The sequence below is a fragment of the Pieris rapae genome, chromosome 4, assembly GCF_905147795.1.
Source record: "Pieris rapae chromosome 4, ilPieRapa1.1, whole genome shotgun sequence".
Classification (NCBI taxonomy): domain Eukaryota; kingdom Metazoa; phylum Arthropoda; class Insecta; order Lepidoptera; family Pieridae; genus Pieris; species Pieris rapae.
In genome coordinates, this window is record NC_059512.1 from 2,880,817 (window position 1) to 3,118,871 (window position 238,055).

General features: G+C 32.5%; 14 protein-coding genes, 1 long non-coding RNA gene and 4 other non-coding genes across 26 annotated transcripts; 7 read left to right on the top strand and 12 right to left on the bottom strand.

Moving 5' to 3' along the window:
- Positions 1 to 2,925: 2,925 nt before the first annotated feature.
- On the bottom strand, positions 2,926 to 18,891 carry LOC110997000 (G-protein coupled receptor Mth2-like). Its single transcript, XM_022264927.2, has 9 exons — positions 18,292 to 18,891; positions 13,123 to 13,303; positions 11,480 to 11,671; positions 8,906 to 8,984; positions 6,677 to 6,858; positions 6,109 to 6,280; positions 5,340 to 5,525; positions 4,548 to 4,680; positions 2,926 to 4,096 (listed from the first exon to the last, which is right to left on the bottom strand). The coding sequence occupies exons 1-8, from the start codon at positions 18,700 to 18,702 to the stop codon at positions 4,551 to 4,553; spliced, it is 1,533 nt and encodes a 510-aa protein (XP_022120619.2). The 5' UTR covers positions 18,703 to 18,891; the 3' UTR covers positions 2,926 to 4,096; positions 4,548 to 4,550.
- Positions 18,892 to 28,248: 9,357 nt separating this feature from the next.
- LOC111000307 (ATP-dependent translocase ABCB1) lies at positions 28,249 to 44,649 on the bottom strand. The gene is given in 24 exon segments (XM_045628008.1): positions 28,249 to 29,096; positions 29,286 to 29,432; positions 29,802 to 30,005; positions 30,254 to 30,358; positions 30,652 to 30,741; positions 30,938 to 31,091; positions 31,529 to 31,770; positions 32,103 to 32,306; positions 32,839 to 33,000; positions 33,290 to 33,394; positions 33,495 to 33,704; positions 34,047 to 34,138; positions 34,730 to 34,922; positions 35,278 to 35,448; positions 35,872 to 36,075; positions 36,474 to 36,599; positions 36,759 to 36,983; positions 37,212 to 37,342; positions 38,101 to 38,272; positions 38,468 to 38,639; positions 38,999 to 39,099; positions 39,670 to 39,945; positions 43,937 to 44,077; positions 44,644 to 44,649. Coding segments are annotated over 24 exon segments (3,822 nt in total). The 3' UTR covers positions 28,249 to 28,907.
- LOC111000306 lies at positions 41,319 to 44,887 on the top strand. The gene is made up of 3 exons (XM_022269702.2): positions 41,319 to 41,499; positions 41,593 to 41,813; positions 41,935 to 44,887. Exons 2-3 carry the CDS (start codon positions 41,601 to 41,603, stop codon positions 43,852 to 43,854), a joined length of 2,133 nt encoding a protein of 710 aa, XP_022125394.2. The 5' UTR covers positions 41,319 to 41,499; positions 41,593 to 41,600; the 3' UTR covers positions 43,855 to 44,887.
- Positions 44,888 to 45,053: 166 nt separating this feature from the next.
- LOC111000308 lies at positions 45,054 to 47,081 on the top strand. The gene is made up of 4 exons (XM_022269704.2): positions 45,054 to 45,840; positions 46,149 to 46,229; positions 46,537 to 46,705; positions 46,918 to 47,081. Exons 1-4 carry the CDS (start codon positions 45,055 to 45,057, stop codon positions 47,079 to 47,081), a joined length of 1,200 nt encoding a protein of 399 aa, XP_022125396.2. The 5' UTR covers position 45,054.
- A 1,105-nt stretch (positions 47,082 to 48,186) lies between these two features.
- On the top strand, positions 48,187 to 63,152 carry LOC111000297 (ATP-dependent translocase ABCB1). Its single transcript, XM_022269691.2, has 23 exons — positions 48,187 to 48,351; positions 50,571 to 50,628; positions 50,942 to 51,220; positions 51,522 to 51,622; positions 51,791 to 51,962; positions 52,049 to 52,220; positions 52,584 to 52,714; positions 53,037 to 53,261; positions 53,906 to 54,031; positions 54,919 to 55,122; positions 55,809 to 55,979; positions 56,927 to 57,113; positions 57,549 to 57,631; positions 57,927 to 58,085; positions 58,616 to 58,720; positions 59,051 to 59,212; positions 59,819 to 60,022; positions 60,188 to 60,429; positions 60,716 to 60,875; positions 61,091 to 61,285; positions 61,520 to 61,726; positions 61,993 to 62,139; positions 62,348 to 63,152. The coding sequence occupies exons 1-23, from the start codon at positions 48,269 to 48,271 to the stop codon at positions 62,540 to 62,542; spliced, it is 3,768 nt and encodes a 1,255-aa protein (XP_022125383.2). The 5' UTR covers positions 48,187 to 48,268; the 3' UTR covers positions 62,543 to 63,152.
- Trnak-cuu lies at positions 54,625 to 54,697 on the bottom strand. Its single transcript has one exon. It is a non-coding gene; the product is annotated as a tRNA-Lys (tRNA).
- A 357-nt stretch (positions 63,153 to 63,509) lies between the features above and the next one.
- LOC111000299 (prostaglandin reductase 1-like) lies at positions 63,510 to 68,776 on the bottom strand. Its single transcript, XM_045634754.1, has 8 exons — positions 68,626 to 68,776; positions 67,720 to 67,822; positions 66,857 to 67,045; positions 66,374 to 66,492; positions 65,564 to 65,718; positions 65,041 to 65,146; positions 64,547 to 64,783; positions 63,510 to 63,614 (listed from the first exon to the last, which is right to left on the bottom strand). The coding sequence occupies exons 1-7, from the start codon at positions 68,747 to 68,749 to the stop codon at positions 64,554 to 64,556; spliced, it is 1,026 nt and encodes a 341-aa protein (XP_045490710.1). The 5' UTR covers positions 68,750 to 68,776; the 3' UTR covers positions 63,510 to 63,614; positions 64,547 to 64,553.
- Positions 68,777 to 73,234: 4,458 nt separating this feature from the next.
- On the bottom strand, positions 73,235 to 78,186 carry LOC111000298 (prostaglandin reductase 1). Its single transcript, XM_045628031.1, has 7 exons — positions 77,693 to 78,186; positions 77,337 to 77,439; positions 76,300 to 76,485; positions 75,731 to 75,849; positions 75,145 to 75,299; positions 74,451 to 74,556; positions 73,235 to 73,570 (listed from the first exon to the last, which is right to left on the bottom strand). Exons 1-7 carry the CDS (start codon positions 77,859 to 77,861, stop codon positions 73,335 to 73,337), a joined length of 1,074 nt encoding a protein of 357 aa, XP_045483987.1. The 5' UTR covers positions 77,862 to 78,186; the 3' UTR covers positions 73,235 to 73,334.
- A 221-nt stretch (positions 78,187 to 78,407) lies between these two features.
- Positions 78,408 to 83,938, top strand: LOC111000303. The gene is made up of 7 exons (XM_022269698.2): positions 78,408 to 78,730; positions 78,879 to 79,092; positions 79,329 to 79,523; positions 79,673 to 79,738; positions 80,031 to 80,185; positions 80,250 to 80,328; positions 80,402 to 83,938. Exons 1-7 carry the CDS (start codon positions 78,651 to 78,653, stop codon positions 83,609 to 83,611), a joined length of 3,999 nt encoding a protein of 1,332 aa, XP_022125390.2. The 5' UTR covers positions 78,408 to 78,650; the 3' UTR covers positions 83,612 to 83,938.
- Positions 83,939 to 84,195: 257 nt separating this feature from the next.
- Positions 84,196 to 91,569, bottom strand: LOC111000296 (transmembrane protein 120 homolog). Of its 2 annotated transcripts, XM_022269689.2 has the most exons (9): positions 91,302 to 91,569; positions 90,987 to 91,105; positions 90,191 to 90,361; positions 89,731 to 89,823; positions 89,336 to 89,553; positions 88,771 to 88,994; positions 87,814 to 87,903; positions 85,095 to 85,253; positions 84,196 to 84,414 (listed from the first exon to the last, which is right to left on the bottom strand). In XM_022269689.2, exons 1-9 carry the CDS (start codon positions 91,371 to 91,373, stop codon positions 84,370 to 84,372), a joined length of 1,191 nt encoding a protein of 396 aa, XP_022125381.1. In that variant the 5' UTR covers positions 91,374 to 91,569; the 3' UTR covers positions 84,196 to 84,369. The 2 variants fall into 2 exon arrangements, with proteins under 2 accessions (XP_022125381.1, XP_022125382.1); XM_022269690.2 differs by lacking the exon at positions 87,814 to 87,903 and having other exon boundaries at positions 91,302 to 91,568.
- A 629-nt stretch (positions 91,570 to 92,198) lies between these two features.
- On the bottom strand, positions 92,199 to 117,233 carry LOC111000312 (lissencephaly-1 homolog). The gene is made up of 10 exons (XM_022269709.2): positions 117,073 to 117,233; positions 115,697 to 115,833; positions 102,453 to 102,606; positions 99,441 to 99,587; positions 98,130 to 98,286; positions 97,259 to 97,436; positions 96,455 to 96,590; positions 95,822 to 95,977; positions 95,059 to 95,254; positions 92,199 to 94,545 (listed from the first exon to the last, which is right to left on the bottom strand). Exons 2-10 carry the CDS (start codon positions 115,732 to 115,734, stop codon positions 94,472 to 94,474), a joined length of 1,236 nt encoding a protein of 411 aa, XP_022125401.2. The 5' UTR covers positions 115,735 to 115,833; positions 117,073 to 117,233; the 3' UTR covers positions 92,199 to 94,471.
- Positions 117,234 to 117,536: 303 nt separating this feature from the next.
- Positions 117,537 to 141,166, top strand: LOC111000289 (sarcolemmal membrane-associated protein). Of its 4 annotated transcripts, none has more exons than XM_022269678.2 (14): positions 117,537 to 117,693; positions 117,979 to 118,293; positions 120,170 to 120,286; positions 125,964 to 126,098; positions 126,784 to 126,888; positions 128,079 to 128,297; positions 128,936 to 129,085; positions 130,041 to 130,142; positions 131,156 to 131,305; positions 131,910 to 132,003; positions 132,966 to 133,061; positions 134,108 to 134,238; positions 137,056 to 137,268; positions 138,467 to 141,166. In XM_022269678.2, the coding sequence occupies exons 2-14, from the start codon at positions 118,072 to 118,074 to the stop codon at positions 139,091 to 139,093; spliced, it is 2,361 nt and encodes a 786-aa protein (XP_022125370.1). In that variant the 5' UTR covers positions 117,537 to 117,693; positions 117,979 to 118,071; the 3' UTR covers positions 139,094 to 141,166. The 4 variants fall into 4 exon arrangements, with proteins under 4 accessions (XP_022125370.1, XP_022125371.1, XP_022125369.1 ...); XM_022269679.2 differs by having other exon boundaries at positions 117,680 to 117,807; XM_022269677.2 differs by lacking the exon at positions 117,537 to 117,693 and adding an exon at positions 117,700 to 117,910.
- On the bottom strand, positions 137,145 to 157,691 carry LOC111000290. The gene is made up of 5 exons (XR_002600420.2): positions 156,697 to 157,691; positions 147,332 to 147,406; positions 142,857 to 143,045; positions 138,448 to 138,628; positions 137,145 to 137,262 (listed from the first exon to the last, which is right to left on the bottom strand). It is a non-coding gene; the product is annotated as an uncharacterized LOC111000290 (long non-coding RNA).
- A 17,130-nt stretch (positions 157,692 to 174,821) lies between these two features.
- Positions 174,822 to 185,714, top strand: LOC111000291. Its single transcript, XM_022269682.2, has 10 exons — positions 174,822 to 175,129; positions 175,197 to 175,406; positions 176,174 to 176,286; positions 176,645 to 176,768; positions 177,100 to 177,249; positions 178,157 to 178,274; positions 178,703 to 178,885; positions 179,755 to 179,842; positions 181,257 to 181,492; positions 181,936 to 185,714. Exons 1-10 carry the CDS (start codon positions 175,047 to 175,049, stop codon positions 185,632 to 185,634), a joined length of 5,004 nt encoding a protein of 1,667 aa, XP_022125374.2. The 5' UTR covers positions 174,822 to 175,046; the 3' UTR covers positions 185,635 to 185,714.
- A 381-nt stretch (positions 185,715 to 186,095) lies between these two features.
- On the bottom strand, positions 186,096 to 186,873 carry LOC111000293 (zinc finger HIT domain-containing protein 3). The gene is made up of 3 exons (XM_022269687.2): positions 186,669 to 186,873; positions 186,447 to 186,592; positions 186,096 to 186,304 (listed from the first exon to the last, which is right to left on the bottom strand). The coding sequence occupies exons 1-3, from the start codon at positions 186,737 to 186,739 to the stop codon at positions 186,138 to 186,140; spliced, it is 384 nt and encodes a 127-aa protein (XP_022125379.1). The 5' UTR covers positions 186,740 to 186,873; the 3' UTR covers positions 186,096 to 186,137.
- Positions 186,874 to 188,057: 1,184 nt separating this feature from the next.
- LOC111000292 (beta-glucuronidase) lies at positions 188,058 to 224,824 on the bottom strand. 4 transcript variants are annotated; one of them, XM_045627949.1, is made up of 13 exons: positions 218,408 to 218,629; positions 207,769 to 208,032; positions 205,802 to 205,984; positions 199,192 to 199,361; positions 197,730 to 197,872; positions 196,316 to 196,503; positions 195,783 to 195,929; positions 194,915 to 195,087; positions 194,337 to 194,480; positions 194,076 to 194,160; positions 189,015 to 189,191; positions 188,657 to 188,795; positions 188,058 to 188,383 (listed from the first exon to the last, which is right to left on the bottom strand). In XM_045627949.1, exons 2-13 carry the CDS (start codon positions 208,027 to 208,029, stop codon positions 188,202 to 188,204), a joined length of 1,992 nt encoding a protein of 663 aa, XP_045483905.1. In that variant the 5' UTR covers positions 208,030 to 208,032; positions 218,408 to 218,629; the 3' UTR covers positions 188,058 to 188,201. The 4 variants fall into 4 exon arrangements, with proteins under 4 accessions (XP_045483905.1, XP_045483906.1, XP_022125378.2 ...); XM_045627950.1 differs by lacking the exons at positions 188,058 to 188,383; positions 188,657 to 188,795; positions 189,015 to 189,191; positions 218,408 to 218,629 and adding exons at positions 191,635 to 192,090; positions 192,313 to 192,451; positions 193,079 to 193,255; positions 224,736 to 224,824; XM_022269686.2 differs by lacking the exons at positions 188,058 to 188,383; positions 188,657 to 188,795; positions 189,015 to 189,191 and adding exons at positions 191,635 to 192,090; positions 192,313 to 192,451; positions 193,079 to 193,255.
- Positions 193,576 to 193,768, bottom strand: LOC123689167. The gene has a single exon (XR_006750210.1). It is a non-coding gene; the product is annotated as a U2 spliceosomal RNA (small nuclear RNA).
- On the top strand, positions 222,787 to 222,857 carry Trnag-gcc. The gene has a single exon. It is a non-coding gene; the product is annotated as a tRNA-Gly (tRNA).
- A 1,399-nt stretch (positions 224,825 to 226,223) lies between the features above and the next one.
- Trnak-cuu lies at positions 226,224 to 226,296 on the bottom strand. The gene has a single exon. It is a non-coding gene; the product is annotated as a tRNA-Lys (tRNA).
- Between the last annotated feature and the right edge of the window lie 11,759 nt (positions 226,297 to 238,055).

Below are 238,055 nucleotides of genomic sequence, written 5' to 3' on the forward strand. Positions count from 1 at the left end.
GTTTAGTTGTGTTTGTTCGCCTCAGAATACGTCCGAATCATTGCTCTTTTTATTTTTTAATGTGATTGGTGAACACATATGACTGACATATATTGTAGATTTGGATTTAAGACATACCAATTTCCTCACGATGTTTACACAGCCATCCCAATACCACTGAGCCAACGCTGCTTTTTCAGTAACTATACACATCAATTTAATATACGTGGTAGTCAAATCAAATCCTAAATTTGATTGATTTGTAATAGCAGTACTTACTTATATTGTATATTTATATGATGATCATTCCTGAAAATGACTTTCACCAATCATAAAGATTATATACAGATGGACGTGTGGACAATGTATTCAAAAATAGGAATATTCTTTACTATAATCAGTGTTGGGTGTGGGTTTGAAATATCCACAATTAATCATGAAGATAATAAAATTGATATTTTAGTAAGTATATATAAATACTGACGAACTCTCGGTTCTAGGTTTGAACATTTGCAACGTTTTAATGATGAAAATACCAAGACTGTATTTGAAGAACATTTTTTTGGTTAAATCCACAACTGTTTGCTGCCCTAAATAACTTCATAGTTTTTAACTATTATAGTTTAGTCCAGAGACCGTCTGTACTTTAAATTACTTTTATTTTTCAGACCACAATTATTAAAGAAAATTACGTGTACAACGGCCGGCACACATTTCTCCTTATAGGGATATTTCCCGATCAATTTTATTCGAAACTAAAACATCTACCTGTTACATTTACTATAACCGATATTAATAAAGAAGACGAACAAATTGAAGATGTCGTTCCATATCCATCAAATTATATAGTTTTCAGTTGTCAATCAAGAAACGAATTCGAATCAGCTCTATTTAAAGTTGTAACATTACCATACTGGCACCCACTTGCATATATTATCCTGGTTTATCAATCTTCATACGATACGCTTTCCATGGCTGAAATGTTTTACGCTTTTTGGTATTTTAAGGCCATTAATGTTATTATAATACACTTCGATGACCTACAGGAGATTACCTATATATCATATTTTAATCCTTACACGAGTAGCTCGTTTGAATTAGATCATATTTTTGGGTGTTGGACTGTTAAAAAGATTACTATGCCAATAAGCGATTTGGATGGCTTGATTTGCGAACAAGGTTGCCACAATGTTTCTATATATTCAAAACTTCGCTCAAATAACCTTGGTACATGCTTAAGCTTTAGCACTTCTGCTCTCAGTTATAAAAACCCAGAAAGCGTTAAAAACCTCATTCTATTTGAGGATAAAAGCGCCAACTATCACAATTACACCATGAATAGTTTTGCAATTCAACTGGATCCATTTCTCAATATTAAGGCAGACAATGGTACGTACACACTTCATAAAAGAGACGGTCAAATTTGGAATGCACTGTCAAAACTCATGAATTTCTCCATTGACGTAACGATGAATGAACCTATATGGAAGCATGACTTTGATTATATTACAAACCTGCAGGAATTTGTTTCATTCACCCAAAGAAAGAAGGATTTAGTTCTTTTACCCATGTATCAGTTTGACGTGATGGTTGTTGAGTTAGATAATACTGTGCCTTTACAAGACAGTGGCGTCTGCTTTATGTCGCACCGGGCGGGTTTCGAAACTATTGTATTCGATTTAAAGTTGTTTAAAAACAATATAAAAATAATAATCGAGTTTCTGCTATGTTTCCTATGTACTTGGATAGCATTTATTATCTTTAACATAGAGCAGACGCGAAGATTTTCATTCGATCAAATCGGTAAGGACTTCGTTAATTCGTTTAGAACTGTGCTTTCTATAAGTGTTCACAAACCACCGAGACGTGGTTCTTTCCGACTATTTCTTGGAATTGCCATCTGGAGTTTCTTTGTACTAAACTTTACGTCGCAGGCGGCGATCGTTTCATTCTTCTCAGTATATAAGAAGGGAAAAGAAGTTGATACATTCGACGATATTTTAGAGAAAGGTTACGTAATAGAAGGGATATCATCCCCGGATGTTGTATTACCAGATACCGAAGAGAAGTTTAAAATAATTAACAGCAAAGTGGTTGCAGTTCAAAATATGTACATATGTCCTGAGCGTATGAAGAATGACAGTCAAAGATTTTGTTTGGTGGATTGTGCTTTGGGTCGTTTCCTAGAACGAAATTTCTTAAACAACGGAGAGCAATATCTTCACATTGCAAGGCAGGACAGAATACACAGCCACTACTTGGAGATGATAATGCATAAACATTCGCCGATGACCGGTCGGTTAAATAAATACATGCAAATGATGATCGAAGGTGGTTTGATCAATAAGTGGATAGACTACAGATTTGATGATATAAAAGAAGAAGCACCAATTAAACCGCTATCAATGATTGATCTGAAAGGTATATTCCAGGGATATTGTATGGTGTTGGTTGTATGCACAGTGATCTTTTGCGTCGAGGGGTTAATAGGAATCATACGCTGCTATAAGAAATGTAATATAAAATCATATTTTTAGGATTCATATATAGGTTGTTTGTTGTTTGAAATTAAACAAAGAATATTTGTTGCATTATTATACTGACGTAGTGGCCAGGAATTTCCTATAATAAATAAACGTAGTACTTTAAAATATCCATTAAAAATATGATGAATTAAAATTCTGGTAAATTTAAGTATAAATCATATGATAATGGCTATCTTTAATCCGTGTCACCTCAAACCACCACAAGTGAATCTTTGTAGCTTCGTAATCTAATACCACCTGATAATAAGCATTGTCATTTTGAGTTGCACCGTCATAATTTAATCACCTCGGAATAAGTCATATATGTGTATGTAATTTTATTTTAGCTATTCCTCTAAAGTGGAAGCAACGGTGACCAAAGACAGTGCATCTTTTAATTGAATGAATAAAACAAATTGTAAACATTAAAGCAATTTATTAGGTAATAAAGACGTGAATGACCATGTATAATTTAACTTCATTTGCCACGAAACACATAAATAAGAGGTTTTAGGCGAAAGTACCCGAGAACTTTTGGTTCTTACATTTGCAGCGTGTTTGTTGTGCCTTCTACTCTTATTTATCTATTTCGTTGGTATGTCGCACATTGATGATTTATTTTAACAGCTCACGTTGTATCCTAAACCAAAGTATTAATTGTTAAGTAAACATCACAGCTTAATGTTTACAATAAACTTTTGTATCGCTTGTCCAACTTGCCATAAAATACTCTGGTCTAAGGCGTGAACATAACAAGAGATTACAAACAGTAATCTTCGAAATAACAATCAGTCTAGTAGAACACGAAGCGAGTGATAATACATTTAGTGATTTTATTTTTTTTTATTTTTTTCTTTAGTATTAACAATACTTATAGATTAACGATATTTAGTACGTAGGTGGGTACAATAAAACAATTATTACATACCTACATAAAATGCCTAACATTCATAACCATAAGCGCATAATTAAAGAAATAAACGCACATCTTAGATTAGGCAATACATAATAATCATTAATCTAAATACATCTTAACAAATTATGTAAAGTCTAAAAGACAGATAATGGTGTTAATATTTAATTTTGATGTTATATGTACAGAATAAAGTTGCGAGCGCTGACTCATTCATTAATTTTTTATTTTTTCCCCCATGGTAGTCTTTCGACCATACCGCCTAGTCTTTCGTAGAATTGACTGTCATTGAACTTATCTAAATGTTGTTTTTACCGTGTACGAAACACGTCCTTTTGACAACAAACTTGTCATTTTGACAATTTACTCACATAAATATATTTTCCTCCGTGAATCTCAACTCTCAAATATAAGAAAACTAACTCCATTATAATTATGCTTAGAGCTATAAATGCTATTTTGTTCATTATGTTAACTAAGAAAATCGCTTACAACCACGACTAGTACTTCACTGAGTCAACTAAATTACTCTGTTTGTCACAATTCGATAACTAGAAACGAAAAAGTATTTTAATTAAAATAACACAATTCAACTTACTTTTTTATAAGTAAAAGCGTAAAATCTTAAACTTAGAGTGATGGCTGTTCTAATTCGAACGTAGGTGCATTACTGTAGAAGCTGGAAATAAATAGACTGAATGAGAAAAGAGGTTTTACTTATTGTACGTATATACTAAAATAATTGATTTAATTACCAAGAATGACATTAGTTCTAGGAATTAAATCAAGAGATAAATTACTATTGATTCGAAGAATGAAGAAGAAGACTTTCTTCGAATGGTCTAAACGTGAAAAGAAGTGATTCTTATCTACAAAGTGTTTAGAGATGAATTATTATAATCGTCCTAATTGATTCTAGATATATGCCTTTCCACAAAAAAATATCTCTAAGAATTAAATAAAAAAGGATACATAATAATAATAATAACCGTTCGTAGTAGGTAAACATAGTTTGTGTATAACCTTAAGTTGCATTTAGGGTCTATTAAGTTAATACTTTAAATTTAAAATGCCTAGGAGAATAATTATTATAATTACTATTCCTACTGTATGTTCCATGGTTAACTCACAAATCAACGGAGATCCTTAAGTCGTATACCAGTTTCGTCGTGCGAGATCCTAGTGTCCTCTGTTTGTGCCGAGCTGGACATCCACCGTCCTGTGCTTGTCTCCGGCATACGAACTCCTCGGAGCCTCTGCCACCTTATTATTAATTAAGTAATTTAATTATTAGGTAATTTTTTTGTAAAATAAAAATGTATACACTTATAACATGTATATCTTTAAAAGCTTAAAAAATCTGCCCAAATGCAAAAATATCGCATGTCTGTTGACCGTAAATTAATTTTACGATACAGAAATATTAAGATTTTCCTGTAACTATAGTCACATATATTATTATCATAATATATGTGACTATGTTTTTTACGCTGGTCAAAAATTGGCTATCTTTGGAGTTTTTTCTATCTAGCGAAGTTATTTGAATCGACCTATCGGAATGAATACATAAACTACTTAACTCCACCATATATTTTTCCATTTTTCCTACTTCAAGAAATTATGACGAAATATGGAAAGAAACCATGTATACTTTTTTAGAGTTAGACCAGATCGGTCCAATTTTTTTTATATCCTTTCGTGTTTGTCATGTTTACCTACAAATGCTTGTAACATTAAAAAAAATTCTGGTACCAGTACCAAAGTACCAGTGTGCCGAGCGTTGACAAGCTGTTATAAATAAATAAATGATACGCTGATTACGATTAAGTACGATTATGATGATGCGAATTAAGATTTATAAGCGGGAAAATATGTTGAACAAAAGACAAGTTTATTAGGCTAAATATTGTTACATTACTCACTTCTTAGTAACAAGGTTGCGAACCTTGTTCTTCCACACGAATATGAAGAATATGTAGATGCCAAGGGCGATGTTAGATAAATCTATCAGTACCCAATACCAGTTGGAACCGCCCACAGCGAAGCTTATCACTTCCACGGACCAATTCACGCCCATCACCACAAAGAGTTTTAAATAAAGCCCATATCTGTAATACATAAAAAAAAACACTTTATTATATTTTGTTTATGCAAATGGAAATTTATATTTCCATTTTCTCTCACAGACAAAATAAATATCTTTTTAGGCTTTATCAATGGATGTAGAGGGATTATAAGTGTTTCTGCTATTAAAAATAACATGGCTATTCAAGAAGAGACTCTGAGAGCAGATAAACGTCCTTCGCGTCCTTTTGTTTCTGCGAGATAAGTTTTGAGTCAATCGTGAAAAAGAGATGAATCTATATGAGTAAAGGGTAGCTTTTACTCTTCGCTTAAAATAACTTACTCACGCCAGTGTTCAGTCTGAGAGGGCATTTTCAGTTGCTGGGTACATTAGACAGCACTATCAATACTCTTAGCTTCTTAAGAAGTTATTCCAAAATCACCCCTAAATCATCTGTGATATTTTCTTCTATTTTCAAGATTGGAATCACCAAGATCTCGCGAGATTGTAATTCCCAAACCCACGAGAACTCTTATTAACAATTAATTAACAATCTTGACTAAAGATTCCATTCCCTAGCTCACACACACATAGGAAAGCGCCAGAGATAAATAATATTTATTTACCTTTGTTTATCTTTTTTCAATTTGTCACTTCGCGATGACTCGGCACCTTTTAATATAGCAGTTTCCTGACGAATCGAACGAATGCGATATGCCGTAATTGTGAAGAGCACAACATTGCAAATTACAAGCAAAAACACGGGAATGAAAAAGTACACCAATTCGCTCATCCAATCTGAAAAACAATGGATGTAACTGTATAAATTGGAAGAGATTTTATTATATTTTATTTCAGGTACTTTTAAACTAAAATAAAAGAAGAATGTATAAAAGAATGAGATAGAAATATAAATGTTTAACATTTATATTTAATATATATTTTATATTTGTTATGTAGGGGTTTCTGTGTGCCCTTTCTTTCATAGGCCTTCTCCTAATCCCATTAGTCTGCACTGTGCCTTTCTCCGCCATCTGTCATCTACCAACAAACAGAGATGTACCGCTACGCACGACAACATTAACATTAAAAACTTTTATTTGATGTTCTATGAAAGGAGTAGCCTACTCTTTTGGCACTTGACATACTCTATATACTCCTACGTGTATTAGACTTCTTCCTTAAGGTACATACCAGCAAACCAGCATCTCTGCGTTCCAAATCCAGGTGTTATCACACCTGCAGGCAGGTTCTCACTGTACTGCATAGCAATTGTTATCGCTGTGAGGACTGCTGGTACCCCCCAAGCATACAACCCATATAAGGCAAATCGCTTCTTCTCCCGACGTTTGTTCGAGGTACCCCTGTAGCCATGGCTGTAAAAAGTTTTTGTTTATAAGAAGAGGACACAATGGTGAAATACTTTGTTATTGCGAGGAACAATGTGCTTGTCAAAATGTATTTTTTTAGCGAGGGATTTTTTTATGATCTCCTGACCTTGACTTTCTTTTAACTACTTTTAAACGTAAAGAAAATTAACTTCAAACATAATATAGCCTATCCCCTAGCGGCTAGCCCTTAGCCCTTGGCCCCCTAGGCCCTAGCGACTTTATGGATATAAATAAATATGAATCACAAAACATAATGGTACTAAGTGCAGAGCTCGATTGCACTGCGAGTATTTTTTTTATGTGTTCCTTGAACTCTGAGGTTGAAAATTGAAAAACAAAAATTGTTTTATTTAATACTTAGGTTTATATTCCGGAAAAGTCTCTGTGGGCAAAGGAAAATGTTTCATATATGTATTGGTAAGTAAGTAGCTACTGAAAAGTTGTGCTAAATAGAAAAAATATATTATGTTCCCAATTATATGAAAGCGAAACAAAGTTCTCGGGTGCAACTGATACTACATAAAGATTACGTAGATATTGCATTTTTCATTTTTAGTTAAATTACATAAACCCAATTTACCTGTTAGACGTTTGTGAGGACGAAAGTCCACCGATCCTTAGGAATAAGCATAGGAAAAAATTCACGATTTAAATAATCATGCCATAACATAATCGTGCTATTTTGTACATGCCAAATACCTAAATAAGAATTGAGTACAACTTTGTTTACCTTCAATTTGAAAACGTAATAGGTTTAAAAATAAACTATTTAGTGGAACAGCTACCGATCAATATGCTATTTAAAAACTATATACATATAATAATGAGTAGGTATAGTAGTAACTCTATTAGCTAACGACAGAACATGCTACAGAGAGGTCGTTCCTATATTATATTTACGAATTACGGTTTGTAAGAAACATCCTTTTAAAATCCTGAGTTACAAAAGTAATTTATTGTAGGTGCAGTATTTTGCAGTGCAGTTTTTTTTATATATTGATGATAATGGAACCTGATGTTAGAGCTCATGGACACTCAATGCGGACTCGCGAGTGCGTTGCTGGCATTTTAAGAATTGGTACGCTCTTTTTTGATGGATATTAGTTTAGTGTGCAATAGGTTTTAATTGTTAAAAAAATCCTTAAGTTATTCATATGTTAAACATCATTTGAAGAAAAATTATGCCTTATATTTCAATTTGATAACAAATATGATATTGCTTTATTCTTTAAATGAAAAGCATTCAAATATCACTGCGAGTAATTGAACGAATATTTTGAATGAAAATAAATTTAATTTACGTTTTGATAACGTTATTTTTTATAACTGGAGCCAGAAAATATTTTTGATTGCGAATTTCCACAGCACAATTTGCATTTTGTTTCTATTTAAAATCTTTTGAGTTCTATTGCTGCCAGTATTCAGACTTTACCATATTTTAACATATGATGAAATTTCCGAGTTGTATTCGTAAATAGAATATAGGAAAAGGCTGTATAAACAACAATTGTCGAAAGAAAGGACCTTCGAAACTACCTACTGGTCTGGGTGAAATGCGACAGAAGTTGGTGCCACGTTTCTGGAATACATTTTTCATTTTATTTATAAAAAATCCATGCATTTTGAATTTTAAGTTGTAGCGATCGATACTTGGTACAATTACTACATATACTCAAATTTTTGGTGAATCTATCTATTAGTTTTGAATAACACTATTAAAATGTTAAATATTTTTGTATACATTTGTTTTCTTTATAATCTATTATACAATCAAAAAACAGCAGTAAAAGAATGGATAAAAGGCTTGAAAACCTGTCTGTAATGTAATTGTGTACTTTAACCATGTATATTTCAAAACAATAAAAATGGCGACATACATATGACTTTTATGCCACTAGCTACACTTCCTACTACTAGCACAACTCGCTTGCGGTTCATACCTTGCCATCCTTAGTTATTGCGTCAAAGATAATAAATCTAATTTATTGTCTTTTCTCCATACTCATTAGATATTAAAGAATATAAACCTTACCTAAAAGTTCTCCATATATCGATACACATGATGTTAAGCCAGAAAAAACTCGTTTGAAAAGTGTAGTAGACGATGAACGCTGAAAATTGTCGAAAAATTAATGATTGGCACCTTAAATAAATTTAATTTTAATACATATATGTAAATTATTTCTCATTACTAACATTATACATTTTAAAAATCTAAGATCAACAATATCCGAGTATAGTAAGTACATATATCTTAACAATCCGAAATCTTTATTTGAATAAACAAAACCTATAAACATTGTGTATTGGATTTTTTTTTTGGTTTTATTTAATTTTTTCGTATTTCGTATAGTTATTAATAGCAAAAAAATGCAACCAATTAAAACAAATAAAAACCAGCCGTTCCCGAGTTACAAGTGTTCGAAATAACCCAATTTAGTTTTCAGCTTTATTTTCATAGACACTTTATTCATCTGTGAAAAGTGAAACAATTCAAAAAATAGCATCTGAAAATGTTTTCTTTTAAACATTTGGTTTTGATTCGCGCTGTGGACGATCAGGCGTCTGTCATCGTATTCTTTGATTTTCTTTAGATATACTATGAATATAATTTTTGTGTCCATAGTTTGAATGATTTAAATTTCATGATTTCGATAAGAATTCGAGTTGCTCTCTTCGATTTTTACAGAAGACCTCATAAAAGAAATTTATTAGGAAAAGTAAATCGTACGACACTCATAGTTTTAAATAGTTTTTATTTAAACTCTATATTAGTCTTTGATATCCACGCGTACAACATTTTTATCAAAACCTTTATATAAAACTTTTTTAAGACGCATACACGCGAATTTATAATATTACTTTACTCAAGCTACATAATCCATAGTGAGTTGGGTATGAATTTAAAATGAGTGTTGAATACATATTAATATTTATCAAAATGGAGTCAGAAAATTAATATAGACTTATATTTATTTTCTTTTCCAATTCCAAATTTTATTTTGTTCTTTTTGGAGTTGAAATTCTAAGAAAGATATAATGGGTGTCACTGTAACTGCCCTTTGTAGGCGTCTTTTGTCCCTCTTGTATATAAAAAAACGTTTGTGCCTGGTAGACATTACCGGTGACCACAGAGCCGCTTTCTTGGGTCAACGAAGAAACATCGTAATACAGCGAAGTGATGCTGCTAGCATTAAAGGTACACTGCCACTGAACCAAGCTCTTTAAATGTAATTTTCTATATATGTATACATTTTTAATTACTATTATTACTAAGTAGATTAAGCATATATATAATATAGTAAATACTCTATATTTGTGTTAAATAAAATCAGTAGGTACTAATTGTCAATGTTGATAGAAAGATACACGCTATCGCTGCATTAGCATGTCACGGGCAAGGTACTTAGGTTAATTACATAGTTTATTGTTGACAGTATTTTTGCAGCAACACATTGTTTACATATCGCTGTTTGTATATAATTAGGATCCGCTTGTGTCATAGACCGAATACTGATTTTTAAAAAGTAGGTACTAAATATATTAAAAAAAGCTATTGTTTTGTCTTGTTTGCTTGTCATGACTCAATTATATATCTTAAGATTTAAAATGGTTCTAAACCAAGAAAAATCTTTCAGTTATTTTTAGTTAAAGTCTAAGTATTTACAATATTTTTAAGCTATTCAATAATAATAATAATTAAAAATAGATACATAGAAAATTGAATTTAAAAAGCTTGTTCCTGGTGGCAGTGTACCTTTAATGCTGAAAGCATTTCCTCACTGTATTGCGATACTTTTTCGTTGAGCGAAAAAATCTTCAGCACCAGCTACCAGGTGTTCTATTTACCAAGCGCCAACATAAATCTTTCATTAGCGCCACAGCACTTGAACCCCAAGAGTCTGAAGATTACTTTCCAATATATGGATCGTTCCTTCCTTTCAATATTCTATCCATAAACTAAAATACCAGTTGAAAATTGCTTGAATTTTTACTCAGTAACTGCAACCATTAATTATGTTTACATAGCTTTATTCTCGCAATTTAATTAAAAAATATAGCAGCCTGTTTGCAGGTAAACTGTAATTTAAAAAGTTTCCTGCTGTAACAATCTTTTTTAATTTAATTTATGAAAGTCTAAAATAAATACGTGTATATTACGTTTGCATGTATGTACTTATTGTTCAGTTAATAAATTACGTTGACAGCACTTCCTTGCATATATAGTGCGACATCGATACGCCTTATTGTCAACAGGGTGGGCTGTTAAAAATCTCACTCAAATTGCCTATTACAAAGTCATAATTAACCTAATTACGAAAAAACTTGACACGCCTTGTTAAAAGGTAACATTATATTAATTTTGTTTGAGTCATTAGTCCTGATATTTAAATTTCATTAATAGCTTGGGTGTGCCTTAATAGGCATATTTTTATGAGTGTATTTTTCTTTATAAAGTGAAAATATTGATTACTGTTATAAAATTCAATTTTTTTTTACGATAAAATTATGTTACTAAACAATTGTAGCGGCAATAGCCACAGCACAGCCTGGAGCGAAACTATGACCAAAAAGCCCCTAGACGTACACTGCTTTTGTTACTCACCTATTATATAACATCCGGTCATATCAACGCCAATCTTCCCAAAGTGCAGTTTCAAGTAAGACAGGAAGGAATAGGCAATTATTAGTCCACCGCAGTACGCCATAAGACATAGGCCATGTAGATTCCGTAACTCCGGGATGAACGCGTACACCAGGAATGTTGCCAACAGGAACGGAATTGATATCATTAGACCTTCGGAAATCAAAAAGAATTATACAAGACGGTAGTTGCAATGTTATCTATTAAATAAACAATACGAAGTCAGTTTACTGATAATTTTTATCTGCATCTGAAATTCTTATAAATTACAACTTAATTTAACTGTTGATAATTTCTAATAACATAGTACTATTTAAACTAAAGTAGGTACATAATATGTTTTTGTTCATCACAGCGTTGATGAATTTCACAGAGAATCTTGAATGAATCTCAAGTTCTTTGACTAAGGGGTCATAAATGGTTATAGAAGTTTGTTTAACTGAACTCATTAAAACTACTGGAATTGAAAATTGTTTTTCTGTTAGAAATGACAGTTGGTGTACGCCATATCAAAATGACCAAGTACCACGCGAGAAAAAAAATAATTCGGTTGAAAGAAAACCCTTCTGTTTACAGAGTTAAAATCCGTTGATTAGTTAACTAAATATAATCAGGTAAAGATTTTCTTACAATAGAGTTTATATAACTTGGAACAAATAAAAACGTAACTAGTCCATATTTTACGAGAAGACATAGACATCTATGTACTTTTAGTAGGTAAAAATTTATAACCATCAATCTTTTACCGTACTGAGTATTTGAGTATATATTGATTACAATGAAACCAATTACGTTCGTTTATTATAACAATAATATGTTTATAGGATTATAAATGTATATATTGCGTTACAGACTGCGGACGCCTGTCAAAATGCCGGGAACTATAAATACGTAGATTTTCAATGTTAGGGATTTGTAATGACACCCCATGGCGATGTTAATGGCTCGTAAATTTGATGGCTCACGTAGGTTTGTTAACGAAATCAAATATTTGTCAGCACTTAACCTTATTGAGACTGTTACAACACTTTAGTCATCTTTTTACGTAATGGTGAACCGTGACTTAGCGCTATGTAAGAAATCCAGAGTTTACGTGTTTGATTTCCAAATTTAGACAGGTTATGAGCATAAAACAGATAGCTAGTTCGGTTAAAGCACGTCGTAAATCCAGTGGCGCTATAGCCTTTTAGGTCTAGCCCTCAAATTATTGTATCTGATTCGTGATCATTTGTTTTTTCTAAGAGGTATATAGGTAGTTAGCTTTCTATGACTGACACTGGGTCAAGGGCCAAGGCGGTTTCCACACGGTGTTTTCTTCCAAGCAAGTGTTAATACACAATAAAGACAATCGTGTAAAATAAATATTAATACATTTTTAATTATTTGAATAATTTGTTATTTTACTTAATTTTTTTTAAGTCTATAAATTTGTTGTTGAGTTGTATTTTATAATGCGCAAACTTTAAAAGAAAAAACACTTTTTTTATGATTTATTACTTATATGAACCCCACTTTTTAGAAGATGCCGTAGGTTCGCAAGATAACTCGAGCCTAGCAATGTTAACCCACTTGCAAAATATCCGTCTTTTATCGTCATTACTTACCTATACTATAAGCGATAAAAAGCGCAGGACTGTCAACATCCTGTTGGGGGTCGTCAGGGTAGCACACACCCGCCACCAATATCGGCTCTATATGAGTAGCGTCCTGCCACATTTCAACACAGTATCTTGCAGGTGGATGCCACTGAGGCCTGTCATCTGCTATCTCATATAATGTCCCGTTCTAAAAAAAACATTCACATTATATTCTTGTATTCATAAATATATATTATATTTGTATGTATGTTGTGAATTGTTTGTGGTAAGAGTCTTGTTGGTTGGTCTTGTCAGAAATCATACTCGTTGTGTATATATATGAATATTATAAAAGGTTTTATTTTTATAATGGAGCGATTTTGTTTAAAGAGTGACATTGTTTTCAAAATATTTAAAAAATGTCCGTGCGAAGCAAACAGAGCTAGCAGTCTCTCTTACAGTTTATTTAAAAAGATTATAAGAAAAACGGTTATAAGAAAGATCGGACATTCAATAAATTCTAGATCATGCCCCAAATCATTGTTTATTATTGATAAAAAGAAGCTTCGAAAATAAACTTTTAGCGAAGATAGTTAGGCTTAATATAAATAAGAATGTATAATAAAAATGTATAGTAATGGCTGATTAGAGATTTTGATTATTTAACTTCGTGTGTCATGTTCAGTTCCAGGCAAAACCAAGACATAAATTTAATTGTTATTTTTTATCGCTTCGCTCTAAGGAATCTCTAAAAAAAATTCTAGAAACAATGTTGCTTTTAATAAACGGAGAACTACCAATATATTTAATATTTCCTGTAATTATTAGAGTTCATTACCAAGTAAAGTAAGCCAATTTACATGTATAAGACACTTGTAATTAATATGAAATAAGTAAAATACAAGGTTAGATAAATCTAGAAATTCATTTAAGGAAATACAATACAATTGTTAAAAAATTTTTGCAGCCAAATAAATTTGTCATATAATTTTCAAAAATAAAATGCCTTGCTTTACGTTATAACGTTAATGAAAAATCGTATGATTGTCAAACAGGGAATGTGTTACATCAGTTCTAATACATAATGTAAGGAACATCGGAAAATAAACCACCATGTAGATACAAACATTTCGATAACCAAAAACGTATACGTAACAGAATGTTTAAAAAGGAAGTCAATAACAATAGAATAGGAACATAAACTAAAAATAATGATCAATGCTTCCTATTTCATTTCTATATAAATGTACTAAACGTGAGTCTACATAAAATTACGAACAACGTACGTGTACGTCGTGTTAATTTTTGCCAATAATTTCCTGCGCTTCCTAAAACAAAAGAGAAAACTTAAGAAAAGCGCTGTTTTCTAACACGCTTTTTAAAGTGAATCTTTTTATCGGCGTTGGAAAAAAATTACCGTAACATTTTTCGGAAAAATTCAATTACAATGTCTAGGATAATAAAAGCCTTTTGTTAAACTTTATCTAATTTGACTTTATTTAACCAATTTCTGTATATTTGCCTTATTTTTCGAAAAATACACAGTACACATAAAACAGTACACGTACACATTTTTAATTAATTTAATTTTAGTAATATAACTACTAATTCGACTTAACCATTTATTTTGCTTATAATAAGTACATTAATTCAGGATGGTATATCATAACTACTTGGTATGTTAAATTAATATTTAATACATTAAACTACTTAACACACAAAAGTTTCACCTCACCAAGTTAATTGTTTCATTTGACTTATATCTTTATAGTATAACCCAAATATCACATCTTGAAATAGAAACTAACAAATGTATATCTATATGAGAATGAGACGTTATAATTTGAAGACCCGTATGAAGAGAGGACACACATTTCTACTTCTGTTTCAAGGATATTTTGTAAGAGAACAAAATAACTGGAACAAAATAAAACATAAATCCTCCGGGTTATAGGATATTATGTCATGACGTGTCATAAAAACATTGCACAAGTTATTAATTCAATTATGTTTTAAAATGATATTGATCTTGACAACTTGAACTTAACCTGTTTGTTTAGAACTATTGTCAATTTGCTTAATTGAATGGCGCCATTTGAACAAGTTTCATTCACTTATAATTCATGCATTCGTATAATAAACTAATGAATATTTATGATCGTAAATGCAGGCGTATGACACAGGGTTGTACCACATAATATCTTATATGATTTTAGTTCTCATACATTTTATGCCCAAGTGTCGGCCGACTGTTCGATTTTATAAGCCTGGGAAATTATTGAAAAGTTCAACGAAGGTAGAGGTTACTCATCTTCGCCTTAAAGAAATTGTCTAATAGATATTAGTCCCATTAAAGGGCTTTGGAACACTGAATAAATTCTAAAGTATAAAGGGACTGGTTGAGGCCTTAGTATGAATTTTACGATACTTTCGTAAATATTGTTATTCGTCAACACGATAGTTTTTGACAGCTCAAATAATTACTACTTACTACACTTATTCTAAAGATGCATTCGTACTTTTGTTTAGTTTTGAACGCGCTCGTAGAGGATGCTTAGTAGGTTTTGTATACAAAAATTTTCTTCAAATATTAAGCTGCCTGATTAAAAAAAACGATCGCAGTAATAGTATTGACATTATTTCAAATAAAATTAATTGCAGCTTATCAGCCATCACGTACATATGCCATACCCACACTTTTACACCATCACACAACACAACCACTTTAGGCTTAGTTAAAAAAATTAAATCACAATTAGTTAAATGTATTAAATACTTAAAGAGAAGGCTATAACTTCGACGAGTATTTTTTTTTATCAAAGCTTGAATGACGCTTCTTACAGATTTTTCCCTTGATAGCATTTGATTTGATTCCTAAATGATAGCATTAATATGGATTATTTGTATAAAATTCGTATATTATTACGATGTCAGTGATAGAAAATTGCGATGCGATTAAGTGTGTAAAATGTTACATTACCCAAAATATAGTTTTCATAATTCCCACACATGGTAACACTAATCATGTGTTAAAATAATGACGGCTGAAATAATAAACAGTCTTAAATACTATTCGGAGCGAATACATTTGTTAGCATAACCAGACCAAAATTTTAAATTAAAACACGTTTCGTCGTGCGAAAATAACATTGCAAAAACAATGTGTTCCTTAAATATTTATTTACGTCATCCAAATATTTGGTGAATGATGGAAACTCAAACATTTGACTCGCTGAAGTGTAAATAAGTTGACCCTTTGTAGAAACGGCTTGTTTTATGAGCACCCTTTTTGAACTTATCTGCGATATTGAACACTAGACATTGTGTATGGTAAGCTTATTAAATTGAATAACATTAACACTAGAACTAATACAAAAATCAAAAAATATCTTTATAATTACACAATTTCTTTTCGCAAATGTGAGAAGACGCCTGGGTCATAGCCACAATATTTGTAATAATGAAATAATCTTCTAGTATTTTAGTTAAGTATTTGTAAATATGTATGTAGATTGAGGCAATCTTTACGCGATAATTTCCTTCATAAAATAGATATAAAATCAAAACACATATTATAACCATTTGCCCTCTAAAGTCTTAATAAATGCTATTAAGATTTTTCCTATTAGAAATATAAATTCAAACAAAAAGTCATAATTATTGGTTTTAAAGATTCAAAAGCTCAAATATATATAGAAAATAAATTAATTAATTTCGTTAATATGCATATAATATATATAAACAAAACAATATTTTATAAAACATAAAAGTACCAAGAAATGCTTGAAGATTGATTTTTAAATACGGATTTGATCTAAAGTATTTTTTTTATAATGGCATAGGAGTCAAACGAAGCAGTCATCGCAGCCCATAGACACCCATTTTTAGTGAGTGCGTTGCCTTTGTGGGCAGACTTTTTAAACAAATGGAAGCCATATTTCCCAGGGATTGTGTCAACCGGGACTCCGGGAGTCGATTCCACATTTGCCTTGATGGCAATGCCAATGTAATCTGGACTTAATACCAAAACAACACTTAGGAACACTGTCCATAGTACACTTTGTAAAAAGCCAATAACATTAAAATACATTTGAGATTGAAAAAAATATAAAAATATAATACCCGCCGTGTTTGGTAAAAATGGAAGATGCTAGATACCAGCAGGTGGTAATGAGGGTACGATTCAGGCTCGAGGCTTAGCACTAAGTGGGACTTCCATGGGGCAAACCCTCATATTTTGGACATATGAGAGTCATAGTTCTCTCTGAGCGTCGACTTATCCTCAATAATATAGCTCACATTAACGCAATTATACTACAAGTATCCAAACAGTTTAATTCTTTAGAGAACTATACTGATTTGTTTACCTGTTTAGGCTAAACTTAAATTAAAGTAAATGGCATTAGTTTTGCCAGACAACGTAAACTCTCTTTGATTTGAAATTATAATTTGGCAAACTCCGTACCGCCTAACAATGAATGTCGCACTAAAGATTAGCTGAACTTAATTTGGTTTTATGTATTATTAGTAATACATTGAATACAAAATAAATATTAAGTTGTAAACTGTTTTATTAAGAAATTAACACATAATGAAATAAGCGTCTGAACACACCCATAAATATTTGAAAACTATTATTACAATCCATTTTTTTTAAATGTGTCATTATTGTAAATAAACACTTCTTTAATCTTAGAGGGGAATAGCGTGTCCACGGGGAAAACATAAAATGTTTGAGAAATATGAAACACATAAACATTTTGTAATAAATATTTGTTTTTGTCAATGTTCAAAGTATAGTTGTTCTGCTATTCGGGACGGAGACAAATACAACTAATCGAAAATCGTTCCAACCATTCTCGAGTTTTAAGCGTTAGAACAAACCGACTATGTTTTGTATATTAAGATTAGATAATAATGTAATGTAAGAAAAATATCTTATTCGTATCTATAAACTGAATAATGTTATATGTTTACTATTACAAACTCTACCACGACCTCGTTTGCAAACAATTCTTTAGCTTCAGTACCTAGTTTTTATGGAAAACTCTATGAATTTACCAAAGATTACCATGACCCTGAAAAATAACAGATAACGATAACCATCTACAACTTGTGGTACGTTGTCCACATATCCATAGATCTGTAGTTCATATAATTATTATAATGATTACTAGGCCAATTAATAACTGTTACCTTCTGTATATAAATAAACTCGTTAGCTCTTGCACCAACTAGGTATTTTGCACAAGACAGCGTGTACTTGTAAAAGAATTGGGCCGATGCGTTGATACTTATTGCCTCCGCCCCTTTATGAACAGGTGGATTAAAAGGATTCACTTCCGTCATGATCACATCCGTACAGGATCTGTTGACATATGCCTGACCGGCTCCACAGCATTTCCACAAACATGTACGCCCAATACAGGGACAACCAAATGTACCATCTTCTAATTCGAACCAATTTCCCTTCACATATTCTACATCCTCGAATAAAATAGATTCATTTTCAAACTTCACACCCTCGGTTATATTTAATCTTTCGTCACGAGAACAAAGTTCACAACTAACTGTGTACACAAAGAAAAAAATCAAAAAGCACCTCATCTTACTAAATCACAAATCTCTATTTTAAAGAGATTTCCTATGAACATTATTAAAAGTTAATTTGTTTGAGTAATATAAATCGTTTTATCGCGAATAAACGTTTATCACGGTGCTTGTAAGGTAATGATGTATCATATTGATAAGAGATAACAAGTTCTCGGGAATAGTGAGTATAGCAACGTCGTGACCGCGCTAGTGTTACATTCAGACTGTTTGCCTGAATTCTGAAACTTCCATTTCTTAACTTTGAGGCTACGCACTTTTAGTTTGCACATGGCAGGGACAATTCACATCATATGCAATTGTAATGAATATATAGAGACCTACTCTGAAGAATAAAGATTAAATGCAAGAATATAATACAAAACATGTAATTTGTGCGAATTTTTTTACGAAATAAATAATAATAAGAGATGTGTATTTTGATAATTATAAAGGTTAACTTCAAAGGACATTCAAAAAGTTAAGATAAAATTAAAATCATGCCATTTTAACCCTTAACACCACACGCGGGGGACCTAGGTCCCCCACCGCACCGATTGTAGCAAATATTTTAAGTACTTTAAACCTGATGCGCTTGAGTTTTCGGGTATTCTCAGTGCCGCCCAAGATCTCACGGGGAGTTGATGCGCACCTGGCTACTGTTCTTAGTTTAAGAGGTATGAGTCGATGGGGGAGCCTAGTCCCCCACGAATGTAATTACGTTAGTTTATTTGTAGTATCATTTTCTTATTTATTTGCCACTTTTAAGGTTAGTTGCGCAATATGGATAAAAGTTTGATTCCCCAGCAGATAGAAAATGTCTTAAATAAGTAAGACTTAGATGAAAATGAGAATGAGGACATTTTTTCCGGAACCATCATCGAATTTGAGTGACGCGTAGTCCGCAATCAGTGATCACGATACCGAAAGTGAAGAAGAAGCGGAAAGTAGATATCTCTGAAAACGAAGACTCAAGTGACAACGATGAACAACGCCAAAACAGCAATGCTTATTATGGCAAAAACAGATATAAATGGTAAAAAGTACCACCGTCACGATCACGGGTGCCAGCTCATAACATTATTGTTCATTTGCCTGGTCCGAGAGGCCCTGCACAAGCCAAGAATGAAATGTCTCCTCCATTGGAAGCATGGTCTTCTGACTTGTCTATTTACTCAAGATATGATTGATTTGATTTTAGAACATACGAATGAAAGAATCACAAATTATTCAGAAAATCATACATCTGACTCAGCCTAGACTTACCATGTCAATAGAGACGAAATTTTGGCATTTATTGGGTTGATGTTTCTAACAGACATATTCAAATCTGCAAGAGAAGATGCTAGAGGCTTGTCGAATGTCAGAAAAAATATTAATTAGGCTATTATTTTTATTTTCATAGAAAATATGGAGACTGAAATAATGTTCCTCAACTTGACTGATTTTTGATATTTGCTAGGTACTATGTTCATTCCTCTTGTGATTTTAGACGTTTGAGTATTTTCAAAGATTTAAATGCTTGTTTTGTAATTAATAAGATTAGAGTAACTACATAAAAAGACTCAATTTATATTTTGTCCCTAATTTTAAGTCACAACTTCTTAAATTATATTTTATAAATATATATAATAATTTTATAAATTATATTATATTATATAATAAATTTTTTAGTAGTTTTTGTAAGTTGTTTTGTATGACACTAGAAATGTCTTTTTTTTGTTTAAATTTATAAATAGACACTGTTATAATATTCAGTAAGTGCATTTTATTTATTTCGTTAAAAAGAAACTGGTCTTGTGATAAAAATGGCACTGATATATAATTTTTCTTTTTGGGGGACCACGCTCCCCCACGTGTGTAGTTGCGTGGCCAGAAGTAGCGTGTGGTGCTAAGGGTTAATAGATAGATGCACGTAAGTTAATAATTCAACTGTGACGCGCAAATAATTCTAATTATAGTGTATATGTCACTGGCATCAGTATATAAGTCAATTATTTAAATATGTAGGTGGGCAGAAAAACAGTCTCAAGATTGTGTTTCCACTGGAAAGCGTTTTGAATAATTTTAAGACATGTCATAAAAAAACCTATTAGATGAAATGGTATAACAGGAGTTTAAGCACCAATAATACTAGTAAATAGTAACTTTCCTATCAAGTATATTGTAGAAAAAAACAAACTTTAGTAGGTAGAAAAGCTATTTTATACCATATACTTTCAGTGATTAATCTTTTTAAAACCTGATAAAAAATATATCAATGAAAACCATGAAAGAACAATTTTATTAATATTACTGAATTATTACATTCTTCACACTATTAAGTTAAAATTGATTTTAAAGATAAACAAATGGCGTACTTTTAAACCAGAGAAAAGTATATGATAGTAATGTCATAAATTATATTCACATAGAACGTGCTCTTTGATTACATTCTTTAATTTTTTAATGGTTTACGGATAATCCTTATGATATTTTATAGAAATAACAACTTTTTGCGATGAAAATAATTTGTAAATAATTAATTGATTTTTATAATACACCGCACAGAAGATGGTCACAGATTAATAGATCTCAATACTCCTTGATTTTCATTTCGTCGGAGACTGTTTTTGATCGTATATAATGTACCTACGAAAACACATAGTACATATTAGTAATACAATCATTAAAATTATTACCTACCTATTACCTAATTATCATTGTTAAAGATATAAAACTAACTAGTAACTACTACTAAATTTAAACAGAAAAAAATTACAGATCATAGATCTAAAGTAATTGCTACTACTTACTATACGTGAATGCATTATGAAACGAACCTATTTATGAAACGAATAAATAAAAATTTTATATTATGTATTTTATGGTTTTATTTTTGATAATTGCATTAAGTGACCTATGTCTTCATAAGTTGGAAAAGCAATTGAAGCAGTTCACCTGTAGTAATAATCTGGTGAAATTAAAGAATATTCATACATCTAATGCCTATAGACCTATACCTACTGGCTACTAATAGTTAGGAATGGATTCATATACAGGTAGTAATATAAAAAAATGTTCAGTCATAGAAATGCATTGTTGCATATTATAAATAGAAAAGCAAGCAAATATAACAACTTATTATACAATACAAACATTTCTACTGAACACAAATAATCCCTCTCACTTTCACTTATTAGAGGAGGTCTGTGCTCTGCATTGTTATGTATATAGTCTGATGATGATGAATGACTAAGCTGTAGTTTGAGTAAACATGGAAAATATTAATCTTTTTTAGTCTTATACTTAAACAGATTTGATTTGAATATGATAAATACTAATAAAAAACAACCATTTTGATGAGGAGAGATGACAAGTACAAAGGTACTAGTTTTTGAAGTGTATAAAGGATAGGAAACTGGGAAGTACATAATAAATTAAATGTGATTTTTTCAAAACAGTCTTACATTCACCGTTCATTTACTTTGTGCTGTTTAATTAGTGCTGGCAAAGCTAAGATATTACAGGTCCATTTATAAGTACTTCATTAAAGCGTGGTGAAGAAAATGTCTTTGTACTAAATTTTTGTCTCGTGAACTACAACAAGTGTATATACTAACTAAATGATATAGCTGACATAAAAGTGATTTACATTATGATGATGATTATCATTGCACATTGAATCCCATAAAAATTCAAACCCAGCCTCACATAGAGCTAATTAAAAATATGTATTTTTTTTGTAGAAAATTATACTTTATTAGATTATTAAAAGTAATAGTTATGAAAAATTAAGCAAAAGCTTAACATGATGTTATTTCATATATACAATGTGTACTTGCATGATGTGGAACTTAGTTTTAATCAAACATGGTTATGTTATTTCAATACTTAAAAAATAAATTTCATAAATAAAATTCAATATTTAATAAATTGGGTTTTGTAAACAAATTCTTCACATGCAACACAACCAGGAATTTTGAACTTTTGATGCTCTGAAATTATTACATATTTAGTTTTAGTAGACCTATATAAAAAGTATGAAAATTTAGCATGGACATTTGTGATAATTCTGTTATTCACATTCTATAGATGATCAAAAATGCATTGAACATTGGTAACGCACAAGTTGCGTACTTAGACGGAGCTATTCCGTATCACAGATCACATAACATTAAAGTAATCATGCCCAATTATATTGCCCAAAGTATATTGATAGGCACATAAAGTCACTCAACTAACCCAGTCAGTCAATCCACGCGATTCTAGAATCTAGAACTGTTGGAACTGGAGCCGGTATATGCGAATGCGATTAAGCGAAATATGTTCTGTGCAATGACGTATTCTAGTTTACATTTATCGTTATTTTTAGTGATCCCCAGTTTTTAGATGGGGAGTTACCTTTATATGTATATAGAAACTAGACTACTATATATAGAAACGATATTCCAACAACACATACTGAAATATTCTTTACAATTGTGAAAAATTATTTATTCTTAATTCATATACTTCACGTCGGGGTCACCATTTATGGGATGTTCTATATTTTTATAAATCACAACCCATTTTTATCTTTGTTAAATTGATATATTACTTCACAAACAACGGTAATTAATTTATATTCTTATAGAAACGCTCAAAGGAAAAAATACATGCTCACTCATCTTAAAAGTCTGTTCTGAGTGACGTCTGTTTTCTTCTTTTCTAAGTGTCCTGTATTTATATTGCCACATACATCAAAATCGTATAGAAAATACTACACCATATAGTATGTACATTTTAGTGCGTATCTACGATTACGACGACGACATACTTAACGATTTCTATACTACGTATTTACTCGATTATAATGATGTTTTTATATAGTTGAACCATTATTCAGCATCCTATGGGATTATTACAACAGATGGAGTTATGTTTATTATTTATAACTCCATCTGTTCTGTTGTAAACTGCTTTTTTTAAGTAAATTGAGGAGTTTACAAGCCTGTGTGGTGGTCTTCTTGATTCTTATTTGAGCCGCGCTGGCAATTTTATTTATATCCAAATTTTCATTACACTGTGAGCTGCATCGAGCACATGCGTATTTACCATCATACCAAAGAATTTGAATTTCGGAGCTTCGACTAAGAACTGGCAACGATTGCCCACTACTTTCCAAGAATATCAGGTAAAGGCTAATGTTAACAAATATTTAACATCAGTGAACTAATTATTATTTTTAATAATAGTGATGGTGTGTTGTAGGTATTTTTTTAACATCTGGACAACACCACAACACTCAATCTAGTCGATAGCGAATAGGTCCATTGGAAAGAAAATAAAAAAGCTTTAATAGGTTACTAGTTAGTAGGTATCTTTCTGAATGAACACTGGGTAAAATAAGTTTAAAATAACTTTCTTCGTTTATTAGTAATCGACTCAAATAGTTCGTTGCCTACGATATATTTGCAACTACATATATATTATCTACTTTTATTTATTTATTTTTACTTCGTTACAGTTATCATAAAAAAACAAAAATTATAAGGTATATTTTATTCAGTAGGATAAAAAAGAAGTTGTAAGTTTGTTGTATTTATAAGTCCTCTGTTTGGAATCTTCAGCCTATATTAAATTGTGCTTTTACAGATACCTAACTATGGGACTCCTATGTGCTTTAGCTGTGAATGTGGTCGGAGCAGCTGCTATTTATGGAACAGCTGGCCTTGCTACCCCTGTCATAGCCCCTTTGTTAGGATTTAGCAGCACAGGAATTGTTGCTGGGTCTACTGCAGCAGTGGCCCAGTCCTATTATGGCAATCTTGTTGCTGGCAGCATTATATCTAAACTGACTGCGGCAGCTATGGTTGCACCTTTTTTTTTTTTTTTTTTTTTTTTTTTTTATAGAACAGGGGGCAAACGGGCAGGAGGCTCACCTGATGTTAAGTGATACCGCCGCCCATGGACACCCTCAATGCCAGAGGGCTCGCGAGTGCGTTGCCGGCCTTTTAAGAATTGGTACGCTCTTTTCTTGAAGGACCCTAAGTCGAATTGGTTCGGAAATACTTCAGTTGGCAGCTGGTTCCACAGAGTGGTGGTGCGCGGCAAAAACTGCCTGGAAAAACGCGCAGTTGTGGAACGGCGGACGTCGAGGTGATACGAACCACCTACACCTTAGAGGTAAATCCTGAGGGTGTAAATACTTTGCAGTAAGCAAAAACAGTTTAAGTGAAATATACAAGAAAATGTATACACAGTACATCATCTGTGTCTTAGAATTATCTTTGTGTTAGTCTGTGTAGATGTGTATTTTGATTTTATTACATTACCTACATTAATGCATTTAAAAATAGTCAAGCAGTTATTATATTATTATACCTTGTTTGTTATGAACTAAGAAAAATTAAAGTTAAGGGTTTCAAGGATACATAATTCGGATATTCTCAGAATTCAGTTGTTTTTAATTGTGAATAGCTTTAAAAGACTTAATTATATGGTATTAATGAAGTTCTGTGGATGGTAAAAACATATTTACACTTTCACAGATAACTGACTCTAAATTAGTATTTTTTTATGAAAATAATATTCCACTTGCCTTTCAAATGCAACATAATTCTTACGTGTCACTTAAGCCATTTCATAATAAATTAGTGATATGTTTCTTTTTCAGGTCACTTAGATAAACGGATGGCCACATAGAACACGGCACGATTTTGCTTGCTGTTTTACTTACCACATCTGTTTCAAATAATGTAAATAAATAAAAAAATTAACATGGGAGCTTTTTTCTTTACTATTTGGTTCTACTCATAAAAAAATTATGTTTAAATATTTATTTGAACTTGAGTTAATTATATTTGAACTAGAAATTAGAAAGTTATTGATTTATATTAAGAATTCAGATTGCACTTAACATGTGATATTGTATCTACCATTCACTGTAAATAGATAGTTTAATCTTGATAATTCACATCAATATAAAATATGTAATTATAATTCTAGATTGTACTTGCACCTAGATTGAGTCATGGGATACCTGTATTTCTGTATGTATCATTAATTAATTTTATTTATAGGCAACTTAGATCCGTCTCACGTAAGCAATCTGTCTCAGTTCTAACCGAATGAAAGTAGAGGTTTGAGAATGCCCGATTTATTGTACGACCCCATTTCTATTCTGCATATCATTGATAATATGTTACAACTTAGCAACATTAATTGCTATGCTGACGATAACAGGGGAGTGGGGACTACTCTTTACACTGGGGCCTGAGTGAGCAGCTATTTCTTGGACAGTTGTCGATAAGTATCGGAACAAACTTGGCTGAAGTTGAAACTGCTACGTTGAGTCCCGAACTGCGGTAGACTAAATCTAGTCCAATTGTACCGATTATTATCTGCAGATGAGTTTCATCATCGGACGTAGTCAGAATTCAATACCATCTGCATTACCTCGAAAGTCGGTCGATCCACAACTGAGCGTTTCTTAAGGCAGTTTTTGCCGCGTACCACCACTATGTGATATCCAATGTATATCAAAGGGCGGCGGTATCACTTAACATCAGGTAAACCACCTGCTCGTTTGGCCACATTTAGAAAAAAAATTGGTACGCACATAAAGAACCCTCCAGTCATTCCAATACCTATCTTGTAGATGTAGCAAGCAGCTAAAAAAACGAGAGTGTGGATAGCTACACTCGCGCAGCCTGGACTAGCCAATATTCCTGGCGCGGCGGTGTGCGAGTCTGAAGCCGGATTAATAAATATATGTGGCGTTTGAATCACTGTAATGTGCGCATCTGCATACATATTCATACTGATTATAATAAGCCGACCAAACTATCGGCCGATAAAAAGTCTGTGGTCTGCGCGGACTCTAAGCGAAATGTGTTCTGTGGAATCACTCATTCTTGTTTACATTTGGTATTATTTTTAGTGATCCCTAGCCTTTTAGATGGGGATTTACCTTTTAGTATATAAAGTATGACCAGATTCTAAATGTTACCGATGTTTGAGGGAAATATAGTAACGATATTTAAATGATATTCCAACAATACACACTAAAATATTCTTTATAATTGTAAAAAATCATTTACTCCATAATATTACGTTAAACTCGATTATATTGATATTAAAACATATTCCCAACTAACTCCATGACAGTTTATTTGCAAGGCAGACTTGTTATTTGTTTAAATTTCCCTGATGTTATTTTTTAAATTTCGTAGGGTAATTTAGGAGTTTATAAGCATGTAGAGTGGTATTCTTGATTAGTCATTAGTATCTTATTCTGACTATATAAGTTAAATTCAAATTTTAATCATACCATTGTTCTTTGTGAGCTGCGTAGTGGACACTGCATTTACGTATTTTCGTGAATCCTCTCTTACCAAGAGTATCAGGTAAAGACTAATGTTAACTATTATTTAGCTTCAGTGAACTAATGATTATGTTTAGTGTTAGTAATAAAGTATATAGTAGGTATTTGTTTTAACAACCTGTGTTATGATGAAAACAACACAACACTTAATCTATAGAATGGGAAAGTAATTATAAAATGCATGTATAGACTATGAGTCTATAAAGTTAGTATTCCTGTAAAGTGTAAGGAAACTGGGTAAGGTAAGGTACCAACTACCTTAGAAATCTTTCCTTAATTATGTGTAATAAACTCATATAGTTTGATGCCTATATCATTGTTGCAACTATTTATTTCACTTTATATTTATAATCAAAAACAAATAACATAATGGTTTAAAATTATAAGGTTTTTCTTTAGGTTTGGTCAGTAGGATAAAAAGGAAGTTGTATTTTTAAGTCCTCTGTTTGGAATCTTCAGCCTATATTAAATTGTGCTTTTACAGATACCTAACTATGGGACTCCTATGTGCTTTGGCTGTGAATGTGGTCGGAGCAGCTGTTATTTATGGAACAGCTGGCTTTGCTACCCCTCTCATAGCACCTTTGTTAGGATTTAGCAGCACAGGAATTGTTGCTGGGTCTACTGCAGCAGTGGCCCAGTCCTATTATGGCAATCTTGTTGCTGGCAGCATTATATCTAAACTGACTGCGGCAGCTATGGTTGCACCTACACCTTAGAGGTAAATCCTGAGGGTGTAAATACTTTGCAGTAAGCAAAAACAGTTTAAGTGAAATATACAAGAAAATGTATACACAGTACATCATCTGTGTCTTAGAATTATCTTTGTGTTAGTCTGTGTAGATGTGTATTTTGATTTTATTACATTACCTACATTAATGCATTTAAAAATAGTCAAGCAGTTATTATATTATTATACCTTGTTTGTTATGAACTAAGAAAAATTAAAGTTAAGGGTTTCAAGGATACATAATTCGGATATTCTCAGAATTCAGTTGTTTTTAATTGTGAATAGCTTTAAAAGACTTAATTATATGGTATTAATGAAGTTCTGTGGATGGTAAAAACATATTTACACTTTCACAGATAACTGACTCTAAATTAGTATTTTTTGATGAAAATAATATTCCACTTGCCTTTCAAATTAAACACATAATTCTTACTTGTAACCTCAGTCCTTTATAAGTGACATGTTATTTTTTTTCAGGTCATTTACATGGATGGCCATAAGAAAGGAATGATTTTAAAATAAAAATATGATTTTTGCTAGCTGTAGTTTACTAACTACATCCCTTTCTAATAATGTGAAATCAATTTAAAATAAAAATAAAACATATTGTTTGTTTTTATTTACTGTTTGTTTCTATTTATGACTGAAAAATCTAAATTTGTTTAAACATGATAAAATTGTATTTGAACTTAGACGTTAGAATTAATTTGAAAATTATTGATTTATATTTTGAAGCCAGTCTATATTGTAGGTACTTAACCTCGATAAATTATCTAATATTAATTATAAATAGAAACTTTAATCTTGATAATTATTCTTATCAATATAAAATGATAAAAATCTGCTGTCCCGCGAGCGGTCGGTCAACCGTATGAAAGTGGAGGTTTGACAATGTCCGGTTAATAACAAAATACTTAAGTAAAAATATACCTACGGTATACCTAGTTCATGCTGCTTGCTTAGGTACTTATTCATGTTCAACATAAACTAAGTAAAGTTTTCTTAGATCTCTGTGATTAATATATTACAAGGAAACAAAACCATTTATTTTTTGGTTTATTGCAAGTGCGTTGGTACCCTTAAACGTAGTGGTATTAAAAATGAGTTGGACGGACTCGTCATATCTATCAAAATATAGAAAAACATTTATTTGTTTACCACCATATTATAGTACAGTCCCTTGAGTTGCATTAGATGCGTGTGTGTGCCGACTTCCGCCAATCTTCCATCGCTCAGCACACAGATGAGGTCTGCATCTCTTACTGTGCTCAGGCGGTGAGCGATTATTACGCAGGTTCGGCCAGCTTTAGCTCCTTCCAGGGCTTCTTGGACTACCTTAACCAAATAACATAAGTAGATTAGTATAGAGTGAAGATGCTTCTGGCCGATTTATAGTTGTAGTCGACTCCTTAGGTCCACATTAATTTTGGGTGAGCTACATGCAAAATAGATGAGGAAACCTTCGATATCTTATGTATAAAGTAACCTGTAATTATACCAGATATTAAGGGACTTAACATTTACCTTCTCACTCTCATTGTCCAAAGCGCTGGTTGCTTCATCAAGCAGCAATATTTTTGGATGTCGTATCAGAGCTCTGGCAATCGCAACCCTCTGTTTCTGACCTCCTGATAACTGGATCCCTTTCGATCCTATATCGGTTTCGTATCCCTAAACATACCATGATTACAAGAGCAATGCTTTTAATGACCGGACGACAACTATCTACAATACAAATAGCCTTTCAATACGCTATATCTGTTCATACTAAAACTTCTTCGACCTAAATCTTATCAACTGAAAAGTGCTTGCACATCTGCGGTCCGATTGTATAATTGATCTATGATCACCATCCCTTTTATGAAATGGAGGGAAGACGTATCGTAGCGGAAAAAATATAATTATATTGTGGCTATACAACGAAACAGTTGACATACAATAATTACGATACTTATAAAACTACTAGTAGGTAAATAAGCAATAAAATCTGCTTAAATAAGAGCAAAAAGCAAAGGAATTGTAATAAAGGAGTACAGAGACCTTTGGCAAGGATACAATAAAATCGTGAATGTTAGCGAGTCGCGCCGCATCGATCACTTCCTGTTGTGTCACGTTCCTACTTTCTCCATACGCAATGTTCTCACTAATAGTGCGATCAAAAAGCGTCGGCTCTTGAGAGACGATGCCAAAACAACCTCGAATATCACTCATTCGTAGCCGTGTAAGAGGAAGGTCATCTAACATCTAGAAATACAGTGTTTGTCGAATATTTTTAAGTTTCATTGTACATGTTTAAAGTGATTGCACAGAACTTTCGGGCCACATATATTGATCGTTAGCCCGGGGCCTGTACTATATTATATTTTTTAATTAAAATATAAAGCCTAAAATTACCTAAGGTAAATAATTATTGTAAAATATTTAATATTAGTGATTCATTTCAATTACGTTATTGGAGTTTAAAAGACAGTCGAAATTGACTTAATACTGACTACGGATCCTGAGATAGGGTCATAGTATCTTAACAAAAGTTGTATGACTGTGCTTTTGCCGCAACCACTCTCCCCAACTATAGCTATAGTCATTCCATTATCAATCTGCAAAGGAAATAAATACGATAAAGTTCATACACTGATACCTTAGGTGCCGAGTATTTTTGTACTAAAAGTTAACATCCACATAATACAATTTATATTTATTGCCTAGTTTAAAAAAAAAAGATTTGGTTTTTCTCATATAAGTGTCGGTTTAAGTTGCAGTTCGGTTAAACTTTAGTTCCTAAAGCTTTTTTTTTTTCTGCGTATTAAACTCTTGTTTATCTGCTCGGATCTAAATACTCCCGTATATAAAAAACATATTGGGCTTGACATACGGGAGTCAGATTTAATACCTGCAAATTAAGCCCTCGTAGCACTTTAACAGTGGGTCGTGTTGGATAACAAAACTCGACATTTTTCAACGTCGCGTTACCGCTAGCTTCCTGCAAATACAGCAACGCCATAGCAGATTCTTAGGGTGTAAAAACTATCAAATCCATCAAAAAATAAATGTTTGATCATTCATAGTATAATGTTTGCTTTTCAAACCGAAATGTAGTCCTCGTTCATTAAAATCTCCGATCTTATATTGTTTTACCCCAGCATAATTTATTATTTAATATAAAGTAACATTCATACAAAATTTATAAAATCTTCAGGATCCTGAATAGCGGGTTTAGTATCGAGTAGTTGTTTGATTCTCGCGGCTGCATTTACGCCTCGATGAAAGTCCGGCGCATATGCAAATGCGTTCTGCGCTTGATTCGATGCCATTTGCAGGGATTGTGTTGCTCTAAAACATATTTTCAGATGCAATAACATATTTATAATGATATACTTAATGTATATGAACCCATTTAATAGTAGTCTTTTCACGAGAGTAGGTATCACACATTTAAAACTTCTTTATCAGATAAAACACGCATTTAATGAATTATTTACACGACCTTTTGAGAAAAGGTTATTTAGATGTCAACCATTTACGGATTATATTTGAAAGTTTTATAGGTATGTAGTATAATAGGTTTATTATCACTATTTTAATTAACAAACTTCTAAAACCAGACATACTCGATAAAAGGAATATTCACTTCCCTCACTCAAAAACGTCATTGCGATTTTCAAGTTAATTTTTTGCTTTAACGCTATACCGCAAACTTATATGTTTAAAGATTGAGGAAGTTCTTTTTTTTAAAACCCTTATTTACATAGAATCTAAGATGAACTCACATCAATACATCTTCATAAGCAATTCCATCAGACACAATAAGATGACTGCCATAGGTTAGAGCAGCAGCATTAACAAAGTGAAAAAGAGATCGCGATAGTCCTGTAACAACACCACGCCAATGCGCGGCGCATTTTGCGGTAACTAAGGCGGGTAGAAGAAGATTCGTGTACTCAGACACTACCCTCCTTTCCAACCCCAGTGCCGCTACCGTACGAATATTTGACACCGCTTCTACGGCTACCTAAAAATATTTACTGAGCTGAGAATAACCACATGACTTCAGTGGGCAGCTGGTTAACAACTAATAACTGCCTAGTAACTAATGTAACCTGTTTTTTAAAAGTATGTTTTTGTATAAGGTAACAAAGTGTGAATAAATAAATAAATAGATGTGATGAATCCCGGCATAGCAGAAAGTTATATCCGTTCTTCAAACAAAATTTTTATTTCGCACTCTATCTGATACCAGCCTTTGTATCTCAAGAAAAACATATTTTTAGATTTTTAAGGGGGTAACCTCACTTCGGTAATATAATAAAGTTCTTAAAAAGATTGTATAATTTGTGAAGATACCATTGTACTTTTCTCAAGAGCGGATGCATAACCAGTAGACTCCTCGTCCATTGCTCTGCCCTGTTGCCAGATCACGAATACAAGGACTGGGCTAAAACACAATACTACCAGGCCGACGCGCCACTCAAACCACATCGCCAGGAAGAAAGCCAGACCCACTGAGCCGAGACCTTGCAGAATAATACCCACCTGTTGACCTGTAGCCTGCAAATAAAAATGTCCAAACAAGATATCAATAAAAAAAATGTTCTTTACTAGGCTCACGAATTCTTTCAGTCTTCACATTTTATAATAAAATAAAAATACAAATTGATTTTATGTATTTACTCAAAGGAAAAAAAACATGCGACGGTGGATCATAACTTGGTCACCATTTTCCATCCACCGAAGCATCTACATTCACTAAAAAAATATTATAATGATTGGTTTACAATATTAAGCTGTACAAAGTCTGTCCCCACAGCAGAAACCTGATACTGACGCCCGTACCAAGTATCAACGTAGGAACAGGTTTTTTAAGTAATAGGAAATCAACGGTTTGCATTGCCAGAAGACTTGCAAGAGCGATGCTGGCCTTTTAAAAATTGGTACGCTATTTTCTCTATTGGCTTTATGTTTATAGAAAAAGATAAATATAACCAAAAAAGGTCCACATACTAATAAAATAATAATGTGTTTACTAGAGAAATACTATAATACTTAGTATGTTTTCTACGCTAATTAAAAGAATACTTACCCCCTGCACGTACGCTGCTTCAGACGAGAGCCGAGCGCAAAGAGCACCAGTCGAATGCGAGCGATCGTCAAAAAAGCCAATATGCTGTTGCAATAAATGGGTAAACATTTTCAATCTTAATCTTTCTGTTAAATAGGCCCCAGACGCACCGAATGCAATCGTCTAAAACGAATCAAAATCATAAATACGGACGAATTATGTTGATTTTTGACTGTGTATTTTCTGTTTTGGACTATTTCTTTCACATGTATGTTACATATCTGTTGCTTTCCCTTTAGCACAGATACCAAGTAATTTAAATATAGGTATTTTGTTTTACACTTACTAAAATTTTAACAAAACGCGATTAGGAAAAAACAATTAATCTTTTTATATTGAATAAAATACGGAAAAAATATAACATTAAGGTACCTAGGTATATAAAATATAATCTATTTAATTAAAATTAAACCTCAATAAAGTTTGCTAGTCCTATAGCGCATCCAATAAAAATACAAGACATCGAGACTTTCTCAACTTTTTTCATTAAATGCTGTGGATCACTTGATGCCATAGACTGTAAAATAATTATAATAGACGTTAAATTATGACAGTTACAACCAAGACATACCATGAACAAATATGCTGTCATAAACAATAAATATAAATAGTCTCACACCAAACAAATCTCCGAATAAAACGACAAATAATGGTACAGAGAAGCCAGTTACAATGGAACAGAGACAGCCTAGACAGATAAGTTTCCATTCAGGTGCATTCAACATTATTACTCTTCTAAATGAGAGGGACGGTCCTTTGACATTCTTGTCATCAATTTCCTGTAAGTAAACATTATATAAACAATCATACGACTTACCATGTTCTTCCTAAATTTAAAGTTTGAATTGACACGAATTAACACGTTTCTAAATCGACATGAGAACAATAGTTTTTGATGATGTGCCTCCGATATGTGCAATTACACTGACATAGTTTATTATCATTTCTAATAGTGTAAGTGGCACCAAGTAGATGACCAACCTTCAATGTTTGTAACTAAGGCATGCCGGTTCCAACACGAAGTTTTTCTTCACCATATGGGCGAGTGTTAAACTCGATCTCAACGAATCTCGAATGCAGAAGGTGGCGATCGAACCTGCGATCTCAGAGATTACAGTCGCACGCTAAAGACACTGCCTACACTGCTCCCATTATATATTATGTAATAAATATTGAAGTAGAAAAGATTTTCTTACATCTAATATTGTTAAATTTTCCTTTTCATTTGATATGAATGATTCCTCTTGGCTTAGTAAGCTTACTGCAAAAATATACTTAAATGATTCTAGAGTAAATATCTCTATATTTCGAATCTAAAAGTTAATATTTGTTTAAAAGCGCTAAGTTCACGATACATCTAATTTCTCTTTCTCTATCGAAATTTCCTCGTAACAAAATCGTCATTCAGACGGTACTTTTCAAATTATACTCAAATTATAAAACTACCGTCAAAGATAACTTACGAACGAGTGTGTCTTACACGCTCTTATGCCAGAAGTCGTAATTCTGACGGCACTTGTTATTGGATATTGGACATAAGAGTGCAAACAACGCCCTTGGGCGACTAAAAACTTTTCAATGATGATGTGCGGCTGTTTTATCAATCGCAAAAATTATAATAAAATACGATATCTCCTCGTAAGCATAGAATTTCATACAATTTGTATTGCATTAACTTCCAACGAATTCAAGCGCTTCTTAAGTTACTTGAGTTATAAGCAACGAACGAGAGCAATAACACGGGATTCACATTTGAATAATACAGGACATCATAAGAAATATCACCCTTATAAATAAACAACACCAAAACCTATCAAAGACTAGGTACATTACTTTTATGTATGAATCGAACCTTTGCTACTTGATTTTATTTCCTCTTCTGTCACACTTTTAAACATTTTATAATAATAGCCTTGCGCATTTAATAAGTGATCATGGCTTCCCGATTCCACCACTTGACCCTCATGCATCACGTAAATTATATCCACATTTCGTATAGTTGATAACCGATGGGCTATTATAAGTGTTGTTCGACCTTTAGTAGCCTAAAATTTATTGAAACGATTAGAAGATATACCTAACTAATGGGAGAATCTATCGACATCATCTAGTGGGGACATAAGATAAGTATTACGTTTTACTCACTCAAAGTTTTACTCGAAGGTAAATTGTTTTTTTAAGGCATTGTTATTTCACGGTGAAATTTAGAAACAAGACTTCATGCCGTATGTCAAAATCCAATACGTCACAGTATATTTCTAATTCTTAGAAATCATATTAAAAAAAATATGTTAAGTTTCACATTTTATTGTATGACATTAAAAATGATCGAATTTATTTTATCACATGAACCGCACTCGCAGTTAATTTTCAAATAATTCTTTGTTTCAGTTTGTGTACCTTATCCAAAGCCTTCTGTACTTTATGCTCAGAAGCCGTGTCGAGTGCGCTAGTGGCTTCGTCGAGTAAAAGGATTCGCGGGTTACGAACGAGCGCGCGAGCGATTGCTATGCGTTGCTTCTGACCGCCCGATAGTGACGCACCGCGTTCGCCGACCAATGTATCGTAGCCCTGAAATAGTTATATAGTTAATTCTCTTAACCTTTCTATGGCACTTGGTAAGAAAACTGTATTTTTGAAGTGAAACTAATTTAGGCGCATGAGGATCACATTTTTACGGATGAAACGTCACGAAGATGTGCAGCGTTTTTGTCGAAGAAAAAGGAGGGAGCGATTGACACCGAAATTTGACACAAAAGTGAACTCTACGAAAAAATGCACAAAGTATTCTCCTCAAGAACGTTGCCCTCATTGATTTAATACAAACAAAACGAATACTTTACATTTTTATGAAAAATAATTGTAATATTAAACTATTACTAGAATTTTAAAAACTATTTTTTTTAATCTATCATATTAACTTAATCTAAGGTTAAGAATGTAATTTGATATAATAAGTTAAAGCGTGCTTGTTAGGAAAATACAAATACTAACTAATGGTAGTTTCATTATGAAGTCATGAGCATTAGCCTGCCTCGCAGCGTCTTCAACATCTCTGTTTGTGGCGTTTTCGTAGCCATAGCGAATGTTTTCACGAATACTGGTACTAAATAAAACAGGCTCTTGCCAAACAAGACCAATTTGGGATCGCAACCATTTTACAGACAGATCCTTTACATTATATCCATCTAATTTTATCTAAACAAATAAGAACTTACTACATTAAAAAGACCATAGCATAACAAGTAGATTACACGACTTATATGTATAAAGTAGTATCATATAATTGAAGTATATAATCCAGCATATATTTTACAAAAATTCTAAGTAGGTACGTTTAATGAGCCTAAAAACTTATGTAGGTCAGCAAACAGATTTTGCCTTTTCATTATATAATACTTAAACATACTTTGCACCGGAATAAGTGCGGACCAATTACAGCTTACAAATACATCTTGCGCTAAATACACCTTCCGTAATAAAACGTTTTTCATTGTCCCGTTACTTGTTCATAGTTAAGAAATTCTTGCTTTAACATTCAAAATGAGACAATTCAAAGCAATTTTGTTGTTATAATAAAATGTTACAATACTTACAGAGCCCTCTTCAATATCATAATATCTGGATAAAAGCTGAATAATTGTCGATTTCCCACAACCAGAATGTCCTACCAATGCAGCTGTTTGACCGTGTTTTATTGTCAAATTTACATCTTTTAGTACCTAGAAAATCATATTTAAACCATTACCACGTAGTTGTTTGGTTTTGCATAATATATGATCTATGCTCTATGCCTACATTTTCTGAAATTAAGTAACGAGATTTAGAGTCCCGTTAATCAAAACGACTTATACAATATTAATAATAAATTAAATACTAACAGTAATATCCGGTCTAGACGGATAGTGAAATACAACGTTTTTATATTCAATATCTCCTCTGAAATCATTTGGTTTGACTCCTGTATTTAATGTGGGGTTTATGGTTGGCACAGTGTCAAGAGTTTGAAATATTTGTGCCCCGGCGCCCCTTGCTGAACCAAATGTACTCATTAGAGAGGCAACCATACCGAAATTACCTAAAGCTGTCATTATCCCGAAAAATACCTGAAATTAATTCAGTTTCACTTGTTTAATTTTAATGATAAAAATTAGGTTTGGTTAAATATGGCAATTTATTTTATTACAATACATTACAAAACACGCTTGATGATGATGATGATATATAGATTTCTCGAGACGCTTTTAAGGGTTATAATATAAATTTATATCCACACAAGGTTTAAATTTCTACAGGCCTTCGAAAAATAATACTACTCGTTGGGTAAAACTTACTGAAAACATGACATCGGCATTATAGGTTGCCGGCTCCGTTATAACGAGATAAATTCCAAAATAAAAGGATATAGCGTAAGAGCCAAATACGCAGAAGAAAAGTGTGCCCATCGACAGTCCGGTGAATACTTCTGCAATAAGAAACAGATACATAGCATAGACAAGTAGACAACAGAAAATAGGATGATAAAAGCGAGCATAGCGTATAGAGTGTGGCTAGAGGTCAGTGTCGGCCTAATATGCGCATTTGAAATTCTATCTAACGTTAAAGGAAAACATCGTGAGGAAACAGAGAGAACCAGAAAATCGACGGCGTGTGTCAGGCACAGGAGGTTGATCAGCAACTAGCATATCAGTCCGTTTGACCAATCAAAGTCAAAGGCGATACGGTATAATACGATACGGTATAATACTACAGTTACGAAAACGGGTCGACTGCAATGTTTCTAGATTAACCTATTATTTAGAGAACTTTTCAGAAGGCTGAAATATAATTTCTGACCGTTTCAGGAGAGGCTTATATTAGAAAATTTGAATTTGCGTAGTAAAGTAATCAGAGCGCGAGTAATTTGTGTTAATAAATTCCTCATTGATTTTTCATGAATTAAACCCTTGAAGAGATCTACGGCATTTTCTATCCGATCCCCTAACTGGTAAACTACTAAATTAGTTACACTTTCACAAATTAAATATTACAACTAACTTCTTCCACTATTTTCTGAGTGGACATGCTCTTCTCTACACTTTCTATTTTGACATTCAACTTTCTACATTTAACTTAAACATTTCTTGTCCGTGACCTTAACCAGGATTCGCCATTGTTTTACGTTGTTTTCGTAAATTAACAATTCTTTAAAAATCAAAATATTGAATTTGTTTATATACTTACCTTTTTTAATGTGAATATTTCTCGCTCTAATTAGGTGTTTGCGATATCTTGCTATCTCTTTCTCTTGCCCATTAAAAGCGTAGACTGTTCTGATAGAGCTTATAGCTTCCTCAGCAACCATACTGGCATCGCTTTTAGCTTTAGATTGCTTCTTGTACAATTTGTTGGCGATCTAAATAAAAAAAATCCCGTCAGCAGGGATATCTTTAGTTGACCGTAACCTAATTGTTTTACCGGAAATGAAACAGCCAGCTGAGAGGTTGAGTATTAAATAGATTTAAAAAAAATTGAAATGTTTCAAACACTTCTAGATCTTCATAACAATTGAAATATATGAAAATTACGAATAGTTGAATAAAATAAATACCCATCCCGTTAATCCAACCAGAAAAAATGTTATTGGTGCAGGAATAAGACAGAGCAAGGCGAGTTTCCAACCCTTCATCAGCGACATGACGATACAACCAAGTGCTACTGCTAAACTGTAGATAAGCGACGCCAGCTTGCCTCCAATACCTTGTTCCAACTTTATAACGTCGCTACAAATTGTAATATTAAGAATTTAATGATGCCAGTATATTTACAAAGATTTCTGAACATCACGATTGAAGAATTCGTCATCACGTAAATAAAATGCCAGTGCCATGTGGAACAAAGTCTTCTCAATAGAGACTGTAAGTAGTGTGATTAGACAATTTTTTATGATAAATAGCTTTAATTAATAAGTTAGCATTTCGTTACACATTAAACTTAAATTAGTCTAGATTGTAATTTGTAAGGTCCAAGGTTGTCACAGTCAAGAGAAAATTTAAAAAATAAACACTATCTAAATAGTATAGATACAAACTTTTTCATATAATACAATGATACATTTTTATTAACATACGGAATTATTTACTCTGCCATCTTTGAAGCGAAATCCCCGGTATGGTGCAGATCATAGTACGCAAAGTCCTGATTTAAGGCCGCTCTCAAATATTCTTGTCTTAGCTTTAGCACCTATAGACAACAGTTACATACCTTACTCATGTTCTGGGCTATTACCGGGAAATCCCCATGATAGAAGCAAACTCGAAAAAATATAACGAACGAAAACAAGCGACGGGGAGACGCGGATTGCACATACTTTGATTGATCTCAGGTACCCTAACCTTATGATTGGATATTTTAAATTTAATTTAAATATACTATTGTTTTTAGTGGGGACTGGGGGCCATTTGTATACACGGGGCCCTGGCCTGCAGCCCAAAAATCCGTTAAGTAGATCCGCCCCTTAATGCAGAGCCTCTATGATCCAAAGACCCGCATATAAAAGTTAATCCAGATCTGTTTAGTGATTTATGTATGCCACAGTTTTAGACGAAGTCAAATCTTCCGGACAACTCTTCTACTATCACATTTCTACGGAATGCCATGGAAATTTGCAACGCGAGCGCATCCTAATAATCGCGAATCCAACCTGCCCTGGTTGTGCCTGTCCATTTGACTGTAATCCGAAAGCAACAGCAAGGCACTCCCACTAGCCGTTTGTAAATAAATTAAATTAAGAAAGGTTAATGATAGACCTACCTGACGAATAGCCGTAATATTCATAAGCGCAGTTCCCAAGTAACCTCCTAGCAGTAATAAACCACCAACACACGAGTATTTACGCACAAAATCTTGGATTTCATTTAAAAAATACGCTTCCGTCTCCGCACTTTTATCTCCCTTAGCGTAATTGATCATTGACTGGAATCCATAGGAAACTAACGTGATGGAATAAGACAAAGATATTCCCGATATAAAACTCGCCAATAAACCAATTGTTATTAAAATACAATCTTGCTTCGTAGCAAATCTGAACTGAAACAATCACAATTTACAGCATTGTGCAGCATGTAGAGAGAGAGAGAGATGCCGTCTCTTTTTCTTGCACAATTATTATATTTTAAATTGTAGAATAATTGTAAATAGGGTATCGTAAGCCTTGAATAATTCTATTAGGAACTACCATATAGATAGTTATTTTTTTTTATTTTGAATATAATTTATATTCATATTTATTCAATACTTATTACACGAAATATAGAGTATGAATTCTTTAAACGGAAACTAAATAGAATCAAAATTATTGATTTACTTTTAATACTTCATACATTGTGTATTTAAAACATACATATTTGATTATTTATTCAAATTCTTACCAATGTGAAATAAGAAATACTTGGTATCTTTAATTTATGATGACCATTCCTGTAAAAAAGGGCCATGGGATTATATTTTTTAATTGCAGATTGTATAATTTTATTAGTGATCAAATAGATTGGGTAGGCTTACCGTGTTTCTTCTCTCATAGTCACACTTTTATTACTTTCGGAATAATTATCAAACGGTCATATTTTTCAAAAGAAGTTGATTTTTTTTGTAGGGATAGACATATAACATATACAGATATAGTGAACCATAGTGTTTTAGATTACGATAGACTAAACCTAATACCACTAACCTTGTACCGTTCGATCCGTAGACAGACTATGGTATAGACCAGGCATCAGCGTGGGAGATAGCGAATATTATAATCCAACTATTTACAAAGGAAACGAAGTGTCGCAACTACCTGACGTTGGTAACATGATTCGCAATTCAGTCGGTTTCCACTGAAAACTATGTTTGGAATTGTCGTTTGTTTGGAAGTGTTGTTGTGTCGAAGTATTAATTCATTGAAGATTGATTATTAATGACCAAAATACATATCCGAATGAATAATTCTTGAACAAAGTTATTGAGTCGTGGCAAAATAAGCTACTTACCAATGAAAGGTTATGTTTAGTTCTTTTCGTTCACTATACCTTTTACAGCCAATTATGCATCAATTCACCATGACTTACACTTTAAATACACCTTTTATAATGATAAAGTCTTAAAATATGGGTTTGACTTGGGTTTCACAGATTTTTCAGTAAGCGGTGATAACTTGTTTACCACCAAGGGCTCGGTGGTAAACAAATAAAACCCGATACGCAAATAGAGACAGAAAAACTGATACTCTGTTTCGTTCGCACTTAAGTATTTCACGTTAATGTCTTCTCTCTTTAGTTATTATTGTTATATTAGAAGCTTATCTAGTTCTATACTCTAATCAGATTTACAATTTTATTTATTTATCTGTGGCATGTGATGTCTATGGTCGCTGGTTTGTGTTTGACAAATAAAAGTGACATCTGTATTCTGTGATAAAAATTGGGATATTGTAGAGCTTGTTTATTTAGCTTGAAATATCGCAATTTTAAACTTTTTATTTAATTTTAGACCAATATTTGACAAAGTACAATCTCTAGTGATAATGCCGACATGGACTGTGTTAAGAAATTTTAATACGTGAATATTTCATTCTTTATTTTCGATCTGTTTCTAAAGGTATAGCAAGCATAAGAGGGAACTACTATTTAAGCATCGATATTTTTTCAAATTACGCACATGATATTACATTTTGGGTTTTTTGAATTACAGAGGAAACGATGGGTGGCTGTAAATGTACATATAGAAATTGCACGATAAAAACAGATGGAAAAACTCATATGTTTCACTATCCTGTGTTTAACAAGATTCGATGTCACCAGTGGATCATCAATGCACGTCGATATGAATTTTTAAACCTTAAAGTATCCCAATTAAAGAACAGAGTTGTATGCCAACATCATTTTAAGGATGACAATTTTATGAACTGCCAGGTAATTCCGATTTTTATTTTATCATAACTTGCAAATTTAAACCACCTTTAATTACAAAACTTTGTGAGAACTTTATACTAATAATGTAGTTTTCTTACAAAAGGTAAATTTGTATTTACAGAAAGCAAAGTTGACTATGGATGCAATTCCAACAGAAGATGGTCCATATTGTGATCCTTCAAAGTGGAAAAAAGATCAAAATATAGGATCAGTACTTCCTCTCTTAACAGATGAAATAGAAAATGATGTTTTAACACATGACGAAAAAGTTGCTAACTACTCTATTAAATATGCAGACTTCTTAACCAACTTTGAATCTGATTTATTAAACAGTACCAATATAGATTCATTTAGCTTAGACTGTAAAAATCCTGTTGGTGCTGATCGGAACATGCGGAAATGTAGTGATCGATTAGTGTTTCAACCAAATACTAATATTAACTCACCATTAGCTATTGTTAATCCATATGATAAAAGTAGTAAGAAACCAAGTAAAGAAATAACAGTTGAAGAAATAATTATAGAAGATAATGTATTCCCAAATGAAGAAAAACAAATAATTCAAGGTGATTTTCCTTTGGCAGAGGTTTCTATGTCCTTATTAAGTAACAAACAGCAAGAGGAACCAAGAAAAATCAAACCAACTACAGAATGTTGTTATTTAAAAAATAAATCTATGACAACACCATCAACTCCTGTAAATAAAACATCTAAGGTTAAAATACTATCAGAAAAAAAAATTAAGGATGCTATATCAATACCAAAAAATCTGCAGCCTATATCACCAAGTTCAGTTATTAAATTACCAAATAAGGCTAAACAGATAAATGTACCTATTAGTACTGGCACACAAATCAGTGTTCTCCCTGTTAAAGGAAATTTTTTAGTAACTAGAGAACAAAACTTGGTTTGTCCTGTAGATTCAAACATAGAAAAGCAAGAACCACCTCAATATTCATTGGATATACAATATCAGACGTTAGAAAATGAACAGCCCTCATACTCATTAAATTTAAACTCGCTGAAATTCGAGCATCCTTCAGTGTATACTTTAGAAGTAAATGAACCACAAGAGAATTTATTAGGAACTAATTCAATAGTAATAAATGAACCATTTATACCACAATCATTATCCTCAAATGAACTCCAAACAAATACTACACAACCATTATATACAATAGATATCAATGGAAAGAAACAAAAATGTTTGCCTAACAAAACAGGGGATACTAATAGGCTAGAAATTCAAACAATAGGTAAACCAGTAGATGTAATTCCCAATAAAACTGATACAACAATGTTATGCCTTAATAACTTATTACCTCAAGAAAATCAATCTGTAATTAAAGTTCTAGATAACAAATATACTGTGAATGTTGAATTTGCAACACAATCGGAAAGAAATACTAATATACCATCTAAAACGATTCTAAAACCAAAAGAACTGTCAATTATAAATGATACCAAAAAGTCAGTGTCACCTTCAAAAGGCAGAGTGAGTCCAAAAAGACTAGCTGTAATAGAAAAAAAGAGGAAATTTAATAAGAAATTAATTGATGCCGTTATAGCATTGGATAACAACATACACCCGAAACCACCACCAAAAATTGTAAAAGTATTGAAATATAAAGATCAAGGAAAGAATGAATTGCAAAAAGTTCAGGAGTCAACACAAGTGTCGTCATATTTATCAACGGAATCAAAGCTGCCCAGTGTTCATGAATACACCTTAAAGTTTTTAGAAGATCGACTGCAACAAATGGAAAATAGATTGTTAGGAAAAATAGATCAGAATTCACAAAAAATTCAAGAAATGAAAGAATCAATAAAATCTAAGGCAGAAAATAAGACTATGCCCATACAAGCAAGTGCTAATGGTAATCCAGAGACCTACAAGAGACAGTTATACAATGAAATTTCACAATTTTTAAGTCCGAGTTGCAGTAGTGCTGTCTATGAAGAGTTATTTATAAATAAGTATTCTATTAAAAAAAGTGTGGATAATGATGAAGTTAGCAGTAAGCGGAGACGGTGCAGGTGATTGTTATTGTAATGTTAAGTGCAAATAATGTGTATACATACAGAACACAAAGTACTGTGTATTTGTCCCGAATTTTAAATACATGTAATGAATGTTGACAATTGATTGATGAATAACATTCAAAGTTCAATTGTTTCGTTGCAATTATTTATTGCTTTGTTTTTTTAGTTTTAAATTTTTGCAAAAATGCATTGATTCCGAGTTTTGCTACCCTGATTGATGACTAAATAATGAAAATATTTTATAAGACATACGTTGCTATGATGTTGAACATTGAACAAATTAAACAAAAACTTGAAATACAACTAACAATCACAATTATTTAATGACTGGGATAGAAGCTTGGACCTCGAAATCAATTAAACCCACTATATAAACAGAGAATAAACTAAGAGACAGATTGTGTTAATCATATTTTAAAATATATTTTGTAGTATTTATTTTTAAGGTTTAATAAAAAATAGGTGAGTTAACTTAGCTATTTTTAACATGTTTTAACTGCACCTAACTTCCAATAGCGGTATAATTCCAACGTTTCTGTTTTCTCTCAAGATCTGGAGCGCGGACGTCGCTACCTTGGAATCTCGTGGTAAAAAACTTATTGAGATCGGTATCACTGTCGCCATTAACAATTAGAAGTTACAAAGTAAGGGCTCTGATCTGTGACATGCCAGTCTTAAAATATTGCCACAAGCAAACAACCCTTTTTATTTAATTTTTTGAGAAAAAATGTAAGAGCCACTGAGAAATAAGAAACTTAAACATTTCAAATTTATACATTAAAAATACCAGCATGATGTGTATATGATGCTGTTAAATGAACAGTAGATAGTGCATACAAAAATAACAATATTGTAATAATGCCCCATTTCGGGACTTCACATAAAGAGATTGGAAGAAAAGCTATAACTTTTCTTCCAATCTTATCTCAGTACAGAGTTATTAGATTTTCTATTGAATACATTATTATAGTTTTAATTTAATTAAGTTTATAGGTATTTTTGTAAATGACAGTATGTATAATTAAGCTGTAATTAGTAATTCCTTTATTGAAGTGTATGCTATTAAATGTTCATATCGTGAAAATAATTGTCAGTTCTATTAATGTAATTGGTTTTGCCGTTGTCCATTCTATTTCGATTACCCAAACTACACGCAACACATTTTTATTTAAAACAGTTCTCAATTAATTTATGAAAAATGATATTGAAACATCGATTGCCGTGCGTTGAAGAGATCAAGAAATCTTTTGGGATTTTAAATCCTTTTCTGAGAATTTTTTCGTTAAATTGTGACGTTTTTAAACACAAAAAGTATACAGTGTTATCGTTTGTAAGATTCATATTACCGGCTCTTATTCTTGGGTCCATTGATGCTTCGACATTATATTTCAAGATTTTATATACATATAACGATGTGGTGGTCTCTATTAGATACACAGATGCAGTACAAGTAATATTTGATTTTTTTCAATATATCGTTGATTTGTACATTGTATATAGATGCAGCAATTCTTTAGAAGAATATTACAAAATATACGAGAAATTGGATGAGGTACTTGGAACGAAGTACTGTGGAGTTTTGTACTGCAAGGTGTGGAAGATTGTTGTCATTTACGGCTTTATATGGACGATCAGCTGTGCCGGCGATTATTGGGCTTGGCTCGATTCATCCGGTTGGAAAACAGCGTCGGCATTTTCAATATCCTACATTTTTGTCCTGATAAAAATTATAACTAGTCTAGATATGACGGTGCATCTAATGCATATAGATTCTCGTCTCCGTGCTATTGGCGACGCAGCAGACTCTCTTCGTAAAAAAATGAAATGTTCATATCGGGAAAGAATTGGTAAAGACGCGTCTCCTATAAAAATAATTTCAGCTGGAACTACGAATTGTAATGTTGAGGGAGTAAAATGCTTAGGTAGGTGCTACGTTTGGGTAATTGAACTAGCAGAGTTCGTCAATCAAGCATTCGGAACAAGGGTAGGTATCTATTTTTTCTAAATCAAATAAAGACATAAATGGTATTTATACGTAAGAAACAGATTCCATGGCGCATTTCATTTGCCGAAAATCATTTTTATGTCGTATTAACATTATTGTAAAGATTAGTTTTATATGTGTATTGTGTAGGTATAGTCAAGATGGCGCCAATCTGATACGGATAAGACTCGTTATTAAGTACTTTTTAACCATTATAAATACCTACTTAAAAATGAAGGGTAATTTAATATGATTGATTTATTTCAAAACATTATTTTATGTTAATATACATTTAAATTAATTTCCAGCTCCTTCTGAACACTCTCAGTGTATTGATTGATATTATACGATTTACAAATATTGCTGCCAGAATATTGCTTGGATCACAGGTTGGATATAAATAATCACAACACGACATACAAAACCTAACTGTTTAAAGACGCTAAAATTTATATACATTTGAAAGTTAGTTTTTTACGCTTTCAGCTTAAAAACATTTAGAATTAGTAATACAACAATTGTACCTTTTAACGAATTTTTATCCTTTAAAATCTTCTATTCGAAATATGAGGTTAAGGGGCACCTGTTACAAAAAGACGACCTAAATCTTTAAACATAAGATAAAAATAAATTGAAAATTGTATATCCAGTGCATCAATAATAAACAAAAATGTTCTCTTATCAATTGGTTCGTAGCACCTACATAAAAATGCGACGGGTATCTTTCCGGTGGTGTCTACATTAATGAGGCTATTTACTTGCGTGGTTATGGTCGTCAGCCTTGCAAAACACTGTGAGCTGGTGTACGGGCAACGGGAGAGAATTATCAATATAATAGATCGCGCACTTGTCTTCAATGAGCCCAGTAAGTTTTCTATCTGATATGACGACTTCGTTGTTAGAAAAAAACGGCATCTGTCCCAATGTTTGACATCATCTACAAGGTTAAAACTTTAAGCATGTAATCTATTAAAAATATGAAAATTTAACTCTTAGAATTCTTAAAAAATAAGTTGTTCCACCGAAGTTCTCAGACACACGTGCCATATGAACGATAAACGAACTTAATTTTTTCAGGTGATGATTTAAAATCAGCTTTAAACGAAATCCGTGTCCTCATACAATATAGACCAGTGGAATTCTGCATGTCCAACCTTGTTCGTATCGACTATTCACTATTGGGATCCATGGCTTCGATAGTCGTAACTTATACAATTATATTATTACAAAATGTTAATTAAAATATATGAACCGACTATTATTATTGTGCAGCTTTGTTATTCAAAACATCCGTTATATAATTTTTTCAATAAAATTAATATTTAATATAATTAAGTGTGAACACTATGATATAACGACGCACGACATACAAAATCTTTAAAGCTAAGTTTACATAAAAATTATTTGACAGATATGAACACGAATTATATACTTACACAAAGTTTCCACTTAAAATCATTTTTATATAATACAGAATTAAATGTGTTACGTTATCAGCTGATAGTAGAGGTCTGGTCCGACACGACTAAGGGGCCTTCAAGAAAACGGCTTACCATTCCCTAAACGCTAGCCCCCGGCGTTAAAGGTGTATAAGGTGTGTGTCTAAGATATTATTTTATTCAACCCAAGCCGACTGCTGGCTTCCTGTCCCATAAAAAAACCAAATACGATTTACGATTGTTTAAATAGAAAAAATATCGTAGGCTCAATTTTTTTCTTTTACTTACAAAAGGTTATGAAACAGACAAAGATACACTGTGGATGGATTATTATTAATTAAATTAATGGAAGGGACTGGTGACATCGTTATTCTTAACTATAACAATATGCATGAGTTTGTGTATTAGAAACACTTAAGATAAAACTGCATAACCATTATTAATAACTATATATAGTCCATCGGTCATGTCCTTTTATGTCCTACAGATACTCATTAACAGGGCTGCTAGATATACATTGCGTATATTTTTCTTTTCAATAGGTCGTGATAATGATATCTTTTATCACTAGTGATTATAAAAACATCGGCATTTTTTGGACTGGCAAACAAAACGATGCCCATGAGCGGTTTTTAGCGGTAACGTCCTACGTATATGGAATCTGCGCGTTTTAGCGGAAGGCGTTTAATACTTATTCTAAATTGTTGGTAGAGTTTACAAATCTATTTCGGGATAGTAAATAATTTGCTCACTGTTTCTTGGTCAAAGTCAGAGTCCTGCTTTACGCACATGTGTTTTCGACTATTTTTATCCTATACCGCGTATATTGTACGTGTGTGATATCTTTGTTACATCAATACAATTTGTATCTACAGATATGAAGCATTAATTTATCTTATGATACAAGTATATCAATATTGATAACTGGCCAGACTGCAAATGTGGTCGGTACGCGCGTCGTGCGAAACGAAATTATAAATAATTAAAAAATGGCGGAATTAAAAAAAGGAAGGAATAGCTATAAAGTGAACGATTTGTCACAAGTGGAGTTTACGAAAAATGGAGAGAAAGGGTGAGTAAATCAATAAATGTCAATACTTTTATAAATGGTTAACGATTGCGACATGTCACACTGGATTCGTGAAGACTTTTACAATAACGATCTGTTGAAAACGTCCGTTAATTATTACTACAATGATTTCTCTAAACTAAACTTACGACACGAATTTAGTGGTCAGTAAAAAGCATTATTAATTCGGGTAATCGATTGCGATATCTACTTGAATGACACGCAATGATGCGAAAATTACGCTGTAGATACAATAAAATAGTAATTGATTATTTTAACCACGTACAATTGTTTACGTCAAGACTTTTCATGTACTTATGACAAGCTTTGAAGTTCAACTAAGTTTAGTACTATTCTGTTAGTTTATAACGAGTAGGCCCACAATGTGTCTGTGAAAGTGTTAGCAAAGCACAAAAATTGAGTTCTAGTAGAACACACAATAGTTTTACAGTTCCTTATAGTTTTTAGAAAGAGTTCTAGATTTTTATATAATACAACATTTTTATATATTAGAGTTCTAGTTTAAGTCCAGAAAATATATGTTTTTTAAGTCGTAATATGCTCTGCCAGCTTCCCGATCACAGCAGAGCATTTCTTATCGATGTCGATAAATAAGGTCTCATTAGAACAACTAATTAAATTGCAACGGCAAAATTGCTAAATCCCTATCATTTAAATGCAAAAATAAAAAGGTTTAATTGTAAAAAAAATCAAATATAAATTTTAATTAGTTGTATAAGTACAAATTCAGAAATCTTTCTAAAAACAGTCAGCAACTATGGAGCTATTGTGTGTGCAACAAGAACTCTAATTGTTCGTGCTCTGCTACATCAAAGAAAGCCACAAATATCTATGACACATCTCTACAAGGCTACTAAAATTAATGATTAAACTAATTGCCTTAATTAAATGTTAAATTAGTATTTTTGTCTAAGCAATCATTCTATTACAATTCATAAGCGAACAATCATTGGTCCTACTTTATTTCTATTAAAGCGATGTCATGTTAATTATAATATGTATATGAATCAGAAACGTTATCGTATAGATTTATCAGTTTAATCGTATCATTAAATTCTTTTTGTGGTTTATTTTTTAAGGATTGCGTTAATTTTGTAGGACAGATTACTCTGATTGATTAGTAATTGACCATTTTTCCTTATGATAATGATAGTTATATTTATCATAAGGAAAAATAATAAACTACAATTCGGTCGCAAAATAAAAAATACAAATTATATGCGTGTTGATAATACGGATAAAGCTCCAATACGGATATAACTATAAGTTTGGGTATAAGCTAAGTAAAGGGTTTTTCAACAAAAACATAAATTCTTATATTCAAACAAAACAATAAATTAAAAGATTATAGTTATTCAAATGTTATTGCATTAAAGTTGTTGAAAGTAATGTTTGGCTAGTAGACACTAGCTGTCATTTTCATACAAATTTAGTTTTCGACTTCCTACATACACTACTGTTAAGCTGTCTTGACTAGACCCCCTGAATGTTTCACAAAAAGTAAAACTTTGATAAAATAATAATTTATTATTAAGATATAATTTTCATTCATAATTGCCAAACTAGACCCCCTGGTCTCCTGGGGGCCAGGTAGGGGCAGCGGACGAGAGAATCGAGCAATCCTTTTTTATCAATTAATTTAATTAGTTACTATGATATTGTACCACGTTAAAATCTTCTTTTGCTTTATACAACTCTTACTTTTCTCATCCTCTGTAGGCACCTTCTTCTAATGTCCCATGACAATCGGCTACCGACGACCTTGCTAATAAATACTTAATCAAAAAATATATCTCACTATAACAGTGAACACATAAATAATTGTAGCAAAATTTGGTTGATTATAATACGAGTAACGTTATTATAAGTGATTCTTAATTATATAATTTAATATATTAGTATAGTAGATATAATTGTATATAATAGAAATTTGTGGAACCAGTTGCCCATTGAAGTTTACTTAGGGTTACTTAGGGTCCTTCAAGAAAAGAGCATACAAATTCTTAAAGGCCGGCAACGAACTCGCGAGCCCTCTAGCATCGAGAGTGTCCATGGGCGGCGGTATCACTTAACATCAGGTGAGCCTCCGGCCCGTTTGCCCCGTTTGTTTGTTTGTTCTATAAAAAAAAAGGAATCAAACCCGCGATACAAAATCGAAGTCTTGAGAACGCTCATTTTGAAATATTTTTCTTTTCGAACAGTGAAACTGAATCAGAGCCTCCTGTACCTGAAGTTCCCGGAATCTCATTTATTACCCTTGTAAGTATAAAAAAGATTTTTTATCGTATCTAGCAATACAGATTTTACTTAGTCACGAAATAGTTCTGATGGGTTTTAATATAATAGGACTTGAATACGAAATTTGAAAAAAAAAAAAATTGTGAATATATTATTTTATTTTAGTAATTCACACATGCTTAGACTATAATAGACATGCTTTGGCAGAAAAAACGATAGTTCCCATTTCATACGTAGGTACTCAAAATAATTTCTAAGGACATGAAAACTTCGGAACAACGCAATGACCAAGCAATAGAATACAGGAGTCCATTAATATACATTTTTCTTTCAGTTTCGCTTTGCCTCGACACAGGACAAATTATTTATCGTAGTCGGAATACTATTTTCAATTATTTCCGGTTGTATGACACCTTTAAACACATTGCTTATATCCTCACTTCTACAAAGTATGGTGGAGTTTGGGATTTCTGTAATAGCTGGAGACCCACAAGGGGACGTGTTTCTTCAGGCTGTTCAAGACTTTGCGATCAATAATGCTGTGGTTGGAATCATTCTGGTTCTAACGTCTTATGGAGCTACAGTTCTAATGAATTTTTCTGCTTATAATCAGGTCATTATTTTACGTTTAAATATCTTAAGCTTAACTATATAATATTTATAGTATATGGTCATAATACAGAGAAGAAGAGAAATATACATTGAATGTACATATTTCTTTTTTGACGTTCATATGTGTACATTATACCTACATATAATGATTTTTGAATTTGAATAAATCAAGTGAAGACTAAACGTGGATGAAAACTTGTGATTAAAACATTTTGAATATAAAAATTTTAAACATTTTTTTAGAGAAACAATAATATATGGGTTGGCAGGGTTTACGATCATTATAAATCTTGGTATTTTAGGTTTATAAAATACGCCAAGAATACCTGAAGGCAGCCTTAAATCAGGATTTCGAATATTTTGACACGCATCAAACCGGAGATTTTGCCTCGAAAATGACTGAGTGAGTATAAATGTTGCTTTAGGTGGGTTATTCATGGTAAATTTATATTTCCATTAGTTATTGTGTATATAGTTAGTATTTTTATTTAGTTAGTAAATTGCGGAAATGGCTGGAAAGACCTGGACGAGATTAATGATTGAAAACTTAACAGCGATTATGTATTTGCAGTGACGTTGTAAAATTAGAAGAAGGAATCGGTGAGAAACTTGGTACCTTCATCTACTACCAGGCTGCGTTCGTTAGCTCAATAATAATGGCTCTAACGAAGGGCTGGAAATTGGCACTTCTCTGTCTCGTCACTTTTCCTGTTACACTCTTTCTCGTGGGAATGGCTGGTCTTGTAAGTTGACTCTACAAGAGTAAAACACCTGCATATATGTAATTATAGAACTCAACATAATTTCATAATTATTATATAATACATAGATTGCGTCCAGGCTGTCAAAGAAGGAGGCCGCGGCTTCAAGTAAAGCTGGTTCAATAGCAGAGGAGGTCCTGTCAGCAATACGTACAGTGTACGCTTTCAGTGGACAACATAAAGAGTTGGAAAGATACGAAACACACACTAATGACGCGAGAAAAATTAATATCAAGAAAGGTGAAAATGAATATTTGTTTTAACTACCAACTACTATCTGGTGCTGGTAAATTGATTTTTTGGTTAGGCTGATGCAATTACTCTGCATCTCCTACCGTATTTACCATGGAGAGTGTTCAGAGGAAATGTTCAGATTAATACCTGCAGTTGAGTTTCATCATCGGACGTCGAGGCAGAATTCGAAATTTCATCCGTATCACCTCGACGTCCGCCGTTCCGCCTATTAGATTTAAAAATGATCATGAAACAGATTCAGAAATCTGAGGCCAAGACCTATACAGGTTGTAGCGCCACTGATTTATTTTTTAGGTACTCTTAACATTATATTTTACCATTCATACTATTCATATTATTCTTTACCAGGATTTTTCAACGGTCTGGCTATGGGCACACTTTTCTTCTGTATTTTCTGTTCATATGCACTGTCGTTCTGGTTCGGGAACGAGTTCATACAGAACGAGCCAGAAAACTACGATGTGGACACGATGATTGCTGTAAGTCAGATTGACATGATTTATCGCGTCATATTATTACATTTAGGGTCTGTTTCACAATGTCCGGATAAGTTCCGAATAAGCTATTTATTACATATTTGTAGGATAAACAGTATTTTTGCATTTCACGACTGTCAGATAGCGCTATTTGTCATGAAATGCCAAGCATCTTATTCGGAACTTTTATCTTTCGAATAATTTATGTGTTGCATAGCTATTTGGCACTTTATCCATACATTGTGAAACAGGCCCTTAATCAAAGCAATTATTATTTATTTTTTATGAAATATAAACATAAAATACTTTTTACCTCATATACCAGGTATTTTTCGGTGTGATGATGGGATCATCAAACTTCGGTATCTCGTCCACTTTAATGGAAGTATTCGGAGTGGCAAAGGGAGCTGGTGCTCAAATCTTCAACTTAATTGACAATGTACCAACAATTGATCCGATGAGGAATCGTGGTGCTGTACCCAGTTCTATAGAAGGAAATATAGAACTCAAGAATGTAGTTTTTCATTATCCTTCCCGACCGGATGTACCGGTAAGATTCATTGTGAAGCATCACTATTTATTAATATTTTATTGTAAGTTTATTTTATGTTTATAGATTATTGCACATAAGCACAATAGAACTGATTACCCAATGAAAGCAAAAGATTATTATAAACAAAAAATTTTAACATTTTTAGGCTTATTAGACAATCTTATATGTATGTATTGTAAGGGCAGAGTTTTGATCATTGCGGCACGATGCAGGCATATATCTTAATTAAAAACCGATCCAAGTACCATAAGCACCGACTTCGCTAGACGCAATATGCAAGCAGACTATATTTATAATAAATTAAATAGGCTGCTTAATATCTACCCGCTCACCGTCTACAACCTAGAAACGCGACTAAAGGACTGGCTTATGACCATGCCCTATGCAGTGTTAGAGCTGCTTCTGAGACCTAATATGTAATTGCACACTTCATTTTCACTCACTGACTCACTCATTCACTCACTCACACATTTGCACCCACACACTTACTCATGCACTCGATGCAGGCGATAACGGTTGAAAAAAAAATAAGGTTAAATAATATAATTATTTTAAGGAGTTAATAATTAAGTTTGTTTATGGTAGTGCCTTGAGATCTCCCCTAACCATGTTTCGTGTTATTAAAAAAGTAATGTTTGTAGGTATTAAATGGAATAAACATAACTGTGAAGCGTGGACAGTCTGTTGCGCTGGTTGGCCACTCTGGATGCGGGAAGTCAACTATTATTCAACTTATATCCAGATATTATGATACTATTGATGGCAGTGTGAGTACAAACGTCTACTTTATTGTAATTTTAATGATAGGTGGCTGAGCCACTTTATCCTTTAGTTTTGCCGGTTTTTCTTAGTTATGTCAAAATACCCACCTATCTGTTCTCTATATTTTTAATTGTGAATTGGAATAGAACACGTGTATGCGTGTTTAATTAAGAATGTGTGTGTTTGTCACAAATTTCTTGGAAACTTTGAGTAATGGAGTGATCATAAACCACGCTTTTCTAGGCAAGTAGAGAAAATAATTTGACCGTGTTAAATAATATTGAAATCGATTTACTTTGTCAAAATTATTAATTTATGACGTGTGGTATAATTTATTAACATAACCGAAATTTCTTCAAATTTACTACGGAGTTAATACATTTTTATATATGACTTAGCTTCTTAGAAATATCTAAGTTTAACAGAGTGCATTTCCCTTTTTTAATCACATAAATACACTAAGTACAAGTTTTCGTTTCAAACACATCGAAATGGGTTTAGTATCTAATTAATAATATAAGTTGTAATTAAATGTGAATAATTAACTTTTTTTGTAAAAGGTTTCAATATCGTCTTGGCATTTTATAAAAAAACATGTCGCCCAACGTGGGGCTCGAACCCACGACCCTGAGATTAAGAGTCTCATGCTCTACCGACTGAGCTAGCCGGGCAGTTGCATAAACTTTAAAATTTAAGATAAGGATGGTGTGGATTCCATATATCTACATTTTTTACTCCAATTGTATGCTTTAACGTTAAACTTTACACGATTTTGTTTTCTAATATGAGCTTACATTACTACAATTTTTTTTTGGAGTGGTTTCCCGTTTATTTTACATGCAGCTAAAAAACGAAAAGACTACCTTTACTTAACGTATTTACAATTCATCAGGTTCACATAGATGGAAACGATGTTCGTGACCTGTCCATCCGTTGGCTGCGAGAACAGATTGGTTTAGTTGGCCAGGAACCAGTTCTCTTTAATACCACTGTACGAGACAACATTCGCTATGGTCGTGAGGATGCCACTAACCAGGCTGTTGAGGAGGCGGCCAGACAAGCCAATGCACACCAGTTCATAATGAAATTACCTTCGGTAAGATTCAAAATTGTAATACAATATACCTAGTTACTAAAATTACATGTGTCTGTATTGGCCCCTTTAAAATGAAAACATACACTTTATGTTGCCTTGATAAAACCAAACATAAACCAAAATATAATTACATATTCATCAGGACCATTATCGTAACACGATTACCTAATTAAGGAATCTAACTAAGACGACATCTGTTTTTTAAACAAAAAAAGACGACATTAAATAAAGAAAGTACGTGCGTACAAAGTACATATCAGAAGTGTAAATTAATTATTACTAAGGTAAAAAATTGATAATATTGTACCAGTATATGATCTATGTATTTATATATCTATATTCACACTTTTTACACACTGTATTCGTGGTAATGATAATGTAATATATAAAAAAATCTGTGTTTACTGACAGAATTGCTATTTAAGGTCTTATATTATGTAACTACTAAACAAACACATCAACCAATTGCATGTACATATATTTTATCGATATACCTTACTCACTCCCTCTCAATCGATGTCAATCGCTCCCTCCTTTTTCTTCGACAAAAACGCTGCGCATCTTCGTGACGTTTCATCCGTAAAAATGTGATCCTCATGCGCCTAAATTAGTTTCACTTCAAAAATACAGTTTTCTTACCAAGTGCTATAGAAAGGTTAAGAGAATTAACTATATAACTATTTCAGGGCTACGATACATTGGTCGGCGAACGCGGTGCGTCACTATCGGGCGGTCAGAAGCAGCGGATAGCAATCGCTCGCGCGCTCGTTCGTAACCCGCGAATTCTTTTACTCGACGAAGCCACTAGCGCACTCGACACGGCTTCTGAGCATAAAGTACAGAAGGCTTTAGATAAGGTATAAAGAAATAAAATCTATAAATAAATGACAAAAGGACACTACAGAGAATCAATATAATTTATTTTATCATTTTTCGTAGCCCTAATTAAATAATAAAGTTGTAAGTTTTATAGAGTACAGATCACAGACATGATAAAGATTGGATGTTACCGAGTGTTGTTTATGTGCATCTCACCATATTAAATGTATCTATGGGATACATTTAATATGGTGATACAATACAATAGTACAATTAATAAGTAATCACATGCGTCGGATGGCGTGGTGTAGCGTCGCGTAGTTGTATGCTTTTATGGTTTAGTTTCAATTTACTGTAAAACAAGAAATCAAAATGCCATGAAATTTCTATTTGACAGCGTTTACTCTGAATTATTACACGATTCGGGTAATTTCGGGTTGTTCTTAATATATCTTAATATATATATTTCTTGTGTGCGTGTGTATGTGACTGAACTCCTCCTAAACGACTGGACCGATTTAGACGAAATTTTTTGTGTGTGTTCAAGGAGATCTGGGAATGGTTTAGATTCACAATTTTGTCCGCTGGACAATGTTTTTTTAATTAATTTTCAATTTATTAGTTGTTGTTGATTTTGGAATGTTTTGCATTGGATCCGACAGACGGCGCTACCATCGCAGTGTCAAATTTTAAATAATATTCGAATTTTAATTTTAGTCTGTCCCGAAATTTAAAAAAAGTTTTGTTATCATTGTGTTATATCGTGTGTGACCATGTGCTGGATCGTTAGATATTGTCATAACATTTGAATAATAATTTTCATCAAAATGGCTTATTAAAAATTGAAATTATGAAATTAAAGACGTGTAGACAGGACAACGTCTGTCGGATCCGCTAGTATATATATATATATATATATATATATATATATTAAAATTATATTAATTCTACGTAATAGCACTTCACTACAAATTAATATTTCCAGGCCGCTGAAGGTCGCACTACTATTGTCGTAGCCCACCGATTGACCACCATCAGGAATGTCGACAAGATTTACGTCTTCAAAGCTGGTATAGTTGTGGAAAGTGGTAACCACGAAGAACTGATGGAATTAAAAGGGCACTACTATGACATGGTACAGTTGCAGTACTCACCAGACTTCACTGAAACTGGTATAAAAATGATAATATGTCTTATACGATCTGACATACGTTTGAACACATTTAATCTTTTCTCTCTTCCCCTGGGGGCTTAGTCAAGATGCCTATGTGACGTTAAGTACGTAGAATGTCGATTTGTCGACACAAACTGTAATTTTCTTACAAATATACACTTGACTAATCCCCTTTTCATTTGGGGATTATTTTATGAATTTATTGTGTATAAAAAACTTGCTATATGTATATACATACCTAGATTGCCGTTTTATTTGCATGTACATATTAAGTGTCATTGTTTAATTTCCCGCCTGTATTGTGTTTTGTATTTCTCATACATTATATAAATATGTTTGTGTGTATATATATAAGTATCTGATTTTTGTAGGTTTTGTTTTGGGTTTATAAATCAGCCAAAGAACGGTTATAATAGATTTGTCTTGGTTTTAGATCAGACAGGCAACGTTTTAACCCGAACAGTATCTGTTGTTAGCGAGAAGGATGAAGACGAGCACATTGAGACAATGATACAGGTATGTTAAAACCTACATGTTCTAAAAAAATTGTTTTGGAAGAAGTTCGTGTCTTCGTTTTTTTATAACGGGGGCAAACGGCTGCAGCCTGATAAGGATACCGCCACCCATGGACACTCTCATTAGCAGAAAGCTAGTAAAAGAAAGTGAAAGAAAGAAAGTATTAAGTAGCTGTTAGATTACTTATAATTAAATAAATAAATAAAAAAAATAAAAATAAAAAAAGAAAGTGCGTTGTCGGCAAAACGGAACGCTATTTTGTAGATCCTGTAGACTACATTTTTTTCCATTTTAGGAACCAGCAGAAGTTACAGAGGAGCCACAAGTTTCATTCTGGAAAGTTGTTCGATTGAACAAACCAGAATGGAAGTCTGTGACGGCGGCCAGTATCGCCTCTGTTGTCAGCGGATTTGCAATGCCATTATTGGGTGTCATACTTGGAGACTTCATTGGGGTAATTTTAATTTTTAGATATATTTTACTATCATTTCTTACGCACAACAGACCGATTAGATATGAGTCTAATTGCGGAAACTGAGGCCACAAATTTAGGTATTAGGTAGGTGGACTCAATTTCCGCAACTAGACTCAAGTTTGGTCCGTTTTGCGTAAAGCTCTGGCTACTTTAGCCAGCCTAGCTCCTTCCAGAAGCACCTAGATGGTCTCCTGGGCACTTCACAGGCTTCACGGAGCGACCTCACTGTTCCGAGGATTTGGCCACAAACCAAACAATCATGTCATGAAAATTCCACATACATAACTTAAGTGTGACTCATTTAACAGTATTTTCTTCTCTTTCTTGCAATTCGTTGTTTGATGAGATTTATGTGTACGTCTAAGCGCTAAATATGAAAAAAAAAACTATATAGATAAGACATACGTAGGGTATGTCTGATGTCTATTGTTATTGACAAAATTATACAGTCATTACATATTTACAGAGTTTTTAAAAGTCTTTTAAAAGTTGTTTTTAAATTATTTCAGATTCTCTCACACCCTGACCCTGAATATGTTAGGGTTGAAGTTCGAAAGTATGCCCTCATATTTGTTGGAATCGGGGTTTTCTCTGGAATTGCTAACTTCATTGTGGTAAATATTTTTAGAATTCATACATTTATTAAAAAATAACATGTCTTGTCCTGGCTAATTAATCAAAATAAACAAGTTTAATTTGAAGTTTATTTATCAAAACGTACGACTTAGATCAAAGTGAAAAAAATCTTATACCTACCTAAACTTTTACGCGGCGAATAGTTTTGTACTAGTTAATGTTGTCTATGTACAGAAAGTTGTACTTACTTCAACTTTGTACTTAGTACTTTTAGATAAAGAATAAAAATTGAAAAAATCTTACGTAGCATAAAATTGTTTCGCAAATTCGGCTATGAAATAATAAGTCTGATAGATTTTATCCAATAGGTATCAATGTTTGGAATTGCTGGAGCATACTTAACACAGCGGCTCAGGAAGCTGATGTTTGCGAAGTTGATGCAACAGGAAATAGGCTTCTTTGACGACAAGTCCAACTCAACTGGCGCCCTCTGTGCCCGACTGTCGGGAGAAGCTGCAAATGTTGAAGGGGTAATATATAACAAGTTTGGGTGGATCGTGAATTTTTGAGGTTCTAGGCTATTACAGGAAACTTTTCTGTAATGTAACACGCGAAAACAAGCGAAGTGCAATTCCCGTTTCGTTCGATAGACGCACATAGAACATGAGTTGATTGATCTCAGGGATACCTTATTATTGGATTTTTTTTAATTTCAGACATTTTTTTTTTCAAAATATCACCAACTGTTTAAGTGGGGACTGGGGGCACTTTGTATCCACACGGCCCTGGGCTGCAGCCCAAAAAGCCCTTGAGTAGATCCGCCCCGATAAATAGATAATAGAAAGATCTTCAGTAATTGGCTTGAGGTCTATTTGGTTTGCTCCCATATTTCTGTTCCTTCGATCACATATCTTTAGGTAAGGCCTTCTGTTTAAGATAGGAACTCCCCACGATGTCTTCATCTAACGTAGGAAATGTAAATCCAGGAAGAAAAATCCTTCTCCTGACGAGTGACGACCAGATATTTTAATTACTTGCTAAATTGTTGGAAACGTTAGTGGCGTTAGTTTCATAATTAGTTGATGAGACAAAATTCATCATCAATACCTATTTATGCCTTATTTTATACTTTTTAGGCGACTGGTCAAAGAATCGGAACAGTGTTGCAAGCTTTGGGAACGTTTAGCTTTGCTTTGGGAGTGTCCCTATTCTACGAGTGGCGCCTAGGACTGCTAATTATGGTATTTGTGCCATTTATGGCGGGTGTTCTATACAAGGAAGGAAGAATGGTCAGCGCACAATCCTTTGGGACAGCGAAAACTATGGAGACCAGTTCAAAGGTAATTTTTCGTATAATAAAAATGAAATCCCCTTGTAAACATTAGATTCAATAATTAATTAATATACTTGTTAATGCTCTGTTTACATTGATTATAGGGAATTTATTATATGAGCTAGTCTAAACCGTCCTAAGATGACTATCTACAAAACCAACAACATTACAGATCGCGGTAGAAGCCGTAGCAAACGTACGTACAGTTGCCTCACTAGGCCGTGAAGCGGGATTCTTAAAAGATTACGCCATACAACTATTACCAGCGGTACAGATTGCAAAAAAAACTGCACATTGGCGCGGGATTGTCTTTGGTTTATCTAGAGGGCTCTTCAACTTCATTTACGCGGCTGCTTTGTATTATGGGGGGACTTTAATGGTATACGATGGGGTTGACTACGCTGTTATACTTAAGTAAGTTACTGATATTTGTTAAATACTTTATAATGTCTTAAATATAATTATTTTGTGAAAAATTTGTGGGGCATTGAAACATTTTTTACATTTTAAATATTATAAACCCTGAATGACACAGCCGTAGTGACGTATTTGATTCCTATATGCCATAAAAAAATAAATTAGTGTGGAACCTACAAATATGTACATATGTAGGTAGTAGATATGTTAATTAACCTGTTTTAATAGTGTTAGAAAGAGTTCTGTTCCATAGAATAAAATTTTTTTTTAAATTATTTTATAGATCTGCACAAGCGCTTCTCATGGGTTCTGCGTCAGCAGCACAGGCTTTCGCCTTCGCGCCCAACTTCCAGAAAGGTCTGAAAGCTGCCAGGCGCGTGATGGTTATATTAGAAAGAGAATCGAAAATAACCGACCCACACAGACCCGCTGCTGAAAACTTTGTAAGTGTACCTATCTAACATTTAATTTAAATGCGTTTTTTATTTCAATATTATACCGACGTCCTGCGCGTATTCGTGAACTAGCGTCACTCAGACATTTCCCAGAATAAAATTGTGACTCGAAAAAACAGGTTTGATTTTCTAACATCTAAAGTTGACTTTTGAAACAGTGTACTTACTTTATAACGTTTAAAAGTAAGTTAACAAACTTTCAGAGAGGAACAGGAGAAGCAAGCCTTCAAAATGTGAGTTTCCGCTACCCCACGAGACCTCTAGTACAAGTTCTAAAGAATTTAGACCTAGAGATTGAAAATGGGAAGACCATCGCTCTTGTTGGTGCCAGTGGCTGCGGCAAAAGCACCATTATACAGCTCTTGGAGAGATATTACGATCCTGATGAGGGCATTGTGGTATGTTAATTGTCAAATGTTTCACATCACTAATAAGGTTTACGCAGTAGAAAATGGAAGACTAAATGTCGCCACGACATCAAAATATTATATTTCCTATAATACACTCACAGTTTCATTCACTCTTCTTTGACGTTGTTTAATTTTATTTTTTCCTAATTATTACATAGATTCAAAGCATTAAAGACCTCTGAAACTTTTCTATACATAGAATAATCAATTATATATTTACAGGCACAAAACAGCATACCCCTTAACAAACTCCGTCTTGCTGACGTAAGACAGACTATTGGCTTTGTACAACAAGAGCCCGTACTTTTCGACCGTACTATTGGAGAAAATATTGCGTACGGAGACAACTCTAGGAAGCCCAGTATGGACGAAATCATTGATGCCGCTAGGCAGGCTAATATTCACAATTTTATTGTGTCTCTACCCTCGGTGAGAATTAAATTTTATATATTACGATTAAAACGTCTTTAAGTTGAACTTATTCGAACTATATTTATTTTTAACTGTATATTTTTTTATATATGTTCGATTATCTGTATATTTTCGGGGTCAATTTTTTTTTTTTGCCTTTTTCCGTTAGTTAAACCGAGAGACACGCAGTTGATTTTTTCGAATGTATATGATCGAAGAATACTTAAGTTTACTTTACATAGAGAGCCAATCAGAAATATATGTATACATTAATTCCTTCACAGGGATACGAGACCAATATCGGTTCTAAAGGAACTCAACTGTCAGGAGGTCAGAAGCAGAGGGTAGCCATCGCGAGAGCATTAATTAGAAGACCAAAGATGCTGCTTTTGGATGAAGCGACTAGCGCTTTAGATACCGAAAGCGAAAAAGTATGTTTTGTCACGATAAGCTTTAACTTGACTGCTATTTTCTAAGTTCCTTTGCCTTAAAATATGCTTGCATTTCAACTATTTCTCTTTTCTTTAACACCCGATATATGTGAAACTTTCTGGAAGCACTAAATTTAATTCGAAACCGCAAAGATGTAACCGACTGTTTGCCTTAATATTTATACTAACATAAAACTTCTTATTAAAGGTAGTTCAAGAAGCCCTGGATGGGGCAAAGGCAGGTCGCACATGCGTGATGATCGCACATCGACTTAGCACAGTAAGGGATGCTGATCTCATCTGTGTGCTCAACGATGGAAGACTGGCGGAAGTCGGCACTCACGCGCATCTCATGCAACTCAAGGGGCTTTACTACAATCTCAACCGACGGGGATATGCGTAATGCTTTTAGAAAAAATTATTTTAGTTTTAATTTATTCTTTGGGTAGCTAGCACAAGTGTTTTTCATTTTATGTGGGTGTAGAATTTTAGTTCCACCAAAATAACATTATTTCTTGCAGTGTCCCAATATACCATACCGAATTTGGTACTTCATTGTTTGTGATACAATTTATGTCTGTATTTATCTTAACCAGTGCCATATAGTGACCAGCGTCATGTCTTGTGTGATTCCGTATTTAATATTTAATTCATAAACCTACCTACTAAATAATTCTACAATAATGAAGATGAGCAAAAGTTATATAAACAATTAAAAGAAAATTTTCTTAATCTTATTTAAATGAGAATATTACTGATTTGTACTAACATTAAATTTAAGGTACCAATCTTAAAAAAGGTCAGTTTTTTAAATTTTAAAATAACTTTCTACCTTGTCATTTCATTGTCATTTAGGCCTACATTATCAGGTAGTATCATGGATTCACCTAACATTTTGCTGTTTTTCAGCTTATAGGTTCATCACCAAAAAAATATGTATTTGTATAAATGTACTTAACTTGTGATTTTAGCTGTAATGTAATTCCTAATCAAATAAATGCATATTTATTTAAGCAACACTTTTTTATATTTGTTACTTTATATTGTTAAAAGTTATTACAATGCATATGTACCATACTTATAGACAATTGTAAATAAAACCATCTTTTTTAAATATATTTACATGTATTTTCAAATGAATTTCTTTTAAAATCACTCATTCCTAACATTTTCAGACAAGTTTGTACTTTATACTAATTAAGTTTTTTGTATATATGTAAAGTTACTGTAACATTTTAACTGTACTTATTTTCATGATGTAACAACCATTCTTTTCTGTTAACACCACTACTGAAGCCTCCCTTTGAACCCGTTGCAACTATCCTATGACATGGAATAACAATTATATGTCCATTAGCCCCACATGCAGCACCAATTGCTCTAGCGTGGCTCCCAGATCTCCCTAATGCTTTCGCCAAGTCTCCGTAAGTCTGTGTTGTTCCATAATGTTGTTTGTACAGCAAATCCCAAACCTCCTGCTTAGTAGAAAACTAGTTTATTACCAGTTACAATTTCAAAATTATCTTGAGCTCTAAGTAAAACTAAATAGATATTAGGTAGCTTTAATGTAGCCAACCTTTGACTAATAAAATAAAATAAAAAAACAATAACTGTATAAAAAAAATATTTTTATGCAATCACACATCTATTTTATCGGTTATCATACACACCTTTTGAAAATCTGTACCAAAAGTCTTAATAGGTATACTGAAGTTTCTGAGTTTACCATCAAAATACTCTTTTAATTCTACTTCGAAATTCTCTAGTAACTTGTTCTTTTTATTTACAAATTCACATGAAAGTTCTTTTGCTACTTTTACAAAAATGTCTTTTATATTTTTTGAATCTTTAAAGGCAACAATATAAAGGAATTCATCATCACCAGCTGCCATGATTATTCCAATCTCGAAATCAAAAGTAGCAACATAAACTTTAGTACTCGAGGCAGAAAAGTTATTTAAGTTAAATGGAAATTCCATTTTTTTCTTTTTTCAATCAAAATAAACAACTAGTCGTAAGAACTATGATTATATGTATACGAGTAAGTATTTCGTTTATGTAAAAAGAAAAGTAAAACCAAATCTCTCGTTCGTTTCAGTTAACTTCGAGCTGGCTATAATTTACCAAAATATATTAACATTTACAAACACGGTGAAGCAGTTAGCACCAGCGGTAAAACAACATTTGAATTTTGAACATTACTAGTATTTAAATTCTAGATGTAAATTGTAATATTCGAATTTCGAATGTACACCGATTTTTGACTTTGACATTTTGCAATTGTCATTAATAGTGCCAACCGAAAAAGCATAGACAATCCTAAAAGGAAATACAATGTAAGTCTATTGTATATATTTTATTATAACAAAATAAAATTACAACATCAATTGTAACATATTCCAATTACCATTTATTTACGCTTTAACAATCGCTTTTCCAATATTTTCTCCCCGCAGAATACTGTTCAATGCCTTCACCATATTTTCGAAACCGTAGTAGACTTCTTCTTTATACTTTAACTTTCCTTCATTCACCCATTTTAACGTGGTATTCATGCAATCTTCAAATCTGTCTGCCCATCGATACACCAAGAAACCTTTCAACGTGAGTTCTCTATACGCAATAATTGGTTGTAGTACGCTTCCTGTAATTAAAATATATTTTTAATTAGACGGAACAATAATTTATAAGTTTCGCAGGCGAATTTTACATAGATCGAGAGTCGTCAACATAATAAATGTAATTAGATGTACATTCACCAATAAAAATTACATCATTCGAAAGGTTTTATTCTTTGACTTACTATGAAATCTGTATCTTAAGAATATAAATAAGCAAATAGCTAAAATATATTACTACGATACACATTATTTATAAACTAAAAGTGATGTACTTAATTACCTTTTGCGGGTTCTACATTGTTATATGTCGATATCGACCCGCACACTGCTACTCGACCATTACTTTTCATTTGCCTCATAATTTTGTAACTTAGCTCACCCCCAACCTTGAAATAAATTAAATCATTGTCAAGAATATTTATAAAATTTTTGTACAATAAGCGAAGACTTTTTGACCATCTATTACTTAAAGATATACCAATTAAAAGTCGAACATCAGGTCCACTGTTTCAAAGCACTTTATTAACATAAGTAAGCACTGAAGAACGAATACTAATTTATTTTATAAAATCAAATGTACGTGATATAAGTAAGTCAAGTTTAAGTTTTACACCATCATACAACATAGCCGAATTAGGTTTTTTTGTTTTAAATTGATTTTTTCCTTTCGTAAATGTTTGAACCTTATTATGTATTCCATCTTTGTCTATATCTTTTGTATAATTGTTTTTGCTGTAATTTATGTAAGCTGTTATAATTTTTTAGTTATTATTGTTAGCTTAAATAATTAAATTGAAACTTACGTTATCAAAATAGCAATCAACACCATTCGGAGCCGCACTCTTGAGGGACTCGATGATATCAGCATTTTTATAATTAAATGCATGGTCGAAGCCAAGTTCATTTACCAAGTATTCGCATTTTTTGGCGGACCCGGCGAAGCCTATAACTTTGCACCCTGCCAAATTCACAAAACAATTTCAAATTACTTTGCAATAACTTTTATAATGGACATAGAATAAAGAAACCTATAAATTTAATCTACATACCTAAATATGCGTCATTTTACATTTTAATAGCACTACTGAATTAAGACCAAGATAAGGCAAGTAAGAAGATGGACAGATAGTCTGCCGAACAGATTAAGCAGAATTAGGCTAAAATAGGGGAGCCCTATATTAGAGGACAACCTGACGGATAAAGCTAGTTATCAATTGTTTCTAACAAATCATTTGTTTGTTTGGTCTGAGAATAAAGACTATTAATATTTATTATTAATTCATATATTTTTTTATATAATATAATTATAATTAAATACTTAATCATATACATAGTATTAAAAACAATAGCATAATTCATAGTGGGTTTTTTTTATAAATTATATTTTTGTGAGAAAAAGCATTTTGGAAAAATTCCCCGTAAACGTTTTATCTTAGAAAAATGAAACCACAGCTTCGCAAATCAGAGCTAGAACTCAGTAAGTCTCAATAAAGATTCCGACTGTGGCGACAATAAAAATATATTAATAGAACAATATCAATATTGCATATAAAAATAATCGGGACATTGAATGTTTCAAATTACCGGCGGCAGTTTGCCCTATAGAAGCTTACCCAATATCTTAGCAATTTGTCCTGCGTGTGAGCCAACGGCGCCGGCCGCTCCCGTAATAACAATTGTTTCTCCAGCTTTTGGCTTACAAATCTCCGTTATACCCCAGTGTGCGGTGTTCCTAGTAAACAAAGAAATAATATAAACTAACAACTTTATCGACCAACTAACCTGACCACAGAAATTGTATCCTCATAAAAGCGCTAAATGTTTTGAGGTTTTTTTTCTTTATTCATGGCCCGCACGGTTTGTGCATTGTGGCCCAGGGTCATAATGTTTTGAGTTTGTGATTAAATAATTATTGTCTTTCCAATACACAAATTGTCTATGATTTAGGTTAGGCAGATGATACATTCAGTGGCGCAGGCTATATACCTTTAGAAGGAAATCAGAAATTAAAACAGAAACAGTCCAGATAACGTGGACATCGTAGATGTCTAAGCTGTCTCACCTCCCATTGGGCAGTTATCGAATCACATACATACCCGGGCGCGTCCAAAATACCAAGGCTAATGGACAGCGGGTGTGGGCTGACATCGGGGACTCGAACTAGCGGTAAACCATCGCCTTTTGGATACGGCACATTGGGATTCGTTATTGTATGAGTTCGCCACCCGAACGAATCAACTACGTAACAACCTATAGGATAGTCATCATGGCGGCTGTCGATTACTCTAGAAAGACACAACATAATAAAATCTATTCAGTACATTTATTTTTAAATTATTCACCTTATCTAACTTACCCTAAATATATTGCCAATAATTTTACTACTTTAAAGACATCTATAAGATTCGTTTCGTTTCTTTAAAAATATTCTGAATGATAATGTAATGTTCACTATTGTAGTTGAGAACAAAGTGATTTTTAATGATTAATATTCAAATAATTTATGGAGACGTTTTTGAGGTAATATTCAGAAATGAGACTTTGCGCTAAGTCCGAGCCTCGAACGTCAAAATGTATTGTATTTTGACATAAGGGAGTCATAGCTCGCACTCGAACTTTCGTTTCTGAATCCTATATTTCCCTCATTCGCTTAATATTTAAAAAAAAATATGTTTGAATAAGGGCACACCCACTTTAGTGGGTGCGTTGCCGGCCTTTGAGGGATTAGTACACTCTAAATTTTGAATAGTTGGAGGTCGTATCTCTCATGAGATCCTCACCAGGAGTCGGTTCCACAGTTCGCAAGTTCGCAACAGAAAATGCCTTGTGAAACGGACTGTGGAAGATTTCCAGGCATCAAAGATATTTGTGAAATTTAGAATTCGTACGGCTCAAAATTAAATTTATTAATTCATTTAAAGATTTTACTAATTGTAAAATGTTAAATCTGTAAACTTACTTCGCCAGTTGCCTTCCAATCATGTCTAATGGTAATTTATGAAGATGCATGTGTGCCCGCATATAGGGATCGATACTGTAATACAGTGCCTGTACCAATATTTCTGCAAAAAAACTAATTAGTTTTCATAGAATGAAAACCACGTAATAAACATAACAGATGCTGCTTATAACAAAATGAAATTATAAGAACAGGTGTCATTAACAAATAAGAATAGGTGTTAAAAAGATAAAAGAAATCAACAATCTTCCAGTGGTTGCCTGGAAATCGCTCGAAAGCGATAAGGCCGCCAGTTCCATTTCATTAAATTATGTTCAATTTTTTTCTTTTATGTAATGCAACAAAGTGTTAATAAATAAATAAATACAAATAATGGTTAAAATTATTTTTAGAATCAGTTTAGTAGTTACAGAGATTACTCTTACAAACAAACTAATAGAAATATTAATATATTAAGATATTTATAATATTAATTTGCATATTAGACCCAGGTTAGTATGTTGCATGCTTTGGTATGGAAGGGAAAATACTCTTTCCGCGAGGTTACTTAGGCACTCGTAAACCACATATGTATTAATATTTGATATTTAATCGAAATCGGACACACAACGAGAAGACTTAGCTAAACAAAGCTAACCAATTTGTAACCTAATATAAAATCTCTGTGTTGCAAACATAATTTGCAAGAATCTCACTAAATTATAAATACTAAATGTATTTAAAAAACAGTTTTTCATTATATGTTTAAAATTTACTAGTTATTTCTGAAATGAAACCTGTTATTAAGTTTCTTAAATTAACATTTTTTTATTAACAATTATATTTATGTACATACAATTTTTTAAAGGCTTAGTTGATAAAGGCGTGGCACGTTGCTACTGAAAACTGCACGTAGAAATAACTTACCGTTCTCCTTTAATTCTCCCAATTCTTCTTCCACAATTTCGAAGTCACTCTCTTTTGGTTCTCCATTATAGTACTTTGTAAGAACATATTTCTTTGCGATTATTTTTAAATTTCGAGAATTCATCTTACTTAATGTTATAATAAGGCTGAATCAAATGATAGCGGAACGTTGGATTTTTATGTTTATATAAACTTTTTTCTATCGTTAATTTGATTTATATGACCTTTTGAAATTTCTAAAGATTTATTTGTTTATTATAAAAAGTAATGAAGTATGAATCAGTTTATATTTCTTGTATATTGAATATGACCTTTGGTATGACATCTTTTGTAGAGATAGCATATTAAGTAATAACAAAGATATTATATTAAGGAGTTAAGCAAAAGAAATACCACTGATTAAATCGACGAAAATTCATACAAATTGGTTTAAATTGTGCTGTACAAACAAAAAACTATTTGTTTTATATTCAGTGTTTAACGCAGCAAGTGACGTGAAGTGTTTTAAATCCAATAGTAGGGGAGCCCAAGAGGGGATTTCGGGATTTACTCAAGCGCGGCAGATTAATATACAGGGGGATACCTTGTACCCGGTTAAGTACCTCCACCAAATATGAGGCTCATATATAAGGCCGCCCGTGAAGGATACAGGATCAGATTAGTAAAAAAAAATTGATCATCAGACATTCTCGAGCGCGTCAGATTAAGGTAGTGTGAGTTAATCACATCCTCAAAAGTGTATATTCCACTAATCTGACAATTTGAGAGTGACGTAAAGAGAGGGGAGGGCAGCAAAGTTGTAAAAAAAAAACGTCATCTTGACATTCTCGAGCGTAGCTAATTTTTTTTTATTTTGAATGAAATAATTCAAGAATATTAAAAAATATATAATCTGACGATTTCCGCAAGCCGAAATAACAAAATTTCGTCGATAAAGTTCGTGCGATAAACGCGTGCAGCTGCGTGATGCCTACATTTCCTTCTCCGCGTTTCCCTCAAAATTAGATTTCATGTGAATTTGAACCGATTCGGACCGATAGAATTTGAGAAATTTTGAAAAATCTAAAAAAATAACAATTTGTTTTTTTGAAAGTGTTTTTTTGCAATAACTTTTAAACGGTTTTATCCATCAACTTCAAAAAACTAATCCACCTTTAAGCTTGAAAAACGACGTCGATCGCCACCAAACTGGTCAAAATCGGTTCATTCGTTCGAGAGATATCGTGAACGAAAGAAAACCGAAAAAAGTGTTTCTATCACATAACTTCGACATTTCATCTCGGATTATCGTTTTTGATGAAATTAAATAATTAGAGCTTAAAAAATGCGTCGATCACCGTCAACTGCGGGAAAATTGCTTGATCCATTCAAAAGTTATTGGGGTTTGAAAATTTCAAAAATAGTGTTCTATGAAACTTCTATCAGACTTTCGAGCTGGGAGAACTCAAACGCATAGAAATATTATTTCTTTGAACTCAGCGAGCTCATAAGTACAATTTTAAGCGCCCAGGAATGGAATTGCAGGGATGGCCTTTAGGGTGAACCGTTTTTCTAATATTTTTTTTGTCAGATCAGGCAAATCCCTCTAGATAATCGTCAGATTATGAGACAGTACGTTAAGAATATAAATCTGAACCATATATATCTTAATCTGACGCGCTCGAGTATTTCAAAATGGCGAATTTTTTTTGCACATTATAATAATGGCTGCGAGTTTGCGTCAGATCGAAATCGTCAGATTATTGAATGAGAGCTTTTTTTTGGTGCACTTAACACCCCCTTAGAAAACCTGACGCGCTCGATTAAATTTTTTTTTTTCATTTTTAACCCTTACGTACAACCACCCCCATCATGCAAATGATCAGATTAACATACGTACATTATTAAAAATACGTAGGACATTGATGCTATCAATATCTGACGCGCTCGAGTATGTCCATGCAACAGTTTTTTTTACATATTTAAACATCTATAGCCGCTTTCCCCACCGATGAAAAGGTATATATCATTTAACATTTTTTTCTTCTTATCATCTAAGCTTTGCAACCCAATAGGTCTCCACGACGCTCGAGTAAATCCCCATTTAGCATCGTGGGCTCCCCTACCACAATAGGTTTTTGACATATGTACGTAAGTCATACTTAGCGATAAGTTAACTTTAAATCTTAATACATTGTAAAGTCACTGAAGCTGAGACAAAAATGTCTGTCTAATTCTTTTATCTTTTAATACCACAAAAAATGATCAAAATCAGTCGAGTCCTTTATAATGGATCTTCCGCCGTACATGTGGATAAGGTTTGTAAATCATAAATAACATATACAATTCATGTCTAAAACATTTAACGTTAATACTGAAATATTTATTTTACGGCACTGAAATAGAATAATTGCTTTTAGTCGCAAACTAATCACTTACTGTGTTTTTAACTACCTTTAACGTTGTGATCCCAACGCGTCTTCGTAGTAGCAATTTTTTTGGAGGCCATAAACTAAATGACACATAATACATAGATAACTAGATAATACTGTATAACTCTAGGAACGACATTCATAACAAGGAAATGGTATCAAGTAAAGTATCATCCGGTATCTCATATGTTTAAATTGTGTAAGATTTTGTCGTACGGAGACAGAGGCGTAATATTTCTTTTCTAAATCTCATAATAAAATAAATAAAATAAAAAATAAAAATAGCCTTTATTACTGATTAACCTGATACAAATATACATTAGATTTATTTCAATTTTCGGTATCAGTTTGCCTTTTGGCATAGGCCTCCCCTAGGCTTTCCCATCCTTGAAGAATTTAGGTTTATTTGACAATATGAAATCAATCTCATTTTTCACGTTCCCGTCTGGAGAAATCCAGGTCCATTTTTTATTTTCGTTTTTCTTATATAAACTATTTAATATCCTAAGGTTATCTGCCTGTGCCTATGTATTAGTCTTTGTCCGTTATCATTTCTTTTTCCTGTGCTGAATTGGCCTAGTATGTTATTTTCGTTTGTTAATCTTTTACCAATCTGGCCATTGAAATCTCCCATCAGTATGATTGCCTTGTGTGCATCTGCCAGAGTCCTGTCCAGGTCTTCGTAGAAATTATCCTTTATGTCTTTTGGTGTCAGCTCTGTCGGTACATATACTTGAATTATTGACACAGTTGCATACCCACAACTAAATATCAACCAAGTTGATATTTAGTTGTGCAATTCGTTCTGATATTCCAATGAAGGACTGTATGTATTGACTGTAGCATTTTTTAATAAGGAAACCGACACCGTGTAGGCCTGGTGTGGTTCCTATATGGTATAATATGTAGTTTTCATGTTGTTCAATCTTTTCTCCCATTCTCCTCACTTCGCTTAGGCCAATAATGTCCCACTTTATAAAACCTAAGGCATATTCCAGTTCTTGTGAAGATTCGTCTGTTCTTAGAGTCCTGGTGTTAAGCGTTGCTATGTAAATACTATTTCTCTTATATTTTTTGACATTTATTTCTTTTCCGTTGTTTTCGTGTGTATTGTCTTGTTTCTGTATGTTGTGTTTTGTGGGAGGGGGCAATCCTAGGGGGTATTGGTCTCTTGCCCCACGGTGACCAGCCGGGTTGGGGCGATTTTCCTTTTTCTGTGCTTGTAATTGTTGTTTTTGTCCGGTTACCGATGTCTCGAGATTGCTATGCTTTTGGTTTTGTTGTTTCAGTCAAAGAATGTGATCTAGACCTCATGGATGCGAATGGGTCAGTTCTTTGCAGTTTTGCAGGGGCTACTATATTTTTGTTGTTATCTCCTGACACTTGTTGATGTTGTTGTGTGGGTGATAGTCTTGCCCTCATATACTCAAATGCGTTCGTTTTGTGCAGTTTAGGAGGAGCAATGATCTTTTTCGAGCCACCGAAGTGTATGTTGTCAGGTGACGTCGAGTTTTCTCTCTTTCTTTTTTCTGTATCTGAAGTTTCTCTTATTACAATTTTGTTGTTTCGAATGAATGCGTCTTTTCCATTTTGTTTTTCTTGTTTTAATTTTTCTTGCAGGTTTTTACGCAATTCCATCGTTTCCTTCGAAAAATCTTCAGTTATATAAGTATGTTTAGACATTTTCATTTTATTTTTCAATATTGTTATCTTTTTTTGGAATGACGTAAAAGTTATAAGTATTGGTCTTACTTTTTTCTCGTCTTGTTTCCTTCCCAGTCTATAGTAGTTATTTATTTCGTAGTTATCGATGTTAATATCTAGATTTTCCAAGGTTTCTTTTATTGTGTTAAGTAATTCTTGGTGATTTTTTTCTGTTTCTTTAATACCGTGTAAGATCAAATTATTTTTCTTATTTTTATCTTCTAAATGTCTAACCTTTTCGTTCAATTTTTGTATCTCAGTTTTTAGGCATTTGTTTTCTTCTAAAATTGGTTGTAATTTTTCATCTATGGTGCGCATGATACCTTCAGTTACGTTCTTGGTAATAGTTGCGGTTTGTTCATGGAGTTCTAAAGAGTTCTAAATCTCATACTCAAATATAAATAGACAGATTTATAAGATAACATTTATAAATGCATACAAAACTAAAAATTAAAACTACAAAGACTGAAGAGAGAAAAACTATAAGCCATAAAAACTGTTGATTTATTTATTACGAAAATAGAAAAATGATACCTAACACAATAATTTATTACAAATGGACTTTGACTTACAGTAATGTATAATTCATTGTAATTATGAATTGACTTTAACCACGGCTTTTCCTGTATTTTCTCCTCTAAGAATACCATTTAAGGCTGTCACCATATTCTCAAAACCGTGGTAAACCTCTTCTTTATATTTAATTTTGCCTTCTTTCAGCCATTTCAAGTTCATATCTATACCCTCCTCCCATCTATGCGTCCATCGGTTTACTAAAAATCCTTCCACTTTTAACTCTTTAAACACTATGGCCGGCTGCATTATGGTCACTAGAATGAAAAATATAGGCGAACTTTAACCGTTTTTGTGGTATATTTACTACGTATAATAAGTGCATCTAAAAAGTTAATTGAACCCCGGCGACTGATTTATTTCGAGTTGGAACGAACATTTATGCACACATAATACAAATATCAATCGCCTGTCACGGGTTTTATAACCACACTTCTACAGAACAGCTTTACCGTAGACGAAATTTTCCGTATACATATACATAATTATACCCCCACAAACGTACATTTCAAGCGATTAGGATATTAAACAGAGTATGAAACTACCGACTACAGCGCCTTCTGCCGGGCTGATTTGTAAATCTTAACGATATAGGGCTCCACCCAAACGCTAAAAAAATATTAAAATCGGTCCAGTCGTTTAAGAGGAGTTCAGAAACATACACACGTACAGTAGAATTTATATATACAGACAGTCCTCGGCGGCCGGTATATAAATATACCGTCGTCCACAGCGCTCTCAGTTATTACGTTACTCTTTCAGTCATTGACCACATCTCCATAGTCCATACACAATATGTATGTACATTTTTATTTGCCAAAATAAGGTTGAAGGATCATCACCTACTTGCCTATTAGAAAAAAATGATCACGAAATAGATAGGTACAGAAATCCAGTCTTAAAAGATTGTAAGTAGGTTCTTTCTATAAACCTGGAAATTTTTAAACAATTATTAAAAAAATGAATATCAAGTCGAATCCTTTATCTCTGAAAATTTTAACAGAGCATGTGTCTAGCCTCGCTGAGCAGTCTTGATAGCAATATTTTATAAATTAACTTTAATAAATTAATATTTATTTATTAATTTATAAATTAACTTTTATAAATTAATATTTATTTATTAATCGCAATAAACACCTTTTGGCGGTTTGAAGTCGTTGTACGATGATATTGAACCACACACAGCAACTCTGCCATACTTATTCATATGTGTCATGATTGTGTGACTTATTTCACCTCCGACCTAAAAAGCAAAAGAAGGTTACACCATTTTCCAAAATATAATTCCCGACACTGCGTAATACGCATGTATTTTTGATGTAAAAGATTTCGAAAATACACTTACTAACTTGGATAACGCAAATGAACGATATAAAACTAATTTGGGTTTGATAGCAATAACATATTTTTATAAAACAAACTAACGAGTTGTTCAGTGTTACCGCCGTCGAAGGTCAATACACTGCCAGAAGGCTAGCAAGTGCGTTAGCGGACTTTATAGAAGATACTCTTATCTTGGAGAATTCCACTTAGGGTCCTTCAAGAAAAGAGCGTAGCAATTCTTAAAAGGCCGAAACGCACTCGCGAGTCCTCTGGCATTGAGAGTGTCCATGGGCGGCGGTATCATCATCGGTCGGTTTTATAAAGAAAAAAAAATCAAATTGGTTCGGAAATATGTCAGTGGGCATCTGGTTTAACTCATTATTTTATAGATTGCTAAGCGCCAACTAGGCCTAAGCTATTAAAAAGTTTTTATTCTGAGAAACTTGCATAATAAATTTGAACCAAAAACGTAACATACTTATAATATATCATAATAAGTATTACGTACGTTATCAAAATAACAATCTACTCGGTTAGGGGCTGCCTGCCTGAGTGCCGCCTTGATATCAGCTGTCTTGTAATTAAAAGCATGATCAAAACCAAGCTCTTTGACCAAATAGTCGCATTTTGCGTCAGAGCCCGCGAAACCAATCACTTTACAACCTGCATTAAGAAAATTTAGATTTTTTAATGATCGGCCTGGTAGCCCATCTCAAATTATAAAAAAAAAATAAAAAAAATTAAGTGGCAATGGGCACTGTTATACGGCGTTTGGCGAGAGCCGAGTGTTTTGCCGGCCTCTTCGGAATCCAGTACACTGTTTTCTTATAACTTATATACTAAATTATTTTTAGGTGAATGGTTATTTGTTACCTCTAGAAACAATAGCTTATAAAGCTTAATACAATTTAGGTTAAACATGTGGCTGTGCACTAAATTAAATTTATATCAAATAAAATAATAATTGTTAAGGCTAATTTATCATTAGGACATATGCAGAATCTCTCTATCACTCACTCAATAAGAGTTATCTGCTTTCTACCCAACAATAATAGAGGAACATCTTACAGACGTTAATGAGAGTTAGAACGAACCTAAAATCTTAGCTATTTGACCAACATGGGATCCCACAGCACCCGCCGCACCAGTTATCGCAACTGTCTCCCCCGATTTCGGTTGGCAGATCTCTTTCAAGCCGAAGTAAGCAGTGTTTCTGTAAAAATATACTATGCTAAGAAAATATTGAAGTAATAAATACAATATTACAAAGCTGATTTGTAGTGTTGTATTTGTTTTTTTGCCTGGAGCATTTCAAATGAATAAAAAATACTTCTTTAGATCATTGTAAGCAAATATTTAATTATCTAGTAACTGTTTCTTGACAACATAGAGGCGGGTACTTAAGATTAGATGTTCACATGTGATACACCAGTAGTATATTTAGAATGTATGAAATTTTGTCGACACGAACTGTAATTTTCATACAAATTTAGTTTTCGACTTTGTACATACTCTCCTTTTAAAGCAGCTTGACTAAACCCCCAGGGTTATCTAAATAAAAAATAGGTTTAAATGTCAGTTTAGACAATTACTTAACGTTGCCTAGCAAACATAAAAAAAATGTAAGTAATTTATAATTTATCTATAGAACTTCCAAACTCACCCAGGCATTCCCAAAACTCCGAGGGCTAAAGACACAGGATGAGGCTCGACATTTGGAATCTTTGTTAAAGGCAGAACTTCCTGCGGTCGTACAGTATCAGGATTGCAAATAGTATGAGTCCGCCACCCAAATGAATCTGTCACGTAGCTACCGACTGGGTATTTATCATTACGACTCTCTATTACCCTGAAATTATTGGATAACATAACAATAATGTAACATTCTACTGCAAGAAAAAAGGGTGTGATTCAAACAAGAATTAGCGGGAACTATGACCTCCTTATGTCAAAATCTATTTCTAGACGTAGGAAAGTCTCGTTTATAATCTAACCTTCATTCCGTTGTCAATGTTGGACATACAGAAGAAATTCTTCTCTTCAAATTTTCGCGTGATATAGCTGACGAAATTTATCTTCCCATTTTTTGGGTTAAGTCTGTCCTGCCTTTCGTCAATTATTGTCTTGCCAATAATCGAACTCGGAAGGGATAAAAACAGGTCCGTTAATCATTATACCACGCAGGCTACTATGGAAGGTAATGCTCTTCGAAAATAATATTTCCAGTAGAAATTGGCGGATAGACCACTGAATATTATCATTTTACTCGAATCTTTCATAGAACACAATAATTAAATAAATCAACAATCGTTTTTAAATCGACCGATAATATATTATAATTTAAATCTGATAGAACAGTCTAAGGGTAATACAAAACGTAAAAAAAGACGGATTCGACATAGAGAGTCGATACGTTAAGTCAATGAATGAAAATGAAAGTTAACCTTGAAAGAAAGTATTAAGTAAATCAATTTAAAAAAACTGTCAATTTAAATTTAACATCGGCGTATCCGTGAAACCGTTAAACCCTAAAAAATTATACACAATGGTAACCATTCACCGGAATCGCATTGTTTCGCCGGGAATCAAACTAAACGGGTTTTATTATTTTGTATATTTTATTCGACCAAGAGCTTAAGCCACTATGACAATGTCTTTTTTAAAAATCCTTTCATTTAAATTAAGTAAGGCAATACCTACTTAGCCACTTGGCTCCCAATCATGTCCGTCGGCAGTTTGTAACCTATCATGTAGGCTCGCATATATGGGTCGACGCTCAGGTATTCCGCTTGTGCCAATATTTCTATTTAAAAAAAAAAATAAACTATTAAGTAAGCTTGTATTGGACAAGCCATAAAAGTAAACAGTAACAGCAAACACAAAAAACTACGATAATACACTTTACTCAAAAAACATTTTGATCATTATTAATGACACATTAAATGCATTAATGATTTACAATAGTACAATATAAATAAAATTAAACTCAGTAGGTACTAAATGAATATTTAGTATTTTAAGAGATTTCCTAGATAGATGTAGTGGCATGTACCTACCTCCATTTTTAAGATCCGGGAGTTCCTCTTCAACAACTTTAAAATCACTATCCTTCGGCTCACCTTGAAAGTATTTGGTTAAAACATATTTTTTTGCTATTACTTTGCCTTTAGCCGATCCAGAATAAAGACGTTTTGGAATATGAATTAATTGAAATACTTTAGTCATTTTATTTTTAGCTAAGAAAACGTAATATCAGTACGAAGGTCGCCCTGTGTATTTTGTAATGTTGAATTTATATAAAGAATTATCTTCAAGGTTATGTAGATCTAATCAGCACGTTTGTGGCACAACGTTGAAAATGTTACATTAAAGCTTTTTTAGTTAGTAGGCAAAACTCGTTTATATTATGTAATTGGTGATTGAGTCCATAATTCCTACAATAAATTCCTAATAAATTGAAGTTTTTTTTTAATCCATACGTTGCAGTTAATGACAAGTGGAAATCCTCAAGTATTGGCTCTCCACGAGAGCGTTTTTTTTTAACATAATGTTATCTGATGTCTAATTTTCACTATAGGATCTACATATTTAATCATTGCTTTATAACAATCTAATTCTAATACTAATCTAATACTATTTAAAAAATCTTATTATCTGTCTACGTCTACATAGTCATCTGTCACGCTGACAAAGTCATGCGAGCCGAGTATCACTGCGGTTCTAGTAATGTTGTTTGCCGCACTCTATAGTCTATATTGAATATTCTATAAACCATATATAATTATAAAACCTATATGGTCTGACTCTGTTAAAAATCGGTGTTTTGGGCTTACTGTAGATTAAATAAATAAATAGCTATGTATTAAAGTGATGCGATTAGGATTGACTTCAATTTATCGTTTAATAGCTTAGAGGGTGTCGAAAATCGAAATGTAAGAAATAGTGGTATTGTAGTATTCATATTCAGATATCTCGAAGCAACACAACAAAGTTCTACTTAAAATCTGTTTTATAATGACAAGTGTAGAAAACTTTAAATGCATTTTCTGCACTGCAGCTTTTAATGACAAGGAACTACTTCAGGAACATTTCAGGTAAACAGTTTTATTTCAAGCGTTAGATGAGCTGCTCACTAAAAGAGATTTCATCTTGTACTATATTATAAGAGAGTGGGTGCAACTATTTCCATAAAAGTATAATTATACATACTTATTACAAATTGGTAAACTAATGAATTTTCAGAAAACATGGAGATCCGGAGTTTAACAAATCAAAATTTCAAAATGAAGTCCCGACATCTACCGAAAAATCTGAGGAAAGTGAGCTTGTTGGTTGTGATGTTTGTGAAGAGCTTTTTCCAACAATATCAAAGGCAATCACACACAAACATAAAATACACCCAGACCATGATGCTAAATATTTCTGTCCATGGTGTGGAAAGCTTTTTACTATGAAGGTTGGCATACTTTTAAGCTTTAATTACATAGTATTAGCATAATAATAGTGTTGTAGAACAGAAATCATGCTGTTCTTAAGATTGAATACTTCGTTTAGGAAGGTTTTTAATTGTTTAAATTAAATATTTTATAGTGTTTCAGTATATGATTAGTTATAAAAATACTCAAGGCTATTAGGCATAGCATAAACACAATCTTATTTACTCTAGTATAAATATTATAATTATTTTTTCAGCATTTATACAATAAACACATAAAGACCAGCCACAATGGTCAAACAAATTGTGAAGTGAAAGACTATCATTGTGATAGGTGTAGTGTTTATTTTTTTGTCCCATCTGCTATGCTACATCACAATAAATTCTTTCATAGACAAGACATTGAAATGAACACTCTAGGCTCATCTAAAAAAGTCAAATTGTTTAATCAGGTACATATTCTACAATTTATTTAATATTATACTACATAATATAACAGTGTCAATACTTATTGTTTTTAAATGTTTATTGATGTTCAAAAATTTACCAGAAAATTTCATGTATGTAATGTGTTACTTTTTAACTTTTGTTGCATTTATAGGAGTTGGTGTCAATTCTCTACTGTCCATTCTGTGGGGAAGAGTACAATAATAAAGTAAATTTAGATGTAAGTATTAAACTTTTATCTTTCTTATTATCTCACACATTTTAATAAATATTTTTTATTAATTCATACATATATAGACACTTCAAATTCTAAACTCCTTAATTCTCCTTGAAGTTAAACAATTTTTTATTATAGAGAATAATTTATTATGGAATGGAAATTGTTTCGCTTACCTAAGTTAATCAGTTCAAAGTAATACAGACATACTAATAAGATTAGTTGTATTTTTTAAAAATTAGCATAATTATTATGACTTGCTTTTGCTTTTAAGTTAATAGTCCTAAAATTTCAGAAACATATGGAAGATGATCATGCAGATGAAAATCAATCACCTGAAGATATCCTACGCTGCCCAGTTTGTGAAGCAATACTTTATCATTTAGATGCATATGAGTTGCATTTGACTTTTCACTCAACTGAAGATGTCTATAGTGAACCAAATGAAATGTAATTATTTTCTTATCAATTATTCATTTTTACAAATGTTTCATATTAATAGAAATTTTTACAGGGTAGCTGAGATAACTGAATTTTCTCTGGAAGCTGTTCCACCTCTTACGGAAAAAGTAGAAGATGCCAATGACTCTGTTGTAAGTATTTTAATTACAATTTATATGATGATATTCTGCTTGTATTTACTTATAACACTAATTATACTTACAGGTTAATATGCTTCAGATGGTTATGGATGAATCAGGTGAACCTAAAGTTAAATCAAAGAAACACAAGAAGCATAAAAAGTCAAAGAAGGAAACGATTACATTAGATGAGTTCCTAAATATGAATAAAGATGTTTTTGGTGATGGATTAAATGTTCAAGGTATTGAAGAAGTTCCTACCCAAATGGTTTTGAAAAGGAAATATAAAACTAAGAATCCTGCAATAAATGTTACAAACAATGTAAAGAAAGACTTAGCTAAACTGAAAAAGCATGGAATCGTCATTAAATCAAACTCAGACAATGTTGTTCCTAATACTTCTACGGCAAATATAAATAAAACAAATTCTATAAACGCGAATATAATTGCCAATGAAAAGGCCCAGACCTCAAAAGATGCAAATGAAGTTATTTCAAAATTAATGGGCCAAGGAAATAGTCAAATAAAAATAGTAAAAACCTCTGTTAAACAAACTCCTGATAACAAACAAGACAGTTATCAATCTAGTAAAATAGATTCATCTTCAGATTATGATAATACTATAATGACAACTGAAGAAGATTATAAAGAAGCAGTAACGAACCCAGAAAACGAAGATGGTAAAAATAGTACTGAAGTAAATTTAAACAAGCCTTTAAGCACAGAGAATGAACCTAAAGATGAAAAGGAACCAGAACAAATTATAAAAGTAACTGAAGCGTCCTCTAAAACGCCTAATTTTAACCCAATGGATGAAGAATATATTTCTGTCCCTAAAACACCTGAGCAAAATTTACCTTTAAACGCTTTTCAAAATATTGGCCATGAAGTAACCATAAAGTCTTTATCCCAAATTAGTTGTAAAAAGAAAGACGATTGTATTGACGTAGTTAAAGAAAAAGCAGATGATAATGAGGAAGAGACAACTGAAGACAGCCCTGAAGGTGATATTGAAGAAGAGCCAATTGATTCTGATAGTAGTATAAAAACAAATACATTACAGTCTCTTAATTTAAACAAGGGTATAACTATTAAACCTGTTGTAAGAAGTAAAATATTGTCTCCGTCAGCCGAACTGATCGATCAGGAAAATGAAAATCAGGAAGATAAAACTAACATTGAAAAACCTGTAATTGCTTTGAAAGGACTGAGCCAACAGCCAACAGTTAAATCTTTCCGAAGTTCATCCCCATCATCAAAGAATCAGAACATGACAGATGAAGAAGACAATGAAGATCATAATACTGCTGAAGATTATTCTATACAAACCCACAGTGATACCCAAGTATTAATAAAAAGTGAAATGCCACAGAAACAAGAATCTGTTATTCAAAGTAATGCAGACATCTTAAAAAGGTTGACAAATGTCACTGCAAAACCAGTATCCTCTAAAAGTGCAACCAATATACCTTCACCAACAGATATTGCTAAAACGCCGAAAAATGTAATAAAACGCACGATGGAAAATGACGTTGAAGTATTACACATAGATGACTCAGATAGTGATGCAGATATTGATCATCCAACGAAGTGGAAACAAAATGTTACTAATATTACAAATCGTGTTAACAATAAACCAATGGTTTCGAAAATTTCAGCACCTGCTTCGTTGCGTGGTTTAAACAAAAATATTACAGTTAAATCAATGAATGAACAAAGCTCTAAATGTACTGAAGTACTAACAAAAGATGGACAAGAGTGTAGAAAAATGACTGTAACCCGTTCTTTTGAATCAAAGAACACTAATATCACAAACAATAGTAATAATTTGACAGAAGAGCAAAAAAATCTACAGAAGACAATAAATAATTTGAAACATGTCACTATCAAACCCAAAAACTCTTTCGAAGCAAATTACAAAGATGAACATTCACAGGATGAAGATGATGAAGATCATGAATATAATAGTGATCAACTTGAAGATAAAGAATACAATTCCGATACAAGTACTGGAAAAGTACAGATTACTGAAATGAGTGACGACGAAATAAGCGAAAATGAAGACCCGGAAACCAGCTATGAAAGTAACGTAAAAGTTGAATCACCCCCGCAGTCTCCTCACAGCTCGGTAAAAAATCTCGATGACAATTTAGATTTTGACATAGAGACTCAAATTAAAGCCAATCCAATAAAAAAAAATATACAACCCAAAGATTTCCCTCAAAAACAAAAAGCCAGTAATTTTCCTAATTTAAACAAAGAAATAACTATAAAACCCGCCAGAAAAATGCAAGATGTAGAACACGAAATGCATTCTCAAGATGCCGAAACTATCGACTTTCCAAAAAACGTACAAACATGTAAAGCTTCACCAGTCAGTCAAAGACAACAGGTAAATAGAAACGCAGTTCAAAATCAAAAACCTGCAACATCTTCAAATGAAGTGAATACAGTTAAAACTGTAAAAACATATCAATCACAAACGGTTATAGAAGAGGTGACAACGACAGTTACAAAAACTATACGTACCGTTAATACACAAGAAGTAAAAAATGCTAGTCAAATAGTTTCTAGGTCAATAAGGCCTCAAACAATACATCAACCCAGAAATCCTAATCAGGCTACAGGCAGTAGACAAGGGTCATTTGTTGGAGCTAAAGTTAGACATTATGGACCTCAAGTTCGGCCTGTCGTGGCCAATTCCTCCATCGCGTTAGGTCCCACACGGCCACGATTTGCTAAACCCCAAATGCCCAGTCCATCAACTATAAGAAAAGCAACGCCAGTTGTACAAAGTAGGCCTCGAGCAATTACCTGTAACAGACCAATACGATCAGCATCACCAGCGACAAAAAGAACTGCCAGTGATGTCGGCCACTTCAGTTGCTTTAAAAAGGCTAAAGAAACACTTTTTCCCGTTGATGGAGTTACAAGCACGAAAGATGGAGATAACGTACAATATTCTAGTATGAAAAGCAACACTACTTTTTCCAATGTCACTCAAGTCCAAAAAGGTGGTTCCCAAATGAGATCTGAAACAAGTATGAGTTCGCAACAAAGTATATCTAAATTAAGTGGAGTGTCTGGATTAAAAGTTGTGAAAACTAGCAGCAAGCAAGCAATACAGGTTGAGGAAAAGTGCGAATTGCCTGCTCCTAAGAATAGTACAATGGCTGCTTTAGAGAAACTGCAAAAACAGGGCTTACTGATAAAGAAGCCACGATTGGACATGGAAACTGAAACTCACTCTCATAGCGAAAACGAAGATAATGACGAAAGTGGTGAATACACATAACACCCACCCAGACAGTGATTTTAATTTTGTTGTAAGACTGGTTTATACATAAAAAATATGCTTTTAAGTTTGTCTTTCAAAGTTTTTTTTGTTGAGGCGTGTTTAAATTTCGTGGTGGCGCCGGTTGTTGGTTGTGCTCGTGAATATGTGCTATTTGTATTGAACACTCGTATGTGGTGTGATTTTTTATTTAAATTTATTCGTCCTATCTTTGATGGATGTGTTTTTTTTTTGTTCTCACTATTATGTAAGTATGCGTATCTATTTTGCCCGCTGATGCGTAGCGTTTGTTAAGTAAAATAACTTTCTTTCAATAACTAGTGCAAATTCCTTGTACACCGAAACATGGCAATAAATAGTGTTTATTGCTCGCTCCACGCCCTTGATTTCAGAACTGGTGATGTATAAATTTAGATCTTCATTTTCTTGAAACATTGACATTCATAATTGTAAATAGTCAACAATATAATACATTTTAATTTGATAAATAACTGTACAGAAAAGTTTGAACATGCCTACAAATATATTTAATACATAATATGATTTAAATAAGTTTTTTATTTAAACGTGTATTTAAATAAAAATAACAATAACGAAGTAATTTTATTTTTAACCACCTTTTTATTTACATAAAAGTATCAAGTAATATGGGTATTATAAGTCCTTCGGATATATGAAAAATATGTTTAGACAAATATAGATGAATATATCTATGATATTTCAAGAATAATTATATAAAAATCTCATTACTGGAAGTTTCATTCCTGTTTCGCGTCGTACTTATTTTGTCTCCATTTTTGATCCTGAAATAATTAAACTTATAAGAAAAGGAATTAAATATTATACAATGCATACAATAACAAACATTTAAGCTACATAACATCTACGTAGAAAATGTAAGCGTTCTAAAACAGCAAATAATGAAAACGAATAACAACAAAGCACCTACTTTAACATACCGTTTGGCGCCACTGTCTTGTCACTTGAAATAATTTTTGAATAAAATTTCATTCATGCTTTAAAAAATTGACAATGACAATCAACCAGGACAGATTTTCACGTACACATTGGCCAAATTGCAAATATATAACCCAATTGATGAATGTTGCCCTATGGTGTAAGAAGGCTTGTAATCAAGCATTGAATTAGTGGCATTTTTACCAGCTCATTGCAAACTTCAAAGCCAAGACTCGCAATGAATACGAAATTGCCCTTGAACTAGCCCGCTTACAATAGTTTTGAGAATAGAATGAGACATGATAATTATTAGCCGGTTAAAAGGAAAACTAATTTAGAAATGGCTGAGTTTGAAATACCATATCTTTCTGGAAGAGACTATAAAAAACATACAGCATGGTGCCATTTTATGTTTTTGATTTTTATTATCTTATTCAGATTATATATAGGTGCAAATAGCACAAGTCATATCGGCAGCCATCTTAAAGATGTTTTTCTTTTACACGTCTTATAAAGTATCACGTACCAACACTGCTATTTCATTAGAGAGCCGATACGCAATTGCTCGCAATTTGTAGCGCAACTTCAACGCTCCGCGCAAATGATTTTTCTTGTACATCGTCTTGAGTAGAGTGTACATATTGCAGCAGTGCAACAAAAGGAACAAAACAGCTAAGTAAGTAACCTGTAGATAATAAAGCAATATAAATAAATCTGCAAATAAAAAAAAATCATTTATTTTCTATCTAAGAAATAATTACAACCACTATAACGCATAAATGAAATACAAAGCGCTAAGTACATGTTTTAATAAATAACAGATCTTTGTACCCTTATCAACTACACATTGAATACAGATGACTAGTTGAACGATGGGTGGATCACAATGACTTCTACACATCAATTGTAGCTCTACCATTAGCTATGTTCACGGTTTTAAGTTTTTAGTTAACTTCTGGCGACGAGGTAATATTTTTAATACAAATAATAATCATATAAATTTGCCTTATTTGAATTCTAATGGTTGAGCTACTGTACAAAAATTACGTATGTATAATTAAAAACGTATTTAGTGCAAAACGATCCTTTCCATAATACGTCGAAGTCATTGAAATACCAATTACATAAATGCCGCTTATAATGTATTTGTAACATTTTCAATTGTGCGTCACATTTTACAAAATCGTGATTCATCTACAAGTAGGAACAGTTGTAATATCGTCAAAGGTTATTTTAAAAAATTGTACACTAATCCCGTATCCCATTAAACACTTTCAATATAAACATAAGGCAAATATTCGTTCAATAAATTAAGTTCATTCTATACACATTTACATTATATAAACAAATTGAGATTTTGCAAATAATATTATCCTAACAAACTCATGCCATACACACGGATAAATAAAATTTGAAACAAATACAAATAAAATACTTGGCCACTGTTAGACCAGCGATAGCAGTAAGCCTAACGGAGACAATAATCAAAATAAAACGAATGAATATTCCAATTAAAGCACATTGGACCTAATGCCTCCAATAATAAGATATATAATAGAGACTCTTGGGCCGTGGGGTACAAGTGCACAGTCGTTTATTAGTACAGATGACCCGAGATGGTACATTCCTGGCTTAAGGAAGAAGTATTCCAATACAGCGAGGAAATGCTGCCATCGTTAAAGGTTCACAAGGTTAGGGTAAAAATAGTTTGGTGCCACAGGGACCAAACTATTTAGTATTGTTTCGATTTTCTTTTGAATAATTTTTTTTATTACTTTGTAGGGTAAGAAATGTTATACTGTATGCTTCTATTAATTATCAAATGTTTTGATATTATGAAAACGAAAAATACTATGAAAACGAAAAATACTATGCAAAATAAAAAAGCTGAAGAATGGCACATTGACGAATAACTACATACCTAATTTTTCCTATAATAATTATTAATCACCACTGACAATAGATAGTTTAGACAAATAATATAGTAATATTATTTACGTTTTACTTTAATGACCAATTATCTCAAAGCCTTATAGTCATACTAAGGAAATACCCATGTTTTTTAGATATTTTATATTTACATTGTTATAATATTTCTTTATTTAGGTAATTGCAAGTTTCTTCAACTATGTTATTCTAATAGATTAAACATTTTGTTTCTTGTGTTAATCAGGATTATTGACAGCTATTATGTCGCTGAAAATATGAACGCAAATCTTGTAAGAATAAAAATGTAGCTATTTTTATGCAATAATCTGGTTTCAGAAACAAAACTTGGCGCTCGATTCTGAAGATTACTCTTATTGTGAACAGTATTTCGTTTGTAAAACCAAAAGTGTTTGACAGAAAGTTACAGATAAAATTGTCTCTGAATCCATTTTCAAATTTCTAAATAAAACTGTTATAATATAGAAAATCATATAAATATTTTAATAAGAAAATAATAATTTATAAAAAGCGTATACTAAAATTGCGCTGAACAGTGTACTAAACACTAGCCAATTTAAACAATATGAATTGTTGATCTCAGAACAAAATAATACTTAAAACTCTAGAGTGGGTGCATTTCATTAAACATAAGTGGACGCACAATTAATATAAGTGGAAGAATTCCTTGCTAAGTGTCTATGGTATAAATAAAACATTTTCAATGCCGCCGGCGACAATATTTCTCAAAGGCGCCCACTCCAGAGATACACTTATAGCAATAGTGTCACACGCATATCTGATCAGTTAAAAAAAATTGAAAGTCAATTAAAAGACTACAGAATAACGAATTAGATAGAATGTAGGCACAATGCTTTACAAAATGACTAATATTTACACTCCCTGTGCAAGGAGGGTAACGTCACAAGCGTATTTGACCCACAGTGAACTGAAATAGTGTGATGTATTGGGGTCAGATAAGTTAATAACTATACATGCCTTTCGATGTCTAAACTCGAAGCTTACAGCGCTTCCAGGCTGAGATTATAGTAAATTAAAAAAAAATTTATCTATACTATTGTATAGAAAACTTATTTACAAATATTTATATTATATATAAGCAGCAACTGTAATTTTCGCGAAACTGATTTACCATGAACTTTAAATGACTGACACACATTCCTGGGTAAAAAAGGCACCTATGTACAAAGTAATAAAGACGCTAATACAATTCACGGAATATATCGAATCAGCCTTTAACAATGCTCATGGTATGGAATGGAAGCCCTGGAAGCACTGCCGACAACTCAATCCTGTACCTGTTCGTTGAGCTTCTGTGGTATCACGAGGAATGTGGTGACGGTATTTCCAATACCGAGTAACAGGAAGGATATACTTAACGCGGCTACCTGTTTTTTGTGTTGTAGTTTTAAAAAACAAATGAACATGTACTACTTTATTGTCTATGTCTAGTCTTACATATCTATTAATTCTAACTAATTCATGAAAGTGTTAACACACTGTTTTATTTATATAACGTAGATATTTATTGCGGCACCAATTTTGATTAATTTTGTTTTAGAGATGGCGTGATTTAGGAAAAGATATTTTTAATCTAACTTAATAAATAAAGATATCTGATAATTTATAACCTTAGGACTTCGATGTATGATATGCTACTTTTATAAAATGATAAACTCTAAAAAACGTAAAACACAGTACTGAGATTATTAAAGCATATAACGTAGATAATAATTGATAAAATAATTGGATATCATAAAACTAAATGGATTTAAAAAGACTACATTTTTTTTATCTTGTGAGGTTGTAAACAGGTATAACAGATATAAACAGAAAACTAACAGCCTCTCTGCCTGTTAAGAACACGAAATGAGTTTTATATGTAGTTTAAATTAAAATTATATACTTATACAGTACTTTGTATAAGTGTAACCTATTGTGGATGCGTCTAGTGTGTTTGTTTTGTGTTTTATTGTTGACTTTGTTTTTATTATAAGGATGTTTCTGTTTGGTTTCCGAATAAATAAATAAATAAATACAGTCAAAATCTGCTATAACATCATCGAAGGAACAGCCGATGTTTAAAGTAACTTATGCAATAGAATTCAGCTGGGACCTTTAATTTGGTTAATATAACCAGTTTGTTGTTCTAAACAATGTCATCATAAAAGGGTTTGACTGTAATTTTATACATAACATAGTAAGAAAGAAAACTGCACTATTTATTAGCCTAGTAAATAAAATTATAAACATACCTGCCATGTCGCATCCGGGTTATAGCTCAAGTGATACAGCGTATACGCAATATATAATTGGAATATATAGCCTCCAAACAGGAATGGTAGGAGATAGGATAAACCACGCCACATCCACGAATGAAAGCCTTCGATCGTTATATCCATGTTATGTCTTGCACCTAATGCTTTGAGCCGATACAAAACTCCACTTTGGTATCTAAATTGCATGTACTGTACGACACCTGAAAGATAAATTACATCATTAATGGAAGTCTAATTAGTATAATCCAGTTGTAAGTATTCAACAAAATTTAATTATTACTTAGACAAAATATTAAAATATTCAATAAGCTAAGGATGCATCTTACATCACATTCATATCTGGTACTAAATTATACAAGATACAAGGTTTCAAATAGGAGACTAATAATATAAAATACTATAACATATTTACATATTAAATAAAAACTAGTTATAAAAGGATCCTGGATCCATCACTCGCTCTATGGCTTTGAGTTACTGATACTTTCTTTATATTAGTAACTTCTTTTCAATTCTTGTTTTTATATAACAAAATACTTACTAATATACGCAATAAACCACATAAATGTGTGCTTGAATTCTTCCCATGATTGATTTTGTGGCCAAATGAGCAGAATACCAGCTACAACAGTTGATACAAAGTGGTGCAACCTCCACCACCCTTTAATCCGGGAGCCATTCACTTTTAGTATACTCTCGCGTATTGTCAAAGTGCAGTAGTACCAAACCAGGAGGAATATAAGAATCAGTTGTAAGGGCCTGGTGAACATGAATGAAATTATGAGGTTTAATTTCATCTTTATTGATTATTTTAAGGCTATCTAATATCTATCAAATATGAAAGTTATGTGCACTTAAATTGGTGAAACAAGTATGATACATTTCTAAATAGTATTAGATGTTATTTAAGAAGTAAATAAGTTTAGAACTTCATACCTGAAATCAATATACAAATTAGCAATAGCTAAAACAAAAGCAATTGCACTCAGGATCAACTTAAACTTTTCATATTCATCTTTGTATTTAAATCTGGAAAATAAAATTTTAAACCTTTAGCAAAAAAATATTTTACTCAAAAGGTGTGCATATTTTACATGAAAAAAACCTTGTGACTACTTCAAATTAAGTAGTACTAATATTTTTTTATTTATTCTCACTTTGTTGCAAAACTTATTCATAATAATAATAAAAGAAACACAATACATAAAAATTACAAGGGATGCAATGGGCTGCCTTATTGCTTACAAGCAATCTCTTCCAGGTTACCCTACTAAAAGAAGAATTTAAAAATAAAAAAAATGAGTGCAAGAAGTGCATAACCAAATATTGTGGCAAAAAAATATAAAATATAATTTACTGATTAGTGATATAATTTTCAAGAATATGTAATACATACTTATCATTTTTATTAAGAATAGACACATTGACATTGCCAAGTATCACTTTGAGATATAGACTGTTCTGTTTAGGAAGAGTTGCCTCAATCTCATGCAACATGGCTTTCCTTTTCATGATTTCTTTTTCCAGGTTAACTACTCGTTCATCTTTAGTAGCTTTTTTCTCCATTCTAAATGTTTAAAATGATTTAGTATTAGGAACTACTTTCTTACTGTTTCTTTAGAAAAAACAACTTTTTGTTAAAATATTATTATAATTATAATATAATAAAATATTTCTTTTGAAATTAATATTTTCATAGCAATACAATAAATCATTAAAAAAATATTTATATGAGTCATCAATATTTAAGCATAAGTATTGAAGGTTATTTAACTGCTAAATCATACAAATTAAATAATCAATCTCCTAATGACTGATAAACACAATACAACACAAAGTCATTGTTATCAGATTTTATCTGGTTATATATGGAAGCATTATTGATGATTTATATTGTTTTATATATAAATGAGACTACAACATGGATTTTCTGTGATTTACAGATAATTTTATCATGGCCATATTACTTTTTCATATTTTTTTAAAATTGATTTTGTAGTTTTCATATTTACTGATTGGTATAGGTTATAATATAAAATAATCCAAAAAATATTTTGGGCTGAATGTAATATTAAACACAAAATATCCTCACAACTATGGAATAGGCAGTAATTTTCTAGTAATGTATAATGTCATAAGCATAATATGATAAGTGTGCAATTTGAAATGATCATAAGTTAACATAAACTGACCTTTTAAGTGCATTTGTTATGATAGACATTCGATATCTTTGATGGTTTAACTCCTTCAAACATGATGCTTGCAGTTCACCAACTTCTTCTAGTTTTGTGGCATAGTCCTTATTAATAGTCTGAAATTACAGATTCCTCATATAAAAAAAAATTATAGCCTAAAATTAAAATTAATAATATTTTGGCCTTTTATCCAGACATTAATTTGTTATTCTGTGAGTTCTTTCGGGGGTGGCCGTTTTTACTGTGAACATTTAATATCTAAAAGAATTAAGTATATTAAAGCAAACAAGTTATTTAATCAAAAAGCACTACCTCTAATCGTTTGTAGTCGACAATCAAATCTTCCCATTCCTTAACACATTCTGATATATCCATATTATTCATGTTGACTATGCACTTATTTTATACAACTATAATTGAAACTAAAATAAAACGAAGAATTCAAAAGCGACTAAAATTCATTATTTGTTGAGTTTCAAAAGTAGTTAAAACACTTGCAACTAAATTCAACTACGAATTTCTCGTGTTAAACAGAATTGAGAAGTCTCGAGCTTGCATGAACTGTAAAGTGTAAACTTGGGAAGTTTCAAATAGGCTAGCTAATGTGTCAAATGCCAGTTGTCAGTTTATGCCGTATGACAACAAGAAATTCCCAAAGAAAGATTATCAATTGCTCGCCCCTGTTTAGGCATATTGACTAAAAGATAAAAAGTCGTAATTTTGTATGAAAATTACAGTTCCCATTCCTACAACTAAAACAGATATTTTAGTGAAATCCATTTGTCAATTATTAAGACACCATTTTAAGAGAAAAAATACTATATGTCACTGTCATACAGTCTATACCTTGAAGTTAGCCCACGAGCCGAAGTATAGCAGATAGCAGTAGTCATTCCCGATAACCAAAACTAATGTGTTCTATTTGAATAGTTTTTGAAGTTATTGGACCGGAGGCTCGAGGCAAAAAACTAGCTTGAGTTAATTCTCAGTTAAGTTTCACGTTAGTGGGTCATGCCTGTACAATGATTTTATCTGACAATGATGACAATTTTAAGGGCTTTTCTCTTAAATTTTGGGGAAAGCGATTTATATACATACACTGTTACTGTCACTGTCACATAGGTTGGGTCCAAGGCTTAATATTAAATGTACCCCGAAAAATCCCCCTGGAGCCATTTAAAAATAATTGTTTTAATGAATTAAAAACGGTTTTTATTGACATATCTGATTTATTTACAGAAAATATTAGACCAAATTCTATGAAATTTTGGTAGGTAAGATTCTATATAAATTTAGATAAATACAGTGGTTATATAGGCACCTCTTGTGGAGAAGGTGGCCTAATACTCATTAAGTATCAAGAGGTTTGTTTAAATTTAAATATTTTAGATAAGCATTGCTGATATAAGTGCAAGTTCTATTTCTCAATAGTTGTAATACAAATTCTTATTTAAAACATACATTATTTGCAAGCTTCAAATTAACTTCTCTCAAGGAGATTATAATGGCAGAAAACACTGAGCGCTTTATAAAGTACAAATAGCAATACTGGAAAGCTTTGTGTGATTAGTTTCAGTACTAGAACCGGCAGAAAGACAGCGTGCAGTGTTCTACAAGGTGTACAGAATGCTATGCTAATTTATACAATTTCTTCATGTACAAAACTCTAAAACTCCAAAATGCTCCATGCTGGCAAATTCTATTTTAGGTTTGATTGAATATTAGCATAACAACTCAAACACCTATAGCTTAAATCTAAGACACAACAAATTACACAACATGAGTATCTATTATAACAATGCACCCAACACAGTTCCATAAACTACCTCATTTATAATCTCCTTGAACATTATGACTCTACAATAAGCAAATAACCATGCAAGTACAATGCTATGCCACTATGGCCTGTCCAAGACAACTGATTTTAAAGGATCTAATAATTTGGGCATGGTTCAGTTGTACATAAGATACTGTATTGCCACTCAGACATGAGCTACATAAAATGAACTTGTCTCTGTAAACATAATCAATTTTAAGCTGACCCTAAATTGTATTAACCGAGTCTTTTAAAAACGATGTCATGGACAGTTTGGCAACACTTTCTAAGCAAATCCAGTAAACATGAATATTCATTAAATAATCATTTTACTCCTCCTATTCGATGCTCAACATTTAGCACTGCAAAGCTAATATTACGACCTACACTACCCCTATTCTAGAAATACGGCCAACCAAATTCCACAATTTCAATAAATAACTAAAATTTTCAAACAGGCATCAATAATTATCTTTGAATCTAGCTACCTCAAGCGGGATAGAAAAAATATTAGTATTATATCACACACTTCAGTTTACGTAACTTGTATGATATACAAAACTTAAAATTAACGCTACAGTAAACTTAGGTTGCATAAAAAATCACTTACTCGCAATTTATGTGCTACAAATTAATTTTGTTTGAGACATTTAATAAAATATTTATTGAACATGTAAAATAAATAAAAAAATTATACACTCTAACTTATAGTTAAAGTTTTGAGTTGACAAAACTTAAAATAAGTTCTATTCAATTTACCGTCGATACAAACCGAACTTAAATCGATCACGCCTCTGACTTTGCAGGGTAACTACCCTCAATTCGCTAACCTTTACTATTGCTTAACTTTTGAACTCGAGAATAACATGAGAGCATCCATCTCGTTCCTTTGAGAACAAACTGAGTGAGACAGGGATATTTAAGCTACTATATGTTTCCGGCTTGCCATTCCCCTATTCAATAGTAAAGTTTTGCGAGGATTCCATATGAGAAAAATCTTGATCATTAATGTTGTTGGCACTTGCTAACAAACATAATGAGATCGTGTAGAGACGAATATATGTACAAGAAATGAGTATGTGATTAGCGAACAAATCCAATGATTGTCATGAATTCAACTAACAAATTAAGGTACAGGTTTTAGAGCAGACAAAAATTAACTATACCAAATAAAGTTATATCTAAACATTCTAAAAATAACTAAAAAACAGAATGAAATAACACAGCTTGGCTCCTCACATCGTTCCGGTGACTACGTCAGATGTTAACCCAAAAAGTGATAACCGCCAATATTTAAATAAAATACACTTTTAAAACTGGATAATAAAATACCTAGACGTTTTTTTCTTAATAATGTATAATTGAAGCAACAGATGGCGCTAACATTAATAAGCCTTCAACTGTATTGTAAGCGAGAAGAATATAATTGAGAATAAGTTTAAATCGTAAAAAAACTGTATTTCATTTAAAATCGCGAGTTAAATAATCGTAAAAACAGCCGACTTGAATGGAATGTGTTGTTATCGGTAATTATAGACGTATCACCATTATGGAGGAATGAATATCAATTTTTTCTTCACGTTTATCGATCGATTGATTGCAGATTTCGTAAATGTGAAATTAATGATATCATCGGTGAGTTTAAGTTACTATAATGGCAAAGCTATTAACGACACTCCCAAACTTTGACCGTCTGATCAACGCTGCCCGATATGACGTATGGCAAGTTTTTGTGGAAATCTGAAACAAAATTGTAATTATTAATTTTTTTTATATTAAAAATAGTCAAAAATGCGACTACCCTGTTTGTGACCGACAGTATTTTTTTAATTTTACTTCCATATATATTTCTTGATATTTAAATATATAGGATACCATTTGACGTTGTATTCCCTATACATACTATATATATATACTATAATATGATAAAAATACTCGTCGGTAAAACTATTTAATAAATAAATTACAGTCAAAATATAAATACTTTTCCCCCTGAATGCCTACCTTCTTTCACCAATTACTGCTGTTAAGTCCTCAAACGTAGAATTATGTAAGATATGCATTTTAATATTTTTCTTATAGAAATTATATTAAAAATAATACAGTACCCTAAAAAAGCTGAAGAGATTGCGCGGTTCATAAATTTATAACTTTAAATGTAAAATTTAAACAAGATTAACTAAGCACAGACAAATCGTAATTCCAACATTTTAGAGAGGTTGATGCAAAATATAGTAAAAATAATGAGCGTACCAAGGCTGGTGGCAAAGTGTTGGTGCGCGTACAAAGTCTTGAGGCAGCGTGTGTGAGCCACGTCCCATACACGGAGGGTCTTATCATCAGACGCTGTCAGAAGGTAGCGGCCTCCAGGATGCCATACAGCACCTCGCACCCAGTTGTCGTGCCCTACCAGAGTCGCCAGGCATACGCCGGTGCTAACGTCCCATATCTGAAGGCGAAACAGTTTGATATATTAAGATTGAAATATTAGTTTAACTCAATATTTTTTAATTAATTTGCTATATTTGTTTTAAATATTGGAGTATTGTTTGATGATTTGCTTTTTTAAAAGAGTTTTTTACGCCGTCTTTTTCTCTCGGCCTACACCCTCTGTCTTCTTAACCGATGAGGAGGGATGCCTAAGGTTCGAATTTAATGACGTGGAATAGATGATACCTAGATGATCTTATGTTCCAAAATAAACGCATTTTTTTAAAATAAATAAAGACATACAAAAGACTAGTTGCTTTGCTATCATCAGTTTAGAAAGGACTGAACATTAGCTATTGACAGATTCTTTTTTAATAGTCTATAGTTAAAATTAAACAAGACTAAAAAATGGATAGATAAGCTAGGGAATTCCCAAAAGTTTAATCTCAGCTAATGGATGTTTTTTTTAAAAGATGTTATACTATAAATTTCATCAAAATTGGTCCAGTCGTTTAGGAGGAGTTCGGTCACATACACACGCACACAAGAAATATATATATACTGCCACAATGATTCTATAATTTACCTTAACAGACTTATCCCTGGAGCCACTAGCGAGGAAGGGTCCTACGTGGTTAGCGCGACGGTTGTCACCACCGGCCGCTTCGTTGACGGCGGCTGCGGCGCTCTCAGGCGCCCACGAGACGCACTCTACCACGTGCTCGTGCTCACGTAGCTCCATCTGTAAATTTTCAAAAATAAATAATTAAATAATTTTATTTAGGTAATATATGCCAACTTATCTGCTCATAGTCAGAAGACTGATTGCACGATGCGCTCTTGAAAAAAAAAAAAAAAAAGGTAATATATGCCATGATTAGAAACACAGTTCATTCCTAGTCTTTTCAAAGGACAAAACCATTTCAACTAGTGATTTAGTGTTAATGTACGTAAATATTAAGTGCTAAAGAGTGTCTGCAAAATAGAACACAAGAACAGAATGTCTTCTACCCTTTAATAGAGACTGTAAGTAGTGTTATTGGACACTTACTTATATAATAATCCTTTTTAGTAAATTAGGTTAGACTTAAATTACTTATTAGTCTTAAGTTAGGCTAGATCGTAATGTTCCTTGATGTCTTAGTGAAGACACATGTATATAGAAAAAAAAAAAATCCTAGTCTTGATACAAATGTAATTATATGATGCTGCAAATTACCTTGCACTCATTAGTATCAGCATTCCAGATGCGCACAGTCTGATCGTTGGAGCAAGATGCGAGAAGGCTTCCATCAGCTGACACACGCACCATACGAACCCACTCACGGTGACCCTTGTATGTCTTAACACAGTACCTGGAATATAACAATAAAATAAATTTCTTGTAACACTGTCGGTGGTTGTATTTTTTTAAACTTTATATAAATAGCATTGTATAAGCAAACTGATACGATTAGCTATGAAGTTTTATTGAAGTCAACCATGATATTGTTTCATTTTTAGTACTATGAAACTAAATCTCTGTTGAAAAAAAATTGTCATTTTATAAAACTTTTACATTATAGAACATCTTGGAAAAGTTTATCCATGAAGAGTTATAAGTATATTTAAATGAAAATACACATAATTTAAAAAGTAAGACAGTTTTCAATATATACTATACTTTTAGTTTCCACATCAATTGAGTCAAGATTTCTAAAATATATTCCGTCTTATAAATGTTTATTTATTATTAATTACAGAAATACACACATTATCCTTACAGTCTATGCCAATACGATAATATAAACATTTCGTTTCGTATTAGTGGCAATAATAATATATTATATTTAAAAAATATTAAGAAAGAATGTCCTACGAAACGAAATAAGTCTGTGTATAACCTTCCGGAATGTGCAGTGCACCATTAAACTCTTTTAAAAATAGATTGGATCTTTTCTCCAAATCTCAAAATACGCGCGTATCAGCTTATTAAGGTGCTAGTGTGTTTAAATACATAATAATAATGTTTAATATGACATACCCAGTGGCAACCTCCCATGCCTTGATGGTCTTATCTCGGCTGGCCGAGTAGACAATATCACCGCTGGGCGAAAAGGACACAGATGATACATTGTGGTCGTGACCATGCATTGTCTTCACACATTCAAATGTCTGATTGAAGTCCCACAGCTTAATCGACATGTCTGCACTGCATGATACTGGAATAATTTCGGAAATAAATAAAATAGTGTTTCTTAAAACATAACAAACAAAACATCGGTTTTGCTAAACCTTTTGAATGGCTCGATATAAACATCATGAATTTTGACTAGAGTGTAGTTAACAGACATTTCTTTTTACAGAAAAAAATATGACTTGAATATTTTGAATATTCTATATTATTTTCAAAGTCGTCACAACATTTTTGTATCACGAATGTTGATATGGCTCTATACTAAAATGGATCTATGACTAAAGTCAGATTTTTCATGCCGTAGAATTCTGGTATTGTATTTTTATTTGTTTGTTTTACTCAATATTTAATACAAATATTACAATATGTCGAATTAACTTTAATTCTTAAGCTGGAATCACTGCCTACTAATTCCAGGTTCAGTAAACCTTGTAAAAAATGTTATCTTTACTTGTGCGTTTTTTCTGTTTGTGATGAAAAGAGACGTAATTCTCACTCGCCGTAAAACCACTTTTAATGTGGAGCACCACCGCACTTAATAAAATGGATAAATCCACTAACAAATAAAATGTTAGTATACACTCAGATGTTCAGACTCATATTGAAATTGAAAAATCCGTCCAAAAAGGTTTGTGATCTCTGTCATGTCAAAAAATGACAGCTGTCAGAATTCTATGGAATTAAAAATCAAGAGTATGGCAATTATTTAAGAACGTACCTAACAGCTTTCCGGAATGGTCGAAAGCGATATCTTGTACAGAGTCAGTGTGACCCTTGAGGGTTCGTTCGAAGTCGCCATTTTCGAAATCCCACACCTTGATGGTGGCGTCCTCGCTCGATGACACTAATAAACTGAACACTGGGTGAAATATTACCTGAAAAATTACAAACAAATTTAGGCTTAACGAAATTAATTACGCACACATATATTTGCTCAAACCATAATTAAATAATATTTATTGGGTCTTTTTAGTGAGGAATAGGATAAAAATATATTTTAAACATTAAAAAAAATTTACATGATAATGTATTATCATTACACATTACTATTTTTTATCTAATAAAGGTTGGTTGCTGACTTAAAAATATATATTAAACAAATAGGCATTAGAAGACGAGATTAATAATGAATAGAATCTGTATTACTACTAAAAATACTATTTTTATATGCATAACCGCAACAAAATACCGTTCTGCAAATAGTATGTAAGCAAAAACATCAAGATGACAACTCTTAAAGTAATCATTTTTGCTTCCAGCATGGAATGTTAGTATATAACTCGAGTCTATTTATAGAACAACGCAGGTGGCAATGCCAGTTATTCTTAGCAATTACTTGCATTTATTTTAATTGTGAGTCCGGTGACCTGTTGTTATATTTTAGTATAAAAAATAACAACCATCTGACAGCTCAGTTGCGTATAATGTCACTAATCAATCAGGATGCCTTAACAATAATGAATACACAATTGTGTCTTCTTGCCCTTAAAATCATGTATGTGTGCGAGACTCAAGCCCAAATATTTGTCATCACGCCTATGAAGTTCGATACTTCCACGGTAATTAAACTTAGCCAATTTTAATATTCATCCGATCTGTGTCTAAGAATCATAAAGATGAGAAAATTGAGTTTTCCAGACACCTACATATTCCTATATTCTATGATTATCTTATCTTATCTTCACGATAAATACGTTCATAGAATAATTAACGAAATAGAAAAGTATTTATAGAGTTTTGTATGGACAACTTGAGCACCTTATGCACACACTTGGAACTAAAAACGGAAGCCAGAACGATTTCGTATAAGCTACCAAACGTTTCAAAACACTGAACAAATGACGTGGTATAAATACGTATTCTTTTAAAATACTTGATCAGAATATGTAATGTTACTTGGTCTAATAACTTATTACTTACTACATGTACACTACAGTCCTTTTTGTCGTGTCGTACAACTAAACAGCAACTTTCCAAGCATTAATTTCATTCGAACGTTTTGGTGTTTATGCTAATTGAACAATTTTACCTTAGTAATAGTAGCACGGTGGCCGGTAAGGCTGAACTTCTCTGGCGGACGAGGTATCCACTCAGTGGGCGTGCGCTTAGCACGAGTAGGTGCACCCTCTATAAACTCCTTCTGCGCCTCGGATAACTTTGATTCCAGTTCCATCACCTGTAATTCACAACCAAAATATATCTGAAATGTTTGGAGTTGTTTCAATTTTCATTCACATTTTTATGTAGGAATAAAAGACTTTTTTGTATAACATAAAAGCTAGGCTACAGCTGATTTTTTGTGTGCATTATCGCTACTTTTATCTAGTCACAATGGCAGCGTTCGTCAGAAAGCTTCTTTCTCTGACTTACAAAATAGGACTACCACGAAAGTGTTTTCATTTCCGGGTAAATACATGACACTTACTTGTAACGTAGCTTTTTATTGGTATAATAATCAAAATCGGTTTAATACTTGCAAGGTACGTAACCTCATAACCCTTGTCTCTTTATAATATGTAGTATAGATTTATTTTGAAATAAAACCAGGTTCGACAGCCCAATTGTATCAATTATGAAGGTGTTAAAATTAGGGTGTTGCAAACCAATATTATATATTATTTTAATGGGCATCACTTAATTAAAATATTGAACTGCCTTGCTTCATAACTTTTACTTTACAGCATACGGATTAAAGTAACTACTCTAACTTTCATATAATGTGTGTCGAAAGCAAATTTGCAATATGTTTATAAATTACATGTGACATGATAAAAAGTCAGTAGGTTAATTATATCCACCTGATGCATTAGCTAACGATTATAACTGTCAATCTTAACGACACATGCGCTATCGATTTTCTGATATTAAAGAATAGATGCCATGCTATCCAAAAAATGAAATTAGTATATATAAACTCATAACCAGCTTCAGTGACTGTTACCAAGTTTAAAATGTTATTTTTAAATTTATGTAGAAAAACGCTACAAACTACTCGACCCTCCCACGCTCATTAGAAGAATCAATTTTTCACAGGAAAAACGACGAGTTTAAGATTAAAGTCACTTAGCGGTTTAACTGAAAAATAAAAAAGACTTGAATACCTGATAACAAAAGTATTTAAAGTTAAAACGAAAATGTTCGCTAGAAAATGAGATCTTCTATATATGTATAAAAAAATGTGTCTGGAGAGTTCTTATATTTAAGCAACATAGTTGCTCACCTAAATATTAGATATTTTTATATAATGCTTGTCTGCACATCACGGAGTTATTAAAATATATCTATATTAGATGTGTACAAAAAAACCTACTACATGCATTAGCAATGAAATAAAATCTGTTCACTAATGTAAGCTGTGCAGATAAAAGTCAACCACGAATCATTGTTAAAATATGAAAAAATTAACACTTTTTGCAATATGTACATCATACTCTGCCAACTTATAACTAAGAATTTTTTTATTAATAAATATATGTAAAATGGGTGTGTTAATTACATATGCTATATTTTAATGAAATTAAATAAGTACATTCCATACGGAACTCATAAGTGCAGATCGTTGCAAAGCCGAGGCAGGCCAGTGTTTTACAAAAGCCTGATAGCGACCTAGAAACGTCGTCGCAGCGATCGATAGCCATTCCCTAGGCTAAGCTTGGATCGCATGCCAGCTACTTGCATTTTACAACACAAGGAAAATTTTAAAAATGGAACATTATAGACGTTTAGTGCAGTGTATATTTGAGTTGAAAATTGAAAGGACAAAAATCATACATTAATATTGATAACGTTTTAATCGGCAGATTTTTAATTATAGAGAAAAACATTCATGGCTCAGCCAGTCAAACACCTAGTGTGTTGAGGAGTGGAAGACATATCGGAATACATTCACTATGCACAATTTTTTGATTATTTTTTTATTATTGTGAACACAAAATGAAATAGAAGCCTTGCTGGCTGGTGAAATATCAAGTCAAACAAAAAAAGGTGACAATCTACTACAGGTTATGTGACTACTGACTTATTCGATCCAAAGATACAATACTTTGTGCTATACCCTTTTCTTGTAATCAATAAGATGCGTCTACAAGCATTTCAAGGCTAAACGAGGGTCGCAAACGCGGTGCATTGTTTTCATATACGAAGCCATTTCCGCACACCCTCACCCCTATTAATTATATAATAACATGTGTTTAAAAGTAGACTTGTCTACTTATTAGAAGAATGGGACATTTAACACAAAATGAGAAACGAAGGCTAACTTTTTATATTCTACATATTTATTCAGGAAGCGCAAAATACTACATGTGTTTTTCTATAAATTTTGTTTTTAACCTGATATAATAATAAGTTTTTTAAATAGAATGGATGCGTTGGAGTTTTTGCTCTCTTGCTATTAAATATAATTTATTATAACAGGTATTCTAATATGAAGGTTATCATGTAAAGCATTTAGTCCTATCATGTGCCTTTATTCCCAACCAATACCCCCGATCGTCAATTTTTCATATAGAAGTTTACAATATAGGCCTAATAATTAATCACATATAACTTTGCACCAATTAGCTCGTAGGGTTAAAAACATGTTTTAACGTTCCAATTTGAACCGTTGCCTAATTAACAAATTAACGTTATTTTTACGAGGAAAACGTCGTGAAAACAACGTAGGCGCAACCATGACCTTATTACGCAGCTTCGTATTTTAGAACTACGTAAATCTAAATCAATCAGACAAGATTTACTTTTCTGGAAAATAAATAGTATAGTATATATATAGTACGGTTTCTTATTAGCTGTTACGAAATAATTGTACAATATTAAAAACGAACAATCGAACTAACGAAAAATTAGATTGCAATCGATTCTGTTCCAACTAATTTAGGACCTATAACTTGTATATCTAAACCCCACAAAAGAACCAATCCTCTTACACGAACTAAATACATAATCCATTAACAAAAATAGCCTGTATTTCTCTCCACTTGTAATACAATTAAGGATTTTAAGTTGCTATTCGATCTATAATTTTCTCAAACAAACCTACTTTTTTCTGTAGCCTGATAACAGACGTCCACTTCTTCTCGAGGAGGCCACCAAATTTTCGATCCATTTCGCCTGTCATATCCGCTTCCTTCTTGAACGCTTCCAGCGCGTCCGTGTATCCATTGCTGCCTAAGTAGTCGGCGATAGCTTTGTTGCTGAAAATAAATAAATCACATAATTAAGCTATAGGTATTTTGAACTGATTTAATTTTGTGTTCGTAAAGTGACTTAATAAATATAACTCTTTAAAGATGTGATAATGAAATCGCAAATACGCGATAAGGACCCGCACCCGCTTTTCTGTTCGGCCAACTAAAATCAAACGACACGTATTGCTTGTATTGTTCATATCCAAATAACAAAGAGGAATACACCAAAAAATACTCAAATTAAAAACAATCACAAGCATCACAGACGAAATTTATGTACTAAGCATTTCGACATTGTCGCAACAACAAGGAATTTTAAACGATTGTACGACCTTTACTACGTGTACTAGTTTTCCTAAAAAGATAACTCTTTCGTCCTTCCATTGCTATATCCGCTTATACGGACTAGATGTCTTTAGTAGAAAATGAGGAAATAGAGGAAAAATATCTATGAAGTCGAATAATGTGTAAGAATACATCAATTATATCAATCCATCTATTATACGGAAACGCATCAGTTAAGATTTGAGGTTAAAATTCGTTACTAATTTGGAACATTTTTGAAAAGCCAAAAGAAAATTAATTTTAATTTTAATTTAGAACAGATATGGCGTCTGTCAACAGTAAGGTATAAACTTAAACAAAAGCAAGACGATTACAGACATCAGCGAATTAAACGCGTTCATATGAATGCATGTAACCTTAAAATAACTTATAACGCCAAATCACTGTATTATCAAAATAAACAATTCCGCATACTATCAAGAATAAATTAAATAAGCTTAGGTTGATGTCATCGTCCATTTTGTCAATGTCACGTAACGCACCTGTATAGCTTCAGCGGCTCGCAGCTGCCGACAAATTGTTTCTACTAACCTTTAATCATTGTTTTTAATCAATAAAAACTACCGAATACTTAAATAAACTTACGCCCTTAAAATGCATATACTTTTGGTATAAGTTGCCACTTTTACTGTGCAAAAAAGGTACAACTTAAGTAGCCAATTAGATCATTAATAATTTAGTACAATCGCCTTCAATACAGGACTTGATGATATGGTTACATTCATGTGAACTTGTGATATTGAACAAAGTGGAAAATTTTAATTATACGAAAAATTTATTTTTAATAATTCTTTTTCTGCACCTTCATATTTCTTGTACTGTTTAGTGATACCACCACCCATGGACACTTACAATTCCAAAATGCTAGCAAGTGCGTTGCCGGACTATCAAGAATTGACTACACTCTTTTCTTGAAGGACCCTAAGTCGATCAGGTTCCACATATGGAAATTCAAATGCGTATTTTATATGTAGTTGCAAAATTGATTTAGGAGTCTTAGAAGTCGCACTTCTTCGAGCAGGCAAAATATGCTTTGAGCTAATTAAATATTTTAATTAGTAATTCTAAGACCTACAACCTACAAATTCCTGTCCGATCACTGTCAAGAGCTCAGCCGAAAGTTAATTATTAAGTGATGTGAGAAATGATTTAATGAGTCTAACAACAATTAAATTACTTCATATATTAGATAAATCTTTCTTTGAAATTGTACACGCGAAGTACAAACTTTCTAATAGAAATTGTAAGGAAAAGCTTGATTAGAGTTATTCCATATGAATTATGTATAAGTTTTGATTGAGGTCTAAGAATTCAAGGTAATTACACTAATTATAATTAAATTGTAAGCGTTTAATAATTTTATATTGGCGTATCGATAGAGACGCCTATAGTATCTTATTTAATTCATATTTTTTTAATGACCACGACGTTTTTAAGTTTTTCAAAACTTATCGCATGAGGCTGCGATTGCAGTTAAACAGTAGTGCTCTTCAGAAAAATTATGCTGATGTTAACAAACAGATATCCTTGGAGCTGGCTACATTATTTGTTGATGTGTCACATCTGTTAGATTGAGATGCAACATTTAATTAAACTCAATTTTTCTGGGCTTGAAACTCAGAATCATCAGGCCTCATTAAACTACGTAACATTTGTGCCAAGAAAGCTAATGATTAAACAGTTATAAAACCAATGACAGAATGTTAATTTCTCGGCTATTTTAAGTTTGCAATGTCTAGTGAAACTAAATCGATTGTGAAGAAAAACAGATGCGCGGGAGTCCCTATTGTTCGCGTGGGAGTTATAAAAGTTACTTTATTTTCTGCAAGTGAAATTTTAAAAAGCGAATCTATATCGTTATGGAAAGTTTTAGAATTATTTCATTATGTAAGCCAATACCTGATCACTTAGCTATTATGATCTCTTACTGATCATATATTTCTCATATTAACGTAGGCCGCTTTAAAACAAGTGAAATGTCTGTTTTTTTTTCAAACATTTAGTACATATGGGACGTCACCCAATTAAGCTCACCTTATGAACACCTTGTAACACAAAATACTTGGCGATTGAAGCGATTGGCAGCATTTGTTGCTCCTTCTACGCCTTTGATTTGAAATATGTAATTATTGTTTTATTTGGAAACCAAACAGATATATACATATCTATACAATTAAAAAAAGTTAAAAATAAAACATCAAATAGACAACACAAAATTTATATAATAATAGGGAAGAGAGACACAAGAATTAGGACATTAACAGTTGTTTTAAATTATTATTATCAGCAGTAGAGGAGTGCGAAAAAAGAAAATAGAACAGGCAGTTAATGTTAATTCAAAGACCCATTTTATGTTACTAAATGTACAAAAGTTATCTTTTAATAAAATATTTTATTTATACCTCATCGCGACTGTTATCAGACGCCAATCAAACCAACTATCCATTAATAATAATTTTAGTATAAAAAAGGAATCAACGGCGCTACAAATTCTTTATATCTGATCCTGAGACTTGTATCTGTTTTGTAATGATTGGCTTTACTTTTAATGTAAGGGAGTAATCATTTTATGTACCCGCCTTTATATGGGGTTGCAATCAAGTTCATTGGCTCGTGGGTTCAAGGGGCTTTGTGAATTTTAGGTGTTCAACCTTCAATCGAAAAGTTAATGCGACAGTGTTATGTTAATGTGGACTGGGTGGGAAAGAAATAAAAAAATCAATAGCACATAACGATCATACGTCTCTCTAATCGGAAAAAAGGTTATCTTTTGGTCCTGAAACATCGACTTTTTGGGTCTAACAATGGTTTCCTTACAATGTTTTCCTTTGCAAGTGATTGTTAAATAAGCACACAGAAAGAAAGTCCATTGGTGCACAAGCAGGGATCGAACCTACAACCTCAAGGATTGTAGTCGCACGCCGAATCTACTAGGCGTATACGGTGGGATATAATTTTTTAAAAGAACACTTAGATGTTTATAGTTTTAGATTAAATTTAGATTATTACCCCATTTGCTACATTTTTCACATACATATATCGCTTATTAAATATCAACAGAGAGTTCAACGTACGAACACGATTATCTCCAAGCCAGTGTCACGTTACATAAGAAACATACAAACCGCAGTCATGCCAAAGATATTCTTTAAGTATTGTGTAAGAAATAAATCTGTCTATTCTTAGATATGTTTCCAGTTGCATATCTGGTCTGATAATACAGTCAAAATCGTTTATAAGCGCCTCAAAAAAAAGAATTGAAATTACCCAAACATAATATACCAATAATTGAAATAATAGTAAATGAAAAGTTTTATAATTTTACTTTGAATTCTAAAAACTTTTTCAGTCGTTGTCATTTCTTATAAATTTGAGCCACAGATAATCTAAGTTCGTAAAGCTTTAGCAAAAAACAGCTTACGCAATTTACAGTAAAAAGTTATGTTTAAAGTTTTTGCAAATGTACTTACGCAGCGAAAGTGGTTTTGTATGAACTCACCTGGGAGTAACTTTCACGAACTATTTCTACGCATGAAATGGCAAAGGGTCTATCTCAAGTTGTGTTAACGATTTTTAATAAATGTACGCTAAAAGGTATTGTCATGGGAAGTTTTCGAAGTAACATGAAAGTAAACCTATTTTTCATTAAATCATAAAAATGCAGCTCATATAAATATTATTATATTGTAATATAACAGATTAATTACATTATTCTCCTATATCGTAGATATAGAGACATATCAAAATATTCTTGAACACTCAGGACGTTAGCAAACTGTGGCGCTACATCCCTTTAAGATTTGGGCCTTAAATTCCCCTTCTGAATCACTTTCGTTTCCTTCACTATACGAGTGACTATTTGACCATAGACAGAGTCCATTGGTACACAGCCGGGGTTAGCACTTACGACATCGGGGATATGATTCACACGCGTAAGCCGAGCCAAAATACAGATAATAAGCATCGGGAATGTATTATTTTATTTAAGTCTTTCATTTTCTCGCTATAGAACATATTTTTGTACTAATTTAAAGTTAGTAAAAAAATATGTTTTATAGCGAGATGAAATGAAAGACATTTTAATTATTCGTGCTATGTTTACATAAATTAAATGTTTAATTATGAAGATATTTGAATTAAACGGTTTCACATATCTAAACCTCTGATGTTATATTGCATATAAACTTCAGAGAAATATTCGCTTAGCAATGGCGCTAATCATTCAACGACACTCCAATATTTTATTGGCAAGTAGCTGTCAACATAAAGACCAGCGTAAAGGCCTGTATTCACTCTGATTAGTGCGAGTGAATGTGATTGAGGCTGATTAGTGTAGGTGTGTAGTGCAATTAGAGGCCAATTCTTGTTAAGTAAATCCGACGCTTAACAATAAAATGTTGACAGGCAAACTGCGAGAGGGACGTGGCTACTCGTAGTTTGCCTGTCAACAACGCAAAAAATCACGTTGCTACGCAGACAACTAAGGGGGCGTCCATAAATTACGTGAGGTGTTTAAGGGGGGGGGATGGGGTCGAGTCAAATCTCATCTAATCTTACGTTGGAGAGAGGGGGGGGGGGTCTCGGCAAATATCACGCAATTTTTTTTCTGATTGAAACAAAAAAAATTATACTATTTTGGTCCATTTAATCCAGATTGTACATGCTTAAGATTTAATATTAAGCGTAATCGTAATACGATCGTAAATAAAAGCACGAAGCAAATTTGTTTTTTTTCTTTTTACAATAACAATCCAACGCGTTTACGTAAGAAACTCACATTTTGAAAAATCTCACGTGAGATTGGGGGATGGGGGAGGGGGTTGAATAAAATCTCACGACATCTCACCAGGGGGGAGGGAGGGGCAGAAAATTAAAAAAAATACACCTCACGTTATTTATGGACGCCCCCTAATCACCTGCACTAATCAGTCGCAGTCCACACTTGTTTTCTCGCTAATCACTAATCAAAGTGAATTCTGACCTTTAGGACAAGCAAGCGTCTTCCCTAGGAATTGAGAAACACTAGGCTAACAAAGCTAATCTACGTAATCAATAATTGTAATGTCTTTAATGAATTAAAAAAAACAAACAGTTTGTTCAGTTAACAAGTAACTACAGGATGAATCCTGTAGTTACTTGTTAACTGAACAAACATAATGATGCAAATCAGAGTAAGCGTAACATTGCAATGACTATTCAACTCGTACCTTCAAAGTAAACAATGTCTAATGGTCGAGTTTCTACATCTTAGGGAGCTATTCAAACAATTTGGTGAAAGGGATTCTGATTCGAGGCTGGTATATAGAATATTTATCAGGAAACAAAAAGATAATTTAATAGAAACACCAAGAGATATAAAATTCAAAATTAAAATTCAAAAGTTTCACAGAAAAAGAGTCATTGAAAGCCAAGACAATACAATATAGAAAATCACAAATAAGACAACAAAAATACAAATAATAATAACAATGAAAAATATACAAGGCTTAAGAAAATCTAAAGAAAATCAGAGAGACGGATCAGTACCAACATACATTTGTTTTTTTTTAATACAATGGGCCTTAGACAAAATTAACTAGACGTCACCAGCTAATACAAATGATAATAACTCACGCTTGTCACGTATCTTTATACAAATTGGACTGGAGTAAGGAGGTTAGAAAATATTTTTTTAATAATGTGTCCCTATATTATATTCTAAGCTATTATAAACCTTACGTAGCTTATTTCATAAATTACGTATGAATTTATAAAAAAACATAACATAGAATTATAAAACTTATAATAATAAATTCTATGATTCTTTAAGTTAAACCCAATGCGTAAAACTAGTTACGAAAAACAACATACGTCGATCACCTGTCGTAAGGTACTCAAAGAAACCTAAAGACACTGCCCATAATAGAGCACGTCCCGCGTCATCAAAACAAAAGAATTAAATGGAACTAGCTGTAATTAGTCTCATCGCAATGAAGAGCACGTAAGAATTTACATATTTACTACACTCGAAGTCATAGTCGTTTCCGAAAAGTTACGCCATGACTATGTTGCCTAATAAACCTTACATGCGTTAAACCTAATTCCCATTTCCATTTACATATCAGGCATTATTTTTTAAAACTATTCGTAGATAAAATTTAATCCTTCAGTTGTCTAAGGAAAACATGGTGGATTACGAATATCCATAACGTTAAATCACCTGCACCATGAGCATACCCCATATAAACACTACGCAAAGCACAACGAATTAGCGGCCAATTTTTATTGATATTTCTCCCGTAAATATATTTTTGTATGTATTCGATCTTTGGCCATATGATAAGTTTATTTTATGTTTATAATATTTTAGCTGTAGGAATACGAAATAAATAAATAATATCATTTGGTATTATGCGACAACGAATGTATGTAAAATTTATATATGACAATGGTTAGTGACAAATTATATAAGTGGATAGGGGTTTGGTTTAAGGTACTGTTTTGGAATATCTTACGTTTACAAGAGCACAATAAATGCATGCCCAATATTATACTTTTTTTAACATCATAACCTTATAGTGGATGTAAGACATGACTTTTATTACGGTTCAAAAGAACTCCAAAATTTTACTACTGAATTAAATTGTTTTTTTAAAAGCTGCAAAAAAATAATTCAATCCCCATCCCTACAGATGTATTTCTATTTCTGTGATTGGCCTTCATACTTGACAGAATCAGTTCGTATTATTTCAATAAAAATCGGATATATTTATCGACCGCTTAACCTATCTGAAATGTGTGTTACGTTTGTTTATAGTAGTGTATGCATTGCTTCAAGGTTTGTTTAGATAAGCATTATTCGAATATTGCGTAATAGCCTTGTTTATTTTAACACGCATCTTTCATTCATGCAGGTTATTCGAGTGAAAAATTATACCGATTACATATCACAAGTACAGAGAGGGTGGATATAAAGGGTAACTCCACCCTATTTTAGCTTTCTCAAACATTTAAGAACTCTAGCCATCATAGGAAGCTAACATCCTCGTAGTTCAGCCGCATTCATTTGTAAAGTATCAAACGGATATTCAAGCAACGATTACCCATTATGGCTACGAAAACAAATTGGACGGCGTCAGCCAGTTCCAAAATAGGGTTCCAATAGTCAAACAAGGGTTGATTGCGGACACGAATTTAAAGGCGTACGTCTTAGTTTTTTCTGTACCGTTATTCTGTTTCTAACATACAATAATTGTTGTCAACTCGGCTAATAATAAATCAGAATCTAAACATATTTATATTCTATCAATGTATATATTTTTCAGCATCAATGACGCAATTATGAATGGCAGAGTTAAAGCTTTTGTCCTCCCATTGCAGGGAAGAGGGGAAGCCTCCCACGCGTATCGATCGAGCTTAGGCGCCGGCTTTCTACGTCAAAACTGAGCTGCGTCATTGCGATTACCTTTAAATTTTATTTCTCACAGTAACAGCTTCTACGAGGATTTTCTTTGATTTGGACTTTAGGTTTTAAGTAAGACAGATTGAAGGAGTAGAAAATATTAACCGATGTATACAAGATTTTTTGAACTGATATGAACAAAAATGTTAAACGATTATATATACTTAAAACATTAGAGACAATTTATAATGATAAGATAAGTAAATTTACCGAGAATACATTAATATATCTACATGTACCTATAAAAAATAAATTACGAAAATAGTTCTGCATTTATACGGAGAAAAACACGTATAAAACCCCTTTTGTGTGTTGTGTTGAATAAATGTTTAAAAATACGAATAAGGTCAACGTTTTCCAAATGAAATATCATTGAACTTTTACCCTGATAGGTTTCAACGGCTTTTATTGATGTCATTTCCAACGAAACAGGAAACGATTAAAAAAAGATCTTCCGCAAATGCTATATTATAACGTCCTCAAGACGCGAGCTTCATTAACGCAAAGACTACATATGCGCTCAGGTTTTGCCTGGAAATAACTTTCTAGTCAAATTAAACCACGATTATTGCTATCTGAATCGATATTTGAATATACATACATATATGCTATATGGGTTTGGTTATAAGACCTAATGTTTATCGGTACGAATTTTTTTTTGTATAGGCCTACATAGTATATCAGGCAGTTATGTGGTGGAGAAACTAGGCAGCAGTGGAGTTTCAGATCTACCCTTCCCTAAAACGAACATTATTTGCTAACATATAAAGCTTGGAGTCTTCGGCCGACCAAGGCGACAACTACTCAGGAAATATCCTCAATATTTATGGGCAAATTGAAGCCCGCAGGCCGGTGGGACTAGCGTTACCTCTACCTCGAAGGAGACTAAGAAAATTCATATCGACAAACAACAACACATATCCCAATCTATGGCATCACATAAAACGTTGATTGCGATATTGCGACTAGTAAGACGGACTAGTGGCGGAGAGTTTATTGCCAGTTCTTCTTTTCTGTTCTACGCCCTTGATTTGAGAACTGGCAGTAAATGTAAAATTAGAATCATTTTATATTTCTTTTCTTTTTTTGACGTTCATAAGTGTACATTATGTTACCTATATGAATAAATTATTTTTGTCTTTGTCTTTGGACCGCATTATGAATGTAGATGATAGAAGAATATATAGGTAATATGCAGAGTTCGCGGCATGCGGCAGAATATCTAGCCTTCGACGACCGGTGTCTGCATTCCACGCGATCTTGCAAACCGGCGAACAACGGGTCTTGGACCTTAAAATTACAAGTTCAGTTTCTTGATGATGGGAATGTTTTCTCGCTTATCTGTCTAATGCACATCTAACATCTTATGAGAACTTAAACGATATCTGCACATAGATTATAAAATCTAATACTGGTATTCAGCTAATCAGTGAAAATAATATATTTTTTTTAAATTAATTAGGCTGTCTCTAACGTACCAACCAAGTTTCTTTAAAAAAAGGCTCGAATACAAGATTATAATATAGAAAATTCCTGATTTTAAATTATTTCAGCAATATTTTTTTTGCAAACCAAAAAAAACTGTTTACTTAAAAGAAACGCAAAATAATAAAGTTAATAAACATTCATATTGAACACACAAAGGGCTGATTATTTCGCATACGCATTAAAAAAATATATTATAAATAGTGTTATACACTATTCAAATTTAGAATAGCAAAAATTTATACAAAGTAACACCATCGCGGAATTCCAACGAGTCATAAATTTTATGAGCCAAATATTTGACATAAGTTAACCGCTTTCTACCATATCTAATACAAAGTTGCATAAGAAAGATTACGATCATGATCGATTATGGTAATACTGTGACGTAATTTTTTCTCTAGTCAATTCATTTTAGTTATGTCTCATTCAATTTTATAGTCGGCAGAACTCTTGGCCAACAGACCAAACCATTTGACAGGCGTGCCTAAGTTACTTAGACTGTATTAGGTGTAACATGAACAAGTTGCCTATGACAAAGTCTAGCATCAAAGAGTTCCCACGATGTATTGTATATTATGAAGGACTGTTGCAGAAGTTAGATTAGGTATAATAACAAAGTAAGAGGTTGATCACAATGCTGACAATAAAACTTTACTTAGTGGCGTGGCAAAAAACTACTACTAATTGACTAGTGACAAAAAAGGGCTTTAAGCTCGCCTTAGCGTTTTTGCTTGCTGCTGAATTTAAAAAGTAATATGATACGTTTAACAATAGTGTATTCCTGAAATAGCTCATTAATTCAACGTTTATGGAACACAAATAGCAAACCATATCAAGACGTTCATTATTAAATCTAGATCGTTCAATGATCGTACCTTGCGAAAAGTTTAAATTAACCAAATACATGTTTGATTGACCTTTGAGCAATTCTACAATACCAAATTCAAAGATTAATCATCAGCTCAGTCGTTGAACAATGTCAGGTATTGAGAATTAATAGTTTTTTCACTTTCACTGCTCCACTTATAGCCTCAATAACAAAGCTGTATAAGAGTTACACATGTTTTGAAACAGAATTTGTCTTTAATCCGGTCTTACTGATCCGGTATTGCGGAGCTGTCAAAGCTCATAGGATGAAATCATCTCACAAATAAACAAACTAATGTATGACGCAATATGTTACGACATAAAAAACGAAGTTGTTGCGAACGAAATAATAAAGAATTCGCGTAAATCAAGTTACGGCGTATATCCTACTCTTAATTCATTAGATTTTGGTTAATAAAACATTACGCACGCAAAAAATATTTTATGGTGTCTGCGATTGTTGTGGAGTCATTAGATGATGAATGTTCTTTTAAAAAAATTGAAATGTAATCGGTTATATATATAAAAATAAAAACAATTAAACGAGTGAATCCGACAGCGACCTCGATTCCTCACACAATGTATTTGAACGGAATGCAGAATGATATACTAACAATTATTGAAATTATCGACCAGAGAAATGGATGAGCTGGTCAATATAAAATATCGTGGGAAAATTAATAAATATTAAGTATTAAAAAGTATCAAGACATAGAGTAATGTCCATAAATTCTTGTATTTTACAGAAATAAATTTGTTAAACCTTTATCGAAATTTGCGAATTTGGCCATCTATGTAACTTTCTCAAACAGTTTAAGATAACTCAAGTAAATGTTAATTATACAAATACGCATTTTTACTTAGAAATATAAACCTGTTCATGTTTTCTTAGAAATATTCCCTAATCCGAATTCGTTTAATTTCGATTTAATCTTCGAATAATCTTTAATGCCCGTGTTTTCCTTTCACTTTGGCCCGACGAATGCAAAGATATCGAGTACGTCAGGTCACGATGCGGTTGAGAACATGAATTAAGATAACAGTTATAGAAAATATCGCAAATTAAACTAATTAAAAGTTCAATGAGTTATTGGATCGTCAATAACATACATATAATGTTTAATTATCAGGTGCATTTAGCGAGACTGGCATTTAAGTAATTTAGAAGATATGAAATATCATATCAATTCGTTTATGGCCGAATCAGACGACCTTGATTTATATACCAAATCAGTGTAGTAGATAAGGATTTGTGCTGTAAAGAAAGCTGTTTGATATTGTTTCGTTTTGTTCTGCGGGGTCAACGGCACAAAATTATAGCACTGTTACTTTCAAAGGTCAGATGACGTGTGAGGCGATAGCAGGCGCAAACCTTCATTTTTTTGTACCATGAAAAAGTAAATTTCTATTTCTTGTTTCACTGTATTAATATAAAATGTCTCTTTTGTATTAGAATTTTCGATATAGTTGTGTATTAGCTCATACAGGTGTTGTTTGGAATAAGGTATCAAATTTATTGCCTAGAATAATTCAGAGCCTATTCTACCATTTGTTATGTAAGAAACCGAAAATTTAACTTAAACAATTAAGTAAGTTTTAAAATTCCTCATTAAGTGACCTTGAAAAAGGATAAAGAGTTTTTGTCCTAATTTTGAACAGACCTGCGTCTAAGCTAATTTACTTATAAGAAAAATCAAACGGTAGTATATTATCTCAATCACAAGTTATTAAATTATCCAGATAATATTATATCATCCGATTCTACAAGTTTAAATTTAACGTAATAATAAACACTAATAAAACACTAGACACGCGGAAGGAAATCAATCGTTAAAATACGGTTACACATACCTAACTGGATTTGTTGAGCAATTAAAGATGTGAAATTAAGACAACTGCTTAATATTACTATTACATAAGCTTAGCTATAAAACAATTTTAAGTCAGAATATATTTGTTAGTTAAAATTGTAAGAATCACATTCATGGGGAGAGGTTTGAAGTTAAACTGAATGTACATAAAACCTGCCACAAGTTATCAGAATTCCTGCACTTAATAATTTAAAATTTCTACACATCATTGCATTAAAATGAACAATCAAACAATTCTGTTCACAAGAACAGTTATGAATATTTTATTACATTATTGCTAAATCTTGATATAATATTGTATAATACAGTTTATTAATGATCATGTTTCCAAATGCCAACAAAAAGCATTTTAATGTAACATTGAGCAAATAAGATTACTGGGGCAGTGGACTTCCTATATTTCATTTTAAAGGGACATAATACAACACTTAAATATTGAACAGAATCAGTGGGTCAGCCTTGAATGCCTTAAATGGCAAGATAAAGATTTAAGCTTTTTAAAACCAAAGCATTTATATATTATGTTCACTATAATATACAAATTTTACTAGTATTGCAACTATTAAATCTTTTCCTACTTTTATGATGAGAACATGTTCTATGTGATTTGAGTGCTGTTTATTCCTTTTATCTTTTTATATTTTATCCAATACATTATTTATTAATTCAATTAGTGAAACATTATGTAAAGAATGTAGCTGAAATTTTTAATAAATCTCATCTACAAAAAAATAATTTTCATTAATTATACCAAAGCCAAAGTGTTTACTATAAGTAGGAGCACACAGTTTCTTTATTAAATTAAAATTCCTAAACAGAAATTATATCCCACACATGGACCAAAACTTACACAATTTTTTTTAATTTACTACACATATATTTTTTAATCCTTACAGACTCTTCATGACCTATTTTACATTTTGATTGTAAATATCCCCCAATTTCATATTATTTTCTATGTACTTCTAGAAGATAACTAATATAGTAATGAGTCTTATATGTACTATTAAAGTTTTTGATCAAATATAGTAAGGTTGTCATTCACAATTAGTTAGCTATTATAAATAATAATATAAATACTTACAGCTCCTCTCGTTGTCGTTGTGACAACACCATTTTCATTGTGGTTGGGTGATGCTTGATACTTGGGCCTTAGGTTTTCTGCACTTGAGTTGTAAATTCAGGCAGGTGATGGTGTTAAGACCGTTGCCATTATCACACCTAGGAGCAGAACATGAGGTTGAAATAAAAAAAAATAATTCTGAAAAACCTTAATATATCGAAATTAAAGAAAATTAATATAATTAGTCTCTCTATTACAGCTGTAACTTTTTTATAGTTAGTTTCTATCAATGTAATTTAACTAAAAAGATGAATTCAATTTGCTTTTTAGATATAATTTTGCTATTTTTACACATCTTTAATGAGTGAAATATTAGTTTTATAATGAATTAAAATGAATAAGTTGAGTCTAACATCAGCAGCAGAGACTAGGAAATTTCTATAACATTAATGATACATAGTTAAACCAGAATTACTTATATTCCACTTAATATATCAATTTCATTTGCTACCTATGCCACTTTTTTGGCTTCATCTAATAAGAAATTTTAAGAAACTATGGCTTCTATGTCAAGGATAAATCTATTGTCAATATAGTAGCTTAATTATACAATCAGCTGGTCATTAACCTTAAGATAAGCTAATTGGCAAACAACATTTGTAATGAGAGAATTAAGAATATATCATCACTTATTAGTAAACAAAATTATAGAAAATAATAGAAACAACTTAATAGCTTTAATTTTTTTTTACATTGTTTGTTTAAGCCTTGAATATCTTTGCAAATATATTTTAAAACCAAGAAATATAAAAAAATATACAGAATATTTAACCAAGGTGTTTCTTTTGCACCATGATTTTTATTTAATAATAACTAGAAATATATTTATATTTACAAACTTTGACTTGTATGAATAAGTATTCCTGTAGCTAAGGTATAAAACGTAATTTTTACTTACAGTAAAACGATACACCACTTGAAAAATTACTGTGACTGCAGTTGATTATTTTGATTCTAAATAAGATAGTGGACATATGTATTTATGTTAATAATAGGCTTATATTTTATTATATCTCATAAATTATAAGATGAAAATAAGAAAAATATTAAATGTTTTTATTGTGACTCACAAATCACAATTTACGTCAAAAGATATGTTCTGTCAAATTGCCACATCAACGAAATAAGTTCACAATAGCTGAAAATACATATTAAAATATAATAAAAGAAAATAAATATTTCTAACTAAGTAATATTCTTCCTTAGAGACGTTACTGATATAGAATACTCGTTAAAAATACGAAATAGTCGAACGGCCATATTGCTTGAACGGTAACCGTAGCAATAGAAAAGACCTAAAATATAATCTCTTGCAAACAATTTATCACTATACTTACAAAAAGATACAAACACTTAATCTTGCACTGAATCTAATTATTTATCACACACTTTATTTCACTTCACACTGGGCTCAAGGCAGAAACCGTTTTCGATGGAATCAGCAATGGATCACCGATTGAAATTCTACTCAAGTCTCAAATGACAAACTGAAAATTCGCTGTTAAAATGACAGCTCGAGTAAAACCATAAACTACGCGTCAAGTATTACATATATATCAATTGTCATTTATTTCATATCAAGTGATTATTTGTCAATATCAAAACAGATAATACTAGTATACCATAGTTAAATGAAAATTCAGTTCTAAAATACTAATAATCATAAAAGTGCGGAAGCTTATGGAGAGAATATCAATTTAAATTATTGTAGTCTGAAAAATATGTTTTACAAGTCAAATATAATAATTTTAAGAGTGTAACGAAGTCATAAGTTTAAATTTATTTTTAATTTATACTAACACTACTTTCTTGCGATCAAGGAAAATCTACATTTTAAAGGAATAGAGAAAAGAGGAACAAATGAACAAAAAAGTGAACGACGGATCAACCAATGACGAATTACAACCAAGTACCAACCCAACTCAACAAAACAAATGTCCGATTTCTTCATCCATTTCGTAAGTTCTCCGAACGATTTATTTTTTAATCAAGACTTAACGCCCCGTTTAAGTATTAAATTCAGTTGTAATTGAAGCCAAAAGCGGTTCAAAGGTTAAAAGTAATGTAAAAATGTAAGATGTTATGTTTATTTAATGAATATTCTGTGGATTGCAAATAAGTAGTAATTGCCTAGTGTACGAAAGGAATCAAGTTTCATATTTTCTTAATCATAAAGTAGGTATACTAGTTTGTTTTGTTAAATCCGTGGCTTGATATTTCAATTATGTGATTTTTTCTTCAAGATGGCAGTGAATAATATCCACCTTTCACCAATTGGCCAGTGGTTATATCTTTCAAATACGATGTGTTTCTCGTTACGTTCGTGGGAGCACTAAATGCTAACTTTGAAGGATAGCTGTAGGATGGTGATAGCAAGAAATAAGAAATTAAAACCACAAATGACGGCTACTGTAAAGAATATGGACTATACTTGGACAGCTGGGTCAGAGGCCCCAACTAACAACCAGGATGTGGGTATCCCTCGGGCGGTCTTTATTCCCCACACGAACTCGCTACCATTTGAAGAAAGGCGAGTCACACTAGAGGAACCAGTCAAGGTAGGGAAGTTTAATAACCAAAATTATTTTGGAGATGTACTAATTTTAAAGTTAATCAGCTCCAAAATCGCGTATTTTCAAATTTACTGTTGATGACATTATATTTAAATAATCATCAAATGTTCTTTTAACAATAATATACTAATCTTGTATGTATAGTATTAAATCTTCCATTACCATAATTATGAAATATGTACTTACCAATTTTGAGTCTAATACTTTTATCTATTATATATATCTATATGAAAGTCCTATTAATGAATGAATTGACTTGTTTTTTACTACATATTTTTGTTTTTGTTGATGGATTGTTTTCCTTAGCCTAACTAGTTTTTGCACTTCCAAAAAAAAAACATGAAATAGAAATTTGTTTTTAACTAACAAAATTAAAAACTTTTTAAGATTTATTAATTGATTTAAGGGCAAAATATATTTATATTATAATTTCTTCTTGCAAAAACTGAAAATTTCAGAAGGCATGTTACTGTTGTTATAATTGCTTGTGTGTTATTAAGAAAATTATTTTATTGAAGTAACTATTGCCATGAAGCATTTAGTTTAAAAAGCAAATAGTTAATAAAGATTAAACTTGTCATACTAATCTGGTAAGACTTTCTTTGTAAGTGGACATGTATATACATAATGGTATTTGGCAGATCGATTTTATCTCGCTTTGATCTGGGCAACATCTTTGTTGCCATTAGACGAGGCATGCCTTATCTGTTTGTAGCATTATTGTAGCATGATTGTAGCATGATAGTACTGTACTGTAGTATGATAGTTTAGTGAATCTATTATCCTGCTTGGACAACGTAAATATACACTGCTTGTATATATTTTGTAAAGCAATAACTAAAGCAAAATTGTAAACATTAAGTGATAGAAGACTCTATGTTTTTAGTATTTATGACAAAGTTGACTATCAAGTACCGTAATTTTTATAATACAGCCATTTTTACTTTAATCTCATGTATTTGACCCGCATTATTTTGTATCTCCAGCTTGCCTTATTTATAAAACTACATTGTTCTTTCATAGTACTCAATCAAATTTTGGTATTTCTAGGTTCTTGCTATGCCGAGATTGTTGCAAGAATATACTCCTACCTACCTAATCAATTATGATTGGTTTGATTTGAAAAAAACATACAAACTAATTTTTACACAATATAAAAACAATTTCTAACAATCTTATTTAGTATGCCTAGTATACAAAGCTATTTTTGTGTAGCTTTCACTGTAGTACCGAGAGAATTGTTAGTCCCTTGTTAGTATAAACAATACAGTTTGGGTCTAGCCTATCATATTTTATACTTCCTGTATGTAAAATATGATAAGATTAACTTCCGTTGCAAGCGCAGCAGATGTGTAGCTAGGAATAGCACCATTTAATCTTGTTAAATTTAATTGCCAATGTACAATTGTAGCGTCTCGAGTGCGTTGGGTCATACTGATTGACTTAAGAATGGCTGGGCGCGCGCTTGTCATACGAAATTACTTTATAGATAAATGCAAACGGAACTTAAGTAGTGCACCTGCAATGTTTTATAATTTATACAAGAAAGTTTACTAATGCTACAACAAACATATTTCATATCATGCATATGTAATCTATGAAAAAAAGCAAGAATGTATGATTTTTACCGTGGGTGTATTATTTTGTTACACAACTTGGATCTGTTGGAGCCATGGTAGCTACTTTTGCTTACTGACTTTCAATCGTGTATTTAAAACAAAATTTTATCTAATTTCGCTTGACTGTTATTGGTGTGCGTGTCTTGTTCAATAAGCAATATGACACGATCCATCAATAAACTAAACTGAAAATATTCGAACTCTTAAGAGACATAAATAAAGATGCTGATGTTATATTTCAGATCGGAAGATATGTATATCGTGGTTCACCTTGTCAGACGAATACAATATTCGACTGTCGAGTGCTTTCTCGTCACCATGCGACACTCTACTACGATAAAGGGCATTTTTATCTTGTGGTAAGTTTTATAAAGTAAATATGAATCCTACTTCACTTTGAGAAGTTTGGTATCTGGATAGTTTTAATGCCTGAAAGACTAATAAAGGGTTCACTGAGCAAGTAAGGGTTCACCGTGTTACTTGACACGGCGGCTTTGTCTAACACTGCGTCGTAACTTTGTACGAAACAAAACACGTCTGTTTATATATAATTTAGAACGCATATTGAAAATGCATAAACTTTAAGACGAGCCGCCATTTGCAATATAAAATTTTGTTAGTTAATATCATTAATGATAGTCTGGATGCCTCTTGTCATAATAATCTAAATAAGGGTATCTAAAACAGCCTTGTTTATCCATTAATTAATTTGTTTGTGTGGGAGGTGGATCGATGACCAAAAATGAATACTTTAAATCTATAATGGAAACTTTTTCACTTTACCTATTTCTAGGTGCTACTTGCACCACAAACGAGATTTTATTTCTTATTTATTTGAATAAAACTGCCGTGGACTATAGTGTGTTTATCATGGAGGTTGACTCGCGATTTATTTTTTCTAATACTTTGAATGACTGTGTTTCCTATTCCTATGCTATTGAAAAGGTAATACGAAAGTTTAACCCAACCCATTTTTCTTGTCAAAGTAAGACTTGCAAAGAATTAATTGACAACTTCGTAGTATAGTCGGGCAATCTCATAGTGTTCCCTTCACAAATTGAAACATAATGCAGATTATTTATTATTTTGTATTATCTATGATCATGGATTTAGCCTGGTAATGCATTTGTCTATTTGAATATAACTCCGTATGTTTTCAAAAGTGTACGATAAAGTTAAATATCAACAAGAATGGTATACGTTATCTATTCAACGCACGGATTCCTAAAGAATAGCGCATCTTTTGTGGTCTTGTTACTAGAGTTCCTCGATCTTTACACAGTGTTTACATGTATTGTGAACAAAAGCATATGACGAAAACGCCCACCCGTGTGTAAATGGGTACAGACAGCAACAGTTTTGTTATAAAGAAATTTTTATTATTTTGCTTAATTAGACTTTGTTAAACATAGAAGTTGTCGTTTTGAATATACTTTTTAATTGATTCTCCTTAAAAATATTTCCTTTAGAGGAATTCGATTGTTTGGTTTTAAATCTATTTTGCTGACGGTACTCTGACACTTATGAATGGAAATGTGCCGACTCTCACTGACGCCCACAAAAGATTTCGACCACAGCCTCTTTTATTCAGCCTTTTAAGAGCTTATGTAACAAGTAGCGACTAATGAGTTCGATATGAAACTGTTATTAACTTGTATCTTTGTATACATGCGATTAAAATTATATACATAACTAGGCGAGATGTGTCTTCTTAAACCCGGTTCTTGCAAAAGCATTCCTAAAGTTAAATCCATGTAATTAATCGTTTATAAATTATAAATTTGACGATTATTTAATTGATCCTAATCCTTGGGATTGATTTGCTCCAGTTCAAATATTTATCGCTTCTTTGCCTAACGAACAATTTGTATGTCTCATAACTTAGCGATTGTAAAGAGTGGCAGAGTTTTTGCTCGTTCTACGCCCTTGACTTGCGAACTGGTAGTAAATGTAAATTTAGAATCAATTTAACATCTCATAATTGTACTTAAGTTTTTCCTAATTTAAGTCCTAAACAGTGGTAAGAAAAAAAATAGAACACAAGAATAGAGTTTTTGGACTCTTTCTTATGTTAAATCGTAATGTTCAATGATCTATCGGTAATTTATAAAAATTGAGTCTCTGAATCTCGTAAAATCACACGGAAATATAATAGTTTACCCTTTGCCCCAGCGTTGACAGACGATAATTTACCTTTCAAATTATACATTTAAAATTATATCCCTTTTAGTAATACTTAGTAGCATGATTTATACATAATAGTGTAGCCTCAGAAGCACTAGTAAATAAAATTAATATAAATCAGTTCATTGAATGTGCCCTCATTAGGAATGCACAAAGCATTTACCAGTGTCATATCAAATGCTTAGCCTTACTACGAGAGTTGATTTACAATAGACAATGTGTTTATTAATTCGTAAAATATAAATTGTAAAGAGTTTTAGATATGTCTTAATATAACAGATGCATAGTTTTAGATTGTATGTTGGGAAGGATTTATTTTTGTATTACAGGGGGCAAAGGCCCATGAACACTCAATCGCACCGATTTGGTACGCGTGGTAGGACCCCAAGTAGAAAGTAGCATTGGTTAGGAAATCCGTCAGTAGGCAGTTGATTCCACATAGTACCAAGTAACGATAACTTAATTCTACGTTGACAGGAATCAGGAATTGTGTATAAGCCCTGTATTTCTGGATATAGTCTTAAAGAATATATTGTAAAAACACTTGAGAATCAATCGAATCCATTTACGTTTGGATACTCATTGCTTGTTTACCCAGTATATTTAACAAGCAAATAATTAGTTTGTGGGTAGTACGTTATTTTTCAGTATCGAACCCTCAAACTTTTTGTATCCAATCGCCTGTAATGTGCCCTCAATTAACCCTTTGTTTGACTGTTAGAACCCTCTTTTGGAAATAGCTGACTAGTGAATTTGTTTACGTTGCCATAATGTAGGGTTACCGTTGCTTGCATATCCATATTATATTTATTACCCAATTGGTAGTGCGAAAGAAATATTCAATACAAAAGGCATTAAAAGTCTGGCAACACACTTGTGAGACCTCTGGCAATGTGTCTATGGGCGGCATTTTACACAACACATCAGATGAATCTCCTTTCCGTTTCTCCCATGTTATATATAAAAATATATAGAATATTCCTTCCTATGAAATGTATCCTTATCAATGGCGTACCAAAACCACCTTTGTTTCGTACAAATATGGACCTATATTGATAAATACTGTAAGTGTCAAATAATACAATATTTTGTCACGATTATTGTCTCTACATGACACGAGAGAGATAGGGATATTTGACGTTATTTCACGCTTATATAAGACTATTCTAAGTAATCAAAAAGAAATCAAATTTGCATTTATAAGTTACAAGTCGGATAGTTGAATCCTTGAAATATTTTTATTAAATCGCAGCGGAACGAATGGCGCCGTGCAAATCCTTGAATGGAACATTAGCGTAGCCTCATTGTCCAAATTAGCACATTCAACTCCTAATTAGATTCTGTAGCTAGTACCTGAACAGTATTACATAATGGTATCATTACCAGTATTACGTTGTCATTATTTTTTATCAGCATAGTCGAGGTGGTTTAATACGTATCGGATTTCAAATATATTGTAACAATGTTGATAATTTAATCTTTTTACACAAAACAACCCCTGTAGTGGTACGGCATAGTCAAAAAATCATTTTGAATTTAAATATGTCGATTTCTAAGGATTGCGTGATAATGTTATAAACTATCATTAACTCTTTAGCAGTACTATTAACCGTGATAAAATTAAAAAGGATTTTTTTCCTTAAAAATCAAGTTTATTTCAAGCCACCTATAATTATAAAAAAATAGAATAAGTTACACTATTTTTTACTAATACAGTGTTTGTTAACTCTATATACCGACACTCAGAGGATTGGTGTTATAAAGATTTGTTGTTAAATGGAAAGAAGAAAAATCTGTATTAAAAAAAGAAAAAGTTTATTTCAAACTAGTGTTAGTTATTACATAGCACACAATTCTTACTTGAACGCTTCTACGTATAGTCTGTTATTTTCGCCTGATGTCTTTGCTGCACCAGAAATTGCATTGCATATCTTGCAATATTCAGGCATTATGATAAAATATACTCAAGCAATCCCAATATGTAAACAAAACAATGGATTTATTACAAAGTTCGGTACGTAAGATGCCGATAGTCGAGTTTATTACGCTAGGACAATAACATACACAGCTCCGCAGTGTGTTTTAACTAATTTCGGTAACTTAAAAAGTACTTTTTTTATATTTTTATTAGGAGTGGGTGTAGTTCTATGTTCAGTGGATTAAAGCCGAGTGCGTTCGACGCTTAAGGGGGTTTGTCGTTAAATCGATAAACGTTAAATGGAGTTTACATTGTATTAATCTGTACAGAATATCTAAAAGAAATAAGTCTGTAAGAATCCCTTCCCAATATTACTCATTATAAATATGAACTATTGCGCTCTTGTTAAATGCTTCAAAACTGTAAATCCGCATTTGCCGTGCTTTTAAAATAGGGGAATCAAAACAATTGTTTATAATTAATAATAAGCCTTAATTTGTGGAAAGGGTCCAACAGTTAATCAATAAAAACTGTCTTGTTACCATATGCTACGTTACGTGCCAATTCAAAACAGGTTTAACATCCTTTTAATTGACGTAAATGTATACGCGAGCTGTGTGCTTTGTAGAGGCCTCATTGTAAGCCTTGTGGTTAAACAGCTAATGTTTGACGACTGTAAGTTTCTTGTTTATATGAAGTTGTTTGTAGGAATTTTAGAGAATTTGAAGCTCACAAGTTTGTTGACATAGCTTCATATTAGAGATGCTTGGCGCAATATTCTTAAGCATTTTATTACTTAGACTAAGATGCGCACAGAAGAGTAGGGTAATCTTTTTGTTGATCAGGAAGGTTGAGGAGTTTACTTAGGGTTTTTTATAGCGTAGGGTGGTCTTACATGACGCCCAAAAAGAGTTATTGCATTTGATTAAGTTTAATGTATAAAAAGTGTAAAATATGTTTAATTTTGACATTCAGGAACCATACTTCGTGGTATGTCTCGACTTTGTAATCTTACGCCTTCACGCGATTTTGTATCAAAGCCGACGAGATTTTGTCTAATCTGACTTAAATAACGATGAGTTAATAGAAAAACTTCATATATTTCAACGAAATTTATTTAATGCATATTTTATTGCCGTAACATCGCCGCTGGCCTTCCATTCACTAAGATATATCCGCTAAGATTAACGTGTAACATTTATAAGCGAGCCCAAGAAGTATTTCTAAAAATAGGATTTAATTGTTATCCAATATTTGCGATTCACTTACAGCAGACTGAAACAAAGATTAATTTTTAACATTAAAAACGATTTTCGATTTCAACTTTATTACAAGTATACGTTATGTAATAACAGGTAGTGTGAATAATGATATAATTTTTCTTTCAATTTTACGGCGACTATTAAGACCTTTAAATAAACATAACCTTTAAAGATCAATGAACACTAGAACGGTGTAATGACATAATTCTGAATCAGTGAGTTATGAAGTGTAAGGACAATGATTCATTACATCTGATTGAACCAAGTGAAAATACAGTCAACATCTGTTATAACGACGTCGAAGGGCCTACTCATATTTGGTTGTAAAAACTGATAGTCGTAACAGCCGATGACGTTGTTATTCAGAACCTAATACAATAGAATTGCTTTGAATTTGGTCACTATAACCGATATGTTGTTCTAAACGATGTCGTCGTAAAGAGTTTTTACTGTATACGTATTTGTATAAGTTGGATTAAACAAGGATCTATTCTAGGGCCCATATGTTTCTTTCTCAAATTTTTGGTTTCAATTTTTGCGTTAGTTAGATTGATCATCTATATGTAATCCGATAATCCTTTATTATGATATATGCAATTATAGAAACCTCATATCGATTAAGAGGATACAAGATTTCCTATTATATTTCTTATAAAAATTATAATTTTTCAGGACAATCAGAGCAGTAATGGAACGTACATCAACAACAACAGATGCTCAGTGGTTAAAGACCCGCATGAGGTATTTTCAGGAGATGTGGTTCAATTCGGTATACCGGTGGTTGAAAATACTGCTAACTCGGAGAAGGTTAGTTTATAAAATCTAACCTTTTTTGTAATTTTTCACTGCTGTTGTATGTTACTCAAAATCTTATTTTAATATTGTAATGTTATGTACAAAAATACATAAAATCAAGAATTTATATTTTTTAATGATTTGGATTTGTGTTGTGGTTGGTAACTTATCATTACTATATATTGTGATTATAGTTTAAATTGTATAAGCAATATTATTATTGCATTAGTTAAGTATGAATTTGAATAAAAAATACACATATTCAAATTTTAATAACATTTCCTTATAAAAAGCAAGCGTGGAGGTCTTTGTTATTCCACACAGCTTTACTAACTTGGTGTCTTAGCCCTTTGAAAACTTACACAAACGGACAATTAGACCATACTATTATTATAAAAAGAGGTCTGTTTGTTTCTATTTTCAATAGATTTAAAATAAATAGAGTGTTATATTTTTTTCTTTATTTGAGATATAACGTTAAGAAGGTTTGGGTTGTATTTTTAGTTGCCTAGTATATTAGGGATATCTTATAAGACCTGTCTAAAGGGAAATAATCTAAGCGAAACACAAAATATTAGCGTTAAATATAATTAAATTCACTTGGAAACCTCACTAGTTTCCTCCTCAAAAATCTCACAAATTTAAACGTATGATTTTATCAATGGCAATGTCTACACTATGTAATATTTTTTTTCAGAACACATTTCCTCCGGTGGTAGCGATGCTGATGCTTTATCACCCAGATGGCACAGAGGCGAAGCTCCACCTCAATGAATTATATCAACTTAATAATTATGTTCAAGTAAGTAATTTATCTTTATAAGCGAGTCCTTACTTAGTTGATAGTTTAGAAAAACCAGATCGTTAAGCTACTGTTTAAGTCATAAGTTCACTAATTAGGCTTTTCTTATCAAAAACGTATTGGATTTCACATTGGAGTCCTAAGTCTTAAATTGCAAATCTAAACCCAAGCGTAGGATGACAAAATCGAAGTTAAAGTAAGTTAGGTTTTCTGATGTTTTTTCCGTATCAGACCAAAGATGACTATAGTTTTTAGATACTTGAATCTAAAAACTAGATACTTGAATTTCGATTTCAATTCGATTAAACATACCATAATAATATAAAATACTCATTTTTTTATTTATCAAATGTCAAAAAACAGTACATTGAATAGTTATGAATTTATAACTAATACATTTAGTAGGATCATTTATTTATTTATTTATTTATTTATTTCCAGTAAATTTTCCTATCTTAACAGTTACAACTAATGCGATATAATTCCATTATATTACCCACACCAACTAACCTACATACAAACATTAAAAAATTAAACTTGAATTCCTAAATCTTATAACTAACAATATAGCAAGCAACTCTTGTGAAATCAGCCAGCGTACAAACAAATAGGTCCACCTCAATGGAAATTTTGTTAATGATCTGTGTTGCTCGCGTGAGTGGCGCTTTGCTAACCAAGTTGGAATGTGCGCGCGGTACATCCAAAAGCTTAGACGTAAGCCTCAGGTTTCTACTTGGTACCCGTAGACCCAGTCTCTCCATTATATCCGGATTATGCGCCCGACCCGTAAGTATTTTAAATATATAAACTGTCACGGCTACCTCTCTTCTGAGGCGTAGCTTGTCGTACCCCACCATACCCAGAACAAACAGGGTCGGGTACATTTTTTTTTTTTTTTTTTTTTTTTTTATAGAACAGGGGGCAAACGGGCAGGAGGCTCACCTGATGTTAAGTGATACCGCCGCCTGATATGGACACCCTCAATGCCAGAGGGCTCGCGAGTGCGTTGCCGGCCTTTTAAGAATTGGTACGCTCTTTTCTTGAAGGACCCTAAGTCGAATTGGTTCGGAAATACTTCAGTTGGCAGTTGGTTCCACACATAAGCGGATACAAGGGATACACTCCATACAGTCTCTTGTAGTGGTAGCGAGTGAATTTATTATGTAGGAATGAATGACTTGTAATTACAGGAAGCAATACAACGCGAAGCGTCGCTCGAGAGTCGTCTACGTACGTTACGCGAGTGCGTAGAACGTACGCGGGCGGAAGCGCAGGCCGCTTGGGAGCTCTTTGTGGGTGAGCAGCGCCTGCTCATGCGAGTGCACACCCTGGAGTCGATGCTCGCCGCGGGCAAACACCCCGATACACAGCATGTTGCTCAATTGCTCACTGATAAGAAGAACTATCAGGTATAAATAATGATTAAGGAATTAGGGAAAGGAATGAATTTGCTTGACGTTGAAATGTGTGTAAGGACTTTTATTTTATATTTATCATATTGGAATCTATACTTATTCATAAAAACACTGTACGCACAGTATTTCATTCCATACAGAGTAACTAATTTGATAGAACTCGGAAGTTATGGTAACAGTTATTTTATAGTAGTTTCGTTAATGACTTTAAATTTCTCTTCTATGAAAAAAAGTTCGCGTATAATGTAAATAACGAAAGCTTAGTACAGCTTTTTTAAATATAAAAAATAAACCAATTTAATTTATTTCAGTTATTAAATATAATTTTGTTCATGGTTATTGATGTTAATTTATAATCTATGAACTGTGAAGCCTAATACTTATATAGCTTATTATTGAAAATAATAAACTTTATTGATCACATTAGAAACTAAAAATCTTATTGATTAGCAGAATAGGAAATAGTTTTGTTCGATCGATGTTTTATTATGCTTGCTTACATTGATTTTTCCACACTGTATTACATCCTCATACACATTAAGAAAAAAAATCGTTTTTTACCGCTTTTGCCCTATTTTATTCTTGGAACTTTCTTGTTTCATCAATACACATTTTTAACAATTTATTTACAGGAAGTGGCGTTAGAAAGCCTAAGGACAGCCCATGAACAGAGATTAGCGCTGGAAGAAAGTCTTGAAAGGCGTAGCAGAGAAGCGGCCGCGTTGCAGAAACACAATTGCTCTTTGCGATTGGCTGCTAATAACGCACTTGCTGAATTACAGGTTTGAAGAGGTTTTATTTGTGTTTTGTATGAAAAAATACTGAATATAACGGCCAAACGGTCTTTTTGCGAGTAAATGTTTACATGTTGGAATCAAACTTACTAAACGTTTTAGATATTAATTTTTTTTAGATATTTAATTTTTACTTTAAAAAAAAACATATGTAATTGTTACTATACGAATTGGACATATCTCAAGAACCCGCCAAAACGCTTCTCAAGGCAAGATGGCGTCGCATCAGTCGCCATATCTACAAGAAAACAAACGTTTATTTTTACGAGCTAATTATCGTTCTTAAATAAAAAAAATATCCGACGAAATTTAACTCAACTCACCAAGATTGTATGAGAATAAAATAATAAAATGATAAATAACCTCTATCATGAGCACATCCCATATACACCATACCTAATGTTACCAGCCGTTTTAAACGGGACTGCCCCTTTTTCCAATTCCGAGTCCCGGTGTCCCCAAAATGAACTGTGGGACGAATTTATCCCGTTTTCAGTAACCGCGCGAAAACTTAAGCAGCAGAAATATATAAAAAAAAAGTGCCAAGAGTTTCATTGTTCTTCTGATAAGTAAAAATTTTGGGTATCTATATTTTGCGATTCTTAACTTTTAAGCTTTTAAGTTTTTTTTTTCATTCACTATTTAATATTCGACCGAAAAAAACCAATGTCCCGTTTTGTGTCAAAGAATAAATGGTTAATTTTAACCATACCCCACTTTCACACGAACACAGCCGAATTAAGTATTACTCAGTAAAATGTTTCAAATATATTTTTTTTCTAAGGTTCGTAATTGTTTGAACCTTTTTGTATTATATATTCCATCTTTGGTAAAACTTTAGTATAATTGTTTTTTCTTATATATAACTTATGTAAGCTGTAGGATTACAAAATAAATAAATACACAATTCAATACAGTGGATATTTATTTATTTAATTTTCAGAAACTCGCAGCCCGATGTGATCGCAAAATGTCTGCAGCGCGGCTAGCGATATCAACAGCTGAGGAGAGAGAAAACACGCTTCGGAAACGATTGCCACTCAGCGTCAGTATTTTATTAATCACAATTACACGTTAAGTGCTCTATTCTCGGATCCGAGTAAAGTCCGTTAATTCGGATTCAGATCCGTCCCGTTAATTATTTTAAACCGTTGCCATCCCTAGCTCTCGGATCCGTAGTATGTTTTTTAATAAAAATAATATTTTACATTCATATATATTTTCAAATATGTTTACTTAATCAAAATCATAAAAAGCTTTGGTTTCCGTCTATTACCTTGTATCCATTGTTTATGTATTCAATGTGTTAAATACCAATATGAAAAAGTTTGGTTAATGCACCATGCTGGCCTATCGTTTTTCTTGTTCTATGAGATTCAGGGTAACGCAAAGAATGGCTAATGTCAAAAACGTATTGATTTTGACATTGTGACTTAGCCTTATTATTATTTACTTAGCCTTATATAGCAAAATTCTATATGATATTATTATACATTCGTCGTAAGAACGTTTCATATGTCATTCTGGAGAATAATTGAATATGTAATTTCAAACATGATGATTTAAATAAATTCTTCATAAAAAACTCAAAACAGATGACCATAGCAAGTACAATGTGTAAATATTAATACTTAAAGCGTTCTGTGTGAAACTTCACGGAAGGACTAATCGTTTAAATGTAATTCGTATTATTTGGAAAATTTACATTATTTTAATGTTTACGAATACTTATGGAACTATCTAAAGGTCGTGATAGCGTCTACATTGGCCTATTTGCTTGAAGAATAAACTATTAGTCAAATTCAGTTTGGGGTCTGTTGCATCAATATAATCGCCTTATGGGGGATAAACAACGTAATATTGTCTGTGGTTTATGCGACATAATCGAAGTCTTCGCGTCAAATTAGTATGATGACGTCATATCCTAATCGAAAACTGAGTTATTCTTAATTAACTGAGAACCTTCCCTTTAGGTAAAACGTACTAAGAAACGACTTATGTAATAAATTCGCGCTTATATTGTATATAAAAGTTTATATTGAAAATTTAATTTTCCAGTATTCCCTACAAAACGGCGAAGCCAAAATGCTAGTTCTGAGTACGGATAGCAATAAGCTGCAAGATAAGCGCGCCTCTTCGCTGGAAGACGCCGTGCGAGCATTACCGGATTATATCAAGCTTCTACTACCACATCCGCTTCTTAACAAGGTATATATGTGTGTTTATTATATATTTATCATATACATACTTTATAGCATCTTCCTTGAGCACTTCACGGCATCGTCGTCTAATTAAAGATGTCTCTGGAAAAACATTTTTTTGTGTTAAGCATTTGCAACACCTAACAACACCTATACAAGAGATAAGATGGTACGTGGAAAATAGACGACAAAGTAAAATAAGACAAAGATATACAATGTTTAAGGGTATTATCTTTTATTAGCTTTATACATTTAAAGAAAAAACTTTTTTGACATTCAACACCTTTTGTCTTCAGTCACCGTGAAGCTCGCTGTAAAGCACGCGAAACGTCGGATAAATTTAAAATGATGTTAAATAATTATAAGTTTACAATAATACATAGCTTCAATCCGGTAAAAAAGTCTATTTTTAAATGTTTAAGGAATTTTATGTTTCGTAAGTGCAAAACGTTAGTTCATAAAATTAAATGTTATTAGTGCCTTCAGTAGTTTTTGTACTAAGGAAAATATATCAAACTACTTTAATATACAACTATTTTTAATTATTAATAATATAATTATCTATATAAATTAATCTCATTGTCATTCTCATTAATCAAAATAATTTTCAGGTGGGAATAAAGGTGATAGCTGCGGACTGCAAAGGCGGGAAAGACGTTGATTTAATATTAAAGAAGAATGATTTTAATAGTACTGAAAATAATGGTAAGATATCTTTTACATTTTTTACGGTCTTAATTCTATTTCTGTCCCTTTATATCAAATGATATTTACAATATAATAGAAATATATATTATATGAAGCTATTAAACTGTAATAAAATGAAGTGTAATAATTAATTTATAGCAAAATCCATACTAAAAATATTGATTTTCATACGCCAGCTACTTAAAACAATGCAAACAAAACAGATAAGTCGAGTCGACCATGACATAAATAAAATAATATACAGATATTTTGTCAGTCTAATCTTAATGCAGTGTCATATACTTTTCTTGGCTTATTAAATTTGACAACTTTCTTGATACATAATTTTACTATCTGTCGTTACTTAGTTTGCGTCACATTTATTTAAGTCTAGAACTCGTGTCGATATTTCGACGGAGACGCATTAAGTTTCAAAAATAATACAATATGTTAATACGGACTTTACAAGTCTTGACATTTGATTAGGTGTTTACAAACATTGTCGTAAAGACGTTTGAAGTTTGACGCTTCCGTAGCGTTATAGCGGAATTTAGGGATTATGAATATTTAATTTAAAGTATTGATGCCAATACAAGTAGCGGCACGAAACTCTAGCGCTGGCCGTTATTGCGCAGAAGTAAAAAATAAGGTACCTGAGGGGGGCTAGCGGAATGAAGAGCGTCGATTGGCTCTCCAGTCGCATTCCGGCCCCCGCACCACAGTACACATGCGCAGCAATCCCCTTCACGTATCGGCCAGCGCTAGATTTACGTGCCGCTGCCTATACTTAATAAAATTAAAAATAATTTATGTAAGTTATAGTCACAAAAGAAAAATTGGATTTTAAAATCTTGCCTAACAGACCATTCAAACATAACGTCAAACTTCGATGCGTTTGGCTTGTCTAACTTTCATCCTTTCTCTATTACAATAGCGTAATTCGCTATGTCATTTTTTTATGATCATATAATAATTTACAGAAAAACAACAAGAGGAAGAAAGTGTGAGCTCTAGTGGAGAGAAGTCATCGGAGTCCAATTCTGGTAGCGATGAAGAAAAGTCGCGGATTAATAATGGTATTTTCTTTTTTTTTTTTTGTTGGGTTATTATCCTGAAAGTTTTTGGTATTGACCTAAAAGAGAATGTTCGGATTCTGTACAATTTTTTTACTTATGAATGTATATGTGTCTCCATATAATTATTTTTAGTTACTAATAGACAAACAAAACTTAACAAAAAAATTTTTTCAACACCCGGGAGTCAAATATTCAGTAGTCATTACTGAATTAAATTTCTGTGTATTATTTAACTGTTCTGTGTTCAATGCATTCACGAGAGTTCATAATAATAATGAAAAAGTCTTAAATTAGAGCCTTGATAATCCCTATATTTTAACATTCGGAGGAGCATATCCTAAAATAATTTATGTATTACAAATGAAGATTATTATTAGTAAATTTTAAACAGTAGTGTTTATTACACTGTAGAATTTGACCTTTGTCAAATTGCATCATCATCTGGGTTCAAAACCCAGAAATCGCTATTCCAATTACATACAAACGCATTATTTTATGTTAATCTCACACACTGTTATATATTTTTTATATAATTCTTTAATGTATATATATAATAATCAACGGTTTCGATATTTGTAAATATGTGAGGAGTATATATATACTAACAATACAATAATAGATACATATAATTATTTCATTAATGTATACAAATATTGTAAATTCTATATTAAAAGAGTAAGTGTGGAGTTTCTTGCCCATTCTTCTGTCACGAAACTACCTTTTGGAAGGGGCAACTAGAATCTACTTTATATTTTATTTAATGTTCAAAAGTGCCATTTTAGGTGGTCTAATTGAAATAAATGATTTGATATATGATGACTGCCATGTTAGAGTGTAACCATAAGCACATAGTCTTGATACTCAGAACGTGTCGGACATCCGTCCCCTCGAAGTATATAAAACATAACCGTCTTAATAGAATAATAGATAGTCTTAATAGAAATAGACCGCCAAATGACCAAAACTTATGAATTAAAAAAAATATGAAACAATTTTTTAATTTTAGCTAATAATAATGATGTCTTCTTACTTGCCTATAATATTAGATATAGACAATGAGAAGGCAAATATTTCAGATGATGAACCAGCTGATCCGGTTGCGGCGGACGGAGAGCTTCGGCCGGACAACAACGCAAACTCCACATTCAGCGATGGTGATGGCAAAGAGGAGTCGCCTGTGAGTGATTATTAGGTTTTTTTTAATTTTATGACCTGAGTGATTTTTTTTTTAATTTTATGACCGTAGTGATTTTTTTTTAATTTTATGACCCGAGTGATTTTTTTTAATTTTATGACTTGAGTGATTATTAGTTTTTTTTTAATTTTATGGCCAGAGTGATTATTAGTTTTTTATTTAATTTTATGGCCTGAGTGATTATTTTTTTAATTTTATGACCTGAGTGATTATTAGTTTTTTTTTTAATTTTATGACCTGAGTGATTATTAGTTTTTTTTTTAATTTTATGACCTGAGTGATTATTAGGTTTTTTTTTAATTTTATGGTCTGAGTGATTTTTTTTAATTTTATGACCTGAGTGATTGTTAGTTAAATTAGAATACCCACAGATCAAAAACGGTTCGCGATATCGATGTTGTACTACTGAGTACCGAAAAATGTTATTGATTTTTATAGAACACAGGGTAAATGGGCAGGAGGCTCACTTGGTGTTACGGCCCATGGTCACTCTTAAAGGCAGTGGGATTGCAATGGTGTAACCAGCCTTTTAAAAATTGGTTCGTTCTTGAAGGACCTAAGACGTGAGAACAGACAGTTAAATAAAGTTTATGAAAATATCACCAAAAAATATAAAATGTTAACTATAGCCATCTTTAGGGTGTCGGTTTTTTGTGACGGTGTGCGGGTTTCGTTTTTTGTGACTGTGCATCGTAACAAATTACTCTCATCATTTTCCCTTATGTGCCAAAAGAAGTATAACTTCAATAATACTTTTTATAGAAGGCTTACCTGATGTTAAGTAATACCACTACCAATGGAATCTCAATGCCAGGGCTTATGAGTGCGTTGCCTAATTATCTTTTCTTGAGGATCTTAAGTCGAATTGGTTAGGAAATACTTCTGTGGGCAGCTGGATCCACATAGTGGTACATTGGTACCGTTAGTCATAAATTAAGAGTTCATATCGTAGATTGGTAATGGAGTATTTTTTTAAATATCAGCGAAATTAATCTCCTTGTGAAATTCTCCAGTTTTAACATAGTATTACAGGTAGACAACAAAAAAATATATTTTCGTTTTACTTTTTTAAATTGGTGTAAGGATAAGGATGAAATTATGAAAAAAAACAAACAAACAACAACAAACATATTTTAATAGAATTTTAAAACAATCTTTCCGGAGTAGTTGTCGCCGGGGGCCGGCGGGAGATGCCAACCCTCCATGTTAATAATGTCCCTTTTTAGGAAAGGGAAGATTTCGACACTCCCCTGCTGCTTAGCCACTCCGTCACAAATCTGCCTGATTGTGTGCCTGATAGGTTAGGATGTAGAGGTCCCACAGGAAAGAAAAAAAATAGTATTGATTCCAGCTAGGCTTATCACATTGAATTTTGAAGGTCTACCAATCTATTATTTAGCTAGCGACCCGCCTCGGCTTCGCACGGGTGCAATACACGACAGAAAATCTGTGAACGTTGTATATAAAAATGTGGGGTTATCCATAAGAGATAGACATATACCATCACGGACTTTTCTGTAGACCTTTTCAATGTGTACAATACTTAGTACATTATTTTGATAAAACTCGTAGGGTTCAGCCTGCGTTTGCAATGAAAGCGGAAAAAATGTAATTATTTACGACATCTCACACTAGAAACCCCAAAAATAACAGTACTTCTCCACTATTTAATGGATGTTATTATACATATAAACCTTCCTCTCTATCTATTAAAAAAACCGCATCAAAATCCGTTGCGTAATTCCAAAGATTTAAGCATACAAAGGGACATAGGGACAGAGAAAGCGACTTTGTTTTATACTATGTAGTGATGATAATAGAATTCAAATCAAAACAATTCATAGATATGTTATGTCGAAATAAAACCACACCTTTTTAACAAAATCATTTACTTTATGCAGTTTATACTTTATTATAAGGTTATTTTCCCGATTTCCACATTTTGTTGAATTCAGTTAAACTCGTATAAAGATTTCATAGAAGCCGGGCAAAAACCGCGTCTTATTTGCTAAAACGTAATAAGATTATATGAGAAAAGGAATAGGCACTGAAATAAAACAATCATATTCCTCTAATTAAATTCGTAATAACAATTCAGTGGTGCAACAAATCTTTGGGTATTTTTAATATAAAAAATGTAATAGATAATGTGTTCTTGATGACATTCCCAAGTGTCGCAATACACGATTTAAAGCGTCGTTTCTTGTATCAGTGAAGGAGTGGAAATTCTTGCCCCTTCTGATCTTTCCTTAATTATGGGTTCATTCAAGCGACGGCTTAACAATAGGTCGGATAGCTTTGGTTATATAAAAAAAATTTAAGAAATATTGTGACCTTGAATCACGGTATTTGGGTTTATAGTTTTCGATTGTTTCCTTCGGGAGCACCTTAGTAATATTTTACAGTACAATTCATTAAAAAAAATATAAAAAGACACTTAAATTATTCACATTTTACATTACACTATTTCTAGATATATAATAATCGTTTTAGAAGATTTATTTTATTCAAATATAAATTCAAATATCATTTATTCATGTAGGTAACACAATGTACACTTATGAACGTCAAAAAAGAAATATACATTGAATGCTTCTAATTTTACATTTACTGCCAGTTCTCAAATCAAGGTCGTAGAACGGAAGAGAAGAACTGGCAAAAAACTCTCCGCCACTCTTAATCGCCAAGTTTTTTCTTTTGCACGTTTGTAAAGAGCTGCAACCATTACACCTTGTTCCATATGACATCTTAAGTAATAAAGAATAATAAAATAAATTTAATTATTTGTACTTTCTATAGAGCAAAGCGGGGGTTGAGTACGCGAACATACTCCGCGTGATGGGTGGCCTTAATGAAGAGATTAAGGCGCTGAGAGAGCGTCTAGCGGCGAGCACGGCGGAGAACGAACAATTGCGGAACATTCGAGACGATTTGCTCGCAACCACTGAGGCCGCCGACCCACCGGAGACGCATGACGCGGCCGCCTATCGCGCTACCATTGCTGATCTGCAGGTAAATAATCATTTCAAATGTTAGTTAGTGGGTATTTCACTAAAAACTATGTATAAGATGACTCAGAGAAACAAAATTATTAGTATATTTGCGATTCCACCTTGGGCTGTTTTTAATACTGCACATTAAAAAACACTTTAAGCGCAATTGTATTTAGTGATTCAGATATATTATTCGAAGTGCGAAACTTATATAATTTATGACTCGGAGGTATAAGGTTCGATTCCTGGTGGAACAGTTTGAGGATGTACGCCCATCACGACATAAGAAATATATCAAAACTAGCGTCCAAAGTGATTGTTATCTTATAAATCCATCCCACATAAGTTTTATCAAAGTTGGTTCAATAATTCAACATTTAACGCCAAGACAACTAGCAATTATAATTTAACTACAATTGCGTTGTTGGTAAAATATATGAATAACGTTTGGCTATTGACCTTAAGGTATATGAAAGAGAAGGCAACATTACCATCTCTCTCTCACGTTAGGGTGTGGTCTGGGCGTGGCGTTACGCCCCTGTACCTTAGTTTCAAGGGTGATTCAGAAGATTTTTTGTTATGAAAATTATTGATTTATTGGTGTCTGATTGCTATATTGCTATAAACTTGTCACCTAAAGGTTAATGACCTTTAATTAGTAGTTCTTATCTATTGTGTTTTATTTATTACACTGTTTTTAATGATATACCTCTTTTGTTCTCTTGTTGCAAACTGTTGTTTCCCTTGTTATAAGATAAGAGACAGAAACATAAAATTTCATAGATTAGTACAATTTGTACAATTTTTTTTAGTTAAATTAAGCATTTAGCTATGTCAAGGGCGGATCCAGTTTTGGCGCCAGGTGGGTAACATAGTCGTGGTCAAGTCAAGAACTTGTATGTTTACTATCATACAAAGTTATTATATTATATAAATTAAATATGGAAGATATGTAGTTACATAAAATCTGGATGGTGATAAAATATTGAAATAAAATCATTATGTTCAATTAGTGGTCCACCTAAATCCTGGAACCAGTTCATGGGGGGGGATCGCTGGATCCAACCTTGAGCTATATGCGTGTTAAGCCACTGATAAGTTCAAATGTGTTTGGATACATGGTCGAGAATATTATTTTAACTCTAGATTTTTTGGCGCAAATAAAAACATTAGACATTGTAATGTAATTGTACTGTACCTATTTATTTCGCCCTCAGGCTCAGCTTACACGGTCAAACGTAGCGGAGGAAGCGAATCTCGCCGAAATCAAGCGCCTGGCGTCAAACGCCGCTGAAATGCAAGCGGAACTTGCATTCCGTCCCACTCGTTCCGACATCGACGATCTGACCGCTGTAGTCGGGAACCTTCAAGCCGAGGTCCTGGAAAAGGAGAATTTGGTGAAACAGCTACAAGCCAAGCCAACCCTCGATAAGACAACCGAAACGTCGAGGTCACTCGAAGAATTGAGACCCGAAATTGACACGAAGCAAATATCCGCCGATATAGACGAAATGTTCAGGCTGGACTACGACGATGACGACACAGATTCGGTCGCCACAGAAATCAGCAACGAGAAGAATGTCACGAGCGAATACGTGCGAATCGACGACGAACAACGCCTACAAGTTACGATGCAAAATGGCAGTTTGCACGCGCTAGAGGAAGAGCTAGTGAGAGCCAAAGAGAGATGGGAGGAGATATCCGCGGAGAAGGCGCGGTTGGCCGCTCAATTGGCCACCTTACAGAATAAGCCAATGCGTATCGATATCACGCACTTGTTGGCGTTAACTGTGCCGATACTACTGGCGTGTGTGTTCTACGCTCTGTTGCCCTACATCTCCTGATTGACGGCCACCTGGGATCCACCCGGGTACGCTTAGCCCAAGACACTCGATTGCTCACTTTTTTCGGGTTTAAACCGATCCCGTATCAGATTTATTAGTCTCCAATTGACCACAGTTCAAAATTGATAATTTTCCATAAAGGTCTAATAAAACGTGGACTAGAGACCGTGGTGTGATAAATGTAAAAAAGGCAATAATAGCAATCACGGTTATTTAGTAAACGTAAAGGCCGGGGATGACAAAAGAATGTCTAAAAAACAAATGAAGATAGCATTTGACAAAAATATTTTGAAATGTATGTACTGTATTTATTAAACTGTGGTCTATTATTTGAATCCGATATCGGGATTGGTGAAGAAAATAATTTCCGTGCCGAAGGCTCCCTTCGAAGGCTGATTGAGTATTTTGGAAGTGCCATGTGACGTATGAACGTTTCAATGTATAGTTTTTGTATAAATTTGTTGATATGCCATAATAACTGTATATTTGTTAGGGCCTAAATTCGTTTGTATTATGGCTGGGGTAATGTTATAAGGTTTCACATAGATGCAATGCCTATAATTCTCATATTTTGCATATCATAGACATCTTAAATTCTTATTAATTAAATGCTCTAAACATATGCCACAAATTCAACGATAAAGCTGGTTCTTCTAGAATTTGACAATTTACAATGTGCAAAACAAAATTTTGCCGTTTTGAAATATATGTTCAAATAAGAGCTTATGAAATTGTCTATGCCACAGCAGAAGAGTTGGCTAGTTGGCTTTATATCTAAGTTGTTATATTTGCCTCTAATTATTCCTAGTAAAGTCATATCAGCTGGTCAATCGGCCCCTGAATAAAAAAGAACTGATTAGTAAAATTGCCATTTAAACGATAAACGAAAATATTTAAATTTCGAACGACTCCTAAATTTGAAATTCGATTGGTATTAGATAAACTACAATGCTTTTTAGATTTCGAATGGCGACTAAATTTAAAAATACGATTAAAATAAGAAGAACTGCAGTGTTTTTTGAATTTCGAACGATGTCTAATTTAAAATTGTACTTCTCAAAGTGTAAAAATCAAAAGCTTTCTTAGTATTGCTGTGTATTACATAAGCTATTGTAAATGCCCTTTTAAATTTACGGACTTCATAATTCGTTTAATAGCGCTTGAAGAATCGTGTCAAACAACTTGTCAACTAGGATAAATAGAACTATATTAAGGTATCCGTGGTGATGTTACATACGGTTTTGGTCTGTCATTACAAATAAATAAAAAAATCTCATTTACATATCACGAGGTGTGGGCATTTAAAATCTGTGGTGAGTTTTCGATTTTTGCATTTTCTAGTCTTAGGGGAACCTAGTCGAGACTTAGCGCTAGGTACTGCTATGTCAAAAGACATTTTTTTTTAACATAGCAGTACCTAGCGCTAAGTCTTGACTGAATTTTGCCACAAATGTCTTATTATCGTGACATTTTATACGTATTCGAATTTTATTTCCCCAATTATTGCACTATTTTTTACACATTTAACATTTAGCTTATTTAGTTGCAATAAATACTCTTAGTTTAGATTTTTTTTTATATTTTCATGCTTCGATGATTCTAAGTTAATATGGGAAGAGTATTGACTATTTAGTTAACAAACCTAGCTTACCAAAAATATGAAATTTTAATTATAAATTGAAGTAAGGTTATTTTGCTTAAAAAAGGTGAGTGTTAATACTTTTCCCAAATGATTCGTCATGAAATGGAAATAGCGATTGGTATTGCATCGTTTTGAATATGTTTTGAATGATGTAAAGTGCGTTTGATCTCGCTAGAGGTCGCTCGCTTCGTGATGTCAACGCCAATAGAGTTCAATTCGTAAATATAGTTAGGGATATATGTACCACGTTGAAACACTATCATTTAATTTATTTTAATTGTTGCACGTATTGTTATGTTCGATGTTTTATTTTGCGTTTCACTTTGTATATAGTTAGTAACCCCTAATTTCGGAGTATATTTTAAAAGAATAATATCGCATTCAATGTGGATGTACTGAAAATTTATTGGAAATAATATTGATTTGTTTAAGATTTGTTTTATTTTTAACTTCTATCAGAGATTATTAAATTTATTATTGCTGAACTTTATATTATTTTTGATAGGATGTTAAAACATTGTTTTATGCAGATGCGTATAACGTCGGGACGTGACTATAAATGGGACAAAAATTCCTAAGTACCGAAATTTATTTTATTCTATAAAATATACAAGTTTCTTTAAGAGTTTTTGATGAGGTTAGAAAACTGACACTGCAACAACATATATATATAAAGCTGATGCAGTCTTGCTGGGATCACGTCTTGATCTCTGGGGAGCTTCTAGTTCAAATGCCGAGGAATAATTTTAACACACCCGGTGAAAGAGTTCAAGAGATAACATTAGGCGTACATTAAGTTGCACGTCCACGTCATGCCTCTCACCAGCGCTTCACCCACCGTTCTCAACCACTCTCATAGCGTCTCGCGGTGCAGTGGCTGAAGGCAAGTTTTTGCAAAAATATCAGAGACAAACCAAACCCGAAATTAAAGGGTCAGACACGGAACTATACGCGGGAGCCCCGATAATTGTCTAGATAGCTATGGTTACCTTTCCGGTCTAAAACCAATCTAATATAAAAGTTAAAACTGGCCCGAATCGAATCTAAACGAACTGGCAAGAATAAGGACATGTAAGGGAATGTTAGGAACTTTTAGCAGACAGACCGACGGACAAGATTCTTACTGAACTTACCGGCAATAGATAACCCAGTAGAACGAGGCTGCGTCACTGGAATGAAGTTAAGTAGCTGGAGACAATAGGTGTTCAAAGTTGTGCGCAAGAAGCGCGAAATTGATAGCAGTCTTGCGGAGGCTAAGGTCTATAAGGGGCGATGCAACCATTGATGATGTGCAGGTTTTTGCCGCTTATTTAATATTTTTTAAATGAAAAAAATTGTACAAACGATTTTGAAAGATAAAAATATTCATCTATAATATTATAGGAAAATATTTAGTAATAATCACTAAATAGTAAATATTCATAAACCAAATACAAAGAACTATATATAAGTATATATTTTCATCTTATTTAGCCCAAAATTAAACTTTACAATAATTCAAAAACTCCGTCGGATCTTGAACATTTCTTGCGGCCGTCGGCGCGCGGTGAGTGCTTAGGCATATAAAAACTTATCTAACAGGTTTTTACATTTTGATAAAACTGCACATTAAAAAAATATTTCCGGTACAATAACTTTTAAATAACAATTATTTAAACATGCGAACGTAAAAAAATATAATATTAGTAGCTTGGTTATAACAATATTATGGTTAGTGAATCTGGTGACAGTTCTTCCTTATTAATTCAATGTCTTCATTCGGTGTAATTACGTATAAGCGATACAAACGGACGAAGATCCCACCGACCCGCTAATGTCGGCCGAGCTGAGAATTTCGTCCGGGCGTAGCACTTGATACAAATCTTCATTCTTCTTTGGTTCCTTCTTCACTCTTATAAATAAGCCACGTACAAATAAACACTTAGCAACAGTAACACAAAAGTAAAAAAGGCCTTAAAATAAATGAAACATTAATTACTTGATGATAATTAGCGTGTTGGTTGCGCGAGCGCGAGGTAGCGCACAACTAGCCGCTACCTTCCGTCGACCTTCAGAGTCGGTTCGGAGCGAGCGATTGTCTGAGGAGCGTGCGGCGCCGGCGTCGGCGGTGAACGAACTCACCTTGACAAATGCACCATTTGGCATTGTTCGCGGGAAAACCGGCGGCCTTGCGCACACCGCGCGCCGCTGCTCGACCAATCGTGGGCCTTCGCGCCACAGCCTGCGACCGTTTTGGCGGGAATCACTCCCCGCGTTCTCCGTTTGGCGCGAGTGTCGTTCAGCGTCAGCGTGCCACGGTTTCAGTGTGACCTTTTAACACGAAACTTAGTTTATTTCTATGCGGGCGAGCTACACGACATTTGAAAAAAAAACAAACATTCTAGTGTATTAAAACGCGTGGGTATGCCGCGCGCATAGTAACTATACTAATTACGTCGTCATAATTACAAAAGTGATGTTGCCGACCAGTTTAATTATTCAATTAATTGTTGCCCAGCATTTCGCCACGAATAGATAGTGGTTATCTGGTCATGCTTCAGCGACTTTCACGCTGTGTAATGAGTAACAAAATATAAAGCGGTAGATTTTAAACACACGAAAATATTTTAAAGTAGGTAACAATATAATGTTAAATATTCATGGTGATTAGTGTAGCTGCATTCTAAAAATCTACAGTTCAAAACATTTATTGAACTGTAGATTTTCTAGTGGATAAATAACACTTGTACGATTTAAAGTATTTTTACGGAAATCACAGAATCGTGTATTTGATTGAAATGTAGTAGATATGCAGATAAAATTAAGTTAAAAAAGTGGTCATCAATCATCATTCTCGCTCCCGTGTCATCGTTCGTTACTGAAGTTTTAACAAGTAAAAACATAATTTTCACCACCCGTACTAAAGATTGTAGGCGGCAACGAATGCAGAGTTATCCAAAAATAAATGTAGATCTATCTACGCCTACCGCGTCGCCTACAATCTCAATGTATTCATTATTTCAATCATTATCACTTGCAATATCTCATTGTAAAAACCAAATCGTTGGGAATACAAAGTGCAACTAAGCGATATTTTTCACAAAGTGTCACACGTGTCAATTTTAAATAATTTTCTGTCGTGTATTTATAGTCTTTAAGCGATGAAACATGTTCATGTTAGTTCCCCTGATCTGATGCAGTCCTTTATAAGATCGCCGTTGAATTTTACTTAATTGCGAGTTACGGGACTTGAAGAACATATTTATAGTGCAACTGCTACGGTAATGCTACGACGTAGCGTAGTCCCTACTGGGTTTCGGGAATAAAGAGTTAAATATCTCATAACCCCAATTTCTATTTGAAAAATGCGTGGAAAATTTATATTTCCATTTTCATACAGCAATTTAAAAACCAATTAGAATATCATTAATTTAACAATATATTTCAGCAATTTGCCGTTGCATCCTTTTTAAGAATGCATTAATCAAAGATCTGACTCATTATGGCGAATCGCAGCCAATTTTAAATTAACTATGCACTTTTTTATAACAGTATGTGTACCTTTTATTTGCAGGTTTCGTCTTGTAAAATATGTTTTTAGAAGTAAATGTTCATGAACGTTCTAAAATAGAAACACCAACCTCCAACTAACGTTTCAAGTTCATAGTCCAACAAAAAAGCTACAAAGTACAAAATCAGGTTATAGATATAAAAACCATGATATATTGATGATGTGCCGTAGATAATTGTTTTATTAGAGCATTGTTTGCGAAATAATACTCCAATAACATCAATTATTTTTACAAAATATGCACTTCTTGTACAAAGTGTCGTTACAAACATAGAAAATCAAAACTAACATCACTACTTGTCGTTTCTAAGCAGTTAATATAGTTCGCAGTAAGAGGCAAAAAGTATAAATAATCTTCATTCCAAAGGTTTATTCATATTATGTGTGCAAAGTGTGTCGTCTAGACACCCAGCCCTGCGCCGACGCCGGGTCAGCAGCAGCCATCATGACTCATAACTTGCTGCACAACTTTCGTTCTAAAGGTCGCCGGAGTGTCGGTAACTAAGGAACATTAGGTAATAAACTCATGGCACAAGATAATCGTAAACATTTATATTGTATTGATTTGTTTTAATATTTATATCGTTAGTTTGTTCCCTTAACATGGGTATACAAATTTACATATTCAAAAAACCCGTACTCTGTTACTATGATATAAGGCTTGTTGATGCTTGATCTTATTGTATGACCCTTAATTAAAAATTATCAGTATTATTTTTAAATGGTCTCCAGAACATTAAGGATGTTTGAAACAAAATCATTGGTGTCTAAATTCTTCATGGCTTTAGACAATTTCCTATATATATGTATTTGAAAATGTATAATAACTATGTTCGAAAAAATTAGCTGAGTGAGTGATATTGGATACTTAGTTATAATTGTTATTGTCAACTGCTTTGATATCATATTTCTCGATAAAATTACAATCCTAAATACCAATTAAGTTAATAATTTGTTTATTACATGTAAGACAAGGACAAAATATTTATTAGCTAAAACACACGTCTTAAGAGAAACCATGGTACCAAATTACTAATTAAAATCACATCTCTACGATGTTCCAAATTTCAATTGCTAAAATGCAATTGAATTGTCCCCATATCGCCTCAAAATACTAAGAGCCCGTGTACCGATGAGTCAACGTGTCATTAACCCTAGCGTCATCGCTTCAGCCTGCCATTATATTTTACGCCGCTTTTTATACACGATTTCTAGATATAAAATTGGAATCTTAGAACATTCAGGAAGGTTTTTAATACTTTCTTATTCCATGCGATACTAAACGATGTATAAACTTGAAATGAGTGTAGTGAGAAGTGCAGTTTTACTGGCTTGCTTATTTAAATCGAAATAAATAAATTAGTATAATTTATCCAACTGTATAACTCTAATATTCTCGTGGTAACACAATTGCAGCTTACCACGCTATAGGTAAATGAAGTTGGAATCGCGTTTCGCCAGAAGTAGTACCATCGACTGCTTCTGCCATTTCCTTTAACACATTTTATGCAAAATCTAGAAATTTTAATTGTTTATTCGTGGCACGCTTGGTATTTGCCCAGAATTAATAACGGTTTATAATAAATAAACGGTTTTATAAAGTAATATAAATAACCTCAAATAGGTAGCTTCGATCTTACTGTTGCTAAAATGATTAAACTATAACCCGTTTTCAAGTTAAATTGGAAGAGATAGTTTTTATATATTTATGTATGCCGCACAATTTTTAACTTTAACAACTAACCGTGGCTCTTAACCAAATTTCTCCTTACTTAAATACTAAACTAAAACTTGAATTAATTACTCAACCCTATATATTATTATTACCCTAGCGTTATTCTGTATAGTTACCTATGATCCATATTCTAACTCGTACAAGTTTAAGAACAGTTGTTTTTATACCCATTTGTGCCAGGCCCCACTTTAGTCTTTCTAATATTCTTATAGGCCAAACACATAATATTTAATATTTAAAAATGGAATTGTTTACTTAAGAAACTTAAATGACTGGCTTTAGGAAGAAATTACTAGGAAACTGTTAACGAAACACAGCAAGCAAATTAAAAAAAATAATAATGAAAACCGAAATTCAAATTACAATTACCTTTAATGAACGTTCGAATAGCAACGGGACTATTCGAAAATTCATTAAAGTTTAACAAACAAAATGTTCTAAGGATCTATATCTTTAGAACATTTAATTAGCTTTAGGTGCCATTTTTAGCCATGGTTTAGAAAAATACTGTAATAACAGAATAAATATATAATTGGAATAATTATATACAATCCTAATTGCGTACCCATGATTCAAACGGTCAGTGACAGAGAGATCGCCTTTTCAAAATCTATTAAGAAAACCTAAAGCTTTATTATTCAAAACCAATTCACTTGACGCACGCCAAGATCCTGATTTAAAAGTCAATAGGTTCTTGGAAAACAAATTTAAGCGGTTGTATTGACCCCAAATATGGTGTTCATGTCCTTCCGTTTATTCAATATTTAATGTGCGACCCACGTACATATAGGGATGGGTTTAATAACTTTTTATGTGCGCGTAATATCAATGAAACGTTGCTAATATACAATATTACTATGACTAAAGCGACTAAAAACCTTACTACGATTACACAGATATCATCTTCTATACATCAAAAGAGACCACGAATGCCGTAAAGCATTTAAAACGTCAAGTAATTTACGTCAAAATTAGATACAATGAATTCACATCTTTATCCATCAAAGAGGTTCTGTTACGTCTATTAGGTCTAGGTTAACTTGCCTGTGATTTTTCATTCCCTCTTTTGAGGGACAGAAACTTTCATAATAATTTTTCTCGTCCCTTATCATCATTAACTGATATTTTAATTTTATAAACACTTAACGATATTACATTGATGAGGTTATGACTATTAAGAACAATATTTTAGTAAATTCAAAGAGAAAACTGATTCTAATGTGTGTGAAAAGTCTAATTACTAATAAACCTTTATTTAGTATTTACTTATTTCTTCTCATTTATGTGGGATTCGGTTTTTACTTCGCTTACCATACATTGTTTTCTATTTTTATGTACATTTAGGGTGTGCTCTAGCGTCCAAAGTCTTCTAAGAATTGAATTGACCTGAAACAATACAAACCATATTAAAATCACTCATATAACATATATAAAACAAGCTTTGTTTTTGAGTGCGGAAAAAGTGTCATAAAAACCTGTTGTAAAATGGCGGATATCGAGAGGATATTGGTGGTATATAGTACTTCCTTTTTATATGTTTTAATTATTCAAATGACCATTTAATATAACACTTAATAAATTCAATATTCATTAGCCTACCAATTGAATTAATTTGTGTTTCGCGGAATTGCTCGCAAAGTTTGCATGGCGTCAACTTGTATCTGATGTCATCAGAATGGTTCTGAGTCAATGTTGTTTATTCGCTCTATAAAGTTTTTATTTGTTTAGAAGAGTTACTGGGATCTGGTGAATTAGTACAAAGTTGCCTTAAATGAGAATCGTACTGCTAAGCATCAAGTACCAGTAGGTACGCTCTGCTGTTACCTCGCGAACCAAGTTCTTTTCTTTATTAACTAAGTATAAATGAGGTTATCATTTCAATAGGTTCCTTTTTACATAATTCTAACTTTGAATTTTTTATTAGATTGTCTCAATATATCTCCATCAGTTCAATTTGCACTTTAATTATGCAATAGCTTGGCTGGAAATTGGTAAAAGTTTTCCGTGTCATTATGTGATTAGCGCATTTGGACTAATAATAACATTGAACTGTTTTGTATTTGTGATCTTAATAATGATAAGATAAATTTAAATAGATACGTTTATACAGATACATAAAAAAGTAATTTCTTAACATAGATTTATTTACAAGCCGACAAAGAAACAACTAATTAATTCAAAATGGTAAATTAGAAAACTTAAATAAATTAAAAAGTTTGCTCCCCGTGGCAGTATATTCGTTTAATGCTGGCATACATATTTGTTTAGCGATATCGGGGGACCGACACTATCTACCAGGCCTTAGACAAAAGCATCCAATGCCAGATCACAAGATTTGAAACTGAAATGCCAATGCAGTTCATGTAACACGATACCTAGACAGCAAATGGATATACAACATGATGAAAGCGATCACCCGAAAAAAAAAGATGACACAAAAAATAAGGTGGCCTAGTGACTTGGTAGATATAGCAGAAAAAGACTGGCAGACTATTGGCAAAGATCTGAAAAAAGTTAGAGCTCTCACATTCACATTTCCTACTTACATTATTTATTAGGTGTACATAAAAGCTAACAAGATATTAAATAAATCTAAAGGAAATAAAAAAGATTTTTTTATTAAAATGTACATTATCCAAGTCTTAAATTGCCAACTTAGAGTATGGATCTCTTCAATTATATAACATTATTTTATCTCAAACCCTTTTAAACATTTAGCAATAATATTTCTCGAAGTAAAAAGGAGTAAAAAGGATGTGTCAGACATGAGACGAGCAAGTTCTATATATATGAATGCTATTTATAGATCGATCGCGTCGATACAGCTCATTAGTCGCGCGTCTGCAATCTCGCTTTTAATTCTGTTGAGATATTTAATAAGCATTTTTTTTAATATCAGTCTAAATTCTCTTATTTGCACGATTTTCATACATAATGTTTGCAAAGAAAATCTTATTCATTTTTCAATTTCTCCTACGTTTATTTGAAGTTGTTTAAATAACTATTTCAAAAAAAAATTGCCATCTAAATCATTTAATATGTTGCCATGCAGAGAAAACATACAACAAATGTTTGTATGTATTATGAACATAAAAAGAAGAGAAGTTCTTTTAATCCTTGTTATTGTTATAACATCGTAACCATGGAGACACGAAACTTAATCCAGAAGTTTTAAGTATTGAGCCAGAATTATATAAATTAAATCTTATACATACATTTTTGGGTCACAGCGCCAGCTAGTGAGCGTATATATAAACACCCGTAATGACTTACATAAACTTGTGGAACTGACCTTTTATGGGTTAAACTTTTATAGGTCTTGGCCTCAGATTTCTGCATCTGTTTCATTGATAATTTTTCTTTATGGGCAAGTCAGCTTTTTGTTACTTATCGACTTTCTTGGATATAGATCTGATTTTATATATAAATAATCACAGACTTTAGTACAGTTTCTTGACAATGCTTTTTTACCGTAAAAGTAAACACTTTTTTATTTACTTATCTACGTAGGGAGAAGGTCGTTATTATAGACAATATCTTGTATATCTATCTTTGCAACCACAAGCAAGTTGTAATTGTGTAACAGAAGAAAATCTATTGAGGGTTTGCCAGGCTTCGCACGATCGTAAGGTAATGTAGGTAAGGAAAAAGTATTTTTTTTATAAATCCAGGCTTTTAGTTTATTAAGGATTTTAAATTTTATTAACTCACTACACACATTATAACAATGATAATGACTACTATATTTTATTTAAAGGTGACATTTAAGGATATTATAACTTACAATACTTGGTACTACAGAAACTGAGGGCTTGATACCCATATTACTTTTTCATGTATTCACAATTTGTGGTAAAATATTTCCGTACAGTGACAATTCGCTTTGGATTATTAATTTAGTTGTCGTTGTAGTAGGAAACGACTATACATGAATTTTATAAACCATATCGATTGGCGCCAAGGCATTAGACGATAACCTCATAGATATCTAATATTATCAGTTTGTTTTGTCACCGCCTCACCGGCACCAGCTGATGATATCGTGACGTCATCGTCAGCTGTCTCACGGCGTGAGCGGGATATTTATACCAAGTTCTTCGAAACTCTTGGGAGACATCCTTATAATTATAGACGTATATTAAGCAAATTGACACTAAATTTGTGGTAAGTTTATCAAAAAAAGTTTTATATATACAATTAATATATAATACAATTTGGGGTCTGTAGACATTTCCTATCTTTAGGAGACAACAGTATTTTTTTAATATAATTATTATTACACCTTATTATGTGGAATGAATTTGAAACGATTGCTAGAAGTATTTTTAGAAGTGTGATATCTGGTAAAGCCTAATACTTGATTTTTTTATTTAGCCATTTAAAAAAATTTACCTCGTGAAAACAATTACTAGGTTATTTAAAACTTAAAAATGGAATTAAATTTATAACAGATGTTTGATTTTGAAATTTAAAAACCATAAAGTAATATAATCTGTGGTTTTGATTTCTTATTGACAACTGTATGAATTTAACCATAACTTATGAAACACGATGAGTTAGTGTTATGTTGCATCAGCTGTTGAACAGGTTCCGACTGCATTCCTGAGGGAACGCCGACACAAGTGAACTTAATTGACCATAACACAAAAACCTGACAATCGTTTGAGCTATCTGGATTGACAGCATTTTTTGAGTAGATCCTAGACACATTCAATCAAGAAACAGCTGATGGAAGCTATTAAAATTTCCGATGTTAGTACAATGTTGTTAAAAAATCTAATAGAAATAATAAAAATAATATTACTTGAAAATACATTAATTTAGTTACAATATTGCCCTAAATAATTAAATCAGTAGGGTAGTTTCAAAAAATATTTAGTGACAAATATATATTGCAACAACACTACACACAACAAATAAGGGTAGGTACATTTATTTATAAATTACTGTAGCAACGGCGAACTTCGCCTAACATGACAGTCATGAAACCTATTTGACATTGAACATTGTGTATTGGATTCTTTTCGGGAATATGTCGATGTTTATGTCAAAAAACACTCAATTCGGTCCAGCTGTTCTGGGGTTATTTAAGTGTTAAAAAACCCGGCTTTGTTTTGGTATTTCCTTACCCTTAAAGTGAATTGTTAAAAATAAAAAGATTCAAAATGTTGGCAACAAATATATTACTTATGTAACTTGTAAATATGCAACATTGTGAAAAAGCAACAGGTGGATAAACACGATCTCATGTTTGGCTTTTGGCTGGTGTTGCCATTAATTTGCAAACAAGATGACAAAATAGATCTACACGTGCCTCATATTCTGGGAGATAAATAGGGGTGTAGTATATACCAAAATTTGTTGCTTATTATGTCTTTAACTTCGTCTGGGGAAGATAGATTTTTTTTCACATTTAAGTATACAAATGACTTAAATATATATTTGTTATGTAATTATATACCAACCTACCTATTGTATACCAAAAAATAACACTTTGCAGCTTGGCTCTCATTTCATTTCACACATCAAAATGTATCAAATGTTAATCACAAGGACCAGTACATTACCAACATAGTACTCGTCATATGCGAGTCAGACAGTCAAACTTTCAGTTGAGAAGGCTTTTTATTCAAATTTTTGAGGCCGTTGTGTTACTGTCAAACTCATAGTGGTACTAACACCTAAAGAATACTTATAACATTGTATTACATAAGTCAAAAATGACGTTATAAATGCAAACACGTACATTACTCGTTGTCAATAGACGAAACAGTTATTATCGTCGTAACATAACTTTCAACTTATCTAAATTAATGATATGTTGAAGGTTGAACAATATTACGGTCTTTTGTATCGTTTTATTGGTAAGTAATGTCTCTCGGTAGTTTGCGAGGGCTACAAAGGTAGCGCCGGAAACATGTGAGATATTTTTGGTCTGCCGGCTGCTTAAAAACTTGACACCGTGAAATAGGCTGAGTGCCATATACAAATAGCAATGAAGAGTTAAATAATCTGTGATAAGAACTCAGGTTTATACTACCTTACTAGGGTTGCTACTTCCTAGAGTTTGTTACTGATATGGCAAGTAGACAAGGCTCTGCAGTTGACGCATCCCGAGTCAGTGGGTTTAGTGTGTACTTTTGTGAAGAGTCTCACACAACACTCCCGCACTAAGTAGTCGCGCCGCGGAATGGGACGCAATGTATTTCCTCTATTAAAATATAAAGATTCTGATAACGCATTTTGCCTCTCAAATCCTATGGTTATATATGTAATATTAATTTAACGTAATTTTAATAAATACGTAAGGCGATTTCGTATGAGTAAAAATGAAGTGTCTGGTTGTTAATGACATCTAAAACGTAAAATTGTAAGCCTTGGAGGTGGGTTTGACGGATGTACGGAGTGGATGTGAAGACTTTGATTAAAGGTAGAAAGAAGATGAAAATAGAAATACTACCCACATGCTATCTATCACCTGCGTTTCGTCAGCAATACAAAGAATACGCCAGCTTATATAAAATTTTGTATTATTAATTACAACAATTACTTTTTACTGTTTATAAACTAAATGTTTTGCTTGTCATCATTTAATTTATTCCAAATTCAAACAGATTCCTAAACTGATAACCTAAATTTGCTATCACACACAAGGTTTTGCAAGATACGATTGTAGATAACATGAATTTTTGCTTAGATTACATTTGCAATTCTTTTGAATAAGACAAATTCGTTGTATATATAATTAACACCGGATTCTATCAGGAATTGGGACAAATGCATAATAACGCAAATAAATTCAACTTTACGAAATCGATAATCAAATGGGCTTAATTTTTATAACCCATTTTAAGCCTTAATGTGTTAGATAAATAATTACCGAACGATGTGATTTTAATAGCAACTGTGTTCGCATTTGTTTTCAATTTTGACAGTTCTCTTAACAACGGCTGATGTCACAATGGCACGGTACAAAAACTTAACAAGTGGGAGTTAAAGAAAGCTGAAGTTCAACGTTTAATGATATCTCACTTAAATTATGTTACTTGAATTAAAGACGTGCAGAACACCTATAAAATCCTGTTATTTCCCGTTGAGTCTATAAACACATCTATAAACATTAACAGGAAATAATTTAAAATTCGAACGAGATAACTGCACCGCATTTTCTGGCCTTTTTCCAATTTTTTCCGGAAAATCTTGTAACTGATGTTACATTCCTTCTAAATATACTTGTGACGATATATGACGTTGGCTGACGAGTGAGACCACGTCAGTAATCACCGCCCATTGAATCACGCGCAAACTAATCTTAGATAGTATTGTTGTTTGAAAAATATTCCAAATATATTCATTAAAAGTGTAAATATACGATTATTTCTAGTGAATACTGGTGTGATGAAGCAAGCAGTATGGTGGGAGTAAACAAAATTCTGAATCAATTAAATTATCTATCTCTGTTTTCAGGATGATTTTTTTTAAACTAAAGTCCTAAATCTAGATGTCAATGTCAGACATGTCGTCGACTTTACGCCTAGGAAATAGTTATGATAACGATATTTTATCGTTTGAGCAAGTGTAAAATTGCAAATAGATAAACATTTTCCGTAATTTGATTCCTCCTTAGAGTTGAGAATCCGTCTGAGGCAACTAATTTCTACTTAAACCTAAATTTATTTATTTATATTTAATATAGGTTGAGTCCGTCCGGAGATAGTTGGGTCCGTCTCACCTCCCTTGGACATGCAAAAAAGCTGGGGCTGCCACAGAGCAAGCGGAAAATTATATTATGAACGGCTTAATTATACGAGTCTTTCCTCCAACTTTAATTTTGTTCCCTTTGGAGTAGACACTTGGGCCGTGGGGTTCAGGTGTACAGGCGCTAATTAAAGATTTAAGTTGGTAGATAGTACCGGTGACCCCAGAGCTGGTGCTTACTTCGATCAGGGAATAAGTATTGCATTACAGCGAGGAAATGCCATCGTTAAAGGTACACTGCCACCGGGACCAAACTTTGTAAATTTCCTCTTTATTAATGGTTTATTAAGTTAATTGTAAATACTGTATATTTAATTGAAATGATTACTACTATACTGAAACAAAATTTTAAAATGACTATAATACTGATAAGCTAAGTTTCAAGATTATTAATATATTTTATTTAAATGTGTCATTTGGCATATTCATAATAGAAAGTGATTAGGTTATCAAGAACCATTTAGCCTTATTTTAGCCACAGAGATAACTAGATAACACAATTTCCTTAGATTGTGTACATACGTAAATTTTTTTTTCGCCCATGGCGCAAAATTTTTCCATTAATTATTAATTAATCGAAATCGTTATCAAGTGTTGTCAAATGTACTTATTATCAGTTGTTTTTTCGGTGGTCAAATACCCATTTTTCTGAAAAATGTGTAGAAAAAAATAACGAAAAATAAGAAAATCTGGATTTAAGTTTTCCTATTTTACATAAATCTATTGAGTAATATATAACAAAAAAAAAAGAAATAAAAAATGTGTTTTTTATATATTGTGACACGTATATTTGCTGTGTACCTACATTCTAGAAAATATTTATATGTAGTAGGTAAATCTAACCATCAATAAAAATTTATTCAAATTCATATAGCCGATGTAAATAACAAATTCTATGTAATACAAGTAATATACCTATTATAAAGAGGAAACGTTTGTATGTTTGGTTAATGAACTTAGAAACTGATGTAAAAAAATTATTTCACTGGAATTTTCAAAGAAATAGCCTAGCTACTGCAGAATATGCGCCTCCATTGGAATTAAAACTGGCTTTATGAGTCATTGAGTAGGGTCTGTGGACACGCTTCTATACTGTGATTTCTGGATATTGATTGGTATCTGAGATTTGTATGTATAAATTAATCTCATAAACTTAAATCTTGCATGGTTTAATTTTAAATTTTGTGAGAATATTGCAAAAAAATCGTTTACTAAAAATAAATTATATTTTTGGGTCTCCTATTGCACTAATGAAGGCACTGATGTCTTTATTTGTTTTTATAATAAACACATGACAAAAAAAAGATTGATGAAGAATATAAGTTAGTTACAATTTCCCTGTGGACACACAACTACATAGTATAAACAATAAACTTTGAAATTTATTAAACAATTTACACCCAATTATTACATTAATTATTAACTTGTTTATTGCAAATAAGTTGTCATATTTATTATTTTCCATTATCTCACTCTCTCAAATCCAGCGACGCAATATTTTCATATGAAATGAGAAAAAAAATTACTATCTTTAAAAACCACAAGACAAATCAAATTCTATAAAGTCATCGAAAATTCATACATAAAATCTAGAACTCGAAAATAAAACAGGTATAAACCTGTGTACTGTATGACCTCAACAAGTCTGGACATGAATCTCAGAGGCGGATGCCCTCCGAGGGACCTCGTCACTCGTGCGATAAAGTGTTTGTATTATAAAATATCTCCATGCAAGTTAGTTTCACAAGGTTATAAAATATTACAGAAAACATACATTGTTGTTACATTAAATATCAGTATGTGGGTAAGTTTTTTTTATATTCTTCCATTTACCCGGTATTTCGGAAACGAAAATTGGCTAAAAAATAACCTAAAAACGTAGAATATCTAACAACTCCGTACTTGGCGAAAACTTTACACAATTAATATGTAATGTATTACCCTTTGGCGGGATTTTGAGGTATTAAAAATCTTGGGAATTTTCTTAAAATGTGACTTTTTATTACACTGAAATGAAACTTTTTAAGATTCTTAATCGAAATTTTGCTTGTGTTAATTGTATTTTCAACGTCAACATTTTTATAGGTTTTATGCCACGTACCACCCACGCGTTACGTAAGTTTTCGTCTCTTTTTTTAAATAGTATGACGAATATTCAACTAAGCGTGTATGCATCCTTCCATTATTTTTTTGTTATCAGTGACATTACATGAATTCGTCGAAGCTCAATGATGTTTGCCGCGCAATGTTTGACGTCACACGTTATTGAGTAGAATAATTGAAGATAATCTATTTTTTTATTCTATATTTTTTACACATACTGTAGAATATGAATTTTAGTTTCAATAAATCTTGTTTTTTTGTGTTTATTTTTAATTAGTGCCACTAATTTATTGTATAAAATGTTAAAATAGCTACTAACTATCAATCAGTAATTAAGTGTTCGCAGTTATACTGTTGCGACAATTTGCTGACGTCACGGAAATTTGTTTTCGGTAACTTTCGTTAACAATGTTCTACGAGACAGTATTGTTCGATCTCAAAGTGGCCAAAGAAGTTTTATTGTTAAATAAGAGATTTATTTTAGTCAGTTGCGGCGTGAATGTCCGCAGTGGAATTTCGGGCCCGAGGAGTCCGTTACTTTGTTGCGGCTGCGGAGCGAGAAAAGCCGGGATATGGTGTTGGTATCCAAAGGAGACCCTGCATAGCGACAGATCACTGACTAGAACTTGTTGCCAGGTGGCGCGTCGCCTTCGAGACACTGCGACGCGATCCTTATTATTTGCACAAAAGGAAAATTCGAGATATGTCTGAGTCACCGCTGTCGACGTTGTCATTAACTGGCAATAATTTGAAAATTGTTCTAGGTATACTTTTTTCGGTAACTAAAATCGACAACTCACGTCGCATTCACTTACCTTGAAAGGTCAAAATCCACGATACCATCCATTAATGATCCAGCCATGGCCTTAATCACTGACCTCACTGCATAACACCGGAAACCGGAATAAATGTGACACTAGAACCACAAGCCGGCGATTAGGACTCCGCAGTGGCACCGCGGCGGCACATGCGTCGGGTAGGACTGTCGCGCGCTCGCTCGCGGAACTGAATGCGCCCGCGCTCCATTTGGGTCACTGTCATTCTTTGGAGGGGCGGAGTGCGGACGTTCGATTCTGAATATTGGCGTCTCGCGAATGTTTCATCACCACTGACAATTAAGCAAAACTAGCGCCATAGTTTTCATTTCTTAACTTTGTCATATTCCAAATATGAATAAAACTTAAGAATACATCGTTTAGAATGAATTGCATATTATCATAGCACTCATTAGGGCCAAACGGAAAAGTTTCGTGCGCAGTTTTCTCTTGTAGAGTTGGTACCACTGTTCTTCGGCGCGGGCGTTTTCTCTCGACGTGCACCAATGCGCTGGCTCCGTCAATCTCATGACTTATCTGTAATTTTTGGCGGGACCGCAAGTAATTGCTTCTAGCACGCGTACTGTTAAACATTTTATACATAACAGTCAGTATACGTGAACTTTGGTATTATTGACTACGACACCATTCAGACTATACTATAATATATATAATTACGAATATGTTATATCTATTTTTCACACAAACTCGCATTTTTTTGTAAGGTTAGTTTTGGCCTAGAAGTTTAAGCGTGCAAATCTCAACCCTGAGTGAGTGGCGTGCGTACCTTCGAATTTTACCCAATTGATTTTTCTTTCTATGTGCGCAATTAACACCTTCAAGGCAAACATCGTGATCAAATCGGCTTGCTTTTAATTCAAAAATCAGCAAGAAGGTTGTCTATATATTTATATCAGAATAAGTAGAAGCGTAGTGTAGTATAAATACTACCACGGAGTATGTAATCCCTATATTTTATAACGTTTGGACTTTATACTAAATTTTCGAGTGATATATAAATTTATTATGCCACACAGTTTCTGTTTCATTTATCCTTAACTCTTCCAAAAGCTACACAGATAAGCCAAATCTAATAATATGGTCACAAAACCATTCATTCATTTTCCTAGGATTATATTTTCCTTTATAAATATTAATAAATTTTTAAACACCTAAGAAACTTACTTGTATCCGATATAAACAAATTACATGTATTATTACATACTACCTGTATTTCACCGAAAATTTGCTATTTACAACGAGTTAAGTTAGGTGGTAAATGGTAAATGTATTTTTCTCTATTTATGTACTTGCTTGTTTTCTGTTTCATATACATATTTTGTTTATCTATGTAATCTGTTTTTGCTTTCTGTATTGTCTTAGTATTCTGTCTTATAATATCTATAAGCTTGAATAAACTGTAACATTACTTATAATTAAATAAATAAATAAGCTCATATAAAATATGAGCTTATAAGTAATATAAAATCTAGCATGGCTTATTTAATGGTTCTTAAAAAGAGACACTTCACTACAAAAGCAAAAGTACTCGATCTTTCCGGACGTAATCGGAATGTTACTTATATTACAATTTATGAGTGTGGGAAAAACTAAAGGGCTCGTCTGCGATGATTGCTAACATTTGGTTTACGCTTGTAATTATTTACAAAAATGTATATAATTATGTAACTTAACTAAACTTAGATTACACAACTCACGCCACGGTATTTTGTGAAAACATTTAATTAAAAGAGATATTTAAAATGTAAATTTAAGATTTCAGATTTATGGTCCTAAGTATGACTCCGTAAAATCGTATTGGATTTTTAAATCGGCAGTCAAAGGGGTACAAAGGGAAAGTGACATGTTTTTAAATTTAAAATTAGAACGTCCCAATGCTTAATTCATAAGCTAAAGAACAGAGACCTGTAGATCATAGACTATTTCAAAGTATAAGCATCAAATCTATTTTGAGGTCTCGGCGTGTTTATGACTCATGAACTCATGACATCGTTACGTGTATCGTTTATGAATCCATCCTCCGCCGTTCGTCGCATTATAAGCAGATCATTTTGACATACAGTTTGACAATTATTCAATAAGAGCTTTCTATTTCTCTATTTCTATTCTTATGTTTTTAACGTTATTTTTGTGTTATTATAGGTGGTTTTCTATATTTCACCAAGACTACCGCAGTGGCCCTAGGTTTTTATGTCAAATATATGGCTTGTTTGGGATGGAATTGTCAGGAGTTATGACTGTTTGTATACAACTGGAGCAATCTGGCAGAAGGCTCGTCTCATTTATGTGGAAAGCCGTGGACATTTACTGCCAGGGCTATTTGCAAGGAAATTGCGAGCTTAATTGAATTGCGAGGGTAGCTATTCTTAACATAAGACATTACGAATAGCTACCCTCTTTTCGTGAAGGAGATTCGTTGAGAAGTTACATTTTGGCTATAATAACAACAATTTTTAGAATTATTTATTTTTAATTTTCTATCATAACATTTCTGAAAGTGGTACAAAATAGTTGAAACACAAGAGTAAACGTTTATAAAACATAATAATAAATACTCGTCATATCGGTTAACGCCCAATATTTAATCCACAAACTCAGATAGAAAACAATTTGAGATTGTGGATTGTCAGACCGTAACAGTCGGTCTACTATCTGCATCCCAATAACCAAACCCTACGAAGAAAATCTAACGTCTAATCGGAACGGAAGGTCTATCCACAAATACCGAACCTATGTATCGACAGATGGCTATTACAATCCGTTGATTGGTTATTGGCACACTTTTTATAACATTTATATTAAGATGACACTCAGATGGTCAAAAATGGATTGAGATAGGTTATTGGGTTTGTGCGTAGGTCTCTAGAGCAGTGTTTCCTAACCATTATTGTGCCGTTTTCCACCTTATTATTTCTAAAATATATACAAATTGTACACGAAATGCTGTTAACTTAACTTGAAATTTATTAAATTAATTTTAATAAATATTCTACGAGCCCATTAATAATCAAACAAATCCCGGTTAAAAGCTGGATCCAACGTCAAATCGGTGCTGCCCTATAGGTATGAAACGTGGAGGGTCACCAACTCTAAGCCTTCCTTAACCACTGTCTTCGCGTTATTCTGGGCATCTACCTACTGGCCCGAGAAGATCTCTAACAAGCAACTTTCTGAGCGCTACTGTGAAATCCCGATTAACAGATCAAACGACGCAAATGGAAATGGAAATGGATAGGTCACATCCAAAGAGATCTCAGGTAAACCTGGAGCGAGAGGAAATACGAAGTTCATTGTGAACGCCCTCTGCCCCGTATAGAAGTTATAGGACATTAAGTCAAATTAAGTCATGTGAGTCGTTGACCCACGTTATTCAATACTGCTCTAGAGTGAGCAATATCCATACTGCTCTACAGCCATACATACTCCATACAAACAACATAAGGTGCGACTACAGAAAAAATCACGTTCTACCGAAATTTTACGATTAAACGACGTACAACTGTATCGCACTGGCCAATGGTATATTAGCAATGTCACGGCGCCACAGAGTCTGCCTAGCAACAACATTGGTGGCCGAGAAAGTTCCTAACTGTGAACCCAATAGAGACGTGGAATGTGGCCCAGATATTGTTCAAAAGCTGCGTTATTAAACGAGATAACGATGTCTATTTATTACAATGCATTTGTGAAAGGAATAGCCATTGTAAAGTTTTATTAAAATGTCGGTAATATCGTTAGCTGAAAATGTACTACAATATAGCTGTCAAATGTATATATTGACGTATGATTATTCTATTGTCTGTGGAATGGAAATGTCTAGTAATGTAATAAATGGCATTCTAATTCTTGAAACTCCTACTCATAAAACTGAATTCTATCACACCTTTACTATGCAAAATATCCTGGTTTGTAACTCCTCTTATTTAAAATGATTATGATTCATAAACTCTAAGAATAGTTTTACTTTTTTTATTATTATTTTGTTTTTAATTTTAATAGTTTCTTATATGTATCTGTATGTGTTAAGCTAAAAAGTTTGAATCAGGAAATAAATGTTGCTAAAGAATAATTTGTTAAAATGCTGAGAACTTAAATACAAGATTTATGATTACATACAACAAAACATTTAAAATTACACTTTGTGTAAAAAATAATAATAATCTAACCAACGCTACAACCACTGAATTAGGCTTCAGACTACATCAATTTCTTTCATAATTTTTATTTCTAAGCCTTCTGTCTGACACATGTCGTCAATTTGCATTTGATATATGTTTCCTCCCCATGATGTTTTCCCTTCACCGTAAGAGCGTAAGATGCGCACATAGAAAGTCCGGAGAATAGCCGGAGAAGACCTGAAGCCATTACACCAACCCTAGCTACTTTAAGAAACACATTATTAATACAAATTAAACTAGCTGGCAAGACCTATTTGGGTTTTGACGTCAAATTTAAAATTGGTGATTTAACAGCTTAATAGGAATTAACATATATGATGTAACTCGCCAAAGGATCCATTCATAATAAAGAAACTTACTTGACAATAGTTTGACTCAGTTATTGCATGTTCGTACACCCATTAAAGTGTAACTAGAATTCTATATCGTTGTGTATTTTAAAAAACAATTTGAACCATATTCATAAATATTAGAATTATAGGTGTTTTTAAAGGAACAATATTTTGTAAATTAGCTTCTGCCAAGGTCAAAGTATGGTCATATATCCAGGCCAAGAGGTCTCTCCCGGTAGAATGCGATAAGGGTTCCGAAGCCTCGGTAACGCGGCTTTGTAGGAATTTGTCGAGGTGTTTTTAGTGGGTATTGTTCACCCATTCTCTGAAAAGCAGAGATTTTGGTGTGGGTCGAGTCCCCCTGCAACTTTTTAGGGCAGGGGATGCGCAAATGCATTTCCACCTCGAATTTAAAAAAATGTCAAGAGGTCTCTGCGGCTCTTAAGAACAAAAGGTATATCTTAGGGTAAGATTCTGAAATGTCTAACTGAAATTCTTACTGCAATCACAATAGCAATAACACAATGCTAAAAATGGCAAATCTGTACTGATGTCGACATGTTGAGTTTAGTAAGTTAGATTGTCTAATTATCGCGAAAGAATAAATTAATGTGGGTGTAATGGGGCCAGCTAGTACACCTAATATGTCCTACCATATTAACCGACTTAAAAAAAGGAGGACGTATTATTTTTACGTTATTACGTTTATTACGTTACTATTCTGGATGATCTAGATGTCAAATCATGCAGTGTTACAGACAGAAAGTTCTTCGAGTAAAATTAATATTTTATGTGATAGTTAATACCTAATTACCAAATATAGTACATTCGCGAGTGATAAATAATATATAAATTATACTGATTTATGCCCTGCTATCGAATGGTGAACTATTGACCTACTCGTTTCTTAGTACATTATCGGATACTGACTAATAATAATTATAATAATTGTGCAATTAGCAACAGAAATATTTATCCAATTTTATCTGTAAGTTTTATGTTGTTGTATGTAATTATGGACCAAGGATAAAACCTCCTCCAATGAATTTCAGAAATTTGAATAAATCTCCAGACATTTTTATTTTTATAACTGGCCTATACTTTTATGAGCTGTCTTTTATGGTTTAAGTGTAAATTACATTGTAAAAAGGTTTTATATTTAATTTGTAGCAATGAAGTGTATGTAAGTAATAAAATCATACATTGCCTGTCATGTAGGTCCAAGGTTCGTTTCTCTTTCTTTCTCCATATTTTCCAATCAGTCTCTTTTATGAATCCTTTAATTAATACGTTCCAATTAATATTCTTGTGACTCTTTTCCTTTATATAGTGGGGCAATGGCAGCTTCTCGCCAATGTGCCGTGCCCTGTTTTTAACAAGGTACCTAGTGCAAATGATTGCATACATAGTACTATCGCATCTCTCAACATTCCGGCTTTCCTTCCCTTTAAAGCTTCCACCCGTCAACCATATCTCGCTTGTCTTTCTTACCCTGGTTATTATTAAAGTTGATCTTTTTATTTGCATACCTAATCGAAACTTCATATGCGTTACAGAAGTATGAATTTAGATTTACCTACCTATATTAAAAAACGAAGTAAACTACAAAAACCACAATCTACTTTTTGTGTGTACATTGAACGTTAACTTCGTGTATCAACAATTTAATAAGTGTTTATTTACTAGGTATAAGAGATGTTTACATAAAATACATTTTTAACCGAATAATAAGCATATGAGACTTACCTTTAAGTAACTGTATCAAGATACATGATATTCAACTCATAGACAAAAGACTAGACATTTATCTATGTTTTAATATGCCACTAAACGAGTTTCAAAGCCATTTAAATCCGGTCACAAAATAATAATCCTAGTTTTGAATCATTGATATGACTTCAGCACTGTTTGACAACAAATTAAGAATGACGCAGGTAATTATCTGATTGAAAAAAGCGCGGCAAAATGATGGCTGGTTGGGCGGAGAGGGGCGGTGAAGGGCGGTGAGGGGCGTAGCGCCCTTAGCGCCGCCCCCTGACTCATCCGCCGCAGCCGCAACAAAGAACAAGACAACAGTGCGTCACACCAGGTTTCGTCTCAGAAAATATTGTGTTAATTGTAGAGTTCTCAGAGTAAAAAGCAAGAAATTTTCGTCCTAGCACACAATTCAGAGGCGCGATGAGTCACTAACCTGTTTTTAAATCTTGTTTCTAACATCCGTGATTTTTTCGGCCTGTCTAAAAACACGAACTAGGCCTTGGCTAGGTCGAACTTAACGAGTAGATTCAAGGCAACGTGTGTCCGTATTCATTTCAATAAATTCTTTGCCACAGTTAAATAATTTATGTTACTTTATTAGACTTTTTGTTGAACTACGACAAAATTATTCCTAATATAAATTTTTACATTAACTGCAACGTTAACATTAATATGCCTAGTAGGTATGAAAAAAAACACATCGCAAAATCGAGGTACATATTTGTAATCTAAGTAGATAATATAATTCTTTATCTGATGTATTAATAATGCATCGTTCAGCTTAAGCCATATAAATAAAGTAATTTATGTTTATTTTTCAATAGATTAAAATGCAGCTGTGGCAAAAATTAATTAGCTTCATTTTCTACGGCGTAAAACACGCATTTTCATGATCGTTTTTAAAAGTGAAGTCGAATAAATGCACGACTTGCAGGTGAGTCACTAAGTGACGTCATCTAGTACTTATTCGAAATCCAAGTTTTATGTTAGGCCCAAGAGCCCGTCTTTGAAAAATTCCGAGAAACAATTCATTTTGTATAACAATATTTATGACCTATTTGACATTGTGGACTGACCCTTATAGATATACTTTAAATATTTATACTATAATAATTACTTTGATGTTTTAAGATAGTATTGTTTTGTTTTATATAAAACAAAACAAAACAATACTTTGTTAAAAAGGTAGCATCCTTTTTATTGTTATAATAATAAGTTACTGTAAGGGATTGCCTTCCTGGCTCATTACGGTAATAACTGAACCTGATGTAGCTATATAGTATACAATCGCAAAGATTAGGAAGCTTGTTTAAAGTCATAAAATATACCCTCTACCTACATTTGATAATATGGTACGGCTGCAGTATTTTATCAGTCGGTGTGATCTGAAATAATTATGTTAATAGATCTGATATGTGACTTTCTCATTTCTGACTCTTTTAAACTATTGTCGCATTTTACAAAATAAAATAAATTAATCGAAATTGGGCTGCCCATGCAAGATCTCTTTGGTCGGGTGCAGGTCATTGACCGCCAAACCACGTTAACGCGCCATCTTGGATTCGTCACGGAGCGCGCGCATTTTGTCTTTTGCCGCACTTCTCTAGGCTCAAAATATATTATACAGTCACGTAATTATCATAATTTAATTCTTCAGAGCAATTCCTTTAAAAATCGTTTATATTTAAGATAACATAGAACTTGCATAGACGATGACAGGATGAGTCTTGTAATTTTGATCGAATTTTTTTTTTCCAAGAGTCAAAGCGTCTGGCGTTAGATTGTCACTAGAGATTTTATAGTAATTTTAAATCACGTGATAATTAAGAAATTACTGTAGTAGTACTTAAACTACAAGCAGATCTTCACAATCAACGGGAAAATTGTCCACGCTTTTCTTCGTAATGTCGTCGAATTTGAAACTTAAACGCAATATTGATTAAAATACTTAAATACTCCAATTCAAATAACGTTTGTTGAAATGATTTTATCAACCTTCAGTGGGAGGTGGAATGATGCCGTTTTGAATAACAGGTAAAAAGCGTTGGTATGTCCGGTGCTCTGCATAGCAACAATATTAGGTAGCTGACAAAAATGATCGTATTAACAATTTGATATAGAAATTAATATCTACTAATAAGTAGTAATCAAAAAGTACTTTTAGTAGAAGTAGTATTCTGCTCAGTTACTTTGGGCTATAAGGTGTTAAAAAAACTTAAAAAAGAAGAAAGCCATACTTGATAAATTATTAAATTGGGCGAATTACTTTTCCACTGGTATTTTCTTCCCAGCTAAGACCGAGAATTCAGATATTTTCTGTCTTTTCTGGAATTAAGATGTATGACATCTGTGATGACACCACACATCAATGACGCTGTGAAATAATCGCAAAATGTAACACCTAAATAGTTAATTATTTATGTACATGTATATAGGTGACATTCCATGTGCAAACTAGTCGAACAACATTCAGGGCTCGCCCTTAGCCGCAGTCGGGGCCAGTACCGTTGTTACTAGGACGCGCTTAGAAATGTTAGGGTTGACAATTTCTTTGAGAAAATCTATTTTCAGATATAAAACACATAATGATAATGGTCATCCCAAGTCATGCCGAGGTAGTGCAAGACGCTATGTAGCCGACCTTATAACAAGACCTCGACAGAGGTCCTTCCGACTATGAGATGGAAAGATGAAGTTATGAATTGTATGGGTCACAATGCCGGATATACTGAAAGGCAGATGGGGAGGCCTACATCATCGTGGACGCAAATAGAATAGATGACGATAACGATCATGTTTATTCAATTAGTTATCGCGTAACGACGCATGTAATTATGGCATGAATAATTCTACTTCATCAGAGGTTTTAGTGTTTGATCCAGGTGCTACGTTGCTACGACGTAGCCAAATCGATAATTAATTAAGAAAATTGTTATATTTACTTAACATATTGTGTAGGTGCTATAAAAAAGTAATGAAATTGAAACGTTTAATCTTTCAAGGGATAATTGTTCACGTAGAAGCGCGCGGGTGCTATGTCTAGTGCAGGCCTGGTGGATGTGGCGAGCTCGTTGTCAGAGAGCTTTTGTTTCTAACGACAAGTTCAAACTCACCTGGCGTTGCTAGTTTGATATGAACAGACACGAATAATATCAATAGATTTGTATATCCGCGAGATTGCCCGCTACTTTCGCACCTGCATTATGTATTAAAACCCTTGCATATTATTCCATATATATATTTCGAGACCGCGCCGGCTAGTCAACCTCGATAAGCCCTAAGTTAAATAGCTGGCGCGGTGAACCAAAGAGCCTCCAAAATATCAATGTAGGAATGGTTCTGTATCTATGGAATATCTAATATTATTTTTTAAAAAGCATTGGCGCTTCAACCACTTCAGGTCAGGGCCTCAGGTTTATGAAGCTGCTTCATGATCCTTTTTTAATCTAATAGGTAGGTGATAAGCCTCCAATGCCTGACACACGCCGACAACGTTTTTGTCCTAAAACCGTGTCGGTTTCCACACGATGTTTTGCTTCACCGTAGTAGCGAATGTTAAATGCGCACATAGGAAGAAGTCGATTGGTGCATAGCCGGGCCTCGAACCTACGACCTCAGGGATGAGAATCGCACGCTGAAGCCTCTAGGACAACACTGCTCAAAGCTTTTATTTATTTTCACAAGATAAATAAAAGTTTTAAAGTCGTAACCCTGTCTGTCTAGCCTTACTCATAGTTGCACGATCTGTCCTATTGGAACTCTGGCATAGCCATGCGACTTCTAGACACGAATTTATAAGCCCTACCGTATAAGACGCGGATACGAAGATTTAAATGTACGAAGCGTAACTAAAAGAAGAAACAGATAAATTTAGAATTGTCCTAATATTTAATATTTCACTGATCAGCTGCAAATGGCCATTGTATGTTCGATTGTCATAATTAAACACGTTTAATTCCTGTAAAATGTACTTTTTAATGTGATAAAATTGTCTATATAAATCATCTATCAAAAAGTGGATTTATTTAAAACACAATCTTTTGCAGAAAAGTTTATATATACCTTTTCGACTTCAAATAATTTTGTAATTTCTATCATTAGTACAAAAATTAAAGATAGAAACAAACCCGCCCATGGACACTATCAATATATTATATAGTTCAAATACTAGAAGCCAATATTTCCGATCGTACATAGAATAGCTAAAAAAAACGTGTATTTTGGAATATAAGATCATCAAGGTGTCACTTATTCCACGTCATTAAATTTGAACCTGTAGGCATCCCTACACCGGCAAAATCATCGGCTATAGATACATTACAAACGAATTTTAATTTTAATTAGGGTGACAAGTCGGGTCCCCAACTTCAATATACACAATAATTTATAAATAAACAATGTCAAGTTTAAACCTAAAATTGTCCAAGCATTTCTAATCATTGTGATTTTGATTCAAAGTGTGCACACCCACACTATGGGACATTCTATAGGAGTAGCCGGCCTTGAGGAATGCCGCTCGTGTACTTAGCCGAGTGAGGTTGCTTACCGCCATATCACTACTTCCATCTTCATCGAGCAACGACCCCAAATCACTGTATATTCTATTAATTTTATACAGATAAGGACTGGTCATTTCTGAAAATATAGAGTTGAGTTCGCTTAATTAAGCAAGTTCACGAGTAAAAATAATTAAGCAGACAGATGTTTGCATCTATTTCATTGATAATTTTTAGGGGATTCCTTCTTAGGCATGTGATTCGTAAAAACGAGTTCTTGGGAATTGAACCCGTCCGTATGTGTGCTAAAATTTTCTTGTTGAAGATTATTTGTGTAAAATGATTGTTAAGTCGTGTTTATGAAATTAATAAACATATATATTTATTTTAAATACCGCTTATAACGGCAATTTTTAACGGATCTAATACAGATCCGTCTTTACCAAGACTTGGTAAAGTTTCCATTAGTTCAGTCACAAGTTTTTCCCATGTGGAAAAAGGCCAGATTTTAAAAACCAATTACGTGTATATTAATTGCTTTAAGATACAGTATGAAGTGAAAAAAGAAACAGACATAAAGAACGTATTTATACAATTTACATAACATAGTTTTAGCTGATATTACATTAAAGTGTTAGCTCCAGTGAAATAACACAATTTCAAATTCCCGGAGATTGATTCACGCATTTGTTAAGAATGAAGCAAGTACTGATTCATCATTGCGTGTTCAGTGATGCGCTCATATTTCGTAAACAATTCGACAAACTTCGACTGCTGGCTCCATCTTGTTAAGGACGTGACCTTATTACATACAAGGTAATATATAAGAGCGTTTGGAATGAACCTTATTTATTTATTTAGTTTTGAAAATTTGGTCAATGGGAATCGAATCCACTTAGATCTTGGCTCGTGCAGTCAAAATCCAGCTCGCACTGCGTATTAGGGGAGGAAAACTATGGCTTTTCCAACTTGCATGTAAATCAATGCAGTTTATCTAGGACTATACATATTATAATTAAAACTGAATGCACTGCTTTCCAGCCTAGAAAAGTTTCGACAGATAGCAAATCATCAACTTGAAAGAAACAAATAATAATCTAACAGAAATATTTTTTCCCATACTATCTTACCCAATGTCTCTCAAGCGATCCTTGGTCGAGTTTGTTTTAAAAGGGGCTCGCAGTCTGTTGAAAAATAATAAATACAAACAACATATAGGTACAAAAGATTACTTTATTAAAGCAGTAAATAATTATAGTGTAGTGTTAAAAAACTAAATTAAATTATGTTTATCTGTATTATGTTTTACTTAACTTTTTAGCTTTTTTGTGGGTCGCGACATCAAAATGGTTTATATACGACGAATTCTAACCCATACAGAAATAAGAATTCCTTATAGTTTTTATATATAATAGTATATGTATACTAATGGTTTTGAGTACATACTACGTAATTGTATTTATTCAATTATATTATTTACCATGGTGTATTGAACACAATGTTCATAAATTATGATAGGGGCTGTGCATTAATTATTCATCTTACAGAATTTTTGATTTATATAGCGGAAAAATAAATTTGTTTATATTATTAAAACTTTTGGTTATAAAAAAAAGAAAGAACTATTTACATATATTAAGCTTACTTTAATTGTATATATCTACTTAGTTTTAATTGGGTATGTTCGTACTTAGTGGCGTCAACGTACCACCTGCAGACCGGAACGAACAATAATGTTATTTTTAATATCTCTCATTAAATTTCAAAATGCATTCTTATTTACGACCTCCACATTAATTTCTTTCAAGAGGGGTTATCAATTTATCGTATTTGTAGAAAATAAAGCTAAATAACATGATAATTATCTCAAATAAGCTGACCTTTGTCATTGTACAGTCATTTTTAGATTTTTTTCTTAGGTACTTACATTTAACATCGTGAAATTTTACAGTGTCTAAAACGTAACTCAAAAAGTATGGAATTACTGAAATTTTTCTGTTAAGTACTTGTTTTTGGTGGTTTTGTAGGTCCTCAGGATTCTCTGGATAGCGCAAGGACGAATTTCGGAATACTGAAAAAAATATAAAACAAAAATAATAAAATATAATAATATAATCGAGTGCGTTGAAAGGCCGGCAACGCACTCGCGAGCCCTCTGGCATTGAGAGTGTCCATGTGCAGCGGTATCACTTAGCATCATGTGAGCCTCCTGGTCGTTTGATCCCTGTTCTATAAAAAAAAATCAGTTATATATTCAGGATACGGAAGTAGCTTCTTTGAACATGTAGCACGCAGAGGTCCCAATAATTTGGAGAAGCTGGTGGTGACTGGTAGTGTGCACGATCACTCGCTGGACCAACCAAGTTAGGGTCCTAATAGCCGCTAAGGTTTGATGAAGCCAGGGGGAATTAAGGAAGGTATGTAACACCAACACAACCTTCAGTAATGAAGAAGACTAAATAAGAAAACTTGTTTTGTATTTTATTTGGTATCTTATAAAATTCGAATTACCCTAACGACTTGAATTGGGAAAAGATAGAAAGACACTATTATATCAATTTCCCTGATACACTTGTTTGAGTCTAAAAGCACACCCGAAGTTTTTTTTATCGAAAGCCATCTATTGGTGCTCACAGTTTAATTATATAGCTAACGCTTTTCCCTTAGCGGCATCATTTACATTTTAAGAAGAAAAATAAGCCGATCTCTTGATTACCAGCTACAGACATGGCGAGACGACACAGGGTAATATGCAAACAGTAAAGCAAAATTAAATTTCTAACGATTAAGGTTTTTTTATACAGAACTGGACAGACGTATGGCCGCAAAGCCATCTGATGTTAAGGTAGATGCAGACTATAAAGGCACGCTTTTCTTGGATTTGCTTATTTAGCCGACGATTGAATGACATGTTGTACTCTCATTATTTAACAAATATCTACAGACTACCAACAATGTGGATTTTATCTGTGGCTAAAAATTGCGAGTCGTAGCAGCGATTTCTTTGATTGATCTGTAAATTGATTTTGCTTAATTTTTAGGTACTTTCATAACACAAGTCTTTTGATATTCTTTCATCTATAAGTGCAGTGTGCATACAGACCAACTGTGTCATTTAATTTGCATAAGAGAAGCGTAGACGCCGCGGGGTGAGGGGCGGAAGGCCGCGTTACGTCACACAGCCGCATCCGGGTTCGCGGCCGGAATGGCGCGGTCTCAGCGCACGCGCATCATGATCTTTCATTGCTCATGTGATCTTATTGGAGCAGGTTGCGAAACTACGCTAAGCCCCAATCCTATTATGTGAATGCACTAAATCAAATCAAATGTAAGGATTGAAAAGGCACACGACACCCATAATTTGCCCAACTACAACAATTTCGAATACAGTTTAAAAAACTGGGCGAATTTATATGCACAGAACAAAACAATATACACTTAAGGCAAGGCTGAACGGAAATAATTCCCATCGCAATTCCATGTTTAAATTTGGATACTGTGTTTGATTGTGTAAAGATGATACCCTCATTTACTTACAGAATATGGTGCAGATATTATTAGTTGTAACTTTTATTCATTCGAAAACTTTGTATCCGTTTGTGTGACACGAATTAAAGCTACGCAATTATCTGTAAATTAAATTGCATGATTCATACTTTTATGAGACATAAGAGATCGGAGAAACGTTTCACTCATGTCCTACATTGTGATTATTGGCCAAGCTTTTTGCTTTGCTTTTAAACTTTTCGTGCAATCTTTTATTTGTAATCGTTTATAAAAGGAATAGCCAGAGGAATTACATTTTAAGTCTATTACAACTTTTATTAATAGTGTTAAATTTAATAGTTGAATGAAGATCCTTGAATATCCTATTTATATAATTTAATGTTAATGATACTATCTTGTATTGTAATTCAAGACGTATCTTCTTTATATTACAAGGTACAATGAAATTATTTAGGATGCTATTTATAAACAAGTCAATAGTCATCGGCCTAGCAGTTATTAATTCTCGTTTCGGAATTATTCCCTTAGATATACAGCTCTGAAGATGACTAATACAAAAACACGTTTCCCGCGCATTTGGATCCACCTTAGATTGAGACTTATATAAGGGCTTACCCTGCAAATTAGTGTATACTTCTATACTACGACGAAGTTTGGTCGCTAAATAGAAATTCAGTCCAACGCAATAAGAATGGCGCCAAAACTTCACGCGCGTAGCATTGTTGTTAGGTTAATACTATACCGTTTTGTATTGGAAAAAATATTAAATTATTATAAAATGATTTAAGGGCCATAATAATGTTTTATAATTTGCAAACTTGTAAGTGCGTCATTATTCGTCATTCTTTCATATCACTGTTAACCTTTTTAAACTATTCAGATAATAAATAAAAAAACCATTATTTATAGGCGTATACAACAAGTTAATTTATATATAAATTGACAAATGGTTTACTCTATTAATCAAATATAATTTAGTCTAATTAAACTTTTTGACTAAACTATAAGTTTTGTGTCTTTCTGACCTCTCGTCTTTAATTTGTGATGAAAAGAGGCAAAGTACCTTTGTTAAAACGGTGCATTACACTGATGTTTTTTTAAGAGTTTATGGTTTACGAAGCAACAAGAAAACAATTATTTCAGCTTAGACAAATGTTCATAAAATATTTAAATTCTAGTTTTAGTTCACATTCCGTTTTTAATGACCGGATGAAATCTTTTGGCACACTTCCAGTGGACATGCATTTTTGTTCTAGACATGGGCCATTTAATAGAAGCTGTGTTAAACAGTGAACAAATTATATTCCTCAGTAAGTAGTCTGTGTATATTAGTAGTAATATACGGTGGCAAACCTTCAAAATCAGTTTTTTTTAATTATTATGAAACAAAGTGTTATTTTGTTTTAGTTGAAATATGTACACAGACAGAAAATTCACTTAAAGATAAAAAGGCGGCATTGGTGCAAATATGAGGCAACTTTCTCAGCTTATGACGCTGACACCGCGCAGTAGCAATTAAAATGTTTCCATTCCCGCGTAAAGTAAAGGTTGTGACACGTGTGTGCCACGATAATTGATAAATTGTACAAATAAAATTATGTAAAATGTGTCTGATTTTATACGCTTGCGCGGCTAGAGAGTATATTATTATATTCAGCAAAAAGGATTTATGGCAATTTTAAAAATAAAATTCGATTTTGATAGAAATTTGTTTTAACTTAAATCTTATTGTTCTTATTATCAATAAAGGTTTGCTACTAATGGAACATAATGTAACGTTTTAAGAACATTTTAAACCATGACTAGTGCCAACGCCACGTGTGGTCCTCAAAATGCCATGTGGTAAGGCCTGAGCCGTGGGAAGCTCAAGTTCCGGCTGTGCTACTTGCCCCCGCCTTTCACCGCGCAAGGTCGCTTCGCGGCCGCGCACTTTCTTTTATATAACTCGCGAACGGAATGTGACACCCGAATTTATGCAATGACGTCACAGGTGATTCACCACACCGTAGCCTGACATACTTTATTATGGCAGTATACATTAATATATTTTATGTATTAAACTATATATTATATATTACTTTCAATGTTTTTTTATACATTTGCAAATTGTCAAATATCATATTTATTTAGGTGGATTTAGGTATACTCGCATGTTTAATGATGTGTTTTCCCGCAACAGTATATAATTAATTCATATTATTAGGCGTGACTGTAGCGAAATCTTATTGCCAAAACAGGCGGATGGCGTTCCGACAGTAGAAAGTGATGGCAGCAGATCCACAACGTTCCGGAACTAAGATTTTGCGCCGTAGAATGTAATTATACAACAAAAGAACTCTATTATTTATTTATTAGAATTATTATTGTTTTACAACAACATTAAACATCTAACATATAATACATGCTTTTGTTGAAAATTAAATTCAACCTCATGAGTACCAATAAGCCGCAAATAAGATGATAAAGTCAAGTAAACAGAAGAGAAAAAGAAACTTAATTTGACACATTTAATGTGTGCAAATTGAATGTACTGTACTTTACCCTCACTAGGATGAAGGATCCATGCTGGGCTCTCTCTTTACTCATTTAAGTGCTCAAAAAGACCATCGCCGCTGCAGTTGGTAACACTCATTGTCAAAATAAATTTTAATATTATCTCCACATTCGCGAACATGCATGAAATATTAAAACTTCTTATTAACTGCAACAAACCCTTTGGGGTTCTGGCAGAAATATAATGCTCGGCCTCGCTGTCAGATTTTAAAACCTGCGATGTAGTTCTTTTTTGGTATTGGTAGTTTTACTTTGTTTTTTTCTTCTTCATCATCTAATATCCAAATAAGAATCTATTACTAAAATTTGCCATCTGCTTGTAGATGCAGCTGCACAGTTCATTTAGTGTTTCGTCTCAGTCTAGTTGAAATATACAGGGAATGATGCATAGCGTCTAGCCAAAAACGCGATTTCAGCGCGCCCGCGCCCCCCTAGACCGTCGCGCCCTAGGCTGCAGCCTAATAAGCTCAAGGGTTAATCAGGCCCTGCTGTTGCAGTTGAGTTATACCTACTTAATGTAAATGTATCTTTCAAATTCTACATAACACAAACTTGTAATCTATAGGCTGTGAGGCTGACAGAGCGAAATGAGACCCGGTGACGCTATTATGCTAATACCACTATAGATTATTTATTAAACAATAGAATTGAAACAAATTGTTTTGATTAATTCCATTTAAAGAACCCGCCAAAACGCTTCTCTAGGCAAGATGGCGTCGCACGCTAGTAAGACGTATCAATCGCTAAGATGTACCTGCGGGCTGCGGCGTACTATGCTTATGAATACGTAAAACTCGAAGTTATTAGTGTTATTTTTAAACTGCACATAATAAACCAGGTATATCGATCGAAATCAGTCTCCGAAGGAAGATCGAGGCCAATATTAAAAATTCAATGGATTATTAGGATCTTAACAAATTAATGATTAATTTACACGTAATTTTATGCTGAAAGGCTTTAGACATATTTTATACTATCTGAACTCAACAACACTTTATTTTTTATACTGACAACGCCATTCTTACTACATATTAAGTATCAAGATAATTAAAAAGTAATGTAATGACGTAACCGTGTCAAAATAACAAAAAATGTAAATTATATTTTCTATTTTCTTTAACAGGTAATTTAGCACTGCTGTGAATCCCACATCGGTTCTCATTCTGCCCAGGCTCTATAATATAGATTATTATAATTAAACCCTTAGGAACCTGTGGTAAATATTAGCGTTAAATGACAACTAAAGATGACATAGAATCCTTTTTGCTCTTCCGGTAACTGTCATGTGTCAGGACGATGTTCAAAAACATTGCTTGACATTTTTTAATTAAAAAATTGTTTGAATTAAAGGGGTTTAGAAAAGTTTCATAAGTGTAACAAATGTTACACTGCTAAATCTAAAATCTTAAGTTCTAAAAACATAAAAGTTAAAGTTTGACTCATAAGTAAATTATCTTTGAGGTGTAATATGAGGTTATAAGGACGTTAAAAACTTGTATACAAACATGGAGCAAGGAGGTTTATTCCACAAAAACGATGAAAAACCAGATACCTTTAACACTGATGCCAGCAATAAATTTTCGATAACGTAAGTATAAATTATGTTAGTCAAATTGCAAATTTCATACTATGTTAAAATCATACTTATCTTCAAGGTGTTCCAATGTCCCTGAAGGCCTGTTTGATTCTACAGCAGCAAAAAAACACTTTAGCAAGTTTGGAAAAGTGCACAAAATTCGCCTTCATCCCAAAAAACAAATATGCGTCGTAGAGTATGAACAGGAAATGCCTGTGGAAAGAGCATTATTAAATGCAGGTGCTTATGATGGCTTTATGTTTGACGTCACTCGGACGAAGGCAAGAATGTAAGCATTCCATTTTGATGCGCTTAAAAAATTGAGATATGAGACTATTGAGATATTTTCAAAAAATCTATTCTCTAGGTTAATTATTTCAGGTAACAAGATATAAGCCATTTTATGGATAAAAAAGAAGCTTATATAACTATAAAATTAAATCAGTATGATTTTTTAGTAGATTTATTAACATGGTTTATTTTAGTAACCTAATACTGGCTACTATGTCTACATAAATGTACTATCCACTATGTACTAAATTGCCATCTCTCAGTGGATCTATGGATGCTATTTCTTGTCAGTAATAATTACAAAATTTATTTTTCTTTCATAATAACTAGTAGATGTTCAAAAAATGATGTTAAATAAACATATGAGTTACAATAAAATTGTTTATATTGTTAAATTTTAATGAATTACATATTATACTGCTAATATAATAATAGCTGTAATTATATAAAATATTTTTGTAACACAAATAAGATGGTCTTAAGGTTAGGACACATATAACTATACATTTTATCCTGGGTTATCTGGACCTGGGACAATTGGTTGTCTATTTGTAGTTTAGAATTTAACCCTTAAAATGTAGTCACATCTGATAGGGTTCAAGTTCTTGATTATATTTCCAGGTTAGCTGTGTTAATAGACAAAATAAATTAACTTATGAGGGTACTGAAACCTTATAATGTTTTTTAATAATATTTTTGAGGGTATTTGAAATTATATAGTGTTTGACTAAACATGTTAAGGAAAGTGGTTTTTATGGATTACAGAAGAAGAAAAAGCAAGAGAGATGAGGATCCTGATTGGGTCCCTGACTCGGATGTAGAAGAAGAATTATCTGCAATGGGAGGAACCGCAACATACAGGGTACCTAGACAAAAACGTAAGTAAAGCATAGATTATCATTGAAACTGAACTACTAAACAAATAAATAACATTAATAATTAGTTTACCGTAAATGGCTTTTGGAAATATTACTGTGGCATCATTGTACATTTATTACATTGTTAGTTTACATGTAAGCTCATTTTAGTCAGAAATTATTAGTTAATAAGTAAAGTAAAAAGATAATAAAGATCTAAGTTTAAATTGTCATTGTGAAAATACTTTGATCAATTATAATGTTAGCTAATAATGAATGTAGAATGAGATTGGTTTTGTTTAAATATATGTATGCTATAGAGGCCTATAACCACTTTGATAAATTTTGTGTAAATGTATCCTGTTTTATTTTTTTGCAGCTATGGAAATGGATATCCCAAAAAGATCCATATCACCAAAGCAGGCTCGAAAACCTATTAGACTAAGTGTTGTGAAGAAGAAAACCTTTGAACATCCAAGGCAACCCAGAGGACAACCTTTACAGTGAGTAGTAGTCCTATTTATATAACACTCTTAATATCTTACAATAAATAATGAAAAAGCAAGATGATTTTAGAAAAAATAATATTTATATAATAGTTGTTCACAAAATTTTTTCCCAGAATGAAACATTTTAAAGTACTTAATTATTAATAATTATTATAAAATAATATTAATTTAAGTTATCTTTTATTTATTTTCCCTCTGTACTGCTGTCACTAAGCCAATTGGCTGCAAACATAAAATATAGCTTGCATAACTCAGTGTCTTAAAAATTTTAATCAATTTAAATTTACCTGAAATGTAAGTTCTGACCATTGCTAAAATTATATAGGTCTGAATCATTTGGTAGTGATGCACCAGTGATTGTGACAACACAAACCAGTCTTAGCACTAATGAAGCAGCTGCTGAGCTTCTTCAACTCAGGTCCAGAGTTTCTTTGACACCTGATGAGAAGTGGAGGACCCTTGATGCTAGAGACAGGTAAATTTAGACTTTATAGTTTTGATGTGAATCATCTATAGCCGCACGTAAAACCGATTTCTGGCGTGGCGACGCATGCCGTGGCGACGCGTCGCCACGCTATATGATATACAGTCTAAATGCAGTAGTAAATTTCACATTAAAAATATTTAATGAAAATAATGTTTATTCAACAAATAGACATCGTTATCTGGAAAAAAATCGTAATATTTTATTTGATCATTATGACATATTTAGTTCCTATCACAATCTGTTCTTTTCTGCTTATTACTTTTACAAAATAATGTCGATGTTTCACATCTGCCAGGCGTCCCGTAACGGCACACATTTTTTTTACAACTGTATCTCTTTACAATTATGATGAGTTGATAAAATATGGGCCGATATCAATTTTCTGACAGTAAAACTATCTTTGAATGTGGTAGTTTTAACTTATAACATTGTACTGATCCAAAGCCTATTTTATTTAATATATATTATATTAAATAAAATCCTACTTTAACATTTAGCTGAATCACTTAAGATTTACTAATTCCTTTCTCTTTATAAAGGGGTTTTTCTTCTTTCTTGTATATTTTTTAATAAGATTTATAAGAAGCAAGGTTGAATGCAGATAATGTATTATCTCTGTATCTGTTTTTAATTAGATTTTTTTTTTAATGTATTACATTGTTCTTCTGTACTTCCCAGAATATTTGCTTCCATATTCCAGGCCTTGAACTTAAACATATAAATGTATATCTAAGAGTTATATATTTTGTCCGCCAGACCAGCAATCATAACAATAGATTGTAGATTACCTGTAAGGACGATGGCTGCCTTGCAGGTTTTTGTGTAACTACAATATTCTAGATTAAGATGAATCATTGTGAGTTATGAAAATTATAGCATTTGAATTTTTTTTTAGAATACTAAGATCTTGGGGTGGTGCTGGGTCAAAAGTGAAAATAGGTGGACCCACTATTGGCACTTGCCCTGATATGTGTCCGGAAAAGGAGTTGTTGCATAGACAAGCTGAACATCAGGTTAGTAAAAAAAATATACTAATGTTATAACACTAGTTTGTTTGGAAACATATATATTATTATTATTATGTAATTATTACCTTACTGCTTTTTGATTTATTTTTATTTTTACTTTTCTAGAGCTGAAATATACATTATGAGATTGATTTATATTTCATTACAAGTTAATTAAATTAGTATCAGTTGTATTTTAGTGGTTAAAAATTTACAAATATATTTTTAAAGTAATTTAAAAAATTATTTCAACTATGATTTTTGATCTATGGGTTAGAGTTATCATACTCTTGATTATTACACTTTTGAACCTGGAGCAGGTAATATTCTCATAAATAGTATGATATTGAACCAATATGATAGGTGTTCATTTAATTAGTTATCTTTAAAAACGGTACATAACAGTGGTCTGGTAATTTACATTATTATTGTAGGTGATGACGTTAGAAACAATTGTAGACTCCGATGGTCTACTGGAACCGTGGAGGGCGGTGAAACAGTACAGCCGTAGCTCTGCAGACCAGGAAATGCCAATGTGTTATGAATTGCGACCAGCCAATGTGCTTATGGCTACTTGTGCCTATCTCCTTCGTGAAATTGCTGATACAACTAGACAGGTATTTGATATTTTATAACAGTAACGTTATTTATATATTATACATAAATATACATATTTATATATACATATATGTGTTTATTTTTATATACATATATTATTTATGCATTTATTTGTCCCTATCCATGTAAAGTCAATGGTTTTACTGAAAAGCAGTGCTTTGGTCAGTAGGCATATACGAGTGTCTTCCGCAAACATACTGAGTGGGGCTAAATTAACACTGCATACTACTATATCTTTTTTTCCTATTGACTTTAATGTGTTTATTTGTGTGTGTATTAATCAATGATTCTTTCTGTTAAATTTATTAAAAAATATTTTTTAACATGTTTTGTATAAGGCTTAATATTTTTAATAGGCATTTTAACACATTTTTTTTTATATTTTACAAATATTTTATGCAAGTCGTGCATTCGGAATTTATGAAAATTGGGACAATCGTGGTGGGGATGAAATCGGTTCGTAGTTCGAATCGGTAGTGGCATACTCTACGCACGTCCCTGCCAGTCAATACGTAACCCACCCTGCATCAGACTGCATAACAAATTACTGATTTTGGGTTGATGATAAAATTAGGGTACGATTTGCCTACACACGAAGATATTTAGGATGCTCCCCACTTCCCCGATATTGGCTTTGATTTTAGGGCCTTGTGTAAACGCTTTAAGTAATAAGTAAAATAAATTGTTTCGCTGGGAATCAAATTCAAAATTCAAATTCAAATCATTTATTTGCCAGAATTAGTCTTACAATTAGTTATATAAATTACAAAAATCCAAAAAAGAATCTCCGAAGCCACTTGAGTATGACTGTTTAATATTTATTTTATACAAAATTATTAATTAAGTAATGTATTATGGTGTTTTCAAGGTATCGCTGGCCGACTGGTTTCATTTCATGTGGGACCGGCTGAGAGGCATCCGGAAGGATATTACGCAACAGGCTCTGTGTTGTGCAGGTAGTTATTTGATTTATCATGTGCATAGTGAACATATTTTATTAATCAATTCATGGGGTTGTATTATAAAAATAATATACATGTCTTGGAAGGTATTTAAATGTCTAATTTAAAGTTTAATATAAAGTATTAGCCCCAAATACCAGTTTCTTCCTTTCGTCGAATTATCGTCAACGTATTAATCTTTCTCTATGGTGAGACATTTTGCCTCTAAGCGTATTCAACAAAGTTTAGTATGGAAAGTGTTCTGAAGATTTGTTTGGGTCATGTCGAATCTTCAGATATTATACCTACTGCCTTTCAAGCGGAGACTATAATATGTATTAATTCAAAATTTCACTAGCATCACCTTGATGGTTGGGAGTCTTCCACGGTCCAATTGTCAGTGTCTTGTGTTCTTTTGCGATCTAGCGAATTATGGAATATAATATAATTTTAATTATTATATAAAATTATAGTATAAAAATTTTATTGTTTCTCAAATTTTTACATCAATAAATGAGTATGAGACAACACTTGTGTTGGGGTTGACTCGGTGGAGTGACACTTCCCTTATCTAAACAAACTTTAACTAAATCTAAATTAACTTAATCTATGAATGCGTGTTTGTGTGTGTATGTGTGCATGTGTGTGCTGTGTGTGAGCGAGTGTGTGCACGCTGTTAAATATACAATTCGGCCTGTCTCAAACTAGCGAATTCGCACCAAAATGTGCTCAGTTTCCTCGTATGTTAGAGTTCTCAGCCACCCTGCTACAACCTTTTTACAATCATACAAAACTCTATGATGAAGTCGGAGTTTAGAAAATTATTATAATTAATACAGCTCTCTTAGTTAGGTAACTTCATTTTTTATTTATTTACATCTATAAATGTAGCATAGCATTGTTCTTGATGAGTGCCAATGTTTTCCATTTACTTTGTGGTTAAAGACTATCTAATAACTGGTTAGCTCATTTATTAGCCTCGGTAGCAAATACCTGAACGTTCTCTCGCCATGTACTTTCTTTGCCCTCGATGTACAGCGCCGAACTCATGTTACCGAATAATTTTAAATGTAACGAAATGTCGATGTCTTTTACTATTAAATTAGGTTTTATGCGTTACTAAGGTTGCAGAGCAGAGTTGGCCTAGTGGCTTCAGCGTGCCACTCTCATACCTGAGGTCGTAGGTTCGATCCCTGGCTGTGCACCAATGTAGTTTCTTTCTATGTGCGCATATAACATTTGCTCGAACGGTGAAGGAAAACATCGCGAGGAAACCGACATGACTTAGACCCAAAAAGTCGACGACGTGTGTCAGGCACTGGAGGCTGATTACCTACTAGCCTATTAGATTAAAAATGATCATGAAACAGATTCAGAAATCTGTGGCCAAAACCTAAAGAGGTTTTATTTAAATAATTATTTTTTTCAGACTCAATATGTTTAGTAGAAATCTGTGCCCGATTCCACGCCCACTGTGCGGCGCGATTAGCTGATCTTGAGCATACGCAGTTTGATCAAAAACTTAATACGGACAACTTAACCAAGTGTCTCCAAACATTGAAACATATGTATTCTGATGTTGAGTCCCAATTTAAACCCAGAGAAGATGAATTTAGAGGGTACATAGCCCTTTTAAACCTTGGAGATGCTAATTTTTGGTGGGAGGTTTGTATATTCTTTTTAGATTCACTTCTTGGTCAGTCAATCAGGACATTTTGTGATTTATGTAAGTTCCACCAGAAACTAAACTCTTGTGCATCAATCTTGCCTTTATAAATTGAATTGTATAATTATTAATTATTTAATTGTGAATTTTGACATATTGTAAAATCTGTTATTTGTCACTGTCTGTCTGATCATGAATTTACTTTGTTTTTCATATTTAAATCTTTCTAAGCATGTTAATTCTGTTTAATTTCCTTTTTTCGTGTGTTTTTTAATTATAAAAGCTTGCCAAAGCTCGGCACTGATACATTGCAAAACAATTTTTTTAAAAATGTGACCATCACTTAGAGTCAAGCAGAATATACATAAAGCTGAGCAATGGATATCCAGACCTTGTTCGTCATCAAAAATTTTTAGTCACTAACAAAAATCTCTTCTTGCAGATAAAACAATTACCAAGTGAAATTCAGAAATCGGAGCCGATTGTATTCGCTGTCAAAGTTTTCATGGCGCTAGATAACAATAATTATGTGAGATTCTTTCGGCTCGTCCGGGATGAAGCTACATATCTTCAGGCCTGCATATTGTTAAGATATTTTAACGATGTCCGAGCTAGAGGTTTAGCTAGAATCGTTAAGGCCTATGCACCTAGAGGAGGTTCCAAATACCCCGCCGCAGAATTAATGAATTCCCTCGCTTTTGAAACCATTGAAAGCATGAAATCCTTTGTGAACCATTATGGCCTAAGATTTTCTAAAGTGGATTCAGAAATTAATGTTATCCTGGACAGAAATCAGTTTATTGAAGACAGCGATCCATATCCTCTAGCTAGAGCTTTGAGTCTCATAGAGTCTAAGAGGAGAAGTAATGTAGCTGATATTATTTCTGGTGGAAATATCCCTCAATATGACTATAAAAATCATACACTACACGATAGTTTCACTTCTGATGGCAAAATCAAAGCAGCGTCTTTAATAGCACAAGATTTAGGATATAACACCAAAAACGATACAAATAAAAGTATAGATTCTTTAAAGAAAGAAATGCAACGTCTTTCTGGAAATGGAAAAACATTTATGGACCCACCGCTCGAAGTTAAAAAACCCAACTTTGTAAAACCCGCTGCCGTATCACCATCGAAACCTTTAGTATTTAGCGATACGAATGAAAAATCGTTTACGTTCCAACGGCCAGGCACAGTGGACGTTCCAGATAGTATTAAAAAGTCACCAGAAATCACAAATGGCAACCAAAAACTGTTCACCTTTTCCCCACCTGAAAAAATTCATATGAACCGCAATCATTCCAACCCCTTTACGTCATCCAATAACAAAAAATTATTTGGATCAAGTCAATCTACATTTGGAAATGATAGTAAGAATTTGTTTGAGTCCACAGCTGGAGGGTCATTATTTTCTAAAGATGAAAATAAAACAGAAGCAAGCAAAAGTATATTCGCTAATGCAGCTAATTCAAACTTTGCGAAAACAACAGCTGAACCACAAAACATCTTCTCTGGTGCTCAAAGTATATTCAGCAAATCTACAGATGCACCGCAAACGAATATTTTTGCAAAACCACCTCTAGAAACCCCACTAACGAATCCCACAAGTGTTTTTAGAGGTTTTGCTAAACCTACGCAAAATGATAATCTTTTCAATAACGATTTATCCAACAATAAATTAGTTACTAATGGTGAAGCATCAAATGTATCGCCAGGAACATTGTTTAAACAGGCAAACGATCCCTTTTCTGCCCAAAACAAACCTTATTCAGTTTTTCAAAGTAAAAAGAAGGACTCAGTAGCTAGTAATATTTTTAAGTCCGTAGAAGCGTCTAAAAACAATGATATTTATGCATTCAATGATGATTCTAATAATAAATCGCGAGATGAGCTCGAGGAGTTAGAAAATGAAAAGAAAAAGATAGAAGCAGCCATCAAGGAGGAAGAAAGGAAAGAATTAGAAGAAAAGAGGCGAAAGGAATTGCAAGAAAGACAAGAGGAAATGAAGCGACTTGAAGAGGCACGAAAAAAAGAAGAGCTTAAAAAATTAGAAGAACAACGTAAATTAGAAGAGCAGAAAAAACAAGCAGAACTAAAGAGGAAGTTAGAAGAAGAACACCTAGCCGAGGTAGAGCGGAAAGCTAAAGAACGAGAGAGAATTTTTAGGGAGGAGGTTGAAAAAGAATCTGAAATAGTCTCAGAAGAATTGGTGAATGAAATAAATAGGGAAACTGTCAGTTTTCTATTAAAAGAGGAAATGGAAATATTAAACAATATCGTAACATATACAAAGAATGTTACTGATGAGATCGTTGATGAGTTATTAGATGAAATATGCACATATGAACTAAAAGCTGAACTATTCCGAACAAAGAACTTAATGAAAAAATGGTTCAGTGTTTGGAGAAACCATCTGTCAAGAAACTTGAGGAGAAGACATCTCTTAGAGGACACGCCCGTTTGGTTACCAGATAAAACACCTTTAGAAGAAGCACACTGTTTGAGACGACTTTCTGAAAGGGCAACTTTAAGTCACATGAATGCAATTCATAGAGGTTATAAATTTAAGAATGAACCTAATGAAATTCCACCTCCTAAAACTTATGATCTTGTTGAAATAATAAGGTCACCATTACTAAAACGGATGAAGCAAATTAACTATCCTTATGATAAATGCTTCTTTTGGAAAATTACATTGGTTTCTCCAGGAGCATGTAAGTGGTTTTGTAAAAAGATAAATATTCAGTCATGGTTGTTGCATGCATTTAGATCGAAAGATAACAGTGCAGTAGAAAATCTGATACACATTCAGAAACAATCTTGGAATAATTTAATGGATTTTGCTACATCTGTTACTTTAATAAATAGGGATAAATATGAAATTAATGAAGATTCTCTTGAAGGTACAAATGGTGTTATATTCTATATGAGTAATGATGACTTAAATGTACAGAATATAGAAAGTGTGCTTAAACAAAAACACCCCTATCATATTGTACCAATCGCCATAATAACAACACCAATAAGTAATGCTGTTATTCAAAATGATCTCGAAAATAAATTATCTGAATTTGTAAGCAATAATGTTATATCAGATTTTAAAATATTTATCATTGAGCCAGCAAACATTGCAATCTCTCTGGATAGTTTGACCAAAAGTGCATTGAAATGGTTAGCAAAGAGATGCCCAAAATCCCCACCCCTTGAAATTGATACACTGAAGTCGATTTGCGAAAGATATCTCGGATATGAGATATGGCATAGACTAAAATCAGATACCGATATCAGATTTAAAGATCTAATTAAAGATATCAAGAAATTGGTACATTATTACAATACCGCTATTGATAAATTAATTGACGTTATTACTGATGAGGATTGGTTTAACTATCCGGGCTTTCCTATAGAATTTAAAAGTTATTTAGATAATTCCATACCTTGCCCAAACCCATATGAATATATTCCAAATAGTTTAAAAAATTCTGAAAATACTAATGCGATAAAAATTATCTTGCAAAATTTAAAATTGGTAAGTCCTAGTTTCCCAATATCTCCAAAGAATGCAGTGCACATGCAGGAAGAAGTTCGCCAATATTGCAATCAGATAGGTTGGTTTAAAAATCTTGATACTTGTAATGTTGTGTCCCTTCTGCCAAACAACTTCTCTGAAAATTTACCAGTGGTGAATTGTGATAATTTTCTACAAGTTTTTGAACAGTATGATTTGATAGATATAGTTAATATAATTGTATATGAAAAAATAAGTATTCTTAAAAATTTTGGTAAACAATTCACAGTATATGATAAGTTAGCTATGGAAGAGTTCCGCCAAATGAATTGGATATATAATTCTGAAGTTCTAACTTCACTAAAACATAAGGCTGACTCAAGTGAAGATGAATTAGATTGGTTGTTGGCAGCCAAGAGGCGTAAAATTGATGATTCATATGAATATCTTCAAATTGAAGAAAAAGACTGTAGTATGGTGGATGATACTATAAGGTCTGTTGATAAAAGCATTTCAAATTGTAATCATTACAAAAAGGTGGTGTCTGACCTTGAAATGCAATTAAATGAAGGTAAAAAGAAATCTGATGAATTGGAACAATTATTGAAAATGGCTCTTAATGATGTATAGCATAATTAATTTTATACAACTTACAATACTTTTTGTTATTGTTTTCATTTTTCTATAATTATAATATAATATTTAAGAATGCAAGCAATTAAACAATATTTTTTTAATTAATATATTTTTATTAACTACCACCACCTGTCAACTGAGATTTAATTTATGCTGTGGCATTTTAACTAATAAATAATTGTATCATCTACATGTTTATAACGTATACTTCTACTTTTCTTTGAAAAGGATTTCAACCATTTTTAACTTATACTAAAAGAATATAGAATAAATATATGTACTATAAAATAAATCCAGTTAATATGAGCATAATTATATAGCATTAAAATTATTTTATTTAACAGAATAAACTATTGTAACAGATTTTTTATGTTAGTAGCTACACGAGGACACAGTGCATAGTCCTGCTTAATGAACATGTGTAGGTAGGTTATTTTCAGAAAAAAATGATCATCAAATGTGTATACATACATATTTTTTTTATATTTATTTCTAAACTATTTCTCCTGAATAACATTTAGACAAGCATCAACAAATTCTGTAAAAATAGGTTCTTGCATATATTTTTTCATCAAAATGTCAGGGAATTCAGAGCTATCCAATTCCTGCAAAATCTCTCTAACATGGGGATTTCCTAGGCAATTCTTTAATTCCTTTGATTCTTCTGAAAATAAAATTTGATTAGTAAAGTAATGTATTCATTTATTAATATATATGTGTACTTAAAGCTGATCCAAATTCACAGTTAAAAACTGTTCTCAATTGCAATAACAGACCGACTAAATACTAAATAAATGATCAACTACCTAATAATTTTAACTTCTCTATTGGTACTGTATCTTCTGTAGGAAATTCATAGTCGGGTTTGTTTTTACATGGAGGTATTTCTTGTAGTTCTGACGGAGGTAAACATGGTTTTGATTTGTGCAACTTACAGCACTGTACCGAACAACTGTAATGATAATAATGTGAGATAATTTTATATTACAATAAATTGAAACACAAAGAGGTTACATTTTAAAACCTACTATGGTTCACGACAAGTTGGACACTTATACTTTGGCTCGCCGCCACACTGTATACAATTGCTTAATGTCATGATTAGAAAAATATCATGTATTCTTCGATTTAATGAATAAATAAACCTAAAGAAGATATTAATTTAATATAATGGATTGATTTTAGATCTATGAGTGTTTATTTACAAACATTTAGGAAATGTACAACGATGAAAGCTGACATTAGCAAGTACTAACGTCAAAAACATATGTTTTCTGACAGTTATCACAGATTACACGAAATTACATAGACTTGATTATAGACCATACTGTCTAACCAATATAGAGCGTAAGCCTTTGATTGATATCCTTTTAAATTAGTTTTGAGTACAAAAAATTTAAATCATATGACAATATATATATAGTTATCACCCCCAACCAATTTCAAGTACCAGAAACAGTTATTTAAATAAAAAAAACAAAACATATTACGTAACATTAACCGGGCCCATCGTCCTCAAATCTATCAAAAAATCATCCACATAATCAAGTCGTTTATAAAGCATAGTTTACCAAGTTTCAAAAAAATGCAATTTAAATAACGAACATTCACGAAAAAACAAAAGAAATGTAAAAAGTAATGGCCTTTTAACGGATAATCCGCACTGTAACACACTGTTCTGGCAAAATCCACATTCGAAATGGCGGTTTGCATATTTAATAGGGATTTCACCTAAAATCAATCAACACGCAAGTAGGTTTATTTCAATGTTGATTAATCTTTAACATTAAAAAATGAGGAAATAATAGATAAATAAATAAAAAAAATAATTGTTTATTATCATCGATTTTTCATACTAAAACAATTGATTAATTAAAAAACCGTTTCTATGCAGAATGATAGATCACGTCTCTAGTAACCAATAGAAAAGCTTAAACTGGCGGATTGCTTACACATTTCAATAAATTGAACAAAATATGAAACCAATTTTTTAAGTGAGCACTTAAATGTAATTCCGGCAGCATAAATTACTCCAAATCACACAGAGGTGTTCCAATCAAGGTCTCCCGTGACTTCTACATACTCAGTATCATCAAATTCGAGCTCGAGAAATTCGAGAAAATTTCTTACCAATCGGTGCAGAGGATTAGCGATGTTGTAAACATGTAAAGAGGAAGACGTTTTCATTAAGCAAGATATAATAATTAAAATACAAATGGAGTTTTTGGAATCGTTTTCCAGTTCTGAATGAGGTTTAAGTTACATGACTAAAGTAATATAATAAATTAGTGCAAAAAGTAATTTACGATTGATTACTTTTTTATGTATTTTCTTAAGGACCCGATGTATTAACAACATTCTTCATACAAATTACTAATATACTAGTTGTTCATTGATACTAATGACAAAAAGAAATATTTTACAGTATCAGTATCATTTAATCCAATTTCCCCTACAAATTAGTATTGCCCACAATAAATTTTTAATTCCTTATTTGCCATGAGAGATTATATAGATTATATAAGCTTTCTAATCAAATATTTCTTTTAAATAAAATAAAATCATAGTTCATTATGGGAGTGGGTAGGATACACGTCACTTATGTAATGGCCAACGAAGGGGGCAATAACGCCGTCTTCAGAAGCAAGAGCGAGATATCGAGCACGAAGATGATGCGCAGCCGCTTTGGGTTGCCTTGATCTCGTGAAGATACCCTTTTTATTACCACCTACGCGGGTTATAACTGGAAAAAATTGATTGATAATATATACATCAAATATTACATATATTATGTAGTTAAATCTTATTCACATATATATTCTGAAGCAAGTTTCAAAAATCATAAAACATAATCATTAAAATATTAGTTCTGCAGTAATGATCTATTACTACTACCAACTGTTCAGTAAATATTTTTTATGAAATGCATTAAAGCCTACCTCATTTAGATTTTTACATATTACACACGTAATCTTAACTTATACTTGTGATTGTACACCCACAGAATAATACATACTTTGCGTAGTTTTAAAATCAGCAAAGTTCCAAATAAATTCTCCAGAAAAAAAACCAGCATGCCGAAGTTTATCAAAGGCTTTGAAATGTTCTGACATAAGCGCTACTTGATACTCTTCAGACCACACGTATTCAGGTATCTAAAATTGATTAAGTTAAAAAACAATTACTTACGTATAGTATAAGCCAGAAACGTAATCTTACAAACCACGTTAAATTAACTACTCATTAAAAATTAGTTGCAGGAGTATTTCAGTACTTAAAAAAGTTGTAAGTAAATAAAACCACGTAAAATGAATGGTTTAAAAATGTGTTTCTTGGCGGCGCCGATTAACTAGTAAAAGAATCTGCAATCATACCATATGCAGCCCTGGGATGGTATCAGCGCCATACTCCGTCATAATGACGGGCTTATTATACTCCCTATGCCAAGCTGTTGCCTCCTCCACTACGTTGCCCATTATCACTTCTAATATTCCCGTATCGTGGTACCAGGAGTTGTAACGATTAAAACAGATCACATCTAAATGTTGACCCTGAAATAGTTGAATGAAGTTTAAAGAAGCGTTTTTTTATTATAATTAAATTTTATGAGTTCTACCGTCTCGGTCGTTCAACGTCGGTATTTTTTATTCATTGCGTTTAGGACGGAGACCCTTACTTGAAAACAAAAGCGGATCAAGGGGGGAGTCATGGGGGTCATGAAACACCTGGTTCCAGGACTTACGTAGACCACTAATTGAACATAATGATATTATTTCAATATTTTGTCACCATACAGATTTTATGTAATAAATTTTATGAGTTCTACCGTCTCGGTCGTTCAACGTCGGTATTTTTTATTCATTGCGTTTAGGACGGAGACCCTTACTTGAAAACAAAAGCGGATCAAGGGGGGAGTCATGGGGGTCATGAAACACCTGGTTCCAGGACTTACGTAGACCACTAATTGAACATAATGATATTATTTCAATATTTTGTCACCATACAGATTTTATGTAACGACATACCTTCAATATTTAATTAATTTAATATAATATTGTACTAACTTTGTATGATAGCAAATGTAAATTTTCAATCTTCAAATCAAACAAAATAGGGATAGAAATATAAAATAAAACAGTATAATTTTATAATTTATTTCACATTATTTCTCGCTTAACATTAGAGCACGAGAATGAAGCTAAAAAAAATAATAAACGTATTGATGATTAATTTTCAAATTACGTGTTACAAGGACGGATAAGTGGATGGATTTTTTTATGGTGACGGAATTGTGACAAATAACTGGCCCCATGGGGTATGGGAGGGGAATCATTGATGAACCACACTACTACAACTGGATTCGCCCTTAAATATGGAGAACCTTTAACATATTTAGAGAGTTTAGTTCTAACAACATACAATTTTATAATTTTTTGTAAACATTGTAATTATTTATTCCACTTTTTATGTTATAGGTGGGTTAAAACTAAAAATAGACTTAGATAATACCATTTACAGTTAAATGCATTGCTAATGTGTACTTTTCAGCACAAACTATAATATGTCATTGTTGGCTTACCGGTTACATAATACGGTTTATAATCACAGCCGTACTCAGAGTCGTTAATTAAATAATAACTGAAGAAACAAGTAATGAATTCAGACGAAAAATAGCCTTTCGCTGGTCAAAGTAACTTGCTTTGATATTATGTAATTATTATTAATCTACCATTCAAGATATTGACAATTCTGAATAGGGCTGTTAGGTTAAAAAATATCGTTAAGGTCCTTTCATAATTTCCGGATAAGTTCCAAATAAGTTATTTATTACTCATTGGTAGGATAAAGTATAAACACTATTGTTGCATTTCACGACTGTCAGATGGCGCTATTCGTCATGAAACGCGAAGTTTCTTATTAGGAACTTTCTAATGTTAGGTACTTTATACAAATACTGTTTATCCTACAAATAAGTAATAAATAGCTTATTTGGCACTTTATCCATACATTGTGAAACTGTCCATACAGTGTGAATGTAAAGTGCCAAATAGATATGCAACACATAAATTATTCGAAAGATAAAAGTTCCAAATAAGATACTTCGAATTTCATGACGTATAGCGCTATCTGACAGTCGTGAAACGCAAAAATACTATTTATCCTACCAATAAGTAACAAATAGCTTATTTGGAACTTATCCGGACATTGTGAAACAGGCCCTTAGTCTCAAAAACGTAAAGCATGTTTTTAATAACTTTTTTGTATCTTTCTTAATTGTATTTATTGGAAAGACACAGCTATTGCTAAAACAGTGTAATTAGACTGAATACCTTTTTAGAAGGGATTAAATATATCGGACTTGATGTAGAGCAATTAATATTTACACAAGCTTTTAGGTAATATATAAACGCTGATAAAAATAGCAGTTTTCCTATCTTATTCTAAATTATAAACTCGTTTTAATTGTAACCGAAGAACTATTAATTATATTTATACTTAATCTTTTTTCAGATAATGAATACTTTAAATGGCAGTATTACAAATATATAAGTATATATATTTCTAATCACCTCTAACATACATTTGAATCTTTACTACGTGTGTCAAAATCATGATTAATTATATTAGACGTATAAAAGTTGTCTACTATACACTATACTAATATTATATTAATTTAAAGTGCTCAATGGAGATGAATGATGCATAGGTATAGTTTCTTCAATATAGAGCTATTGCGGGGATCTCCCGATATAAAAACTCAATATTAAATTAGCAAGCATAATACAAAATTGTTTTAAAATAACTTTGAACGAAGTAATTGGAATGCAGTCTTTAACACCTTCTATAGAGGAGTGGTTTGCAAATATAATATGCTATGACAAACAGATGCGTTATTGAACTGATACAGTTGTTGGAATGTTAAGTAAAATGTACCTATTACAAAATTCGTTAGCGACATAATTGTTTTTATATCAAAAAACCGAGTTTTTTTCACATATTTAAAATACAACTTTAGACGGACATTATAAAAGTTATTTTTGTTTTTTGATTCGTAGTTCAATGAAGCTATTGTATTTATAGTTCAGTTACTATCATGTCTCTTATATAGAAATTTGATATTGTTAATTATACGATTGTAAGATCACTTCTTTAGGTAGAAGCGCATCTGAAAATCTATAAACAAATAAACCAGCTGTTAATACAGTACATAGAAAAACAAAGTTTTAAATATGTCGAATGTAATTTATAGAGACTTATAATTTTTATTCTACAAATCTTCATGCGCCGGTGGTTTGTGATCACTGATGTAATACGCCATGTCCGGTGGAGGTGCGCCTGACTCCGCCGCTGCCAAAGAGTGGTATCTTGCGCGTAAGTGATGCGCAGACGCCTTAGGTTGCCTAGATCTTGTGAATATACCCTTCTTGTTCCCACCCACTCGAGTTATCGCTGCAAAGAGAAATCCTCCACTATTTAATTGGACTAAACAAAAGAATGTGTCCTAGATACTTCATACGATTTAGGGTAAAAGGACTAAAAAATACTCGTAAAATGATCCGTCTTGAGACCGACCAGTGTTTAGACTTGTACACAGGTATGCGGACAGAAAGAATGTCATCTTCCTTCCTTCATTCCAAGAAATATTACAGATTAGTTCAAAATAATACATACTTTGTGTTGTTTTAAAGTCTGCGAAGTTCCAAATAAATTCGCCGGCGAAAAATCCAACTCGCCGCAAACGATCAAACGCTTTAAAATGCTCCGACATCAACGCCACCTGGTATTCCTCGGACCAAACGTATTCAGGTATCTAGAAATTTAATCATGCGATATATCCCACATGCGATGAATCTATGGAAATGTTAGCGTTGGCAACAAAAAAGTAATCATTTCAGCTGTTTTAATCTTTAAATTTACTTGTTTTTCTCACTTTTGTGCTAAGTTTATAAGGAATTTGTTAATGTTGTTATTTTTTTGTACTTTCAATACAATTATAAATTAGGTATTATGATCTTGACGTTTACAAAAAATATTTTTGTTATTGTCTCCATTAATTAAGAAAGAGATTGCTTGTAGCGAAAACACTGTGACAACTTTAGAACTTTTAATTCTTGTATAAAAACAATAATAAAAATGCTAAATTAAGTTTCGTGTAACATTAATACGATTGGTATTAAATTTTGTATTAACTTGTTTTATTAATTAAAATTGGTATTTACTTAATGAATGAGCATAAAAAAATGTACTACGAAGACATATTTTAGTAAAACTATGGTTCGTTTTGTTTAATTATAATTTATATTATGTAAAATATTTTCTTGAAAGTATCGTGAAATTAGCATCTTTGTGTCACTTACACACAACATTAAATTTAGTTAAGTGACTATACCTATAGCTTTTAGGATATTTTTTTGATGCCAACTCTACTGATACATACCAAATGTAACCCAGCAATCGTATCGGCCCCATATTCTGTCATGATAACTGGTTTATTATATCTACGATGCCATGATGTAGCTTCCTCTGTCACGTAAGCGGCGATGTTAAGCAATGATCCCGTATTAGAGTACCAACCATTGTATCGATTAAAGCAAATAACGTCCAAATGTTGACCCTAAAATGTAATTTTGGTGAACTTAGCTTTTCTGGAGTACAACTGATTACTGATGAGATGTCTCCTGGTTTGAACACTAAAGTTTCAATCAACATAATTTCAAAATACACAATATAATTATTAAATAATTGTATTTATTCCTTTTGGGTTGCCCGTTGCAGTTCTGATTTATGAAATGACTACTATATTGGTTTTATCCAATGCAATAAACGAATGGATGTTTCTACTAACTACATACTTTACAGAAAGAGAGTACTGATTTCATTAATTTCAATACTCATGAATCTTGTAAATATATAGAGTTAAATAGTCAATTAATATTTATGAGGGCCGATCCCGGCGGCACTGCAATGCCGGGCCGACCCGTGACAGGAGTGGAGCGAGCCCCGAACATCCCGTCAGTTTCCAAAAATCAGTTTAATATACTGGTCCCGCTATGCGGGAACTTTCAGATATTAAGCTGAAAAGAACAGATACTACACTTTGATCTTAGCCAAAAGGCCGAGAAGCGATAACTTGTAAAAGTAATGAAAACTATTTGTACTACCACACCGTTGTAATGTAAGCGCGTTTTACAAATACGAGTCAGCAAGTAGCGCCATCTCGGTTGTTATTAAGAACTAAAATGTGCTCTTGGTTTGCGCCAGTATACTTGTATAATCAATAGCGTTAGCGTTTTTTTGAAGTTTTTTTAACTTCTAGATTAACTTTTTTTTATCAGTATGTGCCTTTTGCTATAGGCCTCCATATATTTTTATTATATCAGTGAACGGCTTTAATAAATAAATATGGGACACGTTTACGTTTTAAGTTTACTCACCGCTTTGTCATTCAAGTAGGATTGCGAAATGGCTATAGTGACTGGCCTAGACAAATCCATGGATTTCACATGTTTCACAACTTTACTGAAAAATTATCAGAATTTTTAAAAGTTTACACAGAAGGTACAAAGTATTAAATCGTTACATTTAAATATAATACAGAATTATCAATTAGTAAATAAAAAAAGTAAGTAAAAAAAAAATCTTAATAGTCAATCAATTTTATATATTTATTACATATCGATTAAACATTGACTTACCCAAAATAAGCATCAGCTTTATAGTTAGCAGACCTGGGTTCATTACTGATAGACCACATCACCACACTTGGGTGGTTTTTATCTCGTCTGATCAACTCAGTGAGGGACTGTTTGTGTTTCTCGAGTAACGAGTCGGTGAATATACTGTAAAATTATAATATATAGCCTTTTGGACTAACCTTAAACCTAGTCCAAAAGGCAGGCCAGAAGGCGTATTCAATTCCCTAATTCAGAAATGAGGCTAACCTCCAAGTATGATTTCCGTACACCAAAAACATATTGAACTTGACGTATGCTGAAGGCTGTCATTTATAAATTGTTCGACTAACGAACTTTCTTCTTGCGTTTTTTCGACATGTCAAGCCTAATTTTCGCCTAAACATCCTTAGGATCGATTTCCCCATTGCTATCTAAAAGTCTAGAACCTGTTTTATCACGTATTTGCTGAAGTATCACAGATTCTTCTGACTTTTAATAGATTTTTATCTACACGTATGTTAATAGTAGTATTATTGGGGTAATTCTTTGTCAAACTAATTTGATGCCAAAGCTAGTACGTCTAGACTAAAAGTACTTACTCAGTATCACCACTGGGGCATTCATCAATGATCATAATTCCCTGCTCATCAGCCATTTGGTAGATTTCTTCGGCGTACGGGTAGTGGGAGGTTCTGAAGGCATTCGCACCAACCCATTTAATCAGGTTGAAGTTTTTCACCCATAGGACTGGATCCCAGCCTTTACCTCTGAGCTGAAGAAAATCAAATATAGGAAGATTGTTAATAGAAAAGCAAATGAGAAAAGTTTTTTATTTTAAATGTGATAAAGTGTATTTTCTTTTTTCTCTACTACATTGTTTCCAAGAAACACGAGCTCAAAGTTAAAATGTTTACAATTTTATAGAACAGGGCAGACAACGGGGCTTATGATCAGTGAAATGGTCTCCCCTTGGCACTGCCAGAGGGCCTACTGCATTGCCTTTTGGGAATCCATGCAGTCTATTATTGAAGGACGAATTTGTACGAAATATACGGGAAAGGTTTTACAAAGTTCCGACGTCCGCGTTCACAGTGGACGTCGAGGTGATATGGGGGAATTTAATATTCTGCCTCAACGATCGATGTATGATGTATGTATGTATGTATGATATGAATAGTTGTTTTCATCCGAAAGTGACTCATATCACGAGTCTAAATTGCACTTGAAACGTCGACCAATCACAAACAAGCGAAACGTGCCATCTTTGTTCCTCACGGCTTTTTATTGAGTTGTGATCACGGAACCTACAAGTTTTCCCCATGAGCCATATAGGGTTATGGCAATTTTTTTTACAAATAGTAGAAGTTAACAGTATAACAATTCTTCTGTGTTGACGCAATAATAAAAGAAAACTGAGGAAAACTGTAATATAATTTAATTAAAGTTATTTTTTGTTTTAATACTCACATCTGAGTCCTCGTGCATTCCAAAGCCTTTGAGGTAGATAGGTTTGTCATTCAAATAAATGGTGGTATTACTCCAAGTCACTGTTCGGATGCCGACCTTTAAACTGTAAGTGTCGACTAGTTCACCCAGTGGCCCTATTAGTGATGCCTGAAATTGCAAAGCATGTATTGGATTGCAATTTATTAAAGCAGCCACGCAATGGAGGCGCAGTTTCATTTTTAACCGACTTAAAAAGTATAGGAAGTTTACAAATCGACAAGTTTACAATCGATTGAATTGATGATCAAGGGGCCGATCGCACTGAATTCATAGAATTCTGTAGTTTTTGAATTTTTAGTTTATAGTTCATTCTGGAGTATTTTATTTTTTGAAGGATAGGATAAATGTTACAAACCATACATATTACATTTAAAGCCGCATGTACTCTATAAAGTTTTTATGGGAGTTCCAATGAAATCGTCTTAACAATAATTACTATTATACGCACTTTAAAAGTAAAACAGTCAAAAACCCATATTAGAAACCTTCCTTACCTTAAAAGTATACAAATACCCCGGCTCTGGGTGCATCAAATACGGCCACCAAAAGTTCGCATTGCCAACTTCCATCAGTCCCGCACAATCCTGCGATCCAGCCACCTGCGTCCCATTCTTATCGAACAATTGAATCACACACTGTGCGTTACTTGCACTCTTGTAGGTCACATTGTAAACTACGAAGCCTGCAATTTTTGTCAGTAAATTTTCAATATACTAAATTGTTTAATTATTGGAATTCTGATGTATTCAGACGACCTGTAGTAAGAGACCGTTTATCAATACAATAGTATATATAACAATTGTTTTGTAATCTTAAATAGAATTGTAAAAAGTAAAAAGTATTGGAAGTTACATTTCATTTGGCACGTTAGGGAAAAATGATGAGGGAAAATTTTAACAATGCGCGCGCATCACGAAATCCGACACCCCGAAGTTAGCAATACTCATTTTAGTTTTTTCTATTGTTAACGTCGTTTTTACAACAAACGTACCTAGAATAAGGCGAAACATAAAATTTTGAAAAGATTCTTGTTACACCAAATAGGTATAGAACTTCTAACACGTGTACACATGTGTACCTATACACGCGTATTACACACACGTTTTTATTTCTTTATATATCTTTCTATATCATTAATTGCTTAATGCAAAAAAAACTTTGATTCTTATATTTCTCGAAAAATATTATTAGTAGTAGACTTGAGTGGCTTTTGCTTCTGATTTATAAGTCCGTATTTAATTTTCCATTAAAAAGGCAACGATGTTAAGTGACATGGTTGTAACCCATGTTTGATAAGGACCAAGATGTTTAATTTAATCAAATTATATACCTTTAACGTGCCTATAACAAAAGTAGAAACTATTACGAGTATTATGTATATTACATAGTGAATAGCAATGAAGCAAGAAACTTCATGTATTATTAATTAAACGATTATTGTTACAACATATTTTTAATTGCTTGAATGCAGATAAAATACAGATATCGTGACAATGCAAGGATACCACTGGTTTTGATTAGAATAAAATAAAAATAAAATACCGAAATATCAAAACTTCTTCAAAACAAAAATCAATTTTTTTCGTATATTGCCAGTATCAATGCAACGATTTTAAATATTTATTTTCTAACTGTACAATATTTTTTTTTTCAAACCATAAAGATTTATATTATTTATAAAAAAAATGTATATATATTATTTATATTTTTTTTATTATTAATAAATTAACAAATAATAATACCAAGAAATAAAACAAAAGTTTTTATAAATTTGTCTTCTGTAAAGAATGTGGGTAGGTACAATCGTATCAATTCCTAAGTTATCAGCGAAAATCTTTCATTGATATAAATTAAGGCAGCATTTCAATTATTTTGGATTCAGCCTCTAGAATATCTTACGAATGGTACCTGTTAATCCCTGTATGTCCGTGTTAACAATGACGTCATCAATAAAAGTTTGAGGAGTAGAATACAAGAAGACCGACCGATGTATGCCCGCGTAGTTGAAGAAATCGAATGTGTACGTTTGCTCTAGACGAACTTTGTTGTTCCTGAAATAACAAAATAGTTCTTATAGATCTAAACATATGAGCACACCCCACATACACACCCACACTTTCACGCCATCACACAACACGGACGAATTTGTACTTAGTTAAATGTATTCAAAGTTTTCTTGAATTTTCCTTTCCTTATGTTTGAACCTATCTTATATATAAAATTCTCGTGTCACAATGTTATCACCTCAAGAATAAAAAAAAAATTAAGAATTTTTTTTGTTTTTATTTTTTTATAATAGAACATAAAAATACAAATAATCCTTAATTTCCACCCTCTACAATTAAAGCATTTTTTTATATAGTACATTGGTGCAAAGCCGCGGTTCGTACCTACAACCTCAGAGATGTGAGTCGCACGCTAAGGCCACACAATGAAAAATAATCAATGAATTTTATCAAATAATTAATGTATTTTATATTGTGCTGGCAAATCTACTTAGATGCTACTAAAACAAAAAAAAGTTTGTAAAATAAATTTACAAACATAAATAAATGAGGATCGCTAACATATTATTTAATTCGTAATTATAATAACTTGTTTGAATGAAGTATGTTTTCAAGGGAATCCTGTTATCTCGGAACAAAAGACAATAATGCATTCAATCAACTACTGATGAACAAAAACATTATATTTGTTATCAAAGGACGCAAATAGTAAACTAATTATTACGGAAGTTATACTTCCCTACAAACATTAACATGTTAAGTAATAACCTGTTTAATGATATAATTATTAATAAACATCGGAATAAAGTATAATGATAGCTCATTTCGTAATACAAAATCAACTTATTTGTAAAATCATGGGGCTGCAGCTTTTGCGGGAGGATCAATAATTCAAATTTGGAATAAACTTGCGCTAAAATTAATGTTACTACTATTAAAAAAAAAATTTAATTCATTTTGAAACGGTTTTGTCATTGATTCATAATGAAAAAACCGTTTCATATTAGTCTTAACTTCTCGACTCGACTTAAAGTCTCGACTTCACCAGTTTGACCTATAATGCATACGATACATTGTTGTAGTTAAATAATATTTGTGCGACCTGTGCTTTGCGTAAGTGCTCACAAATTTCTCGATATCGAGATAACGTTGATTTAAATGGGTATATTCCAAATCGGGGATCAGTCCACAATCCATCCTGTAGTTTTTATATGGATATATATTCTGTTTACCGATAAAATAGCCTAGGAAATCAATAAAGTATGATATTTTACCCGATATTTTTTGCCCTAAATTTTGGTCGTCGTTAGAGAAAAAGTTTCATGGTCTAAGAGTATCAAACATACATTACATATTATACTTACGCAACCATTACATCGCGTATGGTTCCTTGAGGTATAGTATCACTCAAAAGCGTGTTATCCACAACCACTGTGAGAAGGTTGCTTGTGTTATATTGGACCACGTCCGAGATCTCCACTTCAAACGGCAGATGACCAATTTCATGGTACATCACGGACTGGCCATTGACCCACTGCAAATTAAATAATCTTATTAAATTTTTTGACAGCTTTCTTGGTAACATCATTGCTGCTTATGTGATTGAAATTGATTTTTCTTTTATATGAATTACAATTTTACCAATTTTCCTGGGGCTGTTGAAGTACTATGTAAGCACTGAGGTCTTTGATTTGTATAAATGTAATGATTATGTCAACAGTATTTTTTTACTTTTTTAACATTGTCTACGCCTGAAAACTGCATTGCAAATGCATGCAAAAAATGCATTTCCGACGATTGCTATACAAAATTTGTTTAAGTACTTCTATATATGAGAGCTTTTGCTGACAAGAAGAGGGGTGATTGGGGAGGGAGGTAAATCTGTTTACATAATATTGAACTGCCCTCTATAAGGAATCATCAATAAAATAGAACATACAAATATTAAAAGGATTAAAAATCACTCAATTTCACAATACTAAAGGTATCTCGTTTAATTTATTTATTTATTTATTCATAAGAAGATTCACAGCACAATACAAAAATAGATGAATATATACATAACAACATGGGCCAATTATAAATCTTCACAAATAGTTTAATTTGAATGAATATATATAACAAGAAGGTACCTAGACATTTCAAAAAATTTTAGTGTTAAACAAAACAATAACAATAAACAGAAAAACAGAATTTAATTTGTTGACAATGAAAATGAAGTCAATACACTTCATTCATCCTGGTTAAAATAATTTTGTACCAGAGCTCTCCTTGCTGCCTCCACACTCCAAGCGAACATGTCAATGTCCACCGTTGAGTTATTGAATTTGTTTGCTGCCCTAACCATAAAGTTCCTCCCTCTATAATTTGTGTTTACTCTCGGCACGTGCAATATGTTCATAATTCTAAGTGTTTTGTTATATGTTCGAAGGCTTATTTTACTCACTAGCTCAGTACAATCGACTTCGCCAGTAGCAATTTTCATAAGGTAGATAGTGTCCGCAATATCACGTCGTAATGACAATGGTAACATGTGAAAATGTTTACACCGGGCTCTGTAATCAGGCAGCGAAATTTTGGCCTTAAATTGCAAGTGCTTAAGAAATTTTTTTTGGATATTTTCAATTCTATTATTGTAAAAAGCATACTGAGGGTTCCAAACTTGTGATGCATACTCTAAGTTGCTTCTAACATACGCACAATATAGAATTTTCAATGTCTTTACTTGGGTAAAACTAGATGATGTTCTTAAAATAAAGCCAAGCATTTTGGTCGCTTTCCGTACAATACTACCTATATGTAAATCAAATATTAGCTTATTATCATGCAGAACTCCTAGATCCCTAATAACATCGACAGCCTCTAATGCAGAATTTTTAAGTTTGTATGTTATACTGATTTTATTACTTTTCCTAGTAAATGTCATACAAAAGCATTTCGAGACATTCAAATCCAGCTTGTTTCGAAAACAATAATCCTCAAATCGATTTAAATCTTCCTGGAGTTGTAATGCATCCTGCGTGTTTGTTATTATCTTCATAATTTTCATGTCGTCCGCATATAGTAATATTTTAGAATATTTAAAACATGATAGTATATCGTTCACAAATAGTATAAATAAGAGGGGTCCTAATAAGGAGCCCTGTGGAACACCTGAAGGAATAGACATCCAATTAGATGTATATCCTTGTAAAACGACCGCTTGTGAACGATTGTCAACGTATGACTTGAACCAGCGAAACAGGTCGCCGTGTATACCCATGGATGCCAACTTAGTAAGCAAGATGTCATGATCAATACGATCAAAACATTTGCTGTAATCTGTGTAGATGACATCGACCTGCGCTCGCCTATCCATGCCACTCGATATGTATTCATTGGCAATAATAAGGTTTGAGACCGTAGATCGATTCCTTAAAAACCCGTGTTGTTCACTGGTGAGCTGAGGCTTTACAGCTGCATACACCTGTTGATATACAATTTTTTCAAAGATCTTGGCAATGAGACATAGTTTAGAAATTGGTCGGTAATTTTCAATATCACATTTATTGCCCTTTTTATGAACAGGAGTAATGAAAGCTGCTTTCCATATGTTAGGTACTAGACCTTTGCGTATGGAGAAATTAAATAAGTACGAAAGTGGTTTTGACAAATTATCAGCACACTTCGTTAAGAATAGTGGTGGAATAAAATCGGGACCACCCGATTTTGAGAGATCTAGTTTTTTTAGCAATGCCGATATTTTTTTAGGTTGTATTTCGATTGCGGATATATTAGAGTCACTGTTTTGAGCATGTTGTGATGTGGTAGTTACGGTTGTGTATGGATTGTTGAAATTATCATTTCTATACGTAGACTTAAAGTATTTAACAAAAAGATTAGCGATATCTTCACCCTTGCTGGCTGTTTCGCTACAGTAATTCATAGTTTTCGGAAAGGAGTGGTTAAGTTTTTTACTTTTAATGTAAGACCAAAAATGTTTAGGATTAGTTATTATTGAATTTTCAGTTCTGCTAATATATTCATTGAAGCACTGTCTCTCAAGAATCTTGACACGTGACCTGAGAAGCGAAAAAGATTCAAAATCCGAGAGGTTCTTGTACTTTTTAAACTTACGATGAAACTTAAATTTTTCCTTGATCATTTTAATTAAAGGTAATGTGTACCATTGTGTAAACAGATAATATCATTTATATGAACAAATTAATACGGCACAGGTCAAAGTATCGTACGCGGCTAATCACTGGGGTCATGAAAGGTCGTGCACTCGCATCTTGACCTATCAGCTGTTCATATTAAATATCTTTGCGATCTTAAATAATACTGTTGTTGTAATCATATACCGTCTTTTGTTCACGGTCTAATGAATCTTTTATTTATGTTTTTAATATCTTAAACAAAAGGAAACGAATATTGTTATTGTTTCGTCTATTTTAAACTGCTACTGCGTTAGTTAAATAATTTCATTAAACAAAAAAATGTTTAGAAATATCCTTTCACTGAGTATTGTCATTTATAACATTTTTTGACATTCAACACCTTATGTCTTCATTCACCGTGACCATGCACGCTGTAAAGCACGCAAAACGTCGGATAAATTTAAAATTATGTTAAATAATTATAAGTTTATAATACACGGCTTCAATCTGGTTAAAAAGTGTTTTTTTTTAAATATCCTTTTAATGCAAAAGTTTACCTATAAATATAAATTTAGTAATACCAACCAATAAAAATTAATTAGTTACGCAACTTTTCTTAAATAGCCCTAACTAATAATTAATAAATACGGCTAAAATTACCTAAACATTAAAACCTTGTTTTAGAAAACAAGCCATCTGGTGTTTCTTAACATACATTAAAATAGTAATTGTGAAAATTTACATGAATTGAAATATTGCAATAGAAATAATTTACGTGTGAATTTGTTTAATCTAGGACGCTATCAATGTTTACATTACACAACGTGATTAGTAAAGGTTTGGATGTCATGTTAGGAAATTGCATGGCTTATTTACATTCCGATAAAATTTTATCGTTTAGCCATATATGACATGAAAAATTACACGGAAATTTTACTTTTCAATATAGGTTATCGTTGTGGAAAATTAAAGTTATAAAACTTTTATTAACAGATTGTTTTGAATACTCTTTTTAATAACTACAACAAAGATTTGATTAATTTAATATAATAACAGAGCTACAATCATTATTGGCAGTATATTTTTAATTAAGATTATCGTGATTTGTACTGCCATTTTTACAAATAAAGTCGAAAGATGGCGCTCGATTGTGGTTCACAGCGTCTCCAGTCTAATCTTGTGAGTTGTGACTCAATCCATTAGACCTATCACAATCAAGCATAACGTAATGTTTCATTTGTCCGCGTACAATCGTGCCTCATTTACGTATATGTTATTGCTACTAATTGTTATAATACTGACGAAGATGATTTTTTAATTTTTATTACATAAACACTCTGATTTCATGGCTCAAAAACTCATACACGGTACATATGAGCCACTTAAGTCCAAATGTAAAACAAATGAACATCTGAAGATAAATTCATTTGTTTTAAGCGAATTGGTAACTTGATTGAATTCAGTGTTTTAAGTTTTTGTATTAATATCGTTAATTTGTATTTCGCAATTTATATTAAACGTCGTAAGGGTTAACCGTATACATATTATATAAACAAATTAATATAATACCAAAATAAGAGAAATATTGGTTTATTGTAGGAATTCATACTACAGTTTTAAATGTTAACATCTTGCGTGATAGAAAGATTATGGTCAACGATTTTATAATAGGTTCAATTTATCTTGTAATCTCTAATGTAAGTAGTAGATGCAGGATATCACCAACATTCTTCAGTCAGGGTATGTACTAGTTTTCACTGGATAATGACTAGATTTCTTATGACATGATACTTAACAAATCATCAAACAACATTAATTTTTTATCGATTTTCGTTTTTTATAAATCAGTAACGCTATGACTAAATTGGTCATAGCGCTACTGATTTATAAAAAACTGGCCTCTGATTTTTGTTTGTTTAGTGATTATATTTTCTAATACGCTAATTGGTGATCAGCCTTCTGTGCCTGACACCAAGTTTATAAGTGTAAGGAATGTCGGTCGGAATTGTCGAATTTTCGATATTTTCCTTTACCACATGAGATACTGTTAAATGAGCACATAGACTGCAAGTCGAAAGGGTTTGAAACCACAACTTCGGTCTCCATAAAAGATTTATAATTAACATTAGACTAAGGCTACTTGATACCAGGCTATAGGCAACACCAGAGCTCTTACTTATCATGGATTCGGTAAATTCAATTTTAAGTTCCAATCCTTATATTACACTGAAGTTTCGCAAGGAAATTTTGAGCTATATACATTTCAGGTGAAGTACGTTGTTAAACTCAACTGATTGTTTGAAATATCAATGTTGCCTATTAAGTTTCGAAAACAAGTATACTGTATCAGTTACATCTTCATCATTCAATTGTTTTTATAAGACTGTAGAAAAACATGACCTGAACTAAATTTATATTGTATGTAAAACATGTTTTTGTTGAGAAGACGATTTGCTTTTGTTTTTTACCGCGCCTACAGACCGTATTACCTACAGCTTAAATATGTTCATACACATGAGAATGAATATGACAATAAATAATATATGTTTTGCAATTAAGTTCTTATATCTCAAAGGTGAAAAGATTTTCTATTTAATAGCTTAAATCTAATATGCAGATAAACAATATTATTGAACGAGATGGAGGAATCTGTACCTAAATGATACGCCTGATTCGGAATTCAAATTCAAAATTATTTATTTTGCTCCATATAGTTACTAAAATAAAAAATGTCCCTTTAAAGTAAATACTAATTACTTGTACTTGTGTGAATTTGTGTGTATGTGTGTATGTGGGTGTGTAAAGTTGTACAATTAAAGCCATTAAATCCTCGACTTGTGTAACTCAAGTTTTGCCAGCCATTGGTATAATTATCACTTCAATCTATGCAGACTAAGCGGGTACATATTAAAGGTTCCTGTTTACTTTATATAACCGTATATATTAATACTAACACATACTAAATATTAATGAGATCCCAATTTTATTGATGTATATGTTATATAAGGTTATATCCATATAACATGCATCTAATAAATCTGTCCAACGTTATGTAAGTAAATTCGCACAGGGAGAATATCGGTCATCTTATTCGGTTGACTGAGTTCACTTGACAAATTATCCAATTACCGAACAATTGCCCAGCGACAGCTGAATAACTATGACACCTAAGTCACGATCTGCCCTTCGCAATTACGAAAATACTGCAATCTTTGTTGAAGATAATATTGCAATAGTTTTCTCAATGACCGAACAGAACCAAAAGAAACCCGCAATATTTTATTAACATCTTAATATATATAAATCTCCTGTCACGATGTTTGTCCGCAATGGACTCATAAACTACCGAACTGATTTTAAATTAAGTTGGCACAAACAAAAATCATTTATTCATATAGGTAACATAATGTACACTTATGAACGTCAAAAAAAAAAGAAATGTTCATTAAATAATTCTAATTTTACATTTACTGCCAGTTCTCAAATCGAGGGCGTAGAACGGAAGAGAAGAACTGGCAATAAACTCTCCGCCACTTTTTTTAATCGTCAAGTTTTTTTTACACAATGTAAGGAGCTGCAACCATTACACCATATTCCATATGAACATCGTGAGCAGTTTGATCCAACTTAAGAGATAGGATGATAGGATAGATCTTTAATTATAGTCGCAGTTTTATTTTATTGCACTTATTTGTTTATTATTTGATACAATTCTAACAGATGGCGCTGTGTTAAAATACCAACGTTTCACATAAGCCATAGCACAAGATTTTTAAAATAGCCACAGCAACGCTTGGCCGAGTCTGCAAGTTATATGATTAAACGTAATACTCACTACTTGAGAAGCATAATGTACGCTGCTGAATCGGAGCCAAACTCGTTGGCCGTTCTGGCCCCACCAGCTCGGAACAAAGAAGCGTCTGTCGTACCAGACGAGACCAACGTGATCTCTTAGCGAGGCGTCTTCACCAACATCATTGTATGACGAGGGTACCGGCATAGGAATCACCGGACCAGTCTGTAAATAAATGGTATTTGTAGAGAATAAAAACACAGAAGGAAAGGAACGTCAAATATTATTGTTCTCTTTCATAAGTTTAGTCTGTATTATGAATAGATAAATAGTATGTATGGTAAGAGCCATTGAGAACTATTTTGGCGGTAAAAAAATATTACAGTGGATTTCGTGTAAAACGACGTTGAAGGCACCAGTCTTATTTCGTCGTTATATACGGAAGTCGTTATGGGCAATGGTTGGATAACATTAATAATATTTAGTTTGTATTAATGTATTATTGAAAACATTTGCACACATAATTATACATAACATTAAAAAATAACTCAAAATTAAATATCCAAAGTCGCTTTAGCAGCATGAATTTTGTACTAAAGTATGCTTTAAATTCAATGGACTAAGACTTAACGTCGTTATAGCCAATATTCGCTACAACTAAGGTCGTAATAAATAAAATCCACTGTATTTTAATTTTAGCTAGAACATTTAGGCACCTGTCAAAACAAATAAATTAAAATGACACATTTTTCAATGTGATTGTCATTTAAGCCATTAATATCTAGTTATATCTAGCTTGAGAATTTTATAAGACTTCTTTAACAAATTATCCACTAATCCTAAAAGTCAGTAGGTCATTGTGACGAGGTTACGAATGACATATCTAAATTTATAAAGGGGATAGTTTATTTGTACGTTTGTAATAATAACGATGTGAAAGAATTATTATTTATTCTTGTCATTATTTTCCACTTTAAAAAAAAATATACATATATATATAATTTAAGTATACAAAAGCTGCTCAATCTTATTGAATTATATAGGTTAGGTAAGTTAACTATTGTCCTATAATAATAAAAAAAAACAAATGACTGACCGCTATATACAAAACAATTACAAATAAATATCATGTGTGTACTTATTTACACGAGTAAGAAGCTATCATTCTTTGGCGTAACAATAGAAGAAACTAAAATATTGTAAAGCAACCAGTTTTGTAGTCTATATTATGTAGCAATACTTTATTAAATTGCAGTATCAATAATATATTGGTAAATTCGTACTGTACAGTACAGTACCAGTAAAAGTACCAACCGAACAAAACCGAAAAAAATAGAGGCATTCGAGATGTATTGGACCAAAAAGTCCATTCTCAACCAACTTAATATCACCAGAGACATGCTGAGGATAAGTGGTGTAGTGATAACAAGTCGACGTATCGCTTATTACTTTTCAAGAACGACCTTCAATAATGAAGACATGTAATGTAAAGATAAGATGTTATATGCTAATTAAAACACGTCAAATATACGCTTTACGCTTAATCAGTCAAATCAAATCAAATAACACTCAAATAACACTTTATAATACACCTGTATTCGCAGCTGTATTCTTAATAAAGATACATTTTTTGTAATAAAATAAGTGAAAAATAAAGGCAACAAAATAAGAAAATTATATTATGATCACATCGTTACACTCCTTGTAAAATGGAGTATTTCACACCTTTCTTATCATGTGAATTTGTGTAAGACTTTTCTGTTTCCCAGGGAAATTTGCAACATCCGGTCGTGTTACATCATTCCTACACTACAAGTGTCGAAATATATAATAATAACTCTTATTTAAACATGAGAATTAAATGTTTCTTCATAAAGTAGTAGCATAACAAGCAACTATGGTCGAAATGGGTGTTTCACCGCGACTAACTACTATGCTTATGTTTGTATCCTATGTAATTAAGTACTAATGAAGTTTAAATTTGACATATTTATCCTCATCTTACAAACCTTTTCAAGATCCTGTTCGAACCATCCGTTTTTGTATCCGAACTCCGGGTCTGTGGGAGATTTCCTAAAATTCCACACACCATCTAGATTTCTAAGGTCTCTAGTTTCAGTTGCCCGAGGATAAAGAGCTGCCCCTGGATTCACAGTTTTCTTTCTTGGCAATTGATTTATCTCATTTGTGTTAGCTGTGACTGGTACAGTGGCCTCGACGTATGAAACAACTATTGTGCATAACAGGAACAAACCGCATCTTCTTAACATTATCTGTAATAAATTATTTTAGGTATAAAATTTAAAAAGAATATATATTGTATGTGAAGAATTTAATGTAAATATAAATTTGATGTTAATTTTAAAGTATCCCAACTTTATAAAGACGAATATATCTAATAATATCTTTAGCTGTTAGTCTTTAACGCCTAATACACTGAACGGATGTAAAAGAAATTTGGTTTAACCAAATTTCTTTAGTTAATTTCTTCGTAGGAGCAGAAAACATTGAAAACGGAAATAGGTAACTGTTATCGAAAAAACACGAAACACTGAGTACACACTCTGCTAAAATAGGCACTTGATAAATATATGTACAATCGTTTAGCGTTTTTGAATTACTAAGGAGCTAGCACTAGGCTTATTTAATACTATATATATAATTTAGACACAATAAATAATCTGTTTATTAAGATTATCGAAGACTTGTTTAAAACAAATTTGACTGGTTACTAATTCAAATTGAGATCAATCGTATGAGATCAATAGCACTTTCTGTGTACAAGACATGCAATGTCGACGCTCTTGCATTCAGAATTTCACTTTCTATGAATAAAATGTTTGCGTCTCATAATAGTATTGGTACTGCGAGCGTAATATAACCGTCTTATCAACGTTTATTGCATAACGTGTTTGGGTTATATCTATAGCTTAAAGGATATTTCCGAATTTTTATTCATAGAACAGGGCAACATGCGATAGGGCTCGCGAGTGCGTGGCCGGAACCTAAGTCCAATTGGTTCGGAAATACTTCAGTGGAAAGCTTGCTCAGCTGTGATACGGAAGGCGAGGTAATACTCACCTGTACCAAAGACAACGCTCTTGACTCTTAACTAAGCCATACTTGAGTCAAATTAAAAAAATATTCGTTTTCATACTTCGCTCTGGCCAATGAGCAAAGCAAGATAGAATTTCTATCAAAGACGATTGAGAGCTTTGTCCTTTAATACTCTGTATTAAATGATTGATATTTTCACTTAGGCTTGAAGTTTAACTATTTCTATAACAATTTTAAGATTAAGATTTCTATCTGGGTATCATCGCGGAAGTTATTATCTCGTGCGATTTATTTAATTGTTGATAAAATAATACTTATATTCCTTTGTTTCCGTTTGTTCATATTCTTTGTTAAGTTCAGTGTGAATGTGGACCATTGTGGCACTACAATTCGAACATAGATTTTTTAGAAAAGTATGAGTAACAGTACTAATATAAAAAGAAAACAACAGGGACTAAACCCAAAAGACAAAATAATTACAACGATGATTTTAAAATTCGCCTGAATACAGCAAAGCACGAAAACATACCAACTTTGAAAAACTGAGTGTTACAGAAATTGTATATTCTTTGAATTGTAAATTGGGGGCACGAAACTCGGTACTAGAAGAGCCCTGGCTGGAACATGAAAGTATATTAGACCAAGAAGTCTAGAACTATTGGTTCGAATTGAAAAAAAATATTTTTGTCTTGCAGTTGTCGAAAAGGCAATATTAAATCACTAAAACCTGTAACACAGGCGAAACTGCGAGGCACAAATAGTTCCTAATAATTATATGCATAAGAGAGAGAAAACTTCTAGGCTGATGCTGGGTTTAGGTTTCTAGGTTTCGAGCCGAATATTTATATTATACGTAGCGGCGTGAACAATCAATCTTACAAGCCTTTTAGTATTTCCATACTATCGCTATTTACTAACTTTATTACAAAACAAACACACACTTCTAAATGTATATTATTTTAGCACTCAATCATAAATGGGAGTATTGAAGGTCTTCGAAGATGGTCGCAAGAACCACGAGGTAGACTTGCAGAATCTAATCCCCACAAGGGGCTGTATTGATGAAGGATGATGAATTAAAGATGATAAGTCATTATAGGCTTTGAAAACCATGAGTATGGTATTTAATTAACCTCAAATAAACGAGTTCAGAATTTAATGTGAATTTTTGAACTTATAAGTACCAAACAATAATGCTATCATTAATTTCTGTCGCGTTGGTTTTTGGATGAATTATGCAATCTATTAAATCATCGGGCTTTTATTAATTGTTTTTCTTTATGCAAAATATAAATATATTTGAACGTCTCACCTTCACCGTGTCAGGCTTATTGTGGTTATTAATGAACTACACCGTTCGTTTGCACAGTCAATAATGACGGTATTTAATTATCAATCTAATTTAAATACCAGATGTCAACAAGGCTATTCTGTAAAACCGATACTGATCCCGAATCATTAAATATGTAATTTATTTGAATTATGTTCATCAATATTGGAATCACATTCCAATTCCAATAATTATCACGCCATTGTAAGCAACATTTTTCATGTTTATGTTTGTTTTAAATTCTAAGTCCATGGTACGGAAACTTAATATCAAAGTTGGAATCGTTAATGACAGGGTAAAACTGCTGATTCTTGATTAGTTCCATAACAGCAGATTCCTCAGATAGTTGACAAAATTTATGGTCATACTAATGGTTTATTGCAAAATATACTTTCTAGAGCAGCGCATAACTCACATTGAGATTCCACACACCAGCATATACTAGGTATGCCACGTTGTCTATGTACATGAGATTTTTATGTCTGTTTGTAATCAAGAGCTGTAATATTTTTTTTTAAATATGGTATTTAAGTTTGTTTTGAGTATGGAATTGTTGGCAAAAATTGATATCGTGTTAAAGTTTATGTCGAAGTGTATGTGGTTGATGTATTGAGAATAAAACAGTTTGATGCAATGCCGAATTTAGAGGTGTACATTAAAAAATTCATTGTTAAACTAAGTATGGATTCTTTTATTAATAAAGTCTCTGTTGTGGGGCTTTTTGTGGAGACTGTAGCCCCTACATCCGGGGCTAGTATAATAAACCGAAATTTAACTAGAGTAAAACTGTATAAAACTTTGACACACGTTGTTTATACAGCAATGGGTTGCTTTGAAATAATGTAAAGTTTCTTTCATTTTCTGATCTCAGCATATTAGAAAAAATAACACGAAAGAAGACGCGGGTACAATATCTGTACAATTTGCGTTCACATAACTGTTACAGATCAATAATTAGAGTTCCCATTATGTGTAATTGCATTGTTGGAATCGCTTAAACCCACAAAAAATTTAACAAAGTATGTACGCAATTTGTCACTTGTTTCGAAAGTGTATTTAACAATAAACGTATTTTAGTCGCATTTATTTGCAAAGCGACTACTGACTATGCAAACTCATTTATTTTGCTATGAAAATATTATTATAAAAGTGTGAGAACAACGTTCATTTTTGAGGTTGTGTAAAGTGTAATGTGTATTACAAAGTAACATAGCGTTATGTAATAAAGTTTATTTTATTATTTTTAAAAATGTAATGATTGTTTAACAGTATGTATGAAGTTTTAAGTCTTATAAGTCAGAAACGTTTAACTAGTTTGGCAATCAATACTGTTACATAAAAACTTATCTTTTTTTTCAACTTTTTAATTATTTTGAATTTGTAACACGTATACCATTTTTAATTTTTTTTCGATTTTGCACCATTTCACATATCTTTTGTGTTTATTATCGAATTTCAATATGGAATGGGGTGTTAAAGAAAAGAAGGTAGGTTCGTACATCGTTCTATCAATAGATACAACAATACTTCGTCCGTTAAAGTCCAGAAATGATGAGAATCGGCCCCGTGCTTAGAACTACAAAGTCTGTTGATTTTGTTAATGTCAGAATTCGTCGAATCTAAGCGATTTTTTAATTGAATACAAACCTAAAAAACGCTTGGAATGTTTTAACTTTTTAGTGAGTCGTATACAAAATATATTTTTACTTACATACATTTCGATTCCTGTTTTAAAACGCGATTCTTAATCTTTTACGAATTTTCAAGGTAAGACTTTCTGCATATCCGGTTTTAAGCATTTAAACTGTAACTAACGTAATGTTAAAGAGCCAGCAAAAAAATTAATTAGACATAGATCAAAGTCCGATAGTTAACTCCAAGTTAATTAGCTTCCTGTTAATTTGTAATAACTCATAAGAAAATTAATTATAATTTTGTTGTGTTGATTAGTAATTGGCATTGCCATGTAAGAACAACTTAATTTAAATTAAATTGATAATAAATAATAAATATGTAGTGTTAGCTAATATTTTATTTCTAATTAATTAATATAAAAAATATATCTCTAGTTTAATACTGTTTTAATTAGACCTTATGTTACATCAATATATTATTCACCAACTTCGAATGAATTCTGTTTTTGATATGATAAAAACTGTTACTTAATTCTTCTTCCGCGGAATAGATTGTCGAACGCTTTTTAAAGGTTCCATTCTTGAAAAAATTATGGTTTCATGTTGTAAGTAGAATTAAAATCAAAGATCAAATGTTAGTATCGATTTCTACATTGGATCGGGAACCTTTGAAAACGGTTTTTGCATACATAACACTGAGTATTGAAAATTATATAATTTCAATTATTTGTTGCCAAAGCTGTGGTTGCAAATTTGTTGTTGTTAACATATGCTGAAAGTTAAAGCTTACTAGCATTTTCCAAGCATTACGTAAATATTATACATATAATATATATATTATACATAAAATGACACTATTATGTAAAACACAAGTAATTTGCAGGCTATTGACCCGTAGCAAAATTTATTCGAACAAACTTGTTTTTATTGATGTTTTGGTAACATGAATATTTATAGTCTCTAGAAGTAACGAAGAGTAATAAATATCACTTACTTGCAATAAAATAACAATAACAACAAACCCAAAAATAATCCATTTTCTATTAATTGACATAATTGTCAAGTCTGGATAATATTGACGTCTATTTGAGTGTAAATTTTAGTTGTTTCGCGCGCTTTTTGTGTAGCAACTACATATAAAGATTTAATTAAATGCAGATATGTAATTTAAATTTGAAGTAAGGGGTTTAAATAGCAAGGAATTTTCCCAAGGAAAGTCCCTTTTCGTTATAAAAGAGAAATCTTGTTCCATACTAATATTCTAATTCAGTGATCCTCATATCCAGCTGAATGTGTTCATTGTGCTCTGTGGAATGTATTATCATAGATCTCTTTAATGTTAGCCTTCACAAATGCTCTTTGTTGTAGCTCATTTACAATGCACCATATTAACTTGCACTATGTGCGAAAAAACGGTCGACGAATGAAATATTTGTCCATAGAATAGTTTTAAAATTAAAATGTTATTTGTGAATGGCTTTATTTTAACACGAAATTCGAATTATAAAAGTCGGAGAAAAAACGGCTTGTCGAAAACGTTTCTAAGCACTGTTAAAGATGACAGATGAAGTTCTAGAGAAATGTTGTGGAACAGATATTTTTTTCTACATAAATATGCTGTCGCAAAATATGTTACTGAGCGCAAGACTTGAAGCCGAAAGGACCATTTAAAAAAAATATCCCTGGAACCCTGAGGAAGTTTACAACCAGGAAACTTGTTTAAATAATAAATTCAGGAAAAGCGGTCGAGCAAAGTGTAGCTACTAAAACGATAGGCTTAGTAAAAAAATCATATCAAGGCGAAACGAATTTCGCGGCGGCAGCTAGTACATATTATATAAAACAAGCAAGCTCAAAAACTAATGCGCGGAATTTATTGTGTTTTTCACCAATATGACCTTGATGATTTATGCAAGGTTTAAATAGATAATTATTAAGGCGGGTGACGGCTACCTGTCCTAATAAGTAATACCAGTCTATCTTATGTTCCATTATTACCGTATTTTATTTTGTTTTATTAATCTACGTATTTTAAATACTTTATCTGAAATTGACTTCTAAACATGACTATTATTATTCATATACAAATTGCATATTAATGAACAATTATTTTTGTATTTGTTTACGGTATCCTCTGGCTGATTCTTACTGTTGTTTTGCAAGACATGCTGTCATGGATTAGATTTCGGGCCATAAAATTACAAACTAACATGACAGACAGAATGAGACAAAAGTAACAAAGGGCAATATGTTATGTTAGTTAGTTAAATATCTTTACAATAAGCTCGTTGTTCGAAAAGGCCGGTTAGATAATTAGTGGCATTGTTCATAAGTGTTTCTAAACGTCTTTGGTCTAGTTGTATTATCGTTGGTTTACGTGTAATGAGGTTTACGACTCCATATTTAGTTTATCAGAAAAGTTACAGAAAAGTCCTTGCTAAATATCGTGAGTAGGTCGTCATGTTGCCTACATCTTGGCACTTATGTATTTATATATTTTTGTTCTGACCACATTACTTCGTATGGAGACGGGAAGATGTATTAATTATTATCAGTTAACATGCTTACTGTTGTAGAATAATCATATCAAAAACGAAAAAGTCAAATCGTTTAAGTAGTTCTAGGGCGAACAATTGCGAACTAGTGCTCTTGTATGCCAAAAAATTGTCATACAAGACGCTTGCCATAGGCTTAGTCTTTACTCTAAAACTTTCACATTAGGCATATTTGTATTTAACGTAAAAACTAGACTGGTATGAACGCGAACTGTCAAGTTTTAAAATGGTATATGTCAAAACGCACGCCGCGTGAGTCAAATGACAATCATTTAATATTGTGAGATATAATAATGTATTTTAATGTGACTTAATGCAACTAGTATATTTCAGTCTTCCGGTGAAGTTGAAACTAAAAACCTGCTGCACTTTCTGTAATCTATATCTTAATGTAGTGGAAATCCGGCAAGTAACCTTAGCTCTCATGTTAAGACATAATTGCAATATCACGGAAACTTATTTTGAAATGTAATTTATTTGAGATGAGATCCTGAAATAGGATTCAGTTCCTTTTTACAATCATTAGTTAAACATACATTAGGATAACCTAGAATCGAGACAACGCTAAATAGGACGCTGCATATGTCATATAGCAAAATCAAAAATGAGACAACTGCGTGTTTTCTAAGTAAATTTCTTAATAATTTTTACATGGTCACGCTGACCATGGAAAAATTATTAAAGAATATGATTTAATAATGAGGGCGAACTGGTAAACGAATTGATAGACAATATTCGTTCTGTAAAATATAATTTTTGAGATTTTGTATTTGTGCATTTATGTTGAGTAAACAAAATTATAAAACATTACGCAAATTAAAAGCTTTCACCTATTTGCTATAAAAACAGTATTTATCGCAATATGTAAGAAGTACGAGAAAATCTGTCACCATTTTGTGAAATATCCGGTAAATAAATACGCACACATTTTCTTTTTAATTATAATAATAATCGTTTTACTAAGAGATGTATACAATAGTCGCTTTGAAGGTCGTAGGTTCGATCCCCAATGGAATCGTTTAAACCGGCATGTCTCAAATCTAAATCAACAACATGTGTCAGACAGAAGACTGTTCATTTACTTGTCTATGAAATAAAAATCGTCAAAGAACTATGGTAATATATTGTCTATTTTTAGTACGTTGCCAAGGATTCTATAAATGTTAAATTGATTCTGGGATTTACCAGAAATATTATTAAACGACTATCCGACATAGCACACGCATATCGACAAGTACCTTTGAATATTTCAGTTCTAAGAATCAAGGAAAGTAAAAAATTTAACTACCTATTCTACGATCTATAAAGAAAAAACCCGATATATCAGTCATTGAGCAAACAAATCATGTACGCAAACGTTTGAGGTAACGTCTAGTCTCTTTTTTAATATTCTTCAGAGCTCATAGCACATAGGTTACATAAGTTTTTAGGAATTCACACTTGGTCTTTGTGTACACAAAAACATTACCAAATGTTATGTGTTCTTTACATAACATTTTTTATTTATGCGCTTCAAAGATTTTTTTGGAGTAGAGACTCTTAGGCCGTGGGTTTAAGTGCACAGACGCTTAAATGTTACAGGACGGATGTCCGACACGACAGTAATATCACAAGAAGAGAAGCAGAACCTTTTACGCATTCATGCGAAGCACGTGATGAAGATGTTCATTCATCGACGCAAATTAATAGTATTTTCTTAGAAGCATCGAAATAGTGGTTTATTTCAGTATTTCATTTTGTATTTTTTGATCCGCAGTTTACAACACCAATGATCATACATAAATGCAGTATGACAGAAAAAAAAACAATATTTAATATTATCTAATGAAAATAATTCAAATCAAATGTTATATGATATTTCTTATTATCATTTCCTTCACTGTCAATCTCTTAAAATGTGCGTAAATAATGATAAAGAAAATGACCAAACGATGCAACCATGGGTAGCATATGGTACTTTTTTGGTAGGTTGTAACTATAAATATCATACATTTATACATTACATAGTTGTGGTTCGTGCATAGTTTATCTAGCAATCTCGCTTGATCATTGATTTTAAAATTATATAGTAAACTTAATGTAAAATTGTGGTTTGCTTTGCAGAAATATATGAATTAAAATAAGGTATTTTTCCTATATTATAAGTTTCAATAATATTATTGTTATCAAGTTATTTTGATAGGGTATCGGGTCTCGCGTTTCTTTTTGTATTTTTTGTCATACCTTTTTATTCTACTTTACTTTGGTTTTTTCCTCCATTATTGCATAAACTAAAATAAAGTTCACTATTCAGATAATATGACAAGTTTTGTAGAAATGGACAAAAATCATAATATTGCTGCACAATTGCTTTTGTATTATATTATTTAATAATTTACTAATAATACAGGTGATTTAAATAGTAAATATAATCAGTAGACATAATCAAATAAGTGATTCAATAGGATATTTAATTTATTGGTACTTAATACGAAATGCATCTTTAGTTTTAGCCTAACTCTTGGGTATTCAATGCTAATTTAAATTCAACCCCAATTTTTCGTGAATTGAATTGACAACGGTGCTACCTATTTAAGTTGTTTTACTTTATTTTATGTAATAGAGGTAAACTGGTAGAAGACTCATCTGATGTTAAGTGAACCGTTGACACTCACATTGCTAGAAGGCTCGCAAGTGCTGGCGGCCTTTTAAGAATTGGTACGCTCTTTTCCTGAAGGACACTAAGAAATACTTTATAAATACTTTTACCCTAAGTTAAGTTTCTATAAATGTTTTTTTAGGATCTACCAATCAAATCATTCATTCCAATTAGACCACCTAAAATGGCACTTTTGAACATTAAATAAAAAGAAAAAAATATATATAAAAATGATTCTAGTTGCCCGTTCCAAAATTTAGTTTCGTGTGGAGACGAATGGGCTGGAAAGTCCACACTTCTAACTCGAACTTACTCTTTTCCAAAAATAATTTGCAATATTTGTATACATTAATTAAATAATTAAATGTGAAGACAATGTACTCCCAGCATAAAATTACTATACAGGTCTATTAGTAATTGTTAGTATACATGTTCCTGCTATATTTAAAAATATCGATAAAACATCAAAGATTAACAAAAATAATTAAGAAAAAGCGATAAAACAGTGTGTGAGATTAACATAAAATAATGCGTTTCTAGTATTATACAAAAAAAAAGTAACCAAAATATGTAAAAATTAGATCAGCAACGAATTGATTTTGTCAAGGCTCTATGATCGTCCTATGGAGCAGGACCAGCAAGTTTCCTAGCAATTTTATCTTGGATATATATAAGATACATGGGTAATACAACTTTGTTTTACCGTATAGATAACCTTTCAACTTTAAACTGATAACTGATTAGGTTACTTTCCAACTAAGCCATTTCTTTATCACAAGCTTAAAAAAATGTTATTTACTCTGTTGTTGTTTATATTCAAAAGAATATCAAGGTTAAATGTACTCCCATCATTTAATTGATTGTATATAATTTGCATGTGGACAGGTAAAAAGGCATACTATATTTTCGTGGACGTATCATCAAAATTGTATATTAACAAAACATAACTGATAATATAAAAGAGAAGATTATTTATATATATAATAAAAAAGCAATATGTATAAAAGATCACCGCATAATTTAAATAAAAATGTTTGAATACATATAAAATAATTATCACTTTAATATGATCCTACATTTGTTTGCGCTAATAACCTTAAAACATTACTTCGATAATAAAGCAACATTAAATGTTTTTTTAAGATGCGCGTCTATTTATTTTCTGACATTATATTAATTACGCAAAATAGTTAATTTTAAATCATATGTATTAATATTAGCACCTATGTATGTGAAATACTAATAGGCAATAGCCATTCAACTATGTAAACTATTTGCGAAGTAATTAAAAAGTAAAACCAGACACGGATGAGAGATGGTGCAAATATAAATACTAAACACTAATGCTATTAACCTACATAGGAATTATCGTAATTGAATGTTTCTAATACCAACAGTATATAATAGAACATGTGAAATACTTTGCATACTTACATATTGTTTAAAACAAACGAAATTTAATTACAATTATCTTCTTATTTATGAGAATAAAAATATTCAATAATCAACTTGCTATAATCAATCAAACATTATTTAAAATATTTTGCTTATCTTTATTTATATTTTCACTGCGCGCGCTTTGAATTTGACATTGATTTGAATTTCGAACGCACACGCGATTACCGCGCGAAGTTTCTTAGCGGACTGGCTGGTTAGATTGGTAAAGAGTATCATTAGTACAACAGGCACCAGGATTATTGAAGGAATTTCTCATAGATTACGAAATTTTACTTTATTTGTTCTATCCATAACTATCTACTTCTTGTAACTTTAGAAATCGAAAAACAGCAAGAAGTTTATGCTAATAAACTCTATAACTAAACTAAGAGGATAACTTAACAGTACTTGTACACGAATTAATAATATGGGCATAGAGAAATAACTAAGCTATATTATTTAGTTTTCAGATCATTTAATTTAATGTAATTGATAAATTTCCAGGTCACAGAGAAGTATAAACATTTAACTGCGAATAACGTCTATGCTGAATACCAGCGTGCAATGTGTGTAGGATGACTAAAATTTCTAATTCAATCTTACTTTTAAATTAATTGACACGACTTGTCATTTGTTAAGCAGATGTTTAATTCAATGTTCATCTGTGGTTTTCTTTTCACTTAACTAGTTTTTATAGTAGCATTTGAAATATCCCATGAGAATACAAGAAGAGATATGTATATGTTCATTTGTGATTTGTTATATAAAATACAGCATGAATCCTATATACCTAATTAAAAAGATAAATCGAATGCGCAGCGCAAATATTTTTTATTCAAATCCTGACATTGCTTTGTTATTATTATTTGCTTTGGTATTGTATATTGTTCAGCATGAGGTTATTACTATTTTAATTTAGCGGACGAAACGCTAAAAAAAGATTTAGGCTGGGCATCTAGGTGTGTCCTCCATCATACACAACCTTGGCCATGACCTCAATAATTCCAGGCACACAACTTGTCCCACCTACAATTTATTTGGGTTTCTATGGGAATTTCTCACGTCTAAAATAATATGTCATATGTGCTTTGAAGCGCCACGCGATAAATTACGGTCTACGCATAGTTAAAAAAGGTATGGAAATTTTTGAATTTTGAACTACCATCGGATCAAACCAAGCTTGAACAAACAAATATCTGGGATGGAATTAATTAGTATTTAAGAAACATGAAAACGAAACATGATGCGTCATATTAAATCAACAATAAAGTAAAATATAAACCGTGTTAATTTTAACCTGGCCTGACGACAATCGATTACATTTAAATGCAGATAAACTATTTCCACCACGAATAACCTAAATCAAAACCACATATGAAAAAAAACGGAATATCTACAAATATAAAAAAAACTAAATATGAATAGTAATTGCTCAAAATACATGACACAAAACTTGGCTGATTACTTAAAAAAATAATTAAATTCTGTAATTAAACAAAAAAATATGGTGTAAATTTACTGAATCACACTACACCTTAAATAAGCTACAATTTTTTTCGTCTGTATGGTTTTTGAATCGAACCCGATACCCGTCACCTAGCGGATTCTTAATAAGACCGCTTATTTTTTTTAAGCGATCTTAAGCCATGCGCCTTGTACTTGGGGTACATACAAGTCGTAAAGAACGATAGAAAAAAAGGTTAGGTTGGGTAAAAGCAAACAAAAAATGTGCTTTCTTTCATTCATTTTACAAATCATGATGTTTTAATAAATTTCTATGGGGAAAAAGCATCCGCCACCTCGTTATAGTACAACATTGTAGGTTAATATATAGAAAAAAAAGGAGCTGTTTTGTAGCAATTTACGCCATTCGCGACTCTAAAGCTTTCGAATACAGAAAGCTTAACAGCTATAAAACAGGTCGGAAAAATTCACTAACCACCTTTTTATGCATTTATTTATAAGTTATACATAATACAACAACATGTTTACATAAAATTATAAAATGACATCACGAATTTTACACACACACATATCAATTATATAACAAAATAAGCAAGGGAAAAAATTAAACAAGGAACCACAATATAATTACTAAAACTAAAAACATATATAATATTGATATAAATATATGATCCGATTTACCCAACCCGATGTTTTTGCGTGCGATTTCGACATAGTTTATATCCAAAGCGCTGATGACGTTGGGGATTGCAGAGTACCAAACCTAAATATTAAAATCGAGATGGCTGTTACCAGGGCCCTTACTCAGTAACATCTATTAGCGATACTGACAGCGATCTATCTGCTGAATTTATTAGTATGAACTATGACTATGAACCCTGTGATCCAAGACTTCAAATAGAACAAAAAATGCCGATGTTTTCTTATATATTTAAAGTGAATATTTATGCGAAAGGCGTCCATGAAAAGGTCAACTAAAGTTGAATGCCCGAAGCCGATAGATTTGTGTTCGAAGATGCTTTATAAATCTTTCACGGTCATAAAATAAAATCAAGTTTAATTGAATTGTGTGATTTTGCGTATCACTGTTAACAATGATTGCGATGAATGTGCTAATATGTTATATGAAGGTATGAAGCCGTATTCTTTTTTCAATATGTTAGTATTATCAATAATATTAAATATAAGGTTAGCTAAACAAAACAACTTTTTAGTTTTTTGTATTATTTTAGATTAAGATTGGTAAATATATTACGCATCATATTTCTTTTTGTTTTTTTTAGGTTCCAACCCTTTTATTTTTTTGAATTGTGTTATTTATTTTTTCTATAAATGTAACGAAATGTAAAACAAATAAATTAATAATAATTAAAATAATTAAAAAATAATTACAAAGAAATGAAGGCACTGTTATAAATTTAATGTTTCATTAGAGAATACCTTGAATACTGCAGTTTAAGTAATTAAAATTTCTTGATGAATTATAATCATTTAAGGCTAGAGCATCGAGCCCGGGTTTACCCGGGCCGTAAAAACCCGGGTTTTCCCGGTTCTGAGGATTACAAAAAAAACCGGGTTTCAATTTTTAAAACTCGGGTTTTCGGGTTTTTCGGGTTTTTTTTTATACTTTTGTTTTTGTTGTTTATTAAGTTTAAAGCACTTTGAATGCAATAATAAGTAAATTGAATAAAAATTCGCTTTGATAAATTATTATTTATGACACAAAAAGTAGCTTCCTTGCTACGTTCCTACCCATAAACAAGACATGCAAGTTAAATGCGCGTCCATCTCAGGACATGAGAGGGGTGAACTGTGGAGCAGTTGAGAGCGGAGGGTGTATCGTTGCGCGGGTGATGAATACCGGCACCATTTGAGACTGATGCCAACCCAAGTATGCAGGTTATGGTGTCTCATATGGCTGCAGTTGATGGAATTTCTCTTAGAATGTTCTCAAAATCACAAGATTTAAAGTACCTTTCTGAAAAGACCGGCGACAAATAACCAACTACTGCTGATACCGTTCGCCACATAATTTTCAAAGACTTTGATAAAAGGAAGCTAGAAATAATAAACGAGATAAAAATTATACTGTCAGATGAAAAGAAGTTTTCGATATCAATCGATGAATGGACATCTATGAAAAATAGAAGATATATATCGATCACTTTACTTTCACCAAATTTTGCAAGGGATAGCAGTTTTCGAAATCTAGGTCTCATACGCATTCACGGGTTCATGAATGCTTACAATTGATTGAGGCCAAAAGATCGAAATGCTCGAAAAAACCGGTCTACCCGGGTTTTGATTACTCTTAGACCCGAAAACCCGGGTTTTCAGAATTAAACCGAGTTTCGATGCCCTATTTAAGGCTGTTGTGCATGGTATAATTTTGAAGAAAATAATCTCTACTAATGACAAGACATTATTAGAAACGATGAATTTTCATAAATTTTTGTAAATTATTTGTAAGATTCCGTGAAATCGATTTAACTAATTATGCCTAAAATAAGTATCTGACTTATTTGACATTGACCTTCTTGGAATAAACAATAACAAAAATGAAACAGTTTTATAACATTTATATCTAAAAATTAGAATAAATTTGGTTCGAAAACACATCATTTAAAATTTTAAAATGCTGAATAGGTATCGTACCGATCGTCACCACAATAGTTCAATGAACTATCGATTTGACGAGATAAGCTCTCTCGGAAGACATTATGAACTATACTATAAATTTATCGATTGTTTTATAAAATGTCTGTAACAGGCTTTTTAATATTAAAATAATAAAATTTTAATATTATGATAATAATAATATATTGAAAGAACGCGTTAGAAAAACAAACTGTGCATACCATATATATTTTTTAGAATTGTATACTGTTCATACAATTCACCATTTATTACAAGCATCGGTGGTTCAGTGGTAGAATGCTCGCCTGCCACGCGGGCGGCCCGGGTTCGATTCCCGGCCGATGCAATCCCATTTTGGTTTCATACATAATATAAATAAATTTATTAAATTTTCATTATGTCTTAGCGTTTGTAGTAAAGTAAAATAAGTTTTTCGAGTCGATTATTATTTTTTATTCGAAATTGGGCCTTCAATTGAAAAATATCTAAAAACACATACACACATACACATATAGAATACTAATAAAAACTGCAATTAATAAACCATATTAATTAAGACACGATAAGGTGAATTTCAGAATTCAAGAATTAAATCAAAGAATCAGTTAAATTAAATTGTTTTGTAATATAACATACTTGAATATACGGAAATCCATAAATAATTTTATAGTTGAAATTGATTAATTGAAGAACTATATAAGTTAAAACGAAATAAAGGGATAAATTATAATATGTATTTAATTATATTAATACCTATAATGGGTTTTAGATTGCAATGACATCTGCTGGGATTATATAAAACTTCATTAAAATTTTTTTCTGAAAACCCAATAACTGCCATCTGTTTTAATATAACAGAACTATTTTGATATTAACGGAAGTTAACCAACCTGTCGTTACAATATCAACAGCTAGATTGCTCTATTGTAAATTTTATATTGGTCTATATATTATTTCAGTTCTTTAGTATTTTTACACATAATATTTCTTATATTACTACTTACTAGTTTACTAAACTTGCGTTTTAATAACGATGTCTCCGCGTACATTGTTACTTGAAATTTTAGATTGTCACTATGGTAACGGTTGCCCTTTATATTATATCAATGCTAGCCTGGATATATATATATATATATGAATCGCTTATAAAAACCAGTGGAAATATACTCCTAGGGACCAATAAATAAATTTTACTGTATAAAATCTAAATCATATAATGTACCGCAAAATCTTAGGTGTGGTGGATTTCACCAAGACATAACGTAATATAGTAAGTTGTCAGAATTGAGTATTGTTTCAACAAATCCGTGGTTATCCGCGCCCACGTGTGTCCTACATACAATTAAATGCGGAAGGATATTCGAAGTGACTTGCTATTAAAATTTATATTGCATTGTTAAAAAACTGATGACCATATGGGCTGAATATATTACAGACGGCGCCTAAAACAGTTGTTTTTCGAATTGTCATAAAACTTACACCTTTATCTTATGTAAGTGTTATTAAATAATATACAAATATTTAATATATGTATTCCCTCGTGTAAGGGAAATCGTATTTACCATAGTTCCAACAACATTTTTGTGAAATACATACACAAAATTAACTATATATTTTTTTTACACAACTTTTCATTAAAAATATACAAATGCAATATGCAACTGCAGATCTTATAAAGACCAATTGCCAATTTAGATATAATACTTTCATGGATAATTTAATGGAAAGGCATAAGAACCAAAAATAGTAGTTAGTGATAAAAAATTTAATAACCTTATATAAATCGTTTTTGAACAGTACAACCTAATGGTAATCAGGCAGGTACACTTCTACGTCTGTTTTAATTATCATATTTTTAAGCTTAAAGATGAACCTATAGTGTTGATTACGTCAAAACTTAATTATGGTTTTGACGGACCAAAGTCTTCGATATTAAGCGCCTCGTGCGTTAACTACAAATAGGGTAATCGTATCGGGAATAAAGGAAGGTTTATATGACTTTGTCCACATCCGTATTGCTTTTGAAAATACTTAGTGAATGCAGAAACTAGATTTAACACTCACGTACGTCATAAACATCTTACATTTTGATGGAGGCATAGTCTTGTTTATTATTCTGACCTTTATCACTAAGTATAGACTGATTTGTACCCTTATCCACGTAGGTTATCCTTCCTTATACTAAATTCCATTAAAAATGTATCGAAATGTTTAAATTGCTTACAATTCTTTATAACGCCACTTTCACTCACTAAATTGAATTAAATTAACTTATTTAAACTCAAAACATTATAATAATGAATCAGCTGCGTATAATAAATCAATTGTTTACAGAGTAAAAGCCTTTAAGTCTGCCTTTAAGTGCCTTACAAAACAGAAGATAAGAGTATTTTTACTCAATGTGTATTGAGAAAATGGCGGTCAATAATTTATTGCATAATTGTTATCATAGAATGGATGGGCATTGTCGGTGAGTCACTATATGACACATGCATTTGTAACTGCAAAAATCAGGAATAACATCCGTCAGTTATAATTTGCAATTTGTGAAATGACAGAATGCAAAATCAATATACTTTAAAGCCGACGCTGGCAAATGACAATTATTACAAAATCAAAACAAATGTTTACAAACCACTTGAACCGTCAATTGGTAACCGGCTCGAAATTACCGATTTTCTTCTATTTTCTTGTCTGAAATGCTGAGTAAAGTTGGCATTTTTCTAAACGGTTGTTTCATGAACAAAGAAAACATAAGTGTATTACAAATCTTATCTTTACACATTCCTTTGTTCATTATAACATGTCATATAGCGTCCGAAGTGGGAATCTTGCAATGGCCCCAATCAAAAACCATTTCCCGCTAGCCGTCATATTTCATAAGAAGCAGTTTCTTCTCCGTTTAAATAATTAACTGGAGGAGAGAAAGTAAAATGACAGACAAATGTTATCCGTGTTCTGCCCCGGGAGATTGCTGTTGGATCGGTGCGGTTTAGGTGGGTATGCACAGAAGCAAATCCCACATAAACGTTCACCATAAGGTGGTTGCGCCATGGCCTGCGCAATCCATATCCCTTAAAAAAAGAGAATTTCTGTTGACGGAATGCGCCCGTCCGCGTTTTGTCGTTTATATTCTCCAACCCCTGGATCATGATGGATTTGAATCTGCACATTTGATACTGTTATATCGTTCTACATTACACACAACTAAACATAAAGATAACATATAGAATATTGTAACATATTATATATATTAGTATATTACATGTATATTGTGTATTTTACATAGTTTTGAAGACATAAAGAATACTTATAGTATTTAAACCCTTAAGTAAAATGTCATATATTTTATGTGCTAGCTAATGTACAAAGGAAATTGATAAAATATCTTTATCTATACCCATTTTAAAATATCAGGCAGTTAAGCGATAGCCCTAATGTTGACGGTAAATCACTTACGACTTGCTTATCTTAAAATAGCTTTTCGGCTGTTTAAGCTTCTTACTGGCTGAAATGTAAGGCTTTGATTTAGCAGACACATTTCTGAGCTTGATTTAATCTAACTTTTTCTGGAATCAAACCGGAATCTCTTTTGTCATAAATCAAAATTTAGCAAGAATAAACTATGTATATAAGAAACTACGGACTAGATTGATAAAGAGTTCGAATGTTACGTCAATGTATAAAAAAATATAAATAAACCAAAAATTTACGCCCAACGTGGGGCTCGAACCCACGACCCTGAGATTAAGAGTCTCATGCTCTACCGACTGAGCTAGCCGGGCTTCTCATTATCGCTCTAAAGAAGATACGACGTGATACTGAGTGTAGCTAAGAATACCTTCAACAAAAATAAATCTCCATTTTTAAACTTAGTCGCCACGTAGGCATGCTGCACACGATGCTTTTGTTTTTACGTTTCCTCTGCTAAAATAATTTATTTAAAATCTTATTTATAGTTAATAATGCTATGGAGAACATTTATAATTTACATTCTAATAGAATTCTACATAAAGGCTTTCGTTGATCATGACTGCTATAGTACAGCGCGTTTACCAACCAACTTTATGATGAAAATAAAATAAAATGGAGAACCGGGCGGGGCTCAAACGCACAACCTCATCCCTTGTACACTCAAGTCAAATCCGCCCGTTATGTGAGTATGAGCCTGTGAACTCTGAACCTACCTGACTTGTGTGGTCCGTATGCTAGTAAGTTTAAACTAACTGTCATTCCGTGCCACTTCCTCCTTCAAACGTTGTCAGAATACTGATGAGAGAGTATTGGCGCCAGTGAATGATACAAGAATGTTTTTCTTAAATTAGGAAACCAATACCAAGTGATTTTAAACGTATTTGTTATTTCTATGTCCGTGTTCAGGGGGCAAAGGGCACAATAGTCGTTTTTTCATAAATCTTTTATTATTAAAATTACAAAAACCTAAATAAATTTGAATTGGCTTCGACTTGCGACTTGCTAAGGCGGGATATTAGGAAATCAAACTCAAACACGAAACTCAAAATATATAACTCAATAAAGATTTTGAGTTTGAGACTCAAAATCTTTATTCATATACGTAAACAAGTACACTTCTCAATGTCAAAAAAAATTAAATCAAGCGAAGAGACAAAAACTAAAGTTATACATTACCAAGTGTTGAAAATTATATTCGAAGTTATTATAAATTAGTATCATTCGGAAATTCGAGATAATATTTATTTAAATTTATATATTGTATACATAATCAGAGAAACGAATATCATTACTATGATAAAAACATAATTGGAATGTAATTGAATTTGGTGGAAAAGCTAAGAATTTGCTATTATATATCTACAGGAGCTATTTAATTTGTACTAAATACGGGGTTCCGCGATGACTCACGACATCACTGTAACGTTGTTGTAACTAAGAATCACTTTTAACTAAAATATAAAATAAATTAAAAAAAATACATATATATTAAAATTTATTAAATTAAAATTAAAAAATATATAGTATATGTTCAAGCATAGGTTCGATCTGGATAGTGGTGTCAAATAATCCAGATTAGCAGTGGATAGGTTCTACTGAAAAGGTTAATTCACTTTAATATAATCATTAAGGCAACTCGGTACGAATAATAATTTCTTTATTTCAGATTATATCCGTATTAGTATAGTTAGAATTATTTGCTATGTTCGGTTGGTTAGTAAACAAAAACACTTATATAGTGGTGCATTGACAACATACAGCTTTTTCAAATCTTGGCGAAAATACCTGACGTAATAAAGGAATCCCGGCAAGCCCAATCAACCTAAACCTGAAAAAGAAATTGCTATTTAATACTTCTTAGTATAATTTAATTTACTCAAAGCCAAATTGTCTTTGATCAATAATCGCAACGATCATACTGGTGACCAAGTTTTTAGTGAAAAAAGTCTGTAATTATATATTTATATGAACATTATAGCAATTACTAATACAGTATGTAGGACACGGATTTCCGTTTTGAATCATCTAAAGGTGGCGTAGATTTTGTGGTTGTTATACAAAATTCTATGGTATAGGGGATTTCCAATGAGTCACACTTCAACCGTTATACATTTTCCCGAAAAGTTTCGTTCTACATGTAAAAATTCAACCCCACAAATATTGGACAGTGAAACAAACTTAGGTACAAATAATTTTTTATTAAAAAAAAAACAAAAAAAAATATTTTCCAAACAAATAATTTTCGATTAGCAACGATTTGATTATAGAAACAGTACGGATTAATATGTTTTGTTTGCTTTATATGTTTTACAATCTAAAGTTAATACACTAAATATTTTTTTTATATGTTACAGGAGGCAGGCGGGCAGGAGGCTCTCCTGATGTTAAGTAATACCGTAGTCCCTAAACACTCTCAATGACAGGGGACTCGAATGCCGGCCTTTTAAGAGTTGCTACGCTCTTTTCTTAAAGGACCCTAAGTCGAGTCGAAATACTTGAGTGGGCAGCTGGTTCCACATAGTGGTGGTGGGCGGCGAAAGCTGTCTAAGTTTTTAGTACAACTAGAGAAACCATCGGTTTCTTTACGTAGAATGAAACGTAAAAATTCTAATAGAAAAGGGAAAATAAATTAAACATTGTTCTAATTTCTAAACTTATTATTGACCTTGCTTGTTGTTTTAGTTTTAATTAAAAAAAAGAAAAATATATTTTTCATTACTAATAGATGAAAATTATATCCTTTAATCCTTACTAAAGCCATTTGAAATATTTTGAATTTAGAACTTTAAATCCAACGGTACAACATCGTACTTTTCCATATAGGTCCGTCATAATGTTAATTTCGATCACATTATGTTCATTTCTCAGTACGATGACAATGTGAACATTTCGAATCATTCACCCGGTCTTTACGAGCGAATGAACGGGTTTACGAGCAAAGTAATGAACGAGATGGAGTTACAGCTTTCATAATTAATTTAGAGGTGCAAATAATCATATACACTGGTTTGGAATAGCACGTGTTGCATTGTTACGTCCCTTTATTGGGTTCAATCTGCTCGTAGGAGGGAATAAAACTTTAGTACTCTGTAAAATACTTATTAGCAATGTGTGAGTTACAAGTACCCTTAGGTCAATTTGACGTACGTTAAGTATTAATGATTAAGAATGATTTTATTTTAATATATGGCACACGTTGATATAATCTGTTTGCAAGTTATTGGTGATATGCATGCTTACAAAGCAGTGTTTCCCAACGGGGCCTACGCCCCCTGCATGGGGGCCAATATGATTGTTAACTGGCTATTCAAAAATGTATGAATATTATTTGAAATTTGACTTTAGTTTTTATTATATTAAATAAACCTATCATTTAAGTGTCTTAAGTCAATAATTCCTTTTAACTTTAAAAATTAAATATCTAATATTGGTATACGAATTTCAACTGCTAAGATAGGGCACGGCACAACAATGGTTGAGGAACACTTGTCAGAGATCCACAGAAATGTTTTGTTTTGAGACTCGACATGTAAATTTTTAGGCATTCCGGCTTTGGTCTCCGATATCAATTATAGACAGAACATTGAAGTAACGTCATGGCTTTCTTGTATTATTCAATCGGGTCCTCACAACTGGTGAGTTTATTATAGTACACACAACGAGGCAATTATTGTTTTGCCAGCAATTGAATCAAGGAACTTCATTGTCACGAAAGCGAAATACATAAACTTGAGCTTATTGTATACTACATTAACTTAGAATATTTACAGGTTACAGACTGACGCAAGACGTAACCCATCTGATTTAGTAACAACAATAATATATATCGTTCAATAAAAATCCTTTTTATTTAAGCACTTCAATGTTATTGCCCATCCACACTCTCCACGGTACGAGTCAACGCGAGCGAGAGATTGTGATCGGTGCGCTCGTGCCCCCTTTTGTCGGTTTTAGGGCATGAGTCAAAGGATGCGTGGAGGTGAAGCGAGAGCATTAACCACACCCTCGTGCTTGCCCATTTTGTTGTTAAAACTAAAAACTACTGTACTGTAAAAAGACGTGCGCGTTGTTTATTACGATGGAGTTGAGTAACTATGAATGATTTCATAGAATTTTATCAATTAATAAAAAAAACATAATTTAATATAGAAGTTAAAAAACATTATTCATGCCGACTTTTAGTGGACACCTAAAGAAAAAGCTATTAAATTTAAATTACATTTATATTTCTAATGAAGTCTTCAACCGCGCCTAGCCAGAGTCTGGAGCCGGCTTTATATATTTCATAAAAGGAATCCCGAAATAAGGAAGTGATTCCGTTTTTATAAGCAATAATTCGATTTATATCATATTAATAAAACCAATTGAATGCAATAAAGTTACAATAATTTGCTACTGGGAAGAGACTCATTTTCCTCGAACTTTTTTGTTGTTGGCCTCAAAAACTATCTGGATGAAGGGGTCACCTTAATGTGAACTAAAGATTTGCATTAAAATTTAAATACTATATTTAAAAAAATGTGATTTATTATAACCTTACCTCTAACATAATATATACAATCTAGGATTACTGTAGTATAATTAAATGAATATATAATTATACAGTTGCTAATTATATATTTATTTTGTAGCTTTGAGGAAACTATGAATGAAAATTAAGATCGTATGAAAGTCACATGATGAGGAAGAAGTAAAAAACTGTAATTAGTGCGTTGATAGTTATTTCGTTAAATATATAATACAGTTATAATCTTTAACAGTAATAATCTTTGCTTATGCATAAAAAAAAAATATTTTCACATTAAATTTCTTTAAATATTAACGTAGGCTTTTCAGAAATAAATTGTGATGTATGATCATTGATCACTCACGCACGCGATACAGAAAGTTTTAAAATTGCTTTTATGATTTTTATTTCAATGCGATTAGGCTAAAAACTTTTATAAGCTAATAAATCGTACCTTTCAACAATACCGATGTGTTTCGTGAGTGCATCAAAGTTTGTATATAAGGCCCCGCCTCAGGGCCGCGCCTCAGGGCCCCGCCTCAGGGCCCCGAAACAAAACATAAAGGAAAAAAAATTAAGTCACGTTTATCATGTGACAAACGAAATATTTGTAAGATTTTTGTTTCAGTTTTCAGAGATTCGTAATTTCTATCGTATATTTTGTAAAAGTTATTTCGTGATCGTGATAAGACGTTACAAGACCATTAGCCAGAGACTTGCTTAGGCGGATATTACCCCGAAGATATATATGTATTTATAGGATAAGTAAGATTCTCGAAAATATCTCAAGTTAAAAGTATCAGAACGATGACATTTATATGACTTATTAACAAAATCTGTGAAATAAAACTGTCATAGTGTTTCTTTGAATATTTTTTGGGCCTCTCAAATGTGGGGCCTCCTATCAAAATTAGTGCCTGGCTATGAGTGTTGTTAGGCTAATTTCTCTAACAAATAAAACACGCGGCGCATTGAATGGACGGGTGGGCGATGCAATTGTCTACATCTGCATCGCTGAGTCACGTTGTATATCGTGAGTCGTATGTGCCCTATTGTTGCAGGTACGTGAGGGAGCTTGCATCAGGGCTGCCAACGTTATAAAAAAATACTTAGCTGTGTAGCGTGCGGCGCTGGCAGCAGTTAATCAACGAACAAATATTAGACGCTGTATTATGTGTAGGCCGTACTAAATATGGTTTTAAGATTATACAAGTCAAGCTGATCAAAAAAGGTTACGACAACCTTCCCAATGCTTCATAATTATTTAAATTAGTTGGTATAATATATTCTCTTTTTCTATATTTTGGTAACCCTAAGTAATTTGCTTGTCACTTTTGCACGGTAGTAAGCATTTAAAGCAGGGGCGTGTTGAATTTGTTTTAAGGTCACGATACGAATAATATAATAAGCGATGTTATCAATACTAATTATGCAGATTCTATCTATTCTGCAGATGCCTAAAATACACAGACACACACATATTTCGACATGACTCTGAGGTTCCAACTTACACAAACATAGCGCACGTATAAACTCTCAAATACAGAGTGGATTATACGCACACGCACCCATTCAAATATGTACGCATACGGTCTTATATAACTTTTGTTTGAATATATGTAATTAAGATTACTTTTTCTTTAAATAAATGTACCACGGAATAACTGTAAACCCACAATCCAAGGGATCCCTAGCGTGGGTACTACCGATAGATGAATTTTGTCACAACCATATTCCTCTCATGAATAAAGTTTTAGAATATGTTTTTTTTTAGTATTTTTAATAAATAAATTTTTAATATAGCCTGTGATTTAATTTTTGTCACCAGACTACTTGTACTAATAGTAATTAGAAATTATAAAATATTACTTTAAATAATAAGCATATTTGTAGTTATCAAATAAAAAATATAACTAAACCAGGAAAAGGAAAGATGGGAAGATAGCAAAAGCGATGGGCTTTTTAGGAAGAAATGGATGGAGTAAGCTAAGAACAGATCCAAATGGAAAGTTCAGAAGGAACCCTTTATCCAAAAGGTACATGAAGAAACGGATAAATAAAATAACTAAAATTAACATCCATTTGTTCTTTTTTTAACATTATTAAAGTGGCTTTATTATTATTATTAATATACCATTAGAGGAAGGTTAAGGAACATTAATAAAAAATAAAAATAGCCTTTGTTCGAGTACACTAAACTACACTAAGTCCATGTCAATATGTTTTACACTATTACTCCATCTCCGACGGAGTGAACGCCTCTTTCAAATTCTTCCACTAGTCTCTATTCCTCGCGACCATTTCCAATTCAGACCCGCTATCCCTTTTATTCCATCTTACCAAGTTTCTGGTGGGCGTTCTCTGTTTTTTCTTTTCATTGGGATACCAAGTAAGGGTCTTCTTGAGCCATCAGCCATCACAGAACATTATTTCTGACAGTTAAGTCTTGCAGTTCCTTTTTTCGACGTATTGGTAGAGAATTTGTGTTCTAGGTGCCTATTCATACCTGTTTTACTACGTTAAAGAAAACTGTTCAGTAAGTAATTGTTCCGTGATGAGTAGCACTAAATATAACCATCTGAAGCCTTGAACTTGTCGATCAGGTCTGCGATAAAGCGTCCCTGTAGTGTTAAATAGCGTAGCAGACGTTCTAGAAATCTTCTTGCAAACACGCGTCCATGCGTCCCATTGGGACGTTACGGGATTTTTAACAATAACAATAAACCTAATTAGAATGAACTGTGCCTCTGCCATATATAGGTCTTGGAGCGTTACTTGGTCAGATTTTGCATTATGACTGTACGTTTGTTAGACACCCTTACTAAAAGATCATTTTATAATAAAATCAAAAAAGGTAATTAATTAATATTAAAATAAAATATAATAGAACGTTGTACCGCCCAATTGCTTAAAAACTAAAATATATAGTGAAGATTATTTTATTTCTAATCAGATAAATAACGAACCTCCTTATTTATAAACGGGGGCTAACAAGCCTACGGGACACCCAAAAGTCGGTGCGTAACCAGCCTTTGAGGGAGGAGTAGGTATACTTTATTATAGGTAATTATTATAGGTATTTACTATACTTTAATCAAGGAGAATCTTTATTTTGCTTAAAGTAGGTTCGGTACATGGGCTAGAGGCTCACCTGTTAAGTGATTACAAGAATGCCAGAAGGTAACGCTTAATTGACAACATAATGGTTTCTGCATATTCGATCTTCGTTTAAATAAATAAATAATCGAGGTTAATGCGGGTACTCTATATTTAACTACTTCTTTAGCGGGAATTATATTATATCTCTCGACGTTTTGAGCTTCAGTCTCTAGTTTTATTTGCCGTCAATCTTCTTTTGACGCTTTATACCTGTGAGAATTTAAAATATTGTATGACTCACGCGCAGGACTAATGGTCGTCGTCCTAAATCTTTGTGACCTGTCGAATCAGACTTTGCTTCACTGATTTAAAATTAAAAATTCGAATTGATTGACAGGCTCTGCCTGGGTTTTTGTTACAAATATTATGAAAAGATTTGCTAAGGAGTAACATTTACATATTTATTAAGCAAAATAATATATTTTAGCATTATTCGCTTAAGACTCTTAAATAAAATAGATATTTTAGGTAAATTTTTATCAAAAACTCTCTTAAAGGCTGTCAAAAAGCATAATTAGCGCAAACTATAGTCCTTATATATCAAAAGCCAATACGAAGTATATGCACGAAGATGTATAGTTTTTTTCTAAAACGAAATACTTTCTTCACTCAATCTTACTTTCAAACCCAGGCGTTGTTTGAAGTGTCACGATTAGAGAATAATAACAGATTTAAAATAATATTTATATCTCTCCGAATTTCCATAGATTTAAGGAAAAAAAGAGGCAAAGATAAATCATATAAATTCAAACTCAAACTCAAAAATATCTTTATTCATATAGGTAAATAAGTACACTTATGAACGTCAAAAAAAAAACAAATTAAATTAATTGTAAATTTACATTTACAATGTTATTAACAATTGTTTTACTCTGTACATGCGTAATGTGATTTTCGTTATCTATTGCAGGATGTCAGCGGGTCGTCGATCTGTCAGTACTAAAGTAATTGTTACAAATTGCATATACTCAACATACATGCTGTGTCCAATATTTATGGATTACGAGGTCAGTTTTGGCAAGTTAACTAAAAGTACTCTTTCGTCTCTTTCTGTCACACTGGCTTTTTTCTGTGATGAAAAGAGACAGATATTAGGTAATAATTCTGTTTTAAGACAGAATTTATTAATAAGTGGTTTCCGGGTTTAGCATTAGTAGTAGCTTATTTCATATGCTCCTTTTACATATTTTTTTATAGAACAGTGGGCAAGAAGCTCACTTGGTGTAAAGTGATACATACGGCTGCACATGGACACTCTTAATGCTAAATAGCTAGCCGTTGTGTTGAATTTTAATACTGTAATTTCAGCTATGGGAGTCAGGTGCCAATTGGTTCATAAAACGCCGGAATTGAAAATGGGTGGGCCATACGCTCTGAAACGCTCCGCGCATTGCCAAGCATGCCCTCGACTAGAACCCTAAAAGCTAAAGAAAACGTGGCAGGCCAAAACAAACCTGGCAATAAAGCATCATTGCAGGGGCGAGAGAAGCTGGAATAGCGTGGTGAAATAAAGACAGCTGCCCAGGGCCGACCGACCAAAATTTATTGCAACAGCCGGGTTTCAAACTCACTCATTTCAAGAGCACGCTTAACCACTACGCTAAAATTCCTCATCTTTATGTCAGCCACAAAATTTCTTATGGCTTTGACCGTTTGATACTATTCATCGAGTAAAATTAATTAAATCTAAAGCCAAATTGTACGAACATTAATCTTTCTGTCCGAATCAATGTGAATGTTCTGAGAATACCCAGATAGACAATAATTTGAGAAAATTATAGTGTTTATACAATGACGAATGGCAATAATGGAGGTGCGTAAAATACTTTTAACCGACTTAAAAAATGGGTTATCAGTTTGTCTGTATCAGTTAGAGATATTTGAGATTTACTTATGTCAAATTAGCTGAGAAAAGTTATACAATTTTCCGTACACAATACATACAATAAGATTTTAATTGTTTACAATAATATTTTAATGTAATTCTTGGTAATGCACATGTTGATAACATTATCCTCACCTAATTGAATTCTTATAGTACAATATTTTATCGGAACTCAAAAAAACATTCTTGTTTATTTGACCCAGAACTCAACAGATTAGAGAAAAATCATAGACTCCTTAAGTATAATTCTTAGTATTTGTTTAACTTGGATTCAAGTGGCATGATTGAACTATGCGGACAGCAGTTCCAGTATATGTGCCAATCAACGTTATTATATATGTCTACCAAAGTCTAAAGGTATAGGAGCTAGTCGCAATTACAAATATTGGCACACTATACTCATACAGTGATTTTCCTGATTCCTTATAAATGTTATGACGAGCGGTATGCGCACACGCAGCTATCTGTGGTAACTTCATTGTTTGATTGACGTATTATACCGTCAGTAACAAATTCGCCCCGCTTTCATTGACTCTCGATTTTGGTATTAGGTATGGGATATGGTAGCTAAGAACGCGATCAGAAATTTGTAATCACATGCACATAAGCCAAAGTAATTAGTATTACACAATTTTGTGGAGTAAGAAAGTAATGAATAGAAGAATGGAAAAGAGGAGAACAATTTAGAAGTGAGATTAACCAGGTTAAGAAAACAGAGGCACATGTCAGAGAACGGTATATAGAGACATGGCGGGATTCAGAAAAGGCATTTGCCAAAAAAAGGATATACGTAAATTATACAATAATAAACTTATTGAAACATAGGATATGAAAAAAAATACTGTTTATAATATTATTAAATAGGAATTTAATAAGCATTTTTTAATTTGAAAAAAGAACAGTAAACAATTTTACGATGAACATGTTACATACGTAATAAAATAGTAAGCGTGATAGCGTACAGATATTATGTTGGAGTCACGATTTTTTATCAAATTTATTCTGTAATTATATAATGTCTACGTTAATAAATATAAAATAATGTATGAAAATTAGATTAAGATTGAAAAAGACAAAGCCGTTCATATTAATGAATGAGTTTTAAGTGTTAAACAATGTAAGTGGTAAAAAAATTGAGCACAACACAGTGTCTTCCCCTTAATAGGGACATGTATAAGTACTCCTTAGTAGTGTTATAAGAAGTGTCTGTCAAAGAAAGTACTTATGTTAAATATCCTTTTTAGTAAATTAGGTTAGACTAGAAAAACTTTGTTTTTTTTTTATATAGAACAAACGGGCAGGAGGCTCACCTGTTGTTAAGTGATACCGCCGCTCATGGACACTCTCAATGCCAGAGCCCGAGAGTGCGTTGCCGGCCTTATAAGAATTTAAAAGTTAGCGCAGTTTACCTATAAGTCTAGATTGTAGTTTTAAATGGTGTATTTGTGATAAATGATAAAAATGTATTAAATCTTAATTGATACTTAATTTGGGCAATTTAAATATTTTACTCACTTATGCGTGCGTCATATAATATCATCATTTAAAGAAAAACACTTTTTTACGGATTAAAGTTATGTATTATTGTATTTAAACTAAAATATGTATGGTTTCTGCAGAAATTGCTCACCATGAGCAACGCGCAGCACCATGAGCAGCACGCTGTAGAGCACGCGAAACGTCGGTTAAATTTAAAATTATGTTTCAATAATTATAAATTTAAATACAATAATAGTTTACATAACTTTAATCCGTAAAAAAGTGTTTTTCTTTAAATGTGTAATAGTTATGTTAATAAAAGAAAATACTATCATCATGTCTAAAAGATATGTCCGCTACTCGCTGATTTTGTAAGCGTATTCTTAAAAATCCGCAAGTTCAACGTCTAGCGAGTGACGCGTGAGTAAGGCAAAACCAAACCACCAAACGTTGCAAGTTCACTGCTTTCTGAGTACTTGACCCAAATTTATTACCGTTATTCAACTGATGACTAAGCGACACCTCAATAGTTCGATATAATGTTAAGTATCATCAATTTATTGTGTATAGCTCATTTGTTTTCATAGTAAATAATGATAATGAAACGATTGATTTTTAAAAGGGCAGATAACTGTAACTAGTAGGCTGGTATGGTTCTAATAATTTGTAATAGGATAATTATTTCGTATCATGTATTGTAAAACACTAATTGGTTGCTTTCAGTAAAGTGTTTATATATATATATATATAACTATAACATTTTAAGGTCATGTAACAGCCTTTATTAGATGGTCAATACTTTGTATCTTAAGTGAGGACTGACGCTCATAGTTTTAAACTACTTACTAGATGCTTTCCTAAAATATTATTTGATATTGCTTTTATTTTATTTACCATAAACAATTTAAGTAAAGGAATAGATGGAGTGAGCCTCAGTAATAGCCGTCGACTTCCATAAGATTTTTTTTAGTAATAATTACAAACAATTACCTTCACTTAAAAGCTATTGACGTGCGTTTATAATGCAGTTATTACAGACC

Bases quoted from the DNA above. Each gene is read 5' to 3' on its own strand.
- LOC110997000 (XM_022264927.2), bottom strand. From the start codon at position 18,702: ATGAGGTGCTTTTTGATTTTTTTCTTTGTGTACACAGTTAGTTGTGAA. The intron at 11,672-13,122 runs GTAAGTAATGAC...TGATTTCCGAAG, and splicing joins TTTTATCGCTTATAGTATAG to GTCTAATGATATCAATTCCG. The intron at 4,681-5,339 runs GTGAGTAATGTA...ATTAATAATAAG, and splicing joins CGCAACCTTGTTACTAAGAA to GTGGCAGAGGCTCCGAGGAG.
- LOC111000306 (XM_022269702.2), top strand. From the start codon at position 41,601: ATGGGTGGCTGTAAATGTACATATAGAAATTGCACGATAAAAACAGAT. The intron at 41,814-41,934 runs GTAATTCCGATT...TTGTATTTACAG, and splicing joins ACAATTTTATGAACTGCCAG to AAAGCAAAGTTGACTATGGA.
- LOC111000308 (XM_022269704.2), top strand. From the start codon at position 45,055: ATGATATTGAAACATCGATTGCCGTGCGTTGAAGAGATCAAGAAATCT. The intron at 45,841-46,148 runs GTAGGTATCTAT...ATTAATTTCCAG, and splicing joins ATCAAGCATTCGGAACAAGG to CTCCTTCTGAACACTCTCAG. The intron at 46,706-46,917 runs GTAAGTTTTCTA...TAATTTTTTCAG, and splicing joins ACTTGTCTTCAATGAGCCCA to GTGATGATTTAAAATCAGCT.
- LOC111000297 (XM_022269691.2), top strand. From the start codon at position 48,269: ATGGCGGAATTAAAAAAAGGAAGGAATAGCTATAAAGTGAACGATTTG. The intron at 54,032-54,918 runs GTGAGTACAAAC...ACAATTCATCAG, and splicing joins ATGATACTATTGATGGCAGT to GTTCACATAGATGGAAACGA. The intron at 61,727-61,992 runs GTGAGAATTAAA...ATTCCTTCACAG, and splicing joins TTATTGTGTCTCTACCCTCG to GGATACGAGACCAATATCGG.
- LOC111000299 (XM_045634754.1), bottom strand. From the start codon at position 68,749: ATGAATTCTCGAAATTTAAAAATAATCGCAAAGAAATATGTTCTTACA. The intron at 67,823-68,625 runs GTAAGTTATTTC...GTTTTTTTGCAG, and splicing joins GGGAGAATTAAAGGAGAACG to AAATATTGGTACAGGCACTG. The intron at 67,046-67,719 runs GTAAGTTTACAG...GTGTCTTTCTAG, and splicing joins ATTGGAAGGCAACTGGCGAA to AGTAATCGACAGCCGCCATG.
- LOC111000298 (XM_045628031.1), bottom strand. From the start codon at position 77,861: ATGACTAAAGTATTTCAATTAATTCATATTCCAAAACGTCTTTATTCT. The intron at 76,486-77,336 runs GTAGGTATTGCC...CAATAATTTCAG, and splicing joins ATTGGGAGCCAAGTGGCTAA to GGTAATAGAGAGTCGTAATG. The intron at 74,557-75,144 runs GTACGTAATACT...TTTGCTTTTTAG, and splicing joins TAGATTGTTATTTTGATAAC to GTCGGAGGTGAAATAAGTCA.
- LOC111000303 (XM_022269698.2), top strand. From the start codon at position 78,651: ATGACAAGTGTAGAAAACTTTAAATGCATTTTCTGCACTGCAGCTTTT. The intron at 79,739-80,030 runs GTAAGTATTAAA...CTAAAATTTCAG, and splicing joins ATAATAAAGTAAATTTAGAT to AAACATATGGAAGATGATCA. The intron at 80,329-80,401 runs GTAAGTATTTTA...TTATACTTACAG, and splicing joins AAGATGCCAATGACTCTGTT to GTTAATATGCTTCAGATGGT.
- LOC111000296 (XM_022269689.2), bottom strand. From the start codon at position 91,373: ATGAATAATATGGATATATCAGAATGTGTTAAGGAATGGGAAGATTTG. The intron at 85,254-87,813 runs GTACAGGATTGA...TATTATCTACAG, and splicing joins CACAGAAGCTCAACGAACAG to GTTACTTACTTAGCTGTTTT. The intron at 84,415-85,094 runs GTACGTGATACT...TAATTATTTCAG, and splicing joins CTAATGAAATAGCAGTGTTG to GATCAAAAATGGAGACAAAA.
- LOC111000312 (XM_022269709.2), bottom strand. From the start codon at position 115,734: ATGAAAATGGTGTTGTCACAACGACAACGAGAGGAGCT. The intron at 96,591-97,258 runs GTATGTCATATT...GTTATATTCCAG, and splicing joins GCATGGGAGGTTGCCACTGG to GTACTGTGTTAAGACATACA. The intron at 95,978-96,454 runs GTAATTTGCAGC...GAAAATTTACAG, and splicing joins CTGATACTAATGAGTGCAAG to ATGGAGCTACGTGAGCACGA.
- LOC111000289 (XM_022269678.2), top strand. From the start codon at position 118,072: ATGCTAACTTTGAAGGATAGCTGTAGGATGGTGATAGCAAGAAATAAG. The intron at 120,287-125,963 runs GTAAGTTTTATA...ATAATTTTTCAG, and splicing joins AAGGGCATTTTTATCTTGTG to GACAATCAGAGCAGTAATGG. The intron at 133,062-134,107 runs GTATTTTCTTTT...CTATAATATTAG, and splicing joins AAAGTCGCGGATTAATAATG to ATATAGACAATGAGAAGGCA.
- LOC111000291 (XM_022269682.2), top strand. From the start codon at position 175,047: ATGGAGCAAGGAGGTTTATTCCACAAAAACGATGAAAAACCAGATACC. The intron at 175,130-175,196 runs GTAAGTATAAAT...CTTATCTTCAAG, and splicing joins AGCAATAAATTTTCGATAAC to GTGTTCCAATGTCCCTGAAG. The intron at 178,886-179,754 runs GTATTTGATATT...GGTGTTTTCAAG, and splicing joins TTGCTGATACAACTAGACAG to GTATCGCTGGCCGACTGGTT.
- LOC111000293 (XM_022269687.2), bottom strand. From the start codon at position 186,739: ATGACATTAAGCAATTGTATACAGTGTGGCGGCGAGCCAAAGTATAAG. The intron at 186,593-186,668 runs GTAGGTTTTAAA...TTATCATTACAG, and splicing joins CCAACTTGTCGTGAACCATA to TTGTTCGGTACAGTGCTGTA. The intron at 186,305-186,446 runs GTAGTTGATCAT...TTTTATTTTCAG, and splicing joins AGAGAAGTTAAAATTATTAG to AAGAATCAAAGGAATTAAAG.
- LOC111000292 (XM_045627949.1), bottom strand. From the start codon at position 208,029: ATGTTAAGAAGATGCGGTTTGTTCCTGTTATGCACAATAGTTGTTTCA. The intron at 199,362-205,801 runs GTGAGTATTACG...TTTAATTTGCAG, and splicing joins TACATTATGCTTCTCAAGTA to TGGGTCAATGGCCAGTCCGT. The intron at 188,384-188,656 runs GTATGTATTATT...AATTTTTTCCAG, and splicing joins TGATTTTAAAACTACGCAAA to TTATAACCCGCGTAGGTGGT.